This window comes from Siphateles boraxobius, unplaced genomic scaffold, assembly GCF_051911475.1.
Source record: "Siphateles boraxobius isolate OS27281-9 unplaced genomic scaffold, OSU_SipBor_1 25, whole genome shotgun sequence".
NCBI lineage: Eukaryota > Metazoa > Chordata > Actinopteri > Cypriniformes > Leuciscidae > Siphateles > Siphateles boraxobius.
In genome coordinates this window covers 13,976,760-14,209,869 of record NW_027508866.1, presented here as the reverse complement: position 1 = coordinate 14,209,869, position 233,110 = coordinate 13,976,760, and the positions used below count along the sequence as shown (strand labels likewise).

The following is a 233,110-nucleotide window of genomic DNA, read 5'->3' as shown; positions in this document are numbered from 1 at the left end:
CTGGATCCTTGGAATAGATTAGAATGTCGTCAATGTAGATTATTACGAACCGATTCAGGTAATCTCGGAAGACTTCATCCCTGAAGCTTTGGAAGATGGAAGGAGCGTTTAGCAGACCATATGGCATAACCAAATATTCGTAATGGCCTGCTGGGGTGATGAACGCGGTCTTCCATTCGTCGCCTTCTCGAATTCGGATGAGATTATATGCGCTTCTCAAATCCAGTTTGGTGAATACCTTAGCCTCTCGAAGTTGTTCCAGAGAGGAAGGAACTAGCGGGAGTGGATAGCTGAACTTCACGGTTATCCGATTCAGGGTTCTGTAGTCGATACACGGACGTAGTCCGCCATCCTTCTTAGGGACAAAGAAAAAACTGGCAGCAGCAGGTGATGTGGAGGAGCGGATATAACCCTGTTTCAAGGCTTCTTCAATGTACTGTTGCATGGCTCTTTGTTCGGGGATAGACAGGGAGTAGATTCGTCCCTTAGGGATGGGCTCTCCTGGAACGAGATCGATGGCACAATCCCAGGCTCGGTGAGGTGGTAATTTGGCAGCCTCGACAGGACTGAAAACATCTGCAAACAGAGAGTAACAGGTAGGGATGGACACTGACAGGCTTTCTGTGGGGCTTTCAACGGAGGTTGAGTTCACTGGAATGTTGCCGGGTATGTTAACGATGGGCATGATCGCGAGTTCGGCGGTCCTGGACGCACATTTACAACCCCAAGTCAGTATTTTACCAGATTTCCAGTTGATATTCGGTTGATGTCGTATAAGCCATGGGCGGCCAAGGATTATATCAGTCTGACTGTTCTCTAATATGAAAGGTTCAAATAATTCATGGTGTGTGTCTTCGACACAGAGGATGACAGGTTTGATCTGAGATGTGACATACCCCTGATTTATGGTTTCACCCGTCACTGCATGGATGGAGTACGGTCTGGTGGTGGCTGACTTCTCGAGCTGGAGTTTTTGACAGAGCTGTCCGGAAATGAAGTTTCCTGCCGACCCGGAGTCCACAATGGCTGTGGCAGAAACATGGAAAGTCGTGGATTTTAGGATCACTGATATCGTTAATGGGGCTGACACCGAATCGGTCGTAAAGACAGAACTCACAAGCATTCTGGGGGGTCGAGTTGGACATGACTGACGAAAATGTCCTCCCATTCCGCAATACAGACATAATCTTAGCTCTCGACGTCGGGCACGTTCCGCTGGAGACAGTCGGTGAGTATCCACTTGCATCCTTTCTCCACCTGCTTCGGATGGACCTTCCGCGGGGTACTGAGAGGTACTAGTGGGTCGTTGAGTTTCGAGATAGCAGCCCTGAGATCGTTGGTGCACGCGGAGAGCTTGCTGGATAAACTTTTCCACACCCAGGCTGTCATCATATATTGCCATTTGAAGACGGAGAGCAGGATTCAAACCACGTCGGTAGACAGAGATGAGCGCCTTCTTGTTCCACCCACTTGCGGAGGCTAGAGTGCGAAACTCCAATGAATACTCAGAAACCGATTTTCTGCCCTGATGCAGTTGCAGTAGATTGTCGCTGGTGGAGGAATCATCAACTGGTCGCCCGAAAACTTCTTTAAAATGGTCTACGAATTCCTGTACCGACGAGGTAACAGTGGATTCCTGTGACCACAATGTTTCAGCCCATCTTAAAGCAGCCCCGGATAACTGTTGGATTATAAAAGCAATCTTCGATCTTTCTGTGGGGTACAACTGGGTCTGCTGTTCCAAAGCGAGCGAACACTGAAGCAGGAACCCGTTGCAATCCTCCGCCCGACCGGAGAATGGCGCTGGACGTGATGCTGGGTTCGCGAAGCAAACCATAGAAGAAGTGGGGCCCTGCGGAAGTACTGAGCGTCGGCTGACTGGAATTCACAACAGCGGTTGTAGGTTGTACAGGATTATCACCATGGCGGGTAGACTCCATCGCGCTGTTTCTTTTCCTTTCTAGGTCAAGCCTTCTGTCAGGATACAGGCACAGAGGCGGAGGTAAGTGAATTCAAACGTGAGTTTATTTACAATGATTCAAGTGACAAGGTGAATAGGCAAGGTTCAGGTGAAGGTGCGGTGACGATGACTACGTGCAGAGCGGATTCCAGGTGAGCAGATCCTCCTTTAGTTAACTTGGCGTGATCAGACACTGTTCATTGATACGTCTCCTTTTCTATTTCAGATACAGTAGCGGACACGGAGATCTCGGCGGGAACGTGGGACACTCAGACGAATCTCCAGGACTCGGGGAACATGGGACCAGGCAGGACTTCTGGGAACAGCGGGACAAGGATACAAAGGTGAGTATTTCAAAGGTGAGTATACGTTACGTGGTGGTTTTCAGGTTGACTTGGAGACTTCAGGAGACAGAAGGTTATGGTCTATTCCTGTTGGAGGCTTGACAAAGACTGAAGTGTGCATGGGTGTTTTGTAGAGCTGGGTGATGAGGTAATTGATGGTGCACAGGTGTGAGTGGTTAGTATTCCGGGGAGAGTGATCTATGAGTGGTGGATGGGAATGAATCTGATTGATTCCTGACAATTGCGACTTGCTCATAAATGTTACTTTATGATGCATAATTGCAATTTCTTTTTTCACAACTGTGATTTTCAAGCGTTCTTATTATTTTTTATTCTATACTGGCGGAAACAACCTTTGTAGGTATAAAAATGAATTACACAATAACACCAGGAACATGCAAGAACATTAATAAGGTCAATTTTGATTTCATGCCGGGTTACTTTTTTTTTAATTTTGAGGCAACCAGGTAACTTACCTTTTTAAGTTAAACCAACAATAATATTTTGCAGTGTATCTTTAATTTATTTTTATTTCTGTTTTAGTCATTTTAGTACTTTAACTTATTTCAATTAGTTTGCCATGACAACATTTCTCTAAAGTTTTACATTTAAGTTTTACATTTTATTTGATCTAATTCAGCCAATGATTCAGTTAACAAAAACTATATTGTTAATAGTTAACAATAGCAACATGGAATAATCTTGAAACAGCATCCGAAACTGATGGATGACTAAAATAATTTTCTTCAACAACACAGATGCTGTCCAATAATCTTTACTTAAACCCAGAACATTCCTTTAAGATTAAAAGGCACTTCTGGTTGTAATTAGGATAAGTGACCTCAATGTTGTGAACACATTCATGTTATCTATCTGTGTCTGAGAATGAGTCACGTTGTTTGAAGAATTCACCCCTTATGGTGTTCGGTTGCAGCTCTGGCCTTTCGATCGACATTACAGGGCCCTGTACAGGGGAACATCTGCATAAAACCTTCAGAAGAAATATAAATCTCATAAAAGATCAAAGCAGATCATCAGTTCTCAAAGGAGGACAGCATAACATAAAGATATCTAGTCACCACCATTTAATGAACAATAAAAACGATCTAAAGCTAAGCATTGCACAGTACAAATCCAAAAATATGCGAACACATTCAAACTGTATCATGTGAATCCGTGGTAGATGCTGCTAACTCTGTGTTGTGCTTGGCATCTGGTTCCGTTTGTTCTCTCTGGGATGTGCTTGGAGTTGTGATGCAGGCAACAGCACAAGAATGTGGTGACGGGGGACTTTGCTGGGGGGTGGAGGAGTGTGAGGTCTGCCTGACGGGTGGTGTTGGGCCAATAATGCCTTGAAGACCTGGAGGAAGGTCAAGGCTATCAAAGCAAAAACAATCCATCAAAATGTATTGTTGGAAAAGGGACAGGACAGAATTAGAAACTGTATGAGGAATCATTTGAGACAGGGAGGTCTGGGGAGGGAGAGGGGGTTTCAGATATTTCACAATTACATTTGGCATAGAACTTGGATTTAGAAAAATGGCTCTTTATATGCTCGTATTATGCTCCGACTTGTTAAAAAAGGCTATATCAAAACAATTGAAAGTAAGTAATCATTTATGTCATTCCAAACCTGTGACTTACTTTCTTCTTTGAAATACAAATGGAGATATTTTAAAGAATGTTCATTCTGCTCTTTTCCACATAATAAAAGTGAATAGAGATGGATGCTGCTGAGCTCCTACATGGACAACAAATCACAATAAAAGTACATGCTATATTCTGGAGTTTTCTTTTAAGTGCTTCAACATAAAAAAGGGAAATTTATGGTTAAAAAAATGCAGCTGTGGTTGCCAGAACTTTACCGTAAAAAATACAATAGCAACTACTAACGTTTTACAGATTTAACTTCAATTTGCAGTTAAACACACAAGTACACACATGACACTAAAATAATGCAATAAGCATTAAAGGCAGGGTAGGCAATTTTGGAGAGGCTAGCAATAACAAGCTAGCTTCGAAAGCATAAGATCCCACCCTTCCTTCTGAGCGCTCTTCAAAGCCACCCCTCCTCCAAAACGCATTAACACACAGTTAGAGTCTGCAATGCGCTGTTAAATTACCTCATGTCTAAAAGCACATAACATTACAATAATAATGACCGTTAAACACGTACAGACCTCATACTTGTACCACCTGACTGCTGCAGATCAATCTCGGCGTTGATAGTGTTGACATAGAAATGCTTGAATCCGAGTCTGAGGACGTGAACTGCTGCGGAAAGACTGTCTTGGGCTGACATCTCGTAATTACGGTGCGTGAACGCACCACAAGCTCGTTGTTTTGGTTCAGGAGGAACTGTAAAAGGCAGCTGCTGTTTGTTTGTGGCGCTCGGTGGCTGTCTGACTATAACTCTGCATAAACCCTATGGAACACGGTGATGATGTGTGATGTCTGCGTGAGCAGCTGCGCGGAGGTGTGGAAATACATATGTTGACAGTCAGGTAGGGCATCGTATCATTGCATTCGGACCAAGTGCAATGATTGGACTAAAATGTGTTTTTGGTGCTAAGACTTCCACAGAATATACGTACATGTTTTATTTAGGCCAGTTCTATTATTGATTGCTATCAGAATGTGAAGAGTTTCAGTATAACAAAAAGTGTTTATAAACAATTGCCTACAATTTAACAACATGAGTTATAACATAAAACCCTAATGTACATTATTGATAACAAAAGAAAGGTAGCATTTTACAATAACTGGGTAATGGGTACTAACCCTGAACCTACTCCTAAACCTAACCTTAACCCCTGTAGTTACCTTATATTACCCAGTACTTTCTTAGGCAAGTACGCATAAGTACACATACTGTAAAATAAAGTGCAACCCAAAAAAACTAAGAAGAAACTTCATTATTTAAATGAAAAACTGTCAAATGTGAAGTGTCACATAGGGAAATCTGGAAATGTCAATTTATGTCTTTTCACTAAAAATTATATAACGAATTATCCTAAGGAATGTCCCGTTAGATTTGTTATAGTTTTTCACAGTATAGCTACTTACTGTTAACCAATTAACAGGTTTTTATCGTAGCATTTTTGCAGTTTTACTATTAAAATTATGGTCATGTTTTCCAGTGTACAATTCCTTTGTCTGACATTTACATTTAGCTGACGCTTTTATCCAAAGCGACTTACAATTGCTATATTTCAGAGGTCGCACGCCTCTGGAGCAACTAGGGGTTAAGTGTCTTGCTCAGGGACACATTGGTGTCTCACAGTGGATTCGAACCCGGGTTCCAAAGGCATGTGTCTTATCCACTGCGCCATCAGCACCCCAGGAATAGACAGAGGAATAGACAGAGATTTTCATTATTGACAAAAAAAAATGTGCAACCTTTTTTAAATTTCATTAGTGCTTCAAAAGATTAACTTATATTCAGTTACAAAATTTAAGAGCCAATGGTGTTTAGTGTTTTTGAAGTTAAATATGGCACAATGTATTGACTTAAGCCATGGACACTTAATGACTGTAAGGCCGATTATTAATGTAATTTGATACTTACGACTGATAATGCCCAAACGCGCCGAGTCAGAGACAGTTGCGTTCAGTCGGTGTTTAAAATCTGCTCCAGTCATAGGAAACAGTCTGTAAGTTTGTTCAGTTCAGTCTTAGAATGTTTCAGATAGGTGTTAAGTGTGTCCACAGCATTAGGGTGCTTTTTGGAGCTTGACACATCACCAGCTCTTTCATTGTAGGAAAAGAACAGCATGAATATCTCCTTGTGTGTTTAATGGAAGAAAGAAAACAAGTTTGGAATGACATTAATAGGTGATAATTGTCTTTAACATATGTCATGTAGGCTAATTCATGAAATTCATTATATTAAAAATCAGTTAAAAAGAGTGGATATAAATTAAACAGAACTGCAATGCAGAACTGTCATCCCGCATTATACACAATCAGCTTGTTGGAATGTATCATGCTACTACAGTCATCTCCTCTCTCATTATGGTTTGAATATGAAACCTTCTATCACACAACGTCAACAACAAACAGCTCATTGCTTCTCTATATCTCAGGTTTTTCAGAGAGTTCTATGTGAATATTCATGGAGATCAACAAGGAGAGCTTACAGAAACCTGTCAGTTTTGCTAATCTGGAGATATGGAGACGAGAGCCATGAGACAGTCTGAACTGCATTCTTGAGCTGCAGAAAACTACAGATTTAAGCTTTAAAATGTAGGCAGGGAAAGTGGAATGCTTTCTCCTTATGTTACCAGACACATATTTCAATTGGGCTGCGAAAACAATTTGCCTTTGGAAAATGAAAGAGGAGTGGAAATATTTGATTTGGGTGAAGATAATTCAAAGCAAAGCTTGAAGAGACAATTGTGGATGTAACCAGATATGTTACAATGTGCCCTCTAGTGGCTACCAAGATCAATTCAGTCATGTTACCCCAACCAAAAAATAATAATAAAAACATCAGATAGTCAAAGCAGATTAATAAAAACATAACATGTATTTATTTTAGTTTAAAAGCAGAAAAATACAAATTTTCAAGCATGTTTTAGTAAAAAAAATTGGAATCAAGGACTTAGCAAATCAAATTTACAATTCCTACACATTAAACAGAAGCTTTAAAGAGAACTGTACTGCATGTAAACTGATTGGACCTGTCTGCTTTCACAGAAAAGCTTTTGAAAAACACTTACAGTCAAATCTGAGGGAAACAGAAAACATGGAAAGTAGCTGACTTGTTTTGTTTTAAACTCTTTTTTTTGTTTTTGTTTTAAATAATAGAGTTCTGCATTTGTTGAGGAACTGAAAAAACATTGGATGCTAAAAATAGTACACATAGACTATTCTTGTGCTTCTATGGACCATCTAGTGAAACAAAGGGATTGTCAAGCTCATCCACGAGGCTTTTAGAAGTAAACATCTCTATTCAAAATCCATTTATTTACATTTTATGGACTTAATCAAAAGCACCTTCAAATACATTGTTTTGTAAACCATATCCATTTGTTTGAATATGAACAAATAAATAAATATTTACCACTACCAGTAAAAAATGTTGTTTGTGATGGATTGGAACATAAGTATGTGAGCGCAAATGCTTTTAGCTAAGCAAACTTAATTTTGTGGGCTATTGTATTTTCATTGTCTAAGATTGCAATTCTAAAACGCAATATATAAACGGACATTTGAAGGTAAATATCGTACAACGGGACAATTGACTTGCAATGCATTGGCAACTTGGTTAGAGGATGTTTCTGGCCTATCATACCTCTTTTCAACCTAAATAGTTTGCGTTTCGGTGCCATAATTCCTGGAATCTTTCAGAACGGTTTGAGAATTGACACACAGTGTCTGTAAAAAGAGCAAATGAATGTCAGACTGTGTAATTTCAAACTTATGTGAAAGCAGTAAATTCCTGGTCCAACTGCTCATAATTCTATAAACTCAATAACTCATGGTTTGAAAAACTGCCTGTAATAGGAAAAGGTCACATGGTGTCATGAATAATTCTGAAACACCGCCTGTCATAGGATAAGTCCAGGCAGGCTCATGAATAATAAGAACCTGGAAGCAGAATATAGTGCAACAATGTTCTAACATCCACCAAGTGCAACAGGTTAACATCTCAAAACATAATCCTTTTAAGCTATAAAAATTAAAGGAAGTCTTTCCCTTCTTCTCTCTATTGTTCAGATTGATATACTGATTGAACTGACATCATCTGAGAGGACAAAAGTTCAAAAATCTTTCACACTTTAAGCTTGGTCCAAATTCAACTTGGTCCTAAAAGTCTATGAGGCAGCAGCACAACCAAACACTGTCCAGCAGTCTGTAGTCCCTCTTCACTTTCGCTGATTATGTCACTTCCACCTCCTCCATGGCCCACTCCTACGTGCTTGTGCTGGCCTGATTGTCTATCTGTTCATAATCAGATGAAGGGGGGCTCAAGGGAAAGGCTGTTTCTGCAGTGATAAATTTATCTTGCTCTTTGGCCTCTTCTCTCAAAACCATGCTGAGATCCATCTCATGAAAATCCAAATCGAATGGAGGAGTCAAGAAATCTGGGGGAGTCGCACATCCTGTGCAAGACTGTGAAGAAAAGTGTGGAGCACATTAGAGATGTTAGCATGTTGCTAAGCTAACACTCTAAATGGCAGAAAAATACACTACCACACAAATGTTGGGTAAACCATTAAAACACATGGGTCTAACTATTGCTATAAATTTTTCAGTACTTCAGAACACTATATATTTAGAGTTGACATTTCTTCTTAAATCAAAATGTTGAATGAGCTTGTTGCAAGGCATTCTGGATAATGACCTCATTTGTGAAAGATACATGCAGTGAGAACTGCATAAGAATTCGGCCAGAACTAGAAATCAGCTAAATGTTGGTACAGACTTTGCGTCATTTTTGTTAGGAACTACTCACTGTAATGTTGATGGCTTTTGGTAGGCAGTCCGTTTGAATCCAGGGGTGGACCTGAGTTAACTCTTTCTTCTGCTCTTCAGTAAAGTGAGGCTGATGCTTCTGAACAGCTTTCAGGGCGTCTCTGTCTTCTTTCAGTACTGAGTCTCTGTCTCTGTACACATACACATACAAATGAATGTACTCTATCTTCCGGCAGAGTTTAAGATGCACTTCAAGGTATAATTCCGGTATTTAGCACTTTGAGTCTGTTTTCTAGTTTGTTTTGGATGAACTAGAGTGGTGGACAAATTTTGACGATGGGTCCTGTCTCGACTTTTTGACTCTTTTGTTCCAAAACAAGTAGCGTAGCGTAGCGAAACAGTTTCTGTCGTGTTTTATTTGGCATTTTGTAAAATCGCATTGATTTCTGTTGAAGGACTCATTGCTCGTTGATATTACTACGCTACCACTATCAAGTGGTCGGGAGTGTGCTAACGCTTCAGACTCAAATATCGAGCAGAAGTTTATACGCGGTTGAGAGGTACCTGAAAAAATGGTTCCACTATAGCAAATAACCCCGGATTGAAATCATACATTGTGCCGATATATTTGTTTTTAATCATTAACGAACACCACTAACCACTCGGTGAGTTGCACAGTTGTGAAAAATTGCTTTTTAATTATGAGTTTCTGTACTATAATTACAGAATTTTATTCTGTCATTAATTACTCATCCCCATGTCGTTCCAAACCCGTAAGACCTTGTTCATCAAGATATTTTTGATAATAAATGTGAGAGCTTTCTGTCCCTCAATTGACAGCAACATCATTGCAACTTTCAAGGCCCATAAAGTTGGTAAAGAAATAGTTAAAATAGTCCATGTGACTACAGTAGTTCAACCTTAATGTTAAAAATACTTTTTGTGCACAAAAAAAACTAAAATAACGACTTTATTAAACAATCTCTTCTCTTCCACGTCATTCTCCTACGCTGTTGACGTAGTGTAAACAGTGCAGCGCTTCTGGGTTCTAGGTCAGAACGTTGACTCATTATTGTCCGACGCTGGTCATGTGTGTGATGACCCAGGAGCTAGCCAATAATGAGCCGACGTTCTGATGCACTGTTTACACTACGTCAACATCGTAGGAGAATGACATGTAAGAGAAGAGATTGTATAAAGTCGTTATTTTAGTTAAAGGGGTTCAGGATTTTGGACATCGGACCTCATTTCCAAGTTAGCCTGGGTGTTATTTATCAGCGGAGAAATTTGTCAAAAATTTTCATCCAGTCCTTCCAGTTGCATAGTTCCAAGGTGCTAGGCTAGCGCGAGTCAACGGTATCTGCTAGCCTGCCATTAAAAACAGTTTTACCCACTCCACAGTACACCAAAAGCAAATAAATGATAACCCCAGACTATCGATGTAAATGTCTGTTGAGAGAATAATGTTAGAAAACAAACTACTCTTGCATCTCAATGATCGCATTACATTTACAGGAACTAGTTTCTCAGCAGCGGCGGAATTTTAGTTTGCTCCGGTTAGTAGTACTGCGCAGAAAAAAGTATACACAGAACAGAAGCGCACTACAGTCGGGACGTCTAGCTAGCTAGTAATAGCCTTGAAAAAACGATATTGAAACATTCGATTGTAAACGAAGGAATTGGCAACATGGTGATTCGGTGTGCATCTCAAAATTGTAGAAATAAATTAACTATATATGTCATGTGGACCGGCTCTCTTGGTTGCATAGGTAACTTAATATCACTCTGCCGCTGCTGTAGACTGTGCTAATAAATACAAGGAACAAAGTATAACTATTGCAATGCGATGAAAGGGTGGGTTGATTTCTAACATTATTCTCTCAACAGACATTTACATCGATAATCTGGCGTTATAATTTATTTGCTTTTGGTGTACTGTGGAGTGGGTAAAACTGTTTTTAATGGCAGACTAGCAGATACCGTTGACTCGCGCTAGCCTAGCACTGGCTAACTATGCAACTGGAAGGACTGGATGAAAATTTTTGAAAACTGTCTCCACTGATAAATAACACCCAGTCTAAATTGGAAATGAGGTCCGATGTCCAAAATCCTGAACCACCCCTTTAAGGTTGAACCACTGTAGTTACATGGACTATTTTAACAATGTTTTTACTACCTTTCTGGGCCTTGAAAGTTGCAATGACGTTGCTTTCAATGGAGGGACAGAAAGCTCTCACATTTCATCAAAAATATCTTAATTTGTGTTCTGAAGATGAACGAATGTCTTACAGGTTTGGAACGACATGAGGGTGATTAATTAATGACAGAAATAAAATTTTGGGGTGAACTAACACTTTAAGGACTTTTTTTTTTTACCAAAATTAAATACACCAGAACCAGAAGCGAATCAAGATTTTTGAACAAGGTTTTTGATATTTTTACATAACAGACAAAGTTGTAAGGACAGGTTTGGAAGTAACTTTGGTAAAAATGGCCTTACTTGATGGGAATCTGGTATGTCATCATAACCTTGTCATCAGTTTTGGCCATGAGGAGCCAGATGGGGCTCTGCGGGACAAAATTTATGAACTGTTCCCCTCCCAGATCCCCAGATTCTGGTTTATGAGTGTGATCATTCTCTGACGAGTCAATGCTTCCAAAGTACTTGCTTGTATTACTACTCCCTGAGATAAAATAAATAAATAAATTGTAACTGCATGGAAAAGAGAAACCAGTACAATTCTTAAAAATTTCTTCATTTTTGTTCCATCACAGAAGAAAAGTCATACAGCTTTGTAAAAACATGAGGGTGAGTTTTGGTGAGTTTGGATGATCTATAGCTTTAAGAATGAAGCATTACATGAGTGAATTACTCACTAGTGCCACTTCCAGATGTGCTACACCCGTTTGATCCAGAGGCAAATGACCCAGACCCAGACCCAGACCCTGACCCAGACCCCGAAGACCCAGAGCCTGAGGCGGCAGAACCAGTTCCTGAGCGGGAGTCCTCTTGCAGCAGTAAGTCCAGCATGTCACTGGAGGTCGACATGGAGTCCTGGTTTGACTCATTGACTTCATGCTAAAAGAAGTTAACTCAAAGTTAGCCAGGAAGCAAGGAAATTAAAAACAATACATTTAAAACGGTTCTTAATTCTTACGCTGTTATTTGGTTTGGCATCTTTGATGTTGCTGCGATTGCAGGAATTCGGCACCACAGTTCCGCCCACTTGTGTTGCTCCTACTCCTGGGGGTGGAGTATGTAGTGTTGCATCTGTTCTGTTGCTTGGCAATTCCTCAAGTTGTAGAAGATTAAGTGGGGAAGAGCATCGGGACTGAAAAAGAGGGGACCCAGTCCCTTCTCTCTCGCCAGCCTGTTGCCCGGTGGACTGGGGTGTGCTGGAACGAGACTGTCCATGTAGTGTAGTGTTGGCATTTCCTGCTGGCATTGATGGAGAGTTGGGGGAAATGAACGGGGGATTTGGGTTGTAGAACTGCTGGGGAATCACTGCAGGCATAGTGGGATTCATTTGAGAGCCCAATGGATGTAACTGTCCTACTGCAGGATTAAACGATGGTACACCAGGGTTCATTTGAACAAAAGAGCAAGGGAACTGGCCCAAGGGGTTCATCTGGGCAGGCAGTTGCCCACTGAGCTGCAAGTTGGCTGGGTACAACTGTGGTTCTGGATTACCAAGTTGTGGAAAAATATAGTTGGGCATCATGAAGCTCATGAATGGTGGCATCACTGGAGAAAAGCCTTGCATGGGGAAGCTAGGGACTCCTGGTTGCAAGGAAGGATCCGTTCCCATCTGCGGCATCAAGAAAGGCGACGAAATGGGAAACATGGGCATGTAGCCGGTTGGAACGGAGGTCCTCACAGGAGCACGACTTGTCTGGGATGCCACAGATGGTTGCCTAGATGTGGAAGAGTGCTGGATTGAGGGGAAGTTGGGTCTTATTGCTGCAGGATCAGATCCTCTACAGGGGCCAGATCCAGAGAGGGAGGGAATGTTGTCTTCTATTTGGTGTTTCCGTCTTTTCCCACCTCTTTTACCATGCCGACGACTATTGCTGTTATCTACAGAAGGATAGTTCTGGGAGCTATTCACTCCTAGACAGAACAAGCCAAATAATTAAAGATTAGACAAAAAAATTAGTCAGACAGACAAATACGACCTATTAACAACTATACAATGCTGTTACCTTTTGTCCCAGGTGTAGACGTGCTTCTGCGCTGTGGTGGCTCGCTGGGTTGGACCAGCAGGCTGACACCTCTAAAACGGTTGAGGAAGGCTTGCTCTTCTTGCTGGGTGTGTGTGGATAACATCGCTTTCGTGAGGCCCTTTCCTGCACTTCCTCTGCCTCTTCTCTCCTTCTCCTTTTCTGTCTCGGGAACAGCAGCAGTGGGGGACGGGGTCTGCTGAAGGTTCACAGGCATGGCAGTGGCAACAGCAGTGGGTGGAGCTGACGTGGAAGGTGTTGGGGTGGTTGGTGGCTCCTCCATCATAACCATGTCTGGATGTAGATCAAACAGAGAAGATTGCTTGCTTTTGCACTGTCTGACGTTTAATGTAATACAAGACATACCATGTATAGATCGATGACAAGAATAGACTGGAATAAAAGTGTTCATACCCGATTCAGGTGGCTTCTTGTCACCAACGTGAACGATGGTGCTGCTGAAACTGCACTGGGAAGTAGCAGAGACAACGCTTTCTGCCTTACAGTGCAGAGCCAGAGGGGTTAGGGGGACAACCTTTGACCCCTCGGTCACCACAAGAGTCTCTGCTATGTCAAAAGAGAAGTGTGAACTTCAGCTACACAGAGAAGATACACAGACACATCAGTTGACATTAAAGGAATACCAATAGTGATTGATGGTATGAGTCTTCCTCTCCGTCCCTGACTTTCTGAATACTTATAGGAGGTTTTGGGTGAATATCCCATTACCCTTTAGCAATCCATTACTCACCTTTGGTTGCTCTAGCTTCTTCCCTTTGTTTATCATCATTAGAGGAAGAAGAGGTTGTATAGGAAGATGAGCCACACTTCCTCTTCACTGTGCCAGGGACATTAAAGCTCTCCAGATATCTGAACAACACAGTGAAAAACATGAGACCACCACATATCCAATAAACAAACTTCGAACATAAACCTATACAATATCCTTTGTCTCTTAAAATAAGATAAAATTGGAGAAATAAAAATAAATTCACAAAAAACAAATCGCTAAATCCTGGTACAAGCAGAAACATAAGCGAAAAAATCACCGTATGATGCTGTCCAGACAGTTGATCTGCTGGTATGAGTAGATGGTGGGCAGCTCCTTCCTAGGTGGACTTGACAGTGCTAAACCTGCCAGACCTTCTCTAGCAGAGACTTCTGCTGTGTCTGCTGCCTTTGCCAGTGCTTCTGAAATATGACAGCAATCATGTCGCGACCTCAGGCTAAAGAAATGAATGAGGTCATTATTATTTGACATATTTGCGATGTTTACCTAAGCTACCACCCTGTTTGAGAGCTGGCGGTCGGTTTCGGGATTCAATGAAGACTTGTTGTCTGCTGGCCTTTACCACGTGCATGTCTTTACAAATCTGCTCAAACGTCATCTAAGAAGAAATAAATGAGGAAATAAAGGTTGACATGGCACATTCTATACAAAGGTATATTGTATAGAGTGTGCAAAATTTTAAAAAAATTGTTTTAAATATGTATATATATATATATATATAACAACATTAATACAACTGAAAAATATAGTCCAAATACTTTTGGGGATAAGCATATACACTATCATTCAAAGGTTTGAATGAATACTTTTATTCAACAAGGACATTAAATTGATCAAAAAGAGAAAGAAAGACATTTATAATGACACAAAAGTTTTCTATTTCAAATGAATGCTTTTGAACTTTCTAATAATCAATCAATCAAGAAAAGAATGTATCATGGTTTCCACAGATATATTAAGCAGCATAAATGTTTTCAAATTTGATCATTTTGTTTCTGGAGCACTAAATGAGCATATTAAAATGATTATTAGAACAATATTAGAATGATAATGGAATTTCAGCTTTGGCGTTACAGGAAAAAACTACATTTTAAATTGTTTTTACTGTACAATTTACTGTATTTTTGATCAGCCTTGGTGATCATAAAAGACTACTTTCAAAAACATTATAAAAATTGTACAGACCCCAACCTTGTGAACGGTAGTGTATGCTTGTTTTTTTTCATTATGTAATGTTAAATGCTGTAATGTGTACATCTGGATTGATAATGATAAATATTCTCACTGGTTTCCTTTGCTTGATCTGGTCCTCAGAAGCATGTCCGTTACTCTCAGAGGAGGAAGTGGCACCTTGCTGGTGCTCATGTGAGCCGCTGCTGCCCAGGCTGCCGTACCCCTGTGAGCTGCCGGCATGAATGGGCTGCACCAGGAACCTGTGGATTAACTCGTTCAGATGCGGCACATCTGGGGACATGGTTCTCACCTCCCCGCCCTCCGGGGCAGTGAACACATCCTCGTTCAATGGACTCCTACAGAAAGGAAGTGATGGTAGACAAGCTTTGTGAAACCACTTAACAGTAGATTAGCTCATATGAGTGCATGCCCATGCAGAACACACTATCATCATGCCTGAGGGGTTGCTAGGGCGTTGCTATGTGGATGCTGGGACGTTGATTTTTCCTTTAGTGCTGTATGATTTAAGGAGAAAAACTGCAGCCACTTACGTTCGAACTTTGTGGCGTCCCACTATGAAAGCCACCTTCCTGCTCCAGGGGTTGATGAAGGATGACCAGCTGGTGTCGAGGGTCAAGTATTCCCCACTTTGTGCACGCATACGCAGGGGCGAGTCATCAAATGGCTTCCCTGCAAACTGGATAACTGATGAAGAAAGGACGAAAACTAAATCAAATAATTCCGCTACACAAATATTCACCATAGAATTGTGTCTGCGACTAGAATGACAGACTCACTTTTCTTGTGAATGGCCACCATAAGGAGTCTGTCTTCTGGATGCAAGTAAATAAGCACCGGTTTCCCAACCAAGTCCTGGGGCATGTAACCAAGTAACGGCACTGCCCTGCAAATGAGAGAGGAGGAGGTTTATGTAACTGTTCAAAAGAGACATGGATAGTACAAATGTGAGACAGCTCTAGGCAAAATGCTAACCTTTCATCAATCTCTTGGAAGAGACAGTTTGGGGTGTGACTGGTGGTAAAAATTCTCTTATCTGCTGGGATACGAGGTGCTGTAATGTGAAAAACAGAAAAATATAAGAAGAGACACAAAACAACAGAGAGCACGGTGTGATTATTTTATACAGTGTCAATATTACACTTACATACAGTAAGGGTGATTTTTCAATAAAGGGCATTTGACAGGTAATTACAGAGACAATTTTTTAATGTTTAAAGCTATTATAATCAATCGTTACCAGATGGTAAGTGAATCAGACCAGTTTCTCGTCAACATGCGTAGTATTTAAGTGTTAAGATTATGCTTTCATAACAGTGAGATTGGGTTTCATACAGTAAGTACACTACCATTCAAAAGTTTGAGGTCTGTAAAAAAAAAAAAAGTTTTTGTTTTCATGCTCACCAAGACTGCATTTATTCAATCAAAAATACATTAATTTTTGTGAAACATTATCACAATTTCTATTTGAATACATTTGAAAATGAAGTTTATTCCTGTGATGGTAAAACTGAATTTTCAGCATCATTACTCCAGTCTTTAGTGTCACATGATCCTTTAGAAATCATTCTAATATGCTGAGCTGGTGCTTAAGTGGTGCTTATTATTATCAATGTTGATATCAGTTGTGCTGCTTAATATTTTTTGTAAAAACCATGATACATTTTTGCAGGATTTTTTGATGAATAGGAAGTTCAAAAGAACAGAATTTATTTGAAAATCTTTTGTCTTTACTTGTCCTTGCTGAATGAAAGCATTAATTTCCTTAAAAAAAATGTAAACCTTACTGACCCCAACCTTCTGAATGGTATTGTATTTGACATTGACAGTGTCTTGTTTTACCCTCATAGCCAGAGTGAACTCTCTCAGCGATGAGGAGGCAGCAGGGCTCAGGTTGGGACGTGTCAGAGTCCCTCAGGGTTAGCTGATATGGCGTGAGACGGAAGGGGTAATACTTCACTTTATTGCCGTCACTGTCCCTACCTCTGCTGATCCGACAAAACATTGACTTTTCCTCGGCACAGTCCACCTGTGAGGCTGTACACAAATGGAGCTTTAATAAATATTATTTTTTCCCAGCGTAACAAAATTACAGCCAATCAGAACATGTGGTTTAAAATTATTGATGCTTAAGGTACAGTACTTCATTTTTGAGCTACTGCCATCTGTTTGTGTCAACAGCAGTGTTGTTTTAGTATCTTTGATATGCTGATAGTTTTTAATATTTTGAATCTTCATATATATATATATATATATATATATATATATATATATACATTTTTTGCATGAGGGCAGGAATACCGGTTGGAAGATGAAGGGTGGGGGTGGAGTATTTGTGGAGACCTGTAATTATTTTCTGTTACCAATTCCATTTGGTACCGGTAGTGATATAGAAATTACATACTGAACCTTTAAAATACACATTTGTGGGACACGATATTGTACCAATTGGATTTCAGTATTATACCTATATAACACTATAGCTGCGTCCGAAATCACATACTGTGTAGAAGGTACTGCATTTGGTTTGAAACTTACTTCGCAACCGTTAAAAAAGTATGTTCTATATAATATGAATGTCTGTAGTATGAATGGATATAGTAGGTCATTTAGGAACTTTTCGCTAACTGTTTTATGAATACTTTGGATTCAGACATACTACTCGGCTAACACACTGTTTTTTACCTACTGTATAGTATGGAAGTAGGCATATTCAGACGCAGCGCATGACTGAAAAATGCACACCCTTAATTTTTTTTTAAAGTGGGCCAATATTAACAGTATTGGATGATTGGGACAAAAACATGTGCATTGTAGCAAATACAACTGTGTGTAACCAGTGCTTAATTTGAGTCAGATCCTGCCTAATCCTACTCTGGAAAATGTTAGATTTAGGATTTTTGTATTTCGGGATTTTTTTATTTTAAACGATCCGACGTGTGAGACAGAGTTCAAATAAGATAATTTCGCTAAAATGTCAAAAAGACAGTCAAGCGTATATAAATTTTTTCATATAAGAGAGTAAAGCTGATAGTGTTTCTGATCAAAAGAGATAACAAGAAGATGGAACTGCACCCCATTGCACAATATTGAGGTGAATATTGCGATTGCGATATGTGATTGCGATATAATAAACAATTGGTTTCATGAGTCAGCTTTCTTGGTTCTCAAGGAAAATGCACACACAGATTAGTGATAATGCTGAAATGTGTATTTCTCAACTCAAACTAGCAACAACAGCTAAATGCACAGTTATTACACAGTACTAAATTAAATATTGAAATCTTTGCATTACTGCAAACGTGTTATTGTCTCAATAGTACAATAGTATAAAATAAACAGAACAATAAATAAGAACATTTGTATGCTCATGAAAATTAGATATTTTGAACATTCTGTCCAGACAAACAGGGACATGATGCAACATATGCTTTGTATAAACTCCGTCTGTGGATAATTTTTGCTGTAAGTGCATTGTGATTGTCAAAACATTTGGTAATAGAATTTTGTTAAGTTTATTGACAACTTGTTAAAATGTTTACATGGTACAATGACTGGTAGGCTACTGTTTTTATTATTGCTTGCTTGACACAAATTTCACAATTTTAATTCAAATCTTGTGATTTGATTCCGATCTTGATTCAATATTGATTCATTTGAATAAATATTAGGTACAGTAGATACATGTTCATTTTTCTCAAGAAAAAAATATTTATCTCGCCTAATGCTGTAAACATGTCAGCTGGTATTATTATTAAAGGTTAAATATAACAACTAGCTTATATTTTAATGATATAAGTAAAAATATAATACATATTTAATATAGTGCACATATTTAGCAACATACTCCTCTCTCTAAATATAATTTGTCTAGCCAACTAATATGCTATCATCAAATAGCTTTCCTGAGGTAAATGTAACGTTACTTGACATATTGTTCTCCAGCTGTTTTATTGACCTCTTTCCGCGGTTGAAAAACACTGATTGATCGATATTATGTATGAGGCATAAACATTTCGGTAAGTTGTAGTGTATCTTTCAACACACCTATTGTTCATTCGTGTTTATTTACTATTAACTAGTAAAGAGTAAGAGATGCTCGGTTCACGACCACGATCTGTCACGTCACATTTACAAGCGCCAAAACGCTATGTTTGAATTTTGTAATAAAATTGACAGAATCTGAGACCTGAGAATTTGTTTCCTATCAAAAGTAACCTGCTGTGCCTAGTCTGTCGGTGTCAGTTACCTCTTTGCGAGCAACGGGAGTTAGATTAGTCAGAAATCAAAGAGGTGACGACGTTGTTGGTGAGAGAGAATATCACAGATCAAATGAATGACATTTCGTCTCAACGTAGCTATATACATGACAGAATAATAAAATAGGCTGTAGTTAGGGCCATGCAGAAACTTGTGAATGATGCTCTTATTTAGTTGTGCTACCAACGTTTAGTGACGTCATTGTACGTTCGGGGAAATCTGAAGATGAATGGTAAGTGTCGGTCAGGGTGCCTTTTAAATGTTGTTTTTGATCAGGCAATTATTTCTTTACAAATGAAGCACTGTCTGTAACTGGTTTACATAAGTTTCTACGCATTCTGCTTTGTCACTATATTCGCACAGTCAAAAAACTTCAACGTACTGGTGCCTGCGCAGGAGGACCATGCCGGCAGGCGGCTGGGAGCGGTGCTGCTGTAAAAGGTGCTGACGTCCTGAGGCGCGAGCAACTCCGAAAACAGAGCCCCCTGAAGCCTCTCGGGTTTACAGCGCAGCAGAGAGGCCGCCTGGGATGTGATGTACACCACTTTACCAGAGAGGAACGACACCGCCACAGAGAACGTGTCCTAGGATGGAATAGAGAAAGAAATAACAGAAATTCATTAGATTCTTCTCAAGGGTCACAGCCTGATGTGTACGAGGTAACCTGTCCAGTCATACCGTGTTTTGAAGGGTGTACTCTGATGTAATGTTGTCTAGCTCTTCGATAGTAAACGACGACAGGTCCAAACAACACCCATGGCTCTCTTCCACACTCCACTGATGGTAGTACTCTTGATTAGCTACAGAAGAACAAAACACACCCTTTCATTGGCACACACATTCCAGAACAAGGAGATGCAATTTAAGTTTTTGTTTTCTTACTCACCTCTCACTTGCTTGACACAGCTAAGCGCATACTGCAGGGAGGCTAGAGTGCTAGATCGGCCCGTCCTGTGTCTTTCCGCCGGCATGCGGACCTTTAGCTCGCGCAGGGCCTTCAGCAGCTCTCTCTGGGTCTGCAGCCGGGCCGCCTGGTCACCGCTGGCTGATAGGGAGGTCGGCTGATCCTGCTCCGAGCTGCCACTCAAAGGACTGAATGACATCGAGCTGCTAGGAGGGGAGGGACTGTTTCCATTTGAGCTGAGGAGAGACATTTTAATGAGGGAGATTAGCCAGTATGATTTTAATGATTTAGCGTAGCAATCCTTGTGCCTCAACTGGTTTAAGAAAAATAAAAAGATTTTCTGGGAACAAACTGTACCAAGACAAACCTAAATGCTGCAATTAGCTTATTAAACTGAATGTGTGAGCTATTTATATATCAATCCTCCTCCCCACAATGTTTTATCTCTTTGCTGACTAAAGTGATTCAAAGAGTACACCCACTGTTCAAATGTTTGTGGTAGACATTTATTTGTTCAAAAATACAGTAAAAACAGTAATATTGTGGAATCTAATTACATTTTACAATAACTGTTTCCTAATTGGCAAAGCTGAATCTTCAGCATCATTACTCCAGTCTGCAGTGTCACATGATCCTTCAGAAATCATTCGAATATGCTGATTTGCTGCTCAAGAAACATTTCTTATTATTATCAATGCTGGAAACAATTGTGCTGCTTAATGTTTTGTGGAAACTGTGATATATTTTTCTCAGACTTTTTTGATGAATAGAAAGACAGCATTTACTTTAAATAGAAAACAATTTTCAACCTAAACTATTCCTTTAACCATCTGTCTACCATATTAAAGTCATTTTGAAAACATTTATCAATTGATTTAAATATCACATACCTCTTGCTTTCTGTAGTCCCTGTTGTTGAACCCTTGCCATTGTGAGAGCTGCAGGTGGATGTTTCTCGCCCCATGTGTCCTTCGCTCTCCCTCTCGGTCGAGTCATTCCCGCTGGAATGGGCATCAGTGTCGTCTGAGTGTGTTAGCTGAGGTAATGTTAGGATGTCCAGCCCGGGACGAATGGACTGGCTGTCAGTCATTCCAGGAGAAGCATTACTGTGGGTTTCCCTTTCATCCTTATGTGTTCTTCCCGTCCCTGTACTAGTGGTACAGCTCACAGGTGTTTGGAAGTTGTCATTACTCATAATGAAGCAGAACAATTATATATATATAATATAATTATATATATTTTGTGCATATGTAAGGAATTTCTGACAAAGCAGGGAATGTGAACTCCTAGGTTATCCTAAATATCTGCTGCCCTAGTCCTGGATGTATCCGCATAATAGATCATAAAGATGCAAACCATCTGGTGGGAAACAATAATAAAACAGGATAAGCATCAATGGAACACTGAGAGATATGAATTTCAACTTTGATTTCAAGAAGAACACAGAGAACAGAGAATAAAAACAAGGTCTTCAGCATTGAACTTTAACTTCTTACATGTACTATATATATTATATTGCACGTGTGTTTTGATGTATTTTGTCAAAAAGAATTTTGAGATTAATTCTCATACCCGGCAGACGTGTGAAAGGTTTATTGAGTGAGAACAATAGAAACATAAATAGGGAAGTTTGCCACACCAGACATAGACAACAGACTGCAAGGGAGCAATACTTTTTTTTATTAGCCTTCTCTAAAAACACACATGACATGGTCTTAGAAAATGTTTAATACAATTCCTAGCCTTACAGATGACATCCTCAGATTTGAAATGAAGTAGGAGCAGACTTGTGGCTTCAGTTGTGAGGAAAGGGGTTAAATCCATAGTTATGTTCATATATATATATATATATATATATATATATATATATATATATATATATATATAGATAGATATATATATATATAGATATATATATATAGATATATATATATTAACCTTAACCTAAGAAGTGTTTATAGCTCTATTTTCTTTCTTTGGATCATGCAGAAACTATTTTATTGCCAACACTGTGTATCTTAAATGTAATGTAAGAGGTTTCAGTTTAAAATTAATTTTAATTAGTAAATAAATATTTAATACATTTGATTTCATATGTTTCTAATTCATATTAAATACAGTGATTTTCTCACTGATTACCATTTATAAGTCTAAATTAAAGTGTTAGGATATGTTTAAAGGCTATAGGCCTAATAAAAAAAAGGATTTTAAATATACCATGGAAACATATTGTTGTAAATAATAATTAAAATCACTAGTAGCTAGACAATTATATAGCACATTCACTTCTGTATGGTATAAAAAAAGATAAAATTGCTGATTGGAAATGAGAAATATTTTCATACAGTGAAGCACATTAACCGGTTTAAAAAAATAAAGATTTTCTGGGAACAAACTGCACCAAGACAAACCTAAATGCTGCAATTAGCTTATTAAACTGAATGTGTGAGCTATCAGTCCTCCTCCCCACAATGTTTTTATCTCTTTGCTGACTAAAGTGGTTCAAAATATAAAAATAGATAAAATTGCTGATTGGAAATGAGAAATATTTTCATACAGTCAAGCACATTAAAACCATACATAGCCTACTACATATTTGAAACAGACAATCAAGTTAGTTAAATATGCTGGAAAATAACTGTCAAATTATCTTGACTATATACTGGTAATCCCAGGATCATTCCAACATAACCATAAAAATGTTTAACATACCAATGATCGATCCGCAGTGCCATCAGGAAATGTCAATAGGCCTATTAAATTTTTAAGTGTTAAACGCTTTTCTTTATCAAATACAGATTAAACTGTCACTTATACGCATCCAAGACTATCAACACAATAAGCAAAATATTATGACAACACGTAGCTTTTCTTACCTTGTTAAAGTATTTCTGTTGATCCGAATTGCAGTTTAAGCTGCTTTTTAAAGGTTGTATCCGAATGACGCCAGTGCAACGCCGTAGTTCAGTACAGTAACTCTATTCTTAACTGATATATTAACAACTTGTGTCCGGACACCACTATCATTCTTGTTTTGGGAACAAATTTCACGTGTTACCAGCAACTCTCTAAACAATCTTTCGTTGGCTACTAAACTACCATAACTCCGCCTACTGTACATAAACCCCGCCCATCGACTTGAAATTCGCACTGCTATTGGACAAATGGGCGGGCCCTTGATTGTTCGGCTCTCCTTTGTCACGTTGTAGCAGAGCTTCCCTGTAAACTGTGTGGACGTCAAGACGGAATTTGCTTCCCACAACCGTGTTAACCGTTGTAGAGGCGCAAAGGGGCTTTTTACTAATGCTATACATGACTAATATATTTCCATTTTTTATGGAAGTGAGAAAAATAACCCTGAAAGTCTGTGAATAATTCTGTATGCATCGCTTAAATTATTTATTGCATTCTACCGTTGGTTTTGCGCGTCTTTTATGGTGATTACAACATCAACGTACTCGAGAGGAGTCGTTGTCCCTCGTGCCCGTGCGAACTTCGCGTGTCTGTCCACCTGACACATGTAGGAGTATGGCAAGCCGAGTGAACATTTAATAATTTAAACCCACTAGTCTCTATTTTCATGCTACTAGTACTTATTCTTTAGGTACTAGTGCCTTTTCTTTAGGTACTAGTACCTTTTTAAAGATACTAGTAGGCTACTTATTCATTAGATAGGCTACTACTCCTTATTTATTAGATACTAGTGCTTATTCATTAGTTACTAGTACTTATTCATTAAATTCTAGTACCTATTAAATTGGTACTAATACTTATTAATTAGCTACTAGTACGTATTCAATAGATAACTAGTACCTATTTATTAGACACTATAGTATTTATTCCAAATGTACTAGTAAGATTTTTTTATTTTACTAGTCACAACTGCTTTTTTACTAGTCTTATGTTATGACTAGTCAGAACGGCCACTGTAGAGTTCAATTAAAAATCTTACTAGAAAAATAAAAAAATCTTACTAGTAACATGTTGGAATAAATACTAGTATTTAATAAATAGGTACTAGTATCTACCAGATATCACACGCGAGTCTCGCAGTCTAACGTTACACTATCACACTAAACAGCATTTAAATGTGTGTTGAAAGTTATAATGTTATTCTATGTGTTTCGTTTGCTATATGAAACTAGCAGTAAGCTAGATCAACATTAGAATAACATACTGATCATATTCTAACATTTCATCATGTTGAGCTATATAACATTGATTTGTTTTATGTACATTTGCTCACCTGTCTAATAAAGCTGTCAAGTCTCGTGAAGCTCTGTCAAATCCAAGTTAATCGCGGACGTGGAGCTCTCGGCATCTCAAAAAACGCCACGCCGATATTGATCCTCATTTTAGTTCTCCTTTTTTGTACCAAAGTCTGCTTGTCATGGTCTATGTTTGAACGAAACAAGGACAGCGTGCCGCTAAACGTTACACACTACGCAGTAGTCCACGTCTGTCGCCATGGTTACGTCATGGCTATGGTAGTCCGAGCCATGGTACGAGTGGAAACCGAGGATAGCGCGGATATTGCGTCATAGACAGGCGACATTTTTCTCCGGGACGGCCAATTATTTAAAATTGGAATTTCTCTGAAATAAAAAATCTTTGGAGACTTTTGGGATATTGTAAGTACACAACTGCAGGAAATATATCACACTGTGCAAGTGATTTTTGGATATTTCATTACAAAATTCTTACTTATTGTACCTTTAATTTCCACATACCGTCTTTAATCATGTTTATTTGTTGTATTAGGTGTTGAAACGTTCTGATGTTGAGTGTATTCGTATTTCCGTGAAGCTAATATGTTAGCGGTATGACTGTGTGCATTATCGTTGCACATGTTCCGATGCACGCTGGATAAGTGAAATAATGATAACGACTCATTTGTTCCATATGTTTACATTAGTGTTTACACTTTACAGATGTCATTAAGCCATATTTATGTGGATTGTGAAGATTACACTCGATTGAGATATGGATATAAGACGATAGTCATGTGTATATTAGTAGTCATTTGTTCATTATTAATAGTAATTTATAGCCATGTATCCTCACGTGTTTATTCTTTTTAATAAAAGAATAAACATTTAGTTAAATGTTTATCATTTATTACTGTAAACTCATTATTTATAGCCTATTTCTGTTTTTATTATAGAAACCACACTCACACACCCTTAATTTCACATACATCTGTTCATGCACCGCATTAAGTATGTTGATGGCTTGAACCTACTATTAAAAACAGTGATTGGACTTTTGGACTTTTGTGCATTCTTACCGATGTCCCGTGATGATCCCAATTAAGTCAGACCCAGTCAATACAGTCCAGAAAACTATTTAACAGAATAAATACTAGCATCTAGTAATAGGTACTAAAAAATAAGTATTAGTACGTAATGAATAACTTCTAGTATTTAATATATATGTACTAGTCACAATTGGAATACATAGTCAGAACTGAACAGTTGATATCTGAATGACAGATCCCCATAGAAGTCAATGGCAAAAAAATTAATTTGTTACTAGTAACAAAAGAATAGTTACTAGTCACTATCGAAATAAGTACCAGTATCTAATAAGTATTGGTATCTAATGAATAAGTACTAGAACCAATTTAATAGGCACTAGAATCTAATGAATAAGTACTAGTAACTAATGAATAAGCAGTAGTATCTAATAAAGGACTAGTATCTAATGAATAAGTACTAGTATCTTTAAAAAGGTACTAGTATCTTTAAAAAGGTACTAGTACCTAAAGAAGCACTAGTATCTAAAGAAAAGGCACTAGTACCTAAAGAATAAGGACTAGTATGAAAATAGAGACTATAGGTTTAAATTATTAAATGTTAAAACAGCTTGCCATACTCAGTGCACTCCCTTCGTTTGCTCCTCATATATACCGTGAGTAAGTGAATCACAATTGGACACATTTGTGGATGATCCTTGAGAAAATTCTCAAATAATTTGATCAATTTATTATTTTATTAACTATCAATAATTTCACATTTGTTCTGTGTTTACTGTTAAGGCTGACTTCATAACCCTGACACCATTTTCAAAATGTGCTTGGGTGATGCCATAGTTTTAGTGGTAGCTATCAGATGATAATAACGTTACCTTGGAACCCTGACAGGGTCATACGGTTTTGGATCTCCCTAAAGAGGTTATTTTACACGAATAAACGGCTGTTTCTGTGCAAATAGTGGGGGGATTTCGGTAGTACAGGTTTTATATTTACGTCAGTAGGTGGCGAAAAATAACCATCTTTTGTGTATCAGTGGGTCATTGAACAAACAGCTGTGCTGCTCTCGGAGACGCTCGACGATTCATGAGCAGTTTTAAAACGGAGATAAATTACGACTTAGATATAATTATGATTAAAAAAATCGCGATTAAGTCATCTTTATCTAACGATTTAGATTTTTATGTAGGCCCTAATTGTAAATTTTATATAATTTCGAGTTTTATCTCATAGTTTTGACTTGTAGGTATTCATACTCTGACAGAGTATTAGCTTATTATTCTGTTCTGAATTCAACATTCGTGTCATAATGTTGACCTTTTTATGTCTTAATTTTGACTTTTTATCCCATAATTGTGACTTTCAGATAGTTATACTTTTTACAGTCAACGCGTTGTGTCCTTAAGGCTATTTAAAGGAATAGTTCACTTAAAAATGAAAATTCTGTCATCATTTTCTGTTGATTAATTTATTTCTTTTGCTGTACACAAAGGAAGATATTTTGAAGAATGTCGGTAACCAAACAGTTGATGGACCCCAAAATATCTTCCTTTGTGTTCAGCAGAAGATAGAAATTCAGTCAGGTTTAAAACTTGAGGGTGAGTAAATGATGACAGAATTTTATTTTTTAAGGGAACTATTCCTTTAAGGCTCTTTATTAACTTGAACTGTTTTATAACAGCAGTATCATAAAATTAATACTGTTATTCATAATAAATATTCATGTAAAAAGATATTTGCATAGTTCAGTACTTTGTACTTCCACCTTGAAGCATAACAATACAACTTTGGTATTAGTTGTACTGTGTCCACAAAGTACCACGGTACACTTTGGTAACTTTTGTGTTAGTGTTAGTCTTCGTCTCCAAATCTTAGCTGCTTTTCTTGTACGTAAAAATATGTTCATTAAATCCTATGTGTCACGGTATATGGATCCAGTGTCTCTCTCTAGTCTCGTGCTTTGTTGTTTACATGTGTGTGAGTGGGTGTGTCCGGATCGTCACAGTTAATCAGTATCCAGCTGCGATCACTCACCAGTACCAGGTGCCACTCATCTCATCTCCTATAAAAACTTACCACTTTCTCACTCCCATTGTCAGATCGTTGCATGCAGTCTTCATGTGGCCTGTTCCTGTTCCCGTGCTTCGTGTCCCGTCTCGAGTTCCTGTGTTCCAGTTTTCGTCGTGTTGGATTTCGATTCGTGTCTGGATTACGTCGTCACCCTTCAGAGCACCCTGCACTTCATCCATCACTCAGTGTCTGACCATCGAAGTCCCTGCGCCACCGCCTGCATCACCTGGACTTATCATCATCATCATCTTTATTTACACTCATTAAAGAGTCTTGTTCTTGCATCTTGTGTCCTCGTTTCTAACGTAACAGAACGATCTGACCAAGAATGGATACAGCAAGTACACCAGCGCCGACCATGGAGGACTGTTTGAGTAACAGTATGGCTCGTCTGAACATCCAAGAGAAGAATTTAAATGATACTGGTCGCGCTGTTCAGGCGTTAGTGGCGCAGGTGTCCGAGCTCACCCGGCAGATCCAACAGCTACGAGCTCCCACTGCGCCGCCCACACCGGCCGTTCCCCCCACACCATCGGAGAGCCCATCCCAGTCGGAGCCACGCCTACCAACCCCAGAGCATTATTCAGGTGATCCAAAATTTTGCAGACCCTTTTTAACCCGGTGCTCCATAAATTTTTCGCTCCACCCTCAGACTTTCCGGACTGAGCCTTCCAAGGTCGCCTTCGTGCTAACCCTCTTGACTGGGAAAGCGGCATTATGGGGAACGGCAGTGTGGGAGAATGAAGATCCATGCTGCACCTCGTTCCAGGAGCTCTCCGCTGAGATGAAAAGAGTTTTCGACCGGACGGCCGGCGGAAGAGAAGCTGCAAGAATGCTGGCTGAGTTACGTCAAGGAGAAAGATCTGTGTCGGACTTTTCAGTCGAGTTCCGGACCCTGGCAGCAGAGAGCAAATGGAACGAGGAGGCGCAGTGGGACATGTTCCTGCATGGGCAGGCTGACCGCGTCCAAAGAGAAATCTACGCTTTGGACCTGCCCCAGTCTCTGAATGAACTCATCGCTTTAGCCCTCAGAGTTGATGCCCGACTGTCCCGAGTTTGTGGCCACGCCATGAGTAGACGCTCTCTGGCAGGAGCCGAGGGGGCACGAGTTGGAGGCGGGGACGCGGTCACCCCCGTCGACGATCACGAGCCCATGCAGGTGGGTCGAGCTCGGCTTTCCCGGGAGGAGAGGGAAAGGCGGAGGTCCCAGGGCCTTTGCCTGTACTGTGGTGGAACCGGACACTATGCTTACAACTCTCCGGTAAAAGGGCAAGCCTGATAGTAAGTATGAGGCTACTATCGGGTGGGATCTCCGCCGAGAAGACCTCATCAACAGCTACCCTCGTTCCGGTAAGACTGAGAAGGTCAACACTCACTCACGACTGTCGAGCACTCTTGGACTCCGGAGCAGAAGGTAACTTCATGGATCACTCATTCGCACGTCAATTCAAGATTCCCCTCAAGACTCTCACACATCAGATTGCTGTACACGCACCTAATGGACAAACACTTCCCCACATCACGCTTGCCACAGAAGACATCACCCTCACCACATCAGGCAACCACACCGAGATAATCTCTTTCTATATCCTGAACACCCCCCTTGCACCCATTGTCCAATTGTCCTCGGTCACCCTTGGCTCACCCGGCACAACCCTAAAGTGGACTGGCAACTCAAGTCTGTGTCTTCATGGAGTAATCAGTGTCATAAGTCTTGTCTAGTGTCTGCCTGTCCGTCTGTTTCTGTCCCTGTGTTGCAGGAGGAGGCAGTGGATCTATCTAACGTGCCCGCGGAGTATCTGGACCTGAAGGAGGTGTTCAGTAAGTCTCGGGCTGCTTCTCTCCCTCCGCATCGTCCCTATGACTGTGCCATAGACTTATTACCAGGTATGGCTCCACCCAAGGGCAAGTTATATTCGCTCTCTACACCTGAGAGGGAGGCCATGGAGAAATATATTTCTGATTCTCTAGCAACAGGGTTCATCCGCCCTTCCTCTTCTCCAGCGGGGGCGGGGTTCTTTTTTGTGGGGAAGAAGGACGGGTCTCTGCGACCTTGTATTGACTACCGGGGGTTGAACAACATCACGGTAAAGAATACTTATCCTTTGCCGTTGATGTCTTCAGCCTTCGCTGGAAGACCGCGTTTAACACCCCCAGGGGACACTTTGAATATTTGGTTATGCCTTTCGGGCTTTCCAACAGTCCAGCGGTCTTCCAGGCACTCGTAAATGACGTGCTGCGAGATATGATAGATCAGTTCATTTATGTCTACCTGGACGACATACTGATTTTTTCTTCTTCTCTCCAGGAACAAGTGCAGCACGTCCGACGAGTGCTTCAGAGGTTGCTAGAGAATGGGCTTTTTGTCAAGGCGGAGAAATGCAATTTTCATGCACAGTCTGTTCCATTCCTAGGATACATCGTGTCGGTTGAGGGAATGCGCATGGATCCTGAGAAGATCAAGGCTGTGGTAGAGTGGCCAAGTCCAGAGTCTCGTAAGGCCGTACTGAGATTTCTGGGGTTCGCCAATTTCTACAGACGTTTTATTCGCAATTTCAGCCAACTAGCCGAACACTCTGACCGCCTTGACCTCCCCCAGAACGACATTCAGGTGGTCAGACGCAGCCGAGGCTGCGTTTGCTAAACTGAAGGGTTGCTTCGTTTCAGCCCCCATTCTGACAACCCCTGATCCATTACGTCAGTTCGTGGTGGAGGTCGACGCGTCAGAGGTGGGGGTAGGAGCAGTGTTTTCCCAGCGCTTTCTTTCAGACGACAAGATGCATCCTTGCGCGTTTTTGTCTCACCGTCTATCCCCTGCCGAACGCAATTATGACATTGGGAACAGAGAGTTGTTGGCAGTCAAGTTAGCATTGGAGGAGTGGCGTCACTGGTTAGAAGGGTCGGGGGTACCTTTTATTGTTTGGTCCGATCACAAGAACTTAGAATACATTCGGACTGCTAAAAGGTTGAACTCCAGGCAGGCTCGGTGGGCACTTTTTTCGGTCGTTTTGATTTTACTCTTTCGTACCGCCCGGGTTCTAAGAACATCAAACCCGATTCTTTATTGCGCATTTTTGATCGTTCCGAACGCCCGTCTACTCCCGAGTGCATTTTACCAGAGACCCTATTCATCTCCACACTCGTATGGGAGGTCGAATCGAAGGTCAGGAAGGCCTTAGAAGGGGTAAAGCCCCCGGTCGGTTGTCCACCGAATCGTTTATTTGTGCCTGAGGGTCTGAGGTCCAGCGTCATTCAGTGGGGGCATTCTTCCAATGTGGCTTGTCATCCAGGAGTTAATCGCACTAGGTTTTTAGTCAAACAACGGTTCTGGTGGCCGCTCATGGCTCGTGACATTCACAGTTTTGTTTTGGCTTGCTCAGTTTGTGCCACTGGTAAGACTTCCAATCGACCCCCAGATGGGTTACTCCAACCGCTGCCAGTCCCTTCGAGACCCTGGTCCCATATCGTTCTAGATTTTGTTACCGCCCTCCCACCCTCCCAGGGTCATACGGTAGTTTTGACCGTAGTGGACCGGTTCTCGAAGGCGGCTCATTTCATTCCCTTGCCCAAATTACCCTCAGCCAAGGAGACAGCTGTGATTGTCGTTGACCACGTCTTTCGGTTACATGGCCTCCCGACAGACGTGGTTTCTGATAGGGGACCCCAGTTTGTGTCCAAATTTTGGCGAGAATTTTGTAAGCTTCTGGGGGCGACTGTCAGTCTGTCCTCAGGGTTCCACCCCCAGAACAATGGCCAAACTGAGAGAGCCAACCAGGATTTGGAGAGAACGTACGATGTTTGGTTTCCAAGAACCCTTCCTCATGGAGTCAACAACTTTCTATGGTGGAGTACGCCCACAACACGTTGCCAGTGTCATCCACGGGCCTATCTCCGTTTGAGTGTAGCGTAGGTTACCAGCCACCAATTTTTCCTAGTCTGGAATCCGAGGTCGCGGTCCCCTCTGCTCACGCCTTCATCCAGCGGTGTCACCGCACTTGGACTAGAGCCCGTGAGACTCTTCTCCACGTGGGGTTGCGCACCAAGGCCAAAGCTGATCGCCACCGGTCTAGGCCTCCCGTATACGTCGTTGGTCAAAAAGTGTGGCTTTCTACCAAGAACATTCCTCTCCGCTCCGTGTCTAATAAACCATGTCTAATAAACCGTGTCTAATAAACTCCCCAAATTCATTGGCCCGTTTACTGTCACCAAGATCATTAGTCCGGCGGCAGTCCGCCTCAACCTTCCTCCGGTGTACAGGAGAATTCACCCCGTCTTTCATGTATCCAAAATTAAACCCGTATTTCATTCTCGCATTAATCCACCTACCCCGGTTCCTCCCCCGCCGCGGCTCGTAGATGGGGAACCAACTTATTCGGTCAATCGTGTGCTGAACTCAAGGCAGAGGGGGCGCGGATTCCAGTACTTGGTGGAGTGGGAAGGTTACGGTCCTGAGGAGAGTAGTTGGGTACCTGCTAGACACATTCTGGATCACTCCCTTATCAATGATTACAATCGACAGGTAAGGAGTCCTGGGAACGCCAGGAGGCGTTCATAGGGGGAGGGGTACTGTCACGGTATATGGATCCAGTGTCTTTCTCTAGTCTCGTGCTTTGTTGTTTACATGTGTGTGAGTGTGTGAGTGGGTGTGTCCGGATCGTCACAGTTAATCAGTATCCAGCTGCGATCACTCACCAGTACCAGCTGCCACTCATCTCATCTCCTATAAAAACTTACCACTTTCTCACTCCCATTGTCAGATCGTTGCATGAAGTCTTCGTGTTGCCTGTTCCTGTTCCCGTGCTTCGTGTCCCGTCTCGAGTTCCTGTGTTCCAGTTTTCGTTGTGTTGGATTTCGTTTTGTGTCTGGATTACGTCGTCACCCTTCAGAGCACCCTGCACTTCATCCATCACTCAGTGTCTGACCATCGAAGTCCCTGCGCCACCGCCTGCATCACCTGGACTTATCTTCATCATCATCTTTATTTACACTCATTAAAGAGTCTTGTACTTGCATCTTGTGTCCTCGTTTCTAACGTAACACTATGAGGGTGATATAGTGAAGTTACTTTGCTTGCATTTTTACTGCAGTATAAACATTATACCTCAGGATTCATTCCGTGGAGGTAGGCTATAGCTCACATTCACATTTTCTCCACTCCAGTTTCTCTTTATAAATCTGTAAATCTGTGTAATCATGAGGGACGACAAATAGTTATATTGAAAACATCCTCTCCAAATGCTGGAGCTGACTTGTTTTATACTTTATTACAAATACACAGCGTATGCCTTAACTTTATAAACAATAAGGTAACACTTTAAGGTAAGGGTACATGAATTATCATAAATTCATGCATGAATTCTGCATTCATTCATGCATTAATATCTCACGAATCATCAGGAACTAACACAAGTTCAACATTTTTCATTCATGACTTCATGGATGAACAACACCTTAATTAAAACATTAACCTAGATGAGCACATCATCATGAGTTATGATTTATTTTGCATGATCATGATGTTTTCTTTGTTCACAGTTATGCCACCATTAATAGCACATTGTTCATCAGTGTTTCAAAGGACTAGTCACCTCTTTAATTGAGGGGCCACACACATGATGAAGTCATTGATAGATAATGCTTAGTTAATGATGACTACTGTATTTGAATGTCAACAGAATTTGTGTGCTATGAGTTGTGATTGGTCTATTTTGGGGTCAGTCCAATACAGTATCATCATTAACTCTTCTTAGTTAATGTTTTAATTAAGGTGTTGTTCATCAATGAAATCATGAATGAAAGACGCTGAACTCCTGTTAGTTCCTGATGATTCATGAGATATTAATGCATGAATGAATGCAGAATTTATGCATGAATTTATACATGAATTCATGATAATTCATGTACCCTTACCGTAAAGTGTTACCAAAAATAATCTTAACATACAATTAAGAAATAATATCTTTAATACATAAAATATTTTATTTTTAAAAAATCAACACAGACCCACTTTTATTATATATTTATTTTTTATGTTGTCATTGTTTTCAAACACACACACACACACACACACACATTTTAATTTCTAACTTGGAACAATAAACACAGGTCATCATAACTGTCATTTTTTTGCAATATATATATGTATATTAATATATATATATATATTTTCCCAAGATGGTCATCCATATAATAGACATTGACAGATTTACTTTACAATTGAATTCATGTATGTCTGGTTCTCAAATGGTTTCCTGTTACAATGTACTTCGTTCTGTTTAATGCAGTCCACTATAACTTATGCCACAAATAAATACAAAATTAAATAAAATAACAACAACATAAAGTCAGATTGTGAAGATCGCATTACCCATTATCCTCCAGCCTAGTCCCTCCAAAAAGGCCAGACAAAAAGGGGTAATTCCTCCCCCCAAAAAACTCCATAAATCAAATAAATAAACAAATGAATTGTCATCAATACAGCAACTTGGCTCTTGGTTCGATGCATTTCTAGACCTCCACGAAGCTCTATGGAATCGCCCCCCTGGAATTCTCCTTCTTTATACTCTTTATTCAGTCCCAAAAACCTTTGAAAATGATTTGAACTCTTGTAAAACTCCATAACTTTTCATTTAAAACATCTCTGAACTAATAGCAACCGATTAAAGTTGATATTTCAGTCTGTACAAGCTTTCTGAAAAACTCTTGACACACTAACCTATAATAAGGCAGGGTTCAATTCCCAGTATTAGCCTACTTGGATGTCTTAGGTCACTGTTCTTATATTTAAAATTAAATTATAGAAGAAAAAAAAGACTAAGCACAATGAAGCTGTGCTAAAGAGCACCCCTGTGAAGTCTTAACTAATTTCTGCTTAAAATAAAGTAAACAACTGAAGACTAAACAACTGTACAATGTGAGGAATGGAGAAATCCCTGTCCGGTAAAGTTCTGCGTCTTCATTGGTTCCCTCCCAATAAAGAAGAAGCAGCGTCTTTAACAGGCTGGCATGACAAAACTACTCCCACCATCCCTCTCAACCCTCACGGTTTTGAACAAAACTTACAGTAAGTGCCAAGACAAAAGAAAATGTCTTCATACACTCACAAAGAAAGACAGTATAGCACATACATTATTTGTAGTAGTCCCCTAGAATCCTTTTGATTAATTTGTCATGTTTGAGTCCTACCCCAATGCATGTAGTTTATTAGTTACAGATCCCTTTACAATGTTTACAACCCCCGGGAGAAAAATCTTTATATTTGCCAAATAGAATATAGAGATTCTCTATTTTGATATTATTAACATCTTATTCTAACTCCAGATTGTGTATGCCTTAAATGTGAAATCTAAAAAAAAGACCCTCTTCCCCCAGATGAAGCCCACACTACAACACAAAACAATACAGATTTGTTTTTTGTTTTTTGCTTTTTTCTTCTTAAACAGCTACAAAGTAATAGTTTCATTTTTAATACTCAGCATTACATATACAGACCTAAAGGAGAGGTTGTGCTATCATTGTTTCAGATATCAGGCCTGTGATTTGTCAGTCAGATCGTGGTTTCAAAATCCTTATCTTGTTAGCAATCACTGTCACGTGTTTACCGATACTAAATATTCTAGTAAAATAAACATAGACTGAAAACTATTCAGAGCGATAGGGGATTTCCTGAACTTTTGCTGGATGAGGCTTTTAAAAACCAGAGATCTGGGGAAATGTTGTCTCTTAACCTGTTTTTGATGGCAGTTGGCAGTATAAGCGAGATATAATAATATGGTCTTTGGTCAGTTTTCATTAAAATAGCTCGACGCGAGTGGGACATAGGAGTGAATGAGCATGCAAAGATGAAAAAAAATGAAATGAACTAAGGCTTTCTCCTTTTAAAGAAGAAAAATGAATGAAATGAAAATGAAACAAGCCGTTTGTTTGTTCAGAAACCATAAATACTAAATATTACAGTTAAAGGGATAGTTCACCCACAAAATTAAAATTCTGTCTTCAAATAGTCACCCTCATGTTGTTCTAAACCAGTATACATTTCTTTGTTCTGTTGAACTCAAAAGAAGATATTTTAAAGAATTGGGGAAACTGAACAGTTCTGGGGCACCATTGACTTCCATCGTATTTTTTGTCCTACTATGGAAGTCAGTGGTGCCCCAAAGCGGCCTGGTTACAAGCTTTTTTTCAAAATATCTTCCTTTGTGTTCAGAAGAACAAAGAAATGTATAAAGGTTTGGAGCAACTCGAGGGTAAGCAAATAATGACAGAATTTTCATTTTTTGGTGAACTATCCCCTTAATTCTGCTCTAATCATTAGACTTTTCCATAAACACACCAGTGGAATCATTCCTCTAGACCCACCCCCTCGACCCAGTGGCTCCGCCTCCTGTCACAATCAATCTGCTAATCTATGCCCTCCCCCCAGGTTGCCATGTGAACAGCTTTTCTTTAAAGTGCAGAGGTCTAAGCAGCCTAATCTCAGGATGAACCCGAAACACTCCACACACAAAATCTATTTACAGCGACGGGCAACTAGAGGCAGAATCAAAGTGTGAAAGGAGGAAAGCTAATGGTGCTAACTGAGAAACGAGTAGGGTGGGGGTGTTCACGTGCAGACGCACACTTCACGCCTGGCTTGCTTCTTGTCGACAGATTGGGCGGATGAGACTGAAGGGTGATGCTGATGGAGGCGTAGGCCTATATGTGTGCGAGAGCAAACCGAGAAGGGCACGGTGAAAAAACAAAAACACATAAAGAAAAAAAACGACCCCTCAGGTGCTTGGCAGTGTGTAAACTACAGCTGAACTCAACAAACAGGCACACAGAGAGGTGGATAATAGTGAGGGACACAAAAGTCCTCGCTGTGCACACAGCAGCAGCGTCAAGTCCTGAAACGATGTGGTCCCTTTCCTGCCTGATTCACACACAAAAATATAATTTACAAATCTATTACTAAAATTCAAAGAAAGACTAAATAAAAAGGCAGTATCTTCATATAAGAGAGAGACCCACAGCTGTTGAAACTAGCTCACGTTGAAGTAGTGAGATCAACCTGTGTGCTTTCAGAAGGATGAACTCGTGCATCGGTTTGGCAGTAGTTCTGCCGCGAGGAAGTAACACAGCGCATGGTTCTCTCACAGTCGGACCTGCAGTCTAACCAGTTAAAAAGCGACATCGAAAACTAGCTTTTTGTGCATGACACTATTTCCCCTTTTCGGTCAGTCCCATCCCCACACTTTGTTTGGAGACTCTCTGGCCTTGAAAATCTTTACCAGCAGAATGAATCAGGTCCTGATTTCGTTTTGTTTCACGTCACTTACAGCGCAATTGAACCATGTGAAATTTTTTTTTTTGTGCGATTAATTACAACCATTCATGTCAAAACATAGTTTGACTGTTACAAATACTTGAGGTTGTTTAAGACCTGTTTTGGAATTCTTGAAGATAAATACACTTACTCTGTTTGATAGACAGCATAATTCTACACTGCTATTAAGGAATGTTTAAGAGATAAGACACTAAAGACATCAAATTAAGATAAACATCTACAGTCATTGGTCCAGTCTGTTGTGGCAGTTCACTAATAGAGTAGGTACTGTTGGTAAGAAAGAAAGAAAGAAAGAAAGAAAGAAAGAAAGAAAGAAAGAAAGAAAGAAAGAAAGAAAGACAGAAAGGGGTTGAGGGGGCAATGTGTAGGTCTGAGATAGAGTGGATGTGACTTAGGAAAAATTTGGGGATATTCATTTAGTACCTCGGTTAAGAGAGTCCATAGCTTGTGCAAAAATACACCAATACTCAGTTAGCAAGAAATAGTGAAATAGAGCGTGCAAGATACAAACATCCAGATTAAGAGGCAGTAGTTTAAACCTGAAGCAAAATAAGTCTTACAAAACTTAAAAAAATATACAAATGCACACTCACACACAAACTACAAAAAACCATTATATCAGAATAAAACTCTACAAAGAACATTTGGAATATATACTGTATAATCTTATCGTATTTTTAAGGGTTGTGATTTCTTTTTTATCGGTTGTCGTTGCCACAAGTTATCAGGAGTTTTGAGTATGAACAGTATTTCAGAAAAGCCGGAGGTATTTACAGAGGATACATGGCCACACACTCACTGACAGGACAAACGAGGAGTGACAGGGGCCCAGCTGTGAGGCAGTGGAGGCAGGGGGCAAGAGGGCTCGGCAAGGGGCTGATTTAGGCTCTTTGCGGGCAAATAATTTGATTGTTGTGAGAAGTCGTTTTTTTTTCTCATCTTTTTTGGGAGGGTTTTCTCTGTGGCCTGGAATTGGCCGTTCATGAGCTCAGAGTGGGGTAGGAACATTGCGCTTTTAGGTGCTGAAGTACACTGTGAAGAGAAGGAAATAATTTATTGTCAACACTTGAAAATCACAATAAGAAATAGGCCTATAATTATATAACATGAGTCACTGTGGCCCGGTTTCACAGACAAGGCTTCAGGTGCGTTTACACGATAATGATGTACTAAAAACTGAAAGTTTAAAAAAAAATTGTGTACAAATCGTACAAGTCAAAATTATTTTCTGTGTTGTATTTAACCCAGAACATTCCTTTAAAAATGAATGAGAAGATTTTCATTGCTTACCAATGATTATAATGAGGACAATCACACATATCACCCCCAGGATAATCATCATCTAAAGAAAAGAGTTAAAAATAGGGAGAATGAGTTAAAAGCCGTAAAAGGTAGATTATTAAGATCTAACATTCATACATGTGATCCAATAATGTGTTATTGGCAGCAGGTACTGTTTTCATTTGAATATCATTTTAAAATATATAATATAAAGAACTCTCATTTCAAAACAGTACACTAATTTAAGGTTTACTGTTAGCTGTTTGCTTGATTTAGATGTGTTGTAATGAAATACATTGCCTTTTTCAGTCTTCCTCAAGCCACTTTGTGTGATGTTTACCTTGGCATTCTTCCACCAGTATTTATTCTTGAGCTTAGCGGCGCTGGTCTCGAACTGTGAGGCTCCAGCCTGCAGGGCATCAGCCCGATCATCCAGTTCTGACAGCTTCTGGTCCCTCTCCAGAACCTTGTCCACGTTCACACGCATAATGTCCACCACCTGAAAAACGATGAAGGGGACTCTTAGTAAAATGTTCCATCCATATTTGCAGTGGTGTTTTAAAAACTTTTCAAAGTCCTCACATTTATATATATGGAATTTAATATTTACATATATCAAGAAAATGAAGTGTAACGTGTAACACGGACAAATTGACATCTGGTTAATATATATATATATATATATATATATATATATATATATATATATATACACACACACACACTTCATTTTCCTGGTTAAATAAACATTACATAAAAAAGAGATGTTGGACAGTGTTACTTTATAAAAACACTTTTTAATGTCACATTTTGTAATTTTTGTGTTGTTTTATTTTTGTAATATCGATTCTTTTCTCATCGAGACTGCCTCCCTTGCTTCCTCGGAGGAAACGCCGGTCTGGTTCTGAAAATGCACTTATCGTTGACTGAAGATAAAGAGATGGGGTCAACTCACCTCATCCACCTGAGCCTGTGTCTGCTGTAAGCGACGGTTGCTGGTGAGGTTAGGAGGAGCGTTAGCTCCTTCTGGAGCACCGGCAGGGGCTGGAGCAGACCTGCAAATCAACATATAGTACAGTCACTCCTCTATACTACATTATTACAATAATACATGTTTGTATTTATTAGTACAGTGATTTATAGAACTTATATATGAGACGAAGAGGGCAAGGAACACATTTGCATGTATTGACAAATTACAAAGAAAATATTTTTTGAGTTTTTGTTGCTTGCATTCTTTTTTTGAGAATAGAGTAGCCATTTGAAATTTGTTTTCAAATTGCAATTTAAATTAATTACTAAATCAGTTACAATAAAGACCTATTTGTACAGGAAGTTATGTCTTAATCGTCATGCAAGCAAGATTACATATTGTTATTGCACCCTCATTCACTCTCTCATCTGCCATTTTTGTAAAGACTAGAGTAAAACTAAATTAAATGTATTTTAATAATTGTTTTAATTACATTAAAATGTTCTGCCTTTCACTAACAGAAATAAGAAGTGTAAGTGAGAGGATATTTCTAAAAAACTCTCCTTGCTAGTGCCACTATCATCCACCAGAGGAAGACAAAACTCTGTATAAAGGTCACCTCTGGAAGATCCCTAGATCTAATCCCTGTTTACTTTCCTTTCAGGGAAGTAAATACTTTTTCTTACTGGGATCTTTACCAGCCATTCTTCTCATTCTCATTTACTTCTACTCCTTCTAATTTACAACAGCCTATATTTAGACATAAAGTCTCGGCTCCTCTGACCTTCACTGATAGGAAAATATTTAATTTCAGTATCAGTTGAATGATTCTTATGGCTAGAACATTAATGTAACATTCTGGCAACTCAGATTTATATTTTCATGTCTAAAATCCATCAAAAAAAATCATGATTCTTTGTAAGTCGACTTTAATCAAACAAATCAGAAACAAATGTATTACTGCTTTTTTTCTTTTTTTTCCTTTTTTTTATTCAGATACATCATATAGGCTTTAAGAACAAATAATCTGTGATTCAGCCATGATTCAATGCTAAATTAGCAGTAGTCAGATTTAGGTGTACACAAAATCCTAGTTTCATTATATGATGCCTCTGATGTAAATTTCTCAAGAAAAATCAAATGTGTTATGCGTCATGCCTTGTCTGATGTTATGTGTCATGTGTGAGTTTAATGAAATTACACACCAAACATTGTACTGTGCCATTAGAAAAATTTGCCTTGCATAACCAGAAAGCTTTGTAGATTTACTATAGTTTTACATGAATATAAGGTTAATCAATTGTTTCTGTGCTCTTCCTTGAACTTGAATGGTAAAGGCAGGGTCATATGAATGATGGGGAACATCCCCACCCCCACACAAGGCCTTCATTAAGTGTCTACCTGTAGTATATCTGTCATCGTTGCGTCACCATAAACATTTTTTCAAATAAAAGGACCAGATGTTTACCCTTGCTACCAAATGACATGTATCTATTTTTATATTGTGTAGGCAGATGTAATACAACAGTAGGCTATTAATCCAAAATGTTATATCAAAATATCACATTCCAGACCCAGTGATGCCTTAATAAAAGTATCCAATGCAGGGACTGGCAATACATTACGAAGATATGCGCCATTTACAGCCTCGATTATTTAAACCAGTTAAACGAGCTTGTCTAGAAAATACTAGTAGCCTACACGGCCATCTTTCCTGCAGAGGAACACCTGCGCCCTTTGTGCAAGTCCAACCAAATATCAATGAACATAAAGGCATGGCTCCATAGAAACGTGCTGAGTGGATTAAAGATTAATATAAATCAAAAATATAACAAATTGTATCGCCCCCTTTAACTGAACACGAGCATATAACCGTCCGTTTCCAACCCCCACGACTCGCGTGGAATATCACGCCTCTAGTTTACAGCCTACGTAAGGGAAGGTTTTTTTGTTTGTTTTTTACCGTGTGAGGTAGCCTATATTTTTCATCATCTTCATCTAAATGTCATTTGTGAAAAGATAGGCCATGAATGAAACACAGTGGGCCTTGGGCTAATTGAGACAAATTCCTTTTTTTTCTTCTTTTTACATCGAAATTATCATCTGAACAGAGATTAGGGTGGACAGATAGCCTATATAAATTGCAATAGCCACATTATGTTATTTCATAAATTATTTTCTTTATAAAAGCTTGCGACCAATTCCAGCCAAACCAGTCCAATCCGGTGTCTAGGCGTGATTCTATCGCTGTCGCTCACTCCAGTCCAAACACCAGAATAAAGCGAAAGATTTCCAAGGTAACAATTTAATAAATAGAGACACATTTAGTATGCCAGTAGTAGCAACTGAAATGAAAAAAAAACATTGGCCATTGGTAGCCTAGGCTATAGACTATATTATATAGCAAGCGCGCTCGTTAGAATTCAGTGGTCTCCTGAAATACTTAATAGATGTAGAAGAATACGTATATACAATCAAATATAAACTTACAATAGCCTAATGAAGTATGCTTATTTGTGCATAAATGTATTTACGTTTATGTTTTATTAGCCATGGCAATATAGTAATAACTGAGAAAAGAATGAGGTTCTAAAACTTAATTAGATCATTTAAAAAATAAAATAATTGTAGTGAATTTGTACTCACATTTTAACCCGGTTTTATGTGCGTCTACAAGAAGTGTGGATGAACGCGCTGCTTCAGGCGTTTCTCCCCGTCTCCCGGATAAATAATGCACTCTCCAGATTATTCCAGTAAAGAGGTATTCCTTGTATATTTGTTAAGGTTTGTATTTATTTATTTCCACAGGTGTACCGCGCCTCGCTAGTATTCCTTTTATAATAAGGGCGCTCTACCGCTACTCGCTTCTGTCACTATGTACACATAAAAAATAGATGCTCGGATTAGGGGAACAAAGATGGCTCGTTGACGTCACTCGTCATCCGGGAAACTGCAGGTTGGAAGCACTGACCATGAGAGACAGGAGATGGAGGATGCATTGCATGATGACAGTATGACTAGATGGGACCGGTCATATTTATGCTATACGTGTGGAACGCATTAAGACGGATATGTAAGAGGACATGGGAGGGGGTCCATGGACTGTATTTGCACAACATGCCCTGTGTTTAATTTATTTATAAGGATTGCTGAAACAAACAAAATGGCGGTCTATGAAGGGGTGAATGGGCTCCGGGTCGCGTGTGGTCACTGGTTGGTTACCTTTTGGGGAAAATTGAAAGATTTAGATATCACTTTAAAACCTTGGAAGCGGTAGGCTATAACGTATCCCAATAGCACATGGGTCACCAATGCAATTTCATTTTAGCTCTAGAATTAGTGAATGTTTCACAATATTTCGGGTTTACTTATTGTGCCTTACGATGTTATCTACTGTATGACATATATATGTCTTGAAAATGTAATACTACAAAAGAAAATATGAAAAGTGTTTGGCAGCGGTGGGATTCGAACCCACGCCCCCGAAGAGACTGGAGCCTTAATCCAGCGCCTTAGACCGCTCGGCCACGCTACCGTTGAATGTGTTTTTTTGTGTACAGCTCTAAAAACTTTAAAACTGTTTTACAAATTACATAGTCGTTGTTTATTATAAGCAGTCACATATTATTATCATAGTCGTTGTTTATTATAGCAGTCACATATGATCGCGACAACATCGCTCTCACAGGTAAGCTGTTGTTCCGATTCCGGCCCTAATTGCACCGGAAAATACACTAAAGCAAAGTCTTGATTGTCTGATAAAACATTAAAAACTGTCCGTGGAGGTTGAACCTCCGCCGGCTGCTCATTGGCTGCAGCGTCTTTTTTGTTTCTTTTTTTGAAGTTCTACAAAGATACTGTATCGCGAATTTAGATATGCATTGATAAGCTAATTTTCATTCATTCGTTTCGTTGACATGGTTGGTGTATCGAAACCCCAACACGCCGATTTTTTGTGGCAGACAGACTGTTTATCTTTGAATAAAAATATGTTTGGTTCAGGTTTGGAATCTCAATCTCATCTGGTCACCCTATCAACAGTTTATATTAGAATAAGGACATAATATATCATTCATTTACTGTAAAATAATACGTGGACACGTTTTAAACCAAACACACGATAGATACTATTGTTATTTGACCACTAGATGACGCTATATGCATATATAATACTTGCCTACAAGAAAAACGTTATTATAATACAAATGGCTGTAACGATAACATAAATGCAAATCTACCATTGTTTTAAGCCCTAAAAAATATTTTCACAACATATAATGTAATAGAACGGTCCCTCTACTCTCATTTCAAAAAGTATGTCCTTAATCAGAGCGTCTGCTTGGAACTTTGTATTAACATTTAAATTCTGGAGAGTGACTCACTCAGCTTCCGCCTGTGTGTGAACACCAGTCTATGGTGAACACCCACAGCCCGTCAGCCCCCCCTCTAGACTCATGTTAACTGTTATTTTTGATGAAATAAACGCACATTTTACGTGTTTTATCAAATACTTTGATGCGAATGTGAAATAGTATATGTGTATGTATTCATTTAATGATTACACGAATCTATTTGTGAATAAATAGCGAAAGGACCATCGATTTTAAAATCGACCAATGGGATCGCAGGAAAACACAAGCTTGTTAACGAGAGCGGAAATAAATTTAATTTAACATCTATAGTTTACCTTTTAAAAATCACAAAAAACAATGATCTGCTACTATTACTATTCATTAAATGTACTGTGAAATACTTGTTTTGTATTTTGAATCATTTAACTGAGTTAGAATCACAACCATGATTTAAAACACATGCTTGGTTTACAAAACCATCTCGAGATGTCAACGTTAGCACGTCAGTGAGGTACATCCTTACCTGTTACCTTAGTAATAAGGTTTCAGTACATGATGATTGGATTCTATGAATACGTGATTATTTTCCGTATTTGTTTAGGGCTGCAACCCCTTTACGAATCCTTTCTGATCCATTATATTTTTATTGGTAAATTTCAGAATTGGAATCATCCACGATCCATCCGGTTATCAAAGTCTTTTAAACGAATCTCCATTGTATAGCGATATATGACTCTGCCGTAATATTGACATACGTAATTCTGTATTATTATTAATAATTAGTACTACTGCGTTTGAGCAGGAATGTATATTCTATTTTTTTTAAGTGAGCGTAGCGCAGCAGGTAAGACGAGGTGGCCGAGTGGTTAAGGCGATGGACTGCTAATCCATTGTGCTCTGCACGCGTGGGTTCGAATCCCATCCTCGTCGAATTATTTTCAGTTAGTTGTTATGCTACGTGTAAGCAGTATCAGGTAACCGGGAAATGCAATAGTGAGAAAATTTGCCAGCTATGAGTTACCAAGTTTTATCGTACTTTTATGAAAGGTACAAAGGTTTGTGGGAAATCCACTTTGTTCTACCAAGGAAATGCTCTAGCTCCTCTGGCAACCTAGCTGCTTTTGTCACTGATAAAACCCAAAATATAAATCATAAATAGGTGATCATTATGTGTTTTCAAAAAACGACCTTAAACGGAAGTGCTTACAGGCGCCGTGGCTTAGTTGGTTAAAGCGCCTGTCTAGTAAACAGGAGATCCTGGGTTCGAATCCCAGCGGTGCCTTTTGAATTTCGCAAACTCTATTTCTTGTGTGAGTTGCTCAATACGGAACTAGACAGAAAGACACCAGTAATGCGTTTGTTGAGGACGTAAGGATTTTGTGAAAAGATGACCAATCAAAAGAATGTCTGAGGAGAAGACATAAACAAAATGTGCCTAAGTTACGGCACTGTTTGAGATCTGTGCTCCGTATCATGCCTTGTTTTAAAAGAGTCAGGATAACCTCCTAACTTTTGAAAAGATATTTGGCAGCGGTGGGATTCGAACCCACGCCTCCAGAGAGACTGGAGCCTAAATCCAGCGCCTTAGACCGCTCGGCCACGCTACCCTATGCGGCCATCTAAAAAATGGTTTACAAATTGATACAATATTGAATTTCCATTTCTCGGTTATTGAAATACGAAAGAATCTGTTTTTCTATAAGCGTTTCCTCTCCATACATGACCTGATGGTGTCAGTGTCCACATATACTTTTCATTTAGGCTTAAATAGCCTAAATATGAAACAAATAGACAAAACGTATAAATAATAATAATAAAAAAATTAAGTAAACAAATCCATATTCCTTGTATGTAAAAAAAAAAGAAAAGAAAAAGAAGGTGAGCAATAACTGTGTCCATATTCTTTATTCTGGCCTCCACATTTGTTTTATTTAAATCTAACATAAGCTGGCTTACATATTAAAAACAAGGACATGGTTTAGGCTACTTTATCACAGAAAGTATACATCAATGTGATTAAAAAAACATGAATGTAAGGGTAAATTATTACATGCAATTTTGAAAATCAAGGTGCTGGAGCTGCATGGCGGAATGGATCATATAGATCTTGATTGAAGTCATATGGGTCATATGTTGGAACTGGAAGTACACTGGTGGAAATTTCTTTGTTCTCTGTTTCAAGTTTTAACTTCTCAGGCGGGAGCACTGGTTGCGGTTCGATCATCTTTACTGGCCTGGGAGGACTGTCGATGAGGCAGTCAGGGTCCCAGTAGGGATCACAGTCATACTCCATTCCTTTGATAATTATTGGAGGAGGAGGTGGAGTGGATTTTTGTGTAGAAGGAGGAGGGGCAGACGTCACTGGCTCTGGGGCAGTTACAAGTGGAGACAGGGGCCTCTGGACTGGGTTAAGCTTACAGTTTGGGTGGTAACGTGGATCGCAAAGTACAGGTACCCCACCAGCGGGAAGGTACACAATATGTGGCTTGCATTGAGGGTCTTTTGAATTACACAGGTAAATGACATCCATCTTGGAGACCGGTGGTAAGGTAGGGGGTGGAGGCTGGGTCGTGGGTGGAGGCGTTGGCTTAAGTTGAAGACCAAGGGTATTCTGGTATTTGGGTGCATCAGGGCCATAAGTGAGCTCCAGATGTCGCATCTGCTGGTAAAGCATTCGAAGTTTGTCTATCTCATAGAGCTAGAAGAGAAAAATAGAAGGTTTAACCAGAGAAATAAAGCTATTTTGTGCATTTCAGTAGATACTTCTGTTTTTACTTATAGTGTATATTGCTGGGTGAGGCAAAAGCTTAAAGGGAAAGTTCACCCAAAAATGAAAATTCTGTCATTATTTAAATCACATTCAAGTCATTCCAAGTCCATGAGTGTTTGGTTAATCTTTGAAAACTTAGAAGATCCAAAACTTAGATTAAACTGCTCAATTTTATGGTTTATTTTGTGACGCCTTTATAACCTATTGTATCGTCTAAGTTTTGGTTACCTGGACTTTCAAGAGAGGGACAGAAACTTTTCAGATTTCATTAAAAATATCTTCAGTTTTCGTTTCCAAGAGTAACCAATGTCTTATGGGGTTTGGAACGATACAAGGGTGAGGAAATGATGACATAATTTTAATTTTTGGGTGAAGTCACTATCCCTTGAAGTACAGATATAACTTAAAGAATAACTCAAAACAATATGTTTATCAGTTATCAGAATCATAATTTGAGGAATAATTATTAATATTTTACTAAATGAATAACATTGGATTTATTTGATTAGATTTAGACCAATTTATTTAATAGGCATCATTCATTTGATCAAGAACAGCTATTTACTGCTAAGACTACAAGTGGATTTTTTAAAATAGATAATAAGTTATAATAAAAAATGTTCTTCTTACCCCTTCAGTGTGGCCAATACTGCTGTAGTAACGATAGTAGGACTGAAAGTCTGGATTTTTGCGATGCCAGTTGGGGTCATTGGCTCTCCTCGGACGTGCATGTGCCAGAAAAGCATGGGCTTGTTCAGAGTCAATGCTGACGGCTGGATTAGATGCTGCAAGAGAAATTAGTAAAAATGCATAATTAAAATAGCTATTATGATAGATTAGTCTAGAAGACAATTTTCATACGCGAATGGTGTTGCACTGGCAAAAGTGAAGGCACTAAATGTAATTTGAGATATTTCAATCTTACCTATGTCCCTGGAGACTTTTGCTAGAGATGTGGCCTGCGACACTGCGAAAATATTTTAAACAATATATAATATATATATATATATATATATTTAGCTGAATATTCATTTCTTGAGGGTTTGGATATAAATAATCATACCTGGCAGAATTAACAAGCAGTGCAGAGCCCCAAAAAGGCACAGCAGATATGTCACCTGAAAACAGTTTTTTGAATGATTAACAATCCTTATTTTACCATACAAACATTAAAATAGATCTCCTACAACATTTCCTCAACTGATTAGTCTGATCTGTTGAAATTCACTAGTCGATGTTAATATAAAAAACATGAACTACATAGGTGTTTATGCTAGATTAACTTGAATACATTCTAATTGCTATAACAAAATGGCATGTAAATTAAGGTTTATACATCTAAGCATTTGGTTTTGCATGTAACTGACTAACTTCCTAACTTTGAAAACTGAAAGACACACAAAATCACTCACCTTCTGCCTCATCTTTGGTCTCTGTCCAGATATGAGAATTTCAAATGGCAAAGCCTTTAAATACTGGACTCAATACCAGCAATTGCATCCTTACATTTTATTGGCTGTGGAAATCAAGAAGCTCCACCCTTCTGTTTTACCACCCAGTTTATTTTTACACACACTTTAAAATCATTTAAAACTTGTCACCTACTTTATGGACCAAACAAAATAATAAAAGCTCAACTGAAACTAAAGGTCAAAAACTTGTAAAATGTATATTGTGTGTGTTCCCCCTTTTTATTTACAGTCTCAGTTACATACCTAGGTTTTGCCAGTAATGTTTTACAGAAACTTGTTAGAACAGGTACATCTGCAATTTGTTTGATTGATCTTATGGCATAAATCACACCATTAAGGGATCTATTTATGTATATGACATGCTGTAAATCTATTCCCTCTGGAGTGTTTTTGGTACAGGGTCGAGAAGTCATTGCTTCAGCACTACATAGTTTCAACATCTCCGCTGTCTGGTTTGAAAAATAATTTAGATGTGTGTGTTCAGGTGATGATAACATAAGCACCCCTGTCTTTAGAGACGCCGCACAAAATTAAACCTTTACTGCAACAGAAACAGCTGGAGCTCTAATTTTGGACTCAAGAACAAAAAATATATCTTGAACCAAATTCCTCTTGAAAATACCAAATCTTCTGAACTTTTACACTGATGATTTCAAAATTAGGTAAAGGTTTAATATGTTAATTAAGGAAAGGGGCTATAAGTCACAACTATGTTTTTGCATTTCAGTTTTTTCCCCATTATGTATTATGTTGCACATGTGGCGGCAGGAGAGAAGAAGGATCAGAACACTTTAAGGCGGAGAAAACTAGAGAGCAGTTTGCCAAACAGGTGTGATCGAACAGAGCTGGAATCTGAGATATGCAGGAAAACAGAGGGTAGCTGACGATGATAATGATAAAATAACAGCAGGACTCAGCATCAAGCTGTTATTGCACAAAGGTCCTGTGCATTCAGCCTCTGTTCACTCTCATCCTCATGAGAAATAATGAAAAATGATCCCGTCAAGTAAACCCTATTAATCACCCATTTTTTACATTCACCCTTCAGTGCAGTCATTCAACTATCCCCTGTTTGTATTTGTCAAAAGCAAGATTCAGTTTTAAGTTCTGAACATTTTACCTGAAGACAAATGTAAACATTGAGCGAGCAAGTAAGGCATATTGCAGTGTTTTGTGATTTTACCTGACTGACAACTCATTCACCTATTACGCTTTGTGTGCCACCTATAGACTTCAGAACCTTTCATCTACATCAAAATACATTTATAAAAAATAAAATAACTTAAAATCATACTTTACACCCATTTGCTGTTAATTTTGAGAGTAGCTTTGGCGTCGTTGTCGAGGAGCAGTTCATGCTCCAACTCAGTAGATGGCAATAGACGTTCCTATCAGTACAAGCGAGTTAACGAGGAAGAACAAACCGGCTGTTTACAGTTATGAAGCTAGCAGTGATGAAACATTTGAGCAGTTAAACGACTTAATTTTGTCCTATTTCAGAATACTAATGACGACGGAAGAGAGAGCAGACTGATTTTTAATAATATGAAAAAGAATCGTGTGTGCTGAAGAAAATGATAAGTCAAATTTTCATCTTGTCATCAAAGGGAGATCATCTCATATATAAAGACTGTATCCTTACAACTGTCTTATTAATTTGTTAGATGTATTGTGTTTAACGTTACACTACAGGTAAAACGTTTGGAATAATAAAGATTTTTTAAATGTGTTCGAAAAAAGTGTTCACCAAGGCTGCATTTCAGTTGGTTTAAAATACAGTAAAACACTAATATTGTGAAATATTATTACAATTTAAAATATAACTATTTAAATATATTTAAAATGTAATTTATTCCTGTGATGGAAAAGCTGAATTTTCATCATCATTACTCCCCGTTTTCAGTGTCACATGAAGAGAAACTGAGACTTCTTTCAAAAACATTAACATAATAGAATTATTTGAATGGTAATTAGTGTGTATCTCTCTGGTTGGTAGTGATTGGTAGTGTGTATATCTCTGGTTGTAGTGCCTGCAGTGCTTTTAGGAGTCATGTGCCAAAATCTTTAATAATTTCTACATATTAGTTTTTCTTAATTCTGTGTGTTAGTTCGAGGAGAGGCCAGTAAAGACTCCATCAATGTATTCTATGAGATGGTCACAGCTCTTAGTGGGGATCAGCCTCCGGTTGTCATGGTAATGTTTGGGCATCTGATGTCTGACTAGTTGTTTTAAAAATAGAATGATTTTGCAGTGCATTATTTTGACTATGTGCTTACAATTGTTTATCTTGTTGCAGACACACAAAGATCTTCATTTCATCCATGTAAGGCAGGGTGGGCTTTACTGGGTGGCGTCCACCAAGACAAACCCATCCCCCTTCACCATAATTGAGTTCCTCAACAGGTTAACACATCTTTATTTTATGAGTTATGCCATATTATTTTAATTATTACAGCTATTTGTTACCTGTGTAGATGGCATGATGATAAACAACTGTTTTATATCTCTCAGATTAGCTGCTCTTACAAAGGACTACTGTGGCAGTTTGTCAGAGAAATCAGTGCGGATGAATTTTGCTCTAATTTATGAGCTGCTGGATGAGATGGTGGTAAATGTTCTCATCCTTTCATTTTTGTTTTTACATTAAACAAATATTTCTTAAAAGCACAGCAACACTATATATCCTTCTTCTATGTCTCTGATCATTAGGACTTTGGCTACATACAGACAACCTCAACTGACATACTGAAAAACTTCATCCAGACAGAAGCTGTGTCATCCAAACCCTTCAGTCTCTTTGACCTCAGTAATGTTGGTCTGGTAAGTTATTGTTGTGTTGTTGTGGTCTTTTATGGCATCTTGTTATGTTATGGCAAGTTTTTTTTCTCTCACATGGTTTATTTCTAAATATATTAGTGTTTTTTTGTTTGTGTTTTTTTTTTTTTTTTACAAAAAAAGACTGGTCTCCATTATAATAGTGTATCTTACTTTAAAGCAGTGGTTCTCAACCTTACTCTTATTTAGGAACTAGGAGTGGCAATATATTAAATAAAATCATTAAAATCCATAGTTCAAATAACAATATTCTTTACGATTTACACTTTTGATTACCAATTAATTTACATGACTTGATTACAGGTTTTCTTTTTAATAGTTTTGTACAAATAGCCATTTCTACCCAATAAAATATTTTAGAGCTTGACAAAATGTAAAAACATTTTCGTTGATTAAAGTAAAATAAGATATACAAAAACTTAAACTAGCTGAACTAGCTAAAATAAAATATTATTTCAGCTAGTTGTCAAAGAAACATTTCTCATTTACATTTAGTTTTACTTGGAGCACTTAAATAACCTAAACTAAAATAATAATGAAAAAAAAAAATAGAAATATAAAATTTTAAAAAATACTAATTATAATGTCATGCAACAAAATTACTAAAAGTTTAACTAAAATTAAAATGAAACTAGAAAATATGAAAATAAAAAGCTAATTCAAAATATTAATAAAAACTATAATAGTATCTAAATGATGCCAAAATAACACACGCACACACGCACACACACGCGCACACACACACACACACACACACACACACACACACACACACACACACACACACACACACACACACACACACACACACACACACACACACACACACACACACACACACACACACACACACACACACACACACACACATATAAAATGTTCAGGACAAAAAAATAAGTTATTTTTCCTTTTTGACTTTATGACTTTTCTTTTAGAAGAAATATGATTTCAGACTAAATATTGATTTTTAGCTGTTTTATCATTTTAAATCTTGATTTGTCTTATTTGAATACATTTTAAGCAACTTTGGAAGTGTGCCGAGTACCCATAGTGGGACCTAGAAATTATCATACCTAGTGGGACAAGGCATTGGTTATTCACCAAAATTAACCACATAACCCTTTTTAAATCTTAATAAGTAAAACATTTTAATTTTTTATATTTTGTAGTTTGGGGCTGAGACACAACAGAGTAAAGTGGCCCCCAGTGTTGCAGCCAGTCGTCCTATAATGTCCAGTCGAGGAGAGCAGGTGAGTTTTTCTTGATTCCTCAGTTTTACATGTGATGATCTTGGGAAATTAGTATGTTTATATCTCTCTCTGGCTGCAGGGTGGAAAGAATGAGATCTTTGTGGATGTGATAGAGAGGTTGTCTGTGGTTATTGGCTCCAATGTGAGTACAACTTGAATTGTGTTTTAAAATAAAACTGCTAATTGCTTTCTTCACTTAAATCGCTTATCTTTTACATTTTATGCTTCTTTTAAGGGAGTTTTAATGAAAGCAGATATTCAGGGAGAGATAAGAATCAAATGCTTTCTTCCAACCTGTTCAGGTGAGTTGTCTACATCTTGCGGCCCATGATAATGCAGATTGTGAAATGATTTTCCCTTCAGTCATAGTATGTTTCTTTTCTTCATCCTGTAGAGATGCGGATTGGACTGAATGAAGAGCTTAATATTGGAAAGTCCCAGCTAAAAGGTTGAGTATGCAACACTGATCAATACACACACCACACATATCTTTCATTAATGGTGCTGTAAGTGATTTTTGAGAAACGCTGTTGAAAAGTGGGTTGGACCAAACACCACAACATAGTTGTAGCGGATCAGCAGTAGGGGGCGTGTCAACTCATGACGGGTGAGGAGAGACAGTGACTGTAGACAGAGAGATGGCTGAGAGACATTACAAATGAGAAAAGTCAGAGGAATATCACTGGAAAAACAAGGGTTATGATCAGGCAACAGCTTTAGGACCCATGTTAATATTAGAAAAGCTTTCCAGTGCTGGAGAGACCGAAGTGGGAAGCTGGAAAACGGACACAGAGATTGCGTTGTTTCTGCTCCATACGTGAGTAACATTGGTTTTGCTATGATTCTCAGAACCAAGATATGCTGTTGTTGTAATGCTAGCTATAGTAACAGGACAGTTTTTAGTGTCATTGTTTGTCTAGCAACAAACTCTTGCTTTTATAGTCTTGTACAGTATATTCATTTTCGGTTCTTCCTTGTCATTCGTTATTCATCTTTGCTTTATTTTTTCACAAAGCATTATTTTGCATCATCTCAGCTATGATAAAGAGACATCCACTTTGCATTGCATGTTTGTGCATTTTGGGGGTAGAGCAATTAAGGGAGGTTTGTTTGGGTTGATTTCGAATATCAACCGGGTTTCTCAGAAATCGCTTACTACACTTTTAAACGTGATTAAATCTGTTTCCTTCTATTCTTCAGGCTATAGTTCAGCTGTGCGTGTAGATGAATGCAGATTCCACCAGGCTGTTAAACTGGATGAATTTGATACTTTCAGAATATTGAAAGTTTGTCCCAGCCAAGGAGAGGTAAATTGTCGCTACACACACAGGATTGCACTTTAGTGTAATTCCTGCATGGATAGTTGATGTTTTTTCCTCTTCAGCAAACAGTGATGCAGTATCAGCTGTGTGATGAGCTGCCGTGTGCACCACCATTTCAGTTATTCCCCTCTGTAGAGAAGGATTATGTCAACAGGTCTGTAAACTGATGTATATTTCATTTTGTCCTTTTCATACCTAATGTATTTGCAATTGTGAATTAATTTGAATTTAATTTTAAATGAAATTAATTAAAATTAAAATTAATATAAATGTAATATATAGAGATTTAATTATTATTATTAAGATTTGAATTGCTCTATTTATTATAAATTAGTGACTTTGTCATATTGCATAAAAACCTCTCGAATGTGGTATAACTGTAATTATTGCTTTAATAGATTTTTCTTTGCAGGGTGTTGATCTTTCTTAAACTTCGCTGTGATCTTCCACCTAAAAGGTTAGTCGACATGCTGCATAATGCATATAATAAGCCATACGTTAGTTGAGTGGGGAAAATTACATAATCCATCAAAATATGTAAATAATAGCACACAGTTACATCACAAGTAATTTCTTTACTTTTTTTATACAGTACGGCCCTTAATGTTTCCATCACCGTGCCAGTGCCTAAAGGCTCTGTAAGGTCAGATTATGCATTGCCATGATTATTAGTGTAATTCCGTTTTATGGACGATGTATAACCTCTTATGCTTCACCATCCTGTACAGTATGTCTCAGGAGCTCAGTAGTCCTGATCAGACTGCAGAACTGCAGCCGAAGAGCAAAGCCCTGTTTTGGGAGATCCCACGTTTTCCAGGAGGAGCGCAGTTGTCTGCACTGTTCAAGGTGATGTTATAATACGAATATTTGCTTGACGCAAATTGTCATCAGTCACTGATAATGTTTATTCTGATCCCACAGGTGGACGTTCCTGGTCTAAGCTCTGCCTCTTTATTGGAGGTCGGCCCTGTCAGTATGTCATTCGAACTGCCCAAACAAACCTGCACGGGCCTTCAGATCCGCTTCCTCCGACTCTCTCCAACTCAGACAGGACTGTCACAACGTTGGGTTCGATATGTCACTCATTCTGACTCTTACACCATACGGATATGACCTAACCACATGGAACAAACATTTAATATGTACAGCACATCGCTAGGCATTGAAGAAACCGCTTTGTGCCTCACCAATCCACAGAAGTTTATTATTATTATTTTGTTGGGAAATCAAATCAGTGATAATATATGCATATGAACAGATTTACAGGTTTTTTTCAATTTTTGTTTTATTTGAGAGAGAGTGAACCAACACATCTTTGGAGGTACAACAGTATTGTGTCCAGAATAACTAAACAAAAAGTGAAACACTGTCCATTCCTGTTTTAATTCAAATAAAATGAGCCCATTGGTCTATAAATATCAAATAAATGACTAAAAACTTTGTTTTGTTGTCGTATTTTTAATTAAACTGCAGGTATAAGAGTGTATTCATTATGATTAGAAGCTAACAAAGTCTAAATTATGAGATTAAATTCATGACGAGGCAAAATTATAAGAGTAAAAATCGGTATTAGGATGTCATATCAATGACTTTGTAAATCAGCAATTTTGTCATTTTCTTCTCATCTCATAATTATGACTTTCTCAGAATTTGTCATAACTACATAATTTCAACATTTTGTGTATTCTATAAGACTTTAGTATCTCATAATTATGACAGTATACCAATTCCTATATTTTAATCTCACTTATGACTTAGTATCTCATTATTTTGACTGTTCTTGTCATTTTCATCTTTTAATGTCATAGTTATGACCTAGTATGCCATATTTTTGACCTTATTGCATACTTGACTCAGTATTTCATAACTGACTTTTGTATCTTATATTTATTATGATTTACTAAGGCATGTTTTTCTTATTTGGCAGAAAAGGGCTTCATAGTTTCACTGTGAAAAAGTGGATGGTTTGTTTCTCTCTTCTTTTAGGCCTAAAAATCTAGTCTGACATCTCATCTGTGTGCAGATCTGTCAAAGTCCCTCATCAATTTAAACCAGTGTGTTGTGAAACCTTTGCAGTGTTCTACCTTCAAGCTATAATTCTAAAGAAAACACAACCATCTTCCACATAAATGGCACACCCAAACATTGATTGTGGAGATATTACACTGTCTGGTACATAGACTCAGAGAAAATATCACTCCTTTTATGCCATCACACAATGCTTCTAAATATATATATAAAAAATGCATCAAATGTATGACATGTTCTCACTGCTGTATATTTTAGTTTGGGAAAAAATATATTGTGTGACTATACTAAATGTACCATAAGTATATAATTAATAAATAACGTACTTAATATAATCAATAAAAATAAATAGATATTATTAATATGTATAGTTCAATAAGTATATTAAAAAATAAATAAAATAATACTGTGAAGAAAATAGATAAAGAAAATAATTTCTTTACTGTGATTCTGAGCCGTGTATCTACTGCTGCAACTCACGTGACCCGCCCGTAGCTCCGCCCACCGCCAGGGAGTGATTGAACACCTACAGGAGCTTCTGTTTACACTCTGTGCCATAGCTGTGTTTTCCTCTACAAATTCCCACAGCCAATTCCTCCCTCATAATGGGGGACAAGGCAGGCACCCGGTGAGTATTTTTTAAAGCCTCAGGCATCAAAAAAAATGTTTTTGTGATCATTATTATTCAAAATATGAAGCGAATAGTAGGAAAGCTAATACTAGCTGGATTGTAAATGGACGTGGTTGGATAACCTGACTGAGCACGATGGAGAAATAGCACCTAATATGCACGTTTATTATATTAATATATTATATTATATTCTTCATAATTTTGTTAGAAATGTCTTTTAAGCATTTCCAAAGTCTTCATTAGAAGTCAGTTCATCATTTAGCATGCATGTGGCATAGCCAGGCAGCTAACAACAGCTGCTCATGTAAGGTCTATGCAGAATTCTCATTCTGCTCTTTCTAATTTTTTCATGAATAAACAGTATTATTAGTATTGTCTAGCATTATCGTGGTATTACTGGACTTTGCGAGCAAGCAAACAAGTTCTCCCAGTAATGCCATTTGTTGCTCTCCACCACTTGTTTGCTCTTTTGGTTCTTGCCATCTGCTTCACTTTAAAAGGCTACTTTCCACCTATTTGTACAAAACGATCTACTCTGATAATGTCTGTGATTATTCATGCATATATTCCTGTTGTTCTACAGGGTATTCAAGAAGTCCAGTCCTAACTGCAAGGTAAAACCTTTCTCTGTCACACTATCACAGTTTTGGTTTCCACAAGTTGTAGTTACAACCCTGTCTGTTTTCACAGCTTACAGTATACCTGGGGAAAAGAGATTTTGTGGATCATCTTGATCATGTAGACCCTGTTGGTCAGTGACTTGAGATAAAAAGTTCAGTTGTATTTAAATGGAGAAGTAAAGGTATTTAAGTTCACTGACATACAACATATTGTCCTTCTGCTACAGATGGTGTGATGCTGATTGAACCTGAATATCTCAAAGAAAGAAAAGGTGAGCCGGAAAGCATCTTTGGCTTTGCTGTTTGGTATGAATGAAAATTTAATTGACACTGACATTACAATTCTGACTGATACCGATAAGCCAATAATTATTTTCATGCCATGGCCGGTAACCGATAAATCGAAGATAGTAAAATTCTATATTGTTTTTAATTCTGTATTGTTCTAAATAATAAAAACCTAAAATTTAAAATCGATAGATAAGTGCTTCAAATTAATTTTTAGCATCTCAAACATAAAGTACAGTATTAAATGTGATTTTGTTTCTAAAGATTACATTAACAGTGTTATTAATTTAGTAGTGTTTTTAAAGATTTAAGTGAGCATTAGATGATGGCAAAGGTAATCTAAATGTAAGTATAGGGAAATTAGTGTGCACAAATAAATTATATGATACTGATATATTGTGCATCCCAACTGTTTAGTTTTCCAGTTGATAAGTTTGTAAAGTTAATATCATATAGAGTGTTTTCCATACTTATCTCATGTTGCTTCACATCAAATGCAAATGATGTCCCACTTGTGGTGTTTCTGTAATAATTCCTAATACTTTATTCGATCCTTCTTCCAGTGTTTGTGACTTTAACCTGTGCTTTCCGGTATGGCCGCGAGGACCTTGACGTTTTAGGGCTCTCCTTCCGGAAAGACCTTTACATCTTCACTTTTCAAGCCTATCCTCCTATTCCAGAGGAAGCCAAGCCCCACAGCCGTCTGCAGGAGAGACTTTTGAAGAAACTGGGCCAGAATGCTTATCCTTTCCATTTCACTGTGAGTTTCTCCCTGGCTTCAAGAACACAGGCTATTACTGCAGTTTATATTTGTTAGAGATTTCAGAGATATATTAATTATTAATAACATATTAATTTATATTATAAATATATGATTAATTAATAATTTAATAACACTGTTAAGTGTTATACTTAGCAAGTATTATTTTTTTTACATACTGTTAAAAGATACATACAATTTTAGTTAATGTTAATTTCAACATTTACTCGGATCAATCGTATCTGTTATAATATTAATAATGCACTGTGAACTAAAATAAATATGAACTTTTTTTTTTTAACTAACATTATCAAATGTTAGTGAATGCGTTAAAAATATATTACTCATTGTTTGTCCATGTTAGTTAATGCATTAACTAATGTTAACAAATGAGACATTTATTGTAAAGTGTAAGTATCAGCCATTTATCAGTTATCAGCTGTAACATGAAGATAATTATGGCTTTGCATCGGCTGGTAATTTTAATATTGGTACAGCTCTCCTAAATAGGAAGTATTTGATCAGAGGGTGTGTGGAGTGTATATTTAAGTGGAAATATATTTTTCCTTTTTTCTAGATACCTCAAAACTTGCCATGTTCAGTTACCCTGCAGCCCGGGCCTGAGGACACAGGAAAGGTATTATCACTTATACACCGCTCCTTTTAACACAACAAACTCCATCTAACACCTTCAGATTTGTCACCCAATTTTGCACACATCCTGTTTGTAAAGCTTGGGCAAACTCTTCCTTTGTTTACCTCCGTCTTTCTCGCTCCAGGCCTGTGGGGTGGATTTTGAGATCAGGGCTTTCTGTGCCAAATCGATGGAAGACAAGAATCACAAAAGGTTTGATTCTCTGCAGTTTTCCTTCCTTTTTTGACCCATTATCATTTGTTTTTAATGGAAGCATTTGTTTTCAACGTTTTCTCACAATTACATTTATGTTAAAGTTCAGACTTTTTTTCTTATTATTGTGAATTTACAACTTACAATCGCAAGGTATGAATTCGTACTTGCAAATTTATAACTTGTTTCCTCAGAAGTTTTTTTTTAAATTCTTAGTTTGTCTTTCTTTTGTTTCCGCCACAGAATAACAAAATAAAAAAGGTCATTGTGAATTCTTATCTTACAGTTAAGACTATTGTTTTTTTTTTTTTTTACAATTGCAAGTTTATATCTCGTAATTGCAGGGTATAAATTACTTTTTTTTCCCCCCTCAGAATTGCAATTTTTTGGGGAATTCTTAGTTTACATCTCGCAATTCTTTTTTTTTCACTTCTGCCCCGTAATAACAAAATAAAAAAGGTCATTGTGACTTTTTATCACAGCTGAAAGTTTATAACTCATAATTGCAAGGTATAAATTCATATCTGCGAGTTTACATCTTGAAATCCTAATTTTTTCCTCACAACTGTAAGTTTACTTCTCAGAAGAGTTTACTCTTTGCAATTTTGACTTTTTTCTTCAGAAGTTTGATTTTAGATCTCGCAGTTCTGTTTTTTTTCTTCTGCCATGGAATAAAAAAATAAAAAAGGTCAATTGCGACGTTTTATCTCACAATTCTGACTCTTTTTTTTTCACACAATTGCGAGTTTATATCTTGTGGCGGAAACAAGCTTCCATAGTTTTCAGTGTAAATCATTTTAGAAAAGAAAGTTTAGATCTTATTTGAATATTATTATTTCTTCCTCAACAGGAATTCAGTGCGACTAGTGATTCGTAAAGTCCAGTACGCCCCTGAGAAATCCGGCCCACAGCCGATGGTGGAGACGACGAGGAGTTTCCTCATGTCAGACCGATCTTTACACCTAGAGGCTTCATTAGATAAAGAGGTAACACTGTTCAACACAGATCAGTCCTAGTTAGAAATAATGAACCTGTAATTAACCTTTATCTTCTCACACAGCTGTATTACCATGGAGAACCCATCAGTGTTAACGTCCATGTTACCAATAATTCAACCAAGACTGTCAAAAGGGTTAAAATATCAGGTGAGTTGAGCCATCAGCCCATCTATTGTTGTTTTTAGTTTGACATTATTTTCATATCAGTCTCATCATCTATGATCTGTTTACATATTATTACTGTTCTGTTTGCATTTGTGTCTCTACAGTACGACAGTATGCTGATATCTGTCTCTTCAGTACAGCGCAGTACAAATGTCCAGTGGCTCATATAGAGACGGAGTAAGCATATTTTATTTAGATTATATAGATGTTGGTGTTTTGAAATGATTCTCTGAACTTTTAGTTGTCATTTATTCAAGATTTATGATTAAGATGTCATTGGGATAACAAACCTGCCCAAAAGTGACATGACAAAAACATGTCTGTTTGCTGACTTTCTAATGATGTGTACATGGGTAACAATGTCTATCCGTGTTCTGCAGCGATCAAGTGGCATCCAGCTCTACATTCTGTAAAGTGTACACACTCACACCCACTCTCAACAACAATCGAGAGAAGAGAGGGCTGGCGCTGGATGGAAAACTCAAACATGAGGACACCAACCTGGCGTCCAGTACTATGTGAGTTTTACTGTACTTAACCAGCTAATTTTACCCATATGCTCATTGGCAGGCTACTAAGAAAAAAACATATAAAACTTGTTTATTTTTTTTTATAAAATTGTAATGTTGTAGAATTACAAACATACAACATGTTATTAACATATACAGGCATATGTGAAAAGCTCAGGCTAGTTAACCAAATGTTAAAAAAATGAAAAGTTTCCTAAATTCTAAAGTAAATGAGACGTAAGTAATCATCTTGTGGTTATAGTCTACTCTAAACTACCGTTCAAAAGATTTTTAAAATGTCATAATTATTCTCACAAGAAGACTGTATTTATTTGATCAGAAATACAATAAAAACAGTAATATTGTGAAATAGTAGTACTATTTAAAATAATTCTTTTCAATTTTAAATTATTTTAAAATGTTATTTTTTCCTCTGATGAAAAGCGGAGTTTTAGTGTCACATGATCCTTCAGAAATCATTCTAATATTCTGATTTGCTGCTCAAGAAACATTTCTTTTTCTCATCCGTGTCGAAAATGTGCTTAATGTTTTTGTGAAAACAGTGATCCTTTTTATTCAGGATTATTTGATTAATAGAAAGTGCTAAAAAACGGAATTTATATGAATTAGATTTTTTGTACCATTATAAATATATTACTGTCACTTGATCAATTTAATGCATCTTTGCAGAATAAAAAAAAAATTCTTTCTGACCTCGAACCTTTGAACAGTAGTGTACATTAAATCACATGACCCTATTCACTTTCTTAATACACATTCCTGGTCTTTTTGTATACAAATCATCAGTCCTTTATTTCAAGAAAGTAGGTTTCATGTTGACTTGAATTCTTTTTAGGATAAAGAGTCGACTGACTGATTCTGTTTGTGTGTTTGACTACAGTGTGAAGGATGTGAGTAATAAGGAAGTTCTGGGTGTCCTGGTGTCCTATCGGGTCAAAGTCAAACTGGTGGTCTCCCGTGGAGGGTGAGTCATGTGTCACACCTGCTTCCTCTCTACAGTCACACACAGGGGAGCAGTTTTGATTGGTTTGTTGTCCTCCACACAAAGACTGTTACGTGTTGCTGCTGTTTTAGAAGTGATAATAATCAATCAGTTTTTATCTCACATGTGGTTCATTGTGTATGTATGACTAGTGTAGGTTGACTAGTTTATCTAGACTTTTTTTTTTTCTTCTATCATTTTCTTGGTTTTGATATTTTCAGCGGAGGTGATTTACTTAGCGTGCTGTGCTTTAGCTGTTAAAACTCTCTTCCAGGATGGCGTGCGAGCTTTATATTCCCTCCCCGATCTCTCGCCTCTCTGTGCTGCTTCGTTCTGGTTATTGAATCATTTTGTCACTCTCCCATTGTTTTATGTGTTTCTCTCTGTCTGTTTCCTTCCCCTCCATCTGTCTGTCACGTCAGGCTTTTAAGCAGCTTGCTGGAGAGGTAAATACATCCATTGTGCATTCTGATGGCTTGCTGTAGTGTCTCTAGGTTTGCCATTATAAAGGAGATCTGCATGGTGTTCAATGTTCTGCTCAACTTGACCCTAGTGTTTCCTGTCTGATTTCGATAGTTAGAGCACTAATCTTAACACACACATGACACGCCGTGAATGGATGAATCTCACTAAGAAATGTCTAGGTCACATTTTACCTTAAAATCCAAAGAACTACATGTTGTAATGTAACAATCGCCTATTTTGGGCCACTGATGAACCTATATTACACTGATCCTGTGTAGAATCAATATTATTTTGTTTACTAAAATAAACAAATTAAATTCTGTAAGGTACTTTACAAATGTTACAAATGTAGTATTTGAATCGAATATGTTTTATTATTTGATAAATATGATAAAACCCCTTCACATGATAAAAACTGGATGAAATTTTAAGCATGGCAAATTGTGATTTCCAAATTGCAAATATTTAATAATCAACTTTCCCCTTGAGGATTACAGTATGACATTTTCAATGGAAGTGAATGTGGCTTAATTGTCATAAAAATGTTATAATCCAAAAAATCGTATTCTACAATATATACCAATCTACTGTTCACATGTTTGGGGTCAGTAAATTTTTTTTTTATGTTTTGAAAGGTTCTTACGAACGGTTCTTCTCTCTCATCAAGACTGCATTTATTTGCTCAAAAATACAGTAAAAGCTGTAATATTGTGAAATATTACTACCATTTAAAATTAGTGGTTTCTATTTTAATATATTTTAAAATGCAGTTTTATTCCTGTGATGCAAAGTTAAATTTTCAGCATCATTACTGCAGTCTTCAGTGTCACATGATCCTTCAGAATATTTTTTTCATGATTCTTGAACAGCATCTACTTGAAATAGAAATATTTTGTAACATAATTGCCTTTTACTGTCACTTTTGATCAATTTAATGCATCCATGCTGAATAAAAGCATTTCTTTCTTTTCAAACGAGTATGTATATATACAAACAAGCACATTACAAATTAGTTTTGATTTTGTGGTGAAATATGGCCCAGTCAGTTCATGAGAGATTTGCCCTCTTAAGAGCTCTTCCACGCCTCAAGTTTTTCAAATAATGTCTGTGTTGGTTTTGTTTTATCTCTCTTTCATTCAGGGATGTTTCGGTGGAACTCCCTTTTGTCTTAATGCATCCAAAACCTACAGACAACACCCTTTTCCAGTCAAACTCTGGTTTGTGTCAAACACAAAACATCACATTGATTGCACTGAACTAGGTTGTGTGTAACTGTCAAAGTAATAACACCTTCATTAATCATTTAATAATAATACTCTTTTTGTTTAACAGCTGCTCCAATGTTGGATCCACCGATTGACACCAACTTGATAGTGTTTGACACAAAGTAAGCAAGAATTTTTAATATCAATATTATATCAATATTATTATCAAACTTAATGATGAGATTTCCCTCTCGTTTTAAGCTTTGTTTTGCATGTGACTCTTTCTAACAGCAGTTTAACCCCAGATGACGACATCGTATTTGAGGACTTTGCTCGCTTGCGGTTAAAAGGAATAATCGACAAGGAGGAGGACTGCTGAATTTTTATCATCTCATTCACCAAGAACAGAATCGCTTCACATCAAATTGCGCTTCTCTTGTCTCCCTAAGGGTGTAACATAGAAATAATTATTCTCATCACATTACAATTCAAGCAGTATTTGGACATTTAATTGGGGGTTTTAAGTGAAGTAAATCACTTATTAATATACCTGTCTGAAGCTAAGGAGGGGATTCCAGGGAATTTCATAACTTTTTGAATAGGCATGTGATAATTATACTCTATTGTGCCAACTGTTATGTTATGAACAGCAAGCTAATCTGTAAAGATGGCTATATTGCTCCATATTTATTCCTTTACAAAGACCGTCTTGATTTTCCTGTGATCTGTGTACAATAATAACCCCTGTGCATTACACAAAGATGGACACGGGCCATGCATGTCTCTCTGTGCTGCTGTGAGGATCATATGCGATTGAGCAAATATTGTCTTTCTGCAGGTTGTAAATATATGAAAGTGCTGCTTTTAATTTGTTGGGCTGCTGCATATGGTAAAAAAAGAAACAGCTAATGGATGTAGAGATTTAACATCCCTCAGGAGAAAGGAAATTTGTTGTTTTAACAGTTTTCATAATCACAGGATACACTGTTTGCCATTTTCTTTTAAATCTTTTTTTATTTAATTTTTTTAATAAAACAAATAAAATACAACATGGCTGTGTTATTAAATTTGGGATATTAAGAGCTTTAAGCTTTATTGCTAACTTTTGAATTAAGCCTTTCCCTAAGAAAATTAAAGGTTTTTGCTCTCACACTGCAACAAAAACAGATTTTCTTACAGTTTTCCAGCACAAATAAACATTCTTAAATCAAGATATTTACTAAAGAAGCAAAAATACTTAATATCTCAAGTCTTGTTTAACATTTGATCAAAATGAAATGAGTTAATGTTTACAGCAAGAAAGAAAAAAACGCCAATGGGGTCAGAAATTTTCACTTTCAAAGATTATTTTCATCCAAGACTTGACATCTGAAGATATTTTGCTTCTTAAGTAAATGTATCTTGATTTAAGAATGTTTAGATGTTTGTACTGAAATACGACAAACAATGTGTAAGAAATGTTTTTTGTTGTTGTTGTGGTGCTTAAATGCTTACGGTAAATTATCTCAAAGAGTGTAGGGGGGAAAAATAATCAGAAACATCATAAAATTCACATTCCTAGATAACTAAAGTTACGTTTGTTTCAAGAAAGAGGACGCTAAATGTTCGGCACTGTCGGTTTGATATCAGAGCTGTTGTTAGTGTTAGTTACACACGGTGGAGGGCGAGACCTGGCCCGATACCGCTTCTTCAGTCGACCAGCCAAACGTTGCCATCTAGTGGACGATATAATGAATTGCAAGTAACTTACGAGTAAAAGCATTGAAGAAGCAATACTAACATATCACGGTATAACATTCACCTTTCTTGTGTTGCATTGTGCTTATTAATCCTCTCGGCCTCCTGTTTTTTCTCCTCTAACCAGCGGTCTATGAGTTCCTCCTCCTGGAGTTTTGTGGCAGCCATCTCCTCGGTCAGTGTGCTGTGCTCCCGTTTCAGTGCTGTCAGTTCCTTTGATTGACACTCCAGCTGATACTCATATTCCTCCAGATCTGACTTCAGGCAGGAAGCCCCCTGGGCCAACAAAACCGCTTCGGTCCTGTAACGGGCAACTCTACAGCAGGAAGACATGATAGGAACCCTATTAGTACTGCTTGTCTTGATGACTTTATCATCTTTTTCAAGATGTAACTGGCTGTTTGACCTACTGTGAGTGACAGTATTGTAACTCTGCCTCCTTCAGGTATATATTGCTGGTCAGATCTGCGATTTTCTGCTTGAGCTTGAAAAAAGACAGATGTGGAAGGGTATTCCATGGTTAGTAGTGAGGGACTGATGTACTTATGTATGTATCACACACACACACACACACACACACACACACACACACACACACACACACACACACACACACACAAACACACAGAAAAGTTTGGAAACAATACTATTTTTAATGTTTTGGAAAGAATACTATTTTTAATGTTTTGGAAAGAAGTCTCTTATGCTAGTCAAACCTGCATTTATTTGATCAAAAAAATGCAGAAAAAACAGTAATATTGTGAAACATTATTACAATTTAATATAATGGTTTTCTATTTGAATATAGTTTAAAATATAATTTATTTCTGAGATCAAAGCTGAATTTTCAGCATCATTACTCCAGTCTTCAGTGTCACATGATCCTTCAGAAATCATTCCAATATGCTGATTTATTATCAACGTTGGAAACAGTTATGCTGCTTAAGATTTTTTTTCAGGATTCTTTGATGAATAAAAAGTTTTAAAAAAAGCATTTAAAATAGAAATCTTTTCTAACAATATACATTTCCGTTCAGAAGTTTGCGGTCAATATTCTTTTGTTTGAAAAAAATAAATTATAATTTTATTCAGCAAGGATGTGTTAAATTGATTAAAAATGATATTAAAGATTTACATTGTTAGAAAATATTTATATTTTGAATAAATGCTGTTCTTTTTAACTTTTTATTCATCAATAAATCCTGAAAAAAGTATCACAGGGTTTAAACATATACAGGTCCTTCTCAAAAAATTAGCATATTGTGATAAAGTTCATTATTTTCCATAATGTAATGATAAAAATTAAACTTTCATATATTTTAGATTCATTGCACACCAACTCATTGATTCATTGACTGCCTTCTGGACAGCAGTCAGGTCGGCAGTCTTACCCATGATTGCGGTTTTGAGTAATGAAACAGGCTGGGAGTTTTTAAAAGCCTCAGGAATCTTTTGCAGGTGTTTAGAGTTAATTAGTTGATTCAGATGATTAGGTTAATAGCTCGTTTAGAGACCCTTTTCATGACATGCTAATTTCTTGAGACAGGAATTTTGGGTTTTCATGAGCTGTATGCCAAAATCATCAGTATTAAAACAATAAAAGACCTGAAATATTTCAGTTGGTGTGCAATGAATCTAAAATATATGAAAGTTTAATTTTTATCATTACATTATGGAAAATAATGAACTTTATCACAATATGCTAATTTTTTGAGAAGGACCTGTATTAAGCAGCACAACTATTTCCAACATTGATGATAATTGAGTATCAAATCAGCATATTAGACTTTCTGAAGGATCATGTGACACTGAAGACTGGATTAATGATACTATACTGAAAATTCAGCTTTGCATCACAGGAATAAATTATATTTTAAAATATATTCAAATAGAAAAGCTATTTTAAATTGTAATAATATTTCACAACATTAATGTTTTTTGTGGTATTTTAATCAAATAAATGCAGCCTTGGTTAGCATAAGAGACTTCTTTTAAAAACATCAAAAAATCTTACTCATCTCAAACTTTTGACCGGCAGTGTATATGTATGTATGTATGTATATATATATATATATATATATATATATATATATATTTAAAGTCCTTGATAAAAAAAAATCAGAAAGATTAAGCATAACAGAAAACTTAATAAAACTTAAATTACAATGTTATGCATACAATCTCTAGATCTAGTGGGGAATAATATATGAGTTTTAGTAATAAGGCAGTTTATCAGTGATGTTTATTGATATTTCTCTCACCTGTTGATTAAGAAATTCCACCTCATTCACTCTCAAATAAAGTGTGCCGCCTTCATTTGGGCATCTGGAGTATCTGTTTTCTTGAACTGAACTGAATCAAATATAACAGCACACAAAACATGTGTGTCAAGTACTTACTCCAGATATGTATAATGTAATTCATGCCAATAAGTCAAGAAATGAAATCAGTACAATAATAGATTTCACGCGTTGTGTTACCTGCCTTGCCAGAGTTTGATATGAAAGTCCAGCATCTCCTCCAACCTGGACACTGTCAGAGCATCCAGTCATTACTGAAGCACAGCCATACTTATAGCTTGTTTATGTACATTTGACAGCATCTGTAGGCTATTAAACTCACCCTTATCAAAGAGGCCAGAGAAAGGATCTCTCTGCCTACAGTCTCTGTGAAACAACTCCGCGCGCACGTGACTCTTCCAAGACTCCATGTCTGCTCGAGCTTAGATGGACAATTCACCTATTTCTCACTTTCGAATCTGGTCAGATGTATCATTACATCGTTTTTCACATTAAATATAACTTGCAGCCCTATACAACCAATTTCTGTGGAAGATTTTCTCCAGATGTTGCGCAAATCGCTTTAATTAGTAGATAAACATTTCCTTGTTTAGTTTTCTCTACGGTAGTCGGCAGATTTCGCGTTTCTATTATTTTTTGTTCTTCTACGGCTTCCGTACTTCCCAACATACTGATATACGAGTGTTTTGTGTATTACAGTCACTGGTTAAATATCTCGTCAAGTTAACTATCGTTGCTTAAATATACATGTAAGTAAGTAGACTTAAATTATTTTACAAACATACATGTCTGAAGTGTTTTTTTTAATTTTTTAATAATTAAACTCGTATAGCTAACGTGTGTGTGCGGTGGTGTTGTCTGTTGCAGTTAATTATGCATGTTCAGGTAACTTTAGGAGTTGAACGCTTGTCTTTTGTATGTTTGTGCTTTATGTTTTCTCTGTATTCTGTAGGTTGTGTGCTCGGAATGGCTAATGACAGGCTGAGAGCGTTAGAAGATGTGGAGAAGGAGATTGCTTTAGTGCTGCAGAGCGCAGGTTTGTGTAAGACTTAAACCAGCTTAAAATAGTTTTCTAGACTTCGCTGATTTAGGCTAGTTTGCTAGTCTGTCCAAGCTGGTTTAGCAAGAAAACCTCCTTTAAACCTGATTTAAACCCAGCAAACTGACCAACTGGGCTAGACCTGGTGACTAGCAAACCAGCTTTGGCCGATAGAGGCTTTTTTTTAATTAGAGGTTTTGTAACTGTCTGTCATTATAAATATACCTGCTTAAACCTCAACATTACAGCTTTACAGTGTTAGGATTTATTATTTTGTATATGTTTATCTAGTATACAGTTTGAATGGTAACAATCTGTCTATCAGGAACTATTGTGCTGGAGCTTTCTAAAGAGAAGGCCAATGCCAGTTTATTAGACCGACAGCTGAATCAGTTCCAGACCTCCATTAACAGAGTTGAGAATGAACTGAGTGCACAGATCCGATATCTGACACAGGTGTGTATGTGTTACTATCTATCTATCTATCTATCTATCTCCATCCATCTATTGTTCCATCCATCCATCCTGATCTATCACTCTAATTTCATCCATCATTCCATGCATTGTGCCATCCATTCTTCCATATCTATCAAAACATATAGCATTGGAGAAAAACTTTGACTGCCTCTGTGATGCACTAACTTTTTTTCATGTTTTCTAAATAAAGGTGGCAACAGGTCAGCCTCATGAGGGATCGACATACTCAGCCAGAAAGGACTGTCAGATGGCCTTAAACCGTGCAGATTATGCCCGTGTCAAACTGGGAGAGCTGGGACGTACCTGTGAGATAATGCTTGATCCACAGACGTAAAGACTTTAAATGGACCGTTACTTTGTAATATTTGCCAGCTGACTTCATAAGTGTCTATATGTTTCATGAACGGTCTGAATACCATCTAAAAACAACACTTTCCACAAACAACATCTTAGGAAATCTTGTATGACAAACCCAGTGATTTGCTTTGAATATCTTCCCTGTGTTGTAATAACACCAAAGCTTTTGTCTTGTTGAGAAATGTTATAGGTGTGAAAAAAAATAATTAATAATAATTTTTTTTCACTAGTATTTTATTGAAGGGAACATAAGACTCTCCATTCATTATCTTGTGTTGTTCATCACTGTGGTGATAATATCAAGTACACAGCACAAGGGTTGCAGGGTGTACATCAATAAAATAATAGACATTTATATTACACACACACACAAAGATTGGAATTCAAAAAAATGTCCACCATACACACACATTCAACATGAACACAAGCTACTAACATAAACCCATTGTTTTTAGTGTCTTATAGCTCATTGATCAGAAGACAACCATTAAAGTGAAGACATTTAGCTTGTTTTGTTTATTTATATACTAGGGAATGTGGAGTCAAAGTTTCATCCCTTAATGTTCTGAATATTTATGGAATTTAACAACACATGACATGAATATATATGCACATGCTGTTCTTCATTAGAATATCAATATATAAAGTATTTAAAGATGAACTTCCAAATGTATCAATGTCAGACAACATAACAAAGCAAAATCTCCTCCTAGGTTCTTGAGAAGTCTTCTAAAAATAAATAATTAGGGAATAATTGGGAGTTGAATTTGAAATGGTCTGGGTTTATGTGACCATGTACTCCTGGCGCTTGTTAAGGCGAACCTGACACAGAGACACTGCGCCAACTCCTACGTAGATGGCAGCGGCAATGAAGCAGTTGATTCCAACTTGGTTGTAGAGTCCGTAAATTGTCTGTGGTGGATTCTTACTGTTGAAGAGAAGACGCATTCACGAGTAAACTTTTGCATGTAGAAATGTCATATCAGCTCAGGATCTGCCAGTTCTCATTCTACTCAAGAAGCCTATTCAAAATGTGAGCCCTTATCATACTTATTATTATTTGATCAAAAATATAGTAAAAACATTAATATTGTGAAATATTATTAACATTTAAAAATAACTTTTTTTATTTGAATATATATTTAAATCTAATGTATTCCTGTAATGGCACAGCTAAATATTTTGCTGTCATTACTCCAGTCTTCAGTGTCACATGATTCTTCAGAAATCATTCTAATATGATGATATGCTGCTCAAGAAATATTTTTTATTATCAACGTTGAAAACAGTTGTGCTGCTTAATATTTTTTATACATTTATATCTATAGGTATCTGGAACATTACATTTAAAGATAGGGGAGAGTAACTCACTCATCACGGATGTCTTCCTCAGTAAAGGGAACATCTTCGATCAGCACAGCGGATTTTGCACTGAAGAAGATTCCCAACATTGACTGAAAAAAAGTGCATAATTATTAAAACAGGGTTTGTTAAGAATATTTAATATTAAGACATTAGGTGGAATTAATTGTGAAAGAGCACTCAATATGATATCTATCTATACATAAAAACAAAAAAGGACGGAAAACATGGTCAAGTGAAGGAGGTAAAGAATAGCTTCAAGGCCTTTACATCATATGATCTCAACACCTGCTGTTTTCTGATATAGTCTGCTGATAAATAGGTGACTGAACATGCAAATATATTACTATTTTACGCATTTATCTTATCAGAGAAGATCCAAGTACGCCAATATTCACTAATATTACATATATAGGCAAAATATTCCTGTCGTTGGGGATGAATCCCATTAACGTTAGCTACAACTAGCAAGCGATGTCACGAAGACTATAATCCTTACCAGCATAACGACACCCCAGATGCTTAACACGATCCCACAGGCGGCCAATTTGGGCCCACAGAATAAAAGCGACGGCATTTTATCTGAGATCGCCCACAGTTTCTTCCTCTCAAAACTGGAAAAAAATGATCCTACATCCAGTCGTCATCCAGGATGACAGCCTGCCTCTAGCCTTCTCTCGACCCAATCGACGCGATGTATATCGGCGGCATTCGGGTTTGTTCGACTAGTTCCGTAAGCTTTTTCGGCAACACTCGGCTATTTTCGTACGGATGTTGCGCAGCTCGTTTGAATTCATTTGATTGGCCATGGGCTGACCAATTACACGCCTCGTTTTCGAAGCGCATTGTATTCTGGGGATTTTTAGTTCGAACTATTATGTTGCGTTCATGCTTATTATAGACACTTTTTTAGATATATAATACAGTTAGCATTATTTTTTCGTACACAAGGTCGCTGAATGACTGCAGCGGTCATTTAAAACCTGTAGTTTCAGCTATTCAGCGCCGCTGATTGAGATTCGACTAGATTGTTTTTGCATTTGTGTCAGTTCTTTTTATTTCAGACAGCATGACTTCGGCCTCCACAAAGGTAAAACACTTGCGTCTTTCTGCAACATAAATATTCTATACTAATTTATAAACAATAATAAAAACACATAATTGTCTATCAGGTGGGTGAGATCTTCTCGGCTGCAGGCGCGGCATTCTCAAAATTAGGTGAACTGACCATGCAGCTTCATCCTGTGGCTGACTCTTCTCCTGCAGGGTGAGATGCTGAAACTGCATCTGCAGTGTTTCAAATCTATTCCTTTCTTCTCTCCTGTTAAATAGTTTAAATGGTTTTGTTCTATTGTTAAAGTGCTTTCAGTGTTTTATAAATGACTCATTTTCCCGTCTCTCAGAGCCAAATGGACCGACACGGAGATTGAGATGCTGCGATCTGCAGTTCGCCGCTTCGGTGAAGATTTGAACAGCATCAGCTCAGTCATAAAGGAGCGCACAGTGTAAGTGTGTATTAAGTTATAGTTGTAATGGAGTTATAGCTGTATAATTGGCTTTTTTTTATTATTAAACTAAAATATTAAAACTTTCTAATTTTAATAATAAATTGAATATGAAATACAGTGTTTAAAAAATAATAATTTTTGTGCTGGGATGTAAAACATTGGGCAAATAAACAATACACTGGGTGTCAAAAGTTTGGAATAATTAAGATTTTTAATGTTTAAAAAAAACAAGGCTGCATTTATTTGATCGATATATTGTGAAATATTACATTTTAAAATAACATTTTTCTATTTGAATATGTTATTTATTTCTGTGATGCAAAGCTGAATTTTCAGCATTATTCTTTCAGTCTTCACTTCACTGTCACATGATTCTTCAAAAATCATTCTAATATGATGATTTAGTGCCCAATTATTGATTGATTGAAGTTTCTATTTGTCATGAATCATTAAAAATGGTTCTTAATATTATCAATGTTAAAAACTTTTTTTGCTGCTTAATATTTTTGTGGAAACTGATTGAACATTTTTTTAAGGATTTTTAGATAAATAGAATATTTAATACAGTATTTGTTTGAAATATACATCTTTTAATAACATTAACAGCAACATTATAAATATCTTTACTGTCATTTGAATCAATTAAATTTGTTGAATAAAAATATAAAATGTATATTTTTTTCAATCTTACCCCAAACGATTAAATGATAGTGTATTTTAATTTCAACAAAAATATGAAGCAGCCCAACTATTTTGTACATTGATAATAATAATAAATGTTTCTTGAGCAGCAAATCATCATATTAGAATGATTTCTGAAGGATCATGTGACACTGAAGAATGAAGTAATGATCCTGAAAATTCAGCTTTGCATCACAGGAGTAAATTACATTTTCAACTATATTCAAATAGAAAATGCTCGTTAAAAAATGTAACATTTGTATTTCACAACATTACTGTTTTTACTGTTTTTTGATTGAATAAATGCATAATATTGCACCACAAATCTAGTCGAGTCACCTTTATATAGCGCTTTTTACAATACAGATTGTTTCAAAGCAGCTTTACAGAGATGACAGGAAAATAATACAACAAAGTTTGTTTCCAGAAGAAAATAGCATAACAGCTGAAGTAAGCTCAGTGATGTTTCATTTTTGTTGAAAAAAAAAGTTATTAATTTAGTTCATTTATATATATATATATATATAGCCGCTCTGGAGAAAATGTGATGTCATCGCCCAGCTCAGTTCTCATATAATGGTGTCAATACAGGCAGATCAATAATATTGTTGAATATTAAATGAAATGTCCGTAACCATTCACTCTTTTTTCCTTCTTGTAGTGCCCAGATTAAGACCACAGTAAAGAGGAAGCTGTATGAGGACAGCAGAGTTCCTCTCACTGCAGAGTCACCTAAAAAAACTATGAAGAAAACCACAGTGACGCTGGCACTGCCCCCTGCATCAGTGGCCCCCACCGTGATCACTGTTCCGACCACGCAGGTTGTTGTCACAACTGGATTGCAGAGATCTTCATCTTTACAACCAGCAATAAAAAACCCTAAACCAGCAGGTTACTCGCTTTCTGAATACAAGGGATGAAAAATGAAAGCATATATCATTAATAATATCAGTTTACAAATATGGTTATATGTCTATTAATGCACTGGCTCTTTATTACAGATGTGACTCTGAGTGCTCTCAATGACTCCGATGTTAACAGTGATTTGGTGGATATTGAGGGGCTTGGAGAGGGCTCCACTAAAAAACCCAACTTCGACCAAGGTGAGTCCTATTTTAAATGCATTGAAAGGGATGATTACGCAAAAATGACATTCTGACATAATTTATTCACCCTCATTTCGTTCCAAACCCCTTTATGGTGCTTTTCCCTCAGTTTTGAAGCTTGAAAACTTTACATCCATTCAATGTAATTCTCACAGAAGAGAGTCATACATCTTTGGAAAGAAAGGAGGGTTGAATAAATGATTTGAATTTTTATTTTTTGGGTAAATGATTCCTTTAAAGGTGAAGTATGTAGTTTTACACTATGAAAACAATCAAATGTGTTTTCGACTACCTCTTGAAGTGGTAGAAAGTGGACAAGCTCAAAAAGATTTAGACCCCATTTACACCTGTATTTTGAACGACCAACACATCTTAATACCAGGTGGAATCAGAGCCATTGGACAATGAACAATAAACTGGGTTAAGATAATGTATTATAACATTAAAAAAACGTACATCACCTGTAACAAGTGGGAAAGTGTGTTGCTGTTGACAAACTTTTTTTTCCTATTTTTTTCTGGCAGAGAGCTTGAATTTGGACTCCAGTCTAATTATGAACTCCAGTGATTTGCCCCTTCTGTCTCGCTGATTTTCATGGGTCAGTCAGTGATATTCAGGCCAACAAAGATTATTAAGGACAAACACATGTAAAGATTCTGCAGTTTGATTGTGAGATATACAGAATGGTGAAAGCAGCAGTTGGCACCTTATACCTTTTCCACTGTGGGTCCAAATAGCATCAGACCAAACCTCTACAACATCACCAACCATTCTCTACCCATTTCAGTGAAGAAGTATTATGAGTATAAAAGTCGTTTTCTTTTTAATCTAATGGAAGATGGAAAATGTTTTTTTGTGGCTCATGTTGTTTTATCTGCTTTGCCCGCAGTTGAAAAAGGGTTTACTGGACAGTGGTGTCAAACACTTTTTTGTATTTTAATAGGCCCTTTTTACTAAAGTAATTCTTTGTGAAGTGACATAAGATGCTGACTGTAATGGAAAAGTTACAGCATGCAATGAAAAATAAGAATTGTACTATTTTTCTTCACTGTATGCAAGTGCAGCTTCTATTGTATGTATATATTATTTTACATAATTAAACTGGTCATTTCAACAGCACACACAAGACATACCAGTTAAAATTTTATATAAACAAATCAGCTTGACATACAATGTCTTAGCTCAGCATCAAAGACAACATGCAAATCAATAAAATGAGTTTTTATTATGATCTTGTTCATAATTAGAATATATGGTATCATATACATTTAATTTAATCATAAATGATATTTCTTCTCTGATAATTGGACATTCATCTTGGGCGATGGGGAATAAATGTACTTTTGCTACTAATACGTCAAAAAATATCCATCTTTCACTTAAATTTTTTTCTGGCTTTTAGAATATATTTACAACTTGAACAACTGATAGTCAGAATCCATCGGCTTTGGCATTTCTTTACATTGTTTTTTGTGTGCTCACAATCCATTTAGTAACAGCACTCAATCATTGGAGGAAAACAAAAGACACAAATCATGACCATCTCTGACGCAGATACAGCTGCTTATGGCAAATCCAAAAAATAAATGACATTGTACATATTGTAGGTTATCGAGGGAAATTAATAAAAAACTGATTCAGAACAAACATATCTCAAGTCTTCCCTTCAGGTTCTTGATAAATATATGAAACTGATTATCCCGGTGAATGTGACAAATACTAATTCCAGCAACATTAATGCATATTGCACATTTGTAATCACTTTTAAATACCCATATACATTGGCATCAATCTTTGAAATTCCAAGGACCTCGACTGGAAATTGCAAAATTACAAACAGTGCAAGTAACTTTGGAATTAAAACTTCAAGACTCAAAACATGTAAGGCATTGTCATCACTGTGAATTAAAAACGAAATGAGTAAAAATACAAGGCAATGACTTTATAGCGAAGAATGAGCCATATTCCTCCTGATATGTGAATATGGAATCAGAGGAACAGCTTCAAATGTCTGACGTGCAGCTTTACAGACCAACAAGCTGCCGGTGTCGATAAAGTAAAGACTTTGGGAATCAAGAATGGTGACATATATCTTTACATTGAAATTATAAGTACTGCAACCAGAGCCTTTACACATCCATAAATAACAATATAACAGACGCCACAAGCAACATAATTTGCATAACATTGTGAAGTATCATGGGACACTTGTTTTAGGAGGGCTTCCAGTTTAATTAACTGCAGCATGTGACTTTTTTTGGATAATATAATAATTTTTAACGAGCCTAGTAAAATATCCAGCTCTACACCAGAATTAAAAACACAATCCAGAGCTACTGCATCTGATACTTGCAGATACACAAAAAGTAGATCAACTTAAAAGCTAGAGGAGAGTTAAAAAACGAGTTAAATCCATCATGTGAAGAGCACACTACGATGAAACTCTCAGGACAGACTGTTCTCGGCTCACTCAAAGAACTGAATGTTTCCCAAGTGAAGGGATTCAAACAAATGAAGCCGATGCTTTACAATAAAAGTAAATATCCCACTCATGTAACAGCAACTTTGATATCTAACACTGTGCAAAAAGTACAAGAGGAAGAGTATGATATCCGCTGAAACTGATTAAATCCATGTAGAAACGCTTTATGTTTTGTAATACAACAACCCACTTGCATCTCAAATCCTCAATTTCTGTACATAATTCACAATTTAAGGGTCTCGTTTAGAGTTTCATGATGGAAAAACAGTTTGATTTTCACACTGAATAAAGCATCTTGCCTCAGACAGGATACATTCTCAGGCTCTAGGTCAGTTTTCGATGTGGACTTTTCACTGAAAGTGCTTTGCCTATATCCAACACTGGATTCTAGACGCGATGTGAGACGTCTAGTCTTTACAGTACTTGTTTTAAGTAAGCGTTAAGTGAATAAAAATGTGGGCGTTGCCTGAATGTGCTGGTATAATTTCAAATGATTTAAAGAATATTTTTCAAACTTACAAAGTTCAGTTTGAGCTAAAAGCTATATGGAAAAATAAACATATTTACAGATATCAGACCCCTCGGATAAACGGAAAAAGAAAGGAACCAAAATAATATTCGATTATTCACATATTTATACACATTTATACAAAAAGTTGACCTCTATGGCCAACTGATTTTAATACTCTCTATCCTTATTCATTTTTTCAATGGATTCTGGACATTTTTCCAGACTGTTGGACCCCATTAACGGAAGCTGAAGATGTACCAAAATACAAAAGTGTTTTGCCACAACATAAGGAAAGCAAAGAAGAGCAAAACTGGTCTGTACACTGAGGAATGGATCTTTGTGTCCAGATTCGCCACTTTGATTGCAGTGTGTTATTGCAGATACTATTTCAGATAAACAACACACTATTCTGTAGGCACCGAAGATCCATAATTATTCACAAATAACATGATAGCCTACATCGTCCATGTCAGAAACATCCATGTCTTCTTATATTGCATCTTGATTTCCTCTAAAATCAAAGTCATGACTAGGACGAATTTCCTTCAGAAGTGATTCAGCTGAAAAGACTCATCAAAGCACCAAAATAAAAACCAGGAAAACAGGTAGAGAACTGAGTTAAGGTTGACGTTTGGTCTTCATTTAACAACACCTTGAGTCCAAAGCTCTACAAGTTGGTGATCTGGACTCTGGTGTGATGAATACTGAGGTTTAGATGCTGGGGTGGTGTGAGGTGAATGGGGGCGGGGGGGAGAGGGACAGGGGGCTGGCCGGGGTGTTTGAACCGACAGGAGCGGTCCCAGAGGAAGAGTCCACTGACTGGGAAACACTGTATGTGTGAAGAGAGTCATTAAGCGCTGAAGTTGGTACTCATGAGGCATGAGATTCTGTTCAGTTTATAATTGAAGCATCTTTACAAGACTCACCTGACTGTGTAACTGGTTATGTGATCAGGGTCTGTGACTCCAGCAACAAACAGCTTTTTAGGCGGACCGTCCGATTCCACTCCACCTGAGTGGAGAAGATGAAAAAAATAAATAGACAGAAAGTGTAATGACAACAAAATCTTTTAATAATAAGAAGAATTTTTTCTTGAGCCCCAAATCAGCATATCAGAATGATTTCTGAAGGATCATGTGACACTGACGACTGGAGTAATGATGCTAAAAAATTCAACTTTGCATCACAGGAATAAATTACATATTTAATCAGGTAATATTGTAATACTATTTCATAATATAACTGTTTTTACTGGGGTTTTTTAATATTAAATAAATGCAGCCTTAAGTGAGCATAAGAGACTTCTTTAAAAATGTTAAAAATCGTACCGACCCCAAACTTTTATATTATGGTTTAGTTACTCCATGCAAAGAAAATGTTGCCAATAAAACATTCAAAAGTGCTTATAAATTGGAATTCTTTATCTGCATTAATTAGATCTGATAACATATTGAAATGTTCTTTTGCAAATGCCTTTTAGAAGAATCAACAAGTTATAATTCAGAATATTACTACCTTTCCTTTTCAAAGGTGCAACCACTGGCCACCTCACTCCAGAGCTCACAGATCCTCTGTTCAATCAAAAACACATCAAAAACATTGTTCAGAAAGGATATTTCTATATCTTACATTTTGAAACGAATAAATATGAGACCAAATTCTGAAAAACAATCCTAGTAGTCTTGACTTCTGAAGGATATACATTCTAATACTGTGGTTTTATTCACAAACTTACCCTCGAAACCTTCGAGTTGGACTGGGTGAGGAATTAGGAGTGACACCGCTGTCCTGGGAATGGAATCCCTGCGTGGGACATACAGAGAGAGATGACTAAAAAGAATGACAATGGATAGACAATGATGAACCCAAAGACAGTGAAATACTCACTGGAGTCAGATGGCCATGCCAGTGACTCGCAGGAGGGAGGGGGACAGCAGATGAGGCACTATGAGGGGGCACAAAATCAGTTAAAAAGATATTTTGATAATAAACTGTTCATTTATGTATATCCAGCTACCTTAGTCTCTGTAAACTCCCTCTCAAAGTGAGCTCCATGTTCTCAATCTGGAAGAAAAGCATTGTATAATAAAACCTCACTTGACTGAATATTTCTCATGCTCTAAAAAACTTTCAATGCTAGTTTAAATGCTTGAAATTAGTTTTGTAGACACATATAAGCTGTCTACTGACGAATCTCTTTACAAAACTAAAATATAGGCTATTTAAAAGATCTTTAATATTTTGACCCAGTCTCACTGGTGTTGGGTATCCCTAAAAAAATCTGAGTTATTGGTGTTCCTTTATTTTTATTATATTGTGTTGTTTTTTGTTATAATGTTATAATAATGAAAACTAAATAAACATAATCATAAAAAATATATATAAATATATAGGCTATATCATTTTTTCTTTCTTCAAGTAAAATCAGCCAACACACTTGTGCTCAACAACATACATGTGAACTTTGCTACAGATTAAAATGATCGCAGTATCGATTATTTAGTTCTCACCTGTCTCTTGTGTTCGGTTCTTTCACATGACAGGGAGAATGGGGACAGAGGGAGGGTCTGCAACACAAATGTAATGTATTATTTACTTCGAGTTAAAAAAAAATGTCAAAAACTTATATTCACAGACCATCTGAACACTCACCCGGGAGGGAAAGCTCGGGTTTACAGACACGCTGCTCCGACGATACCGAGCCGAAGTATTAGAGCTAAACACTGTCGTCACATCACTGTAGTGCAAAAAGTTGAATGAAAATTAAATTAAATTAAATGAAAAGATGTAGATTTCAAAGAATACATTTGTTTTGGGATCAAATTATTTTCCAGTGTATATTACTTTTTAAACATCATGGCCCGGTTTCACAGACAGGGTTTGGACTAAACCAAGATTAGGCCTTAGGTCAAATAGGGCATTTAAGCAGCTTTTATAAACGTGCCCTAGAAAAAAGCACTTGGTTTAAACCTTGTCAGTGTGAAACCGGGTGGACATATTCTGTCCATTCCCTCAGCGGTGCGTGCAGTTCCCTCACCTGACGTTCGTGATCATGGGGGCGCTGTTCGACCTTCGGAGGGCTCCTCCTGCGCCTGCGCACTGGTCCACCTCCATCCTCTCCATAGCTCGTCCCCTGGCACCGAGGCTGTGCGTCACTCACGGCCGGGCTGAACGCCCCCTGAAGCGGCCAGAGCACCAACTCTCCCCCGGTAAAAGCCCGACCAGCAGGCCTCACGCCAAAATACCCGATCCAATTCAACTGGTTGACTGCTTTCGCATTTTGTTGAAGTTTGAAATGAAACACTGTCAGCTTTGTACAGTAATGTGATAAACAGCTGTGAGCTAGCGCTACCGCTGGTTTATCGGTTCGCGCACAAACTTGGTATAAACTCCTCAGGTTGATTTCGTCGGCGTAAACATGAAGCTTATACAGTTATTTCTGTGCATTAAGGAGATTTTTCCTATTCCGACAATTAGTTTAGTACATTCAGCGCTATTTTTAATGCACAGCCAATAACTCGACAAGGTCCTTTGGCTTTTTAATCCAATCCAACTTATCCAAACAGAGTAAATAAAACATCCAAAAGCGCAAACAGCACATAAGCGAATTAACACAGATCAAAGTAGTCCAAAAATAAGCTTTCGGGTCTTTTCTGTCAAATGTCGTGATAAAGATGAAGCTTTATGCAACGGCTTATTTATCAAGTTTACCTGCTAAGTTAACGTTAGATTTTTAAGCAGTCGGAAAAATGACATAACACAATCCCGATCAAACATGTGATCGTCGGCTCTGTCGGTGAAAGCATCCTTATCTGAAAGTGTCTCCTGATACAGTCCGAAACACGGGATATATTAAAAGTTTTCCGGTCATTTCTTAATTTAGAAAATAAAACATATTTCCCGCAACCAAATAGAGATTGTGCGTCCCCTTGTACAACAGCGCCTTGTTCTGGTAGACAAGAGAATTGCACAAGCACTCTGCTCAGGAGAAGTGAATATGTGGCTTACTGCATATTCTTTTGCCAATTATTCTGGCCTTGTTGCAAGATATGTAGTTTGCTTTTCAGATTAATCTTTAAATTATTTTTTTAATTTAAATTAATACGATTAATGAAAGTAAAATTGCAAACATTTTATTTTAATGGAACATTAAAATACATTAAACATTTTTAATGTTTAATGTATTCGTGAACATTAAACATTAAACATTAAACATTTTTAATGTTTAATGTTTAATGTATTCGTGAACATTAAACATTTTTATTTTCTGGATTAATCCAAAAGAGTCACCTTGGGTGACAGTCATAGTAAACTATAATACATCAGTAATGCTCTACAAAACTGTATTTAAACTGTGTTAAAGTTAAATTAAGCTTTTGATGTATAGATGTATAGTATTTTGAAATACGGTTTCATTTGTTAACATTAGTAATTGCATTAGGTTGCCTATTGTGAACTTTAAATATTTTCGAACTATTTATTGATTTTGGTTAATACTGATTTATAAATGTGCTATTGTTCATTCATGTTTTTTTTATAATACATGAACTAATTAAAACGTTAAACATGTATTATGAATGCTATAAAAGTATGTTTCATTGTGGTTCATGATACCTAATGCATTAATGATATTAAACATTAATAGTGAACGTGTTTATTTTCTTTCAGAACTGTATTTAAGGCAAACATATTTAACAAAATAGAATTATTCATTAATAATTCATTCTTAATGTCTGGTGTTGCTTATGAATTGGCAAATGCTGAGGAATTTCAAATTCAAGCATAAATGAAGCATGTGTTTGTGCTTTTAAGGTTTAATCTAGACAAAGTGTGTGATTTTATCTTTGAGATGCATTAAAACGACTTTTTATTCACTTCAGGACTTACATTCTAAAATACTAGGGATGTGCAATTCAACCGTTTCAGGATCTCTAACATTAGGGCATGCCTTGATAATAGTGTGAGCGAATCAGTTTTATTGTCACAAGATGTGAATTAGTAACTTTTTACTTCCTGTTTCTTTTGTTTCTTATTTTGGCCTGTTAACAGTACTTCACTTCTGGTCACTCAGCAATTAATAACTTATTTTGTGCTGAAGAAATGCCAATTTCATACTTTGATGAATTATTACTTTATTAATAATTACTGATTTTACATTTTTACTCATCAAATATCCATCACAAAACAAACAAACACAAAAACATAATGTTTAAAAGAGGTGGCTGGTTATAACTGCTCGGTCACATACTAGCATTAAACATGCTGTAATACTCAAGATTGTGTGAAATTACTCAGTAATATTAATGAATAATAAATAATATGAAATCTGAAGCATTTAAAGTTGGTCTGTCCCTTTGTGCATTCACAACCTCATCTATGTTATTCCTGACGATTTCGAGTCACTTTTCTGAGCTTCGTCTGCTTTATGTGAATTGCCTTGCTCTTGATCCTCAGCCTCTTTCTGTCCTCCAAGAATCTGTAAAGGCCAGAGAAGGTGAGTGTTATGACCGGCGTCGGACCGTCCACAGCAGGCTAAGCTTTTGTCTCCTGTTAAGAAATAAAGGAGCGCATTGAGCCACGAATTGCAGGAAGCCAGGGGCCGAGTGATCTTGTAGCAAATGGAAACCATCCGCATGGTTTGGCACTCGACGGCCTTCATTTCCTTAAGGACGAGGAAGAGCGTGCGCGTTATGTGGAAGGGCAGAAAACACAGTGCGAACAGGATGGTGATGGCCATGATGGTTTTGATGGACTTGCGTCGCCTGTTGAGGTACGGCGCGTGTTGAGAGCCCGAGATGGACACGGACGTCCTGTCCTTGACCCCTTCCACCCCACCACACATTCCCCCTTCCTCCTGCACCTGTGGCTGGGAATGTAGTGTCAAGAAAATGGTCCGCACCACCTGCGAATAGCACCACGCAATGACGATAAAAGGGAAAAAGAAGCCCAGAAGGTGCAGAACGATTCCATAAGGCACGTATTCGGAAAATTCTGTGTCTATTGCGTCATCCCAACAGTTCCTGTATACCTCCACCTCGACTTTTCCAGCATCACTGCTACCTTCCGACCAAGATTCGACTCCTTCATTCACTCCACCTCCTAGTTTCCTCAAAACATCCCCTGTTTTGGCAAAACGGACGATGGGGCACGTAAGTATGAACACTACGACCCAAACGGCAGCGCAAATGCCTCTAACCACCCGCTTGCTCTCCAGGGTGATGGTTCTGATCGGATGGCAGATGCCCATGTAACGATGGACGGATATACAGGTGAGGAAGAAGATGCTGCAGTACAGGTTGAAGTAAAACAAGAAACGCACCAGCCTGCACATGAAGTCTCCGAAAACCCAGTGGTCACGCATCACGTAGCTAGCCACGAGGAATGGCAGCGAGAAGCTGTACATCAGATCCGTGGAGGCCAGATTGACCATGTAGATCAGCGAAGTGTTCCAATGACGGCCACTCTTGCACCGGTAGGACCGCAGGAGGACGGTGGAGTTCAGGACGAGGCTGAGCAAGAAGGTCAAGGAGTAGCACAGAGGCAAGATGACATACTTGTAGGACTCGTCGATGCTACAGCTGTGCAGCGCGCTGTGGTTTCGAACATCTGCCTGCATTGATGCGTTGGAGACTGAAGCCGTGGTCTTCATGATCAGCTGTCCTTGATCTCGTAACCACAAAGCCACATCACTGTCTTCTCTGGACCTCTTCAACTCAATCTAGAAGCACCACATTCTTCAACCTTCAGGATATCCTGTGAGGACATCGCTCCGAGATAGAGAAAACAGATGAACGTTACATATTGAACTTTTGAGTTTGCAGTAGTTTTCCTATAGTTTATTTCCAAGCAAACTGCAGGTGAACCAATGACTCAGCCCTTCAACTTTCTCTGTCTATAATGCTGATTCGGCCTCTTCTGGTCTATTGCCCCATCAATCAGTAACAAACCCTTCATTCATCTTTCCATCCCCCATTTTTGTGTGTCCCGTGTTTTAGACAAGTTCTTTTGCTTTGCAGTTTGTTTTTGCACAAATTAAGAGGTATCAACACGCGTCACTTCCTGACCTAACTGACCTCGTTTGCAATGAAAACTGTGTTAAGATGCCTAATTTATGTCAAGACATGGCTGATGCATTCATCTATATGCATAGTACCTACATAACATGAAGCACTAATGACAATGTCCATGTTTGGTTCATGAAATACTTGAGTTTGTTGCTTAATTTTTTTTTAATCTGCGTACTACAGAGGCAGCTTTGGTATTATCATGTCTTCTTGCAGGTATGTTCCAGTAAATAATTAATACTCATTCATTCAGACAAGAATCGCTGAGCGGAAACCCAATCCAGCGTACAGTTCAACACAAAAGTGTGCATATCAATTATAAACACCATGATTTGAGTATTAAAAGTTTGAAAATGTAAATTAGAGAAATTTGAAAGTATTATTGAGATATATAAGACTATATAGGTAATGTTTATTCATTTAAACCCATTTAAACACCCCCCCCCCCCCCCCCCCCACACACACACACACACACACACTAAGTATTAAAGCAATGTTAGTTTTGTTTTGATAGATCTATATGAAATATCTTACCTGTTTAAAGGTCAAGGAAAAAGGTAACTCCAATGTGCAGCCAAAATGCATTAATTTCTTCACGCATCTGATAAAAGGTCAGGATGAAAAGTTCAGTGCCGTGTACGTTTTGCTGCACTGCAACTACAGTCTCTGATTACAAATTACTTTATCAATTTACTATCCAGATCTGCAAAATTTCACTAATCATGTCTCAATCAGTAATTCTATGTGCTTCCTTTTTTCTGTCTCGCCTCTTTGCCCTCTCTCTCTCTCTCTCTCTCTCTCTCGCCATCCACTGTGCTTTAATGATCAGTCAGCTGAGCTGCATGCAGTTATGGGTAATGCTTCATTTTACAGTCCTGTTCCCCATGTACATACTATGTACTTATTTTAGTAATTACAATAACTAGGTACTAACCCTGAACCTACCCCTAAACCTAACCTTAACCCATGTACTTACCTTATATTACCCAGTACTTTCTTAGGTAGGTACACTGTAAGTACACGTAAGTTAACGTACTGTAAAATGAAGCGTTTCCTATCATTTATGTTCAACAAACAGGTTCATTATGTAAAACTTACTAGGGCTAAACAAATACGTACTATCGCAACCTCAGTTTCATACCAAATTTAAGTATCACTTAATTTTTTGCAGAGTATGAATAGCATAATAGTATGAATAGCATAATTATCATGATTCCACTACTTGCATTTCCAATTACACAAAAAGGCTGACGACTCTGTATAAAATACAAAATAAATGATTTATTAAATTATTGTGATTATTTAGCTCTGAGATATTCATTCTCATGTATAAGTTCGATACACAGGAAAGTTGTAAGGCACATTCATATGATTCATATCACACCATTTATATTCATATGATGATTACATACACTGTTTTTCAATGGAATGCTTAATGTAACAGATGATTAATACATCACAGTTATTGATCACATATGGCTTTGACAGCAGCTTGTTATATTCTCTATTTACAGATGCATAATTAAACCATAAGTGATGACACATGAATCAGAGCCATTAGGGTTTGTTATCAAGGCACTTTTTCACAATAAAACTTGTGACTATAATCAATGTGACTCACATTTTAGCAAAAGTTTCTTTGAGGGCTACATTTCTTCAAGAACAAACAGGATATTCTGGCCTTGTTAGTCCACAGGATGAGTAACAGCAAATTACTGCTTTCAGAAAGTGCCAACGTTGAACTGCAGTTATGCAGTTGTTGGAAACTAAAATCATTCATAATGTCGTCATATCCTGTACATCCAGGAGCAAAGCATCTTGCTTATTCCGGAGGTGGTCTCGTACAACAAGATGTTTCACCAGTTCTGAGCTCAAATCTAAAAGCACAAATCAAATTAGTGTACGAGTAAATATCAACGTCATTTTAAAGGTGCCGAACCATTTTGGATAAGTGTTTAAAGAAGCATGTAAATTATAACACATTTATGAGTGGCATTTTTTATTTAAAATGTTGTTCTTGGAAACTGTACCCTTGAGGAAAAAGATACCTTGAATGTCTTCATTCAGTGAGGCCCTGAGCGCATTCAGCTGCAGTAAAGAGCATGTCTGCAGATCACTAAGGCTAAGAATCTTTCTCCTTATGTTTACTTTACTGTGGGTGACTTCTTGCTGAAAAAAAAAAAATGAAAAAATAAACACCAGAGAAATGAATGACCACAAAGACAGTCGCACAAAAAAAACACAATGAATAGACAAAATTTATATTCATTATAAAAATATCCATAGCCAAAGCAGTCTGGAAAATGGATGGATGGAAATTATTATGGCGTTTAAAGATTTTATAAATTTACATGATTTTCCCATGTCTTGAAATCACACATTTATTTATATATAGCTATAAATGAAAGGTAAATATTTGAAGTAATCTTGAGGTCCCCTTGAAAGTTTGCTGAGGCCCCCTAGTGGCCCCAGGGTTGGGAGCCACTGCATTAAATTGATCAAAAGAGACAGTAAAGACACTTCTTATGTTCCAGAGGATTCTATTTCAAATATATGTGTTCTATTCATCAAACAAATGTATCACATTTTTCTATGTAAATGTTCCACAAAAATATTAAGCGGCACAATTGTTTTGAAATGTTTCTTAAGCACAAATCATCATATTAGAATGATTTCTGAAGGATCACGTGACACTGAAGACTGGAGTAATAATTCTGAACATTCAGCTTTGTATCACAGGAATAAGTGGGATCTAGGGGTGGGAATCCCAGGGTACCACACGATACGATACACTGTACATGGCTCACGATACCGATAATATCACGATACAGCAATTCTGCGATAATATATATTGACAGACAATCCTATAATGATACATCACAATATCTGTTTATGAAAACAAAATGCCTGTAAACAGATTAATTGCAGGTTTTTTCTATTCAAGTCCAAACTGTTAGAAAACAGCACACAATGTTTTTCAGTCTGTAAATTAAATTGATCATTTTAAGTTAATTTAACATTTTAAGCTTATACTTTTTAAAAGCTTAAACTTTTCCAGCTTCCTTAAAATAAACCTGGGAATAGTTTTGTCAATGATACCAGCATTCCCTCTTAGCATTTTGAGCACTTTTGAGAGGATTCTTACACACCTCTGATTGGCCAGGCTCAACATATATGTCTGTTATTGGCTACAATGATCAATGCTTCAAAAACATGTTGTAAATAGACAACTTTGACGCTCTTCACCGAGCGCTTACACAGGTATGGGACACTTTCATGGGAGCGTTTGAAAGCAAGCGACTATCAGTCGAAGTATTAGGGATCCGCTGCTAGACGCCTGCTTTAAAACGCTCCTGTGCGTACCTGTGTAAGTGCTCAGTTATTAATTAAAATATTGATATTTGGCGCGATAAACTAATTGATTATCGTATCGCCCGAAGGTTAACGATATATCGCCCAATCGACCCCTAGGAATAAATACCATTTTTAAAATAGATTAAAATAGAAAACAGTTATTCGACATTCTAATAATATTTCACAGTAATACTGTTTTTATTGTAATTTTGATCAAATAAATGCAGTCTTGTTAAGCATAAGAGATAACATATCGATATATTATATAATTCAAATGAAATATTGTAATGTGACTCATCCCAGAGCTGGTTGGTTTGCTTCATGACAGGAACCCTTTATTGAAGATTTTTTTTTGAAGGACATAAAAGAGAAAACTACTTCTGGAAACAAGACCACTTTTCCGTCATCATCTACTTCCTGTCTAATTTTATACTGTGGAACACAAAAGTAGATATCTTCAATGATACTTTTATGGTGCATTTGAATCAATTTTGAAACTTGAAAGCTTCAGTCCACATTACAAGCTCCACTTTTAAAACATCTCCTTTTGTGTTCCACGGACGACAGACAGACCATACTCTCAGGTGAACTGTGCCTTTCAAACCCCTCACCTCTTTCTCTTTCTCTTTCTGTTCGGCCAATAGCTGGTCTCTGAGAGCCCTGAGAGCTGTTTTCACTTCCTGTTTCAGCCCCAGAGAGCAACTCCCACGTACCTCCGCCTCACATGAGCTCTGAGGATGACAAAAACCTAATGCTTTTTTGCAGCCTCATAAATCATGACCTGAGATACAACTTGAAAAACTCAGGGAAACTACTATCACAACTATCTGCTCCTACCTCTTTGCTAGATGCTCCTTCGTCATCCTCCCCCTCGCTCTCACTGTTGTTGATGAAACAGAGCTGAAGATTTTTAGGACTATTAAATCTGTTTGATGGAAACACAGTGCACATTTGAATAGAAACATCAGAACAACGCGTCTCAACATTATGAACCTGCTCATGCGTAATACCGTGAGGTTATGACAGGAACACGGCAGGGACTGTAGTCGTTTTCATCTGCCCATGGCTCCCGGCGGAGTGAATGATGTTTTGACCCTGTCCAGCATCCAAGTATTCTGTCTCGCTCTGATAAACCCAGACTCTAAAACACAAGGATGTCAACCGTGATAATAATAAGAAATGTTTTAATGTATTTTAGGTCAAATAAATGCAGCAAACATAAAAAAAAATTCCAAACTTGGTGTTGTAGTGTATATATAATTATATATATATAAGTCCAAAAATTTTTTACCTCTGCCTTTGTCCTTCTTTCCTCTTCCTGTCTTTCTAGCTCCGCAATCCGTAAACTTAAATCCTCCCACTGCATGATGGGTAGGTCGTGATCACCCAGAGGGGTCTCATCACTCTTCTGTTTGGTCCCCTGGCCAGAGGGTGAGGGGTCATCTGTGGTCCTCTCATAATGCCTGTCGCTGTCTGGATTCTCCTCCATCCGTTGGAGAGTTATGCTAGTCCAGCATAGACAGGCTAAAAGCACATCCATTTCCACATGCATTTAATGCCACAAAATGATAAATATAATTAAATAAAAAGAATTAAGATAATTTCCAAAACTTTTCAAATCTTTCATAAAGCTAAATTATTTTGAAATATATTATATAGAGATACAGAAAGCATCATTACTCCAGTTTTTAGTGTCACATGTTCCTTCAGAAATCATTGTAATATGCTGATTTATTATCAATGTTGGAAACTGGATAAATGGTACTGTACATTTATCTGTTTTTGAGCCTTAAAGTTATTGTTAAAGCACATTTCTTTAAGATTTTAAACATCCTATCAGAAAATCTTTAAGTAATAACGTTAGTTGTGGCAATTCAAGATTTAAAATGTAATATACACTATATTGTTCAAAGGTTTGGGTCGGTAAGATTATTTTTGTTATTGAGTTGTTTTTGACAGTCTTTTATGTTCACCTAGGCCACATTTATTTGATCAAAAATACAGTACATATAGTAATATTGTGAAATATTACTACAACTTAAAATAATGTTTTTCTATTTTTATATATTTTATTCCTGTGGTGCAAAGAATTTTAGAATTTTAGCAGCACATGGTCCTTCTGAAATCATTCTAAAATGCTGATTTGCTGCTCAAGAAACATTTCTTATTATTAATGTTGAAAACAGTTGTGCTGGTGCTTAATATCTGTGAAAACTATGATACATTTTATTTACGCATTTAAAAGTTAGGCCTTTAAAATGTATGCCTAAAGCAACAGGGTTGACAGTTTTATAGCATATTTGAAATTTAGCAATCAAACTGGGGCATATTTCCTAACAAGGGAGAATTTGGAAACATGGCTGGGGATATGCAAAAAGACTCCTCGTGGAGACAGAAAATACATTTACCACATTTTTGTAAAGTTACATACATAGGCTACAAGTGAAAATGCCTGTATTAACACATAAAAGTTGGATCTGCCTTTCATTGTTCTTGTCATTCTTTCCACATCATGAAGGATACAATTAAGACACCAAGGCACTTATTGCATTCCAGACCTTTAAAGGAAACCCATGCTAAATTAAAATTCTTATTTTCAGAAAAAACAACTCAGCCCAGTCACATTAAAGTGAAACGGCTTTTCTGTTTGCTTCGTGACGCATGACTAATACGTGCATCTTTAAAAACAAATCTTCAGGAGTTTTTTTGTTTTCTATCAATCATACACTTTATACATAATTTTACAAGTGAAAGTTGGATCGCTGCTGAGCCCCTACAGTTCCTGTTTTTTTTTTCTTTCTGAAAGATGTTTATGACATTAATTCACTCACCTTTTGTCGGAAAACGGATGTCAACATCGCGATTGTCACTTAAACGTCAATGTATTTACACATTTCGCACAGTTTAGTTAATTATTTCTCACTACTTTAATGCTTCCTCTGCTGGAGAGGAAACACCCCTTTGGCTTTGGCTTTCCACCCGCCCTCCGTCCGTGTTTCTTCTCCTGTTTTCTTAAACCGCAAGTTAACGGCGACTTTTTATCGATGTCGATCTTCTGAACTTGTGGAGTCAGTTGCTTCTGTTAAAGTTTGAATTGCGCGAATGTTTTGTATACTGTTGTAATGACAGCTGGAAGTGTAGATAAGACTGTTTGGGAAGGGTTGAGAAAGTAGGTGTCCGATTTCATGTTGGGAGATGAAGACCGCGAGCAGATGGGAAAGTCTGCGGGACTGTGTCGTGTTCACACTGCTGATGAAAGCTGTGATGCAATGCTTCAATTATGTAGAAAATCACATCCCCTTAAAACCTAACATAAACTTCACATCGCATCTCTATGTAAATATTTAAAACATTTTCTGGAGGAGCTCGAGGTTGTTGATTTGCCATGATGCAGCGAAACTAAAACATTCAAAAAACATCAGGAATCATTTTATTTTGCAGGAACATACAGTGAAAAAGAAAATTAAATGGAATATTAAGAAAAACTTTAAAAGGTTTAATGACTAAAATGTAACGTTGAGTTACCAAGTAAACAGTACATATTTTACACTATCGACATGGTTTTACTGACTTAAAAAAAAGATAATGAAAAAATATTTATGCCAAAAAAAATCTAGCAATATCAGCCTTTTGAGACCCATCTATTTTATTGAACATAAAAACATACATGGACATAAAAAAGGAGTGTTATGTCATTGGCCCATTTATGTAGGCCTATACATGTATATGCATACGGGTTAGTGAAGGCAATGATTGACCCTAATGATTTTTTTTTTGTCAGGTGTTATCAAGTGTTTCTACTGTATTACTTTTGGAGTTCCTGCGCTTGTATTCTGTCTTTAAAACAAAAGAAAAACATGTACTAAATACTAAGACATTTTTACAATCAAATGTTTAAATTAAACTTCAGCCAATGCTAATATTTTATTTATATTTGTTAAGCTAATAATAAAAGAAAACAAAATGGATATAGATTTAGACATTTTAAATTATATACTTACATACACTCAATCATGGCCACTTCATTAGGTACACCTTGTTAGTACTGGGTTGGGCCCTGGCTTTTGCCATCAGAACTGTCGTAATTCTTGGATTTTGGTCCATATTGACATATTGATATCATCACGCAGTTTCTGCAGATTTGTCGACTGCACATCCATCTCGTTCCACCATGTCCCAAAGGTGCTGTATTGGATTGAGATCTGTGGAGGCCATTTGAATAGTGAACTCACTGGTATGTTCAAGAAATCAGTTTGAGATGATTTGAGCTTTGTGACATGGTGCGTTATCTTGTTGAAAGTAGCCATCAGAAGATGATACACTGTGGTCATAAAGGGATGGACATGGTCAGCAACACTACTCAGGTAGGCTGTGGCGTTTAAACCAAACTCAGTTGGTACTAAGAGGCCCAAAGTGTGGCAAGAAAATATCCACACCACCCGTAGCCTAAACTGTGATACAAGGCAGGATGAATCCATGCTTTCATGTCGTTTACACCAAATTCTGACCCTACCATCTGAATATCACAGCAGAAATTGAGACTCATCAGACTATAGGCAATCTTAAATTTTCCAATTTTGGCGAGCCCGTGCGAACTGTAGCTTCAGTTTCCTGTTCTCAGCTGACAGGAGTGTCACCCGGTGTGTGTTCTGCTGCTGTAGCCCATCTGCTTCAATGTTCAATGTCTTGTGCGTTCAGAGATGCCCTTCCACAGACTGTAATGAGTTGTTTTTGAGTTACTTCCTATCAGCTCGAATCAGTCAGGCCATTCTATTCTGACCTCTGGCATCAACAGGGCATTGTCGCCCACAGAACTGCCACTCACTGGATGTTTTCTCTGGATAATTTGTGCGTGAAAATCCCAGTAGATCAGCAGTTTCTGAAGTACTAAAACCAGTACGTCTGACACCAACAACCATGCCACATTCCAAATCACTTAAATCACCTTTCTTCCCCATTCTGATGCTCATCTTCAGAAGATAGACTTGACCTACATGCCTAAATGCATTGAGTTGCTGCCATGTGATTGGCCTAAATAGTTAATTAGATCAAACTATTTTTGTATAATTATTAAGAATCATTAAAATAATTTTCTTTCAATATTTCTACAGACTTTATTTTCCTACAAAAAGAAAGCATCTCAGGTATGACAGGAAAACGGTGTAATTCAATTTGTTTCCTCAAATTTAAACTCAGCCTGTTCTGGCGAAACTTCCAAAAGCTCCCACTGTGTGGCATCAATGAGCCTATAGTTGATCTGTCTGTATTTCTGTGGGTCTTTCTTCCTCTGTCTGCCCACCTCTTCATATAGACTCTGAAACACTGGCTGAGGGGGTGTGAACCGGGCCACCCTGGCCAGATCCAGATAATAATCCCACTGATCCTTGTCCAAATGGAGCAAGTGCTTCACCTGCACACCTGTGTCTAGTTTTTTTTGCATCTCTCTCTGCACCTCCTCCTTCATCTCTGCCTGGGTGGGCAGCTTTACCGAGCCCTCCAGAACAGCAAGAGCAAACTGAACCTGTGGATAAAAATGATAGTTACAGTCAGAATGAATCACGTTCACTATTCAAACCATCCAGTTTTTTTTTTCTCTGCTCACCTGACAGTCAAAATGTATGAAAGGGCAAATAATTTTGCAAATGCCAATAAAAAAAATCGACGGGAAGCCAGGGGGCAGTAAGTACTTGTAGAGCGGAGTCACAAAAAGTGCCTGTATGTCCAGGCCTAGCTCTGATGGACAAAGGAAAGGGAAGTTAAAGTTGTATCCTGTACAGAACAGAAGAATATCAGCCCGGGTAACTGATCCATCCTGGAACTGTAAAGATCCATTCTCCAAGACCCCAACAACAGAGGTAGCCTGCTGGATACCCAGAGGCAGAGTTAAGGACATAGTTGGTGTGCTATGACTTAGAATCACCTAAAATGAGAAAGAGAGAAAACAGAGTCACTCTATTCTCAATTTTTAGCAGAGAGGCCAGCTTCTCTTTTTTTACTCCTTTCAGATACTAAGACCAGTTCCAAGTGTTTAGGATTATACATTTGAACTACTGATATGGATAGGATGGACAAATCCAAAACAAAATTTGATTCAAAGGGATACAGCAATCGTAAATTTGTTTTTATTAAAATGTATTTACCCTCAAGTTGATCCAAACCGATATGTCTTTCTTTCTTTTGTGAAACTGAAAGGAGAAAAAGTCATGCTGATCTTTTTGATGGAATAGAAATGCACAGCGGGAAGGTTTATAGTAGCGATGAAGCAGATGTTGTGACACATCTTTTCTTTATTGTGACATACATCCGAGTGTAACAGATTATCAGAAAAAAAATCTTTCTTCTGCTGAACACAAAAGAGTTAATAAGCCCCCTTGACTTCCATAGCATATTTGTCAATGGGGCTCATCAACTGTTTGGCATCTTTTGTGTTCAGCAGAAGAAAGAAATTCATACAGGTTTGGAACAACTTGAGGGTGAGTAAATGATGACAGAATTTTCATTTTTGGGCTGAACTATTCCTTTAAATACTGCTCTGTATACTTTTATGACTTCAAAAGACTTTGAATCAGAGTTATTAACTAAAACTAAAACCATAAAAAAAATGCTGTTACTTGAAATAAAATAAACCTTAACTAAAATAAAATATAATATAAAAAAGAAAAAAATTATTTCAGCTAGTTGCCAAGGCAACATTTTAGGATTTAAATAAAAATGACTAAAAAATTATATAGACATATTCAAAAAAAAGAAACTAATAAAAATGACAAAAAAAAAATACTAAAACTTTAGCTAAAATTAAATTGAAAACAGGAAATATGAAAAAAGACAACACATTATGAATTTAAAAAAAAACTATAATAGCATTTAAATTATACTTAATAACAATGCATTAATGGACTTGAATAGACTGCTTTTGGTCATTTTTGTCACCATTCAGAGCTGCACAAATTGACATCTTTTGTGTTCCGCTCTTGAAAAATGATGAAAAAAAAATAATACTTTGGCAGGATAATGACAAATTTTCATTTTTGGGAGAACAACCCTGTAATTCACAACCAAACAAAGCCACTTAAAATGGTTATGTAATATTGTAAAAAATGAAGTTAAGCCACAAACCCGAGCATTAACTTGGGCTAACTCAATGGAAATGTCCACACCAGATGCTCTGGCCCCCAAGACTACAACAGACTTGTTGGCGAAGGGCTCTGGATAGCGGTACGAGTGACTGTGTAAGACTTTCCCTACAAAACAGCAGCGTAAAAAGGCAAAGATAAATGTAAGATGAGAGACAGAGAGAAAAAGGGGAGATGCAGGGGTGTAATGAGACTAATAGTAGGGGCTTTTAGGGTTATGCATTTGTAGTACCTTCAAAATGCTCTATTCCAGGAATGTAGGGCAGGTGGGGGTCGGAGTAATGCCTGCAGAAAGAGGAAGGAAATATGAGTCAGAGCTGAGTTGCTAAAGGGCTCCTGTGGTCTTCTGAATTCCCTCACACAAATGCCACATGAATGCATAACATAATACCCATTCACATCACCTCAGAGAGAATTCAGCGAGATAAAAGCCTCTGGGAATATTATGGGGTAAATGAACATGCCACTATTTGAATAATGCTATGCATTTAGAACATCGCTGCCGAAGCTGCAATTGGAGATTAGATGCAATTGTGTCCATTTGAGCATGTCTGGGAGATAAAAGGACTCTTTAAGATGGCATTCCTCACCCGTTGCAGACGAACACTGAGTCGAACGTCTGCATGTTCCGGTCTCCACATGTGCGGTGCGATATTACCTCCCACGTCACAGCTCCCCCCGTCTCCGTCTCCATGGAGACGGGCTTCACCTTTTCCACCGCGGTGTTGAACTGTGAGGGACAAAGCAGTCTGTCATAAGCAATATTCTTGCTTCTGTTGGTAAGAAAAATATTAATACTGAGAACGTTTCTACTGTGGCTTCTAAACACACTTGACGGGTCTTTCGATTTTTGTGGTGACGCTGATGTCTTTGTCTGATAAGCAGAGGTCAGCGGCCCTTACAACCCTGATCAATAGGCAATCAGTAATGATCTCAACTTTCTGGCCACTAGTTGATGAACAATTTTACCCTAATAGCGGTTGACACTCAACTAATACAGTTTATATATTTTTATGTAGGAGGACTATGATCATGTTCCAGCAACTATGAAAACAGATGTCAGTAAATACCAGACTTTTTTAATGGCATTACTTTCTCAGGCTTAGAATACATGGACACATGCCTTTGTCACCTGATGATTTATCCATATTGTCTGTTAAATGCCACAGTGTGTGAAGAAACATCACTATTAATTTTGTACTATACTTCCCATACCATCAGTTTCTCTCATTATTATGGAGTTTTACCTGCTTCAATGCTCAAATATCTAGAAATATTATGTTTAGGTCTGCAAAACAAAGACATAGGAATGGTAATGGACTGGTTTATAACAACACTCTGGATGGTTTGTCTCCTGGTTTAGGCTGCTTTAATAAATCTAAAAATGTATTGTCAACCCACATTTCTTGCATTAAAAGAAACAATTAGTCAGGGACTGATTAAGTTTCATTCCAGACATGGAATTTATATTAAAGACAAACGCATACCTTGATATGACGTGCGATATCATGTCTCTCACAGTATTTTTCCAAATACTGCTGAACCGACGTATGGTGCAAAAAAGAAGGCAGGTGGTCATCAAAGGGGAATTCAGGGAACATCATAACCTCCTTAGGCAAATTGGTTCTTTAAAACAGATATGGGATTTTATAGTACATAAAGTTGCATGAAAATTGGACACAAATGAAAAACAAATAAATTCCCTGCTCAAAATAAAGACACTTAAACCTAGACTGGTTTGTTCTGCCAGCTTGGTCAGGTCTGTCTATTGCTGACATTGTTTTGTTGGTGTGCGCTTATTTATAGAGGAGAACATTATTTTGTTAGGATATTTGCTCAAATTCACCATGAAATGATTTTTTTTAATGAAATATTTATTATAAATGAATCATCCATGCACATCATTATTATTTATTTTTTTAATCACGTGCCTTCATTATCTTTAATAAAAAAAGTCACCAGCAGCAATACCAAACAACTGCATTTTAAGTCAAGCTCCACGCATTACATTCAAAGAGGGGGAGTTGGAAAATTATTGCAACTTCCATTTCATGGCAACTTTAATAGGGTTCAGCTTGTCACATGGCAACTTTAATAGGGTTCGGCTTGTCAGTCTGGGAGATTAGACAATCTAGACAAGTCTAAACCAGCCCAAAAAAGATGAAAACCACAAGGTTTAAAATGCCTCTATTCTCAGCAGGATTATGCACAATTTATTGCTCTCTACCTGAGGTCCCTATACATACTGCTTTGGACGGGATACACATTGTCATGTGGGCCGACTCGTTCCTCATAGAACCAGGTCCCACCAAAATGATCAGTCATTTCATACACCACGGGTGGATCAAAGGTCTCGGGCCTAGACAGGATGTGTCGCGCAACGCAAAGCCCAGCCGGCCCTGCCCCTATCACCGCTACACGAGCTCTACTCCTCCGCTCCATTTCCAGAGCTAAAGGAAAAGAGGAAAACCGACACAGAAATTAATAGACAATAATAAATAAAGTTTCGGAGTGAAAAATCCAAAAGTATTTTACCCTCCAATGTTATATAATTTCTCGTTATTTATATAAATAAACAATGATTTTTATCTTGACAAATGTGCGCAAGCGCAATGTCGTTATTTATCAACAAACCTACAGGTCTCATATGAGTCAGAAGCAATTACCTGTTCTGGATCGGAAAACTCACCGCCGGTAATCACTCACACACACACACAAAGCTGTTTACTGCGGAGATTTAGCGAGCATAATCCCCCATTTTGAAGGCCTTTCGAAAAGAAATGCTTGGTCACCACAACAGTTGAATAATGTGTCACTAATGTGAACTTCGGTCATGTCTTTGAGTCAGCTGCCTCCAATCAATGTGGATTTCTCCTCTGTTGTTTGCTGTGGGAAGGCTGCATTGGCTGAAAAAAAAAATCTTCCGGCATGCTCAATTTATAACTGTCAGTTCTTATCAGTAACGAGACACACACTCACATTGTATAGGTTACGCCACTGCCAATTCTTTTCACGATACCAACAAATGTTTCCAACAACGTTCCACATTTCCCTCGAATTCGCCTGTGATCTGACTGACTGTAAAAGCGGGGAGGATGATATAGGCTAATGCGCGTGCAATGAATTCAAAAGAAAGGCACACTTTCACTTTTAACTCTTTCACTTTTAAAACAACTACTAATTCGATGCAACAGCAGTTAAACATATCTGAAACTAACAACGGTTACCTGAAGTAGACCTACTCAGCTATTAACATCAAGAGTTTTTAAAGTGTATGGTGCCCTGTAAAGTTAGGCTATGCTGGTGCTCTGATGGTATCAGATACTATGATATTTACATGGTATTTAAAAAGTTAGTGCCACCCAACACGTTGTGACGACGTCGTCATTTGGTCAGCGTTAAGGCGCTCGAAATGTATGGCGTTCCGATCGGCTCTTTTATGATTTATGCACTTTTTGGCGATCGCTAGCATACTGAGAGGTGAACTAACGTGTATTAGTATGGCAAGCCAAAGTATTCATAAAAGTCTGGTCAGGCGTCTAATTTCACACTGACCCGTCAAAAGGGTGAGCTTTTGTGTAAAAGTCACGCCCTCGACGTGTGATCTGCTATTTAAAACGCACGTTCTCCACGTGCGCTTTGGGTTCACAAAACACGCACGTTTTCGCGCAAAATGGGCGTCGAAAACGCACCTTATACGTTTAAACAGGTAAACCAAACAGGCAGTGCAAACTGTGTGAAGTGTCCAAACAGGCGAAAAGAATGTGGTTGTTCCCTATAGACCTTATGCCCCTGAGAACAACGGCGGCGCCATCTTTAGAATATTATCTTTGAACTTCCGTTTACGCAATCGCTCTGTATATTTCTATGGCATTGCTGTCCAGAAGTAATTTGCTTTTGAAATAGATTTAATTAATGTAAAGTTAACGAAAGTTATCATGAGGATTGTAATGTTTAAAGCAGATGTCTTAAATGTCAGTAGACAGGGAAGATTTTAAAACGAGCCGTTCATTTATAAATACGCAAGATCGCTGTGAAAATACAGGCCGGAAGACAAAAGTCAACGAGCGCAGCGCTGAAAGGGGGCGTGGCTACATAAGGTCTATACTACAGTGTTTTGGAAATCGCATGTCGAAAGCGTCACTTATTGCTTGAGTCTGTCATGCATTTTTCCCTATGTGGTTTACGTCTCTGTCATTAAACCCAAGCAAAATATCATGGAATTATCGATGGTAAATTTGACAGAGGTGAGGATTATAATTTGTGAGTTATTATGATAATATAACTCTTATTATAATAGAATATGACTTTTTAGTGCTTGTGGATTGTAGACAACAACCCCATAGTGCATTGCAATGCTCAGCTCCGCAGACCACTCCCACTACTGTAGCAACTAGCTAGCTTAACTGCAAGATATTTGTGCAATGAACCTGCCAAGTTAGCGTGTTAACAAAATGAAAATAAACTTACTTTACAGAAAGACGACCATTTGACCCTGTAGGCTTTGGCTGACGTTGCCAGTTGAACTTAGGTATTCTAAAGTAGGTCTCCAGGACGCCGCTATCCATATGGGGTGCGAAACTTGGGTGAGCAACAACACACACGTCCGTGTCATCCTCCGATTCCGTAGCACCGCTGGAATTCTCGGCAGCAGACAGACTCTTGTTCTGTGTCCATTGGCGCACAGTGAGAGCACAGGCACCACCAATCTGCCCCAGCTCGAGCCATTGCGGGCTCCTCGTCCGCGGCAAGCAGATCGTCTGCATCGGCTATGGTGACAGCAGCTTCAGCCGCCTCCGGTTCCTCCATAGCCCTCAGCTGCTCGTCGCTATACTGTGGCTCATAAAGGTAGCCACGAACATCCGTTTCTACCATAACTTCGTCAAAATCCAGATCCTCCATAATGCATCCGCCTGTGTATTCAGTACCTTCGTCCATATTTTCAAAAAGTTTCCCCCGGTGAAATCAAACACACTGGCACTGATCGTATAGGTCTGTTAGCACATTAGGTCCACCCCCTATGGGCGGGTTTGAAAGGGTGGAAACTAGTGCTTGTAGTCTTCACAGAAATCCCCCCCTTTTACACTTCCTCCTACAATGACATAAAATGACGATTTTTGCGTCATTGTAGGAGGAAGTGAAAAAGGTAAATAGAGGATTTCTCTCGTCTCAGGGGAAAATGAAAGAGTGTTGCACGACCATTCAATAGTATGACTGGATTTCTAACAATGGAAATCTTAATGCAAATGGGTGGAGTGACCCTTTAATGCACTGCGAACTAACAGGGTAAGGGTACACTTAGATTATTAAATAAGTAAAACAAAGTTGTAAAAGTAAAGTTTAAAAAAAGTTATAGAAGTTTAAGTTTATGAAAATTTAAAAAATATAAAATACATGTTGTTGTATTTTATATATATTTACAAAATATTTTCAACTCTAAAACTTCAATGAAAAACAATGCTAAATATCTGAACAAGTTCTGGGCCAGATTTTAGGTTGATGTTTTAATAAATTAGCTTTAGTGAAGTTTTTTGTGTGCAGTACCAAACTTTTCCACTAGATGACATCCAGACTCCACAGATGACTCTTCGATTCCCATACAGTATATATATGTATGTGTATATATATATATATATATATATATATATGGATATCGAAGTGCTATCTGTATATGATTTTAGTGATCTGAACCTTATATTTCCATACTATTCCATCCTGTTCAGAAATAGTTAGGGCAGTAATGTTAATATTTTATTTGAATTCAATCTCTAAAACACAAAAATGTACGGAAAGAATCAAAGCGCGTGTTATAGTTTGCCTCCACATCACAAATGAAGAATCTATAGGTATTTATCTCCTGCTGTCATTTCTTTTGATAATTAGACTTCAAATATCAAAAATAGAGTCTGGAAGCTTTTAAATTATAAGTAGTTAGTCAAGATTACTTATAGACTAAAGATATTATTGTTATAAATGTAGAATGGCAAGTGTCCCATGAGTGTCGGGGAGGGGCAGTCTTAAAAATAGTGGTAGACTCAAATCGTATTAGGCCTTATACCTAGAGCATAATTGGACTGATTATTGGCAACATTGTCTACCATTTGTATTGTATCAGTTCTACAGCAAACCAGAAATTATAAAATAATAAAACAATTAGACAAAGTGGATAACATGAAAGAATCTTACAGTGGATAAAAATTTAAAAGTCAGTTGACAGTTGAATATAACATGCATATCAGTTGAATGATAACAATATGAAGCTTAGTATTTTAAACATCTCGTGCTCCATCATCGGTGCCTACCTGATCACTCCACTTTGTGTGGAAGAAACTAATGATGTCAATTAATCATTGACCATCATGCACTGTTCGATTTCTGGTTACTGTATGGTCCGGTTTACATTGACCCTAATTGGTTTCAATACAATTCTCAAAAAATCACACTTTGGCTTGCCATACGTTACGATCTGACGTGATGTCAGCGTCTTGAAATTAGCAGTTTTTTAACCATGCAATTATCCAAGCTGATGTGTATAGACTATAAATGGACATTAAAGGCAATACATATAGATATTACCCCTAAAACAACACTAAATCAATTTTCCTTAATCCTGTTCTTGTGAGGCTAGCCTATGTGCTTTACTTTTAAAGAGCAGACATACTGTACACAGACATTCAATAGTCTTAATTTGACCAATATAATAATTTTCAACTATTTTTTATTGTTAGTTTTATTGTTAATTTTATTGCCTGATAAACAAATATAGGGCCTATATATTGTAATGATGACGCAGAGGAATCCAATTGCAGCTTTATTGAGAATGGTCTACAGGCAGGGTAAATCAACAGCATACAGAACCAACGGAGAGAGCAAAGAGCAAGACCTGGTCACAGGCAAAGGTCAGGGCAGGCAGCAAAAGGCGAAGTCCAAAGAGCAATCCGGGTCAAGACAGGCAGAGAACGATCAGAGGTCGGGGTACACAGTCCTAGGTCAGTAATCAGATCAGCAGACACAGAGATAAACGCTTGGAAATTGAAAGCCTGGGCAATACAATACTTCGCAGAGAAGTGGTGTGGAGAAGTGGCTTTTATGTGTGTGTAAATGAAGTGCAGGTGTGTGTGCAATCAGTGGAAGCTCTGCTGAGACGTGACGAGGCTCTGGAAGCTCTGCTGAGATGTGACGAGGCTCTGGAAGCTCTGCTGAGACGTGACGAGGCTCTGGAAGCTCTGCTGAGACGTGACGAGGCTCTGGAAGCTCTGCTGAGACGTGACGAGGCACTGGCTGGACAGGCTCTGGCGGGACAGGCTCTGGGAGACGGGACCCTGGAACGACAGTCTTCTTGGCCCTCCGCAATGACATCAGTGGCGGCTGTGCCACGGTGGACATCAGTCCTGGACACCCATAGACCGATGCCATGGCTAGCTTGACGGCTGAAGTGACGAGAAGATTCTCAGGCAGTGCGGTCGTGATAACATCCTCCTCCACCTTCCCTACAGTGAAGGGGGATCCACAAAACTCCAGGACAAAGTCAATATATTGTGCCAGGGTCCAGCAGGGGTCTTCCTCTGGTAAATTTATTCTAATTTCCGGGTCTAGTCCACTCCAGAAACAGTCTTTAATCATTGAATCATCACCAGGAACAAGATGACTATAAAAAAGAAACTTTTTTAAACTGTTTTCTCAGCGGGATCTGAATGGTACCTGTTGGATTCATGTTGGTCAATGGCGCTGCTGGATCACGGTGAAGTGAAGTATTCTGTTATGAATCACGTGAGTCTGAGTCTGGGGAATCCAAATGCAGAGTGTTTATTAGAACGCAGAGTCGAACAGGCAAAGATCAATATCACAGGCAAACAGCAGTATCAGAGGAAATCCAGGGATAGTCAGCAGGCGATGGTTGAGGCAGGCGGCGAGCAGACGGGAGTCGGTATCCAGGCAGAGGTAAGTAACACAGGAAGCAGACAGACGAGATCAGGACAATGAAAGCCGGGGCAATGCAATACTTCGCGGAGAAGTGGCTTTTATGTGTGTGTGCAATCAGTGCAGTGCAGGTGTATGGTGTTTGGTGTAATCAGTCCAGGGAGGTATATGATGGGAAATGTAGTCCAAGTAAACCCAGGAAGTGCGTGGCTGCATTTATTTATGAAACTGTTTTGACCTGTGAATCTACAGTTTAAAATATTTGCAGATAATAAATGTTATGAACTTAAGACCTATTTGTGCGTCTTTGTTGTTTTTGTATGTAAATAATGTTCTGTTATGTTGAGAATAATAGTTTCTGTGTTGGAGTTTTGGGGGTCACCAGTGGATTGTAGTGGATTGAATTGTAGAGCACCTCCTAGTGCTCCAATAATAGGATATTCCAGAAACTTTTTTGTTATATGAAATATTTTTACTGAAAACTTTATATAACATAAAATAATTAATGTACTTTTCCAACAAATGTTACAAGTTCAAAAAAGTATATACCGTCATATTAAGAACATTTCTGTCAGAAATATTGTAAACTGCAGCAATTTAAAAAAAAGAACTATTAAATATTGGGAGTTGACTTTCAATATGTTCTCAACTTCTCATCAACTGCTAGAAACAGAGTTCCCTTTCGAGGGAACTCTGCGAGTTTGCATCTGAAGCACATGTCAACTAGTCCAATGGCGAGATTGAGCGTCACGGGCGGTGACGTAATGACCAGGAAAAGATAAAAGCACATCCGGTTTAGAACCGCGCTAGCTTCTGTGCCTCAGCAAGCGCTCTGTGTTACAAACTGCCTGTCTTATTTATTGTTGTCTGTCACTATATATATATATATATATATATATATATATATATATATATATATATATATACAGCTCAATTTAAGATATTATGGCATCCAAACAGTCTTACAAGTTGTGTGCTTCTCCTTGCCCTCGTTATATCACGGGGTGGAGATACACACGAACTTTGTGTGATGTGTTTGGGAGCAGAGCATGCTCTGTCAGCCTTCGAAGTGGAAGATTGTGAGCATTGTGAGAGGCTGCCGCTCCGCTCTCGCTTGTCACTCTTCGAGGAGGGTGTTCAAGTAAGCGTTCCCCGCGGCTTGGGCCCCGCTGCTGCCGAGGAAGCACGGAAGCTCTTGACATGGAGAATGCAAATGGATCTCATGGCAGGTTTTGAGATGGGCCCCGCCCTTTCTCAACCTTTACCCGTGGGATCCAGTGCTCTCTATCCGGAGTTGGAAGCCCACCCCGCAGTTCCTTCTGCTCCGGAAGAAGCACAGGTGCTTCAGCTGTCTAGTTCCGAGGAACTAGATGTGCTGAGCATCGAAATGGGGGAAGAAGAAATGCCAGCTTATTCCCCAGCGTATGAGGAGCTGGTGGAGGTATTATCTCGAGCTGTATCTAAATTAAATATTGAATGGCCAGCCGAGAAACAAGCCGCTTGTCCCAAAAGTCTGTAAGATGAGCGTTTTTAACACCAAGCACTGTACCTCCACTTGGAATAAACCTTATTCAGCCAGAGTATTTAGCCCCCAGGTGTAAGTTTATTCTGATATAAGGGGGCTAAAAGAATATGGTTATGGGACGATGCCTAAAGTTGAACAGCCACTAGCCAGTTATTTATACCCGGCATCGGCATCATCCCTGAAGTCCCCTAAGCTGCCCACTAAGCCGTTAAAAACATCATCTATGTTAGTGGGTTAAGCATATATACGGCAGCAAGTCAGGCTGGTGCATGCCTTCACACTATGGCCATATTACAGGCATACCAGGCTGATCTGCTGAGGGACCTGGAGACAAGCAAGGGAGCGGGTCTGACGTGGTTTGAGAACTACGTCGGGCCACCGATCTTTCTCTCCAAGCCATGAAAGAGACCACTCGTGCTATTGGGCGGTCTATGGCAGTTAATGTGTCATTGGAGAGGCATCTTTGGTTAAATTGATCAGACATTAAAGATAAAGATAAATATTTCCTTTTGGACGCCCCGCTATCGCCTCCTGTCCTCTTCGGTGACGCAGTAAACACCGTTGTTGAGAGGTTTCAGGAGGCTAAAAAGCAAGCGGAGGTGTTCAAACGGTATCTCCCTCGCCATCAACAGGCCCAGCTGGGCGTGTGCAGCACCAGCCGTTAAGCTTCTCATACAGAGCACAGCAGAAGGAGAGTGTCGCTTCTCGCGCCTGAAGGAATACAACTTTGTCAAATGTTTAATTTAGTTTCATATATAAACTGAGAAAGTTCTGTAACTTGAATTTAGCATTCAGCTGTGGAGCACGAAACTCCTGTCTTATTCTGTGTCTCTATACACAGCTGTCAGACAGGTTTTCTTTCTATTGTAAGTTAAATGAAACATGTTAATGAAACTCTTGGAGACTCTCGCTAAGCTTTTGTCTTAGCAAGAGAGAGTCCTGTCACTCCTGTTCTGGAGTCTCAGGGTTTGAATAAGTTTTTCCCTCTCTCTTTTAATACAGGTTACTAAACTGGTATACGAGTTTCCACCATCACAATGTAATCCCTCCCTCTTATAATGTATATATATTACAATGTTTGACTCAAGAAGTTAGACGATGTTGGAATGACTGCAGCTACCGACAAGCAATAAAGAACTTCTGCTTGGAAAACTTCCTCCGTCTCCCGGTCTGAGCTTCTAACTTTTCTACAAGGAAAAAGATCACTACAGATGGTGCCGTGAGCCGGATAGAATTAACTTCACCTGAATCCAGATTGGAATTCAAGCTCAAAGATCTGACTGCATTCCAGAGAGAATCTTACCTGAATCCAGAACTGAAATCTCCACTCAACAAAGACTGAGTTCCAGAACTGAAATCTCCACTCAACAAAGACTGAGTTCCAGAACTGAAATCTCCACTCAACAAAGACTGAGTTCCAGAACGGAATCCTGAAACTTCAAAGCTCAACAAAGAACAAACTTTTTTTGACTGAGTTCCAGAAGGAATCCTTTCCTTATAAACAACGATTTGGTGAGTTTCACTCTATTCAAAGAACCACTGAAGACCAGTCCTCTGCGCCGTCAGAGAACAGTTATCAGACAGCTGCAGTGTCTGGCTAACAAAGTTACCCTTTAAAAGTTTATTTTAAAGATGAAAGTATAGCCTCTACGTTGCTAGAGAAGGTATCCTCTAAAGTTAGGGAAGGTTAACATTACGTGTTAATATTGGTGAACCTCTGTTCAAACAGGGATGTGTTTATCCTCTAAAAGTTAGGAAGGTGAAAGATCCTTTACATTTCCTTTTAGAGAAGATTAGCGTAGCGTGCTAATATTTTGTGTGTTACCCTTTGCTCTGGGCAAGGAAGGTTAACTGTGTTATCGAGTGTAGCCTCTTTTGAGCAGAGAAGATTTAGTGTTTTTGTTTGTTTTATCCTCTAAAAGTTAAGAAGGTGAAAGATCCTTTGCATTTTTCTTTTAGGGAAGATTAGCGTAACATGCTAATAGTTTGTGATGTGTTGGTAACAAGGAAGTTTAACAATAGTTGATTTGTGTTAACAAGTGTACCCTCTGTTGATCAGAGAAGTTTTAGTGTTTTTGATTGTGTGATAAAGAAACATCACAAAATGGTTAGAAAAAATGCTCGGCTGGTTCCAACAACGGAAAAAGGTGGTCTTGCTACTCCTTTGTGGTCAGATAGCGAATTTAAAACACAGTTAGGAGAACAGATGGATCTAATAGTCACTGAAAAAGTTAGACAAGAACTAACACAGAAATATGAGATTCATCCAGATAAGATTTGGTCTGTAGAAGAGTGTAAAAAGGTTCTAGGAGCAAGTGTTCGCAAGAACAATGTGGAAGCAATTATCTGTTGTCACAGAGAATTTGGTTTAGCAGTAGCTACACAACAGTCTCAGCATAACTCACAACTAGAAAAAGAGAACAAAGAGCTACGTGCTAGAATTTCTTCTTTGACTAAGAAATTGAACCGCAACAAACCTATAGAAAAAAATGATGTAGAAGAAGTTAGTCAGCCGGATAACATTTACCCTGACTTACGAGCGTTCTTTGAAACAGATGCGGCTCTCCGCCCAGTAACTGATGTGCCTGTTAATTCAGTAAATGTGTGTGGTGCTAGAAAGAGATCGCAGGGAATTGAGGGAACTGAAAGTGTTCCTCCCAACTCTTCTGTTGTCCAAATCCAAACTGTTGCAAAAGCACTTGGACCTAAAGACATAGAGCGACTGTCCCAGAGCCTACCTTCAGCACGTAAACAGTTTTCTGAATTTAGAAGAACATTAATCAGCAAAATGCGTCTATATGACATGTCGTTAACAGAGGTCACACAGTTAATGTCACAAATTTTAACTGAAACTGAATTCAACAGTTTTGAATCTGCCGTGACTTCTGAACTACAACATGCCAGTAGAAGTGATATGAGAGAAGGTGTTTTGAAAATCCTAAAGAATATCTTAGGGTCCAAAATAGATTGGTCTAGAATTAGTAGCTGTGTACAAAAGAAAGATGAAAATGTGTGGGAATATACTGAGAGGTTTTGTCAGTCAGCTGTAACGTACAGTGGAATAGTGGATGACTCTGAAAGTGTGCTTGATGACAAAGGGCCACTGATTCGTATCTGGTCAGATGGTCTAGTTGCTGAATACAGAAGAGCTTTGCCATTCCTAGATATAGCTTGGTCTAACAGAACTCTCAGAAGTAACTTAGACAGTTTGGCAGCATGGGAAAGAGATGCTGATGTTAAAGCCAAAGTGAGAGTAGCAGCAGCAGCTACATTTAGCACAACGCCACCAGTAAACAGGTGGTCTAAAAAAGATGGCAAATGCCACTACTGTGGAAAATTAGGACTTTGGGAGAAAGAGTGTAGGAAGAAGTTGCAAGATACAAAAAGAAATGCTATGCATAATTCTGCTCCTTCTCAGCCTGCATACAACCCTGAAATAGTTCCGCAAGTGTCCACTGAAACTTTAGGACAGCTAGTTCAGGCTCTTCTAAGAGCACAAAAAGACCAGGAAAAAAACTAATTGTTGGGGCTGTGAGTAGCTACCTTTCACCTGTAATCCATCATAATGACAAAAGAATTTTTGTGAAAGGTAGCATACAAGAGAAAGAAATAGATTTTTTGCTTGATACAGGTGCAGAGATTACAATAATTCCTACAAAATTTGCTAAAGGTTTAGACATACCGTACAAGAAAACCAAACTTTCTTTAACTGGTGTAGTAGGTGAAGATTCTGTTTTGTATGAAACCCCGCCCATAGAGGTACAATTTGGCCCTAAAACTCTGACTACAAAACTGCTATGTGCTCCATTAAAAACAGGTGCAATTTTAGGCATGGATCTCCTGAGACAGGTACATCTAACTTTAGACATGTCCTCAGAATCTGCTAGCATTCAAATTTCCTCAGCACAAGTTTCTACCAATAATGTAATCCCTCCAGAGTATGCTTTCTTACAGAATCATCCAATTTGGGCTAAAGACAAGGATGATTATGGTTTGTTGACAGGTGTAGAACCAATAAAATTGACGGGGACTCCACCTCCGGTCACCAAACAATATCCGATCAATAAGGAAGCTATACAGGGGATCAAACCTATTGTAGAAAAGTTGCTGATGCAGGGAGTGCTAGTTAAAACCAATAGTCCCTGTAACTCGCCCATATGGCCCATCAAGAAATTCAATGGGACATGGAGACTTACAATAGATTACAGAGTAGCCAATAAAAATATCAATAAAATCACCCCTCTAGTGGCAGATCCTTCCACAATTTGTAATGGCATACCATTAGAGAGTAAGATCTTTTCAGTAATTGATATGTCTAATGGATTATTTTCTGTACCGTTGCACTCTGACAGCCAGCCATGGTTAGCTTTCACAGTTGACTATGAGCAATACCAGTGGACACGTTTGCCACAGGGATTTCAAAACTCCCCAACCATATACCATCAGGCTGTCAGACGTGATTTGTGTGACCCAGAATGTCCGGTAAAACAGTCCACTATGATCCAATATGTTGATGATATTTTGATTGCCTCAACAGATCACGAGGTACATCAAACTGAATTGGCATCATTGTGGGACTATTTGCATAAGAAAGGACACAAATGCAGCTTTCACAAAGCTCAAATTGCTAAAAAGCAAGTCACATTTCTGGGTCAAACAATTGGTGCAGGAAACAGATCCATTACACAGGATCGAGCGGCTTCAGTCAAAGCCATACCCCCGCCTACTACCATTAAAACACTCCGATCATTTTTAGGAACAGCAGGTTACTGTAGATCTTGGATTGAAGACTATGCCTCAATTGCACAGCCGCTCTAAGACTTGTTGAAAGGCCATGGTAAAGATTCTGATAGTGTTTGTATCGAAGAATGTCACCTCAAATCGTTCAATGATTTGAAGAGAGCACTATGTCAAGCACCAGCATTAGGAATTGCCCAAACTGATAGACCATTTGTGCTTTATGTCCATGAACATTTAAGCTTCATGACTGCATGTCTAATGCAAGATCATGGGGGCAGTTTACGCCCAATTCATTACTATTCTGGTAAACTTGACATAGTAGCTCAAAGTATGGGCCCATGCCTCAGAGCAGTACAGGCAGTGCATCTAGCGCTTCAGGCTTCATCAGGAATGGTGTTAGGACAGTCTGTAAACGTAAGATGTCCGCACGCAGTGTCCGCATTAATGAATCAAGCAAAAGTCACTTCTGTCACTTCCTCTCGCTGGGGAAATTGGTTAGCAACTCTCACAGCCCCGAATATTGTCTTACAGCGTGCACCTGTCACGAATCCGTCCTCATGTATGATGTCTGCTATGACTGAAGTTTTGTTAGAGGATGAAGGAGTAATGACACACGATTGTGTTACGCTTACATATACACCTATGAGTGAAGTAAAAGAAACTCCCACAGAGAATTCAGAATTTGAGTTGTTTGTTGACGGTTCAGCTCAAGTAATTGAAGGTAACAGACGAGCAGGTTATGCAGTAACGTCCACCACGGAAGTGTTAGCTTCAGGACGTCTTCCAGATCATTTTTCAGCTCAAGCTGCAGAACTAGTAGCCCTAACAAGAGCATGCACGCTAGTTTCAGGATCAGTTGCTAATATCTACACAGATTCCAGATATGCTTTTGGGGTAATTCATGATGTTGGTGTCATTTGGCAAACCAGACAGTTTCTAACTTCTACTGGATCCCCCATTAAGCATGCTGAATTAGTGAAAGATCTAATGTTTTCCATGAAACTTCCAAAGAAATTAGCAGTGATCAAAGTGAAAGCAAATCTCACAACTAATACTACGGAAGCTAAAGGTAATGCTCTTGCTGATATAGCAGCTAAACAGGCTTGTTTCTATGCAACTGTACAAGTGTGTTCAGGTAGTGCAGCACAGAAGACAATTATGCCTCCTGAATCAATAATTGATCTGTACAAAGACGTTCCTCTGAATGAAGCATGGACATGGTTAGACAAAGGAGCCACAGTGGATTCATCTGGTTGCTGGACCAAAGGGGGAAAGTATGTTGCTCCCGAATCACTGTTGCCATATTTGGCTCAACAAATACACAATTTGGGTCACAGTGGTCCAGCAACGATGAATCACAGGTTCTCAAATCAGTGGTGGAATCCAAAATTCAGAAATGTAGCCACAGAAACAGCCAAGAGGTAGGGATGGGCGATATGGCCTAAAATCCATATTGCGATATACATTGCAGCCTCTTGCGATAACGATATATATTGCGATATATAAATTATAATAGAACCATTTCAGAACAGGCTATATAGACCCTTAGGAAAGCCAAACTGCTACATTTTTTTTTAAGAAATAAAGAAACGTTGTATGTCGTTTTAAGAACATTTATTGTGCAAAAGCAAAAATGCAATTATACAACACAATTTTGCAGATAAATGGCCTTCTAAAAGGCACTACACTTAATTTGTTTAAGTCTTTGGTTCTTAAATGCCACCCAAGTTGCAGAGAACAGAAAAACTGGTGTCTTTTTAGTTAAGGAACAACATACACACTGTACTGAAAATCTGTTGCCTAAATATCATCATATTCGTCATCTTGAATAAACATGGCCGGACTCCAGAAACAACATATTCTTAGAGCTGATGAATATGTCACAAATGCCTTGTTTGCTGGAAAGAAAGTGTGCATGTCACATCCGAAGATGACTGCATTCCAGGACTCACTTGTGCACAAACATGTTGGTCCAACAAGACATTCTTGATCTTTCAGCAAAATTACACCAAGAGGACTGAAGATAATTCTTCATGGTTCAGAAACTTGATTGATCACGAGAAAATCACAGTTCCAACCAGAAAAGACTCACGGACCCTAATTGCATGATTTGTTTCTGTGTCAACATGCAATTACAGAAAAACAAACACAGAACATGCCTTATGTGCCTGTAACTATCACGAGTTGCAAGAATGAATTTTTAATTGTTTAAATTTGTATATAGTGTGGGAGTTATTTAGAACTCCCAAAGGGGGAATTGAAGGAATACAACTTTGTCAAATGTTTAATTTAGTTTCATATATAAACTGAGAAAGTTCTGTAACTTGAATTTAGCATTCAGCTGTGGAGCACGAAACTCCTGTCTTATTCTGTGTCTCTATATACAGCTGTCAGACTGGTTTTCTTTCTATTGTAAGTTAAATGAAACATGTTAATGAAACTCTTGGAGACTCTCGCTAAGCTTTTGTCTTAGCAAGAGAGAGTCCTGTCACTCCTGTTCTGGAGTCTCAGGGTTTGAATAAGTTTTTCCCTCTCTCTTTTAATACAGGTTACTAAACTGGTATACGAGTTTCCACCATCACAATGTAATCCCTCCCTCTTATAATGTATATATATTACAATGTTTGACTCAAGAAGTTAGTTGATGTTGGAATGACTGCAGCTACCGACAAGCAATAAAAGAACTTCTGCTTGGAAAACTTCTTCCGTCTCCTGGTCTGAGCTTCTTACTTTTCTACAAGGAAAAAGTTCACTACACGCCCCACCCCAAAAACCATGGGGTGCGGGATGGCACCCTCAGCAAAAGTCTTCCAAGCCACAGACCGATCTGAGGAACATTCTGCTTGCGAAGAAGGCTTCTGCAAAGAAGAGGTCCTGGGGCCTATGGCGTCAGACTTCTGAGGGCAGGCCCCCTCCGGAGTGCTGTTTACCTCAGTACACGGTCTCCGCTCCACACCGGTGCCCTCAGGAGGCTGCTCTGCCAACCCCGCCACCCTCGGTGCGCAACGTTACTTGGCACGTCGCTGAGACTAATATGGTCCTTTGATGTTACTCCTCGCAACATGCCTGTTTGGTCATTGAGACGTAGGCCTACTCGTCACGTTCTTGCAACGTACCACTATAACGTAGCCACGACGAATACAGGAATCACAAAGTTATTGCTGGAACGTTATTTGGCATGTCGCACCGACTGATATGGTCCTTTGATGTTAAGTCCTCGCAACATGCCAGTTTGGTCATTGGCCAGTAGGCTACTCAACACGTTCTTGCGACGTGCCACTATAACATCGCCACGGCGATTATGGGAATCACAAAGTTAAGTCACTGGAACTTTATGTGGTACGTCGCTGCGACAAAATATGGTCTGGTTACGTCTTCTCAACTTAACTGTGTTAGCTGGGATTGTGCTTTTTTGTTAGTGAATAGCCTATTTGTACAATAAGACTCTCTTTGCAAATTTTCTCTGTATACATAGTAAAATGGGTAGCACTTTTCTTTTTACAGTCCTGTTCTCCATGTACATAGTATACTATATATGTAGGCCTACTTGTTATAGTCATTACAATAACTGGGTAATAATTAGGTACTAGCCCTGAACCTATTCCTAAACCTAAACTTAACCTAGGCTATGTAGTTACCCAGTACCTTATAGGTAAGTACACTGTAAGTAGGCCTACATGTAAGTAAACGTACTGCAAAATAAAGTGCAACCGCAAAATGTTGCATCAGGAGTGTTACTTGGCCCCATGAAATACTGTGCCCCTGTAAAATATTAGTACTGATAATCCTTGCCTGACGATGGACAGATTACCATATACTGACCATTCAATACTGACAGAATCATTTCCCCTGATAATAGGCCTATTTTTTTAATGAAACCCTCTTTTGATGCAACGGTTCAACGGGTTTGGGAAAATGTAGCAATTCAGCTTGATTCAGACAGTTTACTCACGCAATGAATCATTTGAATTCTCACTTCGAAATAGCAATGGGATACTTAGGACAGAAAACAAAAAAAGAATGCTGGATGAGGTTATTTACCAAATATCCAATGTAGGAAACAAAACTTGTCTTCTATCGTTTCAACAATGAAGCAGCTCTTTATTGCACACAAAGTTTGTCATGGATGCTGTATTGCAGGTGAAAACTATTTTAATCCATATCCACAACATTACCAAAAACGAATATCAAAATATGGTGACAACTTTTTTGATGGGAGGCTTTATATAAAATAGAGTTCATCTAAAAACCCCATAATTTATGACTACTATTACTGAATTGGATATTAGCACTGAGTGGAGCAATGGATGTTACATTACATTGCAAATCACCATAAAGATTATGTTCAAGTTAATTATATTTAATTAAGTTTAAATTGCATGATTATAATTATGCAGAATTTACCGCAGGCGTTAAGTCTTTTTTTGTGTTGGAGTATAATAGGCCTGGCCTATATTATACAAGACCTTTTTGAAAACGACTCCATTCTAAACCTCTAGCAAAACGCCCTATAAACATCTCTACATTTACTACTTGTTAATATTGACGTTAATAGTATAAAACTTTACTGGCTATAATTTATTGGAAAGAAAAAGTTGAAGATACAACATCAGTCACTATACTTTGAGGGTTATCTTTTCTGTGAAGTACAGAGTTCTTCAGTTTTCCGCCTCTAAATATCACCCTGTTCTTTTTTCCAAAGTTATGTCTTTGACTCGAGTAAACTTGGAGTTTACTGACATTTATCAGGCTCACTGATCCGATGGTGGCATTTTATCAGAGCTTCTCTGGTCTGAATGTCTACAGAGCAGGATGGACAGAGGCCTCACAGATAAAGATTATAAGCTTCATTTCTGCTGATCATTGACATGTATATACTAGGGGACATTTAACTATTTGTTCCACAATTGTGATTCATGAATGATTAATCTCAAATAGCTGGTTCAAAATAGTCAAATGAGATTGGAAACGTATAACACCAGTCTACGCTAATGCAGTAGAGGCTCCAAGGCTGTTCAGTTTTAGATATTAGCTTTAAAACCTGTGAAGAAAAGTGCTCAGTTATTGATAGTAGTGATTTGCATATTTTCCCAGTGATTCGATTTCACATTTAGGACACAAAAGCTCAAGGCCTTAAAGTTGGCATGTAATGAAAATTCACCCTATCTATTTGCTAAATGCATGTTGTAAATCTTATTGTGAACAAGTCATGGTGCATGCTTTTCATCTTTTTAAAATTAGTTTTGACCTTGTAATTTTTTCTCAATCTTCCATGCACTGAAACGACACTTCTAACAAAATTTCTGAACTTCTCCAATCATTCAGTACAATTAAACACAGCCCCACTCACAATCCACTAAAATCTCACATTTAGATCTGCCCCCATCTGATCAACAGCAGTCCCCTTTTTTTTCTTTTGCAATATTCAAATCACTCTGATGTACTGGACAATATGGAAGAAAATAACTTTTTCTACTTCCATTTCATCAACTTTTATACTGTAGCCCAGGGGTTCTCAACTCTGGCCATTGAGGTCCACTTTTCTGCAGAGTTTACACGACACTGCTTTCAACTAAAAACAGCAAACATTTTATGCGTTTTGGTTGTTCATTTGCCAATCAATGGCGTTTTGGGGGCCTGAAAATTCAAACTTTTAAAAACAAGTTTGAGAGTGCAAGTTTTTGAAAACGCTACCGTTACTGTCTCCATTCAAACGTCAAATATGCAAATTTGTGAAAACAGTGACGTCATGTGCATGCATGTTACATGTTAAGTCTATAGGAGTGTAGTGTTTCTTTACAAAGTGACATCGCCAACTACTGACCTGGCAGCATTATACAGCGTTTTTAATAGTTTATGCAGATCGGTGTGAACGGCGATCGTTTTGACAATGTTGTCACCTGTACGCAAAAAACTTAAAGGATAAACTTTTCTGGTTTTAATACATCGTTGTTGTGAAAACATACCCTGAACCTTGAGGGCCAGAGTTGAGTAGCCTCAGGCAATGCATTAGCTCCGTGCTGCTCAAAACTGTCCTGGGAACCCCCCACCACTGTACATTTTGTATGTCTCCCTCAACTAGCACACCTGTTTCAACTCTCTAGCTCATTTGTACAGACTGCAAGACTCGAAATATGAAAATATGAAAAGAAAATATGCAGTGGTGGAGGGTGCTCAGGACAGGTTTGAGAAGCACTTCACTAGTTGACCGTCCACTCATCTGATGCCTTTTGCTCACAAAACTGGTTAGCACTTTCTCAATATAGCAAGCTCTAATCTGATTGGCTGACTTCACGCAACTCCCAGGAATATTTATTTTCTATATGCGGTTTGGCACTCATTCCAATCAACTCATTCCCCACCAATGTTAAATATTTAAGTTGCTAGTCAGCGCCAGTATTTTTGATCATTTTCACAAAACTTTTATGTCCCTCAGAATATTTTGTTGTATGAATATGTCAACAGCCAATACATCAAAACAGAGCCTCTGGTTTAAACATCAAAAAACCTAAAACAACCAACAACATTTTAAGCAAAAAGCTTAGAAAATCATGTTTTTGTCAGACGTCATCCGGATCGAATTCAGAACAATATTGAAAACATAGATGGAGTAGATCGGGTTCATCAACACCCCTAAAGCTTGCACAGTCCTACACCTCTTCCTGGGTTCGACATTTCTCTAACATTAGGCAATTTTAATTTATATTTGCTTTTGCATATTTGGTGATCGCTCCTTCTGGTTTATGCAGATCATCTTCTTTGGTTGTTTTTGGATTTGTTTTATGAATAACATTAATTGCCATTCTTTTTTTGTGGTATAATCTATTTGAGATAAACTTGTACCTAACTGTTATGTAAATTCAAACTGTGATTGGCTGCTATACATGTTTAGGCGTCTCTTCTTGTCTAAGTGGGCGGTTTTGCCCAGAGAAAGCTGTTTTGTGTGCATTATGGCTTTTGTCAAGGATCGGTTGTGTGTTATTAGTTCTGTAACTATAATTTATTAACATTGTGCCAATGTTAATTCTCAAGTTTGTCATCTCTAGTTTATGGATCACTCCATAATACTACTGAACAGAATGATCCTGCCACCCTTGTGTAAGCATGCAGCCCACATCCTTAACCATTCAGCCCCCACAATCACATGTCCATTCACACACACACACACACACACACATATATATATATAGCTTTAGAAAAACCAAATCAGGTCGTTCTGAAGTGAATGAGAATGATGTATAGAGAAAGAGAGATGTGGTTGCATCACAGTACATATATTCATTTATTACATGCATGTTTATTTTAGAAGACGCCATGAAATTTGAATTAGTTTCAGAGGTTTTGTTCAAGGGGTTGTTGATCAGTCATATCTGATGAAGTATAAAAAAAAATCCCCAAGAGTATGAGAAGTCCTTTCCCCACAGGCACGTGAGCCAGGAACATAAAGCAATTTTTAATCCAGATAACATATTCTTGTCACATCTCTGGTTTGCATTTTGTTTCTGAAGCATTAATCTTTCCACCTTTCAGATATGTATCAAGATAATGTCCTCAGATTAGGCAGGATTAGCGTCAAGCGCACATGCCAACGTACTTAACCTGATTAACCCCACTGGGAAAAATAAACCTCCTGCGTCCACCTCCTCAGTCAATTATGTACTTGACATCCATAATCATTAATGTTATTTACAGACAGCCTACCCCACTGCTGGAGAGTCTGTTTACTTGAAACCCTGTGAGACCAGGTTATTGACAACGTTTTACTTTTCTATTGAAAAAGTGAGAAACAGCTCTGGGATGCCTGAAACCAGTAAGTGCAGTCTCTATTGTTATAAACAAAAATGATGATATATGCTAAAGGTAATTGCTTTAGAAAGTGAAGTTGTCGTGTATTTTATAAAAATTAGTTTTATATAGCCCACCTTATCTAAATGAACTAGGTGAATCAGATAGGAAATAGATTATGAGTTATAATTAATCCAGTTCTGTTTTGAACATGCTGATGATTTTCTAGGGATATGGAAAACGCAGCACTACTATGTCTCCCTCATTTCCATGTTGCGCACAGAAGAGTAAAAATAAACGTAAGAATAAATATGAAAATAAATGAAAAATGTTGAAATAAATACATGTGAGAATAAAAGCATAAATAAATATATATAAAAAATAGAAAGTAAAATAAATAAATACAGAAAATAATAAAGGTAAACAAAATAATCAAGTCTTTTATTCCTTTATTTTCCTATTATTATTGTTGTTATTTATTTATTTATGTTTCTTTTTTTATTTCTGCAGAATTGGGCCTCCATACACTTCAGGTCCATTGTGAAACGTTATGAGCAACAGGTTAGTTTCCCCAGGAGGCCACTTGATGGCAGCAGTAAATCACCCTCTCTGGTTTGACGCCCTAAAGCGTGATGACGGGCATTGTGTGTGGTGTTTGCAGCGATAGGCTGTGGGTTGTCGGAGTGGGAGATGTCCAAAAAAACAAATATGACGATTCCTTTCACCCTCCGTTACGTGCCAATCAGAGATAAGATGCTAGTCTCCGAAAAACGCGAATAAACTCTTGCGGGGGTTCGAATGTCGTTCAGAGGGGGAGGAACGGAGAAAGAAAAGGTGTTTGAGAGAGACAAGACAGCCGGTTGTTCATTCAGCCCACCAGCATATAGTGGCGTGGCCCCGTGATATACATGGCGAGGGGGCGCAAGCCAAGAAAATCGCTGTATGACAGGACATGTAGGTGCTTCATTATGGGACAGTGTCCCAAACGAAGTAGGAGACAGCACAAATCCTTAAAAAGCAGAGAAATGGATCTGTGCTAGTGTAAGAAAAACATCAAATTGAGAAGAAGGGCAAGAGTGGCGAGAGGAGGAGGGGGTGTGGGAGACCGAAAAAGGGAGAGGCAGAGAAATCGAAAGAATAGAGTGAATCAACCCAATCCCCCCCCCCCCCCCCAGTCTTTGTGTTTTACATTCAGCGCAGGTCGCTTCCTGGCACTTCATGGTTTCGACCCAGCCGTATGACGCACCGCTCCCAGATGAAGGGGACCTGCTGCTGCTTGGGCTGATAATGATAATAGTTATGATGATAACAGTAATAACCAACTTCCCATGTCGCTCTCGTCCTGCCAACTGCTTACGTGTTAGGATTATCAGCCGTTCTGACACACTGCAGTGGAGATGCTGCGGTACCCTGGGGCGTGAGCGCGTGTGGGTTTCTTTGCGTTCGTGCATAAGTGCGTGCATGTGTAGGTGTTTACGTGGTGATGCCCTTAAATCTGTCCCCCTTGCCTCTATTTTCTGCTGATTACACTCTTGCCTGAGGTTGGTGGCCCATTCATCTGTAAGTCCTGTTCTGATGATGCTCAGGGGTGGGCAGTTACCCACTCGCCCTCTCCCCCTTTAGAGCCCCTCTATGTTGGACCTGTGCATCTAAAGGACAGATAGGACAGGTGATTTGGTTGATACCATGTTCTCAATGGCTCTTTGATGTTTTATATTGCTAAATTGCATTTATGATAAGAAAGCAAATGTTTTACCTAAAGAAACATGAAACACTCTTAAAAATAAAGGTTCTTTATTGGCATTGGTGGTAACATGAAGATTCATAGAACCTTTTCATTCCACAAAAGCTTCTCATATGGAAAAAAAAGGTTCTTCTGATTATAAAAAAAATGGTCTTTGCACTAAGAAAAAATGGTTCTTTTATGAACGGTTGAAGGTCCATCTATGGCATGGAACCTTCATTTTTGACAGTGTAGAAAATCTCTACTTGACCCAGACCCGTCGCCAGACCTCAGTCTTAAGGGGGGCATATGAAATGTATGGGGGGGCACAATTATTATTAGCCTACAGTGAGTATATTTATAATAATCAACTCTATTCGCGCAGCACGTAATCATCACGTTAAACATATAACCAATAATTACACACAAGCAATGTTATGAATATCCATAAAACACTTGACTAAACAACATATTAGATGTAACACTAGAAGCATCTCTCAAACATTGCATTTTAAAGCAGTCAACAGAGGGATATGCATTGCCATGACACACACACACACACACACACACACATAGCCTACACAGACACGCAAATTCACTCGCACAGATACTTTAAGTGGAGGCAGTGCTGTCCTCTCTCCAGTCCCAGTACAGCGGGAGGAAGCGTTTCTCCAGAGAAGAACCTCCTCATCAAAGTATCATTCCACTCGGAAGGAACTGAAGCGAGTAAGCCGGCGAAAACTCGTTTTGAAACAGCTTTCAAAAATGCGCGGTAACAGTTGAGCGGCTTAGTTGTATGTCACGTACGTAGCCTAACGTTCTTTTGTAAGGCCGTGATAGGCTGTTGCAGTGTAGATTCCCATCAATCAAACTAAGTCACACCATTGTTTCTTTATATTTTTAATGATAAAGAATGCAACATTAATGCAACACAAAATTAGCAACTATGATAATATTAAAATTTTATTAAAATTAAATTATCTGTGCCTCAAGTTGGGGGGGCACAAGCATTTTTTGGGGCGGGCCCGGCCCCCTATGGCCCACCCATAGCGACGGGTCTGACTTGACCACCCTTACTCCACTTAAAAAAAATCCATAGTAAATAAAAATTATTGGAGTACATTTTACAAGAAAATATAATTTCAGTCTTTCAAATTTCATAATTTGTTACATGCAGTTTCTTTGTAATTATTTGTGAAATTTACTAGCAATTTATGAGTGAAATTATTTCAAAGGTAATCATATACACCAGTTTTTTCTTCAGTCTAACTGAACTTAAGCTTTCTTCAGAGCTGCTTTGGTAAAACAATTGCAACCTTATTGCAAATGTAATTTAAAGGGGACCTATTATGCAAAATTCACTTTTACATGGTGTTTGAACATAAATGTGTGTGCGCAACCACCCTATAATGTTAAAAACCCACCCACTAATCTTTTTTTTAACTCCCATAAATCATAAGCAGTGTCTCAGAATAAGTAGTTTGCAGATTCTAGCTTTTGTGATGTCACATATGTTTTGGCCCCGCCCACGACTGCTCTGCCCTATTAGCATAGACTCCGCCCCGAGTGAGCTGTACACAGTCCGCCATGTTTATTTCCTCGCCAGAATATTTTACAGCAGTATTTTATTCAAGAGCAGTGATTGTTTTTCTGTTTTACTTTTGTTGTTTGATTCATGTTAACAGCATACAGCTGTAGGTGCTGCTTTCACCTTAATACACAGATCTAATGTACACATGCAATTTCTTTATTTGCTGTTTACGTTCACAGACATAACCGACTGTGTTTATGTGAACTTTGTGTGTTTTTGACATAACCCTGTGTGTATTTTGACAGTTTAAGCGCAATAAGACGTAAAAGAGAACTTTGCTCCGTCTGACAGCCAGCTTTCTGTGCACTGGGCATAATAGGTCCCCTTTAATAATTCAACACAAGTTGTTAAAAAAAGATTGTTTGTGTTGTAGCTGCTGTATGATTTCTTTTTAGAGTCTGACTCATTGATACTCTTCTGCCTCACTTCATATTCACAGGTGTTTTTGTGATGTCTCATATGCTGATGACTATGACGCTCTGACTCAGTAACTAAAAATGACATCCTTGATTTGTACTCGCACAAATGCGCAGAAAGGACTTCTGGTCTGAGATCATACTAATTTTGAGGTACGACGATAAGCAATTAAGTCAATTAGCTGGAAGTTAAGCTTCTATTGAATTCCAAGAATAGAATCTAAAAATGCTGCCGGTGAAATGACATGTGAACGCACGTTGCTTGATGGCATTTCGTGGCAAGAATGGCTCTTGCTTTCGTAATTAGCTTTCTTTGAATATGTAAATAAGCAGATGTTACTTTTAGTGAGTAGTTAGCTGCCCAGAATCCCACACAGGTGTAATCCAGAAAATGGAGAGTCAATTTGATCTCAATACAGGTTTTGGGATTTTTGTTTTTGTTTTAAGGTTATCTTCTCATTGTGTGTTCATATAAAATATTGAAAACAATATTGATTATATTATATTATAATACTCTCTTACTCTTTTGTGTGTGTGTGTGTGTGTGTGTGTGTGTGTGTGTGTGTGTGTGTGTGTGTGTGTGTGTGTGTATATATATATGTATATATATATATATATATATATATATATATATATATATATATATATATATATATATATATATAGGCCTCATTTTGTGGCCAATACAGCATGAATTCGTCTTGGGAATGAAAGATACCAGCCCTTCACAGTGGCCAGGGGGATTTTGAGCCATTCTTCCATAACAGTGGTCACGCCACTATGTGATGCTGGTGGAGGAAAACGTTTTCTGACTTATTCCTCCAAAATAAAAAGTGGCTCAAAAATAATTAGATCTGTTTACTGTGCAGGCCATGGGAGATGTTCAAATTCACTTTTATGTTCATCAAACTATTCTGTCACAGGTCTTGCTGTGTGTATTGGTGCATTATCATGCTGATACACGGCACCTCCTTTTGAACCATTAGCTGCAAATGATCCTCCAGAATGGTCTGGTAGTCCTTGGCAGTGACGCCCAAGATTTGCACTGTAGGCACCAAAGAAACTGGCATTTGGCATTGGCACGAAGGTTTGGCACCAAAGGTTTGGCTATCAGCCCGACCATGATTGACTCCGTTGAGGTCCCGACAAACAGTTTTGGTGGAAACAGAAGAGTTGAGGTGCATATTTAACTCTACAGTGAGTTGGGCAGCTGTGGTTTTATGTTTTTTTGGATAGAATCCGGGTTAGTACCTGGACTCGCTTTCAGAAAGCTTCCCCTTGTATCGGCAGTTACTCCTGTTGGATGTGGTTCGTGGTTGTATGCCAACATTACCCTGGATACCATAGCTCTCTTGATACAGACTTGCTGTCCTGGCCACAGATGAGCCAGCGAGATGGGCACCAACAATTTGTCATCTTTTGAACTCTGATATGTCTCCCATTATGTTGTGTGGATTGGAATATTAACGTACAGCTGTGTTATTGCTTTGCTAATTCAACTTTCACACTCTGCTCGTACTGCTGAAATTTAAAATCAGTGAAGATTGGCCAACAGGCTGCGCATATAGGCATGAAACCTTGAACACTATATTGGCCAGAGTTTCAGTTTCATTGTCCATCCCCTGTGTGTGTATATATACAGTACTGGTCAAAATCTTGAAAACAGTGAGGTTTTTTAATGTTTTTGAAAGTAGTCTCTTAATCTCAACAAGGCTGGATTTATTTGACCAATAAAACAGTAATACTGTGAAATATTTGTGTGTGAAATAAACTGTGAAACCAGGAACTGGTTTCTGTTGTAATATAGTTTAAATGATAATTTATCACTGTGATGGCAAAGCAGAATTTTCAGCATCATTACTCCAGTCTTCAGTGTCACATGATCATTCTAATATGATTTCTATTTTAATATGATAATCTGATTTGGTGCCCAAGAAACTTTTCTTATTATTATTAATATTAAACACAGTTGTGCTGATTAATATATTTATTTCAGGATTCTTTAATGAATAGAAAGTTCAAAAGAACAGCATTTATTATAGATAGAATTTTTTGTAATATTAATTTCATAAATGTCTTTACTGTCTTTTCTTATCAATTTAATGTGCATTTGCTATAATAAAAGTATTAATGTATTTTCTCCCTTTTAAATCTTAGTTACCCCAAACTTTTGAATGCCCATCAAACCCCCCCACCACCAAACTTTTGACCGGTAGTCAGACACACACACACACACACACACACACACACACACACACACACACACACACACACACACACACACACACACACACACACACACACACACACACACACACAGTGTATATAATTATATATAATGTATATTATATTATTTGAATAACACCATAATGCTAGACTGTATGTTTGACTGTTGTCCCAGGCAACTGATTTCCTGCATATTCCTTTCAAATTACTCATATTACTCTGTTCCTTTTAATGAAATAATTTAAATTCAAATGAATATTAACACACATTTGTTAATGTGTATGTTAAATAGCTGTTTAATAAGTGGGATAATGTGGAATCTATATTATATTATGTTTTTTTATTTTATTATATTATGTATATATATATATATATATATATATATATATATATATATATATATATATATTATATAGAAATGCGCTATATAAGAGTAATAAATTATTATTATTATTATTATTATTATATAACACTGTGAAAAGAGTAGTCTTAGAGATATTACAACAAAAATGTCCACTCGAATGGACAGAAAAATGAATTGCTGGGTCTCAAGAGGATAATTGTATCATAAAAGCATTTAACCTCTGGTTCCTCCAGGGGGACTGCATGCTGCCACAACACTAAATCACTTCAAACAAAACGATGTACTCTATAGCAAATAATCATTTCTAGGTTAATATTACTAAGATGTTTGTTGACACTTTTAATTTAACGTCTGAAATGCATATTTAAAAATGTCACAGGGAAAATCAAACAATACAGATAAAAGATCCAAACACATTGGGAAATATCTGTTTTAAATTTCTGAATCTGCCTCCACAACATCATGAATCACGGCTGCAGTCCCAGGTGTTTGCTTTTTTTAATACAGTAATTAAAAGCCACGTTGTATGAGCACGACAGAATTAATTGTTAAAAATTGGGGCTCTTAGTGTGCAAATATGCCTTGAAACAACAGAGACTTAATTGCTGGTCATAAATGAAGGAAAAGACCCAGTGCCATTAGTTGTAGGGCCATTAGTGAGGGGCTAAATTGGGCCAATTTTCAGTGAGGGCCATGTGTGTGATGGAGTGATGGAGAGGGAAAAAGGAAGACAAGGAGAGGGGGAGGAGGAGAGAAAGATGGGCTTTAGATGGGGGCGGGGGCTCCATCAGTTTGGAAATGGTGAGTAATGAATCCGCAGCCAAATGAAGTGTATGAGTCAAACATTTAGGAATTAGATGTTCTGTAAATTAAAGATGTTTATCATGACTGTTCTGGTTTAAGCTGCCTTTAAGCATCTTTTAAACATGTGCCAGTGTTTCATTACAGGCCTGTCTTGACGGAGTCACATTTCCCGTCTAATGATAAACATCTGCTCAGTGGGACAATTCTAAATTATGCACCTTTGTTCTGAAGGATTACTGCTTTCCTGTGCTATTTTTGAAAATCTTGAAGGATTATGTACACCCTAAGGCAGTAATAAACCACAGACGATTTTATCAGAACATTACAGTAAAATTCGTTGCAATAGTTAGACACCCAAAACCACTCATTTGTAATTTGTATTTTACAAAATACCTCTATATTATATTATATTAATATTTATTTATTACAAATATAATGATAAATTTTAAAGCCTTGGTGAATTTAATAAAAACAAATTGTATGGCCTTTTTAAATATCTCTAAATATAATATATTATATTACATTATCTTTAGATGTATTTAAAAATGGCCATGCCACTTATTTTTATTGCTGTATTTATTATTATTATTATATTTTAGTACAAATAATATAATATTATTAATTAAATATTCATAATTAATAACAATAGTAATGAATAAAATAAAATAAAAATAATAACAATAAAAATAAGTCTTGTGACCCTTTTAAATAGTTCTAAATGATTATAATATATAATTATTATTATTAATGCTTTAGATAAAAATGCTTAAAAACAACAATAAAAATAAGATTTAGTTTTTTAAATGTATCTAAATAATCATTGAAACAAATATAAATATAGTAATCAAGATTAATAGACGAGAAAAAAGCCTCATACACAAATTCTAAGCCTCACACTTTCACATATGAACACGCTTGCTTTTTACATGCTCTTGTCGCAGACGGGCACCTGTGCAGCGGACAAACACGCATGTGACAGCACTTGCTCGTCATCTCGGCCTCCCAGATAAACACTGTGCACGCTGTGATAACGGCCATCGTCTCGGCTCTAGTGCCCTTAGGGTTTTAGGCAGAATGGGAGAGGCTAATCTCAGACACAATAACCAGCAGAGATGACAGACCAGCACACTGCAGCTGTGTCACGCCACCATGCACACCACACATTAACCATTCACCGAGGGGGAGAGGAGAGAATAAAACCTCTGCGAATACCAGGATTTGCCAAATGGCTGACTGCTTACGTGTGTACGTCTTAGTTCATACTTTAACATAAACTGTAATATAAATTTCTCTCTCTTTTTTTTCATGTTCGTGACCATTTATGTTATCTTTCAGCCCATGACGGTTAGATTGGCGTGTGCAAGCAGCACGTATGATTATTCCTTTATTGTGATCCTTTCTGAAAGACAATTTTCTCCCATCACACTCCTTTTACATCTGCCCCTTTTATGTGCTCTGCCTGATAGGGGACTGTGTATGTGTGTGTGTGTGCGTGTGTGTGTGTGTGTGCTGCTCACAGAAGCCTGTGTGTGTGTGCAATAGTAATAGTTTTGTGTGCTTTAATCTTGGTTCTGATGCTATACCTCAAAGATGACAGACCAACTAACAGTTTATGTGTTTATATGTGTTTGTATGTATGTCTGGGTGGGTGGGGGGTGGGGTGGGGGGGGGGGGGGGGGTGTAAGATACCTCTTTTTCATCTCCTTTCATTCTTTAAACCTGTTTAACCTGTTTGATCCCTTATATCAAAAAGGATCAGATGAAAGCAAAATTTCTGTGTATATTTATTTATAAATGTGTGTAATTATACATTCTGTGTTTGTTTATTAACTCAGCAAGACATATTAATATGTTAGATCTGTTAACCTCAACTTCAAAGTGTCTAAGTGCTGTTGTACGACAACCGAAATGATGACAATGAATGTTTGTCATCAAAAACAAATTCCCACTTTGCTTTCGATCGTTGTTTAGTAGTGACTCACCTTCTTCATACATATTTCTTTGTCTCTTTGTGTCCTCGTCTCTCTTTTTCTGTATCTGTTTAGTCTGTCTCTTTCAATCTCGCTCTCTCTAAATGTAAAATGCGAGCCCGCCCACGATAGGTCACTTTACTAATGTGAAAAGACACAATTTCATATGAATGTTTAGCATCAGAATAACCCGCCATCCAATCACCGGACAATACACATCACCCCTCGCTCTGTCATGATGATGTCACAGGGTGTGTAGAGCGTGTAAGCGCGATGCGTAGCGAGTGGGCACGCGGCAGTGCAGAGCATCGACTCAAATCTGAGATTTATTGTGAGTGTCGCCTTTTTTTTTTTCACTCCGCCCTTTTTCCATTTAACGTCACATTGGCATCAATCATCACTTTTCTCTCCCCCCCCCCTCATCCATCTCTCTGTCTCCTCCATTGTGATTTCTTCTCGCCATATCAGTCTGTTCATCCTTCCTTTTCCATTTATCACGTCTACGTGATTGTTATTGCTCATTTGCGCTCTGACAGTATTAAAACACCTCAGGCTTACAACAGCTTGCTGTGCCATTTCATATTTTTCATGAAAACTCATGGTGCCTGAGACAACGTGGAAGTGGGAGCGCACAAAAACGAACATGCATCATAAACGCCACTCGCTACACGGGAATTAAACTGTCAGGCGAGTAAGGACTGTGTGCCAGAGCTGCTGCGTGCGGGTCTGTAATCTGCTTCATTATACTTGTGTGCTACTCGTCCATCAAGAATTATTTTAAAAGGACACAAAATGCCTTTATTTCACAGCCAGGGGTGATTGCTGAAGCGTTCAAAGCCATTTGACTGAAAATGAGTGCAGCTCAAGCGTGGAAATGGCAAGCTGTTTATGATGTCACCTAAACCCTGACTCATTCAGTAGGTTTCTATTCTGTATTTTCTGAAATTGCATGTCGGCCTGCTAGAGCAGATCTCTTTTGAGATAGCGGCAATTAAAAAGTAATTTTCTCCCCCCCCCCCAAACAATTCATAGCAAAATCTGCCTGACATTCGTTCGCCATGTTTTCAGTAACGGAGCCAATGGCTTCGCACTCAGCTCACTCAGTTCTGATTGAACAATGACCGGAGTCTGGCTGTCTGAGGTCACTCCATTGGGGTATTTATACCAAAGCACGACAATACCTTCAGTCCAATCAGCAGCTGCCATATTAGAGCCGAAATGAAATGGTGGTGTGTTATGTTTTGCTCTCGTGTTCTTTGAGAGCGCGCTGCCGCATTGGCCAATCATTGGCGCAGCGTGCAGTCTCTTCTGTCTTTGTGATTTCTTTGGAATGCTGTTGTTTGCTTAAATTGCTCTCTTCTTGCACAAGAAAGCCGGAACAGAGCGCACGGCTCGAGAAAGGGCGGCTGATTGCGGCTATTGTCTAGCGAGTGTGGCTCATGGGCACTCACGGGGTAATTGCCGCTCAAGGAGGCTGAGGCGTGCACCAAAAGGAGAGACCGTATGTGTGCAAGAGTGAGTGTGCTGTGTGTTTAGGAGGAGGATGAGAACAGAGCCGATGGTGTCGAAAGGGTTTCGCTTTATAATTTATGATAATTTTTCCCAACAATGCTCTCTAGTTGGTAATACCCCCCCCCCCTCCCTTACACTAGGACTTTTAAATTAGCTGTACTAACACACGCTCCCATTGTTTCACAAAAGACACAGTAGTTGGGAAATGGGGAGAACTAATCTAACGGATTTTATACCAGTTTATTGTGTTCCAAGACTACTCTGTGGGTTATAACCTGAAGTCCCATCTTTCACCGTGATGTGTGACTTCGCCTTGCTTGAAGGCGATGTCAGCGAGATGGAAATGCTCAGAGAATAGTCTGCTCCATCAGAGCCTCGGCGCCATCATGATTTTTAAAAGACGTTATCTGTTAATGCGATGACGATGATCTTTGAGGGTTCATTCCACTTGAAGTACGACTTTTGTCAGATGTTGTTTTTCTACTATCTCACAAGATACATTTGCCTTTAAAGCCATAGCTGGGATGTGTTTTCCTTGCTTTCTCCATCCATTTTGTTTAATTTATTGTGTGACACCTGGAATTGTGATGGTTTACATCCTTGTAAACACTCTCTGTCTGCATCTGCATCTCTTTTGATAAAATGCCAAGCTGCCGGAAATCTACACTTGCATTGATGAGTGGTTTTGTGTGAATGTAGAGATTTTATGGCCTGAAATACTGTCGTTTGTATTGATGTGGGGGTCTTTGAACGCTTATGTTATCTTATGTTGGCATTATAGGGGGACAGCAAGGGGAAAGAGAGAGAGAGAGAGAGAGAGAATGTGTGTGTACACTGTATATAAATTGGCAGGTTGTAATTAAATGTGCAGACCTCTCTACTATCTCCTCCTCCAGCCCTGCGCCAGTGACGCACAAACGGCTGCAGCAAAGTGAGTCATCCAGCCCTGAGGATCACCAGCCCTCCCTCTATCTCTATATCCCCCTCTTCCCCAGTCCCCCCTTGTACCTCTTTCTCTTACCCTCCTCCATTCAGTCCCTGCCACTCCATCCCTCGTCTCCTTTCCCCAATGTCCCCCCTGTTTTTCTAGTCACGTTTTTTCACTTATTGACCAATACTCCCCCACTTATGCGAGTCTCTCTGCATTTGTCTTTCTGTCTTTCTCCCACAAAATGTAACTACTTTTCCCACTATTCTCATCTTCCATCCTTTTCAGTCACTTTATCATTCTTGCATTCTCTATTATATATTTTTTTTCATGCGCATCAAATCGATCGAAATAAAATGGATGTCCAAAAGTCCAGATGGTGGTAAGTTTAAGAAAGAAAGTAACATAAAAAGGAAAAATGGGAAGGAAGGAAAGAAACGAAGAAGTCATAAGTGGATATTTGTCTTGTATGTCCTGCATCAAAGATGCAAGAGGCGATATACAGGTGTGCATGTATACTGGCAAGTTACCTTATGTAAAGTTATCTGCCAAGAGTGTAATTGTATGTAATAGAGATAAACATGAGTTACCATAAAAGCTAAACAAAAGCCTGACTCAATATATGACTCATTTTTAATCACTACGTTATGCAAAGTTGACAGCTGCAACCAAAACAAGATAGGAGCTGTATAAGTGTACGAGTAATTGCGCAAACAGAAACGGGTCTATAAATCGATCAGAAGCGTTACACACATGCTTGGTGCTTTGCTGCTGCTTAAATTACAGTATTGTGTAGATTTTGAGGTCATATGCTACTATTCTGTCCTTTTAAAAAATTTTTGGATGAAGGCCAATCATAATCCGTGAGTCATGTAATTGTGAGCACTGCCCTGGCTTTGACTAAAAAAAGAAGTTCATTGCCTGAAGAAAAAACGAAAAAAGAAGCAATTTAGCACCTAACTTGCCGTGGTTATCCAATTAGCTTCATCTAAAACGCGGATATGCATGGGGAGCAACATACTGATGTAGCCATTTAAACGCTCTCAATGATTTTGCTGAAACAATCAAATGAAATCTATTCTTTTATTAAAATGAAAGTGGCAGTAGAATAATCGCTGAGTGAGCTGGCTACCCATGTAAATAAAGAGGAACTGGAAATGTAACTTTTCAAATTCTCAAAACGGTTTACAGCTGTGACTCTTTTCGGTTTGCTCAGCCATTGCAGATTGTGCCATGACCTATAGAGTCACGCTTAAAACGTTTGACTTCCCAAATTGGCTCTACTCACAATACTGCATATGAATTTGTTTTAAACATGAACAAGTGCGTTCATCAATTGTGGGATATTATATGTTGGTTACACTTGTGACGTAATAAAGAGTTGGGCTGGTTGTAAATTACATTATAAAATCAATATTTTCACATTTTAACTGTGATGCTTAGTATGTCTTGTTTTTGATTGTTTAAAAGATGTTTTAAAAGTAAATTTTTCTTTAATCTATGCTAAGTATATTCAAGATGCTCATTGCTAGTATATAATAATCTAGTTTGCCACTGTTTCTCTAAGTAAACACAATGAATAATATTATTTTCATTTACTTAAACCAAAAATATTGTCATAAAAAGTTATTAACATATTGATAAATGAAAAATGCCTCTCATATATGCCAAATGCAACTTAAATCATAGTGAATACATTGTGAGTTTGTGATATATTGCCTACATCTGTTCATTTAAATATTGTGTGGTTTTGAAATCTGGTCTCCTCATCCTTAAGAGAGGTTCAGAATGGAGAGGCAGTGTGGGCGAGTTTGCGGAGGCGATGGTGTGATGTAGGGGAGCAGGTATGTCCTTATCAAAACATTATCTGGGACAGCAAGGTCGTTGTTTGCTAGAGGACACCTTTCTGTACTTAAACTCTGTTTAAAAACCACCCACCAAGATGCAGCTTACAGAATAATCCGACAGGCAGCCTAGTTGATTCAGACTGTAAGAGAACACAAATGTATTTTTCTGTCATTATCTATGTGTGTGTGTGTGTGTGTGTGTGTGTGTGTGTGTGTGTGTGTGTGTGTGCGCGCGTGCGTGTGCTTGTGTGTATGCATACACTACAGTTCAAAAGTTTTAAAGTAGTCTCTTATGCTCACCAAAGCTGCATTTATTTTATAAAAAATTCTGTAAAAACAGTAATATTGTGACATATTATTACAAAATAAAATAACTGTTTTCCATTTGAATATATTTTAAGGATTCCCATGATCCTTCAGAAATCATGCTGATTTGGTGCTCAAGAAACATTTCTTATTATCAACAGTGTTGGATTACAAGTAAAGGGAGTTACGTAATCAATTACTTTTTTTCCAAGTCACTAGTAAAGTAGTGCATTACTTTCAAATTTACAACAAAATAAGTTCGAAAGTTCAACTCTTTCAAATAAGTAACGCAAGTTTTTCTGTTTCTATGTTTTCCTACGTATTTGTTGACTTAGCTCTTCTGTTCCCACGTCGAGAAATTGAGAGTAAAGGTGCATCAGCGTTGTGTGGTAGTTCTAAATGTGAGGATACATTTATTCTTTTCACAATGACAGATTCAGGATTCCTCAATATGAATAAAAACAGTAAAATGCAAACTTAAAAAATAAATATGTTAAATAATACAAATATACTTGTTGAATTTAATCTCACTTTATTAGCCAATGTCTTTACTGCTGACCTTCACTCAAAAAATTATTTTTGCCTCTTGTTAAATTTAATTAAAATAAGCAAAAGTAACACGATTGTTTAATATTTTGTCACAGCTTAATTTAAGTGTGTTAAATAAACCTAATATATTTAAAACTGAAGTTTACTTAATTCATTTGTGTGAAAACTACATGAAGCTTTTTTGTTGACAACTAACTGGGCAGTGGATCTGTAGTTCCCAGCATGCTTTGCAAGGGACTGCATTAGGAGGGTCAATTTAGGGATTAAAGTGTTAGTTTATGTGTTTTTCAGTAAATGGAAAGATGTTGTTAGTTAATGTTAGTATTTAATGTTCAGTTATGTTAGAAACTTAGACTTTCTGTAATGTTTTTGAATTTTTCTGGTTACCATTATGCAGAAGAGTGACGACTGGGTTTTGGGGTGTGGGCCATAGACTGTAAATGAATATGGACGTAGTATCCATGACGTCACCCGTAGGTTTCTGAAGAGCGTTTTTGAAGCCTAAAGTGGGCGTAGTCACTCGTCGCCATCTTGGAAGCGCGTCACAGTGTGTCACTCCAGGATAAGCGAAAATGGGCAAAAAGGCGGGACATGGGTGGTGTTGAGGGTGCCTGGATGCTGAAACTACGCCCGCCTAGCTCGACGTGATCGAGTTTGCTCAGGCTAAGCTAATGTGCCACTGGCCTCGCGCTAAAGTGACAGCTGACTTGAAGTAGACCTAAAGCCAATAGTTAAAGTTTATGTTTTTGCCCTTGGAAATACTATAATAGTTAAAAGACATAACTAACCATGAGACTAACGTGTATTGTGATGCATTATTATTCTCATGCAGTAACTTACAATATTTGCTCTGAGTGTGTGTGTGTGTGTGTGTGTGTGTGTGTGTGTGTGACAGTGATAAATGCGCATACATGTCAGTCAGCGCGGCAATGCACGTCAAGTTCGTAGAGAGCTTTATTCAGTCCATTTTAAATTCTGATAGATATTACCTAAGAAGTTCAAGTAATGCACTAGAAATCCGCGCTCATTTAAGGGACGAAAAGAAAGCACTGACACCTGCAGGATTTAATCTGACGGTAACGTTACTTTTTATTGAACACTAAAAGCATATTATAACATAGTCTATCTGCTCCGTAAGATCAACGGTAAGTTACAGCAGAACGAGTGTGGCCTCTATACCTTAGACGTTTTTAAATCTGAACTCCAAAAAGCAACGATATTGTCAGACATCCATGAGTGCATGTTCACAGAGGAAAACAACTGAAGAACAGCGCTGGTTGTTCTCTCGATACTCGACAACGACGGAATCCAACGGCGTGGGCGAAGGTATAAGGGCGGCGTGTAATAATTATGAAATAATCCCGAAAAGAGTACAAACACGGCAGAGATGACAAGTTCAGCAGCTGGAATCAGCTGAGGTGACATGATGGCTAACAGAGAGCAGACAAACGGCTAGTAATAACAGCAGCGGCAATCCACCTGTCACTCAAGTGGCCACGCCCTTGATTATGCAGGAATTTAATGCTTAATATAATTTAAACGGATGAGTTATAAAAAAATTCACCCCCCTCACAGTTGTCATGAAGGGCAAAATTAGCTGTATAGACCAAAACAACTTAAGGCACCAGGCTGTAAACATAATTTTTTCGGCTGTAAAGTTGGGCATTTTAACATGGGGGAGATACAGATTTGGCTCACTTTTGCAGTCAGCCTCAAGCGGCCAGTCGATGAATTGCAGTTTAATTCACTTCCGTGTTGGTTTCAAGAGGGAGACAGGGAGGTTGCCGCTTGGTGTGGGCATTCAAACTACATTTGAATTAGACCTCTCTCACAGACCTGCATAAGTCATATCTCGTATTACTATGCTATAAGTTGGTCTGACTAAACTAAGCACTAATAGCTACTATCATTGGAAGTGACTATAGAGTCATATTAGCTAAAATTATATTATTGGCGATCATAGGCAGGACAAAAATTAAATCTAGTTAACTTGACAAAACTTAATCTAACAGGAATGACACTTTAGTAGTCTTGACTAAATTAATTTAAGTTCATACAGCAAGATTACAACAAATCATTTCAAACAAATTAGATTTTGTTGGAAAAATGTAATTGAATTTCGTGGAAAAGTTTTCCTTAATTTAATTAAGTTGGTTCAACAGCTTTTTTTTTTTTTTTAGTGTTCGATGATCCAATTTAACTATACAAATAAGCAAAACAATGACTTTAGTTAAACATTTGTGTTTCGTTATTATTGCTGAAGTAAAAGTGTTGAACTTTGAGGTTTGTTTGAGCTGCACCTTTACTGTATAGGCGTGAATTTGCATTTCTTTCAGCCTAAAATGCCAAAAATAGATTTTTAAATTAAAAACAACAAGCAAGCCCAGCCCAGGTGAGAAAAAGTAAAACAAAAGTAATGTAATGCATTACTTTCCATTACATGTAATCAAGTAACTCAGTTATCTTTATGGAGTTACGTAATATTGTAATGTATTACTTTGAAAAGTAACTTTCCCCATCAATTATCAATGTTGAAATGTTGTGCTGCTTAATATTTTTGTGGGAACAGTGATATGTTTGATGAAGAGAAAGTTCAAAAGAACAGCATTTATTTGAAATAGAAATCATTTGTAACAGTATAAAAGTTTTTACTGTCACTTTTGAATTGAATGCGTCCATACTGAATAAGGTTCAAACTCACTGAACAACTCTCTCTCTCACAGCTTTATGTTTGACTCAAATATAACTTCCACAGTATGGTTGATTGATATGTACATGTTAAAATGGATTATATATGTCTACAGCCACATATATGGTATCTGCTATTTCTTATTATTTGCTTACCTATAGGTCCTTCTTTCTATGGCATTTGCATAAACAAATAAATCGTATCCAGTGAGCCAGCAAGGAATGTTGAGAAGTCAGTGATCTGCAGACTGAACATTACTAAACATCTTGTGGAGAAGCAAGTAGCCTAAGCCAAGCATAAAGAGTATCATTCTGGACATATGTTTACAAATCCTAAGACCGAACACTCCTATTCACATAAAGTAATAAAAGAGACTATAATACCTTTGGATTGTGGAGAGGAAAGCCATTATAAACTGAGAGGCAATATTACCGCAATGAATGCAGATGGAATATCATGTTTTGTAATGCGGCTCTTGCACATTTGATGGGTGATATTCAGTCAACAGATGAGACACAAAGGCAACAACAACTACATTCTTTCATCCTCGCAGACGCCGGACACCGTCTGTTTCATCCTCATTGAATCTTCCATCCTTGTGCCGAGGCTTATATGCGCTAATCTCCAGTTATAATAGGCCTCATTATTAAACATATTGCTCTAAACCAACACAGCCATCTGGCTCACTGAGTGGAGAACTGACTGAGTAGGGCAAGAGCTACTGTTTCTTTCATGTCACCTAGTCGTGGCACACTGTAAAAACACAATCTGGTACGATGGCTGGTTCGGGGTAGTGCGATTTGATTGACGAGGGCATGAATGACCTCATAATGGATGAATTTGTATGAGGCGATGCAGAGAGGGCTTTGATGGACTGAATCAGCCAGTGGTAATTAAACGATTAATAGTACTTAGCTCAACTCAGATCATCTCCTGCGCTGGCTCCCGTGGGGCCCGTCATCATGTTGAAATTACACAGATGTTATCGCTCTCCTTGCCTGTAGACAGACACGCAATCAGTTTTTGGTGCGGAGGCTCAATCACGTACGTTCATACGTACATATGCCACACCAATGTCAAATGACACAAAAACAGATAATGGTGATGTTAATGTGGTGCCGTCCTCATTATCAGATCAAGCCAACTCTGTATGTGCCATTTCGCAAAGTCTAAAGGCAACACACATTTTCCTCACACTCTTCTCCACTAAGGCATATAACCATTGTAACTGGGGGGCATTAAGAAATATCCATGTTGTTTCGCCTCACACAGTTTTTGGGAGATAATCAATTGTCTGTGCTTTTATTGCATCCCCTCACTTTTCAAATCGCCCCTGCTTCCTTTACAAATCAATATGAAATCATAATGGAGTCTATTTTGGCTACACCTTTGTATTATTGTGATTGATTTTATGCAATTATAATGAAGGGCAAGTGCACTTTTGAAACAATTTGATCCATAAAACACATTAAGTGACTAAGTGTAAAATAGCCTAAAAAGTGCTGCAATATGAATACCAAATTCCTTAGTTGGCTCACTTAGCCTACAGAAATGCATGACATAGGCTATTTCATTGATGCCTGTGGTCATGTTCACATGTTCATGTCATAACAGTCTTTAAACATCTGGGTTATCAGACATTTGGCGTGTAGAGAGTGACGAGAGAGGGGAAACAGCTGTCTAGAGCTCCTCAGTGAATTTTAAGAAAACGTGACTACATTTTTCTCAGTTATGTTTCTTTTTTGGCTCAGGGAATGTATCGCATACTGATGGTGTGCTTCCATTCATCTTTTTGCGTTTTCTCTCTCTCTCTCTCTCTCTCTTCTCTCTCTCTCTCTCTCTCTCTCTCTCTCTCTCTCTCTCTCTCTCTCTCTCTCTCTCTCTCTCTCTCTCTCTCACACACACACACACACACACACACAAATTCGTTCCCCTCCCTCCCATTCGGTTGATCAGAGGCTTGTGGGTGTCTTGGATGAGTCATATCAGCAATTTACCCAGTTTAAAGTATCGTTCAAATTACTTCCCTTCCAGTCCGGTACCGTGCTGATAACCAATAACAGTTTTAGTTTCTACAAGGAGATTTGGAGGACACTATTGCGCTCGTGTCATCAGCGCCCGATGTTGTTTATGGCGCGGTGCATGCGTGTTGTGCTGAGCTGCGCATGCGCGCGTCGCGTGCTCCGTAAACACCGAAAGTCATGGAACATGTGGCAGAAAACAGTGACGAAGACGTTACCCTGACCTTCAGGTTTATAAACGGATTACTCCACTCATTGACTATGTCGTGTCTAAATTAATTGAAGGTTACTTAATTTTTGAATCATGAGTTTTTTTGTAGGGTACAAGGCTGCCTAACTGTTGAATGGCCATAACATTTTCTTGTTGACGTTTTAGACCGCAGTTATCTTTTGTCTTATCTTTATTTTTATGATACTTAACTCGCTCGTTTGAGTATTCCATCGACTTTAATCTTCTAAAGGCTTTTTCAAAAGACGCATAGACTACCTTATCTTTTTTTAAATCTTTGGAACGATGAAAACAGTTTATTAGTCTCTCTCTCTCTCTCTCTCTCTCTCTCTCTCTCTCTCTCTCTCTCTCTCTCTCTCTCTCTCTCTCTCTCTCTTCTCTCTCCTAATATTTGCCTTTATGCCAACTTTAAATGTGAAATGGACAGCAGCATCACAGAGGAGCCACAACGCTTGGTACCACGTAATGTTAGCGCCCTCTACTGGATTTATTTCCAAGAGATGTACACTCAGACAAAGCAGTTTAATAAGCACTCTACTATAGGCTACACTAAATTGACTATTTATTAAAGTCACTAATGTAGTCTTAAAAGCGGCCTTCGCGGAAATAGAAATAAAACTTTGAATTAGGACTAGCTATATAATTCAATACGTAAATTCCCTCACATAAAAATATCAGCATTCCGTGTGGTGTCCTTTGTCTTGCAAAAATGAGAAACAAAGAAAACAAATAAATATAAATTGGGTTGTAGGCCAATATGACGAATCTACAAATATGTATGAACTCGTATTTTACTATAAATATGGCAAAACATACTTGTTCTATATTTCTATACGAGTCACTGTTGTCCTCCCGACTCCATGTCACTGTTTCACTCCCTCTATTTTTAAATATTATTTATAACATAGCCTATGTTTTTGAAATAATTTCCTTTTTATTTTCGCATTTATTTAAAGGTCTGATCTTTATACATTTTGCGAGCTCATTTGTGATTTCCCCTTAATATGCAGGCGAATGGATTATATTTTGTGAATGAAATAAAGATCATGCAGACATATATTAACTTTAGGCTATAGGCTATGTCACATTATTTTCTCCGTTATTTCTGTCGACATTTAAGTCTGTGCTAATAGGCTGTTCAAAACATATATATTATTGATAATATAGAGTGAAGACCAGTTAACAGAAATGTAGGTAATTTAATTTTTTGTAAGGGGTGACCACACAAAATACGTAAAATGATTTAAATGTGTTGACTTTTGTCTCTTAAAATGTCGAGACATCACTATTTTTTTAATCTAACTGAACAAATGTAAATGCTTTTATTTGAACATCGCTTGCACCAAGTCCAAATGTTATGGGCGAGCTGATCCATCCTCTCTCCCCGTGAAAGAAAGAGAGATTGATGGCAGGGAACCGTGACTCTCGCTGATATCAATCGGCTCATTAACTCCAAATACGAAGCCAACCTCCGACGTAATATGTCACTGACTGACCACAATTCGGCGAAAAACAACAATGCACGAGATGGTTATAACGTAAATACAGTCTATAAGCAAACGACAAAATTAAGTTTAGAATGAATAGCCTATATCATTTATATTTTTTCAACAACTGCCTTTTTAAAAGCACAACTGCTAAGCGGGCAACAAATGGACTGTATATTAATTTCAACGCAAAATGTCGTTTTCTACGACAGAAAATAATGAAGATGTTGGTGGTATCATATGACAATTTATCCATAAAATATTTTAAACGACAAAAGGCTTCAATTAACAACGCGACAATACCGGTAAACACTTTTGGTTAACGTGAAGCGCGCGGAACAGCTGTATGAATGACTACGCATGCGAGGACGGAGTACGCTTCATTCGCTGTGTTACGAACTGTTCAAACTGTAAATATTGAGATATTCCAGTCAAACACTCCCCTGGGTCGACATTTTTGAAATGGCACACTGCAAAGAATAAATAAAGCGTACAGATCATTGCTGCCCGCAAGTTATATACAGTGACAACGATCAAAGAGCGCGTGCTGACACAATGAACTGTCTCGATGGGGACGGTTCTTCATGGTCAATATTTACGTGTAATTTTAGCCCACATTATTGAGTTTGACTCGTCAACCTCAAGTGATTAAATGTGCCACGGGGCTCACGGACTGGGGCACCTTTCAGTCAGACATTTTCGACAAATCCGAGTCTGTAGCCTCAAGAGAGCAGTCGCTTACGAGAATTTGCCATCAAACCAGATGCAATGCTCGTGTGTGGGCGCGAGGCTTGGGCTACACACCATTAAGCTCGAGCCGCAGCTGAGTAAAATGTGAAATGGGAGAATTAATCGATCCCAGGACGATGCTTTTTTCAGTCTCGTGGGAGTATGAATTATTTTATTCATGAGCGTGTTATGTCACTTCCATTAGGCGGTGGACATTTTTTGAGTGCATCTTAACATACATTTTCATAATTGCAGCCAACGTGTCTACAGAACCCTCAAAGTCTTGACGAATATTTTCCTTGTGCAGGTGTGAACAATAATTCCTATCATCCCATATACCCAAGAAAAGCTTAAAAACCGGTTTATTCCACTATTTTGGCCATTTCTCTTTGTTCGACCTAAGTTTTAGCATATAAAGTATTCATTCTCTTCTTGAGTGGGCATTTTGGGTCCTGTATGAAGTGCATCGGCAGTTAGGAGGAGGTGAGTCAGCGCGGGGGATGGAGAGCGCTGGTTAAGGGTCGCAACTGCGCTAATGCTGAGTGGCAGTCGATAATGCCAAGCCGTATCAAAATCTGACCCTTGGCCCTTGGAGCTCTTAAATTATTCGCCACCAAGGTAGAAAGGACACGCATTCACACTCATGGCCATTCACGCTTTTCTTTGAAACCTTTTGTTGGATGCCGCATTTTTCTTTAAAGAATAAAAGGTCATTTTCTCTGTCAACTTGAATAACAAAAGTTATTTCTTGGCACTGTATAGCTGTTGAAAAATATTTATACCATCAGGGCGTGCTCATATAGCCTCACTCTCTGGAGCGTAAACGCACCATTTGTTTTATTTTTTTAAGTGCCCCCCTTAAAATTAAGGTTCTGCAGTTCATCATTTTAGTTTTTGCAAAGTTGGCTGTACATGGTTATTGGTCTGGTTATGGTTCTTTGGAAATTTAAAGTTTTATTTTTACTTTTTTATGTTTCATTATATATTAATTTCTTTAACGCACCACATGCATGATAAAAAGGCAGGCTACATAAAATGTAAAAATGGTTCTGCAATGACACCAGAATTTGAACCTTTTTTCATCAACCTGATTAAGTTGGCTATTTGGAAATAACTGTGATAAAATGAAATAAAAAGCAAACATGTACAATAATAGGGTTAGCAAGGGTCTTTTAACGTTTCACGGCAATTCAAGAACACGCGTCTATTGGATGCAACCTTTGAAAATATTGAAATAAGGTTCCCACTCTGAGACAGCTTTGATGCTGCCATTTCGAGTGTGGCTCGTGGGACTTCAATATCAGCACTGCAACTAATCCAATTACACGAATCATAAACTGTGATTGGCCGGATTGCTGTTGGCTCCAATGCCACGCCAACGTTTTCAAATTAGGCCTATTCCTAAAACCTACAGTATTCATGTAAAGGTTCTAAACTAAATTATTATCTCGCATAATTGGAAGAGAAGAGATAACGCCAAAGTATAGGTTGCTCTTGGAAACGTCTTGACTGTTTCTGGATTGTTGGTTGGTCAAGGGAGTATCTGAGGCTTACCTGTACCTACATTCATATAATTAAAAAAAGACATGTTAATGTGAAAACATGAGAATGACGTAAGAGACAGATGGATGAAAGTCAGGGGCGGCAGGAGACAAAGAGCGGAAAATTGAACGAGCTCGGGAAATTGAGCGGAAGTAGAGCAGTGAAGCTGAACCGCCTGCGTCACGGTGGGTGCAACCGTTCGGTGTCTCTCCAGCTCTGATTAAGGACACCTCACAAACAATCAACAGGCCAAAAGGGTCTACTAAGTAACTGACAGTGTCAATTTATAGGCTGCTGGATACATAGTATACCCTATAAATACGTTATATGTATTGCAAATAAACTAATTTTAAAAATTAGATCTATAATGTTCAAAACAGCAAATCGTCAGTGTTCAATCAACTCAGATTTAGTTTCTGTATGAGTAAATTTAACAGTGTTTTCCCTGTGTACCACAGAGCTCTGTTTTTTAATGGAGAGACTGTTTCATTCATGCAATCTCTGTTCATTCATCAGAGCACCGTAGCGTACCCTCCGAGTTCAAACGAGACACGAAATTCTTATCAATGGAGAGTCTGACGTCAACAGCGGAGTTATGACTCGTCGATCACGTGTCCAGACGCGTCTATACAAATGGGAGTTGCGCTGTCCGTGGTCCTGAAAAAAATACACGCTTCGCATTCATCTCTCAACAGTGCAAGACAGACCGAAGTGTGTTTCGAATAATTGTTTTGGGAAGCTAACTTACTTTAACTCAAGTTATAAATGAATTTAAGGATTGCGGTTGTTTCCAAGCCTCATACAAGAAGCACAAGGTTTTGACTTCCAGCTATTTTGTTCGTGAAATCAGGTAAGTAAGTGCACTGACTTTCTTATATTCACCCGATATTTTGTTGATAGTTCCCTGTAAAAAAAGAGAGGCTATAAAGGGCTAAAAATAAGTTTCCCGCTGATATTTACGTTTGAGATTGCATGCTGTTGAATCTCAATCATTCAAAGATATAGCCTACAGCTCAACCGATCAACAAGCGTTTCATTCATAAATTTCTAAACGGCTTTTTTGTTGCAAGAATTCAAGATCTGTATCTTTAAGAAAATATAAACTTGATATGTGATGTCTATGATTTTCTTCGTTAAACAATACAAAATACTCGGTGATTGTGTGCGTAGATTTAAAATAAATCTTAAGGCTAGTTCGCTCAGTTAATTCTTTGAAAATCGAGAGAAGAAAACGGTAGTAGGCTTTTCATTTTATCAAAATCAAACTGTGTATATGAATGAATACAAACAATACAAAATTAATTATTGTTTGGATTGACTAACATGGTAGATTTTCTCTTGCTGCTTACATTTTGAATTGCTGAGAGCACAGGTGAATTTATAATGTTTCATTTATATATACGTTCGAGTCTAGAATATTTTCAAGAAAGACAATTTCCACTGACAGTGTAGTTTTATATTATTTACCAAATTCAGGCTTGTGGTGCTTCGCTAATCCGTCTCAAAAAGTGATCGGTGAAGAGGCATTCAGGAAATTTCGATCTTTACTTTATTCGTGGTTTCTGTGTGGACTCAATTTAATTAAAGCGTCAAAATTAATTTGATTTAAAAAGTGATAATGTATTTCGATGGCCTCGTAGTACTGTAAAACAACTGCACGATTTAATATCTGATCGTATACTAATTAAGTTAAGCAGATTTCCGCGCACGCAGGTTGTGGTGCTCTAGCAACTAAATGTTAAAATATATGCGCCATAAACGGTAGTCTTGTTAATGCTCTAAGAAAAAAAACCCACAGAGATTAATCACATTTTTTTCTTTTTATCTTTGTAAGGTGCTCCCCTCTCCCCCATCCTGTCCTCTCTGCATGGTCATGTTCTGCTGTTGCTACCCCTCCAGCACCTCAGCTCTCCTGTTAGTCCTCCTCAGCCTCACCCCCCTGCTGGCCCTGGCTGCCCCTGCACTTCCGCAGAGATCTTCAGTCAGCAGCAGCATCGATGAGGCTCTCTACTTGGCAAAAGAGGACCCGGGGGCAGCAGAAGGAGCTGCTTGGACACATAGGAAAGTGGACAGCCAGCTCCAGAAACCCTTGGGTCAGGAACATATCTCAAATATGGACTCTGCCAGTGCTCTAGCTTCAGTTCTGTTTGAGGCTCTCGACCACCCAGTTAGAGAGAAGATGACCCAGGGGGATTCTGAAGAAGGACTCGCAATGGAGGCAACAAGGAATCAGGGAGACCTTGAACAGGACACAGAGAAATCATTAGAGGTAGTACAGCCAGGTGAGGAAAACGGGAGGCAAGAAAAGCCAAAGGATGAAAGTGAGATTGAGGAGGAGGACGAGGTGAATGCAGCTAAAGACTGGCAACTGCAGAGTCAGTCTAATGTGGCCACACTCCAGCGCAAAGCCAGGGGCTATTTCCAAAACATTGACCTCGGGCTGCAAGACAATGAGATCCTCCCACCTCTAAAAGGCTACAAAGCCTATAACCAGCAGTTGGCCCAGGCGACCAAGAAGCTTAAGTGGCAGGAGGAGCGAACGAGAAACCCATCACAGCTCGACAGAAACTTCATGGATGGTTTCGATTTTGTGGAAGAAGAGGAGGAGGAGATTCTGACCCGCAAGGAAGAGGAGGCACAGGCTCGAGCAGAGCAGGAGGAGGTGAGTCGGCAGGAGGCAGAGGCGCAGGAGGCACGTGAGGAGGAGCAGAGATTGGCGGACATTGCCTCTGATATGCTGCTGGAGTACATGGGCAGGAAGCAGAAAGCATCATCCTACATGAGAGACATGAAGGCGGCGGCTCTTCTAAACAATGTAGCCGAGGACAAGCGCTCGAACGAGGTGGAGGACAGCGACGATGACGATGAAATGGATCCCCAGACCATCGACAAGCTGATCGAGATCTCCAGCAAGCTGCACTTGCCTGCTGACGATGTGGTTGAAATAATCAGTGATGTTCAGGAGAAGAAGAAAAAGAGGAAGGATTTACCCCCGAGTAACACCCCTCGTTTCCGCCCTCTAGTTCCTCTCAAAGCCAAGCCAAGGCCTCAGGTGAATCAATATCCTAAGTCACATAAGAAATCCTCTTATAAAGTTGATCCATATAAGAAATGGTACAAGGAGAAAAACAAAGGCAAGCTCAGCAAGCAGGACTACTGGTTTAAGCCGCAGAAGCAGTTTCTGGCCTATCCTTCATTCCCCTATTATCAGAAGCCATATCGAGCCTATTACCCTGTCTTCTTCCCGCCCCCAAAGCCGCGGTTCTATACAAATCCTGCTCTGTCATTTGACTACAACTTTGCGGACTCCATGGGATACGGTCTGAAGCCTCCAAACCGTAGGTATAGAGACAGGCCAAAGGCGAGGGACTGGAAATGGGTGCAAGCCCCTCAACGTTCGCAGAGCCAATACCCACAACCGGGCACTGTCATATCTAATTACATTCTACCCCATCCCCGAACTTACCAGGCTCTCCCCATGCCCAAACCACGTTCTCCTCCAAGTGGGAGAGCACCTTCTTACATCTACCCACCAGACTATGTGTACGATGAGCCGGAGTCTCCGCAGGAAAGTGATGAAGAACTGGAGAACTTCATTGAGAAGATTTATTACAACCGTAGGTTATTTTAGTCAGTCGCGAGTTCAGGATATTCTGAAGCGATGAAACAAGCGATGGAAGAGTGAGGAGAAAAAGCTGACAGGAAATTTGAGTGACAGGGCTGTGAAAAGACAGTTAGGTGTTTCTTCTCCACTCTTGTGTTTTGATACATTCCAAATCAGGAACGGAAGAGACGGTGCTGCTATATCAGAACCTCTCTGCGTGCACTCATTTGGTTTCTCTCGCAGTTTACATTTTAATTTGGTGAGAGAATACACAGGTGAATTTGTAAGGTTTCATTCAGGTATGTTTTTGATTCTCTTGCATGTAAAAAAGGACAAAAAAACACTCAAAAGAGAAAACAAAAAGAAAACAAATACAAGCAGACAAAGTGGTCAAATGAAAACATTTCCGGTGCCAAATGCAAGAGACCCATGTTTATACAAAGATTTATTTTCTTTAGGAAACACTTGATTAATTGAAAAGTAAAGCTTGTGGTTGAGATCTTGACTCTGCAGGGCGCTGTAATAATTGCTATGGCACTAATTACACAAACAAGTAACTGTCCAATTATTACAGGCTTTTCCTGAAGGTCTGTTGGATTGTTTTGATCAATGTTCCTATTGCCTTAATACTGATCACTGTTTTAGCTCATCCATGTGCATGCAGGTCTTGCACCACAAAAAAAAAAAAAAAAAAGAATTCTGTCATGCAGGCTGTAAACAATGCTTGAAAGGAAATCTTCCATTTTATTCACAGAAATGCAAAATGGTGAATATCTTTGCTAGGTCAGTGCCCTGTCAATCTACTTGGTGGAATACCTGTACACATGTGATTTAATGTCAACTTCACATCTTGCCAAAATTTGGAAGACATTTTAAAAAAGCCCCTCTTACTGTGGGTTACCTCCAATGTTCAACCACTGAGTACAGAATCTTTGTCTTGGGAGGCAACAGAACGCTGTATAGTATAATGTTTGTTCCTAAAAATGAGTTTTAAAGCATCTGAAGTTTGTGAGGAATACTCTGAGGGTGAACAGTTTGCACGTCTATCTGTATTTGCATCTTTAAAAAAAAAAAAAAAAAAAAGCCAAATTTGGGGAAAATTTCCTTGATCAAACTGTGATTATTTTAAAAATTAATAATAAAAAAAGAAAACAAAGAAAGACAAATTTAATTACTATAGCAAGTGTTTTCATCAGTGAACTGTCTTGTGAAAGGAATTTGTTGTTGTCAACTTTCAGATTGTAAGTTGTACAGTGTCAAATAAACAAATGTGTGTGCAATGTGTAAATAACAGCATGTTGATTACTAGTTTTGCTATATAACGAAAATAAAATCAATTATTTTATTAAAGACAGCTTTTTTAACAAATGTCTTATTGGAACATCTTTGATCAGATCCTGAGCAGAAATTAATAAATTTCTGTACTACAGAGGGTTCTCGCTAGGACAACATATGCCGTTTCTTATCTCACCTGTAGCAGAAATTGCATTTGGCGTCACAGAGAGTTTGAACCAGCATGCCCAGTACTTCTTTGAATTTTATCTGTATTTTCCACAAGCATTTTCTCATGCTGTATTATAACAGAACACTGAAAACACAAACCGACTGACTATAGAGACACTTTTTATTCTCCAATTACTCGCATACCTATGCGCCTGATAAGATCTCCAATGAAACAGATATGCTGCTCTATGATTCTTAAAAACCCTTACAAGTCACGACTGCATTACTCCTGTTCCGCAACAAACATGTTCATTTGAACAAGTTCTGATTATTAAGATAAAATATTTAGAACGTATTTACCAAACATAAGACCAAAACATGTACAGAATCATGTGAAAGAAGATCTGAATGCAAGCGTCTTTAACTAGCAAAAAGCAAATCCGTCTTTTCAACCTCCTGAGAATGATGCTGTTCAATGAGAGGCTGCTAGATGAAAGTCATTCGCTAATAAAAAGAACTTAGAATAATAAAAGGAGAGTAATGTGAAGGGAATAGACATGGAGACACACTGAGACCAAATGAAAGAGAGGGGTGGGGAGAGAGAAAGCTGCAGTGATTAATGAGTCACATGATTGACGGGTGAGTCATCTACTGCCATGCACCACTGCAGAACCTCAAGCACTTATACCCTCTCCCTCTCTTCCACACACACACACACACACACACACACACACACACACACACACACACACACACACACACACACACACACACACACACACACACACACACACACACACACACACACACACACACACACACACACACGCACAAACACCAGCACCAGCCCACTCCCCCCACACCCTGACTTTGGACACAATGCAGAACTCAATTATGCTCAAAAAAACACCTGCATTAGGCAACCTGCAAACACACCTTGCTCTCTAATTCAAACTACACTTGCATTTGTTTAGGACGCCATTAAGTGGGATTTAACCCCAAAGAGACGTTCATTATCGTACTGATGCACTCTAAACGTCTGTGGCTTTCGCTCCAGCTGCCTTTAGTGGTCAATCCCACTGCAAATTAACCATTGCGACTGCAGACGACCGCTTGAAAATTTTCCATTAGTGACCAGAGTGCAGTGGCTATGGGGGACAGTCGTTTATGAGCCTCTGATGTGTTTCTCTCATTTCTTTCTTTCAGCTTTTGTGTCGGAAAAAACGCAGAGGGCCGTGAATGAGCATAAGTGCGGAGAAGTCTCACGGCGCTGCTGTCGGAGGCTGGTGAGTCATGGCCACTTACATTCTGCCTCAACCTCCATTTTGAAACAGTTTCAGTGAAATATGCAAAGAGTCTGTTAAGTTATGCCGGTAATTACTATAAATGGAAGCCTGACTATTCAAAACCTTCACACACGAAACGTTCCGAGTCATTATGTACACTGCGGCCTCATGTTCTCCATCTGTTGCTCGTGTTCGCACGCATGCAAAAATCAGGCATAAACACAGCCTGATGCACTGATGACAGTGGCGCCAGTACTTCAGAGGTAAAAAAGTGCCTGATAATGACTGTGACTCAGACAGCAGCTCTAATGATGCATTCTGCCAAGCCAAACCGAACAACACGGCACGGGAAAAAAACACTCTCGGATGAAACTTTCTCCGTGACACACGCGCTTTAAGGTGCTTCAAAGTGCCTTGAAGCTCTCTGCTGCCTTTGTAGATAGACAACCCCCATTTATGCCCTTCCTGGATTTCAGTGATTAGCCATAATTGAACAGAATCATTTAAAATCTCGGAGAGGTTGTTAAAAAAAAAGATAAAATAAAAAATTCCTCTTCCCCCCAATCCTTTTCTGTATGCCAAACCTTTATGCATGATGATAATTACCATGTAATTACCATTCAATTATACCCTCTGCTCTCGCCGTAAGAGCTGTCAGTGTGTCCGTTAAGAGCTGATTGCCAGTGTCTGCCGTTGTGTCTCACGGGATGTTTTTGCATTTTCGGCAGTTTCTGGCATCAAACAGCATTCGTCGATTTCAAATGTAGCTTGTTCTGTCATGTTGTAATGTATGGCGGCGGATATGTGGGAATACAGCTTTAATATGTCACGTACTAGAGGTTTCATATTAAAGACCGTGTGAAATGATTTTCTTTCGGAATCAATTCAAAATATTCCATTTCACCCGCCGGGGGGAGAATGCTCTTTGACAGCACTGGCAGAGGCGCACAGGCGTCGAGCTCTCGGCTCCCAGCACGCACCAGCACTCATGTTTCCATTAAAGAGCTTTGAATTCTCTGACAGTAAAACAAGAGGAATGCCATAACTATCAAGTGACGTCTGATTAATGTGGCTGGTTATCTTTTCCGAAGTGTATTGATGCAAATAGAAGTATAGAAACTGTGTATTATGACTATGTCTGCTCCACGCAAACTAATAGTACCCTGATTCTACTAAAAAGTGTTGATCACGAACGATTGGCTCTGCAGAAACACCTGCAGAAGGTTAACTGTGAGTGGAAAAACAACAACATTTCATTCATCTGCCGGTTGGGTTGGTGCCTGCCGCATTTAAAAAAGAAATGGGGGAGGTAAAGAGGGTTGAGGAGCTGATAGAGTCAGAGAGAATGGAGGGAGCGAGTGAAACCGAGAGAATAAAGGTGAAGGTCTGAGTGACTCACCCTCTATTAGTACTTATCCAGCAGCTCTGTAAAGTGGTGGACCACCTTCAGAGTAACAAGCTCATTGCCTGCCTCCTCTAGCACTGAACACTCTCATATATAGGGGCGTTTCTCCAGCTATGGCCACTTTTTTTGTCCCAGGGGTTAAAAGTAATAGATTTCAATGTTTTCTTTTTTGTCACAATAAAAGAAGATTTAAACATTTAATTGACCCAGTGTAAAGTATTCCACTGAAGTCAAGTTGTAGAGAGAACCCAAGTGCAGTTTATTTACAAACATAACAAGATCAAACATAAAACAAAAGCATGGCGTGGCATGAACTCAAAAACATGAACATTGACATAGACGTGACGCTTACCAACCGTGGTTACAGTGAAACAAAACTCTTTCACCCGAATTGTATTCAAAATGCCATCAATAAAATGCACCTGTGTTCGTTGTCCATAGCATACGTCTGCCCATACCATAACCCCACCGCCACCATGGGCCACTCGATCCTCAATGTTGACATCAGCAAACCGCTCACCCACATGACGCCATACACGCTGTCTGCCATCTGCCCTGTAAAGTGGAAACCGGGATTCATCCGTGAAGAGAACACCTCTACAAAGGGCCAGATGCCATCGAATGTGAATGTAACTATGTTCAGGGAAGCAGGAGGCGGGACCCGGCGAACATTTAACAAACTTTATTTAAAATAAAATAAACAAACTAAAATACCGCCAGCAGCCCCTCGCGGACGACTGCTGGCTTACTCAAAATAAACATAACGGCCAGCAGCCCCTCGCGGACGACTGCTGGCTAAAATAAAACACAAATACAAAAACCAGAACAACTAAAATCAGGCCTGTTCCTCTCTCGATCATTAATGTCGTCGCTCCCCCTTTATGCCTCCGCTCCTCCGTGAGAGATGCGAGACCGGTGTGCTATACTGGTGTTGCTCATTAGCAATCGCACCACCGGCCTCGCGCCGTTCTCTCACGTCCCTCGGCCGTCCCTCGCCACATACCCCCATTGCCCCTCACAGGCCGGGGGGGGCACCCACGAGCCTGTGCCTACTCCCCCCCCCCGGCAGCGGCGATCCCTGGGGGGTATGGACCGACAAGCCGAGGGAAACGGAGACGGAAGCATGAGGAGCGACAGATCGAGAGAGGGGAGAGAGGGGAAAAAAAACAAAAAAAAAACATGGTCCGGTTCCCACAACGCGCTGCCATCATGGTCCTCCACCAGCTGGGCGATCTCCTCCGCGGTGTCTGGCGGTGACGCTGGGTAGCCCTCGATGGACGGCTCGACACTCCTCCGCCGCCCGGTGGACGGCGACGGCTCCTTGGGATCTAGGGCAGACGGCAGGAGTCCCCCGCTCCCTGCTCCTCCCCTTTGCTGGTGGACGGCAGCAGGCTCCGGCCCACGGCGAGCGGCTGCGACTCCCCCGCTCCCTCCCGGACGGCAGCCGCCCCTCCAACTCCCAGGCGGCCGGCAGCGAGCTCGGCCGTCCCCCCGGCAACTCACTCCAGGGTACCGCCTCGAGCGTCCATGGCCGCGAGTCCCCCGGTCCCTGCTCCTCCCCTGCCCGGCGGATGGCAGCAGGCTCCGGCCCACGGCGAGCAGCGGCGACTCGCGCACCATGCTCGATGGCACCGCGGATTCCACACAGCGGCGAGGACTCTCTGACAGCGCGTTCCTCCCTCTTCCCGGGTTTCGGCACCAGTGTAACAATGTTCAGGGAAGAAGGAGGCGGGACCCGGCGAACATTTAACAAACTTTATTTAAAATAAAAGAAACAAACTAAAATACCGCCAGCAGCCCCTCGCGGACGACTGCTGGCTTACTCAAAATAAACATAACGGCCAGCAGCCCCTCGCGGACGACTGCTGGCTAAAATAAAACACAAATACAAAAACCAGAACAACTAAAATCAGGCCTGTTCCTCTCTCGATCATTAATGTCGTCGCTCCCCCTTTATGCCTCCGCTCCTCCGTGAGAGATGCGAGACCGGTGTGCTATACAGGTGTTGCTCATTAGCAATCGCACCACCGGCCTCGCGCCGTTCTCTCACGTCCCTCGGCAGTCCCTCGCCACAGTGAGCATTTGCCCATTCAAGTTGGTTACGACGAAAAACTGCAGTCAGTTCAAGACCCCGATGAGGACGACGAGCGTGCAGATGAGCTTCTCTGAGACGGTTTCCGACAGTTTGTGAAGGTGAAGATGCTGGATGTGGAGGTCCTGGGCTGGTGGGGTTACACGTGGGCTGCAGTTGTGAGGTCGGTTATAAGTACTGCCAAATTCTCTGAAACGCTTTTGTAGATGGCTTATGGTAGAGAAATGAACATTCAATTCACGGGCAACAGCTCTGGTGGACATTCCTGCAGTCAGCATGCCAATTGCACGCTAATTGTGACATCTGTGGCATTGTGATGTATGATAAGACATTTTAGAATGGCCCTTTATTGTGGCCAGCCTAAGGCACACCTGTGCAATAATCATGCTGTCTAATCAGCATCTTGATATGCCACACCTGTGAGGTGGATGGATTATCTCGGCAAAGGAGAAGTGCTCACTAACACAGATTTAGACAGATTTGTGAACAATATTTGAGAGAAATCGAGAGAAAATTTTGTGTACATAGGAAAAGTCTCAGATCTTTGAGTTCAGCTCATGAAAAATGGGGGCAAAAACAAAAGTGTTGCATTTATAAACAAATTATAATTTTGTTCAGTATATATGCCTATATATTACAGCCGCTGGATAACAAAGAACCAAGAGAACGAAGGGCTTAAATAAACAGTGTATAGGGAGCTAACTGAAATGCAGGTGAAACTAATCAGTAACTATAGATACGGAAACAAGTCAAGTCATGATTCAGGCAAATTGGCACACACTAGGAAACCTTGAAACCTGCGCACGAAGGCACCTCACGAACCAAATATTTAATTACTACAATAGTCATTTCTCACTTAAAATGCGATCAGAAGTTGAAAATGTTGGTCATAAACGTACTTTTAGACTCAACCTGACCACCAACCGTGACTTTCAGATGTCATCTTTAATTTCTCTTTACTTTTTCATCTTTACTAAACTGTCACAGAATGGAAACCACAGGATTGTGGGATATCATAGGCAGCGAAGGGCACATCTATGCTGCCTTCAAAACTCGATCAGATATGTAGGTATCTCAGGAGACAGGAAGCTAACATTGGATTTGAACGTGCCTTGATGCCTTTGGAATACGTCTTTAGAAGGGAGCATTTTTAAGGTTTCGAACTTACAATGACAGGGAAGAGGAAAACACACACACACACACACACACACACACACACACACACACACACACACACACACACACACACACACACACACACACACACACACACACACACACACACACACACACACACGCACACACACACACACACACACACACACACACACACACACACACATAATGCTTTACATTTTTATGTTTTCTAAGATAATCAGATATATTAGTCTATTTGCCAAGGTATGAACTCAATATTTTAAGTAATTTTAATAAATTATGTGAAAAGTACTAATTAAATATTGCACGTATTTAGAATACATTAAAATGTAGCTATTAGATAAAATGTCATAAAATGCCACCAGAAAGTTATTAAACAATATATACGATGTGACGGTAATATCATTGCAGAACAAATGACAGGATTCTTTTGTGAGTTATGCATATTCACTGTCAGACATTGTTAGGAGACAAATTAAATGTTAATTTAAAAGAATGTAAAAGAGAGTGTGCTTAAAGAGAGTCTATTTTCTAAAAGCCCACAGGGACAACACTTGAACACACACTCATAGATATTGCTCCACATGCCCCCACACTCACTCTTTGGTACTATATTATGTCCACACTGTGTGTGCAAACAGACCTCTTGTCTCTAGGGCGTAATCCATTTGATGTTTACATCAAGTGTTTTTGTGGCAGATGGGGTAAAATGTCCCTCAGGGGTGTTTATCCTCAGCTGGGGAGTCCAGACTGCTGACTGACTGAGGCAGATGAGGCCTGACACCTGAGCTCCACTGCTGTCACTCTTTACAGCAAATCTGCTTGTGAGCCATTGAGATTCATCAAATATTGAATAGCCACAGTTTCCGTTTCGTGAAAAGAAGGGGTTAGAGAGAGAGAGAACTAGAGAGCGGATAAAACAAAAAGAGGTTGTCCCACGGAAACGGGAGGTCAGTGAGATGGCGGGGATGGTTAATGACGACCAAGCGGCCCAAGTGGGGTAAGTGAGCTCCACAACACTTAATTGCTGATGTTTTGGCAAGTGTCAGAGTGCTTTAAAAGGTCTCGGCTGGGGATACTCAAGCCTCTTGAGTGTAATTCGTAGACAGATGGATTAATTGATAACCTCCCGGTGAGGGGTAAATAGCAGGAATTGAGACTAGACCGTCTAGGCACTGTGTAAGGAGAAGTTAAGGATTTTATTCAAATATAAAAATAAACAAAAACAACATGTGCTTTTAATCTCTACACTCAGTCTTTCTTACACAAATACAGAATGAGTTCGAGTGATCACAGCAACAAGGAACAAAACTCTCCACAGGATCAACAGCAGCAGGTCAGTTGTTCTTTATCAATGGACCAATAAGTGCAAAGATTCATAATGATGACACTAAAGGTGATGATACAAAGGGCAACTTTTTGTGCAATGTTGCTGGGCAATCTTGCCGAGCGATTGTTGCTTGGGCACTTTCCCATTGAAAATGGGCAATAAACTTATATCTGGATGATTTAGATCGGTTGTGGGCCCTGTGTCCCATCTGGTTGCCCATTGACGGCAACCCAGCAACATTGCTCAAAAAGTTGCCCTGTGTATCATCACCTTAAGGGATTTTCATGTGGCATTATTCTCTAAATTATATTAGTTGTATTATATTAGTGTGTGTGTGTGTGTGTGTGTGTGTGTGTGTGTGTGTGTGTGTGTGTGTGGTGTGTGTGTGTGTGTGTGTGTGTGTGTGTGTGTGTGTGTGTGTGTGTGTGTGTGTGTGTGTGTGTGTGTGTGTGTGTGTGTGTGTGTGTGTGTGTGACAGTGTGTGTGCGTGCGTTTGTGTGTGTGTGTGTGTGTGTGTGTGTGTGTGTGTGTGTGTGTGTGTGTGTGTGTGTGTGTGTGTGTGTGAGAGAGAGAGAGAAAATATTTCAGTTTCAATGATTATAATTCCATACAGTTTCAACTAAGATTAACTTGTTGACATTGTTGCTTATTACATGGCGCTCTAGAATTCTTGATTCTGATTGGTCAGAAAGAGCATATCACACAGAATGTGTTCTGGCCTTTACACTCTATGGTGCTGGCGTTTAAAAAACGCGAAACTCAGGGCAGTGAAACGTAAAAGAACTCAAGGTCAGACGCGTTTTAAACTTTTATATTAACAACGTTAAACTTTTACTTGATTAAACTTCACAGCGCGCATATTTAGGCTACATAAAACAATTTAAAAAACAACAACACAAAACGCGAGAAAGCACAGTGAAATGAAAGAGAACACAATCTCGAGACGCTTTTTAAAAGTTTAACTTCTTTTATTTATTAATGTAGGAAAGAAATGGTTTTAACACTTTTTGCTTCAGCATCTGTAACTCACTGAATTTTTGAGTGCTCAAACATTTATACAAATTACCCACATTTGTTTACTACAAAAGACATAAATTCAAACCTCTGTAAGAATCTAACAGCCCTTTTGAGTTGATGTCAAATACATGGTGTGTTTTTGTTACAACCTCACTATACTGGGGTAGGATGTAGGCTAAGTAGTAACAGTTCAACTAAACAAAAGATGCAAAAACAGAGCCCACATTATGCAATATCTTTAACCTTTTATTGTGGAATATGTTCAATGAAACAATCCAAAAGAACAATCCAAACAATGGCTCTATCTCTGTAACTGAACAAATCCACATTCTGTTTGACCCAGGAGTGTGTAAAAAGACCCAGGAGTGTGTACACATGTGTGTAAATGAGTTTAATAGGACAAAATTCCTTAACAAAATGGATGCTTATGAACACTTGACTCCATTGCACCTGTGTAAAAAACACTGTCTGTTTAGTTTATCTATGTGTGAATATTCTCAATCAGATTCACAATGGTGACAAATGAATAGTGCAGGCTTGGTGGGCCCTGAAACTGGGTACATTTGACCCACATTTCCTTTGAATTTGAGCTGCCAAATGGCTCTATACAAACAACACAAAAGTTTTCATTGTTTAAGGTCTCATAATTCTCACCGCTAGCTTTCAGCATTGTCTTCACAACTGATCTGACTGCCCTTTAAAACCTCATCAATTACTTAAAAAATTCTGTCTTTATTCTTCCCTATAATAGAAGTATGCGATTTCGGATGCAGCCCCCGTCTTCCCTGTTTACTGATTTTAACTTGGCGTCTTAAAAAGTGAGGGCCAGTTCGCATGTTTACATAAAACAATTAAAAATCAATGCAAAATGCAAGACAGCGCAGTGAAATTAAGAAGAATCACATAACAAGTTTTAAAAGTTCATTTGATTTTCTTATTTGAACTTTGTGTCTGAAAAGCAGCAAGTATACATTTACATGAACGCAAAAACGTGTTCTGTGTTAACTGTTCCTAAACTATGCTAATCCTTCTCTTTCATTGTGCTGCTTGACAGAGCGTTTCCTGCGAGGAAGGGAGCTGTTGTGTTAGTGAGAGTGTTACACAGGAGACACCTGAATCCGGTCAGACCCCAAACATTACACAGGCCTTGGCAGCGAGTCCTGTACACACACAGAGTATGTCTAAACCTGTCACTGTTACCCAGCTGATAAATGCTTACACTGATATTACGGATAAGGAACAGTTAAAAATACTGAACAGTTTGTCCTTGTGTAAATATTCAACCCTGAAATGCAAATTATATTTACTCAGGTGGTGATGGGAAACAATGGCCAGTACACATGCCTAATTTACTTTTGGCTATTTTGGGCTGTTTGTTCTGTAGTAAACATAAAACTATAACTAGAGCTAGTGAAATATTGCTCAAAGATCTTGTTGGCACACAAAGAAGCCTAAGTTAATGAGTGTGCTCTTCACTACAGGAGTTGCCCTTGAACTTTGTTGGTACTGCTTGAAATCTCAACCCACTGAAGACCTCAACATACCTCAGGTACAGTGACAAGCTTGTGTTTTTAATATGTGTAATAGGACATGCTGTTAATAGATTAATGATCTAGTTTGTCATCCTTTTTGACACTAGATAGACTCAGGGGTTAGATTTCATTTGACCTGGCATGCTTTCAGGATCTTGTTGCAACCAACTCAGCTGGTTGTAAATTATGTAGCTGAGAGAGTTAGCGTTGCAAAATATAACGTGTCATTCCCGTATCTGTACACTAGATGGGGCAGTTCAGTAACAGTTTTGTTTTAACTGCAGGTGGACAGTGAAGATCAAACACTGCCCCCCAGTGGTGAGCGCTTGAACTACCAGAGAGACCCTAGGCCTCATTTTGGAGTAGCCCACTCCTCTCGCTCTGTATCTTTCCCCCTGTGGGACACTGATAGGCCAAGCGAGATGAAGAGGGGGGAAGATGAGGAGGAGCCCATGGATTCTGTCAGCTGTTGTCCTCACTGCCATCTTGGGCTGCCACTTGATACACTGCGCTGGCATGAAGTAAGTAAACACACAGTTGTGTTCAAAAGGGAATACTAGTGCACTTCTTACTGTACGTACACTGTATACTGTAGACTTTAATAATAAATAAATAAAAATATTTTGCAAAAAAAATCATGTCATATTTATGAGATGAAAGTCCAAATTCAGTCTTTCATAATTATAACATAAGAAGTAAATACACTAAGTGGCCACTTTATTAGGTAAACCTTGCTAGTAATCCTTTAAACAATGCTGAATTGTTACTAAGGGGCCCAAAGAGTGGCAAGAGAATATCCATTACACCACCCCTAGCCTAAACTGTGATACAACATGCTTTCATGTTGTTTACACCAAATTCTGACCCAACCATCTGAATATCGCAGCAAAAACTGAGACTCGTCAGACTAGGTAATGTATTCTCCAATTTTGGGGAGACCGTGCTAATTGTAGCACAGTTTCCTGTTCTCAGCTGACAGGAGTGTCACCGGGAGTGTTTTCTGCTGCTGTAGCCCATCTGCTTCAATGTTCAATGTGTTGTGCGTTCACAGATGCTCTTCTGCAGACCTCGGCTGTAAATGTTTAAGTGATTGTTGCCTTTCTGTTAGCTCGAACCAGTCTGGCGATTCTCCTCTTGCCTCTGGCATCAACAAGGCATTTCCGCTAACTTTTTTGGACCATTCTCTGTAAACCAGAGGGTTCTGTGTGAAAATCAGCAGATCAGAGATACTCTGGCATCGACAACCATGCCACATTCAAAGTCACTTAACCCTCTGGTGCTCTTCGCGTGTCAGTCAAAAATGACTGTGTTTTTTTTTCAATGAAATGATTGCACTATATTTTAGTTTGATCATGTTTTTTTAATTAAATATTTTGGATTTTTAGGGGATTTTATGGTACTTAATTATATTATTATTTATTAACTTTTTGAGCATAGACCTGAAAATGAATTTTCCAACTTAAACTGTGGTAAATATTGAATGCTTTAGAGCACAGACTTAATTTTAATCTCTTTTCAATGACACTTGGAAGATTATGGCTGAAGTGAAAAAAGTTTAAAAAAGTGAACTTAAAGGTGCAATGTGTAATATTTCTGAGGACAGAAATGCAATATAAGATCCATAACTATGGTTTCAGTAGTGTACAAAAACCTTGCATAATGAACTATTATGTTTTTATTACCTTAGAATGAGACACTTATATCTCCATAACAAGGAGTTAAATTGGGATTTATTATGTGGGGGTGCTCTGTCCCTAGGGGGGTCCGGGGGCATGCCCCCCCCCCCCCCCCCCCCCGTGATTTTTTGGTGTGAAAAATCAACCATTAAATAGCACTTTCTGGAGAGTTTTGTGCAAAGAAATGGAGAAACTGAGTATTACATGATATGTGAAAAACTGCAAGGTTAAGAGCATATACTTTGCATTGTTGTAGTATCAACAGGTATTAGGACATTTACATTACTGTTAATCAGTCATCACTTGATTACACATTGTATTACCTTGTTATGATATATAGTGACCCATACAATGTGCCACATGAGGGGCAGTGCAGCATATGACAGTAGCTTGTAGCACACACACACACACACACACACACACACACACACACACACATACAACACACACACACACACACACACACACACACACACACACACACACACACACACACACACACACACACACACACACACACACACACACACACACACACACACACACATCCTACTCTGCATCATTTCTCATCAAGATATGCACAAGTCACAAAAATAAAATCAATCTATCCTTGTGGAAAAGTTGCTTGGTAGCTAAATGTAAGTCTAGCAAGTCTTATATTTCTGTAATTCACACGGATCAAATACAAATATGCTGACTGAATATATTGCTAGTTTATTTTTAGTATTCAGCTAGCAGTTCGCTTGCAGTTTGCTGATAATCCGGTGTCTGAAGTAAAATGCTCAAAACATCTCCTGAGAAAAATCACATGGTCAACCTAGTCTTGGTTCTTTAATTTTGATTTAGTCTTATTTTCCTTACCTTGTCATTCAAGGCCAGGGCACTTTTTGTACATTTCTGGAACTTTTGCGCGCTTCCACATCCCGTGCAACAACGGATCTCCCAGGAATATTCATTATATATTGCTGCGTACATTTATCCGTGTCACCTAGATGTGTGTGCGCGAGCGGCTGCTGAACAAGAATACGGCCGTGTTCCGATTGTTCTCAGCTCTGCCGAGACAAAATAGACATGCCATTTCAATAATCTTTCATTTATTGTCATACACATGTTTTCAAAAACATTACTTTCATCAAATTTTATGTGACAATTTCCATTAGGCAACTGACTGCAACAAGCAGGCTTATGTGCCGGGGCTGAGCCCCAGAGAGCCCCGGCCCAATTTAACCACTGTCCATAACCGCGAGCACCCCCTTCTATGGATGTCGACATATTGTGTCGTCATATTTCTACGATAGGCGACAGCGAACAAACAGCGCTACAGAACGTGTTTCATCACTACCTTGAAAAAGAAGTTTTCAGTGGTGTATAAAGACCTTACTTAATGAACCGTTATATTTGTATTACCTTATGTAACGGAGGCCAGCTAGTAGTTGCTGTGCAACTAAACCTCAGATGCTAGGGGCTGCAGTCTTTAGCCTCCTTGTTAGAGCGCCTGACTCTCATGCCGGAGACCCGGGTTCGAGGCCCGCTCAGAGCGGGTCGAGTGGGACCCGGGTGAAGGGGGGTTACATTGGTGCCGTGACCTGGATGGGAGTGAGGGTTAGGGGGGTGAGTGTAACGGAGGCCAGCTAGTAGTTGCTGTGCAAGTAAACCTCACTCGTCTGATCTCAATAGGCGCTCCTGCGACAGATATTAGGGGCTGCAGTCTTTAGCCTCCTTGTTAGAGCGCCTGACTCTCATGCCGGAGACCCAGGTTCGAGGCCCGCTCAGAGCGGGTCGAGTGGGACCCGGGTGAAGGGGGGTTACATTTAGAATGAGCAGTTTCTATCTACATACACAGCGGGTCCCCTTACATTGAAATGCGCCGACATGTTTCTACAGTAGCCCTAAACGGACGGACGTGTTTTGTTACTATGTTGCTCTTCGTGCAAGGAAGCAAGCTTAGTTCAACGAATAAAACACTGACACAATGATGAACAAGTAACAATAATATTCGCAATAACATATAGTTTTACTGAATAATTAAGTAAACATAATTTCTTAATGTATCCTTGTAAAGAAACCTCATTGCTGAACTGGCTACTCTCTGCTGTCTCAGACGATGACATTTTCCTGTTGGCCATTTTCACCGTCGGCCACCTTTTGTTGGTTGCAATTCGTAACCTCACCACTAGATGCAGCTAAAAATCACACACTGCACTTTTAAAAAAAGTTACAGAATTTTATGTTTATTGTTATGAATAATGCCAAAAATATATTTTCAATTTTTATATGAAATATATATTTTCAAAAACACGTTTTACTCTAAAACTGCAAAATCAACGCCCTAAAGCCCAATTTATACTTCTGCGTCGAACTTACGCCGTAGCTACGCCGTAGGCTGTGCGTAGTACGCGTACCCTTCGGCGTACCCTGACGTGCACCTCTCCAAAAATGTAACAACGCTGCAATTCTACGCGGACGCAAGAGCTGTGATTGGTCTGCTCAAACCGCTCCCTCGGGTTTCGCATGCTCCCTCTGCGTGCGTCAACGCGGACAACGACGCAGAAGTATAAATTAAAACCAATGCGTAGTCTACGGCGTAGAGGCTCCGGCGTAGGTCCGACGCAGAAGTATAAATCAGCCTTAAACCTAAACTAGTTGTGTTCCAAATTTGAGGTTGATATTTCAAAAAATAAGTTTTTGTCAAAAACAAGATTTTGTTTGGCCGCAGTACCAAACGTTTTCACTAGAATGCGGTCATTTTTGACACAAGTGACTATTTTTTTTTCAGGACCATTTAACCTTTTCGAATCATACCCACGATTTTTTTTTCACATCACAAGTGCCAAAACCTTTACCAAGTTTCTTACCTTTCATGTGATTGGCTGATTAGATATTTACATTATCGAGCAGTTGAACAGGTGTACCTAATAAAGTGGCCGGTGAGTGTATATATTATAACTACAAACACTTTTTACTTATACTCCTGATTTTACGGAGTTTGCTTAAAGTTTATTCTTCATTTAGTTGTTTATGATGTGCATTTATTGGACACAACATAAAAATAGTATGATGCAAATAAATGTTCACTATTGTGTGATTTATATAAGAATTGTACATTTTATTGACTTTGATTGCTCTGTTGTTTGATTTGTCTTTTTGTGCAGATAAAATGTCTGTTGTTTGATGAGCAGAGAAACAGTTCATCTTAATAAAACTCCAGTAGCTGGACCTCCGTCTGTTGATGGCTACGAAATAAGCTGTGAAATTGTTGATGTTTTTGTTCAATCCTATTTATAAATTTTAATATATTTTTTTAGTAATAGATTGTAAACAATTTAAGGACAGGACTGTGTGAAATAATATAATTGCATTTCAATAATACAGTATTATTGTTCTTTGAGGTCAAAAACAACGGTCAACTGCTTCACTGCTTACAAGGGGAATTCAGTTATTTATTTCAGCATTATATTACATAGTTTTTTATTTGTCAACAGTGAGGAAATCGAATCTTTCAACAGTCATGGTAATGACATTATATAATGTCATGCTAATGCATTATGTGCAATGTTGTCAAATCGTAAGGATGTATGTCAAAAAAATATACATATACATTAAAACTGTATGAACAGTTAGACCTTCATTAAAACGGTCAACAATGTTAAGAGTCTAAAATGATTTGTTTGTATTTTTATTTAATAATGTTTATTTATTAATACTTAAAAACAGGTCTTGAGGAGGACTCATTGGACCAGATGTCCCAGTCCGGCTAGGCTTAGCTTTCTCAGTTAAGTCATATTTATATCAGGATTGGTAAACTGATAATGGATTCCATAATCAATGCAGCCTAGTGATTAGATATATCAGTGTCTGTGGTGAGTTGTTGAGGCTGGAGCAGTTCATATTCACTGAACTAAATGTATTTAAATATTTATATAGATCAGAGTTCATATCTCTTGCACAAACCTCATGTTTCAGGTGTTTTCCGAGGCAGCCAAAACCTGTGTGACTCAAAGTTGCCTCAAGCTAAGAATTCACACTTGGAGAGAATTGTCAACATGGTTGAGTCTAGCAACATTCTGAAGCCAGAAGTGTCCTTTTGGCTTATATGAGGCAAAACAAGAATAACAGCCAAAATTAATTTAATTCAAGACAGGATAGGACAACTCAATTTCACATATAAACAAGCATGCAATGTATTATGTTATTAGCATTTTAAAACCAAGTAACATCAATTGATTTGAAAAGCCATATTTTCTAGGTCTTGGAGACATTGCCGCAGTTCTTCTGTCTCAGTTTTTTCTGTTTCTTCATGTAATCCTAGACGGACTTGATGATGGTTAGATAGATAGATGGATAGATGAATAGATTGATGGATGGATGGATGAAACGAACATTCAGTGACAGGAATAACACTAGAGAAAGTATAGGTTTTCTGCAAAAAAATCCAAACCGACCAATACCAACCAGTTTCTATAGCAATTGTGCAAAGTAGCAGTAAACTTCAATGGAGTCAAAGTGAATAATACCTAGAGGTATGTTGTTTGAATACCTTTAGGTGCAAGTTAGATAAACAGGAAAATGAAGAGCAGTTAGAGGAAGGTCTCAAAAAGTATTATCAAATAATTTGATTCAGAGCTCAAAAGGTCCAGCAGCCTCAGTGAGGGTGCAACAGTAAGGTCTCACTGCTAAGACCAATATGTTAAGTTTTCAATTGACCCTTCGCTAAGCCCCGCCCTCACTAGTTACTGTTGCTACGCCTGTCAAGCTTTCGCGCCTGGCACGTCTATTACAGTGTGCATAGCGGTGTCAGACATTCCCAATGAGATAATTAGTAATTTTTGGCGAACATGTGAAATAGCTGAGGGAGCAAGACAAAAGGGACTGCAGTATGCATTCGAGGGATATATCCACGGCATAATATGCAACCGATTAGAGAATAATTCCATAAAAATTTAAGCAAAAGCCTATAGTCCCAGCACAGCAGCCATACGCTGACCATTCAAATGGGAAGCACACACATTGAGGAACAGCTATGTTCATGCACAGCAGGGTAAGTGAAATGTGAAATTAATCTAATAATTATAAATCAAACAGTTTATCCATAAGTCTTGTGGAATAACACTAACACCGGGAGAGCCGCGATCGGATTGGGTTAAAGTTACTCAGTCAGGGGTAGTACTAGTAGGCCGCCGATTAACAAAATGCTGAAATATATATTTAAAGCATGTCAGTGAGCCTCCGTCTTGTCTTTAATCATCTTATTTTATGCTAAATTATATGCATTATGAACAAATAACCATCATTATTTCCAAGCAATAGGTGTTTTTGTTAATCCTGTCGACATTTAGTTGTGAATGGGGTCTCCCACACTGCTGGATCCACGGCCATCATTTCTCCCCTTGGCTTTAAGATTTTCGGGAAGGAAAAAAAATCCACTCCCCCGTCCAAACTTTTAGGATACCGGGTATCAGATTTGCACAATCCATACGCACAACGCTTCGGCATGTTTCCCTCGCTCGAAAGCTTGCCAGACCTCCCGCGCCTAGTCACGGTTGCTAAGACATGATTGGCCAGTCGCGGTTTTCGGGTGTGGCTTAGTGATGGGTCAATTGTAATAGAAGGCCTAAGTTATGACGTCACTTTGTTGGCCAAAACGCGGAAGTGAGTTAGCATTTTAGCACTTCCGGTTCCCTCGCCCTAATGTCTATTGCTGCATCCCAATTCGCATACTATCCGTCCTAAATAGTATTCGAAAATAGAACTAGTACGTCCCAAATCGTAGTATGTTGAAATGAGTGTTCCAAAGAGACCCGGATGGTCTACTATATTCGGTCAGAATCCGAAGTGCAGATCGATGCACACTCTAACGGCTGATATTGCCCACAACCCATCGCGCGTTACAAACACGAGTGAAAAGTGTTAAAAAACTACAGACATGGAGGACGCGCGAGTCCGCCGGTTATGTAGAGAGATTTAGATAAAGGGGTTTAAGTGATTAATTATCAGTATCTAACCTGACGAAAATATATTTATTCAATGCTGGCTACGTTATATTGCATCTGCAGTTTAGCCATTAAATTTTAAATGCATCATTACATTCAAATTGCAAACACATGAAGAGAGTGAGAGTCTCCGCATGAAAGACCCACGACTGGCAGATGAACTAGCTACTGCATTTCTCTCCGAAACGGTAAGAAATTATATTAGATTGAATGGAGGATTTTAACTGTGACGAGATGATTGACAGGGCAGTTTTTGGTGATGCACGCGACAGAGCTGTCCGCTAAAGATGACGAAGTAGTGTGTCCCAAAGTTTGCCTACTCTTTTGCTACACACTCAAAAGTATGTACTTTTTCTTCACAAAAAGAGTACATACTTTTAGGGCGTAGTATAAGTAGGCGAATTGGGACGCAGCATGGGTTTTTTTGAATGGGTTTTTGCTAAATCGCCTGAAATAAGGTCTGTGGTTAACAAAGCCTCTAAATATTTTCACGTTTTGATCTATGATATAAAACACACCAGTTATAACCTGCTTGCGCTTTTTTAAACTTTATTTTGTCTGCTTGTGGTTTTTAAACTTTAATTAGGCTTCAAAAGGTAAAATTTTGGATGAATTTGTAAAGATTATCTTGATAGACAAAACGTGTAAGGGTCACAACTCTTTGTTGAACACAGATCTTATTTTTTGCGATTTTCCAAAAGTCTATGGGGGAAATGCATAGCTTTTCGATCGAGGGAACCCATGCGCCAACCCATTTATACTTCTGCGCTGTGCGTATACCCTTCGGCGTACCTTGACGTGCACCTCTCCAAAAATGTAACAACGCGTCAATTCTACACGGACGCAAGCGCTGTGATTGGTCTGCTCAAACCGCTTTCTCGGGTTTCACATGCTCCCTCGCGTGCGTCAACGCGGACAACGACGCAGAAGTATAAATTAAAACCAAAGCGTAGGCTACGGCGTAGAGGCTCCGGCGTAGGTCCGACGCAGAAGTATAAATCAAGTTCCAAGTTGTCCTAAAACAGTGACGTCATAACTTCGGCACTCTATAGAATACTAGAATACGGATTCCAAAATCCAGAAAATCACATGGAATTGTGTGTGAAACATTTTAAGATAATGAAAAGATAACGATAAAGAAAATTGTTTGGGTACATGTGTTGTTCAAAGTTTAATTGAATAACTACCCACATGCAAACAGTCTGCATAAGTAGTTAATAGCATACAGCAAGTGTCAAAATGATTTATGACCCTATGATTGACAGGTGGGCGTGTCTATCCTTTGATCTTCCCCCGCCCCTTCCGGTTCCTCCCCTTCCTGTCCCGCCCCTTGTCACGCCCCTTCCGGTTCCTCCCCTTCCTGTTACCTTTGACCTAGTTCCGCCCCTTCCTGTTACCTTTGACCTAGTTCCGCCCCTTCCGGTTACAGCTTCTGTCAAAATGATGGATAGTTACCTTTGACCTAGTTCCGCCCCTTGCGGTTACAGCTTCTGTCAAAATGATGGATGTGTGACAGTTAGTTTGAAGTTCATTTGATCAAGAAAAGGGAGGTATTGGCCTTTGATATTAACATAAGCTTTGATGTTACAGTTACAAAGTGATGTGACAGTTAGTTTGAGATGTATTGGCTTTGATGGTGACAGTTAGTTTGATTGTTTGAAGTTGGTGTTTTGGTCACCGCATCCCTGAGCTTTATCAAGGGGAGCTGTGAAAGTGATAAGAAAAAATGCTGGAAGTTTATCTGTTCTGTAAAAAAGAATATAAAATAAAATCTCACACAAAAAGTTGAAATAAATGTACAACTATTCACTGAACCAAGCATTTCAGTTTAAATAAAATGGAGCCACAAAAATAAAAAATGTACAACTATTCACTGAACCAAGCATTTCAGTTTAAATAAAATGGTGAAAGTTTATCTGTTCTTTAAAAGAATATAAAATAAAACCTCACACAAAAAGTTTAAATAAAATGGAGTCACAAAAATATTCCAAACAGTTAAAAATGTATTAGAGAGTTGAAGAAAAAACATACAGCTTATGTAAAACCTCACACAAAAAGTTTAAATAAAATGGAGCCACAAAAGTATTGCAAACAATCCAATGTATGAATGATCTGACTCTGTCTCAAAAACATAGGGAGCACGCGCGTCTATGTGTGTGTGTGTGTGTGTGTGTGTGTGTGTGTGTGTGTGTGTGTGTGTGTGTCAAAGCAGGAATTCCCCCCCCCCCCCCCCTCCGCATTGCTGAGGACCTTGTAAGTTTATCTCACACAGAAGTTGAAAAAGCATTATGTTCATTTAAATGAAATGATTATAAAATTTACATTTAGTCATTCACAAATATTTGACACTGACTCAAGTTGAAAAACCATGCTGTTCAATTAAAAGTATATAAATTAAACAAAAATAAAATCATCTTACTGTTTCACCATGGTTGAAAAAAACCCACAAGTGTTTCCCCTGAAGTCTTTTCTCTCTGTCACACCAGCGTGTGGCTGGCCTGGTATCTGTTTTTGTGACACGTTCCTGAGCCCATTGAAAAGCATTGTGTTCCTTTAAAAGTGTATAAATTAAAATATATCATATATAAAATAAATAGTTTACTAATTTAACTAAAGTTGAAAAGCATGCCGTTCATTAAAAAATCTTACTAAATTAATGAAGTTGAAAAGCATTCTGTTCATTTAAAATAAATATTTTACAAATTTACTGTAGCAATTATGTTAGATTTAGATAAAAATAAAATCATCTTACATTTTCACCAGGGTTGAAGAAAAAAAATCACACAGGTAGTGCCTGCCAGCATGGACAGTGTGCGTGACAAATAAGTGATATCATCGCTGTTTTCGAACCACCGGTAATAAATTACTTTTAATTCATAAGGCTTATTTTCAGGAGTGACAGTTATCAAAAGGTCTGCCTAAATGCTGGGAATGTGAATTGGCCTTGAACCTGAACAGTTCCATTCATAGAGCACTGAAAGAATATAGTGGACACACAGCTCCGCCGTTTTCCCATAGTTTTCCACAGGCTCTTACTGTAAAAGGCTATAAAATAGCCAAGACACATGGTCGTGTGCCATACCCCATGTCTGGACCAAAAACTTTTGCACCCTCTCTTCTATGACCACCTCATCAAAAATGCAAAACAGTGAGTACTTTCTCTATAATTAATTTATGCTACGGTGCTGTTTACCTGTAATATGCAATGATGTTTAATCTGAAAAATTGTTTATACATAAGGAAAAGACGGTATAATTCATTAGTGGTGATACAGATATTAAAATGTATCTACTATATTAATTTATCAAACTGGTTTAAAAATATGGAGCATTGTATTATGATATTGATGTGATACAGATATTAACATGTATCTACTATATTAATTTATCAAAGTATGATTTTTTTTTAAAAAATATGGAGCATTGTATTATGATATCGATGTGATACAGATATTAACACGTATCTACTATATTAATTTATCAAAGTATGATTTTTTTAAATATGGAGCATTGTATTATGATTATGTATTATGTTTTTTTTTTTAAACATATTACAAAAGTATCAGTTTAACACGACTGTTTTACAGCAATGTTTATCCATATCACAAAAGTATCAGTTTAACATGACTGTTTTACAGCAATGTTTATTTTGCATTATGCTATGTTGTTTTAACTGTTGTATTTTTTATCCGATGTAACTAAAATCTGCAGCATTGTTTATTTAAGCTGCGGGGTTTCCATAAAGGACCTTAAAATAAAATGTTTTGGATTTATTCAGTTTTAAATCTTATTTAGAGATTATTTTAGTCAGACATGCTTATATGTGAATAGGCCTATTTAATTCCTCTTCAGTTACTTACTTCTTAAATTTTGCTAGGTTACTTTTTAATTCTTCTTTTACTCTGTCTTTGATTTTAACTTTTAGCAATTTGCATGATAAAATTGTTTAAAATGTAAGCTATAAATATGAATGGCACAATGTGATAACCAAAATATATAAAAGTCAAGTCAAAGCTATTTATATAGGCTAGCACTTTTCATTGCCATTTAAAATAACATGGTCTTTCCTTTTCTCTCTAGAGACAGCAAACACTGCAGGACAATCAGGCACCCAAGTAACATGTTAGTATGGTTTATATTTTATTTTTAATGAGAAAACATTATAGAGTGCAACAGGCGGTATCTGGGAGTAAAAACATTTACTTTCTCCATACGGAAATTAATTTAAAAGACAGACCTACTGTGAGCTAAGAGGTTGTTAATACATGGTATTTGCTTCTGATCAAGCCTTCAGCTTATTTTTTTTTTGTAATTAATCATGTTTTACAGTTGAACTCCAGGTGAATACTACATTACCCATGAGCCATGATGCTGTAGTGAAAATTATGTCAAACATAGTTTTAAAAAAAAAAAAAAGCAACACACTCCAAAATAGCTCTGCCCCCTCCCATGAAGCACTGCGAATGACATAATCTCCCTACCCTCTCAAAATACTGAAATGTTTGTATAAGCTATATATGCGTATTTATATATAAATATATATATTTTTTAAAATCACTATGGGAAATAAGAATGAAAAAGGGGTGGGGGAGGCACTGTTGCACTCTATGTATAATGAACAATTGACAGATGAACTGACAGATATTTTATGTAAACAGGCAAAATCTCTGCATCTGATGGTGGCCATGTGTTTTCACCGATCATAACTGGTTTAACTATTGGCTCCTTTGAGATCAACATGACTTCTGCCAAATCAAATGTACCGGCACATTGTAAGTGTAATAAAACAGTTTCGCCTATGTATTAAATTAATCTTAATTAACCAGTCCGAGTTAACTATTTGGGACCAATTTTAAGGAAGGTTACATTCTGGTCTAACAGTGTCATGTACAAATTTGCAATACAGAATTGTTTTTGGTACTATTGGATCGAGTTTTGTAGAATTTATTTTATGTGCTGTCCTGCTCCTGGATTATTCAGACTCAGAATTGTAACTATTACTATAGCCTTTATCAGCCATTTATTTTACTGCAGACTTATCAACCTTATTTATTTACTGCAGATTTTATCAAAGCAACTAATTAACTCAATTCATGGCAGCAATAATTAAAGAAGAAAAAAAAAAAAAAAATGAACAATTGACAGATGAACTGACAGATATTTTATGTAAACAGGCAAAATCTCTACATCTGATGATGGCCGTGTGTTTTCGCCGATCATAACTGGTTCAAGCTCCTTTGAGATCAATATGACTTCTGCCAAATCAAATGTGCCAGCAAATTGTAAGTGTAATACACGAGAAACTATTAAAACAGTTTTTGCGTATGTAATGTATAAAATTAATCTTAATTAAGCAGTCCGAGTTAACTATTTGGGACTAATTTTAAGGAAAGTTACATTCTGATCTAACAGCATCATGTACAAATTTGAAATATTTTTGGTACTATTGGATCGAGTTTTGTAGAATAAACCCAGATTAATTTATTTTATGCGGTGTCATGCTCCTGGATTATTCAGACTCAGAATTGTAACTATAGCCTTTTATTTTACGGCACTTATTTATTTTACTACATATTTGATCAAAGCCAAATACTGTCCAAAAGGGACGACTGGGAAAGAAGAGAAACAGGTCAATACAAGGTTAGATTCAATCTTTATATTCTTTCCCATTTTGCCTTCATTTTCCTTTTCCTGTTTTAATTTTTCAATTTTTATATTCTCAGATCATCAAGGGTTTCTGAAAGCAAACACCAGTCAGTTGGTCGAAAAAATGAAGAACATTGATTCAATCATTGACAATCTTGATTGCTCAATGAATCAGTTACAAATGTGCGAGCGAATCCGACATGAAGACGAGGGAACCGCTGGACTATGTGAATTGTGAAAGCATTTTCAACGACCTGGTCAACGCTTTGTTCAAGCATGAAGAATCTCTCATGAAGAAACTGCAATAACCACTGTTGTAGCCTATTGTTTGGCATTATGTACTTAAATAGTTTTTTTAAATAAAATGTTTTTAATAATTGATTGGTGATGGAGTTTTAATTTTTGTATTTAGAACCAAGTATATTGCACAAGTAAGAAGAAACCAAACTGGCCATATAATGATATATTGCACATAATAAACAATGGCAAAATTTGTATTCCTTAAAAAACAGGCAATGTTTGAGAACCCTAATATTGGTGTAATCTCTGCGAGGTCTCAACCACAAACGCAAAACTTTGTGGTGGGTGATACGGGCATAGCTTTACTAAAGGAAAATATTATGGAAGTCATTTTCAAACTATATTTTATTTATTTATATTATGGTTTTCATGTTGATTTAAAGTTTTTGTTATTAACTAATACCTTTATTTTTTACATCCAGCACAAAATTTTGTTCAAAAATCGTTCTCTGACCCCAAATAATCAGATAATGTTGTGTTCACAATCTATAATTAGATATTCTCCTGCTTAGTATGTGTGTAAATAGTTGTGCTTAAATATTTGGATGTATTTTTACAAGCCAACATATTTTGTCACACCGTAGTGATGTAAAGTTCCACACTCTTGTAAAGACTATGGCCTACCTTTAAAACATAATCTTTATACAGGAATCACCCGTGTCCAAAACATCCATGTAAGATTCAAAAGACCAAATCACTAAGAAGACAGGGGATGAAAAGCACCGTTTATAATAAATACACAAAGTATTAATGCAAAAAGTAAGTGTATGCTGTTTCACACTTAAACTATTACAACAGAATCACATCTGACTATGCAGATAAAATTGCACAAAAGTAAATTCTAGTGATCAACTTGCTAAAGAGTCAATACAACATGAGCCATACAGAAAAGCCACTTGTGATCAGTTTTGTATGTTTGTAATTGACATCATGTTTCTTTTTGTACAGTTTGCAAAAACTATAGTCTCCGAGCGTGGTCAAACATATAGGAATTTATGAAAAACATGAACAGATATTTCTACATGAGATATTTATTTTAGAACATCTTTCAGCTATGTCTACGAAACATCGACATGAAAGATGAGTATTGCTGTTTTTCTGTTACCTATAAAACTATTATACTTCAAACTCGTCTAGCTATTGCCCATTTCACAGCACAGTCGGTTATTTTTTCTACGTGGCTAAACAACGGTTAAGCTAATGAATTACCGTTGAAAGGCGGGATGATTCATTTTTTATTCCGTCTACACCGATACTTTGACCCAAGAGTTTTAGTCAGGGGGTCTTTTAGGCCTGATCCAGAAAACAGACATTGTGTTTTATGTCTTAATAATCGTTCTTCTTTTTATGAAAAGTAAGCAGTTTTTGGCCTCATCATCAAAAATGTTTAAACATATTGTAAATATCAATTGTTATATAAATTATATGTGAAACACGCTCAGTCGCATTAGAGTCGGATTCTTGTTTATATTGAAGTTTGTTATTGAACCGCTAGTGTTCTTAAATTGTTTACCACGGTTTCATTTTTAACAACACAATCGTAACACTTTTCGTATTTTGTACGATGTTTTCTTTACACTCTCACCCCATGGATATCGGTTTCCTACAGTTAGCTGTAATGTTGGTGAACTCTAGGCCTTCTCTTTTTCATATACGACAGTATTTGCATGAATTGGCTTGATTTAATAAAATGATGGTTTAAACCACATTATATTATTATACCATTTTTAAATTGCGCTTAAATGTATATTTTATATTTTAACCCTTTATGCAAATATAGAATAGGCCTACCGCACAAGGATCTCTGAAATATTTTTTTCGTGTAAAACATCTATGTAGATCTATGTTTTTAAAAATACAAAGACATCTTTCTACCAGCGACCCTCAAAATCTGGGCATACAACAAAACACAGTGCATCCGTGTAGCTACGATGATTGATCAGAAAATTACTTTTGTCGCTTTGTTTGAAGAAACACTTTAATCAGCTGGTGCTTGATAACTATTAAACAACCCTCAATTCGGTAATGATGCGATATTGATATCGCGTTTTTAATTTCAACTCAATGCGCTAAAGGTCTATAACTGAACTTTAACGTCTTAATATTTGGTAAAAGTTAACTTAAAGCCTTACTTTCTAAACGCTTTTTACGGAACTTGTTGCGAACATTCACTCAGCCATATGTTTAAAAAATATATATATTGGTGTAATTAATAGAATTCTCTCTGGCGGTATATGCATAACTTCTCCATGACTTATGATTCAATGAGGCTTTAATCCTACGTAACAGTTTACGATGTCATGACGATGACACCCCTATACAACTCCTCCTACGGGCGGGTGAGCAGTTGTCCTGATAAACTCTACACAGAGCCCAGCCTCAGTTATCGCACGCAAGCCGGTTTCTCCTAACTGTTTGTGTGTGTGTGTGTGGTGGTAACGCTGCTAAACCTGGTTTCGACGCTACAGACGGTTGCTTCAAATGGATTCAAAATCGTAAAAACGCTGACTGTTGGGTCTACTGCTACATCTCATTAATCAGAAGTTGAAGGAACATTTGGAAGGAACCGTGGTAAACATTTGGTTGGCCTGCTAAAGCTTGCTTCGACATTCCTGTTTGTTTGAACCTACCGCAAACTAGTCTTCTACGACTCATCATAGCATTTGTCCTAAACAGGTGCGGGTTAAAATCACAGCCTGAGACTATTCAAGGAACACTCGGGGCTATTCTGCGCGAATTAAAAGACGAGCCATTCATCGGTACTAAACTACAAGAAATCAGAGACGAGCTTTTGGACAAATCCAGCAAGGAGATCGTCTCCGACGTCGTCGACCTCTGGCGAGGTTTCTCAATCGTGAATGGAGAGTGACCAAACCCCCACCAGCATGGCTGCTGCCTTTAGCCGAAAGAGTTACATGGAATTCATGTTTAAAGGACATTACAGAACCCAGCTGATTTCATTAATGGAAAGAGTCATCGAGTATTCAAGTGAATCGGATGATGATGATGATGATGATGACGACGTTAATGTTGAAACCAAGCGTGTAAGAAATCTCAAGAAACATATGAGATTGATAAGAGGTACGCCTGATTCTTGGGGTGAATTATCAAACATATGTGTCAACGGTATTGAGCCGCCGTCTGTACTTGTAAAAGATGCTCTGGTTATGATGCTTGAATGCAGCTGTGAGTTAGAAATCCCCGATGTACTCTGTATGTGTACGTATGTGGCCGATGTATGTAAGCTAATGATACCAAAACTAAAAGACAATGACGAGGATGACACGTCCAGAGTTATCGAAATGTTTGTCAATTACATCATAGATCGTAACATGATGGATTGCAGAAATTTCATCTACTGGTTAGACTATCAATGATGTTATTGTTACCCCTTTTTTCACTAGCCTCTAATGTCATTATATCATTTAGAGTTTTGTACGACCATTATTTATTTTATTAATTCTTTTATTATATTACTTATAACATGTAGTCATTATCTATCCTGTTTTTACTGATTGTAATATTAGATGTGTCATTTTAATAAAAAGGTTGAACCACTATGCATGTGTGTGTGTGTTATTTCTTTTACAGAGGTCGAAACGAGAACATGTCGGAGCTTTTGAAAAAGCTTATTATAGACCGTCTAACCCTGAGTCTTTAGGCGGTTAAAAACGTTTAAAAGACGCAGTCTTAAAGGATAATGGAGTTCGACTAAGTGATAAGAGGTTTCGGATCGGTTGTCTTCAGGAATTCTATTAATTACACCAATATATATATATTTTTTAAACATATGGCTGAGTGAATGTTCGCAACAAGTTCCGTAAAAAGCGTTTAGAAAGTAAGGCTTTAAGTTAACTTTTACCAAATATTAAGACGTTAAAGTTCAGTTATAGACCTTTAGCGCATTGAGTTGAAATTAAAAACGCGATATCAATATCGCATCATTACCGAATTGAAGGGTTGTTTAATAGTTATCAAGCACCAGCTGATTAAAGTGTTTCTTCAAACAAAGCGACAAAAGTAATTTTCTGATCAATCATCGTAGCTACACGGATGCACTGTGTTTTGTTGTATGCCCAGATTTTGAGGGTCGCTGGTAGAAAGATGTCTTTGTATTTTTAAAAACATAGATCTACATAGATGTTTTACACGAAAAAAATATTTCAGAGATCCTTGTGCGGTAGGCCTATTCTATATTTGCATAAAGGGTTAAAATATAAAATATACATTTAAGCGCAATTTAAAAATGGTATAATAATATAATGTGGTTTAAACCATCATTTTATTAAATCAAGCCAATTCATGCAAATACTGTCGTATATGAAAAAGAGAAGGCCTAGAGTTCACCAACATTACAGCTAACTGTAGGAAACCGATATCCATGGGGTGAGAGTGTAAAGAAAACATCGTACAAAATACGAAAAGTGTTACGATTGTGTTGTTAAAAATGAAACCGTGGTAAACAATTTAAGAACACTAGCGGTTCAATAACAAACTTCAATATAAACAAGAATCCGACTCTAATGCGACTGAGCGTGTTTCACATATAATTTATATAACAATTGATATTTACAATATGTTTAAACATTTTTGATGATGAGGCCAAAAACTGCTTACTTTTCATAAAAAGAAGAACGATTATTAAGACATAAAACACAATGTCTGTTTTCTGGATCAGGCCTAAAAGACCCCCTGACTAAAACTCTTGTGTCAAAGTATCGGTGTAGACGGAATAAAAAATGAATCATCCCGCCTTTCAACGGTAATTCATTAGCTTAACCGTTGTTTAGCCACGTAGAAAAAATAACCGACTGTGCTGTGAAATGGGCAATAGCTAGACGAGTTTGAAGTATAATAGTTTTATAGGTAACAGAAAAACAGCAATACTCATCTTTCATGTCGATGTTTCGTAGACATAGCTGAAAGATGTTCTAAAATAAATATCTCATGTAGAAATATCTGTTCATGTTTTTCATAAATTCCTATATGTTTGACCACGCTCGGAGACTATAGTTTTTGCAAACTGTACAAAAAGAAACATGATGTCAATTACAAACATACAAAACTGATCACAAGTGGCTTTTCTGTATGGCTCATGTTGTATTGACTCTTTAGCAAGTTGATCACTAGAATTTACTTTTGTGCAATTTTATCTGCATAGTCAGATGTGATTCTGTTGTAATAGTTTAAGTGTGAAACAGCATACACTTACTTTTTGCATTAATACTTTGTGTATTTATTATAAACGGTGCTTTTCATCCCCTGTCTTCTTAGTGATTTGGTCTTTTGAATCTTACATGGATGTTTTGGACACGGGTGATTCCTGTATAAAGATTATGTTTTAAAGGTAGGCCATAGTCTTTACAAGAGTGTGGAACTTTACATCACTACGGTGTGACAAAATATGTTGGCTTGTAAAAATACATCCAAATATTTAAGCACAACTATTTACACACATACTAAGCAGGAGAATATCTAATTATAGATTGTGAACACAACATTATCTGATTATTTGGGGTCAGAGAACGATTTTTGAACAAAATTTTGTGCTGGATGTAAAAAATAAAGGTATTAGTTAATAACAAAAACTTTAAATCAACATGAAAACCATAATATAAATAAATAAAATATAGTTTGAAAATGACTTCCATAATATTTTCCTTTAGTAAAGCTATGCCCGTATCACCCACCACAAAGTTTTGCGTTTGTGGTTGAGACCTCGCAGAGATTACACCAATATTAGGGTTCTCAAACATTGCCTGTTTTTTAAGGAATACAAATTTTGCCATTGTTTATTATGTGCAATATATCATTATATGGCCAGTTTGGTTTCTTCTTACTTGTGCAATATACTTGGTTCTAAATACAAAAATTAAAACTCCATCACCAATCAATTATTAAAAACATTTTATTTAAAAAAACTATTTAAGTACATAATGCCAAACAATAGGCTACAACAGTGGTTATTGCAGTTTCTTCATGAGAGATTCTTCATGCTTGAACAAAGCGTTGACCAGGTCGTTGAAAATGCTTTCACAATTCACATAGTCCAGCGGTTCCCTCGTCTTCATGTCGGATTCGCTCGCACATTTGTAACTGATTCATTGAGCAATCAAGATTGTCAATGATTGAATCAATGTTCTTCATTTTTTCGACCAACTGACTGGTGTTTGCTTTCAGAAACCCTTGATGATCTGAGAATATAAAAATTGAAAAATTAAAACAGGAAAAGGAAAATGAAGGCAAAATGGGAAAGAATATAAAGATTGAATCTAACCTTGTATTGACCTGTTTCTCTTCTTTCCCAGTCGTCCCTTTTGGACAGTATTTGGCTTTGATCAAATATGTAGTAAAATAAATAAGTGCCGTAAAATAAAAGGCTATAGTTACAATTCTGAGTCTGAATAATCCAGGAGCATGACACCGCATAAAATAAATTAATCTGGGTTTATTCTACAAAACTCGATCCAATAGTACCAAAAATATTTCAAATTTGTACATGATGCTGTTAGATCAGAATGTAACTTTCCTTAAAATTAGTCCCAAATAGTTAACTCGGACTGCTTAATTAAGATTAATTTTATACATTACATACGCAAAAACTGTTTTAATAGTTTCTCGTGTATTACACTTACAATTTGCTGGCACATTTGATTTGGCAGAAGTCATATTGATCTCAAAGGAGCTTGAACCAGTTATGATCGGCGAAAACACACGGCCATCATCAGATGTAGAGATTTTGCCTGTTTACATAAAATATCTGTCAGTTCATCTGTCAATTGTTCATTTTTTTTTTCTTCTTTAATTATTGCTGCCATGAATTGAGTTAATTAGTTGCTTTGATAAAATCTGCAGTAAATAAATAAGGTTGATAAGTCTGCAGTAAAATAAATGGCTGATAAAGGCTATAGTAATAGTTACAATTCTGAGTCTGAATAATCCAGGAGCAGGACAGCACATAAAATAAATTCTACAAAACTCGATCCAATAGTACCAAAAACAATTCTGTATTGCAAATTTGTACATGACACTGTTAGACCAGAATGTAACCTTCCTTAAAATTGGTCCCAAATAGTTAACTCGGACTGGTTAATTAAGATTAATTTAATACATAGGCGAAACTGTTTTATTACACTTACAATGTGCCGGTACATTTGATTTGGCAGAAGTCATGTTGATCTCAAAGGAGCCAAGAGTTAAACCAGTTATGATCGGTGAAAACACATGGCCACCATCAGATGCAGAGATTTTGCCTGTTTACATAAAATATCTGTCAGTTCATCTGTCAATTGTTCATTATACATAGAGTGCAACAGTGCCTCCCCCACCCCTTTTTCATTCTTATTTCCCATAGTGATTTAAAAAAATATATATATTTATATATAAATACGCATATATAGCTTATACAAACATTTCAGTATTTTGAGAGGGTAGGGAGATTATGTCATTCGCAGTGCTTCATGGGAGGGGGCAGAGCTATTTTGGAGTGTGTTGCTTTTTTTTTTTTTTAAAACTATGTTTGACATAATTTTCACTACAGCATCATGGCTCATGGGTAATGTAGTATTCACCTGGAGTTCAACTGTAAAACATGATTAATTACAAAAAAAAAATAAGCTGAAGGCTTGATCAGAAGCAAATACCATGTATTAACAACCTCTTAGCTCACAGTAGGTCTGTCTTTTAAATTAATTTCCGTATGGAGAAAGTAAATGTTTTTACTCCCAGATACCGCCTGTTGCACTCTATAATGTTTTCTCATTAAAAATAAAATATAAACCATACTAACATGTTACTTGGGTGCCTGATTGTCCTGCAGTGTTTGCTGTCTCTAGAGAGAAAAGGAAAGACCATGTTATTTTAAATGGCAATGAAAAGTGCTAGCCTATATAAATAGCTTTGACTTGACTTTTATATATTTTGGTTATCACATTGTGCCATTCATATTTATAGCTTACATTTTAAACAATTTTATCATGCAAATTGCTAAAAGTTAAAATCAAAGACAGAGTAAAAGAAGAATTAAAAAGTAACCTAGCAAAATTTAAGAAGTAAGTAACTGAAGAGGAATTAAATAGGCCTATTCACATATAAGCATGTCTGACTAAAATAATCTCTAAATAAGATTTAAAACTGAATAAATCCAAAACATTTTATTTTAAGGTCCTTTATGGAAACCCCGCAGCTTAAATAAACAATGCTGCAGATTTTAGTTACATCGGATAAAAAATACAACAGTTAAAACAACATAGCATAATGCAAAATAAACATTGCTGTAAAACAGTCATGTTAAACTGATACTTTTGTGATATGGATAAACATTGCTGTAAAACAGTCGTGTTAAACTGATACTTTTGTAATATGTTTAAAAAAAAAAACATAATACATAATCATAATACAATGCTCCATATTTAAAAAAATCATACTTTGATAAATTAATATAGTAGATACGTGTTAATATCTGTATCACATCGATATCATAATACAATGCTCCATATTTTTTTAAAAAAAATCATACTTTGATAAATTAATATAGTAGATACATGTTAATATCTATATCACATCAATATCATAATACAATGCTCCATATTTTTAAACCAGTTTGATAAATTAATATAGTAGATACATTTTAATATCTGTATCACCACTAATGAATTATACCGTCTTTTCCTTATGTATAAACAATTTTCCAGATTAAACATCATTGCATATTACAGGTAAACAGCACCGTAGCATAAATTAATTATAGAGAAAGTACTCACTGTTTTGCATTTTTGATGAGGTGGTCATAGAAGAGAGGGTGCAAAAGTTTTTGGTCCAGACATGGGGTATGGCACACGACCATGTGTCTTGGCTATTTTATAGCCTTTTACAGTAAGAGCCTGTGGAAAACTATGGGAAAACGGCGGAGCTGTGTGTCCACTATATTCTTTCAGTGCTCTATGAATGGAACTGTTCAGGTTCAAGGCCAATTCACATTCCCAGCATTTAGGCAGACCTTTTGATAACTGTCACTCCTGAAAATAAGCCTTATGAATTAAAAGTAATTTATTACCGGTGGTTCGAAAACAGCGATGATATCACTTATTTGTCACGCACACTGTCCATGCTGGCAGGCACTACCTGTGTGATTTTTTTTCTTCAACCCTGGTGAAAATGTAAGATGATTTTATTTTTATCTAAATCTAACATAATTGCTACAGTAAATTTGTAAAATATTTATTTTAAATGAACAGAATGCTTTTCAACTTCATTAATTTAGTAAGATTTTTTAATGAACGGCATGCTTTTCAACTTTAGTTAAATTAGTAAACTATTTATTTTATATATGATATATTTTAATTTATACACTTTTAAAGGAACACAATGCTTTTCAATGGGCTCAGGAACGTGTCACAAAAACAGATACCAGGCCAGCCACACGCTGGTGTGACAGAGAGAAAAGACTTCAGGGGAAACACTTGTGGGTTTTTTTCAACCATGGTGAAACAGTAAGATGATTTTATTTTTGTTTAATTTATATACTTTTAATTGAACAGCATGGTTTTTCAACTTGAGTCAGTGTCAAATATTTGTGAATGACTAAATGTAAATTTTATAATCATTTCATTTAAATGAACATAATGCTTTTTCAACTTCTGTGTGAGATAAACTTTCAAGGTCCTCAGCAATGCGGAGGGGGGGGGGGGGGGAATTCCTGCTTTGACACACACACACACACACACACACACACACACACACACACACACACACACACACACACACACACACACACACACACACACACACACACACACACACACACACACACATAGACGCGCGTGCTCCCTATGTTTTTGAGACAGAGTCAGATCATTCATACATTGGATTGTTTGCAATACTTTTGTGGCTCCATTTTATTTAAACTTTTTGTGTGAGGTTTTACATAAGCTGTATGTTTTTTCTTCAACTCTCTAATACATTTTTAACTGTTTGGAATATTTTTGTGACTCCATTTTATTTAAACTTTTTGTGTGAGGTTTTATTTTATATTCTTTTAAAGAACAGATAAACTTTCACCATTTTATTTAAACTGAAATGCTTGGTTCAGTGAATAGTTGTACATTTTTTATTTTTGTGGCTCCATTTTATTTAAACTGAAATGCTTGGTTCAGTGAATAGTTGTACATTTATTTCAACTTTTTGTGTGAGATTTTATTTTATATTCTTTTTTACAGAACAGATAAACTTCCAGCATTTTTTCTTATCACTTTCACAGCTCCCCTTGATAAAGCTCAGGGATGCGGTGACCAAAACACCAACTTCAAACAATCAAACTAACTGTCACCATCAAAGCCAATACATCTCAAACTAACTGTCACATCACTTTGTAACTGTAACATCAAAGCTTATGTTAATATCAAAGGCCAATACCTCCCTTTTCTTGATCAAATGAACTTCAAACTAACTGTCACACATCCATCATTTTGACAGAAGCTGTAACCGCAAGGGGCGGAACTAGGTCAAAGGTAACTATCCATCATTTTGACAGAAGCTGTAACCGGAAGGGAAAGAACTAGGTCAAAGGTAACAGGAAGGGGCGGAACTAGGTCAAAGGTAACAGGAAGGGGAGGAACCGGAAGGGGCGTGACAAGGGGCGGGACAGGAAGGGGAGGAACCGGAAGGGGCGGGGGAAGATCAAAGGATAGACACGCCCACCTGTCAATCATAGGGTCATAAATCATTTTGACACTTGCTGTATGCTATTAACTACTTGCATAAAATCATATAGGAGTTTCAAATTGCTTGATTTCTTCAATTTCAAGCCACCTATTCAGTTCTCTTCCACATCGCAATATAAGCTCTGCTTCAGTTGATAAAATATAGTAGAAAGATGTCTATTCACTTGGAGCGACAGAACAAAACCTGCCTCCATCATTGTCACCTTTGGAGCTCATATCAGTCCTGGTCCTGTCTCTAGGAATGTGTGGCCATGAGGTGGGGTGAAAAATTGGGAAATTGCTGGCAGCATTGGAGGGACACATCTGCGCTTCATCACCGCAATACATTCATGTAAAAAGTATCCTTGAAGTATCCTGTTCTGCATGGAGCAGCTAATACACTACTTTTCCTGGGCACTATCATCTCTCAGGACCTGAAGTGGGATAATCACATTGACTCCGTTGTGAAAAAAGCCCAGCAGAGACTGTACTTCCTTCGCCAGCTGTGGAAGTTCAACTTGCCAAAGTAGCTGCTGATTTAGTTCTACTCAGCCGTCATTGAGTCTGTCTTATGCACTTCCATCACTGTCTGGTTTGGTTCAGCTACCAAATCAGACATCAGGAGACTACAACGGACAGTCCGGACTGCGGAGAGGATTATTGGTGCCCCCCTGCCAAACCTCCAGCACCTGTACTCTTCCAGAGTGAGGAAGAGAGCAGGTAAAATCATCACAGACTCCACTCACCCTGGACACCACCTGTTTGAACTGTTACCGTCAAGACGGAGACTCAGATCACTGGCCACTAGAACATCTAGGCACAGGAACAGTTTCTTCCCACAGGCCATTTCCCTCCTGAACAGTTAACATATCTCCCAAGGCATATGCTTTAAGTGCAATACTCCCACTGTTTAGTTCAATACCCTACAACTCAGGCGATACTTATATGTAGATTTATTTATTTATAATATTCACAACACTGTAAATATGTTCATAATCTGTAAATCTGTAAATGTCGACTATTCTGACTAAACCCAACTGTGATACTTTTATTCTCATATATATTTCTATTTTTTATTCTTATAATATGTAGTATTATGTTTCTTATTGTATCTGTATTTGTATATGTCCACTGGAAGCCTCAGTACCAAAACAAATTCCTTGTGTGAGCAAGCACACTTGGCAATAAAGCTCTTTCTTTCTTTCTTTCTTTTTTTCCTTCTTTTGTATTAGCTGAATAAACTGTCTCTGTGTTAGTTTTGCAGGTGTGTGCAACAAACATGCAAACAAGCTGAAAATAAAGCTTGCACTCCAAATTCACCCCGATTATAGCCACCACCCAACACAAATACCCACAACATTCACACCCTAACATGAGACCAAACCATTTCAAGTAATATAAGAACCATGTAGGACCATAAAATGGCTAAAAATGTACAACAGATGCTCAGTAAATGAGGTTTTTAATTTTCAGAAAATTATAACTAAGCCTTGCTTTCATGAGTTTGCCAATTTCTAGCAAAATAAAAGAAAGAAAGAAACAAAGAAACAAACAAACAAACCAGCATCAGGATAAAAAAAGAAAAAAAAAAAGAAAAAAAATTCAAACTACTCCGAAATGGGTAACAACAGGGTTGCAATAGCTTAAATAAATCACCACACAATAAGGACTTGCTAGTTGAGACCGAAAGTGGCTTTGTAGTTATTAGTAAAATAATAAACATGGGCCTATTAATAAACACATATTTGTTTGATCTTTGTCTTACCTATAACTTGGAAAATAGGATTGAATGGTCGAGCTTGACGAATGCTGTCAACATTTTAGTACTTACAATTAGTTATTTGTTTAAAACAATATTTTATACATTGAATTAATGTAAATTCAAAATATTCCATCATTGTTGCATGGTTTTAATTGTGAGATACAGTTCAAGATCTCAGATACTATGCAAAATGTCCTGTTTGCTACAGTAAACTCATTTTCTGATCAAACATTTACTATTATTATATTTAAAAAAAAAACTAGAATGTGGGTGTGGATGTAATACAACTGAACCAATTGTTTCGGCTAATACACATTATTAATATTACATAAGATGAGTAGAGTAATAAATTAATAAAATGTTTAAAACGGACCAATGACTGAGCTCACTGCATGACCTCTATATTAATATTCATGACCTCGCTGCGCCACGCCTCGGAGTGGTCTTCGTCCTATTGGGCAGACGCATTCTGCGCGTCGTCACACACGGCACAGATTTTCACTTAGCGTGTAAAACATCATTAAATCATGTCGTCTTTGTATAAACCGTTTTCTGTTTCGGAGGGACCGTGCAAAGATGCTATACTGAGACGAGGATGCACATCGCAACTGCATCCTGAATCGCTGACCCGGATTGCCTCCGCTGGCGGGGGCTCGACGCGCACTTTTACCCCAATTCCCCAAATTTATCCAGGCCAGAGGAATCTAGCGGCCGCTGCAATCGGAGGGAGAAAAATCACCCATCCGTGGAAGGCTATTCTTGCAGGTACATGCGTATTTCTGTTTGTGTTAAAAGCACGCAAGCGCTAATGTTTTGGTGAATCACGCGATACTCTATTATGCGCGAGCCCACAACAACAGTCATGCGTGACCACGTTGGCACATCCCCTTCCATAACCCTTACAGTCTGCCATTACTGTGAAACTCGCTTTCACTTCATGACCTGCATGTCTTTGCTGGGTCAACAGTCAACCAAATGGTCGCTTCCAGAAATGTAATTTGTTTACTAATTGTTTAAATAGGTTTGGACAGTTAAAACAGTATGCTTTATTAATATAAATATCAACTGAACTTAACCATATTCCAACAAAACTAGTTTGGTTACAGTGTTGCATACATTGGGTTTTAAACAACCAAGTACAACTAAAACAACATTACCTTGTATGAAACTGACTTGTCCTTGATGGAAGTTAAACAACTGTTAGCTTAAACATATGATGTCACTGAATGCAATTTAGGCACGCTTTATTTCCTGATGATATTATTTTTACTCAGGTGGCATTGCAGGAGGCATTGAGATCTGCATCACATTCCCAACGGAGTACGTGAAGACCCAACTACAGTTAGATGAAAGAGCTAACCCTCCTCGGTACCGAGGCATAGGTGAGGGCAACTGGCATGAAATGAAAAATCACCAATATTTAATTTCTAAAAGCATGCTATTGTGTACATGTTTCTTTTTGTCCTCCTAATGTTTAATCAGAATATCATAACTGGACTTTTAGGTGAAAACAACTAGCCTGGGAAAACCCAGACGAACTTCCGGCAAATTTAGATTTGCTCTGCAAGTTAGTCTGGCGAAGAGCCCATTCAAACTCATTTCCAATCTCTCCAAATCGAGGCACCAATCACAAACGTTGAGGCGGGCTTTACAAGATGACGATCGATCTAATTGGTTTTAAGGTCTATGCAATTGCTTACAGAGGCATTTGAGCGACGTCCGTTGGTGACGCCCCTTTGGAAGTGAGCTGTGAATGAACCTTCCCCAGACCCTAACTCAGTTACGACTGAGAAGGGTCTTGTTTTAACCAGGCTAGAAAACAACAGAATTCTCTCAATAATGAGTCATTTTTCTAAGATGTACGTCACAATACAGAAGAAAGATCTGTTGCTACTTTCGTTTCATTGCAACTCTGTTTGTCCTGCTTCTGTTACGAGCGACAATGCGGCTGACAATAGGAAATAGAGATATATTGACGAGCATAGTTCTTGTTTGTTGGTTGGATTCCAGACGACGTTCTTTTAGCTGCTGGAGGTTATTGGCATGGTCTTGAGTCTTTCCTCTATATAGATCAGCCCTTCCATTTTGCACTGCCTGGGTCCAGAAGTTGAAATTATGTCCATCCCATCTGACGCAAATTAATTTTAGGTTGGAGGATAGTGGTTCACCTTTGGTCACTTAACTAGGCTCTAGGGGTGGGAATTGGCAAAAATGTGACGATTCAATAGTATTGCGATATTTGGGCCATAATTCAATATTATTGCGATTCTCAATATATTGCAATACAGCAAGTATTGCGATTCAATTCTGCGATATTGCGATTCATGTCCCCCATATAATCAAAAGACATTACAAAAAATTAGGAAAATAACACTCCGCTCAACTCACTTTAAATGTCACATTTAATTCTGTAAACATTATCTTCTACACATTAACTGAAGTGCAAAAACTTAGGAGGGTAGAGCAAAAACTTGAAAACTTGTTCTTGAACATTCAGGACACAGGACCTTATTACAGGACAGGACATAATTATTCTCTGAATAGGAGACCTCTCACATGAATGGTAAGCTCTAGGCTTGCTACAATGGTCTGTGTTACCGGTTTTACACGTTGTTCAGTCCCAACACTGGTTTCATCACTTCCCCACCGTGGCACCGCAACAAAAACAAACAAAAAAAGTTTAAAGCGCTAAAAATGTTTAACGCAATTACGCAGTATCCTTAATACCTTAGTATTATTAAATCCTGCCTGTATTACACACACACACACGACCCACAGAAAAGACGCGCGTCAGTACCGAGTTCTCTTTCAGGCTTGAACAAACCATAACACACAAATCATGCCAAAATGTCTGTTTTGTCGAGTGTTCTCATAAGAGCAATCTTAAATGATTTACATAAAGTCTTAAATGAACGTAGAGATTTGTGAGAAAATGGGACGCGTGTCAGATCGCGTCTCTGTCCCACATTGCACAGCATTAATGAATGTAGGTTAGTGTACGCTCAACGCCTGTCCAAATACGCTTACTCGTTTTCATTCACTCCTTCAAGTGAGTGAACAGTATTAGTGGACAAACTTAGGGAATAGGCCTAACTTAGTGAATGAGTGTTTAGGGGGCGATTTCAACAAATGTTCTCAAGCAGTGAAAAATAGTTCCCTGCACATAACTTAAAATTATTTAAATGCAATAGATTTAGATTATAGATAATAGATTAGATTTTTTTTTATAGTAATAAAAATTATGTAGTTCAGTTAGAGAACAGACACTGCAGTTAAAAATTGAACAACATAAACGTCTGCTCAATTCAGTGTGAGCTGAGCGAGAGTCGCAGCACAGATCAGCAGCAGAAGTCAGATTTCATTTATCAATTGATGAGAGTGAGGCGAGCTGACTGACAAGACTTGATGGTGGAAGATTTGGTTTCAAAGCGAAATGTAAAAGCGCCTATTTGCTAGGACTGGGTATTGTTAGGAATTTCACAATTCGATTTCAATTCTTGAGGCTTCGATTCGATTTCGATTCGATATTGATTTATTAGCTTTGATATCGATTCAATAATTAGTAAATACACAAGTAATTAAGTACCTGAGTATATTTTTAAATTATCTGTGCAGTTTTATCAATGTTTAAGAACAAATTGACCCCAGCATGTTTCCTGTCATGGTTTATTTAGCAGAACAAACTGTACAATATTTCTACATGTGTTGAATACAAACCACAACTGTAACAAACAGGTGCTTTATTAACACACTTCTAAAGTGCATGTAACTGTAATAGAAAGTATATTTATTTCTTCCTATACATTCAAGTTATAAAAGAAATGTAAACAGAAACACTAAAAAAAATGAGCTTCGTGAGGCACGCGCGCACATTTGCACACAGACGCAAGGACTCTCGCTCTCTTCCTCTCTATCGTGCGCGCGCTACTAGGTTTGGAGCTCGCGAGCTCTAGATTTCGGGAGATTTGAACTAATTTGCGGACATCAGGGAGCCGCTATCAATATGCGGGAGACTCCCTGAGACTTATTGTTGTTCTTATTATCATTTAGGGGGGCTTAGGAACATTTTGAGGTAGCTTCAGCTCCCCTAAAATAGGCCAAATGACGTCCCTGGTTGGTGGTGCAGGCTTGAACGGAGTGCAGCTACTGTCCGTCGTCTTGTTGTTTTGGTAAAGTGCGTCTTGTACAACGCTGAACGCTCTCACTAGAGTGTTGCCCACAGCGCCGCCACTGGCCGGTGGGCTGAATCGATTCATAGGATTTGATGAATCGATATTGAATTGAGAAACAAATAATTGCAATGCATTGATGAATCGATATTTTTACCCAGCCCTACTATTTGCCAATATTTTGGATTTGAAGCCAATGCTCATAAGGAACCTGCAAAAAATAATGAGGCAATCTTTAAACTGATGAAGGTCGTCGCATCCGAAGGTAACATTTCTAATTTACACACACCTTCAAGCGCACCACAAGAATGAGGTGTTTTACTTGTATTTGACCTCGATGGACTGAACAGAAGGAAAAACTGGGGGAAAAAATGCACGTTAAAGAAGGCGGAGCTCCAGAGCCACATCTACTTATTATGTAATCATCACGGACAAATAGTAGCTTGAATAATTTTACCAGCTGGAGCAAACTTTTCCAGAAAGTTAACATTGGCAAACTATACTTCATTTTGGCCTGATATTGTTCGAAATGACATCACAACTGTTCCTCCTTTGATTTTGCTTCGGGGCCTTAACTGAATGTGTAAATAAAATTGTGTAACCTTTATTTTTGCGCAGGTGATTGTGTTAAGCTGACAGTGCAGGATCATGGGTTGAGAGGTCTGTATAGAGGGCTTAGTTCACTGCTTTACGGATCCATCCCGAAATCTGCAGTACGGTAAGAAACATTGGTCTTTACCTGTTTTAGCATGAATAGTGTGCCTTTTGCTTACGCTTATGTTTTGGACATTATGGCAGGTTTGGAACATTCGAGGTTCTTAGTAACCCGATGAGGGACGCCACAGGTCGGCTTGACAATAAAGGAAGTTTACTGTGTGGGCTTGGAGCGGGAATTGCAGAAGCGGTGTTGGTGGTCTGTCCAATGGAGACAGTCAAGGTGGGACTGTAACTAGTTATTTAAGTTATACATTAGGGCTAGAACGACACGTTGACATAATCGATTACACACCGTTTATGTTCATCCCTAATACCCTATCATGTTTCACACAAAAAAAACCTCTAGAGTAGATACTAGCTAGTGGCTAGTATGGCAGCACCATCATACGGTTGGATTCATACAGCATTTTGTTTTTTTTATGAGCATGACTGCCCCACTCTTTAACCAAACTGACACCTGCATATTTTCAGAACTGCATTCTTGACAAACCTGTGCTGAATGAACAGAACCGCACTGGACAACTAGTTGTCTGCCACATCATACTGTTTATTGTGAGAGCCACAGTGTACTGTATAATCATGACGGACTTACTCACAGAGAAGGAGAAATGACTTGCGTTCATACATTCTGATTTCTGAATCTTACTAACAGGCCTGATAGTGCTCCGGCGCCACGCCGGATTTCCGGCGTACAGACGTGTCTGAAAAAAAAAAAAACCCCAACAGCAAAAGAAGCGGAGTTTGACCAATCATAGCGCTGGGTTCATTCCCCAAATAGCAAGCGGGTATGATTGACAGATGCGTAAGGCCTATCATTAAAAAGAGACTGAAAATCGACAGAAATAAAGAATCCCGCTGGATCCCGCTTCCACTCCCGCGGCCGACTCTGACTGAGTTCATGAGCGAGGACAGTAGGCTACAGTAGTCACGGTACTTCTGACTCCTGAAGGTAAACGGGCTGGGGTGGATGTGGAAAGTTGAAGTATTGTATTGAGTTAACTTAATCTGGATTCTATTATCACACGGAGTGATCGCAATCGCATGGGTTATCTTAAAATACTCCGTCATTCATGTCACTCAGATAAGATGAAGACATCATACAGAAAGCTTAAGTATTGATGAACAATAAATCTAAATAAAATTAAAATCGCTATGGCTTACTGATTATGAAAGTGCTGTGATTAATTTACTGATAAGCGCGAGTCCGCAAACAGGCGTTTATTTATTCATTCTCAGTGTTGAGAAACGTAGCCTGCATGTGTTACGTTATTGTGTTATAATAACTAAAGTACCTAATTATGTTACATAATAATTTTGTATGAAAACTAGTGCGTTACTTGTGGATAAGAAACCATTGTATCAGTGCTGCGCGCGCTCTCTCTCACACAAACACAGACCGCAAACACAGAGAGAGATGATAATTGTAAAATGAAAATTGATGAACTGTTTTGTTCTTGGTTGTGGGTTTTTTCCTGTCAAAATGACAGAAAGCATTTTTTATTATCCATCCCGTGTTTTTAAAATTCGTTAAATGACGGACGTTTTACTATTAACACAGCCGTAGGCTATGTCAGATTCTTCTAACATATAGGCTACTTGATATTCTTTATAGAATAAGTGATTCGTTTTGCTATTATTGGTCCTGTGACAGGACTCCTGTCTATTCATTGTCAACTATTTTCTATAAGTATGTTTGTATTGGCTAACGTTTATTCAGCTAATGCGTGTCCTGTTTAAAATGTGCAATGTTCAAATGCAAAGACAGCACGCCTCAAATAAAAGCCCTTTTTTCTTTTCTTTTTATCAAGTAGGCTATCATATTTGGATATTGGAATAACAAATTAAGTAGAACTATCTTAAATGTACAAATGTTTTTTTTACTGTTTTCTTGGGGTTTCTTAATTTTAGACTAGTTGACCAGCACACATTATTTTGCAATGCAATATTAATCATGAAAAAATACATTGCAGTGGAGTGCAAGTGAAATTTAGGATTTGGGTCGAATTCAAAAAACTTTAGAGGTCAAGAATAATGAAGATAGGCATGTGTTTGTGTGTGTCTTGCATTCTCAAAAAATAATGACAAAAATATATGACAACAATATAAGAAGACTAGAAGGACAATCGCTCATCACTTTGTGTCAGAAATTAGCGGAGGATAAACTCGCCCTTACGCATCTGTCCCAGGGTAAACATTTCAGACTCAGGATTTTTTTCTACTATCACCCTAAATATTAGGGGTGACACGATCCGCCTTTTTTGCCTCCGATACCGATACCTGGGACTCAGTATTGGCCGATACCGATCCGATCCAATACTAAAATAATAATTAAAAAAACAGTGCCAAATTACCTAATAAACTGTATCTGTATGCCTCACTGTTGGGAAGAGACTGGGATTATTCTTTTGTTAAAGGCATCAAAGCTTGACTTAAACATTATTTTCCTTACTTTGTAAAACAATACAGACAAAATATATACTATATAATTAAAATACATTTATTTTAAAATTTTAAGCGCATCTTTTTAATGAAGCAGCAACATATGATACATAGATTGGTTTAGTTTGAGCCTTTTAACAGTTTTAAATTTCAGTTAATGTGCGCGTGAAGAGCAATTATATCGCTCTCTACTCCAGTGTTGTGATCACTGAGGAGTTGTGTTGTGATCTAACAGACACCCGGTTGAAAGTAACATGTGAAACTCCAGCACGTTAAAGTCCTTTTATGCAAACCATAGACCTTTATCTACATATCTACAGTATAATAATAGGAACATTGACTCATCTTGGAGAGAGTTTCATCGTGTTGACTGTTTTACCTGAGCGCGACGCGCTGTTTGAGTGCTGAGAATGACTGACAGCCGCCGCGGAGGGAAGCACTTAGGTGAAGATTAATTTAACGATTTAAATCTGTACCTCACATTAAACTATATGTAATGGCTTCAGAAATCTTGGAATACAGTACACGAAAACATTATAGTGCTTTATAATGTTTTTGTGCCTTTTGTGTTGTATAACAATAACATACGTAGGCTATACAATATCGGATCGGATTTGGATGGTCTCGTCTGGCGATACCCGATCCGGCAAATATTGGTAGTATCGGAGCAATACCGATACTGAGTATCGGATCGGCGCACCCCTACTAAATATATCCCCTGTCTGTATTATTTTCAGGTGAAGTTCATTCATGACCAGTGCTCACTGAGGCCACGCTACCGAGGGTTCTTCCACGGCGTACGGGAAATCATCCGAGATCAAGGTACTTATGGACCAATACAAACGTAGTAGGAGGAGATGGACCATTCATATGTATGGGGGTTGTAGAAAATAAAATATAAAAAAACTATAATGATTGACTAATATATATATATATATATATATATATATATATAACTATTACACTACAAAAAACTATTAAAATATAGAATAAACTAAGTTTTTGAAATGTAAAATATTAAAAATAAAATAAATAATTTAATAAAAAACAAAATAATTATTTTTAAAACAAAAAAAGCTTAAAAAAATAAAAATAATGCATAAAATGTCAAATAAAAAGTTTTTTTTAAATGAAAATAAAATGATTTTTGAAAAATATTAACCATTCTATTTAAAATAAAATTAATCGTTTTTGAAAAATCGAACAAATACTCTTTTTGTTAAAAAAAGTGTCTAATATATTTATTCCGTGTTTGTAGGTGTCCGAGGGACATATCAAGGACTGACTGCTACACTTCTGAAGCAGGGTAGCAACCAGGCAATACGCTTTTATGTCATGAACTTGTTGCGCAACTGGTATAAAGGTGAGGATGAGATCCAACAATAATACTCTTAAGTACGAGCGTTTAAGAAAACTGATCATCTTGGCTTTATCATCAGGAGATGACCCCAGTCGTGACATGCACCCGCTGGTTACAGCGATGTTCGGAGCGACAGCCGGGGCGGCTAGTGTTTTTGGGAACACACCCCTTGATGTGGTGAAGACTCGAATGCAGGTTAGCAGACGCTTCTCAAATAAGAAATGAAAACTACTTTTAAATACCACTTGTTGACATTTTATAACCCATTTGTCTTAGGGTTTGGAGGCTCATCGCTACAAGAGCACCATGGATTGCGCATTCCAGATTTTGAAGAACGAAGGCCCTCTAGCGTATGTTTCCTCATAAATATTATTTCCTTTTAACTTCCTTTTCTTCTTTTTTACACCTTTCTTGCTTTGAATCGCAGGTTCTACAAAGGCACAGTCCCACGATTGGGTCGAGTGTGTCTGGACGTTGCCATTGTCTTTGTTCTCTATGAGGAAGTCGTGAAGCTACTGAACAACGTCTGGAGAACAGACTGAAGATAGACCAGAGTGCAGAACTGATCGAGATAGATTGAATTATCCAAACACAGTTGGCCACGTCAGTGAAGTTTAAAGATCCAGACATGAACCGTGACCTCTGGCCCAGAGGATTTTAACCATCCATCTGTGTCTGTATAGTTAATATAAACCAGGGCCTTAAGCAATGAAAAGGAACCTGTTGCTTACAGTATATTTATTGATGCGCAAAAATATTGATGGATGAAAAGCATATCATCAGTTTGCACTCTTCGGTAAAATCGTGCAAGTGTCTTCTCACCACCACCATGCTTTTAAAGAGATTGTCGTGAGACAATCCACTCATGTGGCAGGAAAAAAAAGCACTACCAAGTACACAGAAATATCAATGTAATGCACATGTTCTTTTGCCCTAATTTACATGCAGTTACACTGGAAATGGTTTAAATGTGCTTTTGTAGGAACTTGTATCTTGATGTTGTCATACATCTAAAAACCAGTAGAGGCCAAGACATTCCTGTTGATATTATATTTGCATGGATAAATGGCATCAAGACCAGGATGTTCAAGCTTGAGTACCGAGTCAATATAACTCATGTTTCGTTTGCGTTTTTTATAAAATGTAAATGGCAGCTTTTTTTAGTAATTTATTTATAAGCTTTTTCATTAACACATTTCCTCATAAAGGTTGCCTGTTCTGTACTAGTTACGCTACTTTTGTGTTTGTGTCCCATATATAAGCAGTGTTTCATCAAAACAGATCCTGAATACGTCACACAGATTCAATAAACCAAATAGGTTCAGTTTCCTATCCTTGTGACCTTACTGAGTAGCCAATATTGATCAATTGATCCAAACTCTTTGAATTCTATCTCAAGGCTCTTAAGGTCATATACCTGTTGTGCGATAACAACAAACTGCTTTTGATGCTACAGTTGTTAATTCAAGATAAGAAAGTCTCACAGACACACACACAAACCATGGACCCCATAAAAATCCTTTTATTGCTTGTTTAATGAGAAAACGTCTCTGCTGACGTAGTGCGGTCCACTGTGACGATGCTGGTTATCTCTCGGCACTGGAACAGACCTGGTTAATGCCGCCTGTATCACAGCATTAGGGATTAAGTTAATTACAAAGAATGTGTGTGAGAAAGATTACACCGATTAGGCTGGGTCAGATCGCCTGCACTTCCACCGGGCAGTTGCTCATTTGAGTGGTGTATCGGGCGTTTTATCTTCCCGCTATCTGGCCCGACAACATCAGAGAGCATTATATGTCAGCTATTGTGATGCTGTCAAAGTGGTTTCGTTGGAAAAATAGGCTAAGGCTTAGTGCTCCAACACTTGCTGTTCACTGTTGCATGCAGAGCCTGGGGCCGCTGGTTTCTCCGGGTTACTTCCTCCATCTAATGGAGAAAAGAAGATAAGACATGCCAAGTGTTCTTACCAGGTAGTGTCGCGCACAGTATTGTGTGGGCATGGAAATAACTAATCTGTGCAAGATATAGGAGTCACTTACATTCTTAAACACTTGTCTTTCCCACCGCTGGCCACTCTCTGTCCATCGGGACTCCAGTCAACGGCAAAAACCTGAGCAATAAAAGAAAATAGATGAGGGGTGTTTGTCCATGCATAACATGCAGCTCTAACACAATGGTGGTTATTGCCAAGGTATTGCTATGCTATTAAGGTATTCAGAGTTTTTGGCACATTATGTGGTCGCTAGGGTGTTCTGGGTAGTTGCTAGGTGACTGCTTAGAGACCAAAATAAAGTAATTTCTAGATGTGGGAAATTACTGTAAACTATTTATTTAGATATGGCTAAAAAAAAGAGGCAATTTATACACTATAGATGATAAAAATGTAGGCCTATTTATGAAAACAAAACAACTAATTTTTATATCTTACTCTACTTTTATGATGCATTTTATATATAAAAAATGCCCTAGTGTTTAAGTTTTAAACAACTGAGAAACCTAGTATTTTATTTTAAAACTAGTTTTAGGAAAAAAACGGGTTTGTTAGGTTAACTAAAACTATTAAAAAATAATTTAATTTAAATAATTAAAATAAAGCTGATATACATTTTAGATGAAAAACTTAAATGAAAATGAGAAATTTTGCCTTGTGAACTAACTGAAATAAAGTCGAAGTACTAAAATTCCTAAACTGAAATAAAAAAAATTAGATCTATACAGAAATAAATGAATAAAAATTACAAAAGAATAACAAACTAACTAAAACTGAAATAAAAATGAAAACTGAAAATATAAAAATAAAAGCTAAATTAAAAACACTATATATCCTATAATAGTATATTAAATATATAAATAATACTAAAATAACACTGATGTGTGTACTGAATAATAGTCGTTGTAAATCCCTGGTCCTCGTGTAATGCCTGGCTCATACTACAGGGCCTGTATTCTTAAAGATTCTAAGAATCCTATCAGAAAACTCTTAATTTAGCTTAAAATCTTTTACGTAGGAGTCTTAGCTTAATAGCGATTCGGGACCGATCTGAGAGCAACTCTGAGTAAGGAAAAGACAACAACTTTTATCTTAGTGAGGAGGCGGGGTTGACCCTGTTGCTATGTATGACACAATCTTTTGAAGACAGTGATTGGTTGGTTGTCCAAGAAGGGAAAAAAAGAGTGATTTTAAGTATAGGGTCTATTCTAAGCCTTCAATTTGAAATTACATATGTAATTTTTCCTATTTGACCATTCTCATACACACACACACACACATTATATATGTGTATATAAATCCTTTTTTTATTTACCATACTGTTAATTTCCTATAAGGTATTTAATTGGATTAGAATGATAAAAATTGTTCCATTGTCTATTTAAGTGGTGGTTTGAATGTTGGTTTTAATGTAGCAAACATGGAATAAAAAAACAAGAAAGCTCAACTGGACAGAGGAACAGTGTTTACTGTGAGCCCAGTTAGTGGATGAACACAAGGCCATCCTTAAAGGAAAATCAGGCCGGGTGTCACAGCACAGAAGCAGACGTGGGAGCTTATAGCGGTTAATAATAAATTATTTACGGTTCATTCCCCCTGCTTGTGCGGAAGCCTGCTATATTCATAAATGCATTTTTTTGAGCCTGCAATGTGGGAATGTCCAGTCGAAACAAAATTAACTGCGACACAATAAGAGGTTCTGAAAGTGCTGTAATTGTTTGTGATCACTCTGCTTATAGAAGTTTGTGACAGATCCATTTCATCACTGCTGCATTGATGCATTTTCCCAGCTGCCAAATATCTTAATGTACAGTAGTGATTTAATTTCTGGCACTATGCCATTCCTGCGCTGTGTCAGAGATGTTATTGTGTCTCTAATAAAATCGGTCACAATCATGATCCCTGCACGATCTAATCTATAGTGTCTTATTAACTCACTGTCATCTATTATCTGCAATGCATTTCTTCTCCCTCTTCGTCTTTCTGTCATTTTCTCCTCTGCTAAAGAAACTCTTAAGCCTCTTAAAAGTCCTCATCTGTGCTCCTAACAATTTTGACCTTAAGACCTCTTTTAAGGGTTAAGATGCTTTCTGAATAAATTTTTTCTTTATTAGGATTTTTTCTTTAATTTTAAGAGTAAACGCCCACATTTCTAAGAATTGTCTTAGAATTTTGTCACTAGGAGTTACTCTTTGCATTAAGATTCTTTATGAATACGGGCCCAGGTGTTTTAAAATCCTAACCGATTGTGAAATCTGGTTGCAGCACACACATAGGGTGCATTCACACCTGCCTTGTTTGGTTCGATTGAATCGAACTCTAGTTCAATTACCCCCTTGGTGCGGACCTTTTGGGCAGGTGTGAATACAACTATTTTCCAGTGAAAGCACTAGCAGATGCAGTCGGAGGACAAATGCGGAGACTAAAAGCGGTCCGTCCTGTTGCGTACCTTTTTATGTTTCAACCCAAAGAAGAAACAACCCTATTTATCACTTCACAGCTTTCCGTGTTTTCATGGAACAACTGGGGAGAAGTTAAATCATGCCAGACACGTGTAGAGGAGGAAGCAGATGTTGAAATTGAGTGTTGATGCCGGGGTTCAGTAGTGATGCCCGGGTTCGGGAGTGATGCCCTGACAAAACATGTTTATATTGCACTTGATTGTTATCCGATTTGCACGTCATGCACTTTTATTTATTATTATTAACTGTTGGCAATTTAAAATTGTTTGTAGAAGTTGTTTTCTGTAACTTTCTTTCCCTTTTTTTCCTGGGTGCGCTTTGCAATGCCTGCTGTTTACTTGTGCAAGCAAGGGCAGCTGGAACATTTATTAAACGTGTAGAATACTTTCCAAACCGTTACATATAGTATTATAAATTCAGACGTTTGTGATATACAAAAATAAACATATTAGAAGTTGTGTAAACACGGACCAGTTTTTCCTGTGAGTGGGACTGGAAAACTCGGAGTGGATCAGGAGCGGAGTGATGACAGCACGCTTAGAGTGCAGAGAGGAATGGGCTTTTGCTCCACTCCAGGCTTTATCACATCCCCCTCAGCAGAGTGAACACCTCGTCCATCCCATTCAAACTAAAATTAAGACATTTATTACACTATTTGAGAAATGTAAGGATATTTACGGCCTTAAAATTATGAAAAGTGATTTTAAGACACAAGGACAGGGGGGAACCCTGATATTGACAGAAATCCGTCGTAGACTCTCGTAGCTACGGATAACTTTAATCCCTGTATGATGGGGTGTATTACTGAATATAAAATTTACATAGATTATATATTTTTTAATATATGAAAATTCCTTATGTATTATTCAATATATTGTAATATATTAACACCATATATTATTCTGTATATTTTAAACCATTTATGCCTGTGAGCTGTTAAACCATTTCATTCATATTAATCATTCATATATAGGGAAATATATTTTCTTCTCATAAGGGGACCTCAGACCCTCAGCAATGTTAGGTCAAATTCAGTGTAAAGATGTACAATTCTTAGTTTCATTCATGGTGGTAACATGAAAAATGAGCCATAATCTAGTGAAAGATTGCTGCAATCTCCTGGGCAAACTAACACTTAATAACATGAATTTGTAACAAAAGCCACTAGATTTCACTCATAGCAATCAGACATCATTTCAATTTATTTATTTATTGTGTTTAGATATAGTAGGCTAACATTAAATGTTAGCTTAGTCATCAAGTATCATGCCATTTTAATAAATGGAACTTTTTTTTTTTTTAATGTAAGCAAACGTCAAGAATTTGTAACTTTTGTCCAATTTCAGCCATCTTTTCACAGCTCCCTGAAAACTATCGGACAAAACGGACAACATCTGCTATTCTTACTTTTTGTCAGATATATGAATGACTGAGAGAAAAAACAAGCTGTTCACAGTCCATTTTGAGAATGAATGGTGATCGTAGCGGGCGGCGGCGCGACCAGAAGACTTTTTGTCGTCTGTGTCACTCTGGCGTGATTTAACTTCTCCCCAGTTGTTCCATGGAAACCAGCAAAACACGGAAAGCTGTGAAGTGATAAATAGGGTTGTATCTTCTTTGGGTTGAAACATAAAAAGGTATGCAACAGGACTGACCGCTTTTAGTCTCCTAGCTAGCGCTTTCACCGGAAAAGAGTTTACCCTACTTCCGGCTTCGTCGCCATTTTGTGAAAAAGGAATATTGCAAGAAAGCACTGCGCTTTGAGTTAACAGGCTTCCGTAGTCGGAGTTGCGTTATGGGAAAGTGATCTGTTGTAGCCTACTACATTCCATTCCGGCGCGTTGTCTGGCCACAAGATACTGTTGCGTGTCTTTCTGCGCGTCGTGTGTGCATCATTGGAATGGAATGAATGAATGAATGAGTGACAGGGCTCTCAAGTGTCACGCATTGAGCGTGACTGTCACTCATTTCGGTCTTTTGTCACTCTCTCCCGCCACACATTGTATTTCTCACGCTGAAAAACTATTTGTAATATATTTAATATGCCGCAGCGCCCAAAACTCTGGCCGCGCCGCTCTCACTGTGGAACCGGTGTCGTGCCGAAAAGTGATGGTCTGCCGAAAATTTATTGCATTATTTATTGCAATCAGTAGAGGCTTCAATCATTTTCTTGTTAATAGAATACTGCATTTTATGGGTTGTTTTCGACATTTAAAGGTATTTTAACAGGTAAAAAGGCTGGATTGGTTGGTACACAGCAGGTAAAATAATGCAGTCATAAGGATAATTGCAAAAGAGATCATGTCTTTATTTTATATATAGCTCAGCAGTAAGTCATGTTATTATAGGCTACAGTCCGTTTTCCAAATACAAACACGTATTCCATCGGCAACAACAGGCTTCTATTATTATTTCCTATCATCACCTAAATGTCATACCTGATTAAACTATAACCTGCAAACACTTATTTGGCCACAATTGTTATTATTATGTTAAAAGAAACGTTAAAGTATCACACAGACATACCTTTGCTATTAGGCCTACCACGGACATAAACTGATGGTTGTTTGCACGTTATTTCTGTTGATCCAGCTGTAGACGTAAAGAGACTGGGCGCAATCAATTTTCGGCGGACCATCACTTTTCGGCACGACAACGGCAGGAATCAAGCGCGTCTCCTCTGGTGTTGTTAGCCAATCAGAAAATAGCACTATTATATCCGGGTAAGATTTAACGCAACAACCAATGACACCGCGTTGGCATGACACACGTGTGGTTTTGTTTACAAATTTTGGTTCACTTGCAAAAAGAGCAGTGTGAAAGCGAACCGTACCAAAAAAAAAAAAAATATTTGGTCCGGACCAAAGCAAGTGAACTATCGGACTTTCCTGGTGTGAATACACCCTTAAGGAGAATCTTTGCAGATTTTCTTCCCTCAAATCTTAAACATGCTCCCACTACAAGATTTGAAAATCGCGGCGCATCACACTACAAAATTTTATTAAAATTATCGTGCCAGAGGAAGCGCCTCACGTGATCTCAAGCAGCAGACCAGAAGCGGAAAAGCGGATGTAAACAAAATATCTGTCCTTCAGATCAAGTCATATTCGTGAAAAGGTTGCCGTGCCCAAGGAAAGCGAAATCTTTGAAAAAAATCATCCTTTTTAACATTTAAGGATATTTCCAATGAATGGCGTCAGCGCTGGTCAATACAATGAATCAATGCCATTGATCTCTATAAAGTGACGCATCAGCTTCAGTGTTGCCCACTCACTGCATTGCTGCTCAGCTGAGCCTTGTAAAGTGGAGCTAAAAGTTAAAATTAAATATTAAAATAATTAACACCTTGTTTCATTACATCTCTCTTTGAAAGAATCTGCAATACATATATATATATATATTTTTTTTTTACATTTTCGTTGAATGAACGGTTTAAAGCTACAATATGTGCGATTCTTGTAATAAAATATGCACACATCACTTGCACAGTGTGATATATTTCCTGCAGTTGTGTACCTACAATATCCCAAAAGTTCCCAAAGATTTTTCATTTCAGAGAAATTCCAAATTTAAATAGTGGCTTGTCCATGTTCACTTGTCGCCTGTCAATGACGTTATCCCTGGTTTCCACTCGTACTGCCATAGTAACCATGGCAACAGACGCGGACAACTGCGCTACGTCTAGCGGCACGCTCACGCTGTTGTTGTTTCGTTCAAATATTATGGGCCATGGCATGCAGACTTTGGGACAAAAGGAGAACTAAAACGAGGATTAATATCAGCGTGGCGTTTTCGCGATGCCGAGAGCTCCAAGTTCGTGACAAACTTCGACTTGACAGAGATACTTTGTTAGAAAGGTGAGCATATGTACATAAAACTAATCAATGTTATACTGCTCAACATGATGCAATGTTAGAATATTATCAGTATGTTATTCTAATGTTGATCTAGCTTACTGCTAGTCTCATACAGACAAACTAACACATAGAATAACATTATAACTTTCAACACACTCAAATGCAGTTTAATGTGATAGTGTAGACCAAGTGAAACAGCGCTGCGTTACCTCACAAGTTTAATTCGTCTAATAAACTGACCTGTGTGAGTATTAATTCTATACTTGCGGGTAGTTCGGTAGAATGAAATGTCCTTATTCCTTTAATATCTGTGGGACTCGCGTGTGGCGCTGATATCTGTATCTCATTCGCAATCATGACCTGCTTCATACCACAGTCATGTTAAAAAACATCAATGTATACACTCATCCATAATCATTAGATCCTTAAGCATGATGTCAAGTTCCATAATTCCGCTTATGCGTCATTGACCTACGCCTTTGTTATTGTAAGAGGTTAGAGACCTAGCGGTTTAAAAAAGATTACAATTTGTAGCTTTAATAACTCACTTAAAGACAGTCCCTTGCCACCACCAAGTGACAGCCTGTCTAGGATGCGCAGAGACGAGCAATGCAGATACTGGTGAAATATCAGCAGAAAGCCTCTCGTAAAGTGAGATTCGAGGATGGGAACTAACGGTTATATGACAATGGCATAACAAGCTTATTGTAAGGTTTATGTTCTGTTATTATATTATGGGGACCCTTATTTTTACATTATTTTGTTACTCCACTTTGTTTCAACACTCTGTTTAGTTTCGGTTTTAATTACTGAACATGTATGTACCACTTATTTATATAGCAATAAATAAATAAATAAATAAATGAATGGCGATAATAGGCCTACCGCATATCGCGCTGTTGAGTCACTCAAAATTACCTCAAGGGAAATTCCTTTACCGCAACAGCCCTACTTGTTTCTTATAGTCAAACGGGTTGGCGGTTATGGTCGGGTTGCGGAGATTGTGAGAGATTATGGGTAGGTCACATGTGAACTACGAGGAAGGAGCAACCTCAGCAGCAGGATTTAAAGGTCAGTAAGCTGGGCTGAGTTGAGTGGGGGACGGAGGGGGGTGACTCTGGTGACTTGACGTGTCGTGGGCTAGTCGACGAAACACTGAGGACGGAAGGTGCCCACTTGAAGACCCTAGAGATGTTCCCTACTCCGCTCAATCCAGAGGGTTGTTATGCTGATCCACTGGGGAGACCGCACTGTGGTTGCAGCCGTTATGTGTGCTGACGCACCAAATACCCTGCAGCCATTAACACCAGACAAAAGGAGATTCACATCACCAGATGGAAAGAAGCGTAAATGGATGGAGAAGCATAGGCTACTGTAAAGCTACGTCTTAGTTGGTGCTTATCTTGGCGAAAGTCGAGTACAAATCAGCATGAAGTTTTAACATCTACTCTCGTGTAATGGAAATCAAAAATAATTATTGGCTATTGTGACAGTACTGACGTAATCACTGTCTTGCTCATCCCGATTTAAAATCCTAAATATCAAACATGTTTGATACACGCCTGAAAACTTGTCGCTTTTCGGCGACAATCGCCGTTTTCTCGGCCAATTGGGTCATTTACGTGAATCGGGGGGTAGGCCATTTTTCCTGCCGACCAAAATGTCGTTATTTCAAATGTAGGCGCGTTGCGCGTGGTAAGTGCGCTCATAATCCGCCGGAGCCACCACAACATTGCCCAACATCAAATGGCAAGCGGAACGAAACTGCTCGTTATTGTGTGGTTGACGGACCGTTTATCAGTTTGGACCAAAGCAGCGCGAGCCGATCTTGATCAAGCGACACTGTTACTACACAGCGCTAATAAGAGATCAAGTAAAGGAAGAATTTGAATTTCCCAGAGAAGTAATAACATCGCTGAGAGATCTAGTGAGAAACATTCACATTTCTCCGTTATTAACGGATCAAACAGCACTGACGTGGAAACCAGAAAGAAACATTGTGCCATGAATTAACTATCCAGTGTCCACAGATCAGCAACATTCACCATGGATTTACTGTAGTAACACTAACTGCAACCATGGAAGTCTGGCAGGAATAGTAGGCTATAATGCCTTCAAGTAACATTACGTCGGTTTTATTTTGACATTATGAATACAATTGCTGCCCTCAAACTAATCTGAACTAAAATATGTTTGTTTATAACTACTAAAATATTACATTTCATTTTTTCCAAGGAGCTGTTTTGTTTTATATGCTCCTAAGAAGAGTCAATTATAGCTCCAGAAATGCTCAAAGTAAAACAAATATCATACTTTATGATGTTGGTTTTCATTTAAAAAAAGAATAAAAAAATTAAATCAAAGAAATTACCAAAAACCTGGTAAACAGTAAATTCTAACAACATATGGCTATTTAGATAAACAATCTGGCGAGCATGTTGTTTTAGGCTAATACACCAACAGCAAATTTCTGTTTAATAAAGCGCTCAGAAATGTGTGAGGCCAATCCCACATGCCCCCCCCCCCAACCCCCCGCGTGTGACACTGTCACCTTTTTTACTCTGAGGAGTTTGCAGGTCTGTTGATATGATCGGGGCGGGCCCGATTTATGTGAGAGCAGATCAGCAGGTGCAAGATTCGATCTGTGAACGCCTCACATTACCAGATAATCAGAGGTCCTCGACAAGATTTTTTCTCAGATTCTCGGGAGGGGAAAATCTGGGATAAATTGGCCAAAAACTCCTGTAGTGTGAGCCAGGCATAAGACTCAACCCTCTGAACAAAATCCATTCACGGTCTTACCTCATCAGCATGGCCAGGCAGATCAGCGTTCAGTTTGCCCATCTTGATGTCCCACACCTTCAGAGTGCTGTCACTGCTGCCACTGACCAACAGACGGCTGTCTGCAGACCACGCCACCTGGTACACTGGCCCGACATGACCGCGAAGGGAGGTCAGGTACCTGAAAAACATAAAAAAAATCTTAAAGTTCTTTAATAGACTTTCACAGGATCAGAGAAAACAGAACGACATATTTGTCTGTGCACTGTGTATACTGGCTGTGTTGTTGCCATGTGCAAACAAGCTAAATATGCTGTGATTTGCTGACGTGATCTGAGTGCCTCCTAGTGTACACTACTGGAAGTACACTATGGTTCTGTGCCACCATGAATCCATTTAAAAAAGGCTACATCTAAAATCACATACTTCCGTACTATATAGTAGGAGGAGAAAAACAGTATGTGAAGAGTAGCATTTCCGAATTCACAGTTTTCATAAAACATAGGGTCGGAAAGTACCTGAATGACTTCCTATTTGCGGTGAGATTCTGAAGTTCATAACTAATAGACACTTTACTTTCTCATGGGGCCACGGGAGAGGGGTTTTGAATGGCAGTGAGTGAAGCAACGCAACTAAAGCTGATGTGTCACATGACAATAACAAAGTACATCCGGATTACATTCATACTATACACATTCACAAATACTTTTTTGATTTTGCAAAGTAATTAATTATTCAAGTACCTATTCAGAAAGACTGATTTCAGATGCAGCAACAGGCTGTTTGGAATGCAATACAAGCTTACTGCATACTATATTGTAAAATTTATATGTGAAGCAATAGTTGATATGTAAAATTAAACATTTCAAACAGTAGTTTGTATTACAATGTCATAACATTTGAAAGTGCATTGCACTGTGGGATACCCATTACCCAGTGAAGTAAAATTTAGTAAGTCATTCTTGGCATATATAATATTCGAATACTAGTCTATGTATACTACTGTATATACTTATATTAGTATTAATATAAAATACTGCGGTTAAAATATAAATATGGTAGTATGCTAATCTAAACATAGCCAAAGTCTCAAATCAATCAGGGATCTGTGACCACCCTACTTACTTTCCTGTCTTTCCGTCCCAGATCTTTATAGACTTATCAAAAGAAGCGCTGGCGATCAGTCGTGTGTTCGGGGAGAATAGCACCTCATTGACCAGCGCTTGGTGACCTGTCAAACGGGCCACTGGCTTCTTCTCCTCTGCTGGGTTCCATAAGAACATTGTGAAGTCGTCTGATCCTGACACCAGCCTCTCATGACCTTCTCCCTTTAGAAGACCAAATGTTTAGCTTTTTATACATGAATGCCATCTCTCACAAGTCGATACTGTTTATAGACTGGTCTCACTCACTCTGACGTTGTTGTAGCGCTTCAGAGCCTTTTCCTTGATTTCGTCCACTGCGGATAATTGATTTATATTTACAAAATGATCCTCATTACAACATTCACTACCATTCAAAAAGTTTGTGCTCAACACGATTTTTAAAAAATAAATACTTTTATTCAGCAAGGTTCAATTCAATTCAATTGATCAAAATCGAAAGTAAAGACATTTATAATGTTACAAATAAATTCTGTTCTAAATTGAACTTTCTATTTATTAAACAATTCTGAAAGAAAATGTATCCGTTTTCCCAAAAATATTAAGCAGCACTGTTATCAACATTGATAAAAATAAATGTTTCTTGAACACCAAATCAGCATATTAATAATTATTTCTGAAGGATCATGTGACTAAATAAATCACAGGAATTTTAAATTGTAATAATACTGTAAATAAAAATTGTTTTACTGTATTTGCCATCAAATAAATGCAGCCTTGGTGTTCATTTTTCAGAAAAAAACAAAAAAACAAAAATCATACCAACCCCAAACTTTTGAACAGCAGAGTTCAATAATAAATCCATTGCTATGCTGAAACCTACGTGATCCAGTGAGATCCTGAGGGTTTATGGTTGCGGTAGCTGGCTCGAACGCTCCTGTGCGCAGAACATAGTCCGTGCTGAGGGCCAACGTGTTGACCCAGTGAGCGTGACCTTGCAATGTACGACACTGAACTCCCTGCGGAAAAGATGAGAGCACATATTCACACCATAATTCAGACAAAATCCCCAGTAAACATGTTTAAGTTGTATTGTGGAAACATCTTACATCTTTGGCTCTCCAGACTTTAATAGTTCTGTCCTGAGATGAGGTGTACAGGAGACCATCACCTCCCCATTTTACACACGTCACAGAGTGCGTGTGGCTGGTAAGGATCTTATCACAACGGCCCAAAACCGTATCCCATATCCGGATCGTACAGTCTTTACTGGTGCTAGCCAAATACCGACACTCTGGGTTTCTGTGATGGAGCGAAATTAGATCAAATTTGTTATTTTGTTATGACATTTTCTGAATTATCATTGAATTAAACAATTCTTAAATGAACTATAATTTAATCATTTATAATAAATTCTAATGAATTCACTTGTAGAGCTAAAATAAACATGCAAATTAAAGGATAGTTGGGATAGTTCACCCAAAAATGAAAATTCTGTCAGTAATTACTCACCCTCATGTTGTTCCAACCCCGTAAGACCTTCGTTCATCTTCGGAACACGAATTAAGATATGTTTGATAACATCTGAGAGCTGGATCACTCCTCCATAGGCTTCTTCAGGGATTGAAACTTGCCAACCCCGAAAAGTTATTAAAGATATCGTTAAAATAGTCCAAGTGACTACAGTGGCTCAATCTTAAGTTCTTCAAACGGCGAGAATACTTTTTGTGCGCAAAAAATAAATAAATAACGACTTTATTTCAACTATTAATTTCCTTCTCTGTGGGCCTCGAGTCAGTTCACTAGTGATATAGCGCACTTCTTCTGTTGTTGTACGTCACACGCATCACACACATGACCAGCGTCGGCCAATAGTGAGCCTACGTGTGACGTAGCTCTATGCAATCACACTACGTTAACTGACTAGAGGCCCACAGAGAAGGAAATGTATAGTTGAAATAAAGTCGTTATTTATTTATTTTTTGCATACAAAAAGTATTCTCATCGTTTGATAAACTTAAGATTGAGCCACTGTAACCACTTGGAATATTTTAACGATATCTTTAATAACTTTTCGGGGCTGGCAAGTTTCAAACCCTTAGAAGCCTATGGAGGAGTGATCCAGCTCTCAGATTTAATCAAAAATATCTTAATTCGTGTTCCGAAGATGAACGAAGGTCTTACGAGGTTGGAACAACACGAGGGTGAGTAAATAGTGACAGAATTTTCATTTTTGGGTGAACTATCCCTTTAACAAATATAAAACATAGACATGTATTAATACTTTGATTTCAAGTAGTGGCGAGATCTTTGAAAGCCAGTTGGAATATATATGATATTATTCTATTTCATTTAAAAGATAGTAAAAACACATACACAACAATCATACACAACATACACAACAATCATCATGCTGAAATTAGAAATAAATCATTTGAGAAAAAAAAAAAAAAATGAAATACAAAAGCACACCTCACAAGATCTCACAGCTGGATTTGACAAAGTTAGCAAGATACGTGAAATTAAATGTTTATTAAATATTCAAAGGCCTGTTTAAATTATATTAATGCGTATTTGCAGAATGTAGATGATAGTGTTTTCCTTTCTATTATGCATACAGTTTAATTTTTTATTTTTACAGCTTTGTCTAATAATTTATTAGCCAGAACTGTAAAACAGAGATATTTAATTAAAGGTAGGGTAGGCTTTTTTTTTCATAAACACTTTTTGTTATACTGGTTGAAAAACTCTTCACATCCTGATCTTGTCGGCTGATGCAGATAATTAAAAAATGCCAAATATCGGCCGGCCGCTAATTACAAGTCCTAAATGATTTTTCAAAACTCACAGGTGGAGAGGTTCCCAGCATAGCCAGGTGATCCACTTTGTATGTCCCGTTAAGGTCTTTCCAATCTGACTTCCTGTGATCGGATCCCACAAAATGATCTGCAAAAAACACATCAGATACAAAACAATATCTTAGACCTAAATAACTTATAGTACACTGGAATTCCAGTGACTTGACATGCTCACCTGACTGTTTTTGCACCCTGATGCTAATTTCTTGCCATCTGGAGACCAGGCAATGGATAAAACCCAGTGTGTGTGGCCTTATGAAACATGATGGACAGAATGTCAGATGATTGGTTTAACTTACAGGAGGACGGTATTTAGTAACATCTAAAGGTTGTGTGATAAACTGACCCCTAGCAGTGTGGTGTGGTGTTTCTGTGCTCAGATCCCAGAACCTCACTGTCGTGTCTCCAGATCCACTGGCCAGATATCTGAATAACCACAAAATAATAAAAAAGCTTTATCTGGATGCATACAGTCTGATTTATTATATATTTATCTGTCTTTATAAAAATTTGCATGTAATATTACTGTTTAATCTACTTGCTTTCCTGTAGGGCTAAATGCCACAGAGATGACGGCCTCTGTGTGGCCCTCCAAAGAGCTGGTGCATCGAGCCACGGCCCGCACACGGAATACGGCCTGCGGCTGGTACACAACTGGCAGCACCTGCTCAGTCTCTAGGCCCAACGTCTCCACACAAGTGCCCAGGGACGACACCACCTCTGCATCTTTAACAAAGAACAGGAATGGCACAGGCTCCTCCTGTACAGACAAAAAGATTATGAAATGATAAAAGCTGCATCATTCATAACCAGCCTCTAGTCATCCAATGTAATGCAACAAAATATGTTTTCAGGCAAAAGCTATTCATAACTCTATTTTATTGTACAGAATACACTGCGCAAAAGGATGGTTAATTAACAATGATTTGTTGATTTTAATCGGTAGCTGACAATTACTTTTTTTAATGGAATATTGCAGTATTTATTATAAATGATTAATCCATAAACATGATTTTTTAGAAATTCAGGTTACCTCGTAACCTTTAATCAAAATAAATTCCCCCCCTCTTACAGCCACATCTCCTCTCTTATGACATGTTTCCTGTTATGTTTCCTCTTATGACATGTTGCCCCACCTTCCTGGCGTGAAGGTGGGGCAACTCACATGATATCACAGCAATAGCAAACCACAACCATCCAATCAATTCCAGATGAACAAAATCAAGTCCCGCCTTACATTTTTCTCTTCCAACAAGCCTTTCACTCGGATATATGTCACATTAGGGAAAAAAGACTATCTAACAACTTCCGTTTCATGCCAACTTTAAAATGTTGGAAAAAAGGCAAAGTACAATTTACGTGCTGGTTACGTTTTCTTTTACATTTTTACATTACATTTAATTTTTGGCAATTCACTCAAATAGCTCAAAAAGACTATACTCCAAGTAAGCAATATATTTAAACATAAAAAAAATATATGTAATCAAATGTAAATACTATGTAAAATGTAAGTATTACATTATTTACTTTGCAAAAATCAGAAAAAATATGTTAAAATAGTTTTAGATGAAGTATGCCACACTACTATCACGTTATGTCAAATACACAAATACAAAATGAACATACTGTATAATAACACATTAGGATATATAAGTGTTGTTATACTTTATAGATTGCACTTAACTACGCATACAGGACAGGTATACTCTACAATTCAAAAGTTTAAGTTAAGTGAGATGTTTGAAGCACATACTCCAGTCCATCATTCCTAACGTTACCTTCTGTAACAGTGCGTTGCAGACCAGCTGTAGTTTGTCTGGGCTGATGTCCAGCGGCACATCGAAGGGGGATCCGAGCACCTCACCGCTCTCATCCTGGAGCTGGATCAACACACGCTCCACGTCCGCGCTCATCCTTGCCTTTAAACCCCAAACACATCGACATAAATACTAACTTGTCAGTTTTAAAGCACGTGAGGCACGAACGTGTGGAACAAGCTATTTTTCAAATCAAATATCTGTGAGTTAAACTTTTATAAATTGAAGGAATAAACCGTAATTCCATATTTATACATAACACAACACCATCCATCTACAAAAACAGAAATACCTGTCGTTATTGATCACAGCTCACTTCACGTGTGCAGCTAACAGTATTTTGGACGCACGTAAACTGCGTGTGCGTGACATCATAACCGCGCGCCTAGTGTGACTGTACTGAAGTCGGAAAAGCAGACGCTCAACCGACACGAGAATGGGTGGCAAAAATAAACAGAGAACGAAAGGAAATGTTCGAGTAAGACCAATGAAAGCTATTCAATTAGTAGTAATCTTTTCTAACTACAAGTCAACTCGTTGAAATTTTCTAAAGTCCGTGTAGTTGACTGAATAACAGGCCAGTGTTGTAAACTGTGACAGCATGACATTGCTCGCTAAAACAAATCGCTATTATGTACTTGAGCTATCTAATTATATAAAAGTAATGTTTATGTAACATTCGATTTGGTAAGATCTTCGTTGTCTTGTCTGATATGTAAACCTGTGTTCTTGTAATACTGACGTCACGTGTTTGTCGTGTAAACAGGCAGAAAGTTAATTACTTAGTTCCCATTAAAAAAAAACTAGGACCCTGCTGGACTTTGTTGATAAGTTTTAGTTCTTCTAGTTCATTAATTATTTATAAAGCACATTTAAAACAGTCCTTTGGGGCTGAGCAATGTGCTGTACAGGAGTATGACAAACACGATAAAGAAGGTGCTACTCTAATCTGTGCAGGCATACTAATAAAAATAGGAAAGTGCACTAGTTGAGCAACCTATTATGATGGTGATTACCTGATTATACCATTGGGCCGTAGTCATCTAGATATGAAATGGTCATGAATGTGTAATGACAGCCCTGTGTTTTCTCTCTTTCAGCCGTCCAGCAGTGGCAGAGCTGCTGATCTGTTGGCCAGAGAGAGTGGTGTCGTACCTGGGTTTGTGGGATTCGGTGTCTCAACCTCCAATGATCCAGGATATGTACCTGCAGTACAGGGGGCTGAGGAGATAGACAATCTAGTTGATGCAGACTTCCGCATGGTTCTACGGAAATTGTCCAAGAGAGATACAGTCACAAAATTGAAGGTATCATTTGTTGTGATTGATTGGAGCACTGTTTCACTGTCTAGTGTCACAAATACATAGTGCCTAGAGGGTAAATGTTTGGTCATTGTTTGAACAGTGATAATTAACACTTAAAAATGTGGATCACTAAGCACCTAAGCACGGTCAGGGTCTCCCACACATATTTTCATAGCCTGTTACCTCTCACTGTCTTGATAGTGGGATATTTAGCACACTTTTTATAATTTGAAAGCTTAAACAGTCAAAAACCATCCTATGAAACTGTTTTGAATTTGAACATGCCTATACTACTGGAAAAGGTTCTTTAAAACCCTTTAGCGGGCTCAGTGTTTTTAATATATACTTCAGATTTGTAAAATATCTTCGATATGGCTTTGATTTCCTATAATTTTTTTTTGTAGAATATATATTTAGTATATATATATATATATATATATATATTTTTTTTTTTTACGTTTGAGCAGTAGGCCGACCTAATATAACTACAATACAAAAGTACGTTTGAGCAATCTAATACAAATTGTATATCTTTCTTTACATTTTTGCCTAAACTTATATGAATATATATATAATTGAAGTGCTTTCACTTCTGATTGTAAATTTTAAAAAAGAGACCAACCTTTTTGCCTGTATTGTTCCAAACCATTCACGAATTACAACCATTTCAGTTCAGATCTATCCTGTAAAAGGGGGTGACAGTTAAAGGGGCTGTAAGCGATTTCTGAGAAAAACTGTTGATATTTCAAATCAGTTTGTTTTCAAATTGTTGTCCGTCACCAGCAGCACACCCGCTCCAGACAAAGTAGACAATAACACTAAAAACTGTCATGTTACTATAGCTAACATTACAACAACAGTAGGCTATATCTTCAATGTCACTCATGTATGGAGCAGAAACAACGCAACCTCTGCGTCCGTTTTTAGGCCTTCCTGCTTATGTCTCTTCAGCACTGGAAAGCGTTTCTAATATTAACGCGGGTCCTGAAGCTCTTGTCTGATCATAACCCTTCTTTTTCCAGTGATATTCCTCTGACCTTTTCTTATTTGTAATGTCTCTCAGCCATCTCTCTTTCTACAGTCTTTCTTCAAATCTCCCTCTTAATCACTGTCTCTCCTCACCCATCATGAGTGTATAAATTGAATTGAATTGAGTGGACACACTCCCTACTGCTGATTGGCTACAAGTGTTTATGGTCCCCAGTCTGATCCACTTTCAACGGCGTTTCTCAGAAATCGCTTTTACTGCACCTTTAAGACCGCTTGAAGACTGTGATAAGGTTACATGTAGTGAAAGACAGAATGCCGCAACACATTATTTCCCAATATTAATTTATATAAACATTTCATTTCACTGACTCAGAAACTGAATGGCTCATAAATGCTGGTAAATGTGTATTTCAGGCAGTACAGGAGTTTGGAGCAATGTGTCAAGAGCGACAGCCTGATGTTGTAAAAGGTGTCCTCCCATATTGGCCTCGGATATACTGCCGAATATCAGTGGTAAGAGAACAATGACAAGCCTGTCGTTATATATGTGTAAATGATAATGTTAATTACATAATTGAATAAAACATTTTGTATTAAAGGGGTGGTAAAACACGATTTCACTTTTCTAACTTTAGCTAGTGTGTAATGTTGCTGTTTGAGCATAAACAACATCTGCAAAGTTACAGCACTCAAAGTTCAAAGCAAAGGAAGATATTTGCTTTAAAAATCTACAGCAAACGACCGGTTTTGGACTACACGACATTCCATGGGATATGCTGACGTCAGCATATCCCATTATTTGCATAAACTCCTCCTCCGAGAATACTTAATAAGCCGGGCGAGGCCATTTTATTTTGCTGTTTTGGACATAAGTTGTCGCAATGTCGTCAAAACGCTGCTGTTATTTTCATCCGGATTGCAGGTCCGCTTTGTTCAGCCTTCCTAGGGACGAGGGAGTTAGGGATCAATGGTTAAAATTTATTTTTAACTCGGTCCCTCATAATTATTACCCAAATCTCGCTCTCTGTGCTGCACATTTTACGGAGGAAAGCTTCCACAATCTTCGCGAACTCAATGCAGGATTCGCACATCGGCTTGTCCTGAAAGATGGAGCAGTTCCAACTTTAAAAACAGAAGCTTTTGTTTACGGGCCACAATCTGTAAGTATGATTTATTTTTCGTCGATGTGTTTTCCTGTAATAGTTCGTATTGTTAATTGTACGTTGTAGCAAGGAAGTAAACAAATGACAACGCTGTTTGGCTCTGCTGGTTTGGTATGCTCATTCATACTTAACTTTATCCGAAAAACGACTAACGTTATAAACTTTTTTTTTAATCTCAACAGCGAACTTGGAATTAGTTTAAATTATTCTTTGATTAGAGCTTTTATGTATCGTTTATCGCTTGTTTATCTACAGGCATTCTAAACATGGTTCTGTGTTTGATTTGGAAGCCGATGTTTAGTGTTCGTTTTGAGTTAATAGTTCTGTCGACAGATATTTGTCAACAATAGTTCTAAAAATACAACTGTAACAGGGCATACAGTCAGAAACAATCACTATAGATCCGCAGTCTTTACTCAAAAAAATCCCTTTGAGGACTGTAGTATAATTTGTTAGAACGATTATATGAAATTCTTGTTCATGAAGCTTTTTTTTTTGTAATTCTATAATAATTAGTACAATTAAATAACAGCATATCTAAAAAGCAATGAGAGAACAACAAAAAACAATGCTTTCTGATACGTCGTTTAACAGCCGTTCTTGAACAGGTTCTGCTCGATCATCTTCACTAACGTTTCCCCGGGTCCGATTGGTTTTATTGACGCCATTGTTTAAAATACACCAAAGCGCAAACTACCGGTAAAGGTACGGGGCGTGACGTTTCCGGGAGACATGCAATAAACGGTTAGCGAATCACAACACACTGGGCCAGCTAACTAATCTGAGCCCATTGCGTAAGTTTTGAGGGACTGGCTTCACAGAACCAGGAAACCATCAGACCGTTTTTACAAGAAGGGACAGAGCAGTGTAGAATAAAGGTAAAATATATGTAAAATAATGCAATTTTTAAAAAACGAAGCATGAACACATGTTACAGTGCACCCCACAAACACAATCAAGCCTTCGAAAAAATGCGTTTTACCACCCCTTTAAATGAAAATGTTTCTAATTTTAGCATAAAATTACAAACTTGCTTGTCTGATTTTTGGACCCCACTGTATTTAGAGGCAGCCATCTTTTCCTTTTGTTTGCTGAACATATGTATTTATTATTATATAATTTTATCAGGACCATGACCGCCGTGTGCGAGAGGCCACACAGCAGGCATTTGAGCAGCTGGTTTTAAAAGTGAAGAGGAATCTGGCCCCCTACCTGAAGAGCATCATGGGTCACTGGCTCATCTCTCAGTGTGACACATACTCTCCTGCAGCCTCAGCCGCCAGCGCTGCTTTCCAGGCCGCATTTCCCCTGAATAAACAACCAGAGGCCATCAGCTTCTGTAAAGATGAAGTCCTGAGTGTAAGATAAAGCTCATCTGTAGGCTCATAGTGAGACAAAATGAAAATCTGCAGAAATTTTGATGCTTGTACTTGTACATTGCTTAGCTACAGTTTTTACATACATCCTCTGTGATTCTCAGGTACTCCAAGACAATTTGCTGAAAGAAACAGCTAACACTCTCAGTGACCCTCAGTAAGTGTATGATATGTACTGAAATAACCTGATGTGACAGTGGTTTTGCTTTTGGTCATTTTATGATATTTAAAAAATCATACACTGTGTGTGCCTCACGTATAATAATAGTTTTAGTTTATATGTTGAATATATATGTTAATTATGTTTAAATATGTAATTTCAGTGTTGTTGTTTTTTTTTTGCAGGAGTGTGCCAGAGGAGGAGCGAGAGGCCAAGTACATCCGTCTGTTGACCAGCTCTTTGCTGGCCCTGAAGAGACTTCTGAGCATTTTACCTGAGCAGGACAGAGAGCTGCTAAATGAGCGGCTGATCCAACTCATCACAGAGGGCAAATTCTGGAAGTACAGCAAACACAAGAGCCCACAAGTGAGCAGTGTAGGGTGTATCTTAAACAGTTGCGACCATGACAAACAACATGTGACAAGACATTTTGATGTTTATTTAGTTTTTATTTATGATACTTAACACTCACATTAAAATGTCACTGGCCCAAAATCCCCCTCAACATAGCTGTATATTAAACAACAAATATTATCTTAATGGTTGTTAAAATAGATACGCACACTATTTTACTTTCGTTGAGGAGCGAAAAAGGAAGAGTGCAATGTTATCAAAATATTGATAGGTATACCAAAGTATATCTGTGAATTATTGCCTTTAATTATTGCTTTGTGCTATTTTTTAGCCGTTCTCTTTATGATTCACATTAGATGTTTTAACGGGATTCATAGTTGTCTTTTGTTTGTTCTAGGTTCGAGGGGCGTATTTTGAGCTGATTGCCTCCATGTGTGAACAAACACCCCAGCTGATACAGGCAGAAGCGGCCCGAGCGTGTTCTGCTGTGCTGTTGTCTATCGACGACACAGACCCGATGGTGCTGCCTCCTCTGTGGGAGGCGGTCCTCCATATTCTGTCCTGTGTTGATGTGAGACTCTTAATAAAAAATATTATATACACTACCATGCAAAAGTTTGGGGTTAGTAAGATTTTAAAAAGAGAATAATAAAGAAATATAGAAATTAACTTATTCAGCTGTGATCAAAAATGACAGTAAGGATAATTAAAATGTTATAAAAGATTTTTATTTAAAATAAATGCTGTTCTTTTGAATCTTTCTATTCATCAAAGAACCCTGAAAAAAATAATAATCCCAAATATTAAGCAGCACAACCTTCTTCAACATTGATAATAATAAGAAATGTTTCTTGAGCAGCAAATCAGCATATTCGAATGATTTCTGAAGGGTCATGTGACTCTGAAGACGGGAGAAATGATGCTGAAAATTAAACGGGAATAAAAGTTATTTTACATTTGAAACAGCCCCCCCCACACCAAATAAATGCCTTCCTGGTGAGCATATGATACTTTCAAAAACATTAAAAAATCTTACCGACCCCAAACTTTTGAATGGTGTGTAAATAAATCATTTTTTATATAAAAAAAATATTTTAAATAACAAAAATGTATAGTATGATATAAATCTCACATTTTAAAGCTCTATCATAAACCCACATTCATTCTAAAATCAATGTGTTAATCTTTTGCATTCTAATAGAAATTTCATTGCACCTTTATCTGTTGTCTATTGTCAGTGGTTATTCAAATTCATTGCCATCATGTGAACTCTGTGCAGAACTGTTGGACGCATGTCAGTGCCAGGAAAGGCATGATGCCGAAGCTCTGGGTGCTTCTTAAAGAAGGAGGTCGAGGTCTTGCAACATCTCTGCATCCAAACCTGCTGCCATTTATAAGCAAACTGCCAGCAGAGGTCACACAGCCCGACCTGGAGTTCTCTAGAACATTCCTCACATCCGTCATTCAGGGGTAAAGAATGTCATATTCTTATTTGTATAGTCATTCATGTAGTCATGTCATTGCAGCAGAATTGCCTGCTTAAATTATATATCCTCCCATGACCCTTAGTATTAAACAGGATGGTGTAGTTTTATAAATACAAAATGTTTTTAATTCAGAATACATGGCATTAATTGTTGTGCTTTGTATTATAATTACACTCAGTTTTTATTTATGCTGGTATGTTTGTTCCAGATTGTCGAGTGAGCGTGCCACGTCCAGTCCCTCAGAGAGTGCAGCCATCATTTTTGCCACGATGGAGTGTCTGCGGTTTATCATCCTGCAGAACGCCGGAGACGAGCAGGAGCAGAAAAGCATCCAGAACATGCTGATCTCAGAACAGGTCTGTGGGTCACAGGCAAAAGTTCTCTCTAAACATGCTGATGTCTCATGCATTGATCTCTCTCTCCACAGCTCCTGCCATTGATTGACAGAGCTCTGGGAAACCCATTTCTGCAGACGGGTCCTCTGTTTCCTCAGGTCTCAGATATGCTGCTTTCCTGGGAAAAGCGGATTGCTGGAAAAGAGGCTTCCACCTTTCAAAGACTGCTGTCAGACTTCTGGGAGGGTCTGGGTCGTTTGTGCACAACCTGCGTGGACTGCGAGGAGGCCGAGCGAACTGCACTTGAGGGCATTGCATCGCTCCTGCAGATTATGCATAACCCGAACAGTGCCAGTAAACGGACCAAGAAGAAAAAAACTGTGAAAATTTGCATCACAGACCAGGAAGAAAGAGGCCAAGGGGAGGAACCTCTGATGGAAGCTCCAGCGGTGGAGGAACAAGACCGTCCTTTGAGAAATGGACACCTGCTGGATTTGGTGTGCCAGCTGGCGGAGCTCAACATGGTGTACGTGAGTGAACGAGAGTCAGAAAGGCACCTGCGGTTTTTGTCTCAGCTGCTCGGGGCGTTCCCGAGCCCTCAGGTGTTCCAGGTGCTGCTGAGGCCAGAGGAAATGAAGCCTGAAATGGGGTCGGAGCTCAGGCCGCTTGCTGAGAATGCAGCTGTCCGCTTCCTCCTGCAGAGAGTGGCTTTATGGTTAAAACAGGACGGCAGGAAGGACACTGACTTCCTGGTGGACATGATTTTCAGTTCCCTGCAGTGCTGCAGCTCCAGTGATGACAAGACACTGATCCTCAACCACATCAGTGTAAGAGATCTACATTGGGATGCTTCAGGGATAATATTATATAATAGAATATAATATAACATTAAACATTTATACAAAGGGCTTAACGAGTATGGGTTTCTGCTTTACCAGACTTAACATACATTTTTATTTTTAGAAATGTATGTTTATATTTGCTTGAAAAATAACATTTACATTGCCGTGAAACAGTTTGGGGTCAGTATGATTTAAAAATAAATTAATACTTTTTTCCCAGCTGGAATTCAGTAAATTGACCAAAAGTGACAGTAAAGTTACAAAATATTTTTTTATTAAAAATATACTTTCTCTGCATCCAAGAATTCAGACTGTTTTCAGTTATTTTAATAATATTTGTAATAATATTCAAATAAGTGCAGCCTTGGTGAGCATTAGAGAAAAAATGTACTGTCCCCAAATATATATTTAATTAAATACTAAGCTTTTTCTTCCATCAAAAGACATTTTCACTTTTACATATGTAACATCAATAATCATTTATTTGTCTCTTCATAACAGAGGGATTTGAATTGGAACGTGACTCTTCAACTTATTGAAAAGGTACGTGTTTTTATTAAAGGGGTTTTTCAATTAGGTTACATTTAGCTTTACATTTAACTGTTTTTTTATATTAAAAAAAATTGCTTAATATACTCTTGACTTTCATGACACCAGGCATGTGCAGATCCTGTCCGTTTGGAGGTGTGTATCGGCTGGCTGAGGGGTCCTGTGTTAGGGGAGAGGTTGGTGGGTCTGGCTGGAGAGCTGTGTGTGATGGGTCTGCATGGATCTCCTTCTTCATCATCCCATCATGTACACGGCTGGCCCCTCATCAGCCTCGCTCTGTCACAGCAGCACAATAATGGTAAATTACTACACAACAACTACATCCTGATCTAAAACATTTTGGAGTTAAAGGCAAAATTGACCCTATTTACTTTACTTTACTTATTTATTAGAAACATAAGTTTTGGGTTGGTTATATTTTTAAATATTTTTGAAAAAAGTTATATGCTCACCAAGGTTTCATATATTTAAATAAAAAAACAGTAAAACATTAATATTTATTTAACATGAATGTATAATACGATTTTTCAGCATCAATTATTATTACACTGCAACTAGGATTTGATGAGAGTTTCATCGAGTATTGCTTATATGGGGTACAATGCTTTTTGTGTACAATTTTGTAATAAATAAGAAAGTGCGAGGTGTTTTTGGAGGTGAGGAAGAGATTTAACCAAACTCTATTCCAATCAGGACTATAACCTTACCAGGAGACTTCTCTCTTCCATACAAAATGGAAAGAATTTATTTGAAATTAAAAACATCATAAATGTGTTAACTGTCATTTAATCTATTTAATGCATTCTTGCTGAATGAAAAAAAGAAAAACATACTGACCCCAAACTATTATTCATGTCTCATTATGGTAGTTAAATTGACATTAAAAGACTTTTAAAAGTCTTTTTCTAAAAATAAAATAATACTGTTTCACCCTCTCTTTGCAGAGCCTCTTATTGGTAAGGTGCATGTTGAGCAGATCATTGACAAGCTTCACGCCACCCTGTCAGAAGCAAAGGGCATGTCTGACGCCGGAAACATGGAGCCGCTGGTCACTTTCATCTCTGATGTGGCTGCCACCTTCTTTTCTTCGGTTAAGGGCTGCCTGCTGCTGGCGTCTGCAGAGGAGCTGCTTATGACTGTTTTCCAGCTTTGTGCACAAGACCAAACCATCACTCACCTCTCAGGTGAAGACTGAAGAAAGCGTTTAATTGTAGTTTGTGTGAAAAAACAGCTTTAACAGTTTCTGAATGTGTTAATGAATTCTGAATACCTTCAAATATTACACAATGTTTTCTCTTCATTTGCGCGCATTTCTTTTTAAATGCATGTGTGGTGTTTTCCGACAGATGCTCTTCTTCTGAAGCTTCAACATGCCTACACAGCCGGCATTCAATCATTGATCACTCACCTGGGCGCAGGGGTCACAAAGGGTACCTTCCTCCGCAATGTTGCTCTCTGGATTAAGAGTCAGTTGCTCAACACATCACTGACTGTCAAAAGGTTTGGCCTTCTCTAACCATCTTTAGATAAATGTGCTTTCTCCAAAAGCTGTTGCTTTTTTGGTATTTAGAAAGTTTGGATGGATGAATTGTGTGGTAGCTTGTCTAAATCTCGTCTGTTATTGAATTCAGTCTGCAGGTTCTGGTGCAAGCTGTAGAGAGTCTGGCTCAGACCATCGCCTTGGCCCAGAAGACCAGCTGTCTCCTGTCTCAGTTTATCTGCTGTCTTGCTCCTACTGAAGAGGAGTGGAGCCGCATTAGACGGGCCCTGCCCCCTCAGGTCCTCAGACAATTACAAATAACATTCACACATTTTGAGAGGAAAATAGTTGAAGTATAGAAGATAGTTTCTCAACATACTATTTATTTGTCATTGTTCTCTCTGCAGTGGGTGAGACACCCTCTGCTGTGTGGTCGTCTCAGAGTCACTGGTGAAAAACCCTGCATGGACGTGTGGAAGATCAGGGCGTCTAACCGGCTTCCCACGCACCTGTGTGTAAGTGCATTATTGGGCAGAATCATCCTCACTGCAGCTTCACCTGAGGACCTGCAGATGGAGGCAGACTTCTCTGAAATTCCTGATCTCAAATATATAGGTGAGACTCATTTATTTGTCTAGCTCTTGGTAGCATTGTTTTTGTAAAATAAATGAATCTTTCTTTCTTTCTTTCTTCTGGTAAAATATTAATTTAGACTGTTTTACAACTAAAAAAAATGTGGACAGAAGATTTCATGTGATCAGGTTTTTTTTTCTGCTTTATTTTTACAAATATGTAGTTTCAGAGATTTTCTATGGACTTCAGTGGTGTGAAGAAATGGAGCTCTCACCCCTCGTGGTGTGTGAATATCATAAACTGCTGCAGTCCTGGAGTTTAGAGCAGAGAATCCACAACAACAGCCTGAGCAAAACCACTCTTATAGACATGCTTTTCACAAGGTGAAATGTGAATTTTCATTAGTAATGGCCTAGATTTTGTATAAATGTTTAATTTTGTTTTTAGAGAGCAACATTTTTAAACCCCTTTTATCTTTTTTTAATCACAGGTCACAAGAAGAAGGCTCTCTCTGGTCACTATCTCTGGCAAAATATATGCAGAACAGCGAAATGGACCCAAGTGACATCAAGGGCTTATATGGCAATATAGAAAAGTAGGACATTTTCTTTGTTAGCCTCTTATGCTCACCAAGGCTGCATTTATTTGATAAAAAATACAATAAAAACAGTAATATTGTCATGTATTATTACAATATAAAATAGCTGTTTAAATAGCTGTCATTTTTTTTTTCCTGTGATGGAAAGCTGATTTTTCAGCATCATTACTCCAGTCTTCAGTGTAACATGATCCTTCATAAATCATTCTAATGTGCTGATTTTTTGCTTAATAAGAAAACATTGAAAGTTGTTCTGTTTAATATAACCTAATATAACCAAAAATATACTTTTTGGTCAATTTCATGCATCCTTGCTGAATAAAAGTAATAATTCCTCTAAAACAAATCTTTCTGACCTCAAGCTTTTGAACGGTAGTGTCTGTAACTGTAATAGCTGATTCAATACTCATAGCACTGGCCTCTGGGACAATTCTAGTAGTTTCTCTAGGCTGCTTCAGAAGCAGTAATGTGTTAAGCAGCATAAGCTGATGTGACAAATGTGTGAATGTGACCATTCTCAGGACCCAGAGGAACCTCAGCCAGTCAGCTTATACATATACACATGATTACTGCTGGTCATTACCACAGTGTTTTGGTGAGAAATGTCAGCCAAACCAGGTTGTAACGTTCCTGATAATTCTGTGGCTTGTTTGTGTGTGTCAGTTTCTTTCCCCTCTCAGAACACCGTGTGAGTACGGTGCAGGCGCTGTGTCCATTTCTAGCCAGTGAAGAGAGAGAATCCCTCATCGCCTTGTGTGTCGCAGAGCTCCTTAACTGGCAGGACGGAGAGCAGGATTGCATCGATAGTGAGATACAGATCATATCCATACTGCACATGATGAGTCACATAGGCTGAGCAACACCAATCTCACTCACACAACTGATGTGAAAAATGAATGTGTAGGTGTGCGAGGCTGTCTGGCCGTGCTGCTCTGCTGTCTAAAGGCCAACACGGATGTGGAGGAAGAGATATTACTGGCTGTCGTAGACACAATTGCCGAATGGAGGAACAGTAGAGAGAAGTGGTTTCTCTTCAACAGGTGAATCCATGCCTCAGTTATGTGTATCTCTGTAATGAGGAAGACGGCAATGGCAGTCATATTTATTATGTCAGAGCTATGGCCGTGATGCTCTTCTTTCCACATTTTTTTAGTAAAAGAAAAAAAAGAAAATTAGAGTAATAATAAAAATGTACATCTTTAAAGGGTCATGACATGGATTTTTATTTATTTATTTATTTAATATGTTCATTGAGATTCACTTATAATGTTATGAAATTTATTGCACAAAAAAAAAGAATTTTAAAACTATTAGTTGATTTTTTGCTCTAGAGGCAAATGTACTTACACATTTAAGCATTCAAAACTTAGTCTCTTACTTCTGCCAAAATGGATAAATTATTTTGATGACCAAAAACAGAAAAATTAACAAAACTTATTAACTATACCCGCTTTACTATATCTTTTAAGTAGAAAATAAAAAATAGAAAAGTAATTTGCAATAATAAAAACAGCTACCATAATCATTTTAGATTTAGACTTAATAATAATACATACACATTTTTCTTACAATGCTTTCAGAGAAATAACATGAAACGCAAACTGAAAAATAAATAAACTATTTCCTATCCCCTTAAATCTTCCAAAATAAAGAATGCAAAATATAAAATGAATTAATTATATAAATTTTATGCATAATGAAAAATAATAGCTGTCATCAAAGATGTGAAGCAACTTGAAATAGAAAATATAAACATTTGGCTTAGAATGCTTTTTGTTTTTGTTTACATTTTGTTAATCACCAAAAAATATTTCCTATCCCCTCTTTATATCTCTCAATATAAAATGAATAAGTAAATTAATAAAGTATAAGTATAAAATAAATGCCAAAAAGCAACAAAAACTATTCAAGTTCGTTGTTTTTACAGTCTTATTTGATTCAGATAACGCAGGGTCTAATAATCTATTCTCCTTTTTTTGTGTCAATTTGCAGTGACCTTGGAATGGTTTCCGCTGCAGGGCTTTCATTGGCAGTAGAAATTATGCGCTTCCTGTGCTGGATGGTGGATCATTCTCCCACAGTCTTCGGAAACACTCATTGGGATCTCCTGCTCTGCTCAATGTTGGCATGGCTTGAGGTGATATTTCTCTTTCCATCTTCATTAACACTGATTTTATGCAATATTCAGACTCAAAGTGACACACTCTCTGTCCCTTCCAGATATTTCTACCCCGGTGCAAAATCAAATCGGCAGTTTGAACAGATCTTATTTTAACACAAGGTGTAAATAAGATCTGAGATGCTTTATGGCTGATCTTATAAATAATCACGCCTAATCTGAGAACCGTTCTGCATACGGACGGCAATCCAAGCAAATGTCGTTTGTGTCTTTTTCACAGACTACCAGTGAGAACACCGCTGTATTCTGGAATCCATGGGTTCAGCTGTTTGTGTGTGCAAACTGTGAGTTGATTGTGAGGCTTAGTGAGTTTTTCACATCGCCCCCTACTGGTGTGGAGCAACTTCTTCCAGAGCTGACCTCAGAGTGGAAGGAGTTCTTTTTGGAGGGAATTCACAACCTTCTATTCCCACTGCTTATTAAGATCCCCAGTGAGTCATCTTAACAAGAACTTCTGTGGTTGAACAAGAAAATGTTTGGATTTTAGTTAAATAACTTTTTTATATTTACACTTTATATTTTATATTTTCCATTCAGTTTTATAGTTAAAAACAGTAATATTTGTAAAATGATTATAATTTAATTTGACATATGTCAAATTAAATTATAATCATTTTACAAATATTAATTTAATTAAATTGTTTTATATATTAAGTGTCTTCAGTCACATGATCCTTAAAAATCATTCTAATATGCTGATTTTATTCTCAAAAAAAATATTATTGTTATCAACGTTGAAAATAGATGTGCTTCTTAATATTTTTTTTGAAACTGACACATTTAAAAAAATCTTATCAAACCCAAACTTTTGACTGGAAACGTAAATGTTTCAGGAAATTCAGGTTTAAGACATGCCATCTCAAAAATACAGCTGAAAATATATAAAGGTGCAACTTTTCTGAGAAGATTTAACCATCCAAACGGTCTAACAGCTATGGCACAGCATGCTATCACTATAAAAATATCCTGTTAAATTTGTGATGTATTACTTAAACGATAAAAAACGTTTCCGGTTACTATCGTAACCTTGGTTCCCTGAGAGGTGGGAACGAGACATTGCGTAGCTTTGCTGCGGGAACTCCTCCCTTCTCCTCTTTTGTTTAACTCTTATGGGCTAACGCCAGCTTGGAACAGCTGGCCAATTGTCGTGAAGTATGCAAATACTGACAGGCTCACGGGCAGTATAAAATGCATGGATGCGACAATTGCGTCAGAATCACGACTGAACGCTGCACAGCTGATCGAATAGCGAACACACCGGCTAACGCAATGTCTCGTTCCCGAGTCTCAGGGAACCGAGCTTACTAAAGTCACCGGAGACGTTCCCTTTCGAGAGCGGTAACTCAATATTGCGTAGCTACGCTGCGGGAACTGTATTAAATCCCGCCGTGAGAGTAGTGAAGATAAGCCTGGGGAAAACGGGGCCAAGCTATATCAGCCACGGAAGAGTCAGACACTCAGCCAATAGCCGCACCACTAGGAGTGCTCGCATCTGATAGGTGGAACTAGACCAATGAGACATCATCCTATCAAAATTGCATACACAAACGCAATGAAAGCGAAGGCTGCACCGATCCAGGGCAGACACAACACAATAAGCACTCAAGCATGAAAGTAAACACAGTGTCAATGGCGTAAGCGGTAACAACTGTATTAAACACTAGTAGCCATATACACAACATATAGTCAACAGCATATAGCAGTAACCACTGCGTACAACTAGAACAGTTCACAATACATGTAAGGGATTTAACTCGCCGAAAGCACCTGAGACACCACAGACAGTACATTCAGGATGTACAATCTGGCGAAGGTGTTCTGAGAAGACCAGCCAACAGCAAAAGATAAATCCTGGATAACATACCTCTAGACCAGGCCCACGAAGAGGCAACAGCCCTCATCGAATGAGCTCATATGTTAGGGGAGACCATCTTCCCCTGGCACGCGTAAGCCAGCGCGACAGCATCCACAATCCAGTGAGAAAGTCTCTATTTTGAGACCGTTGACGTCTTTACCTTAGTACAGCAACCAAAGCACACGAAAAGCTGGCCCGACTGAAGGAAGGCGCCTGCGCGATTCACATATATCCGCAAAATCCTGATAGCGCAAACAGTGCTCTGAGCGTCAGCGTCACGCGAGGAACAAGCGGGCAGAGAAATATACTGTGCTTTAGGCATGTTGCCCCGTCTCGGCCGCAAAGTAACACTAGTCGCCTGTCTGAAACAGATAATATCACAGTGCATGAGAACACGTGTATGTCTCCAATGTGCTTAGCTGAAGCAAGGGCATGGAGCAGAGACGTTTTTTTTCTTTTCAGGGAGAGCTCCTTAATAGCATTTGAAACCAAGAGCTCAAAAGGCGATAGAGAATGAGCCCTCAAAACTAGAGCTAGATCCCACGGCGGCACTGGAGGCGGCTGTGAAGGACATAATCTCCTCGCTCCCCTGAGAATCTGACCACCAGAGCATGCCTTCTGATCGATTGCCCATAACCCGGGAACGATACGAAGCAGTAGTGTTGTGCTACTAGTCTTGTGAACCAGTCTGTGCTGCAGGAAGCACCAAACATCCGCGACCGGGTCAATGTCAGCATCCTGGCACCATTATCACCAATCACAGAGTAGAACAACAGCCAATAGCGTCGCTCCTCTGGGAGTGCTCACAGCTGATAAGCAGGGCCAGACTAATGAGCTGCTCAGCACAAGTACACCAGAATTGCATATCAGCTAGATTCTTAGGCTGTACCGAACAATACAGAGCAGCATAACAGCATAATCACACATAAGTATTTACATAAGCACAGTATCAGCGGCCGTATCGACGACAACTGTGAATATACGTAGTTAGATCAGAATAGCCATTTGCACTGTAGAATACTGGGCAACATAACAGCATAAACGCATACCAGTATGTACATAAGCACAGCGTTGGCAGCCGTAGCGACGCCAACTGTGAATATACGTAGTTAGATCAGAATAGCCATTTGCACTGAAGAATAGTGGGCAACATAACAGCATAAACACATACCAGTATGTACATAAGCACAGCGTCAGCAGCCGTAGCGATGACAACTGTGAATATATACGTAGTTAGAACAGAATAGCCATTTGCACCGAAGAATACAGGGCAACATAACCGCATAAACACGTACCAGTATGTACATAAGCACAGCGTCAGCGGCTGTAGGTACAACAACTGTGAATATATGTAGTTCAGAATAGCCAGATGCACTGAAGGATACAGGGCAACATAATGGCATAAACACATATCAGTATGTACATAAGCTCAGCGTCAGCGGGCGAAGCGGCAACGACTGTGCAAACCCATTGTCAAGATTCAAGACTAGGAGATAATTAAGGGTAATCACTCACCGAAAGCATTGTTTTGTGAAGATCAGCTGGTTGCAAAGCATACATCCCTAAAGATGCACCTATATGGCCCATGAATAGGCAATAGACCTTGACGAGTGAGCTCACATGTTAAGGGGGGTCTTTCCTCCTGAACGTGTGCTAGTGAAGTGCACCATCTGATACTAGACCCGAGACCCATAAACCGAGTCCTCCATCCCTCTTGGGCACAATGAAATAGCGGCTGTGCACTTCCATTCTCAAAACTTTTTAGGTGAAACGCCTTGAATAACTGTCCACACTTCTAGAAAATGACAGCGGCCATATAGTTCTATGGCCGCTGTTGCCAGTTTGTAGACTGGAGCCCTGCCCCAGCCAGGCTGGCTGCCGATCGGGCACGAGCTATGTCGTGCACGGCGGGGGAACATTGGCACTCTTGCGATTTTCCATCGGGAGGCCAATGTTGGCACAGACTGCGGCACAGTGTTGACTGTATGAGGAAACGGCCCTTTGTGTGAAGGGATATGTGCTCTTATTGTGGAGCTCACACAAACAGCACACAAACATTGCAAATGTCGCCTACAGGAACAGAGGGGACATGATGCAGAACACGGTGCTTGGGAACAAACTCTCTCCTCCTTTTGGATGGTCCGTAGGACGAAGGCTTGGCAGCCAAGGACGGCGCTTTCCATGGTCCGTGACGCTACATTTCAGTTTCTGCCCACTGCCTACAGCGAAGATCCGGCTCAGGGCAGAGCCGCAGCGGGCTACTCAGCCGATCTTAGGCGGGACGAGGTGCCGACAAAGACAGAGACCTCGACGAGGGTTGGAACGAGCAATGGGGCAATATTCGTGACTCATAGCCTTCGCGCTTCTGCACCTCAGAGAAATGCACAGTAACTGACTCCACGGGGTCACTTAGGAGGCCGGAGGGAATGATTGGAGCCTTTCTTTTTCAGCCAGATGAGCCGTGAACTAGCACGCCTTGGACTGCAAGCTGAGATCCGCTCCCAGAGACAAACGGACGTGCACAAATGCACGGCGACAGTCTCCTTGACGGGGGGCATGCGCACAGAGCCGTAGGCTTCCACGTTGTCCCTTTAGATGCGAGCCGATTGTGGACCATGACTTTGCCATGTGCTCGTGGACGTCGTGGAAGAACTGAGTCCTCCTCCTCGAAGCAGCCTGGCGGCGGCTCGACTGAACATACCAGACTTCATTCCTTTTTACCGGTGCATTTCGCGTCGAGTCCAGTGCGTCTGCGAAAAGGACCGGTGAGTGGCAATGGTAGAGGACTATGGCCCCAGGCCTCGTCGTCACCGTTGTTTCTGGGTGGGGGAGGGGAGGTCCCACCATCAGCTCGCTGGCGGCAGTGGGGCTCGACCCCGTAATACTGCGCCTCGGCAGGCGGCGCAGTACTCGTAGGTGTGGGGCGGTCGATGGGGCCCGCACAAATCCTGCAAAGGTTAGCCATCGAATGCAAGGAAGAAAAGGGAACTAGTCCTCAGGTGCAACTTCAACGATGACAGCGTGAAGAAAGAGATTCTGACACAATTGTCGCGTCCATGCATTTTATACTGCCCACGAGCCTGTCAGTATTTGCATACTTCACATTTCCTGCAGCGTAGCTACGCAATGTTGAGTTACCGCTCTCAAAAGGGAACTGTTATGTTGCAATATGAAAAATATGGTGACAATCTTTCTAGTCTTACAGGATGGCATTTTGGTATATTTTACAACCTATAATTGCATATTTCATAAAATGATCAAATATTATTATACCATTAATATAATTTACTTATTATATTATATTATTTCATTTACTTTAAAATTTACTTATAGCAATACAGGTGGAATAATAGAAACCCACATGATGAATCGTAAGCGGCCTTTAGTTAAAACATGCTGGCGACACTTTACGATGAGGTTTCATTTGTAAACATTAGTTAAATACATTAGTTACCGTGATATGAACTAATAATGAACTATACTTCTACAGCATTTATTATTCTTAGTTAATGTTAATCACAACATACATTTTTAGGATCAAAAGTTGTATATCTGTTATCATTAGTTGATGCACTATGATAAGCATTTTTATTAACTAACATCAACAGGTTAATAAACGCTGTAAAATATAGCCTATTGTTAGTTCATATTAGTTAATGCATTAACTAATGTTAACAAATGGGACCTTATTGTAATGTGTTACCAACATGGCTAATACTTGTGTATGATGGATTATATGCAAAACATCATCATGTAACACACGACACTAAACAACTGCAATAAATATAACCTAAAAGAACACAAAACACCCTAAATTCTCGGAATGTCCTTATGTTTTTCATCAAAAATTGTATGGTTATTCATAGTTTCTTCTTGCAAAAAGCATAAATTTGACAGTATTTTACGGTAAAATGCATATAATGTTATAATAAACCATTTACAGTTTTTCACAATACAGTTGATGGTAAGGTTACAGTTAAACAATTAACTTTTTTTCCCGTTTTTTTTTTCAGAATCTTTTGAGTTTTAATTACACTGTAAAAAATGTTTTTGTATAGAAAAACAATCTACACTTTTGATATATAATGGGAACATGATGTCTTTTGGTTAACAGACTGCTTGAAATGTCAAACTTTTGTCTCAGCGGACTTTACAGAGCCTGATGACCCTTTGTTCCCCCTGCCGGTGTTGGGGGCGATGGGGGAGGCTCTTACCTACATCCCCGTGGAGCTGCTCACACAGAATAAACTTCCTCCTCGGTTTGTAGCCGACCAAAGGAGCAGTCTGCCAGAGCCCCTCCAGACCCTGCTGAATACCCTCTCGCCCCTGCTGCTCTTCAAAGCCCGCCCGTTACAGCTCGCTGTCTACCACATCCTGCACAAGTACAGACTCTATTACCTTCTTTTACTTAAGATTTACTTTTAGTTCAACATAATACATAGATATACTCTAAAGGCCCTTTTATATGATCAGCAACTATGAGCACATTAACATATGACCAAACTCTTAAAGGTAAAAACAACCCGTTTAATACTAAAGGGTCAGTGAGAGGGCAGAAAATGGTCATGTTAAACTAAATTACAACTGTTTGTGCTGCTAGAAAACTTGTTTAACATTATAATTGTACTTTAGGGTAAAAAATAAAATGAAAAGTGTAGAACACCACATTAAGGAGTCAGTATGTGTCTTACCACCTTGACATTATCTTTGTTTTCTACCTGTTCTGCAGCGTCTGCAGAAACGCTATAATGGACTTTCCTGTAAGTTGCTTTGGTGGGAAAGTGTCTGTCGAGAACATAATTGTAAATGTAATTGAAATGAATACTCCAAGGGACGGGCAGTTTTTGCATAGCCTTGAGGTCATATTGTACGGAAGAAGTTTTATCCACAATACGTTCTGCTTTGGCTTTAATTAAATATGCTTCATTGAGAGCTCATGCCTCTGGGAGAGGAACAGTTTTATATTCCAGGGGGATAGCTGAGATCACCTCTGTGCTGTTGCTGTAATGCTATGTCCATTACAAGACTTTGAATGAGCCTCAGCGATGACGTCAAGTCGTCTCAGGAGAAATGTGAGTGATGTGTTCGTGTCTTACAGGGTGATGCCTTTGTTGCCAGAGAGTGACAGCGAGAGTGCCAGCGCTAAATCTGAGGATGAAGATGGAGAAGAACCATGCTTGTAAGACACATGAAGATGCACGCACGCACGCACGCACGCACACACACACACACACACACACACACACACACACACACACAGTGGCCCCCAAAAGTCTTTGAACATTTAATGCTAAAAAGATGCCATTTGGTTTGATATTTTGGCATCCACCCATCCATTTTAATATTATTATTATTTAAATCATTTTATCAACAATTTGTTTTTATTATTATTTAATAATTGTTATTGTTTATTCTTGCATTATCTATTTATTGTATTAACTAAAATGTACAATATCTAAAATAATGCAATAAAAAATATCTAAATAAAACAAAACACCCTAATGTACATTATTGATAAGAATAATAAAGAAAAAATTTGTTTATATAAAGTATAATCATATGTGACCTCTGGGAATGTCCTTTTACTGTAAATTTATGTTTTTATATTATTATTATTATTTATTTTTCATCCATCCATCCATCCAACCATACATTCATACATACATACATACATACATATACATTATACAAGTTTAATGGTTGCCCATCTCCCGCATCTAGGAGACTTACTGTGTGCACTTCCTGCAGGTCTCCTCCGGCAGCGTTGATGAGCATTCTTTCTGCCACAGAAGAGCTAATGGAGAATATTCTAGGTGGTGTGCAAGTGGGCGAGTTTGCAGTTGTACAGGCCCTCAGTATGGAGCACTGCTGCATTCTGGGATATCTTCTGTCCTGGAAACTCCTTTTTACCTTCTTCAAGGCTTCTTCATCTCATGTGAGTAAATTATCAGTGATAATGCTCTGTAAAGCTGTCAATCATTTCCTCATCCTTTCTGATACACTTCTAACACAGACATTTTAGAGGTTAAATTGAGGTTCAGACATGCCCATTTCATTGTGACATAATGATATATTGAGGCATAATGTCACAGGAATCCGAAAGGGCTTAGGAGATGAAAGCTGTGTAAATGTGAAGAAAGGCCACAGTACTTATTTGTAACGCAAGCAAGATGTCTTTTGCATAGCGAAAACATCTATCTTTGTGTTTCAGCTGCGAGCTCAATACTCTCTGCACCTGAAAAAGACTCGTTCTCTTCATAAACTACTGCTCCACCTATTCCGTCTGATGCCAGAGAACCTATCAGTGCCCGGACAGCCAGCAGAACCCTCAAGCAAAGAACCAAAAACCTTCTTCACTGAGACTTTGTCTCTCTCCCCTCAGAGTATGTTGCAGAACATTAATAACTGTGGTTCTCACTGCAATGTTGCTAAAACTTTATAAATATATTAATGCAAATTATTTTAATTAAAACATAAATCTATTTATTTAGTATTGTAACTAGGCGCAATTATTTTGTTTGTTAGTATTATTTATATACTATTATATATTTATTAAACAATTTTTAGTGTTTTTTATATTTCTATTTATCTATCATATTTATTTCAGTTTGAGTCATTTTAGAATTTAAACTGATTTGTTTCAGTTGTTGAGGCAACTTTTCAATTTTTTACAGTATGTTTTTCATCTAATTTTTGTTTTATTTTTGTTTTATTTCACTTATCGAAAACAATTTTAGTTTTAGTAAACAATACCAACACTGCCTTCTACCTGTGACCTGATCAGAACAGACCAACAGATCAGTTGACCTCCAGTGATTTATAACATTTATGCATGTCTCTCATATCTGAGATCATCTCACCAAGTGTGTGTGTGTTGTAGAAACTGAAGGTCTGCAGTTTGAGGTTCCCCATCTGGCGTGCTCCGTGTACTATGGTGCGCTGAAGGACTTGCCCGCAATGGTGCGTCTGTGGTGGAACAGCCAGGAGAAACGTGTCTTCAGCACGGTGGATAAATTCACCAGCAAGTACGTCAGCGGCGTCTTGTCTGCGCAGGAGATCGCCTCTGTGCAGTCCAGCACCCAGACTTTTGAGAACATGATGGTAAGCCAGGGTGGAGAGTTTAGTTCAGGAAAAGGACGTGCTCTGTGCTTAAGTGGTTTTTTGCATTGCATTGATGCGTTTTGTGTTCACAGGTGAAAGCGCGCTCTGCCACACGGGAGGTGATCGCTACTTACTCTGTCGACGATATCTTCATCGAATTGGTGATACAGCTGCCTCAGAATTATCCCCTTGGGTCTATCTCAGTGGAGAGTGGGCGGAGAGTGGGTGTGGCCGTTCAGCAGTGGCGCAATTGGATGCTTCAGCTCAGCACGTACCTCACACACCAGGTACAAGAAGTATAAGTGTTCTCTGTATAAACCTTTTAATATAAACGGTAATAGCATTTAGTTGAAAAGTTTTTTGGGGTCAGTAAGAACTTTTTTTTTTTTTCAAGGTTGCATTTATTTGATCAAAAATATAGTAAAAACAGTAATATTGTAAAATATATTTACAAATTAAAAATACTTTTTTTCTATTTGAATATATTTTAAAATGTAATCTATTCTTGTCATGGCAAAGCTGAATTTTCAGCATCATATCTCCAGTATTCAGTGTCACATTCTAATATGATGATTTGCTGCTCAAGAAACATTTCTTATCAATATTGAAAGCAGTTATGCTGCATGTTTTTGTGGAAACTGTACATTTTTACATGTTGTAAAAAAGAAAATCAGCATCATTTGAATAGAAAGTAAAAAAAAACAGCAATTATTTTAAAGAAAAATGTAATTGAAATTTAAATGCTATTTTTTTATCAATTTAATACAACCTTGCTGAATGAATAAATTTCATTGATAAATTTTTTTTAAATCGTAATGACCCCAAACACTTGAACATAGTGTATAAAGAATCGAGAAACATTTGCGAAATTTTAATTTTAAGAATTAATTATTATTATCTCAGAATATTGTTTTTTCACCTATAAATATTCCTACTTCATGCACAATTTCACCTTCAGTTTCCTAATTTGACAACTTTTGAAAATCGTATAAAAAAACAACTGGCACTAAAACACTGTCATACTACAAAGCAGTGCTGCTACAGAGAAGCTAAAATAGCTTCCCCAAAAGTACACAAAGGACATCTAAGCCACCACTTTTTAAAACATTTTTTTTATAGATGTGTCTTTAAGTGGCCAAATACTTTTTGAAGCCACTATAAATGTTGCCTTACCTCTTTAGGTTGAAATTCGCCCAATTGGACTGGTTTATTAGAGTAACAGTCAAATAGTGCTTAATATGAATAATAACTGAAAATGCCCAGACTAATATAGATGATGTGTTGACTTGTGTCTGGTAGAATGGCAGTATTCTGGAGGGTCTGTCGCTGTGGAAGAACAATGTTGACAAGCGTTTTGAGGGGGTGGAGGACTGTATGATCTGCTTCTCTGTCATTCATGGATCCAATTACTCGCTGCCAAAGAAAGCTTGCCGTACCTGCAAAAAGAAGTTCCACTCTGCCTGTCTGGTGAGTGCCGCATACACCATCTCTTGATCTTCCATTGTAGTTATTTTTAGATTAATGTATTTTAAACGCAGAGTAGAAAGTGTAGTTTTGAGCATTTAATGTTGTTTTACGAATTTTCAATTTACATCACTACCTAGAATATCTGCAGGTCAAGATGAAACCCATTTTACTTCTGTAATCTGACTTACATGGTCAAGCAGGATATTCAACTGTATTCAGAAAGTAAATGGGCTCAATTTTGTTCGTAAAATGTAAAAAAAAAAAATGTATTGGTAGTGTGACTGCATCCCTTTCATATCAGAGGTTTAAAATCCTATAGAAGGTCACTATAAATTGAATCATTTCCCCTCCGCAGTGAAGTCCTCAATCCGTCTCCATTTATTACTCCATTTCTGCAGATATTTCAGAATCAGCAAAATGTGCAACCTTGAATGTTCTCGTGCGCTTCTCGTTCTTCACTGACTGGTTGTTTCCATTTTCTTTTATTCCACAGTATAAATGGTTCACGTCTAGCAACAAATCCACGTGTCCTCTGTGCAGAGAGATGTTCTTCTAAGCTCTGTCTCCATGGACACAAATAATAGGTGAATGATGTCCATGGTGAAGCTGACTCAGAAAGAAATGTTCTGTTTGTTTGTTTTGTACATATGATTTTTGCAGTGCTGCAAATTACCATGGCCTTTTAGTTTCTGACTCTGAAGATGTATCCAACAACATCCATCACAAACAGCGAAATAAACAGTCGGAATTCCAGAAAACAAAGTGCCGGACTGAATTAAAGACAACTGGACAGGACGATGAAGACTGAACAAACATATTCCTGGCCTTAAAGGAATAGTTCACTCTTAAATTTACATTTTGTCATTATTTAATCATCCTCCTGTCGTTTAAAAACCCGTTCATGTAATTTTTTTTTCTGTGGAACACAGTATTTTGAAGAATCTTGACACTCTTCTCCACAACACATCTGTCAAGCTCCAAAAAAGAAAACATCATAAAAATAGTCAGAATGAATTATGTGCTATATTTAAGTCATATGATAGATTTGTTAAAAGCAAATGCCCAAAATTTAGGTTGTTATTCTCTGAAATAAATATATTTTTTGCACATAAAGATAGATTTAGAATGAATTGGAATGATTGGTCTGGAATGACCTAGGTAAATAATCACAAAATATATATTTTTTTTGCATGTGAACTATCTCTTTAAATTCAATTGATGGTTTGTCACATATCTGGTTTCATAAATTTGCCATTCATTCTGGTGAAATCATACTGCTCGTAGCTTCTGCTAATGTGGAAAATAATGTATTTTGCTCTGGTAAATGTGGGACCATATGGATGATGACCTGTGTAGAAATAATGGGCATAGTTTTGGCTTTTAAGCTTAGTTTGATTATATTTTGTATGGTGGCGCAATGCTGTATGCAGCAAAAAATTTGTTTGTTAGATCTTTAGTAGTCATTGATTGTGTAACATGACACACAATCTGTGCTCCTGAAATACAGATGTTTATCATACTTTCAGCCTTACTGTTTATCATATGTCATTTTATATAATCTGCTTGTGTCAGTCACACTGTCATATTATCTGTGCGTGTGTCTGTTCCTCAGAGTCATGGTAAATTATCTATTGAAGCTCTTGATCTAGCTGCAGTTTACATTTACGTAGGGAAGGCATATATTGAAGAATAATTTCAGAGGCAGAAAAGATTGGTGATCAAAGCACATCTAAATCCGTCTGTTGCTCGGCTATTAATATTTAATAGACATTCCCACTGAAGAGCCACATGTATTGCATGATGCAGAGCACTGCCTGAAACAAATATGAACAAACCCATGTGTCTCCTCTAGCCATGTTTAAATTTTAACATGTTCATGTTATTGAAGCTTTTGTAAGTATATGACAAGTGGGACAGGCGATGCCTTTGATCTGCAATCCCATATGGTTGTGGATTTCCTCTACACAACCATTGACCACGCAGTTTACACATTGTTGTCAAACCACCACATGACTTTAACTGGCATATTTTGCATTACAGATAAGGTTTGTTATAACAGTCTTATAACAAAGTAATTACTCTGTAATTACATTACAATAATCAATATCTGCATATATAGATTATAGCAATATAATTACATTGTGTATATATCCATATACTTAATAAGAACACAAGTATGCCCATGTATGTCTTAAATGCAAAGCCTGCACTAGCTGCTTTCAGTCATCCTCATTCTGTATTGTTGCCTGTTCTGTTGCCCTATACGCCGTGACTGAGGCTTTTCTCCTGAGAGAGGCTGGGGCAGAGGTCCCCCAAAACCAGAAAGAAAAGATCATTTTCGGTTGCATGAGGAGGAAGCTAATGCTTCTGGGTGCAGAGAGGAAGGATTTAGAGCTCTTGGGGAGATTTTGTTGCCTTATCTATGATAAAAATCAATAGCGGTAAAGACTACAATGAGTAGGCGGTATTGTTGGAAGGCTCAGGATATTACGCGAGGAAACGCATACGTTTTTGTCCCTCTTATGTGCTGAGAGGACTGCTTTAATAGTTAACGATGTATCAGAAAAAAGTCAGCGGTAAAAAAGATGGAATTAGAGGAGGAAGAGAAAAGGTCAACATTCTAGAATTAGCGGGGAAAGTTTTGCAAAGTTCACACATATAACGAGCACTGTCACAACAACCTCTCCTGATTTCCTCTCGCAAAAGCTTTTTATTGGATTTATTAGGCCCAGGATGCCAATAGCAATTTCAGTGTTCCTGTAAAATGCTAACACCGTAGCTGCTAGTTCTTGGAAACAGGACCAATTATACGGCAGCTGCTGGCGCCAAAATGGCAGTGGTTCTTAGGTCTCAGGTCTATTTCAATTGGCATTTATTGTTGTAATGGAGAATTGGATTCTATTACACGCTTGTTTGGAAGTCATTAGGTAAATAAACATGACAGATGCATTCACAGATGTAGTCTGAGATGATGTGGTGTTTTAAGACCTTGATATTTTAAAAACTGGCTCATCAGTGTTCATAAGCGTCAAGTGTTCAACTCACTGTTGATTTTCCACAAGGAAGCTACGGATGAATGAAAACCACTAGGGGGCAGCATTAGATGGTGTCAATGTAAGTTTGCCTGGGATTTAATGCTTTTTTTAAATCATCTTTCAGAGATGTTTTATTCATTCCGCTCAGTGTCAAAAGATGGCTATTGCTCTAAAAATTGTCAAACCAAAGCCATCAGCAAAATGTAATTTATTGTATCCTCAATGCCAGATTAATTACTTATATTGGTAGGTATTGGATGGTAGATATGGTACGGTATAGATGGATATTTGTGTGGAGATATATACATGGATGGATACAAATTTAGTAGCTGAACTTTAATGAAAAATAAATGCTGACATTCTATCTGAATGTGAACTGAGGGTTGAAGACACTCAGGTTCATGTTGTATATTGTTCCTTAGTGTTGCACTATGGATCAACAAACTCCCTTTGTTAATGCCACAAGGTCTCAAAAAAGTCTCTTTCATACAGATAATCTTATAATCTTAATGCAATCAGTGTTCTTCCTGCCTTTTCATAAAGCGTGTTTGTGTTACAGAAAGCGTGGGCAGGGCCAGAACTGCATGTTCAATTTTCAGCATAATGCTGCTGTAAGAACTAGTGCGCAGGGCCTAGTTAATATTCAGTCCATCCTGACCCATTTGAGGACGGCTGGTACTTCCAGAGTTGTCATGCCTCAGTTCAGTGCTGTAGGCTTCTTTTCAGCTCTCTAAATAGCAGCATGTCACTACTGCTCTGCCAGTACAATGAAACCAGGCCAGATCTCCTCCTCCTCCTCTCCACTTTCATTATTGCCATTAAAGTAGCCAATTTGCATGGCCAGTGGTTTGGCTGACCCCTAGTGGAGACCGGCTCTGCTGTTCTGGCTTTCTTTTTTTGTTGTTGTCTGTTTCCACACTTGGCTATATTAGAAAATGCCCTTGTTTGACGAGGAGGTCACTTTTCCAGTTTTTTTTCTACCCACTGCTGGTAGGGGAGGATTTATCCAAACTCCTGGCTATTGAATGGACAAGAATTAGCCAGTTGGAAGACTTTCAGCTTGCACTAAATTCTGTTATTGATTTCTACTGCAAAACAAAATCTCCTCTGATCTGCTAATGCAGTCAAGTCAGGAATATTTAATGATGAAAAAGCTTTCAATATTTCATGCAGTCACATGGCTCTATCTCTTCAATCTGATTGGACCAGCCATGTTATAAGTTGCACTGTGATCCACATAT

General features: G+C 38.3%; 18 protein-coding genes and 5 non-coding genes across 50 annotated transcripts; 11 read left to right on the top strand and 12 right to left on the bottom strand.

Moving 5' to 3' along the window:
- Positions 1-6,813: 6,813 nt before the first annotated feature.
- On the bottom strand, positions 6,814-23,723 carry per1a (period circadian clock 1a). Of its 7 annotated transcripts, none has more exons than XM_077242768.1 (20): positions 22,967-23,720; positions 20,981-21,449; positions 20,073-20,326; positions 19,865-19,986; positions 19,569-19,770; positions 16,769-16,963; positions 15,902-15,980; positions 15,706-15,812; positions 15,460-15,613; positions 15,021-15,264; positions 14,222-14,333; positions 13,995-14,136; positions 13,697-13,815; positions 13,360-13,512; positions 12,928-13,239; positions 11,883-12,835; positions 11,602-11,803; positions 11,225-11,408; positions 8,765-8,915; positions 6,814-8,421 (listed from the first exon to the last, which is right to left on the bottom strand). In XM_077242768.1, exons 2-20 carry the CDS (start codon positions 21,283-21,285, stop codon positions 8,221-8,223), a joined length of 4,191 nt encoding a protein of 1,396 aa, XP_077098883.1. In that variant the 5' UTR covers positions 21,286-21,449; positions 22,967-23,720; the 3' UTR covers positions 6,814-8,220. The 7 variants fall into 7 exon arrangements, 5 of the variants coding, with proteins under 5 accessions (XP_077098883.1, XP_077098884.1, XP_077098885.1 ...); XM_077242769.1 differs by having other exon boundaries at positions 13,995-14,133; XM_077242770.1 differs by having other exon boundaries at positions 13,360-13,509; positions 13,995-14,133.
- A 9,692-nt stretch (positions 23,724-33,415) lies between these two features.
- Positions 33,416-41,907, bottom strand: vamp2 (vesicle-associated membrane protein 2). Its single transcript, XM_077242805.1, has 5 exons — positions 41,637-41,907; positions 38,973-39,072; positions 38,358-38,516; positions 38,027-38,078; positions 33,416-37,768 (listed from the first exon to the last, which is right to left on the bottom strand). Coding segments are annotated over exons 1-5 (330 nt in total). The 5' UTR covers positions 41,639-41,907; the 3' UTR covers positions 33,416-37,751.
- Positions 41,908-42,443: 536 nt separating this feature from the next.
- On the bottom strand, positions 42,444-42,525 carry trnal-aag (transfer RNA leucine (anticodon AAG)). The gene has a single exon. It is a non-coding gene; the product is annotated as a tRNA-Leu (tRNA).
- Positions 42,526-43,842: 1,317 nt separating this feature from the next.
- LOC143750759 (U8 small nucleolar RNA) lies at positions 43,843-43,974 on the top strand. The gene has a single exon (XR_013207197.1). It is a non-coding gene; the product is annotated as a U8 small nucleolar RNA (small nucleolar RNA).
- Positions 43,975-44,190: 216 nt separating this feature from the next.
- Positions 44,191-44,272, top strand: trnas-gcu (transfer RNA serine (anticodon GCU)). Its single transcript has one exon. It is a non-coding gene; the product is annotated as a tRNA-Ser (tRNA).
- Positions 44,273-44,550: 278 nt separating this feature from the next.
- On the top strand, positions 44,551-44,624 carry trnat-agu (transfer RNA threonine (anticodon AGU)). Its single transcript has one exon. It is a non-coding gene; the product is annotated as a tRNA-Thr (tRNA).
- Positions 44,625-44,867: 243 nt separating this feature from the next.
- trnal-uag (transfer RNA leucine (anticodon UAG)) lies at positions 44,868-44,949 on the bottom strand. Its single transcript has one exon. It is a non-coding gene; the product is annotated as a tRNA-Leu (tRNA).
- Positions 44,950-45,228: 279 nt separating this feature from the next.
- On the bottom strand, positions 45,229-48,973 carry and3 (actinodin3). 3 transcript variants are annotated; one of them, XM_077242764.1, is made up of 5 exons: positions 48,879-48,973; positions 47,176-47,230; positions 47,038-47,079; positions 46,743-46,897; positions 45,229-46,040 (listed from the first exon to the last, which is right to left on the bottom strand). In XM_077242764.1, the coding sequence occupies exons 1-5, from the start codon at positions 48,939-48,941 to the stop codon at positions 45,408-45,410; spliced, it is 948 nt and encodes a 315-aa protein (XP_077098879.1). In that variant the 5' UTR covers positions 48,942-48,973; the 3' UTR covers positions 45,229-45,407. The 3 variants fall into 3 exon arrangements, with proteins under 3 accessions (XP_077098879.1, XP_077098881.1, XP_077098880.1); XM_077242766.1 differs by having other exon boundaries at positions 48,884-48,968; XM_077242765.1 differs by having other exon boundaries at positions 47,525-48,946.
- A 4-nt stretch (positions 48,974-48,977) lies between these two features.
- On the top strand, positions 48,978-54,433 carry ap4m1 (adaptor related protein complex 4 subunit mu 1). Its single transcript, XM_077242763.1, has 15 exons — positions 48,978-49,216; positions 49,693-49,778; positions 49,882-49,988; positions 50,097-50,193; positions 50,295-50,405; positions 51,590-51,670; positions 51,750-51,812; positions 51,906-51,972; positions 52,065-52,118; positions 52,871-52,977; positions 53,055-53,146; positions 53,405-53,449; positions 53,585-53,635; positions 53,721-53,838; positions 53,914-54,433. Exons 1-15 carry the CDS (start codon positions 49,159-49,161, stop codon positions 54,103-54,105), a joined length of 1,329 nt encoding a protein of 442 aa, XP_077098878.1. The 5' UTR covers positions 48,978-49,158; the 3' UTR covers positions 54,106-54,433.
- Positions 54,434-55,519: 1,086 nt separating this feature from the next.
- On the top strand, positions 55,520-63,560 carry arrb2a (arrestin, beta 2a). Of its 10 annotated transcripts, none has more exons than XM_077242748.1 (16): positions 55,520-55,648; positions 56,235-56,265; positions 56,342-56,402; positions 56,499-56,543; positions 57,123-57,319; positions 57,897-57,956; positions 58,099-58,166; positions 59,017-59,152; positions 59,227-59,311; positions 59,434-59,506; positions 59,710-59,847; positions 60,740-60,823; positions 61,264-61,287; positions 62,447-62,523; positions 62,639-62,693; positions 62,806-63,560. In XM_077242748.1, exons 1-16 carry the CDS (start codon positions 55,626-55,628, stop codon positions 62,888-62,890), a joined length of 1,242 nt encoding a protein of 413 aa, XP_077098863.1. In that variant the 5' UTR covers positions 55,520-55,625; the 3' UTR covers positions 62,891-63,560. The 10 variants fall into 10 exon arrangements, with proteins under 10 accessions (XP_077098863.1, XP_077098862.1, XP_077098866.1 ...); XM_077242747.1 differs by having other exon boundaries at positions 62,803-63,560; XM_077242751.1 differs by having other exon boundaries at positions 62,817-62,902.
- Positions 63,499-67,167, bottom strand: LOC143749995 (uncharacterized). Of its 2 annotated transcripts, XM_077242757.1 has the most exons (6): positions 66,871-67,167; positions 66,729-66,780; positions 66,510-66,600; positions 64,659-64,732; positions 64,313-64,564; positions 63,499-64,226 (listed from the first exon to the last, which is right to left on the bottom strand). In XM_077242757.1, the coding sequence occupies exons 1-6, from the start codon at positions 66,956-66,958 to the stop codon at positions 64,109-64,111; spliced, it is 675 nt and encodes a 224-aa protein (XP_077098872.1). In that variant the 5' UTR covers positions 66,959-67,167; the 3' UTR covers positions 63,499-64,108. The 2 variants fall into 2 exon arrangements, with proteins under 2 accessions (XP_077098872.1, XP_077098873.1); XM_077242758.1 differs by having other exon boundaries at positions 63,981-64,226; positions 66,733-66,889.
- Positions 67,168-67,179: 12 nt separating this feature from the next.
- On the top strand, positions 67,180-68,926 carry med11 (mediator complex subunit 11). Of its 3 annotated transcripts, none has more exons than XM_077242759.1 (4): positions 67,180-67,297; positions 67,501-67,584; positions 67,913-68,043; positions 68,255-68,926. In XM_077242759.1, exons 2-4 carry the CDS (start codon positions 67,515-67,517, stop codon positions 68,396-68,398), a joined length of 345 nt encoding a protein of 114 aa, XP_077098874.1. In that variant the 5' UTR covers positions 67,180-67,297; positions 67,501-67,514; the 3' UTR covers positions 68,399-68,926. The 3 variants fall into 3 exon arrangements, with proteins under 3 accessions (XP_077098874.1, XP_077098875.1, XP_077098876.1); XM_077242760.1 differs by having other exon boundaries at positions 67,204-67,301; XM_077242761.1 differs by lacking the exon at positions 67,180-67,297 and adding an exon at positions 67,376-67,433 and having other exon boundaries at positions 68,255-68,637.
- rnasekb (ribonuclease, RNase K b) lies at positions 68,665-70,486 on the bottom strand. The gene is made up of 3 exons (XM_077242762.1): positions 70,283-70,486; positions 69,793-69,875; positions 68,665-69,349 (listed from the first exon to the last, which is right to left on the bottom strand). The coding sequence occupies exons 1-3, from the start codon at positions 70,358-70,360 to the stop codon at positions 69,205-69,207; spliced, it is 306 nt and encodes a 101-aa protein (XP_077098877.1). The 5' UTR covers positions 70,361-70,486; the 3' UTR covers positions 68,665-69,204.
- A 96-nt stretch (positions 70,487-70,582) lies between these two features.
- Positions 70,583-74,725, top strand: bacc1 (BPTF associated chromatin complex component 1). The gene is made up of 6 exons (XM_077242746.1): positions 70,583-70,873; positions 70,956-71,050; positions 71,187-71,288; positions 72,634-72,863; positions 72,974-73,075; positions 73,603-74,725. The coding sequence occupies exons 1-6, from the start codon at positions 70,853-70,855 to the stop codon at positions 73,665-73,667; spliced, it is 615 nt and encodes a 204-aa protein (XP_077098861.1). The 5' UTR covers positions 70,583-70,852; the 3' UTR covers positions 73,668-74,725.
- LOC143749991 (P2R1A-PPP2R2A-interacting phosphatase regulator 1) lies at positions 74,285-80,038 on the bottom strand. Its single transcript, XM_077242745.1, has 9 exons — positions 79,109-80,038; positions 78,724-78,808; positions 78,582-78,638; positions 78,089-78,135; positions 77,959-78,016; positions 77,807-77,874; positions 77,587-77,642; positions 76,998-77,082; positions 74,285-76,900 (listed from the first exon to the last, which is right to left on the bottom strand). Exons 1-9 carry the CDS (start codon positions 79,192-79,194, stop codon positions 76,783-76,785), a joined length of 660 nt encoding a protein of 219 aa, XP_077098860.1. The 5' UTR covers positions 79,195-80,038; the 3' UTR covers positions 74,285-76,782.
- Positions 80,039-81,242: 1,204 nt separating this feature from the next.
- LOC143749536 (P2Y purinoceptor 3) lies at positions 81,243-82,868 on the bottom strand. Its single transcript, XM_077242001.1, has one exon. It carries the CDS (start codon positions 82,718-82,720, stop codon positions 81,446-81,448), a length of 1,275 nt encoding a protein of 424 aa, XP_077098116.1. The 5' UTR covers positions 82,721-82,868; the 3' UTR covers positions 81,243-81,445.
- Positions 82,869-84,394: 1,526 nt separating this feature from the next.
- LOC143749990 (schwannomin-interacting protein 1) lies at positions 84,395-91,786 on the bottom strand. Of its 3 annotated transcripts, none has more exons than XM_077242743.1 (7): positions 90,491-91,786; positions 87,781-88,013; positions 87,500-87,630; positions 87,327-87,414; positions 87,101-87,220; positions 85,184-85,304; positions 84,395-85,012 (listed from the first exon to the last, which is right to left on the bottom strand). In XM_077242743.1, exons 2-7 carry the CDS (start codon positions 87,976-87,978, stop codon positions 84,912-84,914), a joined length of 759 nt encoding a protein of 252 aa, XP_077098858.1. In that variant the 5' UTR covers positions 87,979-88,013; positions 90,491-91,786; the 3' UTR covers positions 84,395-84,911. The 3 variants fall into 3 exon arrangements, with proteins under 3 accessions (XP_077098858.1, XP_077098857.1, XP_077098859.1); XM_077242742.1 differs by lacking the exon at positions 90,491-91,786 and adding an exon at positions 89,321-89,749; XM_077242744.1 differs by lacking the exon at positions 90,491-91,786 and adding an exon at positions 89,321-89,453 and having other exon boundaries at positions 84,769-85,012; positions 85,184-85,306; positions 87,109-87,220; positions 87,781-87,994.
- LOC143749988 (uncharacterized) lies at positions 90,118-96,694 on the bottom strand. 2 transcript variants are annotated; one of them, XM_077242740.1, is made up of 8 exons: positions 96,289-96,694; positions 95,850-96,072; positions 95,110-95,248; positions 94,213-94,352; positions 93,855-93,907; positions 93,606-93,730; positions 92,092-92,409; positions 90,118-92,010 (listed from the first exon to the last, which is right to left on the bottom strand). In XM_077242740.1, exons 2-8 carry the CDS (start codon positions 96,062-96,064, stop codon positions 91,657-91,659), a joined length of 1,344 nt encoding a protein of 447 aa, XP_077098855.1. In that variant the 5' UTR covers positions 96,065-96,072; positions 96,289-96,694; the 3' UTR covers positions 90,118-91,656. The 2 variants fall into 2 exon arrangements, with proteins under 2 accessions (XP_077098855.1, XP_077098856.1); XM_077242741.1 differs by having other exon boundaries at positions 96,312-96,487.
- Positions 96,695-115,500: 18,806 nt separating this feature from the next.
- Positions 115,501-158,728, top strand: LOC143750016 (uncharacterized). Of its 4 annotated transcripts, XM_077242802.1 has the most exons (10): positions 115,532-115,617; positions 115,822-115,891; positions 116,103-116,153; positions 144,779-144,858; positions 150,213-150,513; positions 150,789-150,849; positions 152,915-153,035; positions 153,342-153,409; positions 153,677-153,913; positions 158,221-158,728. In XM_077242802.1, exons 5-10 carry the CDS (start codon positions 150,473-150,475, stop codon positions 158,263-158,265), a joined length of 573 nt encoding a protein of 190 aa, XP_077098917.1. In that variant the 5' UTR covers positions 115,532-115,617; positions 115,822-115,891; positions 116,103-116,153; positions 144,779-144,858; positions 150,213-150,472; the 3' UTR covers positions 158,266-158,728. The 4 variants fall into 4 exon arrangements, with proteins under 4 accessions (XP_077098916.1, XP_077098918.1, XP_077098917.1 ...); XM_077242801.1 differs by lacking the exon at positions 115,822-115,891 and having other exon boundaries at positions 115,501-115,617; XM_077242803.1 differs by lacking the exon at positions 115,822-115,891 and having other exon boundaries at positions 115,501-115,617; positions 150,769-150,849.
- On the top strand, positions 138,055-144,310 carry LOC143749987 (uncharacterized). 2 transcript variants are annotated; one of them, XM_077242739.1, is made up of 2 exons: positions 138,055-139,375; positions 140,360-144,310. In XM_077242739.1, exon 2 carries the CDS (start codon positions 140,393-140,395, stop codon positions 142,154-142,156), a length of 1,764 nt encoding a protein of 587 aa, XP_077098854.1. In that variant the 5' UTR covers positions 138,055-139,375; positions 140,360-140,392; the 3' UTR covers positions 142,157-144,310. The 2 variants fall into 2 exon arrangements, with proteins under 2 accessions (XP_077098854.1, XP_077098853.1); XM_077242738.1 differs by lacking the exon at positions 138,055-139,375 and having other exon boundaries at positions 139,943-144,310.
- A 21,166-nt stretch (positions 158,729-179,894) lies between the features above and the next one.
- Positions 179,895-189,474, top strand: slc25a1a (solute carrier family 25 member 1a). The gene is made up of 9 exons (XM_077242798.1): positions 179,895-180,230; positions 180,740-180,847; positions 184,253-184,352; positions 184,433-184,571; positions 187,528-187,612; positions 188,049-188,153; positions 188,230-188,345; positions 188,427-188,500; positions 188,578-189,474. The coding sequence occupies exons 1-9, from the start codon at positions 179,993-179,995 to the stop codon at positions 188,690-188,692; spliced, it is 1,080 nt and encodes a 359-aa protein (XP_077098913.1). The 5' UTR covers positions 179,895-179,992; the 3' UTR covers positions 188,693-189,474.
- Positions 189,475-189,654: 180 nt separating this feature from the next.
- nle1 (notchless homolog 1 (Drosophila)) lies at positions 189,655-205,420 on the bottom strand. The gene is made up of 13 exons (XM_077242789.1): positions 205,314-205,420; positions 204,983-205,123; positions 203,747-203,964; positions 203,551-203,630; positions 203,380-203,456; positions 203,195-203,292; positions 201,456-201,648; positions 201,230-201,365; positions 200,656-200,702; positions 200,369-200,571; positions 199,265-199,424; positions 190,193-190,263; positions 189,655-190,079 (listed from the first exon to the last, which is right to left on the bottom strand). The coding sequence occupies exons 2-13, from the start codon at positions 205,115-205,117 to the stop codon at positions 190,067-190,069; spliced, it is 1,431 nt and encodes a 476-aa protein (XP_077098904.1). The 5' UTR covers positions 205,118-205,123; positions 205,314-205,420; the 3' UTR covers positions 189,655-190,066.
- ltn1 (listerin E3 ubiquitin protein ligase 1) lies at positions 205,377-230,353 on the top strand. The gene is made up of 30 exons (XM_077242767.1): positions 205,377-205,499; positions 206,122-206,328; positions 207,730-207,828; positions 209,607-209,837; positions 209,959-210,011; positions 210,200-210,380; positions 210,766-210,939; positions 211,648-211,838; positions 212,064-212,211; positions 212,283-213,017; positions 213,534-213,575; positions 213,690-213,879; positions 214,526-214,765; positions 214,928-215,081; positions 215,213-215,360; positions 215,469-215,676; positions 215,858-216,017; positions 216,125-216,229; positions 216,896-217,038; positions 217,137-217,272; positions 218,225-218,369; positions 218,632-218,842; positions 224,411-224,648; positions 225,365-225,445; positions 226,015-226,201; positions 226,478-226,649; positions 227,147-227,367; positions 227,460-227,654; positions 228,667-228,834; positions 229,328-230,353. The coding sequence occupies exons 1-30, from the start codon at positions 205,458-205,460 to the stop codon at positions 229,388-229,390; spliced, it is 5,268 nt and encodes a 1,755-aa protein (XP_077098882.1). The 5' UTR covers positions 205,377-205,457; the 3' UTR covers positions 229,391-230,353.
- The last annotated feature ends 2,757 nt before the right edge of the window (positions 230,354-233,110 follow it).

Bases quoted from the DNA above. Each gene is read 5' to 3' on its own strand.
- per1a (XM_077242768.1), bottom strand. From the start codon at position 21,285: ATGAGTAATGACAACTTCCAAACACCTGTGAGCTGTACCACTAGTACA. The intron at 12,836-12,927 runs GTAACAGCATTG...TGTTCTGTCTAG, and splicing joins GTCTACACCTGGGACAAAAG to GAGTGAATAGCTCCCAGAAC. The intron at 8,422-8,764 runs GTGAGTAGTTCC...TTTTCTTCACAG, and splicing joins CAAAAGCCATCAACATTACA to TCTTGCACAGGATGTGCGAC.
- vamp2 (XM_077242805.1), bottom strand. The intron at 38,517-38,972 runs GTGAGTTGACCC...ATCGTTTTTCAG, and splicing joins CACAGGCTCAGGTGGATGAG to GTGGTGGACATTATGCGTGT. The intron at 38,079-38,357 runs GTAAACATCACA...TCTTTTCTTTAG, and splicing joins ACTGGTGGAAGAATGCCAAG to ATGATGATTATCCTGGGGGT.
- and3 (XM_077242764.1), bottom strand. From the start codon at position 48,941: ATGAACTGCTCCTCGACAACGACGCCAAAGCTACTCTCAAAATTAACA. The intron at 47,080-47,175 runs GTATGATTATTT...ATATTTTCGCAG, and splicing joins CTGCTTGTTAATTCTGCCAG to TGTCGCAGGCCACATCTCTA. The intron at 46,898-47,037 runs GTAAGATTGAAA...TTTCTCTTGCAG, and splicing joins AAAAGTCTCCAGGGACATAG to CATCTAATCCAGCCGTCAGC.
- ap4m1 (XM_077242763.1), top strand. From the start codon at position 49,159: ATGATAAGTCAAATTTTCATCTTGTCATCAAAGGGAGATCATCTCATA. The intron at 49,989-50,096 runs GTTAACACATCT...TATATCTCTCAG, and splicing joins ATAATTGAGTTCCTCAACAG to ATTAGCTGCTCTTACAAAGG. The intron at 53,839-53,913 runs GTGATGTTATAA...CTGATCCCACAG, and splicing joins AGTTGTCTGCACTGTTCAAG to GTGGACGTTCCTGGTCTAAG.
- arrb2a (XM_077242747.1), top strand. From the start codon at position 55,626: ATGGGGGACAAGGCAGGCACCCG. The intron at 58,167-59,016 runs GTTTGATTCTCT...CTTCCTCAACAG, and splicing joins GAAGACAAGAATCACAAAAG to GAATTCAGTGCGACTAGTGA. The intron at 59,848-60,739 runs GTGAGTTTTACT...GTTTGACTACAG, and splicing joins AACCTGGCGTCCAGTACTAT to TGTGAAGGATGTGAGTAATA.
- LOC143749995 (XM_077242757.1), bottom strand. From the start codon at position 66,958: ATGGAGTCTTGGAAGAGTCACGTGCGCGCGGAGTTGTTTCACAGAGAC. The intron at 64,733-66,509 runs GTGAGAGAAATA...TCTTTTTTCAAG, and splicing joins TGGAATTTCTTAATCAACAG to CTCAAGCAGAAAATCGCAGA. The intron at 64,227-64,312 runs GTGAATGTTATA...ATCGTCCACTAG, and splicing joins CACAATGCAACACAAGAAAG to ATGGCAACGTTTGGCTGGTC.
- med11 (XM_077242759.1), top strand. From the start codon at position 67,515: ATGGCTAATGACAGGCTGAGAGCGTTAGAAGATGTGGAGAAGGAGATT. The intron at 67,585-67,912 runs GTTTGTGTAAGA...TCTGTCTATCAG, and splicing joins TTTAGTGCTGCAGAGCGCAG to GAACTATTGTGCTGGAGCTT. The intron at 68,044-68,254 runs GTGTGTATGTGT...TTCTAAATAAAG, and splicing joins AGATCCGATATCTGACACAG to GTGGCAACAGGTCAGCCTCA.
- rnasekb (XM_077242762.1), bottom strand. From the start codon at position 70,360: ATGCCGTCGCTTTTATTCTGTGGGCCCAAATTGGCCGCCTGTGGGATC. The intron at 69,876-70,282 runs GTAAGGATTATA...ACTTTTTTTCAG, and splicing joins TCTGGGGTGTCGTTATGCTG to TCAATGTTGGGAATCTTCTT. The intron at 69,350-69,792 runs GTGAGTTACTCT...TCTCTTCAACAG, and splicing joins GAGGAAGACATCCGTGATGA to TAAGAATCCACCACAGACAA.
- bacc1 (XM_077242746.1), top strand. From the start codon at position 70,853: ATGACTTCGGCCTCCACAAAG. The intron at 70,874-70,955 runs GTAAAACACTTG...ATTGTCTATCAG, and splicing joins TGACTTCGGCCTCCACAAAG to GTGGGTGAGATCTTCTCGGC. The intron at 72,864-72,973 runs GTTACTCGCTTT...TCTTTATTACAG, and splicing joins AAAAAACCCTAAACCAGCAG to ATGTGACTCTGAGTGCTCTC.
- LOC143749991 (XM_077242745.1), bottom strand. From the start codon at position 79,194: ATGGAGAGGATGGAGGTGGACCAGTGCGCAGGCGCAGGAGGAGCCCTC. The intron at 78,809-79,108 runs GTGAGGGAACTG...TTTGCACTACAG, and splicing joins CCCATGATCACGAACGTCAG to TGATGTGACGACAGTGTTTA. The intron at 78,017-78,088 runs GTAGCTGGATAT...GCCCCCTCATAG, and splicing joins GGGAGTTTACAGAGACTAAG to TGCCTCATCTGCTGTCCCCC.
- LOC143749536 (XM_077242001.1), bottom strand. From the start codon at position 82,720: ATGAAGACCACGGCTTCAGTCTCCAACGCATCAATGCAGGCAGATGTT.
- LOC143749990 (XM_077242743.1), bottom strand. From the start codon at position 87,978: ATGGAGGAGAATCCAGACAGCGACAGGCATTATGAGAGGACCACAGAT. The intron at 87,631-87,780 runs GTAAAAAATTTT...CTTGTGTTTTAG, and splicing joins AAAGAAGGACAAAGGCAGAG to AGTCTGGGTTTATCAGAGCG. The intron at 87,415-87,499 runs GTATTACGCATG...TCCATCAAACAG, and splicing joins GTTCCTGTCATAACCTCACG to ATTTAATAGTCCTAAAAATC.
- LOC143749988 (XM_077242740.1), bottom strand. From the start codon at position 96,064: ATGGAGCGGAGGAGTAGAGCTCGTGTAGCGGTGATAGGGGCAGGGCCG. The intron at 95,249-95,849 runs GTAGAGAGCAAT...TCTGTTTTAAAG, and splicing joins AGTATGTATAGGGACCTCAG to AACCAATTTGCCTAAGGAGG. The intron at 93,908-94,212 runs GTGAGGAATGCC...CTCTTTCTGCAG, and splicing joins TCAGTGTTCGTCTGCAACGG to GCATTACTCCGACCCCCACC.
- LOC143749987 (XM_077242739.1), top strand. From the start codon at position 140,393: ATGGTCATGTTCTGCTGTTGCTACCCCTCCAGCACCTCAGCTCTCCTG.
- LOC143750016 (XM_077242800.1), top strand. From the start codon at position 144,751: ATGTGTTTCTCTCATTTCTTTCTTTCAGCTTTTGTGTCGGAAAAAACG. The intron at 153,410-153,676 runs GTACAGTGACAA...TTTTAACTGCAG, and splicing joins AAGACCTCAACATACCTCAG to GTGGACAGTGAAGATCAAAC. The intron at 153,914-158,220 runs GTAAGTAAACAC...CTTTTTGTGCAG, and splicing joins ATACACTGCGCTGGCATGAA to ATAAAATGTCTGTTGTTTGA.
- slc25a1a (XM_077242798.1), top strand. From the start codon at position 179,993: ATGTCGTCTTTGTATAAACCGTTTTCTGTTTCGGAGGGACCGTGCAAA. The intron at 187,613-188,048 runs GTACTTATGGAC...CCGTGTTTGTAG, and splicing joins GGAAATCATCCGAGATCAAG to GTGTCCGAGGGACATATCAA. The intron at 188,346-188,426 runs GTTAGCAGACGC...CATTTGTCTTAG, and splicing joins TGGTGAAGACTCGAATGCAG to GGTTTGGAGGCTCATCGCTA.
- nle1 (XM_077242789.1), bottom strand. From the start codon at position 205,117: ATGAGCGCGGACGTGGAGCGTGTGTTGATCCAGCTCCAGGATGAGAGC. The intron at 203,965-204,982 runs GTAACGTTAGGA...TTGTCTGTACAG, and splicing joins GCAACGCACTGTTACAGAAG to GAGGAGCCTGTGCCATTCCT. The intron at 203,293-203,379 runs GTGAGCATGTCA...TGTTTTTTGCAG, and splicing joins CAGGGTGCAAAAACAGTCAG to ATCATTTTGTGGGATCCGAT.
- ltn1 (XM_077242767.1), top strand. From the start codon at position 205,458: ATGGGTGGCAAAAATAAACAGAGAACGAAAGGAAATGTTCGA. The intron at 210,940-211,647 runs GTGAGACTCTTA...AACTCTGTGCAG, and splicing joins ATATTCTGTCCTGTGTTGAT to AACTGTTGGACGCATGTCAG. The intron at 227,368-227,459 runs GTAAGCCAGGGT...TTGTGTTCACAG, and splicing joins AGACTTTTGAGAACATGATG to GTGAAAGCGCGCTCTGCCAC.